General features: G+C 45.0%; 2 protein-coding genes across 5 annotated transcripts; one reads left to right on the top strand and one right to left on the bottom strand.

Annotated features, from left to right (window-relative positions):
- The first annotated feature begins 16,269 nt into the window (after nucleotides 1-16,269).
- mapkap1 (MAPK associated protein 1) lies at nucleotides 16,270-116,867 on the top strand. Of its 3 annotated transcripts, none has more exons than XM_061799680.1 (12): nucleotides 16,270-16,369; nucleotides 21,612-21,769; nucleotides 25,263-25,553; nucleotides 46,264-46,353; nucleotides 56,181-56,329; nucleotides 56,640-56,812; nucleotides 56,902-57,078; nucleotides 74,864-74,973; nucleotides 82,582-82,722; nucleotides 100,056-100,193; nucleotides 107,084-107,181; nucleotides 108,458-116,867. In XM_061799680.1, exons 3-12 carry the CDS (start codon nucleotides 25,271-25,273, stop codon nucleotides 108,578-108,580), a joined length of 1,482 nt encoding a protein of 493 aa, XP_061655664.1. In that variant the 5' UTR covers nucleotides 16,270-16,369; nucleotides 21,612-21,769; nucleotides 25,263-25,270; the 3' UTR covers nucleotides 108,581-116,867. The 3 variants fall into 3 exon arrangements, with proteins under 3 accessions (XP_061655664.1, XP_061655662.1, XP_061655663.1); XM_061799678.1 differs by lacking the exon at nucleotides 16,270-16,369 and adding an exon at nucleotides 82,050-82,157 and having other exon boundaries at nucleotides 21,552-21,769; XM_061799679.1 differs by lacking the exon at nucleotides 16,270-16,369 and adding an exon at nucleotides 82,050-82,157 and having other exon boundaries at nucleotides 21,763-21,901.
- Nucleotides 116,868-123,625: 6,758 nt separating this feature from the next.
- Nucleotides 123,626-272,712, bottom strand: crb2a (crumbs cell polarity complex component 2a). 2 transcript variants are annotated; one of them, XM_061799751.1, is made up of 13 exons: nucleotides 272,578-272,712; nucleotides 256,093-256,785; nucleotides 242,437-242,632; nucleotides 235,181-235,320; nucleotides 191,355-191,525; nucleotides 191,155-191,268; nucleotides 182,892-183,830; nucleotides 179,393-179,955; nucleotides 177,367-177,532; nucleotides 160,714-161,584; nucleotides 160,506-160,622; nucleotides 152,525-152,651; nucleotides 123,626-125,590 (listed from the first exon to the last, which is right to left on the bottom strand). In XM_061799751.1, exons 1-13 carry the CDS (start codon nucleotides 272,642-272,644, stop codon nucleotides 125,369-125,371), a joined length of 4,386 nt encoding a protein of 1,461 aa, XP_061655735.1. In that variant the 5' UTR covers nucleotides 272,645-272,712; the 3' UTR covers nucleotides 123,626-125,368. The 2 variants fall into 2 exon arrangements, with proteins under 2 accessions (XP_061655735.1, XP_061655736.1); XM_061799752.1 differs by lacking the exon at nucleotides 123,626-125,590 and adding an exon at nucleotides 152,115-152,196.
- Nucleotides 272,713-288,358: the final 15,646 nt, after the last annotated feature.

Here is a 288,358-nt window from a genome sequence, read left to right as displayed (position 1 = left end):
CTATCTTCGGGCGGGAGGCGGGGTACACCCTGAACTGGTCGCCAGCCAATCGCAGGGCACATACAAACAAACAACCAGTCGCAACCACATTCACACCTACGGGCAATTTAGAGTCTTCAATCAACCTACCCTGCATGTTTTTGGGATGTGGGAGGAAACCAGAGTGGCCGAGGAAACACAACACGGGGAGAACATGCAAACTCCACACAGGGGGATTTGAACCCCAGTCCCCAGAATTGTGAGGCAGATGTGCTAACCTGTCATCCACCGTGCCGGCTATCTATCTATCTTAAAATAAATCTTTTTTTTTTCACAATCATGTATGCGAGCATTTGAGATGAAATGTGAAAGGATCTGTATATTTTATGAATGGATTTGAGGATGGTATGTGAATAGAGCTGACATGTTTATGTGAGCTTATTTGAGCTGCATGTGTGCAGACGTTTGACAAGTTTATGTGAGTGTGTATTTATATGAATATATTTATGAAAAGGAAGTGGTTTCAAAATAAAATATCGCATTGACCAACAGCCATAAGGTACGTTGTACAATAGTAAGCCTAACTTAAGCAGTAGCATTGCAGAGCATTATACTGCGTAGTACTTGTACATCTACGCATCCATCCATCGATCCATTTTCTGAGTCGGTTCTCCTCACTTGGGTCGTGGGCGTGGTGGAGGCTATCGCAGCTATATCGAGCAGGAGGCGGGGTACACCCTGAACTGGTTGCCAGCCAATCAGTACTTGTACATACATATATATTTATAATGTATATATGTAGTATACTTGTTGATTATGGTGTTACAATAACGCTTTTCCTCATTGATTTATAATGGCTGCTTTTAATATGTAAGTGCTGTAGGATATGACGTAATGGTCAGCCAATCAGAAGAATCAGAATGTTGTGTATGACGTAGGGCTAGGCTGGTTTGTCTATCAAGAGCGAGACCCCATTAACCGGACGAGGATGCTGCTGAATAAATGTGCCTTTTGGGCTAAAGCGCAGTGGACGTGTGTTTACTCCTGGACTCAAGACAGAGTTTCAACACCGCTGCGTTAAAATCTGAAATGTATACGGTTCGTTGCAGGCAGGATGGCCGTATAGTCGCACTTAAGCTCCCCTGCGGCGGTGTACCTAATGAGGTGGCCAAAGTGAATGAAGGAATTTAATTGTCGTAGTGAAACTCGTGAGATAGATATGCACTCCAGACTATACACACTCAGAGTCAAATATTACCTGACTTTTTTTAATATAGGTACATCTCAATAAATTAATAATTAATTAATAATATCGTTGAAAAGTTTTTCTCCAGTACTCATAGAGTGACTAAACACTGAAGTACTTTTCAGAGGGCATATTCCAGCCTAATTTCTACATGAAAAATAACTTTATTTCTTGAATTAATTCACTATTTCGTTTGACGACGTATTTTAGTTTCTCAATATGGGGAATTTTTTAATTTGCTATGTGCTATAATCAAAATAATACATATTTTAAATATGAAATACTTCACTCTTGAGTCTGCAGTGCATCTCTACAATTTCACTTGAGAGTGAGAGTGTTTCAGTAGTGTCAATGAGAGTGTCTGAGTAGTCTTTCTGAGAGCAAGACTTGTGCATATGAGAGTGTTTGAGTAGTGATAATGAGAGCAAGACTTGTGCGTATGAGAGTGTTTGAGTAGTGTCAATGAGAGCAAGACTCGTGCGTATGAGAATGTTTGAGTAGTCTTTATGAGAGCAATACTCGTGTGTATGAGAGTGTTTGAGTTGTGTTTATGAGAGCTTTCAGTAGTTTGTGTGTGTGTGAAAGCTGTGTGTGTGTGAAAGCATTTGAATTGTAAGTGTGAGAACTAATCCTGAATAATGTCCCTAATGGCCCCTCATAACATTGCAAGAACATGTAAGCTTATTCTTAGTATCCCATTGCTTTTCACTCTTGTATGCTAGCTAGCAACTCATGCAAGCACGAGTTAGCCAAAGGAAACTCCGGTGTGGAATTAATTGGAGTATGTCTAGCAACTTCATGGAGGTGGTTTGAATGCTGCAGTAGGTATCCTCTAGGGCTTAGGTGTCAAAGTCAAGGCCGGGGGACAGATACGGCCCGCCACATCATTTTATGTGGCCCGTGAAAGCAAACCATGCTCGTCAACTTCTGTGATTTTTGCTAAAATCTGTACCCAAATTCCAAATTATCATAATAATAAACAATAATGTTGAGATATTGCATTTGTTTGTTTCCAAACCCTTCCTCTACGGTAACTTAAACAATACTTGAACAAACTATTATCCTAGTCTTCTGATTTCAAACCTAGTTATCCCTCAATTTGTTGTGTAATGGTAATATGTTTTGGTGATGATTAAACATTTATATGGTTTCACTGTTCTAACGGCCCTCAGGGAAATCATAACTACGATGCGGCCCGAGACAAAAAAGAGTTTGACACCTCTGCTCTAGGGCATATATCCATCCATCCATCCATTCTCTACCGCTTATCCGGGTCGGGTCGCGGGGGCAGTAGCTTCAGCAGGGACGCCCAGACTACCCTCTCCCCAGCCACTTCATCCAGCTCTTCCGGGGGGATCCCGAGGCGTTCCCAGGCCAGCCGAAGGATGTAGTCTCTCCAGCGCGTCCTGGGTCGTCCCCGGGGTCTCCTCCCGGTGGGACATGCCCGGAACACCTCACCAGGGAGGCGTCCGGGAGGCATCCGAATCAGATGCCCCAGCCACCTCATCTGGCTCCTCTCAATGCGGAGGAGTAGCGGCTCTACTCTGAGATCCTCCCGGATGACCGAGCTTCTCACCCTATCTCTAAGGGAGAGCCCGGACACCCTGCGGAGGAAACTCATTTCGGCCGCTTGTATCCGGGATCTTGTTCTTTCGGTCACGACCCACAGCTCATGACCATAGGTGAGGGTAGGAACGAAGATCGACCGGTAAATTGAGAGCTTCACCTTTCGGCTTAGCTCTTTCTTTACCACAACGGACCGATACAAAGTCCGCATCACTGCAGACGCTGCACCGATCCGCCTGTCGATCTCCCGTTCCATTCTTCCCTCACTCGTGAACAAGACCCCAAGATACTTGAATTCCTCCACTTGGGGCAGGATCTCATCCCCGACCTGGAGATGGCATGCCACCCTTTCCCGACTGAGAACCATGGTCTCAGATTTGGAGGTGCTGATTCTCATCCCAGCCGCTTCACACTCGGCTGCGAACTGCTCCAATGAGAGTTGGAGGTCACGGCTTGATGAAGCCAACAGAACCACATCATCTGCAAAAAGCAGAGATGCAATACTGAGGCCACCAAACTGGACCCCCTCTACGCCTCGGCTGCGCCTAGAAATTCTGTCTATAAAAGTTATGAACAGAATCGGCGACAAAGGGCAGCCTTGGCGGAGTCCAACCCTCACCGGGAACGAGTCCAACTTACTGCCGGATATGCGGACCAAACTCTGACTCCGGTCGTACAGGGACCGAACAGCCGTATCAGGGGGTTCGGTACCCCATACTCCCGAAGCACTCTCCACAGGACTCCCCGAGGGACACGGTCGAACGCCTTCTCCAAGTCCACAAAACACATGTAGACTGGTTGGGCGAACTCCCATGCACCCTCGAGGACCCTGCCGAGGGTGTAGAGCTGGTCCACTGTTCCACGGCCAGGACGAAAACCACACTGCTCCTCCTGAATCTGAGATTCGACTTCCCGACGGACCCTCCTCTCCAGCACCCCTGAATAGACCTTACCAGGGAGGCTGAGCAGTGTGATCCCCCTGTAGTTGGAACACACCCTCCGGTCCCCCTTCTTAAAAAGGGGGACCACCACCCTAGTCTGCCAATCCAGAGGCACTGTCCCCGATGTCCACGCGATGTTGCAGAGGCGTGTCAACCAGGACAGCCCCACAACATCCAGACCCTTTAGGAACTCCGGGCGAATCTCATCCACCCCCGGGGCCCTGCCACCGAGGAGCTTTTTAACTACCTCGGTGACCTCAAACCCAGAGATAGGAGAGCCCGCCTCAGAGAACCCACACTCTGCTTCCCCATGGGAAGGCGTGTCGGTGGAATTGAGGAGGTCTTCGAAGTATTCTCCCCACCGACTCACAACGTCCCGAGTCGAGGTCAGCAGCGCCCCATCCCCACTATACACAGTGTTGGTGGTGCACTGCTTTCCTCTCCTGAGACGTCGGATGGTGGACCAGAATTTCCTCGAAGCCGTCCGGAAGTCTTTCTCCATGGCCTCACCGAACTCCTCCCATGCCCGGGTTTTTGCTTCAGCGACCACCAGAGCTGCATTCCGCTTGGCCAGCCGGTACCCATCAGCTGCCTCAGGAGTCCCACAGGCCAAAAAGGCCCGATAGGACTCCTTCTTCAGCTTGACGGCATCCCTCACCGTTGGTGTCCACCAACGGGTTCGGGGATTGCCACCACGACAGGCACCGACCACCTTACGGCCACAGCTCCGGTCGGCCGCCTCAGCAATGGAGGCGCGGAACATGGTACACTCGGATTCGATGTCCCCCGCCTCCCCCGGAACATGAGCAAAGTTCTGTCGGAGGTGGGAGTTGAAACTCCTTCTGACAGGGGATTCTGCCAGACGTTCCCAGCAGACCCTCACAATACGTTTGGGCCTGCCACGTCGGACCGGCATCTTCCCTCACCATCGGAGCCAACTCACCACCAGGTGGTGATCAGTTGACAGCTCCGCCCCTCTCTTCACCCGAGTGTCCAAGACATGCGGCCGCAAGTCCTATGACACGACCACAAAGTCGATCATCGAACTGCGACCTAGGGTGTCCTGGTGCCAAGTGCACGTGTGGACACCCTTATGCCTGAACATGGTGTTCGTTATGGACAATCCGTGACGAGCACAGAAGTCCAATAACAGAACACCGCTCGGGTTCTGATCGGGGGGGCCGTTCCTCCCAATCGCGCCCTTCCAGGTCTCACTGTCATTGCCCACGTGAGCATTGAAGTCCCCCAACAGAACAATGGAGTCCCCAGCGGGAGCGCTCTCCAGCACCCCCTCCAAGGACTCCAAAAAGGGTGGGTACTCTGAACTGCTGTTTGGTGCATAGGCACAAACAACAGTCAGGACCCGTCCCCCCACCCGAAAGCGGAGGGAGGCTACCCTCTCGTCCACCGGGGTGAACCCCAACGTACAGGCGCCGAGCCGGGGGGCAATAAGTATACCCACACCTGCTCGGCGCCTCTCACCATGGGCAACTCCAGAGTGGAAGAGAGTCCAACCCCTCTCGAGAGAACTGGTACCAGAGCCCCAAGTGTGTGTGGAGGCGAGTCCGACTATATCGAGTCGGAACTTCTCGACCTCACACACCAGCTCGGGCTCCTTCCCTGCCAGAGAGGTGACATTCCACGTCCCTAGAGCCAGCTTCTGTAGCCGGGGATCGGATCCCCAAGGTCCCCGCCTTCGGCCACCGCCCAGCTCACACTGCACCCGACCCCTATGGCCCCTCCCACAGGTGGTGAGCCCATGGGAAGGGGGCCCCACGTTACCCTTTCGGGCTGTGCCCGGCCGGGCCCCATGGGTGCAGGCCCGGCCACCAGGCGCTCGCCTTCGAGCCCCACCACCAGGCCTGACTCCAGTGGGGGGCCCCGGTGGCCCGCGTCCGGGCAAGGGAAAACGAAGTCCATTGTTTGTCGTCATCATTAGGGGTCTTTGAGCCGTGCTTTGTCTGGTCCCTCACCTAGGACCTGTTTGTCATGGGTGACACTGCCAGGGGCATAAAGCCCCAGACAACTTAGCTCCTAGGATCACTGGGACACACAAACCCCTCCACCACGACAAGGTGACGGCTCAAGGAGGGGTAGGGCATATATGTCAAACTATATATATGTCAAATTTGGCCCACGATATAATTATATTTGGCCCGCAAGACCATATCAAATGTGTATTAGAGCTGGCCCACCAGTATATAGCACATGCGCCACTAATATTACAAATCCCAGAATGCTTTGCCAGTGTGTTGGCCCATCAGTCGAGACTGACGAGTGCCTCTTCCCTTTCTGTTGCTGTCATTAGCAACTATGCACCAGTCTCCTCGGGCAAATTTAGACTTCCCCTTCCCAAAAATGTCCAAATGAAAGATGGACAACAGGTAACTTCCAAGAAACAAATAATTATATGTGTCACGTTTGGGGTTTGTCCAAAGGCGAGCAACGCAAGGCAAGAACATGGAGGACCCAAGTGCAGGGAAGCAGGGAGGCAACGCAGTAGTGCAGGAGTATATAAAAAATAATATTTAATTCCAAAAACAAAGGAAAACAAAGATCATGAAAAAGGCTAAATGCTAAATTAACAAAGTCCAAAATCTAAACACAAAGTAACAAAGAAACACTTGAGTAAACCAAAAACAAGAAACAAGACATGACTGGTGAAATAACTGAGCGACAACTGGCGACTATGACATGGCACAGACAGAAACAAAGACACCTGACAATGACATACTGCAAAGACATGTGACAACGACAATGAACCGACAAGAACTGAAAGAAACCAGGGAACCAAATACAAACAGATTGACGAGACAACGAGGAACACCTGGACAAGACACGAGTGGCTGGAGAGAGCTAATTGGTCGACACAAGGTAGACGAGAACAGGTGGACACAACAACCAAATGAGCACACGACAAACATGGACCACAGGAAAACATGGAACAAAACTAAACACAACCCAAACCAAAACACAGACCATGACAATATGACATCAGCCTATATTGCATGTTGAAAGAGAAATTCTCAAAGGAGCTAGACGAAGTAGTTCTGAGCATCCCAGACAAAGAGAGAGTTGTGATTGGTGCAGATTGTAATGGACATGTTGGTGAAGGAAATAGGGGTGGTGAAGAAGTGATGGGTAAGTGCAGCATCCAGGAAAGGAACTTGGAATGTCAGTTGGAGGTAGAATTTGCAAAAAGGATGGAAATGGCTGTAGTGAACACTTTTTTGTGACCTACAAGAGCGGGGGTAGAAGCACGCAGGTGGATTACATCTTGTGCAGACGATGTAATCTGAAGGAGGTTACCGACTGTAAGGTAGTGGTAGGAGAGACTGTGGCTAGACAGCATAGGATGGTGGTGTCTAAGATGACTCTGGTGGTGGGGAGGAAGATTAAGAAGACAAAGGCAGAGCAGAGAACCATGTGGTGGAAACTGAGACAGGAAGAGTGTTGTGCGGCTTTTCGGGAAGAGGTGAGACAGGCTCTCGGTGGACAGGAGGAGCTTTCAGAAGACTGGACCACTACAGCCAAGGTGATCAGAGAGACAGGCAGGAGAGTACTTGGTGCATCTTTTGGCAGGAAAGGAGAGAAGGAGACTTGGTGGTGGAACCTCTCAGTACAGGAAATCATACAAGGAAAGAGGTTAGCTCAGAAGAAGTGGGACACTGAGAGGACTGAGGAGAGGCGAAAGGAATACATTGAGATGCGACGTAATGCAAAGGTAGAGGTGGCAAATGCCAAACAAGAGGCATATGATGACATTTATGCCAGGTTGAACACTAAAGAAGGAGAAAAGGATCTCTATAGGTTGGCCAGACAGAGGGATAGAGATGGGAAGGATGTGCAGCAGGTTAGGGCGATTAAGGATAGAGATGGAAATGTGTTGACTCTTGCCAGTAGTGTGCTGGACAGATGGAAAGAATGCTTTGAGGAGTTGATGAATGAGGAAAATGAGAGAGAGGGAAGAGTAGAAGAGACTAGTGTGGTGGACCAGCAAGTGGCAATGATTAGTAAGGGGAAAGTGACTGGAATTCCCGTGGACCATGATGTTTGCAGATGATGTGATCTGCAGTGAAAGCAGGGAGCAGGTGGAGGATCAGTTAGAAAGATGGAGGCATGCACTTGAAAGGAGAGGAATGAAGATTAGCCGAGGTAAATATATGTGCATGAATGAGAGAGGTGGAGGGGGAAGAGTGAGGCTACAGTGAGAAGAGATAGCAAGGGTGGTGGACTTTAAATACTTGGGGTCAACAGTCCAGAGCAATGGTGAGTGTGGTCAAGAAGTGAAGAAACCCGTCCAAGCAGGTTGGAACAGGTGGTGCAAGGTGTCAGATGTGTTATGTGACAGAAGAGTCTCTGCTAGAATGAAGGCGAACGTTTATAAGACAGTGGTGAGGCCAGCCATGATGTACGGATTAGAGACAGTGGCACTGAAGAGACAACAGGAAGCAGAGCTGGAGGTGCCGAAAATGAAGATATTGAGGTTCACTCTAGGAGTGACCAGGTTTGATAAAATTAGAAATGAGCTCATCAGAGGGACGGCCAAGGGTCAATGTATTTGAGACAAAGTTAGAGAGAGCAGACTTCGAAGGTTTGGACATGTCCAGAGGAGAGATGGTGAGTATATTTGTAGAAGGGTGATGAGGATGGAGCTGCCAGGCAAGAGAACTAGAGGAAGACCAAAGAGAAGGTTGATGGCTGTTGTGAGGGAAGACATGAGGGCAGTTGAGGATGCAGGAGACAGGCTTACATGGAAAAGGATGATACGCTGTGGCGGCCCCTAACGGGAGAAGCCTGCCTGCCTGCCTACCCACCTACCTACTTATCTATCTATCTATCTATCTATCTATCTATCTATCTATCTATCTATCTATCTAATCTATCTAATCTATCTAATCTATCTAATCTATCTATCTATCTATCTATCTATCCACAAACATACAGTATATATACACAGATACAATGGTTGGTACCTCTCTCTTAATGAAAGAAAAATAAATTGTGGCATGTAAAATAAAAATTATTAATTGAAAAATATCACAACAGTATTGCAATACGAGCATATCACAAAATCACAATAATCGAATCGTGACTCAAGTATCGTGATAGAATCGTATCGTCGGGAAACTGCTGATTCTTGGTGTACTCAGTATTTTATATGACTTCGCGCATTTTTATATTGCAACACAATTTCATTACACAATTGTATCAGTCTACATAGTTAAATGTGCTTATGTCAATGAGTTATGCATATATTTGTTTCTGTTTTGACAGATTGATGCCACAGTCATTGCCTTCATAGATCAGAATCAGAATCAGAATCAGAATCATCTTTATTTGCCAAGTATGTCCAAAACACACAAGGAATTTGTCTCCGGTAGTTGGAGCCGCTCTAGTACAACAGACAGTCAATTTACAGAACACTTTGGAGACATAAAGACATTGACAAAAAACAACAACAAACAACAATTGTGCAAAAAGATGCAGAGTCCTCAGTTCGAATGGCTAATATCGCAATAGTCCGGTGCAATGACCATTGTGCAAAGGGCACTGAGACTTCAAGGAGTGTATGCGCTTTAAAGTGACGAGTAGCGCGATAATCTGGGACAATGGTTGTGCAAATGTTACAGATACTCCTCAATCAGTGTGCAAATGGAGCAGATGCTACTCTGGCATGAGTGGCCACTATATGCAAATAGTGCAGCACGGCGAGACAACTACAGTGAGTGCACGAGTAATACATAATACAGAAATGTGACAACGAACTCAAGTCAAAAAATTGCCAGCTTGTTGTAATGGAATTGTAAGTTAGCTGTTCAAGAAGTTGATTGCAAGAGGGAAGAAGCTGTTGGAATGTCTACTAGTTCTAGTTTGCATTGATCGGTAGCGCCTACCTGAGGGAAGGAGCTGGAAGAGCTGGTGACCAGGGTGGGGAGGGTCCGAGAGGATTTTGCACGCCCTTGTCTTAGTTCTGGCAGCGTGCAAGTCCTCAAGGGTGGGTAGGGGGCAGTCTGGCTGGCTACATCCCAATATATGGCGATCGGATAGTAGCTTCTGTTTGGAAAACAAAGGTGCAAATAAAGGAACAAGAGAATCAGAAAAAGAAAAAAAATCACTGCTTGAAAAACTAAAGAAAAACGTGGGTGTTGGGAATGAGGACAATGTGATCATGAGGAGACTTGAACTGCAAAGCGGAAAATAACCTACACAAGAAACAACAAATGGGCTGAAAAGCCGACCAGAAAATTTGAGTTGGGGTGGATTCATGAAGGTAAACAAATAAGGAAACGCAACGGAGGGGGAACGAGGACGCTTGATGTGTCCAAAGAGTCCTAAAAAGCTGACATATTACAGACATTTTCCAAATCGAAAAAGTAGATTTGGAAGATGTGAAGCATTCAGTTATGACATATCAGACTATCAGGAAGAAGCTGTACTTAATGAAGATATCACAATTGGAGACCTCTACAAAGTACTACGAATGGGAATGTTAAGGTTTTACCTTTGCGCTAATAGACTGATAGACTCTTTTGGGGAAAGCGCTGATGGAAATATTGATGTACAGCTGATAGACACACATGATGATCCTCAAACCATCGCCATTCACATGATGATCCTCAAACAATTGCCATACAGTCGGCTGATTTGAAAGAATTTGATGCAGATGACACATCTGAGGTGATGATTGGCCCTTTCCTTGGAGAACCCATGGCAAGTCAGCTGGATGACACTTTGATACATCAACCCTGCAGTTTGAAGTAGATGAGCTGCCCATCCCATCAGTCACTCTTCCCTTATTAAGCACAGCAACATTCAACACTCCAGACACAGCATCAAGGGGTGATCAGTCTCTGCCTCCGCCCGCTCTCCTTCTGCACCCTGGGTCACTCTCCTCAGAAGATGGTTGTCAATCGATGAACTTGGATTTAAATTTAACTCTCAAAGTTTTCAAGAAATAAACTTCCACTAAGACTTAAAAATGACCAAAAGACAAAAGCTGCAGCTGATCACTGAATGTTTATTCGAGGCCTAAAACAGAGTAATTCACCAAGATAACAAAGAACTGAATGAGCACAATGGCAACATCTCTTTATATACACTTTCCTGAGACTTTCCCACCTTGTTCTGAATCCACTTCTTGGTCCTGATTGGCCAGAATCAAGATTTCCTAAGATGGCATGGTTTCTAAATGTGTCACAGCAGGCTCAGTATCATGTTACCCAAACTGTTGGTTTATAATCGTGTCTTAGCATCTTTATTCATATTTTTTAATATAACCAAGTCATGCAATATAACCATATGTATTTTCAATTTTCAATGGTGTCTGGTGTTTTCCTAATATAGAATATAACTAGCTCCTAAGTGTTTTCACTTTTTAATAGTGTCCCGTCACCCGTCAGCTACTTTCAGCTAGACAGTTGCTTGTTGACCTTTCTCTTTGACCTTTATCGAGTGTCATCATTGTTACCTGAGTAAGCAGGTGTTTTTTTACTTTCCAAAAGGTAGCCTGTGAAAGATCAGTATATTTTACTATTCAGCTACTAGACTTACTTATGAAGACCTTATGAAGAACATCACTTAAGAACAAAGCATAATATTAACTACTTACAATGCTAATATTCCACACTTGTGTCATCGCCATAAAACTTCCCAGAGTCTATCTTCTGGAGGAGATGATTAACCAGTTTAAGGATGCAGCACTGCTCAAACACCCCTTAAAATACACTTACATGAATGAAAAAAGAGCTGATGCAGATGGTGTTTCAAGGGATGTATATGCTGCATTTTGGACAGAGGTTATGGACCACACAGCTGAGGGGGAGGATGTGAGAGTTCCATCACTGTCTCTTGGATGGCAGGAAGAAGAGTGGAAATCCATTGGCCGAATTCTGCTGAAAGGATTTGAAGACCATAGATACTTCCCTTGTCGCCTTGCCCCTGTTGTCACGGTGGCACTTATTTTTGTTGAGAATAAAGTGTCAGATGATATGCTCCTTGAAAGTCTCCTCCTGTACATAAGTCAATCAGACAGGGATCTTATAACCACTGCCTTAAAAGATGATCTTTCAGGTGAGGACAAAGATGAACTGCTAGATCTTCTGGACCACTTGGATTTCACAACTCTTCCCACAAAAGAGAATTTGAAAGTCATCCTTCTAAAAGTGGCACACAAGCAGTTGAGCCAAAAACCAATATATGCAGCAGAAAAAACGTCATTCATTAATTGTCCCTAGAAGAAGCATTTGTGAGCCCACAAGATCTCCTAAAAATGTATCAGGATAAAAAGCCAACAACAAAAAAGCTTTTGAAACTGCTGACGGCATCTCCTACTACTCAAGCAGAGAATCAAAGCATGCCTTTTCTGCAACAGTACATCAAAGGACTGGATGATGCAGGACTTTTGAGTTGTTAAAATTGTTAAGGTTTGTCACAGGGTCAGATGTTACCTCTGTTGACAAGGTTGAGATCCTGTTCACACCAGCAGACAGACTAGCAAGACGACCAGTAGCTCATATCTGTGGGCCAATTCTGGAACTGCCATGGACATACATGTCTTTCCCAGAATTACTCACTGAAATGGATAGCATTCTTGTTGCTGAAATCTCCTTTCAGTTCACACTTCTTGCAGACAAGGACCTCTTATGATGATGACAAGGGCACGTGGTGTAGCACTGTGTAATTGCCATGTGGGATTAATTGTTGATTTCAGGGGCCTGGCAGAAGTAGCAAAATATTTTGTAAAGCCACAGACACTATTTTTGCTCAGAACAAAGGACAGGAAGTAAAAATGAACAGAAATATACAAGTGCTGTGATTAACCTCAAAAATAGAAAGGTTTTTAGGTGTGAATGTGAGCGCAAATGGTTATTTGTTTGTATGTGCCCTGCGATTGGCTGCCGACCAGTTCAGGGTGTACCCTGCCTCTTGCCCAAAGATAGCTGGGATAGGCTCCAGCACGCCCGCGACCCGAGTGAGGATAAGCGGTACAGAAAATGGATGGATGGATGAATGGATGGATGCTCTCAGGAAGAGATACAGCTCTATGGCCTCATCTGCTGTTGGGTGAGTGTAAGAAATCTTCTTTCATTATAGAACAGTCTCATCACAAGGATATGGTCCTCTCTGTTTCATTCTTGTTTACAGGCCTGCACTGCCTCATAAGAGAGCTGTTTTAGTTTATCTTACAACAGAATTGGACGTCCACTTGGAGCTACTGCACTTCTGCTGTTGCGGATAATGTGGGTATTCCACAAATGAGCCACTTGCTGCAGCTCTTCCTGCAGAAGAAAAATAAGGATGAAAAGTAAGGGAAGGTACCTACCTATGTAACACGGTTCCTGATACAGACCGGGGAGGACACAAAGGCCAAGACACAGTCGGTCAGATGCAAACTTAGGTAGTTTATTACGGGCAGGGTTCGGCACACAGGTTGTCAATCCAACCAGGTAACAGTATCCAAAAAGACGTGAGGCAAGGACAAGGTTAAAAAAAAACGAGCATGGTCATACACGAGGTCAAAACATGGATAGGAATGCTCGATACGAAGACTTACTAGGTGCGACGTTCTGGCAACTAAAAGAGTTGAAGCCCAGGGCTTATTACTAACGTACCCAATTTAGAAACACCTGAAGTGACACGTGGCAAAGGAAACAAAACTAGAACTAATACAAACTGAACGTGACTCACCAAAATAAAACCGGAAGTACTAAGCAACCCAGGAAGTGCCAAGTGACAATAACTACAAAAGCAGTGACCACCCTAGACCGAAAACGGAGACAGACATATCCCCCCACCCCCACACACACACACGCACGCACATAACAACTGGCTCCTGACAGCCCAGGAACCCCCGGAAGTTCAGCGTGGAAATCCCTAATTAAATCGAGATCCTTGATAAAATGAGAGGGGATCCCAGAGCACTCCTCCGGACCATACCCCTCCCAGTCAGCCAGGTACTGCATCCCCCATCCCCGACGACGGGCAGCCAGGAGTCTTCAGACCATAAAGACCGGGTCTCCGTCAAGGAATCGGGGGGGAGGATGGCGCCTGGCCGGAGGGCACAATGGTGTGCAAAATCCTCTCGGACCCTCCCCACCCCGGTCACCAGCTCTTCCAGCTCCTTCCCTCAGGTAGGCGCTACCGATCAATGCAAACTAGAACTAGTAGACATTCCAACAGCTTCTTCCCTCTTGCAATCAACTTCTTAAACAGCTAACTTATAATTCCATTACAACAAGCTGGCAATTTTTTGACTTGAGTTCGTATTATGTATTACTCGTGCACTCACTGTAGTTGTCTCGCCGTGCTGCACTATTTGCATATACTGGCCACACATCCCAGAGTAGCATCTGCTCCATTTGCACACTGATTGAGGAGTATCTGTAACATTTGCACAACCATTGTCCCAGATTATCGCACTATTCGTCACTTTAAACCGCATACACTCCTTGAAGTCTCAGTGCCCTTTATTGCGATTGCGATATTAGCCATTCGAACTGCTCTAAGTGCTAGAGGACTCTGCATCTTTTTGCACAATTGTTTTTTGTCAATGTCTTTATGTCTCCAAAGTGTTCTGTAAATTGACTGTCTGTTGTACTAGAGCGGCTCCAACTACCGGAGACAAATTCCTTGTGTGTTTTGGACATACTTGGCAAATAAAGATGATTCTGATTCTGATTCTGATTCTGATGGACTCGTTTTAATGGGCTTTACCTCAGCAACATGAAAGGAGGGATGGACACGCATTGACCTGCGGAGGCGCAGACAGACAGTGACAGGGTAGATCCCTTTGGAAATCAGGACTGCACCGATAAATCTGGGAGGCAACTTCCTAGATTCAACTCTGAGAGGTAAATTGCATGTCTATAGCCAAGCTTTCTGACTCGTGATGTAATCTGGAGCTGGGGACATCTTATGGTCAGCAGCCGCCTTCTAAATGGCGGACTATTTCAAAAGGGTCCTGCGAGCTCGCTCCCAAATTCTCCAGCAGCACCTCACCAAAGTCAATGTGGAAGGGACGGAAGAACCAGGATCTACAGAAGGGAAGAGAGAGAGCGGATGACCACAAACGACATGAAAAGGTGAGTAGCCAGGTGACGCAGAAGGTAGGAATTATGAGCGAATTCAACCCATGTTAATTGACAAGATCAATTTCCCGGATTATGAGATGCAGTGATGCGGAGACTCTTCTCCAGCTCCTGATTCAGTCTCTCACTCTGTCCATTAGTTTGCGAGTGGGAACCTGAAGAGATCCCCCGATCCAAAACCACATCCTCGGGGAAACCATGACTCCTGAACACATGGTGAAGCACGGCCTCGGCTGGCTCTCTGGCAGAAGGAAGCTTGGAAAAGGGAACAAAGTGCACCATTTTGGACATTCTGTCAACCACAGTCATAATAACAGTATTACCGTCAGAAGGTGGGAGAACCGTTACAAAGTCTAGAGAGATGTGGGACCATGGACGCTTGGGTACTGGTAAAGGCAAGCGCTCCTCTTGAGGCCTTCGGTTGGAACTTTTATGCATAGAACAGACATTACAAGCGTTAATATATTCAGTGACATCCCTCTTCATATTTTCCCACCAGAAATTCTGTTGAATGACATGAAGGGTCTTAAAAATTCTTGGGTGACAAACCATCTTATTTGTGTGTGCCCAAGGGATCACTTACCCCTTTAGATCCGGCACCACAAACAAGTGGAAGTCAGGACAACCCTCTGGAACTGCAGCCCCTTTCATGGCATCCGTAACCTTGTCTTCTATTCCCCAGGTAAGGGCCGAGACAAAACATGAATCCGGTAATATGAATTTGGGGTTATGGTTTGAATTATCAGCGTCAAGAATCCAAGATAAGGTGTCAGGTTTTCCGTTCTTTGAGCCTGGGCGATACGAGATGACAAAGTTGAACCTGCTGAATAATAAGGACCATCTGTCTTGTCGAGAGTTTAACCTTTTGGCAGATCTCAAATATTCGAGGTTCTTAAAGCTCTGTCCATACCTGAAACAGGTGTTGAGCTCCCTCCAACCAATGTCTCCATTCTTCCAGTGCCATTTGACATTAACATTTAAGTAATTCTCGATCAGCTATATCATAATTTCTTTCTGAATTTGACTTTTTTTTTTTTTTTTTTAAAGAAAAGCAAAAGCGTGAAGTTTTCCGTCTTTGGGATCCCTCTGTGAGAGGATAGAGCGATCTGGAAGTCTGAGGACAGGGGCGGAGGTGAAGCTCTTCTTGCGCCTCTGAAAGGCCTTTTCACAGTCCATGCACCAAAAAAAGGTTTTCTGAGATTAGGTCATTTCATGGCGTGGAGCTGCGTTGGTGCTATAATTTCTAATATATTTTCTATAGAAGTTTGCAAACCCAAGAATCCTCTGAACCTCTTCGCGTGATTTGGGTGTGGTCCAATCAGCTACGGCAGAGATCTTCTCTAGATCCATCCTGATCTCCCCCTCAGCCAGAACATAGCCCAAAATGACACCATTGGGTTATGAAACTCAAACTTCTCTGTCTTGACATACAGGTGGTTCTCAAGTAACCGCTGTAGCACCTGCCGGACATGCCAGTGTGGGTTTCCTCATCGGGGAAGTAAATCAAGATATCATCTTGGTAGACAAATACAAAGGAGCATGACCAGGTATTCATAATGACCCGTGGGCGTGTTAAATTTAGTTTTCCATTCATCCCCCTCCCTGATGTACCAAATGGTGAATTGCATAAGTCAAGTTTAGTGAAAATTTAAGCCCCCACAAGCAGTTCAAAAGCAGTGGACATTAAAGGGAGAGGGTAGTGATTCTTTTTATTTTTATTTAAACCTGTCCTGTTCAGCTGCATGACCAGAATGGTGGATCTGTATGTCTTTATGCTGGAACAGTTTTGCTGTGCAACAGGGGAGTTTGAAATCCTCCCTCTGCTTATTTTTTTATTTTTAAATTATTCTGATATTTATTGAAAATGCAGCCGGACAGAAAAAGGTTTTAGGGGACAGACAGAGGGACAGAGTGGACAAGGGGACTAGGGGTGAAATTCACAGCAATAGTGAGACAGTCTAGATATTTGAACATAAGTAACATTACAACAGTTATTTGTAGATTGGGGATTGGGGGGTGGGGACACCCCGTGTGGATACGCAATAACTAACCAAGAGAACAAGAGAGGACAGAAAAGGGCAGGGCAGGATGTGGGAAAAAAAGCAATGCTACTGTCGAGTGGTGCGGTGGGATTCTTTTTTAGTGTCGAAAAACACCTGTAAGAACCTGTGATTTGATATGTTAGTATAACCTGTGTTGTTATGAGTGACCCCAGCACAAGTAATTAAATTCTGTAGTGTTTGTATCAAACTTATTAGTGAATGAACACTATATCACATGCATATTAGTCAACTGGTGTACGGAGTTGCTTAGCCGGCACATAGAGGAAGGGTGAAACAAGGGGGGACGGATCGGGTCAGTGAGGCCGTCTAGCAGGGGACCCAACCAGGGGGATGCCACCAACCACCTATGACCCAGGGAGTTCCCGAGCCCGACCAAAGCGCCCCGACCAGTCACAAGGGAAGGGGCACAGGCACTGGACCAGGGTTAACGTTAACGTACGTACATCGAGTCAAGCGGTTTCTCCGCCTTTTCACCCCACCACAAGGGTCTAAAATCTTTGACAAATGTCTCACGGTGCGTACCCAGCTTGGATGAAGTGAAGATGATGTAGTTTGTATCCATGGAGCCTTCCGTGGCCCTCCAGCAGATCCATTAGAAATGACACTACCTCCAGGGGGTCGGACTGATTCCTCCTCCTGTACAATCCCATGCACTTTAAATTACGTCTGAGAGTGCGTATACTTATTCCATGCTATCCACTGAGCTCAAGAACTGTAAAATCTAACCATGTCTCAACCCAAGCATGAAATATAACAATCAAATTATTTAACAGCTGAGCTATCCATTCTGCAGACACACACCTATTTGAAGCAATAACTTCTGGTTCAGGTCGCCAACTTCTGGTTCAGGTCGCTAGCGAAGCCCTATGAATATGTGTGTCTTCTTTTTAAACCCCCTACTGGAGCCGTCACCTTATCGTGGTGGAGCGGTTTGTGTGTCCCAATGATCCTAGGAGCTAAGTTGTCTGATGCTTCACGCCCCTTCTAGGGTCACCCATGGAAAACAGGTCCCAGGTGAGGGACCAGACAAAGTATGGCTAAAAGACCCCTATGATGAACAAAATAAATTGAAGTAGGTTTCCCTTTCCCGGATCCGGGTCACCAGGGCCCACCTCTGGAGTCAGGCTTGGAGGTGGGGCTCGGAGGCGAGCACCCATGGGGCCCGGCCGGGCACAGCCTGAAAGGGTAATGTGAGCCCCCTTTCCCATGGGCTCACCACCTGTGGGAGGGGCCATAGGGGTCGGGTGCAGTGTGAACCGGGCGGTGGCCGAAGGCAGGGACCTTTGCGATCCAATCTAGGGACGTGGAATGTCCCCTCTCTGGCAGGGAAGGAGCCCGAGCTGGTGTGTGAGGTCAAGAAGATCCGAATAGATATAGTCGGGCTCACCTCCACACACGGCTTGGACTCTGGTATCAGTCCTCTTGAGAGGGATTGGACTCTCTTCCACTGCCCATAGTGAGAGGCGCTGAGCAGGTATGGGTATACGTATTGCCCCCCGGCTCGGCGCCTGTACATTGCACTTCACCCTGGTGGACGAGAGGGTAGCCTCCCTCTGCCTTCTGTTGTTTGTGCCTATGCACCAAACATCAGTACAGAGTACCCGCCCTTTTTAGAGTCGTTGGAGGGGGTGCTGGAGAACACTCCCGCTGGGGACTCCATCGTTCTGCTGGGGGACTTCAATGGTCACGTGGGCAATGACAATGAGACCTGGAAGGGCGTGATTGGGAGGAACACCCCCCCCCCCCCCCCGATGAGAACCCAAGTGGTGTTCTATTATTAGACTTCTGTTCTCATTACGGATTGTCCATGACGAACACCATGTTCAAGCATAAGGGTGTCCACACGTGCACTTGGCACCAGGACACCCTAGGTTGCAGTTCGATGATCGACTTTGTGGTCGTGTCATCAGACTTGCGGCTGCATATCTTGGACACTCGGGTGAAGAGAGGGGCGGAGCTTTCAACTGATCACCACCTGGTGGTGAGTTGGCTCTGATGGTGGGGGAAGATGCCGGTCCGACCTGGCATGCCAAACGTATTGCGAGGGTCTGCTGGGAACGTCTAGCAGAATCCCCTGTCAGAAGGACTTTCAACTCCCACCTCCGATAGAACTTTGCGCATGTTCCGGATGAGGCGGGGGACATTGAGTCCGAGTGGACCATGTTCCACCCCTCCACTGCCGACTGGAGCTGTGACCGTAAGGTGGTCGGTGTCTGTCGTGGCAGCAACCCCTGAACCCATTGGTTGACACCAACGGTGAGGGATGCCGTCAAGCTGAAGAAGGAGTCTTATCAGGCCTTTTTGGCCTGTGGGTCTCCTGAGGCAGCTGATGGGCTGACGGGTGGCCAAGCAGATTGAAGTATTGGGAGGTCGCTGAAGCAAAAATTTGTGTATGAGAGCAGTTCGGGAAGGCCATGGAGAAAGACTTCCGGACAGCTTCGAGGAAATTCTGGTCCACCATCCGGCGTCTCAGGAGGGGGAAGCAGTGCACCATCAACACTGTGTATAGGCGGGATGGGGCACTGCTGACCTCGACTCGGGACGTAGTGAGTCGGTGGGGAGAATACTTTGAAGACCTCCTCAATTCCACCGACATGCCTTCCCATGAGGAAGCAGAGTCTGGGGTCTCTGAGGTGGGCTCTCCTATCGCTGGGGTTGAGGTCACTGTGGTGGTTAAAAAGCTCCTCGGTGGCAAGGCCCCGGGGGTGGATGAGATTTGCCCAGAGTTCCTAAAGGTTCTGGATGTTGTGGGGCTGTCCTGGTCGACACGCCTCTGCAACATTGCATGGACATTGGGGACAGTGCCTCTGGATTGGCAAACTGAGGTGGTGGTCCATCTTTTTAAGAAGGGGGGATGTGTTCCAACTACAGGGGCATCACAATCATCAGCCTCCCTGGTAAGGTCCATTCAGGGATGCTGGAGAGGAGGGTCCATCGTGAAGTCAAATCTCAGATTCAGGAGGAGCAGTGTGGTTTTCGTCCTGGCCGTGGAACAGTGGACCAGCTCTACATCCTCGACACGGTCCTCGAGGGTGAATGGGAGTTCAACCAACCAGTTTACATGTGCTTTGTGGACTTGGAGAAGGTGTTCGACCGTGTCCCTCGGTAAGTCCTGTGGGGGGCACTACGGGAGTATGGGATACCAAACCCCCTGATATGTCCTGTCCGACTAGTGTCAGAGTTTGGTCCGCATTGCTGGCAGTAAGTTGGACTCATTTCCGGTGAGGGTTGGACTCCGCCAAGGCTGCCCTTTGTCACCGATTCTGTTCATTACTTTTATGGACAGAATTTCTAGGCTCAGCCGAGGCATAGAGGGCGTCCGGTATGGTGCCCTCAGTATTGCATCTCTGCTTTTTGAAGATGATGTGGTTCTGTTGGCTTCAGCAAGCCGTGATCTACAACTCTCACTGGAGGGGTTTGCAGCAGAGTGTGAAGTGGCTGGGATGAAAATCAGCACCTCCAAATCCGAGACCATGGAAAAGGGTGGCGTGCCCTCTCCATGTCGGGGATGAGATCCTGCCCCAAGTTCAAGTATCGTGGGGTCTTGTTCAGGAGTGAGGGAAGAATGGAACGGGAGATCGACAGGCAGATCGTTGCAGCGTCTGCAGTGATGCGGACTTTGTATCGGTACGTTGTGGTGAAGAAGGAGCTAAGCCGAAAGGCGAAGCTCTCAATTTACCGATCGATCTATGTTCCTATGGTCACGAGCTGTGGGTTGTGACCGAAAGAACCAAATCCCGGATACAAGCGGCCCAAATAAGTTTCATCCGCAGGGTGTCTGGGCTCTCCCTTAGATATAGGGTGAGAATCTCGGTCATCCAGGAGGGGCTCAGAGTAGAGCCGCTGCTCCTCCGCATTGAGAGGAGTCAGATGAGGTGGCTCAGGCATCTGATTAGAATGCCTCCTGGTTGCCTCCCCGGTGAGGTGTAGCGGGCACGTCCCACCAGGAGGAGACCCCCGGGGACAACCCATGACACACTGGAGAGACTCCTGGCTGGCCTGGGAACGCCTCGGAATCCCCCCGGACGAGCTGGATGAAGACGCTGAAGATGCTGGATACAGGGCTGGGGAGAAGGAAGACTGGGCGTCCCTGCTAAAGCTACTGCCCCCACGACCCGACCATGGATAAGCGGTAAAAAATGGATAGATGGATCTTTTTAAACAGACTTATTTTGTTAAGTATTATAGAAGCGCATAGTAGCAATATAACTTTGATATAGAAGACACTAAAAGGAGCCCGCCAGCGACCTGAACCGGAAGAAATTGCTATTTTTATTTGGTGGTGGTGGGGGGCTCAAATTTATTACGTCTTAATGTGATTACTTTTTACGTTATCACGTGAAACTTATGTTATAACATGAAACGTATCACATTATAACATGAAACCTATTATAATGTGAAACTTATGTTATAACATGAAACTTATCACGTTATAACATGAACTTTATCACGTTATAATGTGAAACATCACGTTATAACATGATAGTGAACCTTTTTATTTTTGGTGTGGCAGTGCGGCGTATGTCCATGCATTGCCTTCTATGGGAACGTCGACCTTCCCAATATGGCCGCTATATAGGCACGTCGGTTTGCCGGGCTGTTTCATTGCGTTGGTGTATCTACCCATTCATATCTACGGGAGGCGCTAGCACGTAAACAGAGTAGTGAGGAACTTAAAAGGTGCAAATAGAGCAATGAGACGAGTCCCTGGTGTTCTGTATTACAGTATGGGAGGCGCTATCTTGTAAACAGAGGAGCGAGAAATGAGGACCCTACAAAGAAAGAAATGAGATGCTAACAGAGTTATTCTTACTCCGAAACTGAAAGTGGCAGTCGTGCGCCAAAAAGCGAGATGCAAACTGGAGAAAAGAAGACGACGCAACGGTAAGCAGTATTGTCGTTTTTATGGCTTATGTAGCATTTCTTTAATTGCACATCAGATACGATTTGATTCTATTCACAATGCTCAAATACATTTTTGGTGACCGCTCTAACAGTGAGGCGCAATCAAACCAGGTAAATGTCATCAGCTATATTGACTTATAACGAGTTGAATTTATACATTTATCGTTGCTATTTTCACTTTGTTAATCTCAGTAGTTGTCACAATGTAGATGTAATTGGAATGGTAACTTTTAAAACGACGCTCAGTAATAGGTGAAATAGCAAACGGAAGTTGAACCTCCTCCATTGGCGGTATCGTCTTCTCGATGTACACATAATTTGAGGACCAAAGACTGTATTTCAGCTTTTCCCAAAAGTCGAATGTCAACTCGTAGTTTAAAAAAATTATTTATCGTGTTATACTTAAAGCGGTCTGCAAACTAGCTACCGATAAACTGGGACTTTTTAAAATCTCGTTTATTTTCTGTGCTCGGGCCACACATCCGTCACTTAATTATGGGATCGTTCGCCGAAGAGGAATGTTACGTAATTCTGCGCACGCGCATAAAATTGATCGGCAAACAATTTAATCAGTGGTGATTCTGATATAAAACGTTTATTCGTTAATAAACGAGCATAATTTAATTTTTAGTAAGAATTCTGCTTGCAAACCATGTAAAACATAAAATTACGACTACTAAATGCTTTAGTTGGAACCTTTTGCAAATTATCATAATGAAAAACTTGTGGATTTATGTGGGTAAATCCCAGGCAAATCTTTCATGGCAATATGAAGTGAAATGGGACGATGACGCTGTATAATGGTCTTATATTAGTGGTGGACATGGCACTTAACATTTCCATGTACAGCGGCAGAAATAAGTATTTAATACGTCACTATTTTTCTCACTAAATATATTTCCAAAGGTGCTATTGACATGACATTTTCACCAGATGTTTGGAACAACCCAAGTAATCCATACATGCAAAGAATGTAGAACAAATAAGATCAGAAATTAAGTTGTGTGTAATGATGTTAAATGACACAGGGGAAAAGTATTGACCATGCCAACTGGTATTTATTTAATAATTGTACAAAAGCCTTTGTTTGCAATGACAGGTTCAAGACGCCTCCTGTATGGAGAAACTAGTCGCATGCATTGCTCTGGTGTGATTTTGGTCCATTCCTCCACACAAGCAGTCTTCAAATCTTGAAGGTTCTGTGGGCTTCTTTTATGGACCTTCAGTTTCAGTTCTTTCCATAGATTTTCGATTGGATTCAAGTCAGGTGATTGGCTGTGCCATTATAGCAGCTTTATTTTTTTTTCGTTGAAACCAATTGAGAGTTTCCTTGGCAGTATGTTTTGGATCATTATCCTGCTGAAATGTCCACCCTCGTTTCATTTTCATCATCCTCGTAGATGTCAGCAGATTTTTGTCAAGAATGTCTCGGTAGATTTGCCCAGTCATCCTTCCATCAATAATGTGAAATTAACCAGTACCATTTGCTGGAAACCAGTACCATCATGTTCCCACCTCTGAACTTCACTGTTGGTATATTGTTTTTAGGGTGATGCGCAGTGCCATTTCTCCTCCAAACGTGGTGTGCATTATGGCATCCAATGAGTTAAATTTTGCTCTCATCAGACCATACTATATTCTCCCAGTATCTAACTGGCTTATCCAAATGTTGTTCAGCAAACTTTAAACGAGCTTTGACATGCTTTTTTTTCCAGCAATGGGGTCTTGCGTGATGAGCATGCATACGGGCCATGGCGGTGGAGTGCATTACTCACTGTTTTCCTTGTGACTACAGTACCTGCTAATTGCAGGTCTTTATGAAGCTCTCCACAGGTGGTCCTTGGCTCTTGGACAACACTTCTGATTATTTTTTGCACTCCTCTGTCAGAAATCTTTCGAGGATTGAGGCAAATCTATGGTGGCATGATTGGCTTTCCACTTACGTATTATGGCCCCAACCGCGCTCTCTGGAACATTCAGAAGCTTAGCTAATAAAAACCTCAGCATCCAAACATTTCACTTTTGTCAGGAGATCAATGAAATCTCGCTTCAGTACCTCTGATTGCTGCGTCCATGGCCGCTCACTCTGGGTTGAAACAGCCCGCAACGCAGGCCAGCCGGATTCCTCGGTAATCTCCTGGTGTTGTGTCCTCCCTTTTAGATGTTGTCCCATATCTTTGGGCTTTGCTCCCAGTAAATTCCAGGGAGAACTGCTGGATGGTCAATTACCGTTTCCACAGTCCACATCCGCCCTCTTTGTTGAGATAAGTGGCTGTCTGTTAGCACACTTCTGCTCACCATTTTGAGACATCGGGAGAGTGGTTTCATTCCCCGACTGACCATTTACATCCACATACACTTCAAGACAGTGGATTTTTGTTTCCAGGATTAACATCCTCTGCAGCAGTCCGTGATAGTCCTCAGTGGAAAAGGGAGGCATCTTGATTGCTGGTCTTGTTGCTAATAGCAGGCTTGTGCTAATTAGCAGGCCACACTCACATAATGGTGAGAAGGTATCAGAAAATATTGGAATATAGCAACAACTGACTGTATCTACAAAAAAAGTACAGTCCCACAGGTTTAAAAATATCCATGAGTCGCTGCTTCTAATTTTCTTAGAAAAAAAACTAGCTTATCAGCAAGAAAAAATGTAAACAGAAGCGAAGCAAGCAGAGCAAGCAAAAAAAAAACGTCTTCACTGTACAAAAGCGAGAGAAAAGAAAAATGGAAAAAAAAAAGCATTCGCGACAAGGAAAGATGGAGTTGGATAAGACAGAAAAAATAAAATAGAAAAATAAAAAGCCTTAAATGGAAATGGGCTGGCCACGTTGCCCAAAGAGCTTCTAATTTTGGTATTGTTTTCTCCACACATGGCACTTAGAGTTGAAAGGTGATTACATGCTGTCTAGCCACACTCTCTCCTACCACGACCTTACAGTCAGTAACTTCCTTCAGATTACATCGTCTGCACCAGATGTAATCCACCAGCATTGCTTCTACCTCAGCTCTTGTAGGTCACACTATGTTCCTGCCTCTTTGGAAGAAAGTGTTCACTACCGCCGTTTTCATCCTTTTTGCAAAGTCGACCATCTGTTCCTCCAAGTTCCTTTCCTGGATGCCGAACTTACCCATCACTTCTTCATCACCCCTGCTTTCTTCACCAACATGTCCATTACAGTCTGCACCAATCAGGACTCTCTCTCTCTCTCTGTCTGGGATGCTCAGAACTATTTCGTCTCGCTCCTTTCAGAATTTCTCTTTCACCTCTAGGTTACATTCTACCTGAATTTTGTGTTTACTTGTGTTGTTGTTTAAATTTGTTTTATGATAAGAAACATTGAAATGTGACAAATAAGAAATCAGGAAGGGGGCAACACTTTCACAACATTGTATCTGAAAGGGAACCTGGGACATATTGGCAAGTGGTAGTCAGAAACCAAAACTTAATTAATTTCTGTTTGTTTTCACAAAGGGAAAGAAATGGCCTTCTTGGACAATCCAGCTATTATTTTGGCCCACATCAGACAGTCTCATGTGACCAGTGACGATACAGGAATGTGCGAAATGGTGCTAATCGACCAGGATGTGGATCTGGAGAAGTGTCATCTGGCTCTGGTACCTGGCAGCAGCAATGAGTCAGCAATGTTAAGTTCCTTAAATGAGGGGTTCGGCACTATGGCGGACACTCACACTTGTGACCTCTCGCAGTCAATGGATATCACCTCCAGTTGGGATTTTGGCATCCGACGACGCTCCAACACAGGTAGGCTTATTTTAGGCATTATCTGATTAGCAGGACAGGGTTTTTGTGATGCCTTCCTAAGACTGATGCATGCAAGGACATCCAGAAATCCTGCTTTGCCACTGTTTGAAGGGTTTGTGTGACCAATCTGGGTCAGTTTTAAACTGTCATTGACAGTGTGTAGTCCCTTGAAGCGATTCGAGATTACAAGTCTGGAAAAAATAAAATACTGAATACTGACAAAAATATGCACTGCTCTGGGGCTTTAGCCTTGACGAGTATCGTTCCAAAGCATAGATCGTGTGACTATTATGTGCTCCCTAATGGAGCATGCGTCTGAAAATCTAATCTTTCATTTTTGCTCAATTGAATAATCACAGACACATTGGTCCTAATCTGTGAAAAGATAAATTTCCAATGTACTTCTGTCGCTTCACAGGGACTGCAGTAAGATGCAAACCAATTTGTGTGCTATTGATGGTTGCTCTAGGGAAATGCATGCATTTTCATTGCACTGAATAACAGTTGTCAAATGGTCAGTGAGATGAGTAATACAGATTACAATAAAAAACGTTACTGCCTCTCTAATGACATTTGTCAGCTCTGTGTATATGATGGCCTGGCGAATGTTCTGACAGAAATCCCTAACATCGACCTCAGTCAAGCCATTGTCCATCCCTAAAATTTATGTCCCTAAAAGTCATGCCATAATCTGTAAAGGCTTCAAAACGTTCACAATAATCTGTAAGAAAATACAGGGGGTTCTCGGTCTATGACTGTAAACATGTTTCAATGTTGCGAGCGTAATGTAATGACATGATAGAATAAAAAACAGCAATTTATGTCATATTGCATCAATTGAATACTTCTTCTTCTGGTGTGCCTGCCTTGACAACATGGGAGCAGTATAAAACAGACAGACAGATACTGTTCATTGAGCCGTTATTATGAATGAGTTTTAGGCAAGACAAGGCAGCTGCAAAGTGATTGGCTGCTGCATGCAGTCCTGCCTGGATTCACAGTAACATCACAACTCCTCTCAAACGGCACTAATATTTGTTCAAGCAAAGGATAAAGGATATATGAATGTGAATACTATAGGGCTGCCAAGATTAGTCATGATTAGATTGACATCAACAATTTCAAAATCAATGCCATTGTTTGTTGTTTTAAGCTTTGTTTTTCTCTCCCAAAAGTGGCTGTATCCTCCCGCGCTATTGCCTTCTGTCCTTGACACACATGCACAGTTGTGGTAATCCGGGTCTTTCGTAATGACGCTCATGTGCAGTAGTGGTCATCTGAATCAGCTGTGACATACCCGGAAGAATGATGGCTAACCGGTGTAGTGTATATTGATTTGGATAAAAACGTAATTAATTTAGGAGAAAAGAATAAGCCGGAAGTGACGCCTGCAATACTTCCGTTTTAGTGTGAATTTAAGTTTCAGCATTAAAATCAAATGATTTTATCTCGTAAAACAGGCACCACGTCTCTTTTTAGATGTGTAAACATCAGGACAAAGTGACAAAAACCTCTATGTCTCATAATCTGAATATTGCTACAGGAATTAGGTAAGCGTTCTCAATAACCAGAGGTCTTCTGCCGAAACCAAACTGACACACACACACAAAACTGATACAGGTAGTGGATTTTTACTGAAAATTTCATGAGATCTAACAGGGGAATCTACATGGGAACAATGCAGGGAAAAGCAAAACAAAGGACAGACGAACATTGGCAAAGGAGACTGATTTGTGATGTGAGGGTGGAAATGAACATGGGATGACAATGCATAGAGCTGGGGATTCCTCTTCTCGTTAATTTAAACCCAAATATTCACTAATCTGTACTTTAGTAGACCGCAAGTTGGACTTTCGTTGCGTGGGAGCACAATTTAGGCAGGCTGGTCCATCTCCCGAATATTTGGCCGGTCCGGTCCGCACGGGGAACAGGTGGATTTGGCAGAAAAAGGAGGAAGGAAAAAAGAAAAAGCAAGAAAAAGAGTTCCAAGGCAGGGCTGCCGAAGCCCTGGTGTCGCTGTTTGCAAGACGCTCGGCGCTGACGTGGGCCGCCCGTTTCCCTCCCAATGACGCTTGCCCATGAGCTGCCCAGGCACCCAAAAGGGTAGCTCGGGACGCTGGCAGGGTGCTCTGAGGCAGGGAAGGGCCTGCTGTGTCCTTGCCACCTCGTGGTGAGAGGTGAGGCTTCCTGGCTGAGCCAGTCTTTGGCAGGCATCCCCGTGGCTGTCTGTCTCGGCGGGGGAGGGAAGACAGGGAATGCAGTCCCAGGCCGAGGTTGGGGGTTATGGTGCCATCTGGCGAGAGCATGTCCCTTACACCGGCATTACAACGCAGCCCAAAAGTGTAAGCTAAAGAGCACTGCAAGACAGAACATGTGTAAAGCAAGCACATTCTTTCTGATTCAATTTCTGACTGAGAGACAGTCATCTCAGTAAGCTATTTGGCTAGTTAGCTGCTATTAACGTCAATGGCAGTGAGCTACTTGCTTTAAGCTGTAACATTAATGCTATAATCTGCTATCTTTGGCTCCCCCTACTGCTGGAATTCAGCATTATAACAAAGCTGTCTGTCTCTTTGATACGACGTAGGCTGTGCCGAGTCCAACTGTCCCAGTCTCCCCCTCTCCCCACACCTCGCGGGCGAATATACACCAACATGTTGTAATAGAGCTGTTGAAACCCGAGAGGTAACTAAAACTTTCTCTGACCACTGTGGTCTTGCAGTACCTTTAGTTAATGTAGAGACACAGACAGATTTCCGGGATACCCACCAAACCATTCAAATAATGTACAATATAAAGTAAACATATTCTTCTTTTACCATAGTAGTGGACTATATTTATAATGTACCTGTGGATAAAAACGCAAAGCTTGTGGCCAAAATGTATGCGGACAGTGTATGTACCTCTCCTCCTGTTAATGTAGAAACCCACTTCTTCCTTAACTATTAATCTATGTTGTTATGGTTTAATAAATGTGATACAGTACAACATATTAAAAAACAGTAGTATCCAGCAAATGTCAAAATGATGGCTGGCCGGACGTGACGTCACCTGCCATTGCATCACCGGAAGCCGGAAGTGCTGTTGTTGCCTAAGTCTAATCATAAACCGGAAATGATGTCACCGGAAATTGGGTGTGGAAATGACGTTGGCCGAAAATATGGAAATGATGTCAGCTGAAATGGGGTGTGGAAAATGACATCTGGCGGACATCAGACCTGAAGGCCGGAAGTGTTGCAGCTACTAGAAATGGGACGCGGAAAATGACACTGGAAATCAAATCGGAAATGATGTCACCTTGTTTCAACATGTCCAGACTTGTTCTAAGCATGTTAGAACAAGTCCTAGACTTGTGTTGGCCCACCAGAGGCCCTCTCCATAAATGGCATAACCCTCTTCCACCAGTAGATCGCCTCTCTTTTTTTCCGATAAAACAAACAACACCCTCTGAAGACATTGCCCGGACATCTCCAAAGCGGCGACATAAATAACTGCGATTTAAAGCATGACATACTATGTGAACAGTTGCACAACTATGATCAGCGAAATGTGTCAGTATCATTAGAGGATCTGCTCCAGATACAACCTGTAAATCTTGGTTGTATCTGCAACCAAGGGAGGGTTCAACACCCACCAACAGCAGGAATGGTCTCTAAGATCTAGCGACAGCGACTGTACATTGGGGTACAGATTCTATCAAGAAATAGCTGCACTTTGTCTGTACATGAAGAATCAAGACTGTGAAAATGCATTACTGTCTAATAAAGGAACATTGAATTCCAATAATTGGGCAGAATTTAATCATGTCGTGACAGAAGTCATCATGAAAACTATACATTCATCAGAGGTGTGGTGGACTAATCTATGGTATGGAAATCTAGATCTTCAGCAAGCGGGGATTGTTTTTTCGATGTTAAAATTAATTGAGGACGAGGAAGGTGAATGTGTGAAGCAGTCTGATTTAGAGTTTTCATTAACATCCGTCAATAGCGAATGCGGCATGTTTTTCAGCATGTTTTTCTTACTGAGTGACTAGTCTGAAAAAATGGCCCTCGTCTCTGAAGACATCTCTGCCCATTTTACAACCAGTCAACAATGGAAGAACATCGTGGGTGTCGAGAGCATTGTCATTTCCATAACCACGCCTCTAACCCAACCCCCTCACTCATCAGATTATACAAATGTATGACTCGGCGCCCACAACTACACTTTTTCTCTGGTGAGACAAACCCTCTGTAAGAAGGAGAATGAAGGCATTGAGCACCACTCCGTGGCCACGTGATGGGAACCCTTCGATGATGTGAGAGGAGTACCTTTCGGTTCCACAGAGGGGGTATGGACGGGAATCACTGCAGATACTCTAACTGGCTGTAATGAGCCTATAATTAAAAGCATCGACCCTGGGAACTCTGACTGCGTTGTGGAGACCTCTATAACTACCCCCGCGGCTGAGTGTGACAACTCCAACTGTGATGAGAAGACTACCGGGGCTGACCAGAGGTTGACGCTGAGAACTTCGTCAACAATAATGTTGTTGAGACTTCCTATACCCCTCCCAAAGACAGTGGCATGCAAGAAGAGAACCATCAGCCTACAGCCTTCCAACACAGCTGGCCGACACCCCAGCTGTCTACAACCGCATCCTCACTCGATGTTGATGAAGGAGTGGAAGACTTGAGTTGGACAGACCCCCCCGGGACAATTGGTTGTCTTCAGAAGTGGTGCTTTGTATTAAGATAGCCATCATATATCTCCTCAGACGCTTCTTGAGAAATTACAGTAAAGGTGAATGTTTCGGATGTGGAATAAATCATCCTAATCAGAGACGACATAAATGTCGAGAAGTAGGGGAGGATTATTATTTAACTCAACACTTCTATCACATCATGCACCGAGCACTTTCTACCAAGTATTCACTATATGTTAAGTCACCTGATAGAGAGACCGTCAAACGCGTGGGCGAGACTTTACTGTTGGAGCTCGAACCCGTGAGGAATATACTGAGCAGATTCGAGGAGTTGGACATTGTCATTGTCATTATTTCAACAACCCTGGGTATCTTTTGTAAGCCAAGTCGTATCCGAGGCTGATTCATGTTTGTCTGACATTTAAAAACATTTTGGAAAATTGGGAGGGTGAAATCAGAGTAGGTCACCTGTTGACTCTTTTCAGTTTGTTCATTGATATCTTGAAATACTGTTTGCAAAACAACCACCTGGTGGACATACCGTATGAACTGATGACTTTCCAAGCTGCTTTCGAGTTAAAAGTCCAATCTATGTTCCTAACTGAGGCATTTATGTTTATCAGGTCTTAGATGATTTTTTCCAACACGGTCGTGATGTGATCCTTTGTTTTACTATGACACATTGCATTATTACCTTTATCTTCTGTAGAACCTATATAGGCTTAGAGAATGTTTAGCAAACCACTTTAGAACTTGTTTTATACACTTAATTTTGTGTGAGAACCAATAAACAACTTAAAGCTGTGTCCATGTCTGGAAAAAAATACTTTAACACAATGCATAAACCACCAGTTCAGGGTGTACCCCGCCTCCTGCCCGATGACAGCTGGGATAGGCTCCAGCACGCCCGTGACCCTAGTGAGGAGAAGCGGTTCAGAAAATGGATGGATGGACAATGCATAAACCAGCCAGAATTAATTTCCCTAGAAATAGAGTTTTTGTTTCCAGACCTCTAAATCAATTCCAAGCTGATCTCTATGACATGCAAGCTCTAGCAGAGCACAATGACGGATTTAAATATCTACTAACCCTCAGATGTGTTTTCTAAAAAGGCCTTTGTTCACGTCTTGAAGGATAAGACTGCTCTGGAAGTCGTAAAAGCTTTTGAATCTATTTTATGAAATAGCGGTACACACAAAAAGCTACAAACTAATGGGGGAAAATAATTCTTTCCCAGACGTTTTAAGAATTTCATGAAAAAACACAGTGTTATTCATTTTGCTACAGCGAGTGATCTGAAACCCTCTGTGTTCGAAAGGTTCAACAGAACTCTGAGAACTAGAATGTGGAGATATGTCACAGCTAAAAACACACGACGTTTTATATTGTACAAGATTTAGTCAATAGTTATAACGAAAGCTATCATAAAAGTGTCAAAATGAAACCCAATCGAGTATATTGGGCGAATACTTTTCAAGTATTTCAAAACCTGTATGGTAACTTCCCCTTAGGTGTTAGTGAGAGATTAAAAGTGAAATTTAAAGAAGAGGATATCGAAAGAGTTTCCAAATTGAGATGTTTTTGACGAGAAATATGAGCAGAGCTTTACAGATGAATTATTTACAATTGCAGATTGCATACCACGTTTTCCTCCTGTTTAAAAACGGATTGATTATGGTGGGAACGTCGAGCAGAATCCCCTGTTAGAAGGAGTTTCAAGTCCCACCTCCAACAGAACTTTGCTCATGTTGCGGGGGAGGCGGGGGACATCGAGTCCGAGTGGACCATGTTCTGCGCCTCCAGTGCTGAGGCGGCCGACCGGAGCTGTGGCCTGTCGTGGCGGCAATCCCCGAACCCATTGGTGAGGGATGCCGTCAAGGTGAAGAAGGAGTCCTATTGGGCCTTTTTGGCCTGATGGGTACCGGCTGGCCAAGCGGAATGCAGCTTTGGTGGTCGCTGAAGCAAAAACTCTGGCATGGGAGGAGTTCGGTGAGGAAAGACTTCCGGACGGCTTCAAGGAAATTCTGGTCCACTATCCGGCGTCTCAGGAGGGGGAAGCAGTGCACCATCAACGTGTATAGTGGGGATGGGGCGCTGCTGACCTCGACTCGGGACGTTGTGAGTCGGTGGGCAGAATACTTCGAAGACCTCCTCAATTCCACCGACACTCTTTCCTATGAGGAAGCAGAGTCTGGGTTCTCTGAGGCGGGCTCTCCTATCTCTGTGTTTGAGGTCACCGAGGGTTAAAAAGCTCCTCGGTGGCAAGGACCCGAGGGTGGATGAGATTCGCCCAGAGTTCCTAAAGGCTCTGGATGTTGTGGGGCTGTCCTTGTTGACACGCCTCTGCAACATCGCGTGGACATCGGGGACAGTGCCTCTGGATTGGCAGACTGGGGTGGCGGGTTCCCTTTTTAAGAAGGGGGACCAGATGGTGTGTTCCAACTACAGGGGCATCACACTCCTCAGTCTCCCTGGTAAGGTCTATTCAGGGGTGCTGGAGAGGATGGTCCGTCGGGAAGTCGACTCTCAGATTCAGGAGGAGCAGTGTGGGTGTCGTCCTGGCCGTGGAACAATGGACCAGCTCTACAGCCTCGGCAGGGTACTCGAGGGTGCATGGGAGTTTGCCCAACCAGTCTACATTTATTTTGTGGACTTGGAGAAGGTGGACTTGGAGAATGCGTTCGACCGTGTCCCTCGGGCAGTCCTGTGGGGGGTGCTTCGGGAATATGGGGTACCGAACCCCCTGATACGGGCTGTTCGGTCCCTGTACGACCGGTTTCAGAGTTAGGTCCGCATATCGGCAGTAAGCCGGACTCGTTTCCGGTGAGGGTTGGACTCCGCCAAGGCTTCCCTTTGTCATCGATTCTGTTCATAACTTTTATGGACAGAATTTCAAGGCGCAGCCAAGGCGTAAAGGGGGTCCGGTTTGGTGGGCTCAGTATTGCATCTCTCCTTTTTGCAGATGGTGTGGTTCTGTTGGCTTCATCAAGCCGTGATCTCCAACTCTCTCTGGAGCAATTCGCAACCGAGTGTGAAGCGGCTGGGATGAGAATCAGCACCTCCAAATCTGAGACCACGAGCTGTGGGTCGTGACCGAATGAACAAGATCCCGGATACAAGCAGCCTAAATGAATTTACCCCGCAGGGTGTCCGTGCTCTCCGTTAGAGATAGGGTGAGAAGCTCGGTCATCCGGGAGGATCTCAGAGTAGAGCCGCTGCTCCTCCACATTGAGAGGAGCCAGATGAGGTGGCTGGGTCATCTGATTCAGATGCCTCCCGGACGCCTCCTTGGTGAGGTGTTCTGGGCACGACCCACCAATTTGTCCTTTTATTGTAGCAGCATCAAACCAGACTGTGATGGAAGAACACATGGAGAAGGCGTTCGACCGTGTCCCACGGGGAGTCCTGTGGAGGGTGCTTCGGGAGTATGGGGTACCGAACCCCCTGATACGGGCTGTTCGGTCCCTGTACGACCGGAGTCAGAGTTTGGTCCGCATATCCGGCAGTAAGTCGGATTCGTTCCCGGTGAGGGTTGGACTCCGCAAAGGCTGCCCTTTGTCGCCGATTCTGTTCATAACTTTTATGGACAGAATTTCTAGGCGCAGCCGAGGCGTAGAGGGGGTCCGGTTTGGTGGCCTCAGTATTGCATCTCTGCTTTTTGCTGATGATGTGGTTCTGTTGGCTTCATCAAGCCGTGAGCTCGCAGCCGAGTGTGAAGCGGCTGGGATGAGAATCAGCACCTCCAAATCTGAGACCATGGTCCTCAGTCTGAAAAGGGTGGCATGCCCTCTCCAGGTCGGGGATGAGATCCTGCCCCAAGTGGAGGAGTTCAAGTATCTTGGGGTCTTGTTCACGAGTGAGGGAAGAATGGAACGGGAGATCGACAGCCGGATCGGTGCAGCGTCTGCAGTGATGCAGACTTTGTATCGGTCCGTTGTGGTAAAGAAGGAGCTAAGCCGAAAGGCGAAGCTCTCAATTTACCGGTCGATCTACGTTCCTACCCTCACCTATGGTCATGAGCTGTGGGTTGTGACCGAAAGAACAAGATCCCGGATACAAGCGGCCGAAATGAGTTTCCTCCGCAGGGTGTCTGGGCTCTCCCTTAGAGATAGGGTGAGAAGCTCGGTCATCCAGGAGGATATCAGAGTAGAGCCGCTGCTCCTCCGCATCGAGAGGAGCCAGATGACGTGGCTGGGGCATCTGATTCGGATGCCTCCCGGACGCCTCCCTGGTGAGGTGTTCCGGGCACGTCCCACTGGGAGGAGACCCCGGGGACGACCCAGGACACGCTGAAGAGACTATGTCCTTCAGCTGGACTGGGAACGCCTCGGGATCCCCCCGGAAGAGCTGGATGAAGTTGCTGGGGAGAGGGAAGTCTGGGCGTCCCTGCTAAAGCTACTGCCCCTGCGACCCGACCCGGATAAGCGGTAGAAAATGGATGGATGGATGGATGGAAAAAAAAACATCTCAGCGGTGTGGGACAGACAACATGTCGGAGACAGGCAACACGTAATGGCCGGACTACAAGACAAATTTGCTCTTTCACGATTGCACTGTCAGACTACTGCAATAAAATCTTGTATTCCGATACCACCGCATCCCGTTTTTTACGATCATTGGACTTGTCAACTCAAATGCGACCGGATACACTCGTTACCGTGGTGACGACAACAAGAGTGGAGCGAGCCGGCTCGACTGCATTATATGGACACAATGGGGGGAAACGTGTGTTGGTGGTCACCAGTGCTCAGGACAGGAGAGGACGTTCGTTTAAGGCTTGCTTGAGATATGTTCACGTTCTTTTAATACGATACGGCTCACAAGCAGGCAATAAAATGCTATGTAGCCTAGCAAGCTAGTGGTAGCATGAATGGTTGGATGTAAAAATGCCGCTGTTCTGTCGAATCATGCTCTAAAGTTTCGGTGTGGGTGAAGTAATTTAATTACAATAAAGTAATTTAATTACAGTAAGTTAGTACCCATTATTTCTGTCATGTAATGTTGTTTTGACTTGACCGATTAGAATACACGATCTGACGAGAGCAGCCAACCTTTATGGAGCCAAGGAACATATTTTACAATTGAAAAATCTCACGGCACACCAACAAACTGTCAAAATGATGTCACAACATGTGGATACATTAATTACTGTATTTACTTCCTGGCATCTAATAAAAGACCATTCATTTGTTCTGTCTGTCACTATGCCTCACTGGCATAAATAGAGTAACAAAGATACATTATTTATTGTAAATATAATTTCTTGAGCAATTAGGTACACTAGTATATACAGTAAATGAACAGGTCATTAAAAAAAGACATATTCCTCCATCTTGTGATCGGATCGGTAATCGGGTATCGTTTTTTTAAACTCACTGATTGGCTCCAAAAATCGTGATCCTGTAAAGCCTAATATATATCAATCGCAGGGCACATAGGAACAAACAACCATTCGCACTCACAGTCATGCCTACGGGCAATTTAGAGTCTCCAATTCATGCATGTTTTTTGGGATGTGGGAGGAAACCGGAGTACCCGGAGAAAACCCACGCAGGCACGGGGAGAACATGCAAACTCCACACAGGCGGGGCCGGGGATTGAACCCGGGTCCTCAGAACTGTGAGGCTGACGCTCTAACCAGTCGGCCACCGTGCCGATATATATATATATATATATATATATATATATATATATATATATATATATATATATATATATATATATATATATATATATATATATATATATATATATATATATATATATATATATATATATATTCTCACTTGACGCTAAATGCGATTGCCCTCCACCCCAGTGAAAGTGCCTTCTTTTGAGGGGAGGGGGGGGTGTTTCCATGGTATCCGTGCTTCAGCAGAGAGCTCGTTTTTCCCCCCCCCCCCCAAACAAACTTTATGGAGCTTTTGGTAACGCCACAACGCATACATGCACAAAAGAGATACACAGAAATCCAAAATGGTGGCGGAAGTAAACCAAACCATTGAAGAATAAAACAAGTACATTGACTCGTTTTCATTCGAATGCAAAAATTCTCTTAGGAGCCATGAGAGATACTTATTTGATTGACAGCTGAACGTTCCAGGGAGGTGGGATTTTGAGAGCATTTAGCGACAAGCCCAAAGCGTCTGGAAGCTGAAAGAATGTCAATTCTTGGTTATTTTAAAGCCTGTTATCACATACTTTGCAATTTTTTATCCATTCATTCATTATCCAGCTTGTTAACAACACATGTTTCTGTGATGTGTCAAATTTACAAGACAACTTTTGGTCTGTTTAGGGGTACTTTAATTAGCAGTAGACCTGCAAGGTCCATATTGTTTCTTTAGAAATTATTATTATTACAGCCGGGGCAGGTGACCTTCGAGGCCCCTATTTTATTTGTAGAAACTATTATTGGGGCCCGAGCAGTACACCTGCGAGGTCCCTATTGATTTGTAGAAATTATTATTATTACTATTTTAGTCATCAGAAACAAGGCCATTTTTGAGGCACTAAATGTGCACAAAAACTCACGAAATTTCACGCCAAGTGAAAAATGTGATAATTTCCCGTTTTTTGGCGCGATTTCCCAAAAATGGCTCGACAGCGCTCCCTAGAAACTAAACTAACCCTAAAATACATCAAAGGACAACTCTGTGATACCTTTGAGCTATGGCTCTGAACATTGGTACACATATAGAGGAGACTCAGATGCACAAAAAAGTCAGCGCGAGCGATATCGTAATCACAACAGTAAGTGACCTTCTAAAGGAAAAAAGTGCGAAATTTTTGCATTTTTTTTCAGTAGGAAGTTTTAATTGGACGGAAGTAGGATTGATAATTTTGCTAATGGGAAAAGGACCAATGAAACACGGAGTGAGTTTACAGGACTCAGTTTGAAGTGGGAGTTCGTGGGAAGAAAGCCAGACGGACTGACCCACCTTGTATTCAGGCGGCGAGGACCGATGACGGTCCGAGAACTGTTTATTGCGTGCGGCGGACCGGGTCAACACCGCCCGGCGGGAACTGCCACTGCCTGCTCCTGTTCTTTGAATAATGGGGGTTGGTAACCGTAGCAAGCCATGAACGGGGGCACACCAGTAGCGGAGCTGGTGAGGGAATTGTGAACGTACTCAATCCACGGGAGGAATGAACTCCATGAGGAGGGGTTGCGTCCGGCAACACATCAGAGAGCCGATTCCAGGGACTGGTTAGCCTGCTCCGTCTGGCCGTTAGTTTGAGGGTGATATCCCGAGAATAAGCTGGCTGCTGCGCCCACCGCCTTACATTCACAGTACTTAAAAGTCCCACCATAATTACCAATAATAAATACAGTAGTGTAGTTGGCCGAAGAGTTAACCAGGTGGCATACTAGAATGAAAGTGTACAACTTTTTCGTAAACTCTAGTGGGCGGTGGCATATTGGAATGAAAGTGTACAACTTTTTCATAACCTCTAGATGACTGCATACATTTATAAAATGTGCAAACTTTTTTCATTTTCTCCTATACCTATGTATAATGCGCACTATTGACTTTTGACAATTTTTTTGGGGAAAAAAATGCGCATTATACATGAGAAAGTACTGTTGTTTTTTCCAACATTTGTACCTTTTTCCCAATATTTGCATGGGTCATACCGTTGTACTTGTCTTGCAGCAGTGGTGTCCAACCTACGGCCTGGGGGCCATTTGCGGCGCCTACCGTATTTTCACGACCATAGGTCGCACCGTATTAAAAGGTGCAGTCTCAGTTACGGGTTCTATTTCTGTATTTAACACATACATAAGGCGCACCGTATTATTGGGCGCAGGCATGGTAAAACATACGCTAGCTTAAAACATATGGTAGCATGCATGCACGCTAAACAATGTTTTTAAAAAGGCAGCGGTAGCAAAACTGAGTATTGTACTTTATTTATTTAACAATATACGCACGTTATTTTTTGATCAATCCTCATCCACAAATCCATCAAAGTCCTCATCTTCTGTATCCGAAATGAACAGCTGGGCAAGTTCTCAATCAAACACGGCAGGTTTGAGTCTGTCTCGTTGCCGTGCAAAAGCTCGAACAAGCATCCGCAATCCATTCACAAATTGTGGCGTAACTCGCCCGGCGCTGCCTCCTAGTCTTAGTAAAACTGTTCGCCATCTGTCATCCATCACTCCCACGCCGCTCGCAACTTCACTTTGAACGCTCTGTTTACACGGATGTCCAATGGTTCGTCAAGCCTCCTGGAATGATGGCAAGCTTCTCGGACTCAGTCGAATGGTGACTTGAGACGCTTCTCCCAGCTGTTCTTTCCTCATTAATCCATTGCTCGAGTTGGTCTTCCAACTCGGGCTACCTCGCCTTGTTTCCGCCTTTTGATTTTCTTTTTTTTCCCGCGGAAACTCCGCTCCGTCTTCTTGACTTGGCGAAGCTCGTTTTCCTGCTTCCTCCACTTGTGAACCATGGATTTCGCTGATCTAGAATTCTCTCGCGGCTGCTCGATTCCCATGTTCCTCCGCGTAACTGATAGCTTGCAGTTAAAACTGTGCTTCGTAAGCGTGTCTCTTCGTAGGTGATATTTTCGGGGGTCCTTAGCCAAACCGATGTTGTTTTGCACAATGCACACCCCGGAAATGCTCCCAATCAGTCAAGCGGTTAAAAAAAAAAGAAAAAAAAAAAAAAACACTCAGCGCGGAGGTGTGGCTTTAACATCCTACTTCACGCACCCTCCCCTGTCCTCAGCCACGTCCACTTTTCCTCTGTCTAAGGAGCGTGTCGGCGTGTAAATGCTAAAAAAAAAAAAAAAGCGGAGCGCTCATCACACAACAACATTTATAGATGTAGGAACTTATTATTATTACGCATTATAAGGCGCCCAGTCCATTTTGGAGAAAATTTAAGACTTAAGTGCGCCTTATGGTCGTGAAAATACGGTACTCCATATCCTAAACTCAACAGAAAGTGATTTACGGCTTTAACATTCATAGTACTTAACAGTCCCACCATAAAGACCAACAATAATTGTAGTAGTGTAGTAGGCCTAAGAGTTACTTACCTTTTCCCAAAATTTGCATGGGTCATACTTTTGCACTTGTCCTCCAGCAATGGTGTCCAACCTCCAACCTGGGGGCCATTTGCGGGCAAGCCTCCATTTTTGTGCGGCCTGCATTTACTCAACCTTTGACACGACATGGTACCAAACTTAACTCAAATTTGTCAGATAACAATGGCATGATGTCTGAGTTTTTAGAGCTGAGAGAGCCCAAAATAATAGGGTGCTGCCTCCAAAATTTATATGCAGGAAAAGAAACGTGTGTATTACGCTGTTTTCAGTTTTAATTTGATTGAGTTCAAGATTCTGCTGTCGAGGGATGTTTCTGCTTGCTCATTAGAGGTGCAGTTGGTATTCCTTACAGTGCCCTGAGACAGGCCAAATTTTTTTTATTGTAAATTCAACACACCACAGAAAAGAGTGTTAAAAAGCTGGACAATGAATGAATGGATTAAAAAAAATTGTAAAGTATGTGAAATCCGGCTTCAAAATTTAGATATTCTTTGAGCTTCCAGATGCTGAGGGCGTGTCAGTGGATGCACTGAAAATTCCGCCTCCAGCTGTCAATCACATACTTATTGTATTGTGGATTCGCTGCTCCTCTGCCTGCAATCAGTGCGAGAGGAGCGAGACACACGAGGCTATGACGGGCCGAGCGAGTCATTCTGTACCTTTGTTTCAGCCCACAAAATGAAAAAGAGTCTGAAACTACCATAATTTCTCATGTATAATGCACACCTATGTGTAGTGCGCAAAGTTGACCTAAAAATTCTGGAAAACCTTTCTACCTATATATAATGCATTTTTACAATGCATGATTTTGGTTCTACCCATATGATCAAAACATTATCTGTATTTTGTTAGTTTTTTCAAATTATTCTGAAGTTAAGCGCTTTATTTGAACACGTAATAGTTTCTTTTGATTTGCTTGCTCTTATTTTGAAATTCACAGCCCTTTATTTAGTAAATGAGAAAACAGTCATATATTTGATTACCCAGGCAGAATTTGTAAGATGGGTACAATTCTTTAAAGAAAACATGTAGGACCAGGCAAAACACATTTAATTTTATTTTAATTGGATTATCATTAAACATAACCATAAAGACATTAATGATGGTTGTTATTCAGTCATCAGTAGTATTTAAAAAAAAAACAAAAAAAACAACAATAATATTTCACAAACTCTGCCAGGTTATGTAAACTTATCAGCCCAACTTTACATATATAGTCACACGTACCCCTGTCATATTGGAATGAAAGTGTAGGCTACACCTTCTTCATAACCTCTAAGTAGTGGTGGCATATTAGAATGAAAGTGTACACCTTTTTCATAACCTCGAGATGACGGCATACATTTATAAAATGTGAACGTTTTTTTCATTTCCCCCTATACTTATGTATAATGCGCACTATTGACTTTTGACAATTTTTTGGGGAAACAAATGCACATTATACATGAGAAATTACGGTATATCTCAGCAATTCAGTATTATATTGTTCCCAGTCTTTGCACATGTTTTTAGCACTTCAAACATATGTATTGTATTTAGAAACAAAACAAGGATTACATTTTGGGGTACTTTATTGTGTAAGGAGTGTGGTTATACACCTGCTCCATATGTAATGTAGTGTTTTCTTTCTTTAATGGAATTTTGTCCTCATGCAGCAAACAGACAGTACCAACCAGTCATAAGCAAAAAGAATAGGAAGGCCAGGCTGAATATGGCGAAAACCAGTAGTTCCCAGTAAATAAATAATTTTGGCATTAAACGGGTTGTTGAATCTGTTGGAGAACACTGGGCCAGACAGGGCCAAGGAATAGTGCGCGAGAGAGATTGAGCTCTCCCCGTGGTTGCCGTGCGCGCCCTCCTTGTCACCGGAGGCTAGCCGGGCACACACAGATAACCATTCATCACACTCACATTCACCCCTACGGGCAATTTAGAGTCTTCAATTAACACAGCATGCATTTCTTTGGTAGCTCGGAAGAATTCAGAATACCCGGAGAAAACTCCCACGGGCACAGGGAGAACATGCAAACTCTACACCGACGAGGCTGGAATTGAACCCAGGACCTCAGAACTGTGAGGCAGAAGTGCTCAGTCGTTCGCCATGCCACCTTCGCCTAAATGTAAACAATTAACGGAGTAGCTATGTGTGGGTGCCAAAGATTCACGGACTATCACTTGAAAAAAAACCCTCTATCGAAGTTGGAAAAGAGTGACTTGAATTCTATAATAAAATCAGAATATTCTGATTCACCAGCATAAGACAGTACAATTAAGCACAGAAACAAGAATGGGTTTCAGTCATACAGTACATCATCGCTGTTGAGGTGGGACCACGCTCAACTAAATCTCATTGTAATGTAGGACACTGTAGCGAGTATGTCCTGACGGAACAAACGGCACCCAGCGACCCCCAATCGCTGACAGTTCTGCATGCCTGCCTCTGCCGCCCTGCTGAGCCAATCTGTGTACACAAGACATCCAAGGGAGGCCTGGTCCACTTATCAAAGCAGAGACACAGGGAACCTGGCTTCACACCCGGACGCAAAACTAATTACAGTCACTCCCCACCCAGTCTGAAGGGTTCCACCAACAAAGCCCTTTTCTGGACACTGACTTGATGACCAAGAATGTGAGAAACCCACTGTTCAAAGTAACCATTTGCTCCTTTGAAATGCAGGCAAGGCCCTCTGGGACAATTTTTGCAACTCAGGACCTCTGGAACAAGGGATGGAACACCAGCGACACCCACCGGTGGTTGAGAGTTACTGCCAGCCGCAAGCTGTACCACGGAGTTCACCCAATTTGAATGTTGTGTGACATTTTAAGAACTTTGCATGAATGCTCCCAGTGTTTACCACCACACCAATGTCACTAGTGATTGTATTTCTTCGAATTTTAATGTCTGATTTCAAATCTGTTTGTCAACTGAGCCGGTTGAGACATTTCACCCCACACAACATAAATGCCACATCGCAAATACTAAATGCTCTAAGCAACCAGATAAAATTGAAACACTCATTAGATGGATTAAACAGGGTGTGTGTGTGTGTGTGTGTGTGTGTGTGTGTGTGTGACAATGCAAAGCTGGAAACCGGTTTCCTTATCTTAGATCCAATAATTTAGTTTTTCTTTTATTTCCATTGGTTTAAAACCACAAATAATCCTAGGAGGAAAATTAATACTAAGAGGCGCGGTCTAGCTCCTTTCTGGTCCCCAGGGCCACTCCGTCTCTCTCTTTTGTGCATAAAAGGCCGAAACCCTTTGTCTTGTCCTGAGTCTCGCCGAAGAAACTGGCTCAGCCAGGTTGCGCCACCTCTCACCAGGAGTGGCGAGGACGCACCTGACCTTCCCTCGCCACAGGGCACCCTGCCAGCGCCCGACCGAGCTACACTTTCATCTGTGTGGGGAGTTTACGGACAAAGCTCAGTTGGGAAGGAAACGGGCGGCACACGTCTGCTCCCAGCGCGTAGAGACCAGCGCCACTTAAGGGCTCCAGCCATCCTGCACCTGAAGTCTTACTTTTGCTTTTCTTTTTCTCCTTTTTCTTAAAACCACCCTTTTTGGTGCTCTGGCCAAGCATCCGGAAGATCGATCAGCCTGCCTAAATTGTGTTCCACGCGACGCAAGTCCAACGTGCGGTCTACTAAAGTACAGATTAGTGCATATTTGTGTTTAAATTAACGGTAACACGAATCCAAGCTCTATGCATTGCTCACCGTACATCCTCACTTCACACCTACATCACAAGTTCGACCTGCTTTACGAATGTTTACCTGTACCTTGTTTTTCCTTTCTCTGCATTGTTTCCCTGTAGTTTGTTTCCCTTTTAGATTTAATTACATTTTATATAAAATTCCACTACCTGTATCGTTTGTGTGTTTGGATGTGACAAGAGACCTCTGGATCGAGGACTCGTATTGCATTACTGTAGCAACCGTCAGATTATGAGACATAGAGGTTTTTCGTCACTTTTCCTAAATTTTACACATATAAAAAGAGACATGGTGGCCTTTATGAGAGAGTTTATGAGACAGATAGTTTGATTGTGACGTTAAAACGTCAATCGAACTAACCCGGAAGTGAACGGAGGCGTTCACCTTCGACAAATTAATTTCTTAAATAAATTACGTTTTATCCACCGCCAATACACGCTACAACACAGAAACAACTCTTTAATTAAACCCCCAGTTAAACACTCAGACAAATCTTTCCAAATACAATAATCACGGACTGACCCAATTACTAAATTTACACAAAGTATAAAAATATCAATTCAATCAGCGGTCCATCCTCCACAGCCATTCCTCCTGGTCTCAGCTGCTCCATCCCTGAGCCGGCATTCCAGTCACTCTCCCCGCTTGGACAGTACGACCTGAGCACCATCATTAGCACACAAAGGACCTTTGACATCTCCCCAGATCTGTAAGAATGAGGGCTCCTGCCAGTAGTGTCCAAAACAACAAATATAATAATACCCCCCACACTCAACCACAACATAACACAATGCAAATTGGGGCCAGTCATATACAAAGTCAGGTATCCAAATCAGAAGCCCACATGTGGCACATCTATCACACATAGTTCCTAACAGTCAATTAATAACTCACTTTCACCTTCCAATTATCTTTATCCCACAGCTACTTGAATTCTTTTATTACTGTCATCTTCTAAATTAAACCTTCCTTAATTTTGTCACCTTTCCCCCTGATATTCAGTACGTCTTCCGACCCGAATTTGGTCATGACTGCATCATCTATGTAACAGACTCTAAAGTAAAATAACACATCATACCATAATCACTATATCTTTATTGTGTCCACCAACATCCTTATCTCTTGACTAAGTCACTGAAGAATTATTGTAAATTCTGCAGAGGCTTTAATAGATGTTTTTGATTGTTTCCCCTCAATTGTACTATCGTCAGAGTTGACAAGGCGCTTATTTCCTTACCACCATATTATTTGAAGTTCCTGGAAGTTGTTGAATTTTACATTACCATTGTTGTCATACAGTGTACCCCACTAAACATGCGCAATTTCCTCCAAAGCTTTCGTCCATCCACTGTCCACTTGAAGAGACTTCTCTCCTTCTTAACCGATCTCCTGTGTTGAGCCTGCTTAGACTAGACAAACTCCAACAAATTTTATGAATTAAAAAAAAATCAAAAATTGAAAATACCAATTAAACCCCCCCGTTCCCCCTTTGACACATAATCAATCAACGTGTCAACTTCACACGCGGCGGACTCTGTCAACAGCTGTCCGTGATGCCACTATTGCGAGTAGGTAGGCCAAAATTCCTGAAGGCCAGTAACGCATCCAATACACAACAATAAAACAAAACACTATCAACACTCAAACAGGTCGTCTTCCAAGTCGTAGTAGCCACCGACCTAACAAGTTCTGCAAACAATCACAGTGAAGAATTCATAACACCCCCGCAAACAACGCTCCTACCAGGGGAGTACACAAAATCCTTCCTGTACACTAATTTCAAAGAAGTTACGAACAGGCAATCGTCACAAAACATCCATAAAATTCCCAAATCATGGTTAACATACGTCACAGAAGTGTTAAACAACATCAGCATGGCAAAAATCACATCAAACAACAACGCGTGAAGGCAACAACGCGCTCTTCGTGTTTACATTCGGACGAACAAAAACAACAGCTTTCATATATTGTATATGTCTGGTACTGCCTGCCCAAACGTGGATATTTCAGCTCACTTCTAACTTGAGAAAAAACTGTGCCGTAAATTGCAGATGTTTTGTTGTAGTTTTGACTGTGCATACACACACACACACACGTGTGCACATATGCAGAAATATCAGAATTTGCACATTCACACTTTGTGTTGTAATTATTTTTGAAATTTATATGTTCATGCTGTGGTTAAAAAAATAAGAAGTTACTATTTACTCTACTTTGAGTAATTAGTTCATTGTACTTTTTACTCTTACTCAAGTGATTTGGAGGACTACTTTTGACTTTTACTTGAGTCACATTATTGTCAAGTAACTACACTTACTTGAGTACAATGTTTGGCTACTCTACCTACCTCTGGAGCGGACATCCTCTATTGTTACTCTTACGTTTAAGCAATATTTCAGCTTAGACAAAGATTAACATTTTACCAAAGGGTCAAGTAAAAAATGTTCATGATCACAAACATACAGTAGGCTAGTAGTTTATCTGTGAAACACAGTTGAGATAAAGTCACGACTTGGGCTTGCAAGTCTTCGAGGACGAGCATCACACGCTTATTAATCTTCACGGATAAAAAACAATGTCACAAACATTTTGTCAGATGTCAAACAACAGATGTAAAAATAAACTTCAAATATATATTGCACAATATCGTTTAGAATAACAATGCCAGACTGCATGTAAACATTTGACCACAATTTAGCACACACAGGCTGAACAGATGATCAAACTGTGAATCATCAAAGACAACGACTCACGGACATAAGTGTGGACAGTTGATTGCAGAAAACCTTGACTTTCACATCTCGTAGCAGTGTATGGTGTTGTGGTGTGATGAGTTTTAATCAATTTAATTGAATTTAGTGTTTCTTTTTTTATCGTTAATTTGATTTGGGTTTGGAGAGTTCAAACGTAAACTGAAAGTTTACTTTGGGCTCACGTGATTCTTGTGATTAAAATTGGTGAAACATTGGTCAAGATTTGTGTTCCTGGTTAAAAAGCTGCAATCCTTCCAAACAGGGATTAAGAATGTATGTATTGTGGCTGTTTTATTAGGGCTCCAACAAGATAGCCATGAGAAACCCAAGGCTGCTGGTAAGATGAGGGATTATCCAGTTTAACATTCAATGTGTTTGTTTGAAGCACGTTTCAATTGTCTTTTACACAATGCTTGCTTTTTAGTAGCATTCAACAGACTTATTGTCTTTTTTGTCTTTTTGAGTTTAACTGAAATTTTGTATTTGTGCTCCTTTTTTTCCAGCCCAAAGACTTGAAAGACTGAGGAAGGAGCGTCAAAACCAAATCAAATGTAAAAATATTCAGTGGAAAGAGAGATCATCCTCTCAATCAGGTAGTCTACCTTAGCATTTCTGAAAGTACCATCATCAATTTAACATTCAAATGTTTCGCGTTTTTGTTAATATAGTTTCATGTCATTCTCCTGATTCCTAATTTAAAATAAGTTAGTGTAAATAAATTCGGCATTATTATTATTTATAATTGAAAATAATAAAATCGTGTTGCAAATTATGCTAACAATGCACATGAAGACTGAATATTCCATTACAAATTGCTGATGAGGTCTCCAGATTTTTAGGGGAACACCTACCAGCACACTGGGCTGGTTGTCCTCCCTGGTCACGCCCAACTTGCTGTTTAATTGTTGGACTGATAATAAAACACTTACTATTGCATTTAATCTGTTCTTAGCCATCAAATCTGAAATTATGGCACTGTATGTTAGGGCTCAGGCGGTACTCGCGAGCTATGCACAATACAATACTTCCATATCGACTGGGGTTTTGCATCGGAAGGCATCGTTTGAATTTGAGCGATTCCTCATTTTGATTATGGTTCCAAACAATTCTCAATTCCGATTCCTTTAGGGAACAGGGTCAAAAATGTTTGCATGATTTAATAAGATGTGTACAAACTATGGTCATCCATTTTTTTTTTTTTTTACATTTTGTTTTTTTTTTAGTGGCCAGTGGCATAAATATTTGTTTATTTTGTGTAAAGCAACATATTACCTGTTTTTTAACTATACCGTATATCCATCCATCCATTTTCCTCCACTTATCCGAGGCCAGATGAGGTGGCTCGGGCATCTGGCTCCTCTCAATGCGGAGGAGCAGCGGCTCTACTCTGTGCCCCTCCCGGATGACCAAGCTTCTCACCCTATCTCTAAGGGAGGAAACTCATTTCGGCCGCTTTTATCCTCGACCTTGTTCTTTCGGTCACGACCCACAGCTTGTGACCATAGGTGAGGGTAGGAATGTAGATCGAGAGCTTCGCCTTTCGGGTTAGCTCCTTCCTTACCAGAACAGACCGATACAAAGTCCGCATCACTGCAGATGTTGCACCGATCCGCCTGTCGATCTCTCGTTCCATTCTTCCCTCACTCATGAACAAGACCCCAAGATACTTGAACTCCTCCACTTGGGGCAGGATCTCATCCCCAATCTAGAGAGGGCACTCCACCCTTTTACGACTAAGGATCATGGTCTCAGAATTGGAGGTGCTGATCCCAGCCGCTTCACACACGGATGCGAGCCGCTCCAGTGAGAGTTGGAGATCACCGGAGGCCACCAAACCGGACCCCTCTACGCCTCGGCTGCGCCTAGAAATGCTTTGCATAAAAGTAATGAACAGAGTCGTGAGAAAGGACAGCGTTGGCGGACTCCAACCCTCACCGGAAATGAGTCCGACTTACCGTCAGCAATGCGGACCAAACTCTGACACTGGTCGTACAGGGACTGAACAATCCGTATCAGGGGTTTCGGTACCCCATACTCCTGAACCCCCCCCCCCCCCCACAGGACTTCCCAAGGAACATATTCGAAAGCCTTCTCCAAGTCTACAAAACACATGTAGATGGGTTGGGCGAACTCCCATGCACCCCCGATCACCCTGCCGAGGGTGTAGAAGCTGGTCCACTGTTCCAAGGCCAGGTGAAAAACCACACTACTCCTCCTGAATCTGAAATTTGACTTCCTGGCGGACCCTCTTCTCCAGCACCCCTGAATAGACCTTACCAGGGAGGCTGAGGACTGTGGGTCCCCCTGTACTTGGAACACACCCTCCGGTCCCCCTTCTTAAAAAGGGCGACCACCACCCCAGTCTGCCAATCCAGAGGCATTGTTCCCGATTTCCATGCGATGTTGCAGAGACTTGCCAACCAGGACAGCCCCATCCAGAGTCTTTAAGAACTCTGGGAGAATCTCATCCACCCCTGGGGCCTTGCCACCGAGGACCTTTTAACCACCTCGCTGACCTCAACCCCAGAGATAGGAGAGCCCGCCTCAGAGACCCCAGACTCTGCTTCCTTATGGGAAGGCGTGTCGGTGGAATTGAGGAAGTCTTCAAAGTATTCTCTTCACCGACTCACAACGTCTCGAGTCGAGGGCAACGACGCCCCATCTCCGCTATACACAGTGTTGGGACGTGGGTGAAGTTCTGCCGGAGGTTGGAGTTGAAACTCCTTCTGACAGGGGATTGTGCCAGATGTTCCCATCAGACCGTCACAATACGTTTGGGTCTGCCAGGTCGGACTGGCATCTTTCCCCACCATCGGAGCCAACTCACCACCAGGTGGTGATCGGTTGACAGCTCAGTCTCTTCACCTGAGTGTCCAAGACATGCGGCCGCAAGTCTGATAACAACTACAAAGTCGATCATCGACCGAGGGTGTCCTGGTTCCAAGCGGACGTGTGGACACCCTAATGCTTGAACATGGTGTTCGTTATGGACAATCCGTGGTGAGCACAGAAGTCCAATAACAGAACACCGCTCGTGTTCAGATCGGGAGGGTGGGGGCGGGGGTGTTCCTCCCAATCACGCCCTTCCAGGTCTCACAGTCATTACCCACATGAACAAGTCCCCAATCAGAATGATGGAGTCCCCAGCGTTGGAACGTGCCACAAAATTCAAAGTTAATGATTATTTGCTTAAAACAATAAAGTTTATCAGTTTGTCTTTGTAGTGTATTAAATTAAATATAGGTTGAACATGATTTGCAAATCATTGTATTCTGTTTTTATTTATGTTTAACACAATAGTCCCAACTTCATTGGAATTGGGGTTATATATCCAGTCGGAAGTTCTCAATCTCACACACCAGCTCGGGCTCCTTCCCTGCCAGAGAGGTGATATTCCACGTCCCTCGAGCCAGCTTCTGTAGCCGGGGATCGGATCAGCAAAGTCCCTGCCTTCGTCCACCGCCCAGCTCACACTGCACCTACATCCATTTATATGAATCATCATAGGGGTCTTTTATATCAATAAATATATATATATAAATATATATGTGTATATATATATAAATATATATGTGTATATATATATATATATATATATATATATATATATGTATATATGTGTATATATGTATATATGTGTATATGTATATATATGTGTATATATATATATATATATATATATATGTATGTATATATATATATATATATGTATATATATATATATATATGTATATATGTATATATATATACATATATATATATGTATATATATATATATATATATGTATATATGTATATATATATACATATATATATGTATATATGTATATATATATACATATATATATATGTATATATGTATATATATATACATATATATATATGTATATATATATATATATACATATATATATATGTATATATATAATTAATATTATTAATTACACAGAAATCTAGGCGTACATTGAAAATACTCATGCAGACTTGTCCACGTTTGTAGAGGTGTGGGATTTCCTTAATTTTATTGTTCATTCTTGATATATAATGTATAATACCTTGGTTTAGACTCACAAGTAGTCCGTCTTGCAGTGATTTCGGTCACCACTGTGTTCCATCGATGAGAAGTGACCACTCGTTTTGAGGGCCGGTCATCTGGCCATCCTCAATCTGCTGAATGGGCTTTTTGGGGGTGATGAGATTGGGTTTGTTCTTTTTTGAGCAGTCATCAGTCGTCCTCCTTTCTCCAGTCGAACTGTGGGTCACGAGGAGACAACACAGACCTTTTTGGCGCAGTCTGTCATCTCTCTATACTGGGAAGTATTTGCTGTTCTTTGTTTTAGGCAGGAAGAAGAATAAACCTTATCTCGTTCAGCATCAATGTGAGTCAAAACGGACAGCCTGCCTGCTTGTGGCCTGAGCAAAAGAATGTTGGGGGTTTCGCTGAGTGGATTAAAAAGCAGGATTTGCCAGGCTCTGTGGTCTCTGGCCTGAGAGTCAATATCCTTTACAGTCCCCCCTTTTGGCACTCGATGGTAGTCGAGGGGGCAACTCCAGACGGGATAGCAACAGGTGGGCAGGTAAGCACAACAATGCGGTTACCAGAGTTCAAAGTTAGTGCATCCCCTTGACTATAATGTATTTCCATGCCGGGTCTCTTGCATATGAGTGCCTATATGTAAATATAGGCATCTGTATAGGTGTATAAGTGCGGGGAGGCCTATGAGAGAGAGGGAAAAGCTAACACCAATATTCACAATAATTATTTGGAAAGTTATCCGAACATAACAAAAGGGAGAAACAAAGAGCTCAGAAAAAAATCACTCTAGGTCCTACTTAGCAAAACAGAGGGAGCACAAAAGAAAACAAAATGTAATACCTAACCAAACAAAAGAGAATAAGAAGAGACAGAAGGCTGACCCTCTATTCTCAACAAAAGAGAAAATTTAGCCTAGGTTCAGGAGCAAGCGGGGACCTCTGAGGAGCAATTCAATTTAGAGGAGGACTTCCTCCATGGTTCAGACTGGGTAATTTCCGGGTTGGGACATTCTTTTTCTGTGGAAGACCTTGAGTCGAGCATTGTAGCATTGTTCTAGGAAACCCTGTAGTCTATAGGTCTTTTGATGGAGCAGGTAGGCTATGCTGAAGGTCATGCAGTAACCGACGCAGACTAGGGCTATTAAGGTATTGTCCGCTGCGTACCAGGAATACGTGACCGGTGGTTTGGGGGTCTTAGCGTCAGTACTAATGGCGCGTAAGGTGCTGTCTATGTTGGTGATGTCAATTGCCTGAGTTCCTTCAAATTTTATTTGCTCAAGCACCTCGGGGTCCAATTCGAATGTGTGTTGTTCGAAAAATTCGGAAATTGAAATTTCGCTGTAGCTGTCGGACGACAGATGATAAAGGGGGACATCCTCAATATGCAAAATGAGGATCCCGGCCTCACGTGTGTGGAGTTTGCATGTTCTCCCCGTGCCTGCGTTGGTTTTCTCTGGGTTCTCCAGCCTCCTTCCACATCCCATAAACATGCGTGGTAGGTTGATTGAAGAGTCTAAATTGCACGTAAGTATGAATGTGAGTGCAAATGGCTGTTTGTTTATATGTGCCCTGTGATTGACTGGCGACCAGTTCATGGTGTACCCTGCCTCTCGTCCGAAGATAGCTGGGATAGGCTCCAGCATGCCCACGACCCTAGTTAGGATAAGCGGTACAGAAAATGGCTGGATGAATGGATGATGGCATCTTTTGTGACGTCGGTGATTGAGAGAGTAACAAGAAATGCTATTTCTAGAAACTCAGGATTGACATACAGAACTGTGGAGCTCCCAATTGAAAAAGCGAGATCAGAATCAGAATCATCTTTATTTGCCAAGTATGTCCAAAAAACACACAAGGAATTTGTCTCCGGTAGTTGGAGCTGCTCCAGTACGACAACAGACAGTCAATTCACAGAGAACACTTTTGAGACATAAAGACATTGACAAAAAACAGTCACTGAGCAATAAAGGGTTGCTAGTTATCTGGTAATGCTGGTACATATTTTATTTTATTTTTTTTGACAATTGTGCAAAAAGATGCAGAGTCCTCTAGCACAGTTCGAAAGACTAATATTGCAATTGTCCGGTGCAATGACCATTGTGCAAAGGTCGCCGAGACTTCAAGCGAGTAGTGCGATAATCTGGGACAATGTTGATTGTGCAACTGTTGCAGATACTCCTCATTCAGTGTGCAAATGGAGAAAATGCTACTCTGGCATGAGTGGCCAGTATTGGTCAACAACAGATATGCAAATAGTGCAGTGTGGCGAGACTACTACAGTGAGTGCTCGAGTAATGTATAAATGGCCCCACAGAAGTGTGACAACAAACTCAAGTCAAAAAATTGCCAGCATGTTGTAATGGAATTGTAGGTTAGGTGTTTAAGAAGTTGATTGCAAGAGGGAAGAAGCTGTTGGAATGTCTGCTAGTTCTAGTTTGCATTGATCGGTAGCGCCTACCTGAGGGAAGGAGCTGAAAGAGCTGGTGACCGGGATGTGGAGGGTCCGAGAGGATTTTGCACGCTCTTGTCTTAGTTCTGGCAGCGTGCAAGTCCTCAAGGGTGGGTAGGGGGGTACCGACAATCCTTTCAGCGGTTTTGATTGTCGTTGCAGTCGGAGTTTGTCCATTTTTGTAGCAGCACCAAACCAGACTGTGATGGAAGAACACAGGACTGATTCGATGACCGCTGTGTAGAACTGCCTCAGCAGCTCCTGTGGCAGGCCGTGCTTTCTCAGAAGCCACAGGAAGTACATCCTCTGCTGGGCCTTTTTGAGGACGGAGTTGATGTTGGTCACCCACTTGAGGTCCTGAGAGACTAATTCCCAGGAACTTGAAGGTCTCGACGGTTGACACAAGGCAGCTGGACAACGTGAGGGGCGTCCACGATCATCTACAGTCTTGAGCGTGTTCAGCTCCAGGTTGTGTCGGCCGCACCACAGCTCCAGCCACTCCACTTCCTGTCGATATGCAGACTCGTCACCGTCCTTGATGAGGCCGATGACAGTGGTGTCATCTGCAAACTTCAGGAGTTTGACAGCCGGGTGCGCTGAGGTGCAGTCGTTCGTATAGAGAGAGAAGAGCAGCGGAGAGAGGACACAACCTTGGGGCGCCCCAGTGCTGATGATGCGTGTGGATGAGGTGGCCTCCCCCAGCCTCACCTGCTGTGTCCTGCCCGTCGGGAAGCTGTAAATCCAATGGCAGATGGCAGGTGAGACGCTGAGCTGGAGAAGCTTGGATGTAAGAAGTTCAGGGATGATGGTGTTGAACGCTGAGCTGAAGTCCACGAACAGGATCCTCGCGTAGGTCCCTGCACTGTCGAGAAGATGGGCCTGATCCGGATTACTGGGGCCTGCTATGGCTTTAGACAGAATATTTTTAACGAAACCAAATATGGGGGAATTCTCCCCATTGCTAGGTTGTCTGTAGAGGAACCAATTTCGCATAGCCTGTTGTTCATCAACATCGTAACAATTTGTGTATTAGCATAATCCGTTTGGACCACAGACAACAGCTTGTTCATGGTCTGTCTATTTTGGTTTAGGACGACACTGTAAGTATTGATTACTAAAATGGTCACTCTTAGCGTGTTGCTTTGGGACCGGGGATTGGTTACTTGTTTAGCTATGCTTTGTCGTGTAGTAGGGATCTCGGCCTGGAGTTCCCGAAGTGTCTTGACAGTATTTAGGCTAATAGCCTCAACGGTGGGGGCACTGTGGATGCTTTTGTTATCGGTCGTTATCTTATTGGTTTCCGGCAGAGCAGCGCATTTGGTTTTCATTATCCTGCTAAAATGTCCACCCTCGTTTCATTTTCATCATCCTCGCAGATGGCAGCAGATTTTTGTCAAGAATGTCTTTGTACATCTGCCCATTCATCCTTCCTTCAATAATGTGAAGTTTACCAGTACCATCTTCTGAAAAGCAGCCCTACACCATCATGTTCCCACCTCTGAACTTCACTGTCGGTGTGGTGATTTTTAGGGTGATGTGCAGTGCCATTTCTCCTCCAAACGTGGTGTCCATTATGGCATCCAAACAGTTAAATTTTGCTCTCTTTTTGAAGGTCTCCACAAGAGGTCTATGGCTCTCAGACAACTTCTGATTATTCTTTGCACTCCTCTGTCAGAAATATTGCGGGAGCACCTGAACGAGGGCAATTTATAGCGGTATGATTAGCTTTCCACTTACGTATTGTAGTTTATCTTGGTTTTGGATACAAACGTAATTAATTTAGGAAAAGAGCATCGCTTCTGGTTTACCTCGACTTTACGTTTAAACGTTATAATCAAATTATTTTGTTTTGTAAAGGGGCACCACGTGTCTTTTTATATTTGTAAAAACCTATATGTTTTATAATTTGAAGGTTGCTACAGGAATGAAATAGGAGTTCTAGATTACAGCGGTTTCACTGTTTCACTCAAATACACAAATGACAACAGGAAATGGTATTTTATAGAAAATTTAAATCTAAAAGGGAAAAACTACAGGGAAACAATGCAGAGGGGCTTGACTACAAAGGGTACAGATAAACATTTGTAAAGCAGGTCGAACTTGTGATGTAGGTGTGAATTGAGAATGTGCGGGGAGCAATGCCAGGCTGGGAATTTTTGTGACCATTATCATAATCTAATTATGCACCAATTTGTACCTAGGAAACAGCACGCTGCACTTACGTTGCGTAGAACAGAATTTAGGCAGGCGGGGTCGCTCTTCCCGATGGATAGGTCGGGCGCCGAACAGGTGGATTTGCCGAAAAAGGAAGCAAGAAGAAAAAAAGGCAAAAACTGAGAAAAAGCAAGGGTCGTGTGGCCGAAGCGCCTTAGTGACTGTGTTCGTCGTGGGCCCAGAGAAAACGTGCGCCGAAATTCCTTCCGGACGGCTCTTTTGTCCGCAGGCTACCCCCCCCCCACACACACACACAAAAGTGGAGGTTTCGGGGCCCAGGCAGAGTGCTTCTGCTCTCCGCACTCGTCGGCGCGGCGAGGAAGGTCGGATGCGTCTTACAGTTTTCAGTGTTTATTTTAATCTTCAAACCAACGTAAGCGCACCGTAGCAACTTTACATCACAATGAATTGGGACAAAATTCACATAAACATCTCACAGTATCACAAACACTAACCTTGTACTTCATCTGTCAAAATCTGGAAAGGAATCGCTGTTTTATGTAATACTGAGTTCCGGTGTGTACCCTTCAACATAATAGTCTAAAAGCTTAAAACAAGAAGTCAAGTTAAAACTTGCACATATAAACCATTTGATGTGATGAAACAGTCCCAAATGAGCATTTTAACAATGCTATATTTCACTTTTAACTTAAACATTAATTAATGAATATTAAGTCAATTGGCTTAGTTCCACACACATTGCCTTTTAGTTCATAGGTTTGATATTGATACTAGATAGAAAGAACCCCGAGTCATTTTAGTCATAATTTGGACACTGTTTATTTTAACCATGCAAACTTTTTTGACCCAGCCCCCTAAAAGAATCGGAATTGAGAATCGTTTAGAACCGCAATCAAAATAGGGGACCGGAATTGGAACCGGAATTGCTCAAATTCAAATGATGCCCAACCCTAGCCGGGAGACATACAGGTAGTCTCTCCAGCGTGTCCTGGGTCGTCCCCGGGGTCTCATTCCGGTGGGACGTGCCCAGAACACCTCACCAGGGAGGACGCCCAGGAGGGATCCGAATCAAATGCCCGAGCCACCTCATCTGGCTCGTCTCAACGCGGAGGAGCAGCAGCCCCTCCCGGATAACCGAGCTTCTCACCCTATCTCTAAGGGAGAGCCCGGATACCCTGCGGAGGAAACTCATTTCCGCCGCTTGTATCCGGGACAACATTGTGCGACAAATATAGGTTATGTTGTTATTATCTCCATGTAAGGACAGAACTATGAAAGCTTTCTTCCAAGAGTTTGTTTTATTTTTTTTATGGTGTGCATAATAATTTGCAAATGTGTATTTTGAGTAATTTGCAAAAAAATATACTGTAATAACTCCAGGACACTCCGGTTTCCTCCCACATCCCAAAAACATGCAGGGTAGGTTAATTGAAAACTCTAAATTGCCCATAGGTGTGAATGTGAGTGCGAATGGTTGTTTGTTTATATGTGCCCTGCGATTGGCTGGCGACCAGTTCAGGTCGTACCCCGCCTCTCGCCCGAAGATGGCTGGGATGGGCTCCAGCACGCCCGCGACCCTAGTGAGGATAAGCGGAACGGAAGATGAATGAATGAATGAACTCCAGGTTATAATGAACCTAATGTAATCGTATTCAGTCTAAATTTCCTAATTGGGAACATGATGTACTTATTGCCATCCTTATTCATGCGCATTGTTTTTAACAGGTATGTCATGTTTTTGTTGTTTTGCTTCCTGTTAAGTGGAGGATCTGGGGTCCTTTTTTGAAAAACGTGATTATAAAGATAGAGTGCGGTCGTCATGTATGAAATCTACCCTTTCGCTTCGACTGGAGCAGTGTCCCCAGCAGCTCAACAACCCTTTCAATGAATACTCCAAATTTGATGGAAAGGTGAGTTCTGCATCTTTTTTTGAAAGGGGTGGTGTGACTGCACTACATAAGAATTTCATACCATGCTGTGGATGATCTGAGTTTACATGTTTACAGAATTTAAAGGACCTCTGTCATTTCGCTCTCAGAATGATTAGTGGAACACTAGTGTTCCAGTAATATGGCTAAAAATTCAACATAGTGTGTTAAATTGAAGTTGTTAAAATTTCCCTCCCCAGTTGTGATGTGTGTTCCAAGCAAAAGGAAATGCTGTTGATGATCTTTGTATTTTCTGTGCTCGCTCTGTGAAGTGTTTTTGCCCTTGTTCTAGGGTCATATTGGCACAACAGCGACAAAAAAGATAGACGTCTACCTCTCAATGCAAATGGCTCAGGAAAAAGTTCATCCCATGACAGTAGTAACCATTGCTAATGCCCGCGTTCATGATCTCATTGGCCTTATCTGTTGGCAATACACAAGTGAGGGACGAGAACCCAAACTTAAGTATGTACATACATATTTCAATATATATTCAATTTTCACATTCACAAATTGCTTTAATGTGTTTTTACTAATGTTCACTGTTTTCACAGTGAGAATGTGAACGCTTACTGCCTTCATATTGCGGAAGATGATGGTGAGGTGGACACAGACTTCCCTCCTCTTGACTCCAATGAGCCAATTCACAAGTTTGGTTTCAGCACTCTGGCATTGGTGGAGAAGTACTCCTCACCTGGCCTTGGTTCAAGACAATCACTGTTTGTCAGAATGTAAGTCACAAAATAAATGCATAAATGATGCATCTATTTATGCATTTGGTACACACCCAGGAAATATGTGTACCAACAGGGTTCCTACGAAAGTATGAAAAAGTGTGGAATTTGATTTTATAAATTTCCAGGTCTGAAATTGGAAACTATTTTATTGAAGAATATTTATGTTTCTAAGACTTGTTAACAACAGCCCCTTTTTTTTTTTTTAAACGAAAAAATATGAATATCTGGAAGAAAAAAAAAAAAGGTCAATTCATGTTTTTTTTTTTTTTTTTTAAGGTGCATGGAAGTGCAGCTTCAATGTTTGTGTGATTAGACACAGTGTTATACCATAGTGTTGGTGAATACTGAATTCTGATTGGCTCAGAAAATTCCAGTGTACATTATTAGCTGATAATGTAAATCATGTACAAAAATCTTTACATTGTCCCAAATTAATACACAAGCACCCTTAGTTGTTAGATAATATGTGCAAACAGGACTCACAGAGTTAATTTTATGATAAGTAAACGTCAAGTAATCTGAGGACAGAAATTAATGAATTTAAAAGAATAATTAATATATATAAAAAATATTTTGATAACTTTTGAGAAAATATATTGTTCAAAATATAATGATTGATTTAAGCATTTATTTTATTTGGTGATTACTGTACAACACCTTTGATGGGATGTTGCTTGAGGAATAGAGGGAAAAATGAAGAGAGAGAAGTGGCACAGAGTGAACGCCATAAGATTGAAATCAATTCACAGACAAGAAGGGTGAAATCAATGCGAAGAAAACAACAAAATAGGCGATTAAAATGTCAAATCTATTTGAATTTTTTACCGAAAAGTCTGGAAATTAGGGTCTGGAAAAAGTATGTCATTTTGAAATCTTAAATGTGTATGAATATTTTCATCCTTTTAATTCCTCAGGTGAAAGGTTAATTTCAGTTCGTCACATTGTATGGATAAATCTCGTTATGAGAATTTTCTCAGTTCCCATGGAACTGCAGTCTGTAGTGAAAGTTGATTGAGGGGTAGTGGGCTGAACATTGATGGTTATTACACCCTGACTTGTACCACTCACCTTGGTACGCTGCAGTAATCGGGAGAAAAGGATCACCCACATTCTTGTGACTGGGCACTGGAGGCTCCCGCAGAAACTGCAGGGTTTGTGCCCACTCAGTTAATAATCTACTGAGGTCTGCCAACCCCCAATGGCAGTGACGCTCCAGGGTCAGGTGAAGGGTTCCAGTGTTAGAACTCTTTGGATTTTGATTAAAGCCTGGTACACACATAACGATTTTTCCACTCTTTAAAAGACTTTTTATCTGCTACAGACCCCACACATAAAGATTCGACATTCAACAGTTGTAGTCGTCGTGTGTGGTGTGCTCCGAGAGTTTCAACACAGCAGACCACACACACAAAGATTCTCTCTCTCTCTCTCTCTCTCTCTTTTGAATACAAAAGAGAAGTATTTCACTTAATAACCTGCGACTAATTGGTTTCCTTTTTTTATGTAACCAACAGTTTTTATTTCTTGAATTCACATTGTGCATTAAAGAAAAGCCATTATTTTTTAAAGTATTTAACAGCCTTTATGCATCTTCACTTAAACAGCTAGCATTTAAGCATTTTGTGACATAATAATACATTAGGTTCATGGCTGTGCCTTTATGAGTTTAGACCAGCTGACTAGGAATAAGACAAATATTCTTTGTACTACAACAAGTTTTGGAAGTGTTCAAACTAAAATGAAGAAACCTCGAGGGAGAAAAATATTTCCTTCATCTCCCTTCACCAAAATCCTCCTCTGGCCACATTTGCCACCTACTGGACTCAAAGTTTTGCCACTTACAGATCATCAGATTGGACATATGTCACACACTACACTCAGCAAAAAGCACACTGTACGTGCTGTTATGGTTGCGTTATACTGTTGTTGTCACGGTAGGGGGGAAAAAAAGCCACACGTTCGACGTTACTAATAATTAAGAGACAATTCGCAGTGCTAAGGTTATGTTAGTAAAGTCGACTAACATTACGCTCATTGATTTGCGCTATGTTAACTTCAGCTGTCTCGTGGGTCCCGCGACATGGCGTTATACTCAGCGGAGAGAAAGGTGCGTGTTACAATGAAATGGTGCTCGCCTTGCATTTCACTCTGAAATGCTACTACACTTTCGACATTTGTCTTTTTTCTCTCTCTCTCTCTCTCTCTCTCTCTCTCTCTCTCTCTCTCTCTCTCTCTCTCTCTCTCCTCAATTTGGCATCGCATTTTACAACCGCTGCCTTCCCACTCCTCCATCGAACGCTTCACTTCCGCGTCCACGTATTGGTGATTTAAGCCTGTTGTGTCACACATGCCACCACCTGCTTCCGTCTTCGTGACTGTCTCCGTGGTTGCAATATTGCTTTTCAATATGTTTCTTGATGCACAAAATTCTGATTTTGGCCCGGCAAACTGCAATGCGAAACCACTCAATTTGAGCCTTGCACTCATACGTATGTAAGCAATGTTGTGCGTCAGTGGGCGCAGAGTCGCCATGACTTTTGCGTCCCTGCTCATCTTTATGCATCGAGGATGCGGGGTGCACATCAAACGAGATCCCTGCTTAATAATAAAAACCTTTATTTAAAATCTGCATTTTGTGTTTACTTGGGTTGTCCTTGACTAATATTTTAATTTGTTTGATAATGGGAAACATTTAGGGGGGCAAACATGCAAAAAAAAAAAAAAAAAATCATAAAGGGTGCAAACACTTTTTTTTTACACCACTGTATGCTTTTATTGATAATTTTTATTGCTTCGAGGCAGACATTTTTGCGGCGACAAATTTTTGTGGTTGACTTGGTGCGGGTACACACATAAGACAATCAGCCTTAATTTGTCCTGATTTTTCCCTGTTTTGGCAAATCTTTTTCTGACAGAATAAGTAAGGAAGCAATCTTGTCTTTGTGGATTTTTATTACAAAAAAAGAAAGAAAAGTCTTTGCAAAGAGAGGAAAAGGGACAAGTCTTACGAGATGTTACACCTTAGTGAAGCCCAGACAGAAAACCCCTTTGTTATATCGAAGTGAGAGACAGAGAAGGAAAACAAAACAGTTATCTTTGTCCAGCTGCACTCAACTTATATTTATCAAAAACCAGTGAGTAGTCACAAAATGGCTGGGAACAATTAGTACGCACACAGAGCTAGTAGTCACAATGTAACAATAAAGCATGTGAATGTTGTATAAAACTAATATAAGTAATATTTGGTGTACATAAAACATAAATTTTCCAACTCATGCCCCTTACCGACCAAGCACAACAAATGCCAGACAATCCAAATGCCAGATTATCCTATAAGATTGTCCTTAAGTCTGATGTGTAGTAAGAGTGGATTCGTCTTGATTTTAGTGTCCGAAACAGGTCGGGGATCCGGCAGTCTTAAATAATGAATGTGTTTAATATTACCGACTATAAGTCTTCATGCGTGTGGGGGTGAGACGACTCCCAAGTCATGATGCCGTGAATTGTGACTTGGAACGGAATATAGCCACTTAAGAAGCACCCTGACTCAGCAAAAAAAAAGACCGTACATAAAAAAACAAGCATGTCTTATCTGATGTTGTTTTTTTGGTATAAAAGTAGACATCGCCATTTTACAAGGCTCCGGTAACCTTTGGGAACACTCGTGAAACATTGGCGCATATGTGGAAGCATTTATTCTTCTTCAGTTTTACAAGATCACGTGTGATCATGAGACAGAATCTTTATGTGTGTGGTCTTCTGTGTTGAAATTATTGGAGCACACCACACAAAATATGACCAAAACTGTTAAAAGACTGATTTTTTTTTTTTTTTGTATTCTGTCACAGATAAAAAAAAATAAAAATCTTTGAAGATTTGAAAAATCATGAGGATTTGTACCAGGCCTTAGCTGAGTTAAATGATTTCTTTTTTTAGTTTTTATCCCAGCTCAACTGTCCAGGGTGATGTAAAGGCTCTTGATGTGGGAGGAAAACAGTACCGGGCGGGAAACTGTCATTGGTGATTTGTGGAGCAGGGTTGAGTTGTGTCTTGGAGTTGGTGTCTTTGAGCCGATAAGTAGAGCCTCAGTGTTATTGGCTTTTTTGTTTAAGGAAATTTTGTTCATCGAGGTCTTCATGTCTTCCAGGCAAGTGGTGAGGGGAAGTGGGAGGAGTGGCTTTGGTGGGTTTGGAGTCGGGTTGGGCATCGTTTGAATTTGAGCGATTCCGGTTCCTTATTTTGATTCCGGTTTTCGATTCTTTTAGGGGGCTGGGTCAAAAAAGTTTGCGTGGTTTAAATAAACAGTGTCCAAATTATGAAGAACCATTTTTTCAGCAGCCCCACAGCGTAGACTAAAATAAACATTTGGCTCGGTTGTTCAGCTATTTTCATGCGGTTGTTTAAGGGCCCACAATTTAAACAATTTCAAGTATTTATTTGTTTATTTTTACATAATTTGGGCTTCCAGTTCATAAAACCCACAAAATAAGGAATTAAAAAAATTTGAATACCGTGAAGAAATCAGCCCAAATTTTGAAGGCCAATTTCTTTTTTAACTGAGAGTCACACACTCTAATCATAACTAATCAACAGTGTGTGAAAAAAACAAACTAAAAAAATCTGACAATGTGATTTTCTGGATTTTATTTTTTCATTTTGTCTCTCATAGATGAGGTATACCTGTGATGAAAAATACAGGCCTCTCTCATCTTTTTAAGTGGGAGAACTTGCACAATTGAGGGATGACTAAATACTTTTTTGCCCCACTATATATACAGACCCTTTCCAAAAAATTAGAATATCATGGAAAAGTTAATTTCCATAATTCCATTCAAAAAGTCAAACTTTCTTCGATTATAGATTGAGGGCCCACAATTTAAACAATTTCAAGTAGAGCATTTATTTGTTTATTTTTACATCATTTGGCCTTCCAGGTCATAAAACCCATAAAATAAGGAATTGAAAAAATGTTAATACTGTGAAGAAATCAGCCCACATTTCATAGGCCATAAATGTTTTAAAGTGAGTGTCACACACTAATCATCTACTAAACTCAAAGTACCTGCACAGGTTTCCCCAGGTGTCATTAAATTGCTTCAGTTTGGTTCAATTGTCTCAGTTGGGTTCAATATGCCCCTCCTTGAGCCGTCACCTTATCGTGGTGGAGGGGTTTGTGTGTCCCAATGATCCCAGGAGCTAAGTTGTCTGGGGCTTCACGCCCCTGGCAGGGTCACCCATGGCAAACAGGTCCAAGGTGAGGGACCAGACAAAGCACGGCTCCAAAGACCCCTATGATGAGAAAAATGATTGGCTTACGTTTTCCCTTGCCCGGACGCGGGTCACTGGGCCCCCCCTCTGGAGCCAGGCCTGTAGGTGGGGCTCGAAGGCGAGCGCCTGGTGGCCGGGCCTGCACCCATGGGGCCTGGACAGGCACAGCCCCAAAGGGTAACGTGGGTCTCCCTTCCCATGGGCTCACCACCTGTGGAAGGGGCCATAGGGGTCGGGTGCAATGCGAGCTGGGCGGTAGCCGAAGGCGGGGACCTTGGCGATCCGATCCCCGGCTACAGAAGCTGACTCGCCTCCACACACAGCTTGGGCCATGGTACCAGTCCTCTCGAGAGGGGTTGGACTCTCTTCCACTCTGGAGTTGCCCACGGTGAGACAGGTGTGGGTATACTTATTGCTCCCCGGCTCGGTGCCTGTACGTTGGGGTTCACCCCGGTGGACGAGAGGGTAGCCTCCCTCCGCCTTCGGGTGGGGGGACGGGTCCTGACTGTTGTTTGTGCCTATGCACCAAACACCAGTTCAGAGTACCCGCCCTTTTTGGAGTCCTTGGAGGGGGTGCTGGAGAGCGCTCCCGCTGGGGACTCCATCGTTCTGCTGGGGGACTTCAATGCTCACGTGGGCAATGACAGTGAGACCTGGAAGGGCGTGATTGGGAGGAACCCGATCAGAACCCGAGCGGTGTTCTGTATTTGGACTTCTGTGCTCATCACTGATTGTCCAGACGAACACCATGTTCAAGCGTAAGGGTGTCCACACGTGCACTTGGCACCAGGACACCCTAGGTCGCAGTTCGATGATCGACTTTGTGGTCGTGTCATCGGACTTGCGGCCGCATGTCTTGGACACTCGGGTAAAGAGAGGGGCGGAGCTGGCAACTGATCACCACCTGGTGGTGAGTTGGCTCCGATGGTGGGGGAAGATGCCGGTCCGACGTGGCAGGCCCAAACGTATTGTGAGGGTCTGCTGGGAACGTCTGGCGGAATCCCCTGTCAGAAGGAGTTTCAACTTCCACCTCCGACAGAACTTTGCTCATGTTCCGGGGGAGGCAGGGGACATCGAGTCCGAGTGGACCATGTTCTGTGCCTCCATTACTGAGGCGGCCGACCGGAGTTGTGGCCGCCTGTCGTGGCGGAAATCCCCAAACCCGTTGGTGGACACCAATGGTGAGTGATGCCGTCAAGCTGAAGAAGGAGTCCTATCGGGCCTTTTTGGCCTGTGGGACTCCTGAGGCAGCTGATGGGTACCGGCTGGCCAAGCGGAATGCAGCTTTGGTGGTCGCTGAAGCAAAAACTCGGGCATGGGAGGAGTTCGGTGAGGCCATGGAGAAAGACCTCCGGACGGCTTCGAGGAAATTCTGGTCCACCATCCGACGTCAGGAGGGGAAAGCAGTGCACCATCAACACTGTGTATAGTGGGGATGGGGCGCTGCTGACCTCGACTCGGGACGTTGTGAGCCGGTGGGGAGAATACTTCGAAGACCTCCTCAATTCCACCGACATGCCTTCCCATGAGGGAGCAGAGTCTGGGTTCTCTGAGGCGGGCTCTCCTATCTCTGGGGTTGAGGTCACCGAGGTGGTTAAAAAGCTCCTCTGTGGCAGGGCCCCGGGGGTGGATGAGATTCGCCCGGAGTTCCTCAAGGCTCTGGATGTTGTAGGGCTGTCCTGGTTGACACGCCTCTGCAACATCGCGTGGACATCAGGGACAGTACCTGTGTATTGGCAGACTGGGGTGGTGGTCCCCCTTTTTAAGAAGGGGGACCGGAGGGTGTGTTCCAACTACAGGGGGATCACACTCCTCAGCCTCCCTGGTAAGGTCTATTGAGGGGTGCTGGAAAGGACGGTCCATTGGGAAGTTGAATCCCAGATTCAGGAGGAGCAGTGTGGTTTTCGTCCTGGCCGTGGAACAGTGGACCAGCTCTACACCCTTGGCAGGGTCCTCGAGGGTGCATGGGAGTTCGCCCAACCAGTCTACATGTGTTTTGTGGATTTGGAGAAGGCGTTCGACCGTGTCCCTCGGGTGGTCCTGTGGAGGGTGCTTCGGGAGTATGGGGTACCGAACCCCCTGATACGGGCTGTAGGCTCCCTGTACGACCGGAGTCAGAGTTTGGTCCGCATATCCGGCAGTAAGTCGAACTCGTTTCCGGTGAGGGTTGGACTCCGCCAAGGCTCCCCTTTGTCACCGATTCTTTTATGGACAGAATTTCTAGGCGCAGCCGAGGCGTAGTGGGGGTCCGGTTTGCTGGCCTCAGTATTGCATCTCTGCTTTTTGCAGATGATGTGGTTCTGTTGGCTTCATCAAGCCGTGACCTCCAACTCTCATTGGAGCAGTTCAAAGCAGAGTGTGAAGCGGCTGGGATAAGAATCAGCCGTCCAAATCTGAGACCGTGGTCCTCAGTCGGAAAAGGGTGGCGTGCCCTCTCCAGGTCGGGGATGAGATCCTGCCCCAAGTGGAGGTGTTCAAGTATCTTGGGGTCTTGTTCACGAGGGAGGGAAGAATGGAACGGGAGATCGACAGGCGGATCGGTGCAGCGTCTGCAGTGCTGCGGACTTTGTATTGATCCGTTGCGGTAAAGAAGGAGCTAAGCCGAAAGGCAAAGCTCTCGATTTACCGGTCGATCTACGTTCCTACCCTCACCTATGGTCACGAGCTGTGGGTCGTGACCGAAAGAACGAGATCCCGGATACAAGCGGCCGAAATGAGTTTCCTCCGCAGGGTGTCCGGGCTCTCCCTTAGAGATAGGGTGAGAAGCTCGGTTATCCAGGAGGATCTCAGAGTAGAGCCGTTGCTCCTTCACATTGAGAGGAGCCAGATGAGGTGGCTGGGGCAACTGATTCGGATGCCTCCCGGACGCCTCCACGGTGAGGTGTTACGGGCACGTCCCACCGGGAGGAGACCCCGGGGACGACCCAGGACACGCTGGAGAGACTACGTCTCTCGGCTGGCCTGGGAACGCCTCAGGATCCCCCCGGAAGAGATGGATGAAGTGGCTGGGGAAAGTTAAGTCTGGGCGTCCCTGCTAAAGCTACTGCCCCCGCGACCTGACCTCGGATAAGCGGTAGAAGATGGATGGATGGATGGATGGGTTCAATATGGAGAAGACTGCAGACTTGACAACTGGTCAGAAGACCATCTTTGATACTCTACATAGGATTGGTAAACCACAAAAGCTCATAGCTAAGGAGGCTGGCTGTTGACAGAGTGCTGTGTCCAAGCATATCAATGGAAAGTATTGTCAAAGGACAAAATGTAGCAAGAAAAGATGCACCAACAAAAGAGATGACCGTGGACTTCAGCGGATTATCGAACAGAAGATTCAAGAATCTAGCGGAGATCCAGAAAGAGTGCAATGAGGCGGGAGTCACAGCTTCAAAAACTACCACATTCAGATGCATCCAGGAGATGGGCTACAACTGTCGGGTTCCTCTGGTCAAGCCACTTCTGAGCCTGAGCCAACGTAGGAAGCGTCTCAAATGGGCCAAGGAGAAGGACTGGACTAATGGTCAGTGGTCCAAGGTCATCTTTTCCAAAGAAAGTAAAGTGTGCCTTTCATTCGGGAATCAAGGTCCGAGGTTTTGGAGGAAGACGGGTGAATAACAGAACCCAAGCTGCTTGAGGTCCAATCTGAAATATCCATATGTCAGTCATGATTAGGGGTGCAATGTCCAGTGCAGGTGTTGGTAAACTCTGCTTTCTTAAATCCAAGGTCACCACAACAGTCTACAGAATGTTTTAGAGGACTTCATGATTCCTTCTGCTGAGGATCTGTATGGAGATGCAGATTTCATCTTCCAGCAGGTCCTGGCCCCTGCCCATACCACCAGAAGCACCAAAACCTGATTTGATGCCCATGGCATCACAGTGCTTGACTGGCCAGCCAACCCGCTGGATCTAAACCCCATTGAGAATCTATGGGGTATTATCAAGAGGAAAATGAGGGGCACCAGACCCAAAAAGAAAGAAGAACTTACAGCAAGCATCAAGGAAATATGGGCTTCCATAACTCCCAGGCAATGCCACAGGCTGATTGCCTCAATGCCACGGCGCATCCAGGCAGTGATTCAAGCAAACGGATTCCCAACCAAGTATGAACATATCGTTTTGAAAGTTCCATATTTTGATTGATTTAATGTGACCCTAATTTCTTTATTTTTTTTCAACAAAAACTGAGAAGTAAATGGTGGTTTCTTCACAGTATTCAAATTTTTTGAATTTCTGATTTTGTGGGTTTTTTGAGCTGGAAGCCCAAATTATGTAAAAATAAACAAATAAATACTTGAAATTGTTTAAATTGTGGGCCCTGAATCTATACTCTATGAAAGTTTAACTTTTTGAATGGAATTATGCAGATTGATTACTTTTCCATGATATCCTAATATTTTTGGGAAGGGTCTGTGTGTGTGTGTGTGTGTGTTTATATTTATATTATTATCTTATTCTTCTTTTTCTTTCGGCTTATCCCGTTAGGGGTCGCCACAGCGTGTCATCCTTTTCCATGTGAGCCTATCTCCTGCATCCTCCTCTCTCACACAAACTGCCCTCATGTCTTCCCTCACTACATCTATCAAACTTCTCTTTGGTCTTCCTCTAGCTCTCTTGCCTGGCAGCTCCATCCTCATCACCCTCCTACAAATCTCTTTCCTCTGGACGTGTCCAAACCATCAAAGTCTGCTCCCTCTAACTTAGTCTCCAAAACTAACTCAATCCGGCACGGTGAATGACTGGTTAGCACATCTGCCTCACAGTTCTGAGGACCGGGGTTCAAATCCCGGCCCCGCCTGTGTGGAGTTTGCATGTTCTCCCTGTGCTTGCATGGGTTTTCTCTGGGTACTCCGGTTTCCTCCCACCGGCGCCGTCAACCTGCAGGGCGCTGTTGGAAATTCAGCTACTGTGGGTCGAAGTCGAAGTCAAAGAAGAAGAAGAAGAGGTGGAAAGCGGGTTCTTCGGCAGAAAGAGAAGAGGAAAACACAGAGCCTAGAACTGAATGTGGGGACTTTGAATGTTGGGACTATGACAGGAAAATCTCGGGAGTTGGTTGACATGATGATTAGGAGAAAGGTTGATATATTGTGTGTCCAGGAGACCAGGTGGAAAGGCAGTAAGGCTAGAAGTTTAGGGGCAGGGTTTAAATTATTTTACCATGGTGTAGATGGGAAGAGAAATGGAGTCGGGGTTATTTTAAAAGAAGAGTTGGCTAAGAATGTCTTGGAGGTGAAAAGAGTATCAGATCGAGTGATGAGGCTGAAATTTGAAATTGAGGGTGTTATGTGTAATGTGATTAGTGGCTATGCCCCACAGGTAGGATGTGACCTAGAGGTGAAAGAGAAATTCTGGAAGGAGCTAGATGATGTAGTTCTGAGCATCCCAGACAGAGAGAGAGTCGTAATTGGTGCAGATTGTAATGGACATGTTGGTGAAGGTAATAAGGGTGATGAAGAAGTGATGGGTAAGTATGGTATCCAGGAAAGGAACTTGGAGGGACAGATGGTGGTAGACTTTGCAACAAGGATGCAAATGGCTGTAGTGAACACTTTTTTCCAGAAGAGGCACGAACATAGGGTGACCTACAAGAGCGGAGGTAGAAGCACACAGGTGGATTACATCTTGTGCAGACGATGTAATCTGAAGGAGGTTACCAACTGTAAGGTAGTGGTAGGGGAGAGTGTGGCTAGACAGGATAGGATGGTGGTGTGTAAGATGACTCTGGTGGTGGGGAGGAAAATTAGGAAGACAAAGGCAGAGAAGAGAACCATGTGGTGGAAGCTGAGACAGGACGAGTGTTGTGCAGCTTTTCGGGAAGAGGTGATACAGGCTCTCGGTGGACGGGAAGAGCTTCCAGAAGACTGGACCACTGCAGCCAAGGTGATCAGAGAAGCAGGCAGGAGAGTACTTGGTGTATCTTCTGGCAGGAAAGGAGAGAAGGAGACTTGGTGGTGGAACCTCACAGTACAGGAAATCATACAAGGAAAAAGGTTAGCTAAGAAGAAGTGGGACACTGAGAGGACCGAGGAGAGGCGAAAGGAATACATTGAGATGCGACACAGGGCAAAGGTAGAGGTGGCAAAGGCAAAACAAGAGGCATATGATGACATGTATGGCAGGTTGGACACTAAAGAAGGAGAAAAGGATCTATACAGGCTGCCCAGACAGAGGGATAGAGATGGGAAGGATGTGCAGCAGGTTAGGGTGATTAAGGATAGAGATGGAAATATGTTGACTGGTGCCAGCAGTGTGCTAGGTAGATGGAAAGAATACTTCGAGGAGTTGATGAATGAGGAAAATGATAGAGAAGGGAGAGTAGAAGAGGCAAGTGTGGTGGACCAGGAAGTGGCAATGATTAGTAAGGGGGAAGTTAGAAAGGCATTAAAGAGAATGAAAAATGGAAAGGCAGTTGGTCCTGATGACATTCCTGTGGAGGTATGGAAGCATCTAGGAGAGGTGGCTGTGGAGTTTTTGACCAGCTTGTTCAATAGAATTCTAGTGCGTGAGAAGATGCCTGAGGAATGGAGGAAAAGTGTACTGGTGCCCATTTTTAAGAACAAAGGTGATGTGCAGAGCTGTGGCAACTATAGAGGAATAAAGTTGATGAGCCACACAATGAAGTTATGGGAAAGAGTAGTGGAGGCTAGACTCAGGACAGAAGTGAGTATTTGCGAGCAACAGTATGGTTTCATGCCTAGAAAGAGTACCACAGATGCAATTTTTGCCTTGAGGATGTTGATGGAAAAGTACAGAGAAGGTCAGAAGGAGCTACATTGTGTCTTTGTAGATCTAGAGAAAGCCTATGACAGAGTACCCAGAGAGGAACTGTGGTACTGCATGCGGAAGTCTGGAGTGGCAGAGAAGTATGTTAGAATAATACAGGACATGTACGAGGGCAGCAGAACAGCGGTGAGGTGTGCTGTCGGTGTGACAGAAGAATTTAAGGTGGACGTGGGACTGCATCAGGGATCAGCCCTGAGCCCCTTCCTTTTTGCAGTGGTGATGGATAGGCTGACAGATGAGGTTAGACTGGAATCCCCGTGGACCATGATGTTTGCAGATGACATTGTGATCTGCAGTGAAAGCAGGGAGCAGCTGGAGGGACAGTTAGAAAGATGGAGGCATGCACTGGAAAGAAGAGGAATGAAGATTAGCCGAAGTAAAACAGAATATATGTGCATGAATGAGAGGGGTGGTGGGGGAAGAATGAGGCTACAGGGAGAAGAGATGGCAAGGGTAGAGGACTTTAAATACTTGGGGTCAACCGTCCAGAGCAATGGTAAGTGTGGTCAGGAAGTGAAGAAACGGGTCCAAGCAGGTTGGAACGGGTGGAGGAAGGTGTCAGGTGTGTTATGTGACAGAAGAGTCTCTGCTAGGATGAAGGGCAAAGTTTATAAAACAGTGGTGAGGCCAGCCATGATGTATGGATTAGAGACAGTGGCACTGAAGAGAAAACAGGAAGCAGAGCTGGAGGTGGCGGAAATGAAGATGTTGAGGTTCGCTCTCGGAGTGACCAGGTTGGATAAAATTAGAAATGAGTTCATCAGAGGGACAGCCAAGGTTCGATGTTTTGGAGACAAAGTTAGAGAGAGCAGACTTCAATGGTTTGGACACGTCCAGAGGAGAGAGAGTGAGTATATTGGTAGAAGGATGATGAGGATGGAGCTGCCAGGCAAGAGAGCTAGAGGAAGACCAAAGAGAAGGTTGATGGATGTCGTGAGGGAAGACATGATGGCAGTTGGTGTTCGAGAGGAGGATGCAGGAGATAGGCTCTCATGGAAAAGGATGACGCGCTGTGGCGACCCCTAACGGGACAAGCCGAAAGGAAAGAAGAAGAAGAAGACTCCGGTTTCCTCCCACATTCCAAAAACATGCGTGGTAGGTTGATTGAAGACTCCAAATTTTCCGTAGGTGTGAATGTGAGTGCGAATGGTTGCTTGTTTAGCTGTGCCCTGTGATTGGCTGGCAACCAGTTCAGGGTAGACCCCGCCACTTTCCTGAAGATAGCTGGGATAGGCTCCAGCATGCCAGCAACCCCAGTGAGGATAAGCAGTACGGAAGATGACTGAACGAATGAAAAGGAGGTGTCTTGAAGCTGTCAGTGCAAACAAAGGCTTCTGTTCAAAGTATTAAATAAATACCGGTTGGTGTGTTCAATATTTTTTCCATGTCATTTCACATTATTACACACAACTTATTTTCTCATCTTATTTGTTCCACTTTCTTTTTATGTATGGCTTACTTGGCTTGTTCCAACATCTGGTGAAAATTTCATGTCAATACTGCCTTTGGAAATATATTTAGTGTGAAAAATGGTCCAGGACCATGTCCAGGACCTTGAAATGCTTCTTTCGTAAGAAGCATTTCACTCCTTCGTTGCCTGGGATCATTGTCAGGCTGAAAGACTCAGCCACGTTTCATCTTCAATGCCCTTGCTGATGGAAGCAGGTTTTCACTCAAAATCTTATTATACATGGCCCCATTCATTCTTTCCTTTACACGGATCAATCGTCCTGGTCCCTTTGCAGAAAAACAGCCCCAAAGCATGATGTTTCCACCCCCATGCTTCACAGTAGATATGGTGTTCTTTGGATGCAATTCAGCATTCTTTCTTCTCCAAACACGACAAGTTGATTTTTGACCAAAAAGTTATATTTTAGTTTCATCTGACTATATGACATTCTTCCAATCCTTTTCTGGATCATCCAAATGGTCTATGGCAAACTTCAGACGGGCCTGGACATGTACTTGCTTAAGCAGGGGGCACGTCAGAGTTTGAGTCCCCAGTGGCGTAGTGTGTTACTGATGGTAGCCTTTGTTACTTTGGTCCCAGCTTTCTGCAGATCATTCACTAGGTCCCCCCCGTGTGGAGATCTTGCGTGGAGCCCCAGATCGAGGGAGATTATTAGTGGTCTTGTATGTCTTCTATTTTCTAATAATTGCTCCCACAGTTGATTTCTTCACACGAAGCTGCTTACCTATTGCAGTTTCAGTCTTCCCAGCCTGGCGCAGGTCTACAATTTTATTTTTGGTGTCCTTTGACAGCTCTTTGGTCTTGGCCATAGTGGAGTTTGGAGGGTGACTGTTTGAGGTTGTGGAGAAGTGTCTTTTATACTGGTTTCATACACGTGCCATTAATACAGGTAACAAGTGGAGGACAGAGGAGCCTCTTTAAGAAGAATTTGCAGGTCTGTGAGAGACAGAAATATTGCTTGTTTGTAGGTGACCAAATACTTATTTTCCACCATAATTTGAAAATAAATTCTTTAAAAATCAATGTGGTTTTCTGGATTAGGTGAGGTATACCTATGATGAAAATTACAGGCCTCTCTCATCTTTCTAAGTGAGAGAACGTGCACAATTGGTGGCTGAAAATACTTTTTTGCCCCACTGTGTGTATATATTAGGGTGCATCAAAAAACACAATTCTTGAATTTTGATATGGCTGGGTGCTAAAAGTGTTCCAATATTTGTGGAAACAACGCATGCAAATTACTTTAACCAATACAAGATGTTTTTGGGGTGCCACCGTGCATGTTTTTGTTGGATAGTGGTAAACCGTGCTCGAGGGTTGACATAGAGCTCTGAGGTAAAAAAGACTGCTGCTCAAGAAAACTGAGGTGATCTGTATACTTTTGTGGAGGTATCTCAGAATCATCTTTATTTTGCCAAGTATGTTCACAAAACACACAAGGAATTTGTCTCCGGTAGTTGGAGCCACTCTCGTACGACAACAGACAGTCAATTGACAGACAATACTTTTGAGACATAAAGACATTGAGAAAACACTGAGCAATAAAGGTTTGCTAGTAATCTGGTATTATTTTTTTTGACAATTGTGCAAAAAGATGCCTAGTCCTCTAGCAATTAGAGCAGTTTGAATGACTATTATAGCAATAGTCCGCTGCAATGACCATTGTGCAAAGGGCGCCGAGACTTCAAGGAATGTATGCAGTTTAAAGTGACTATTAGTGCGATAACCTGGGACAATGTCAATTGTGCAAATGTTGCAGATACTCCTCAATCAGTGTGCAAGTGGGGCAGAAGCTACTCTGGCATGAGTGGCCAGTATTGGTCAACAACAACAGATATGCAAATAGTGCAGCGTAGCGAGACTACCACAGTGAGTGCACGAGTAATGTATAATTGGCCTGACAGAAATGTGACAACAAACACAAGACAAATAATTGGTGGCATGTTGCAATGGAATTGTAAGTTAGCTCTTTAAGAAGTTGATGGCAAGAGGGAAGAAGCTGTTGGAATGTCTGCTAGTTTTAGTTTGCATTGTTCGGCAGCGCCTACCTGAGGGAAGAGCGGGCGACCAGAATGTGGAGGGTCCAAGAAGATTTTGCACGCTCTTGTCTTAGTTCTGGCAGCGTGCAAGTTCTCAAAGATGGGTAGGCGGGTACCGACAATCTTTTCAGCAGTTTTGTTTGTCCGTTGCAGTCAGAGTTTGTCCTGTTTTGTAGCAGCACCAAACTAGACTGTGATGGAAGAACACAGGAGTGATTCGATGACCGCTGTGTAGAACTGCCTCAACAGCTCCCGTGGCAGGCCGTGCTTCCTCAGAAGCCGCAGGAAGTACATCCTCTGCTGGGCCTTTTTGAGGACGGAGTTCATGTTGATCATCCACTTGAGGTCCTGAGAGACTGTAATTCCCACGAACTTGAAGGTCTCGACGGTTGACACAAGGCAGTTGGAGAGCATGAGGGGCAGCTGTGGCGAAGGATGCCTCCTAAATGCAAAGTGCTACGTATGGTAGAAAACTAACACTGCTCTTTACCCTAAACATACCATCCCCACTGCTGTGAAACATGGTGGTGGCAGCATCATGCTGTGGAGATGCTTTTTTTCAGCAGGGAGAGGGAAGCTGGTCAGAGTTGACAAGAAGATGGATGGAGCTAAATACAGGGCAGTCCTGGAAAGACACATGTTGGAGGCTGCAAAAGATTTGAGATTGGGAAGGAACTTAATCTTCCAGCAAGACAAAAAACCCGAATTATAGAGCTGAAGCTACAATTAAATGGTTTAGATAAAAGAATATTCATGTTAGAATGGTCCAGTCAGAGTCCGAACCTAAATCCCATTGAGCATCTTTAGGAAAATTGCTGTTCACTGACGCTCTCCATCCAATTTAGCCAATCTTGAGCTATTTTGCGAAGGACAATGGGCAAAAATGTCAGTATCTAGATGTGCAAAGTCTGTAGAGACATACCCTAAAAGACTTGCAGCTGTAATGGCAGCAAAGGTGGCTTTACAAAATGTTGACGGAAGGGGCTGAATACAAATGCACACCACATTTTTCAGATTTTTATTAGCTTAAAATTTTGAAAACTACGCATCATTTCCATTCTACTTTACAATTATGTGCTACTTTATTTTCGTCGATGACATAAAATCTCAATTAAAAACATTTGTTTGTGATTGTAAGGGGGCAAAATGTCAAAAGTCAAATGGGTATGAATACTTTTGAGTTGCTGCTCGAGTGAAGTGAAAAAAAAATATGGCGTAATTTAGGGATGTCTTGTATGCTTCTGTTCGCGATTCACATAGAATGCTCAATCGTGGATTCTCCCACCGTGTAAACGTCATTCTCTCCTTGCATGACTTATTTCATCTAACTTTTCTTTTTTTTTTTGCTGAAAATTAGTCATCAGTGTGACTCCAAAATAAGTGAAAATTGCAAGTGATTGTCCTATCAGAAAGCCATGGAAAGTGTTACGGTTGCGGTAGCATCTGCTGAGCTCTGGCTTGTGGGACTGGGTGTGTGCCTCCACGTCTTGTTTGTATTGAAGGGTTTCTTCTGTTGTTGCAGTAATGCAGGTTGGAGTTTCTTACCTACGACTGTAGAAATGTAGCACGCCAATCAGTCGTTGCATTTAAACACAGTGATACAGCATGGCGAAGCGAGCGCATTTGTGAAACCCCGGCAAAAAAAAAAAAAAAACTCCCAGCCACCAGCGCTGCAATGCAGGCAGGAGAGCTACATTAGAGCGACACGGCACTCACTAGACCGTGGCCCTTTAGGTCTTTTCTTCATTCAAAAATATGTTACAAAAAATGTTTTTTAGGGGGCTGGAATGGGAATAAAGGCATTTCCATTAATTTCAATGGGGTAAATTGATTTGAGATACGATTGATTTGAATCACGAGCGTGGTCAGGGAGCAAATTAATCTCCTAAATCTGTAATGTAGTGTTCTGTGATTGGGAAAGTCTTAAATCAGTGGACAGTGAACCCCCACTATTTGCGGGCCAAGTAGCGAAAATCAGCGGATAATTGACTTCCATTATAATTGCACTGAAAATATATATATTTTTTAAATCCCCCCAAATTCTTGAATAAACAGGCCACTAATAAATGTTTTCGAGGTTGCTTACCCCCCAAAAATACAAAAAAAACGAATCGCGAGTATGCGGGCGTCCACTGTATTAATATATTATCATTTTTAATCTCTGTCCTAATGACTGGGGTAAACATGCAGAAATCTCCATAACCTTCCCTTTCCATTTTAGAAATGCTGCTCAGGGTTTTTCTTTAATCCCTGTGGACAGTCTGAAAGTAACCATGAAGGAAATTCTTCAGAAAGCGCTCAAGAAGAGGAAGGGATCACAGAAAGGATCAGGTAATGAAACCAGTTAAACTACAACCAGCAACTATGAAAGTACAATCTTTTTTTGTTGTTCTTGTTTTCAATTCAATTTCAATTTAATTGTGTTTATATCGCGCCAAATCACAACTGAGTGCACTTTACACTTGGAGCAGGTAAAAAAATAACACCCCTCACACATTGAAAGACCAACTGAACCCCTCATGAGGAAGCACTAGGTGACTGGCGGCAAGGAAAAACTCTTTCTTGGGGAGAAACCTCAAGCAGATCCAAGACTCAGTGTGGGGCGGCCGTCTGCCTCAACCGGTCGGGTTAGAGAGCCGAAAAGGAGAGAGACAGAGACAGAAGAAAGCCTCACTTTAATTCCTGGACCATGGAGTTTTCTGAAACACGGGAATGCCATGGAAATCCATTTGGAAAATATATCGCACTTTTATTGTGAAATTAACTTCCGTAGTGGAGCGGTTGCACACCTTTTCTGGCTTACACACACAGGAGAATATGGCCCTATGTAAATAAGCTTGTGAGATGTGTAATTTCCATACTGTACAAACAGTACTCAAAATCAGCATGAGGAAGCAATGCCAAGGCTACCAAAGTACTGCATTGTATTTTTGCAGCAAACTCTTGTCTCTCTTAATGAGAGTGTATCATGGCACAATAAAAACAAAAATGACATCATAACATAGTGTTATTTCTAAAGTTGACACAGGTACATGCATGTGTGTTTCTGTGTCTCTGCAATTGCACACTGACAGTGGGTATTTTCCTTTGTGGACTGCCAACTCAAGTCCATCCATCCATCCATTTTCTACCCCTTATCCGGGTCGGGTCGCGGGGGCAGTAGCTTTAGCAGGGACACCCAGACTTCTCTCTCCCCAGCCACTTCATCCAGCTCTTACGGGGGGATCCCGAGGCGTTCCCAGGCCAGCCGAAGGTCGCAGTCTCTCCAGCATGTCCTGGGTCGTCCCCGGGGTCTCCTCCCGGTGGGACATACCCAGAACACCTCACCAGGGAGGCATGTGGGAGGCATCCGAATCACATGCCCCAGCCACCTCATCTGGCTCCTCTCGATGTGGAGGAGCAGCGACTCTACTCTGAGATCCTCCCGGATGACCAAGCTTCTCACCCTATCTCTAAGGGAAAGGCCGGACACCGTGCGGAGGAAACTCATTTCGGCCGCTTGCATCCAGGATCTTGTTCTTTCGGTCACAACTCACAGCTCGTGACCATAGGTGAGGGTAGGAACGTAGATCGACCGGTTTTCCAACTCGAGCCACCTCGCATTGTTTCCGCGTTTTGTTTTTGGTTTTTTTCCGCGGAAACTCAGCTTCGTCTTCTTGACTTGGCGAAGCTCGTTTTCCTGCTTCCTCCACTTGCGAACCATGGATTTGTTGATCTTGAATTCTCTCGCGGCTGCGGCTGCTCAATTCCCATGTTCCTCCACGTAACTAACAGCTTGCAGTTTAAACTGCTTCGTAAGTGTGTCTCTTCGTAGGGGCCATTTTCGGGGGTCCTTAGCCAAACCGATGCACATACTGGAACTATATACCTACTCGGGGCGTGTCTTTAGCCTCCTCTGTCACCCTTTACGTCCGCATGCTGTCGTCAGTCACGTCTGCCTTCCTCTATATAAGCAGCGTGTAGGCAGGAAATGCTCCCAGTCAGTCAAGCGGAGCGCTCATCAAAGTCACACAACAACATTTACAGATTTTGGAACTCGGTGCACACACGAGGTGTGCCGCATTATAAGGCGCACCGTCCATTTTGGAGAAAATTTAAGACTTTATAGTGCCCCTTATGGTCGTGAAAATACTGTAATTGACATCTATCATCATGGCGCCTAACAGTGTGGTCGCTTTGGTAACAAGCTCTCTAGTGCTGTTTGTGTTTTTGTGTTTTTCGTCTTTCGTCACCCGACCTACTTACACAAGAAGAGTTGCTAAACATTAGGGAGTCTACTCCGGACTTTGTTTCGCAAACTTTCACAAATGTTTTCCGAAGTTACTCACCAATGGAATGGCTGTGATCTATGACGCATATGGAGGCGACGCTACAGGGGAAAGTGAGCTGGAGTACAGGTTAAGCTCCGGAAGAGAGGATTCCAAATGCCGCTTCCATGGATTCATCTCGCAAATCTACACTGTCTCCCCAACAAAAGGGAAGAGCTTTATCTTCTCACAAAGATCAGTAAAGACTTCGGACGTTCCGCCGCCTTGCGCTTCAACAGAAACATGGCTATGTGAACGCATCCCACCCAGATGGTCCCTTTATGCTTCCGGGCTTCCAACTACACCGAGCAGACCGCGTCACGGATCTATCGGGGAAAACAAAAGGTGGCAGAATATGCTTCTATATCAACGAAAAATTGTGTACTGATGTCTCGGAGCTCAATGCACACTGCAGCCCGGACTTGGAGTCGCTGTTTTTGAACTGTAAGCCATTTTACTCGCCGCACATTTGTCCCCAGGCTAACAGGAACTGCTAACGCTCGCTGAACAAGTAAACGAACTTGGAAAAAAGAACCCAGATTTACCCCTCATTATTCTTGGGGACTTTAACAAAGATAAACTCAACCACGAACTCCCTAAATACAAGCAGCACATTGACTCTCCTACCAGGGAAAACAACATTCAAGACCACTGCTATACTACACTAAATGACGCATACCGTGCAATCCCCCGTGCAGCTCTGGGCTCGTCTCAACATTGCTTAATTCACTTAATACCAACACACAGGCACAAACTTACTGTAAATGTGCAAAGCCTGTGGTGAAAACAGTGAAGAAGTGGACCAATGAAGCAAAGATACAATTTCAAGGCTGTTTAGACTGCCCAGATTGGAGTGTCTTTGAAACTTCAACTGGCAGCCTGGATGGTTCACTGCTAGACTTCAGCAACTTCGCCAGGCTAAAGAGGATGCCTGTCGAAGTGGGGACAGGGCCCTGTACAATCGCACTAGAAAGCTGACAAAAATAAATTAACATCGCAAAGAGAAATTATGCAGAAAAGCTGGTAGAACAGTTTACTGCTTGTGACTCGAAGTCAGTCTAGCGAGGATTAAAATCACTCACCACCATCGGTCCACATCGTGCTGGACCACGTCAAGAGCGTCACAGGACCCCTGCTGAACCCCCTGCAATGTGCCTACCGAGCAAACAGGTCTGCGGATGATGCAGTCAACATGGGACTGCACTTCATCCTAGAACACCTCGACGGCACGGGGACCTACGCAAGGAGGCTGTTCGTGGACTTCAGCTCTGCGTTCAACACCATCATCCCCGAACTCCTCTCCTTCAAGCTTCTCCAGCTCAGCGTCTCACCTGCCATCTGCCGGTGGATTCACAGCTTACTGATGGGCAGGACACAGCAGGTGTGGCTGGTAGACACCACCTCATCCACACGCACCATCTGCACAGGGGCGCCCCAAGGATGTGTCCTCTCACCGCTGCTCTTATCTCTCTCTACATGAACGACTGCACCTCAAAAAACCCAGCTGTCAAACTCCTGAAGTTTGCAGACGACTCCACAGTCATCGCCCTCATCAAAGACGATGACGAGTCTGCATATCAACAGGAAGTGGAGCGGCTGGAGCTTTGGTGCAGCCAACACAACCTGGAGCTGAACACGCTCAAGACTCATTGAATCAGTCCTGTGTTCATCCATCACAGTCTGGTTTGGTGTCCCACAAAAAACGGACAAACTCCGACTGCAATGGACAGCTTCTTCCCTCTTGCCGTTAAATTGCTAGAGGCTAAGTGACTCTCCGTAGTGTGTTTTTATGTTTTAATGTCTCAAAAGTATTTTTTTTGTCAAAATGGCTGTCTATTAGATCTACGAGCGGCTCCAACTACCGGAGAGTTCCAAGGCGGAAACCACTGCTGACCAAAAAGAACATAATGACTTTCCTCTTTTTTTAAGTTATTTTTTTCGAAAAAAAACATCTGAATGATGTGCGTCTCGTTCCATCTGGCGTAAATGTAGTACAGCATTTCAGAAAAAGAACATCATACCAACAGTCAAACATGGTGGTGGTAGTGTGATGGTCTAGGGCTGCTTTTCTCCTTCAAGACCTGGACAACTTGCTGTGATTGATGGAACCATAATTCTGCTCTTTAATAGAAAAATGAAGGAGAATATTCAGCCATCAGTTTGTGATGTCAAGCTGAAGCGCACTTGGGTTCTGCAGCAGGATAACAATCCAAAACAAAACGCCATTCCTGCTCGAAAAAATTCTTGCCGAATTCAAACAATGCTCCAAGGAAGAGTTGGGCAAAATTTCTCCACAGAGATGTGAAAGACTCATTGCCAGGTATAGATAGCGCTTGACTTCAGTTGTTGCTGCTGAGGATGGCCCAACCAGTTATTAGGTTTAGGGGACCATTACTTCTTCACACAGGGCCTTCTTTTGCATAATAAATGAAATAACCATTTAAAAACAGCATTTTAAGTTCACTTGGTTTATATTTGTCTGATATTGACATTTGTTTGATGATCATAAAATGGTGAAACTATGCAAAAATATAAGAATTTGAGAAGAGGGCAAATACCTTTTCACGGCACTGTATGAGTTTTCAGTTGTAACTTAACCAGAACAAAACAGCATACACAGTAGCTTCTTGGCATAACACAACAACATATTTATGCAGTGTTTCCAGAAATATGTACCTAACCACATTTTATGCAGTCGTTTTAAAAAATATGTCACAAAACAGAATTGTTATACAGTAGATTTCAGAAATATGAAACAAAACAGAATTTGTATTTATTTTTTTAACCTGAACCTTGCAAATTAATGAGTTTTACTTTCACCCATTCCTGCAGATGATTCACAATAAAAGGTGTATATGCTCACTGAAACACTAGGGGGCTCATAATTTCAAAATAATGCAGATACTGTTAAATTTATATTAATAGCGTCATGCAGTAACTTCAACAATGCTAATGGGAGTGAGCTGTCTTGTTAAAATACAATAAATTACACTTCTGAAACAGATGGAATTAGAGGAAAAAAATCCTGTTACCCCCTGTAGTTTAGGTAGATAAATGTATGACATTTCAGTAAAATAATCCTATTTGTATAAATGTCAGAGGATTTAAAAATATATTTTATTTACACGGACCCCTTGCAATTACACCACAGACCACTAGGAGTTCACGGACCCCTGGTTGAGAAACACTGTGGTACGGTATGCTTTTATTGCCAATCCTCTTTGTGTAGAACAGACAGAGGGCAGAAATTTTTCTCAAGGCACTCATCCATTCAACCATTTTCTACACCGCATATCGTCACTAGTGACATGGGTATGCTGGAGCCTAGCCCAGCTAAGTTTGGGCGAGAGGCCGGGGTACCCCTGAACTGGTTGCCAGCCAATCGCAGAGCACATATATACAACCAGCCATTCACACTCACATTCACACCTAAGGGCAATTGAGAGTCTTCCATTGGTCTGCCATGCATGTTTTCGGAATGTGGGAGGAAATAGGAGTACCTGGAGAAAGTCCATGCAGGCAGGGGAAGAACATGCAAATTCCACAGAGGAAGGCAGGTTTGAACCTGAGATCCCGGAAGTGTGAGGCAGAAGTGCTAACCAGTCGCTCGCTGTACCTTTGAACCTCAAGTCATGATAGTTATTAATCCAGCACGGTCCTGCTTGCGGTTCAAACATACACGACCACCATCCCCCAGGTTGAGAGTCGAGTGCATCATCTGCTGGGCTATTAGCCCAGGGTTCAAGGCCCACAGTCTCAAACAAAAACAACAACAACATAAACAATAACATTTAATATGATCAGTTCTCCTCCATTCATGCTCTTTGTTGTTTAAAGCAGTTATTGATGAAAGAGGAGATTTGAAGTCTTCCTTCACCAGTGGATCATACTGTAGATATCACGATCACAGCATGCATGACATAATTCTCGTTGCTACAAGCTAATTTTAAAGTAGATAAGCATCTGTAACGACCGTTGGAGAGTAACACATAGACTTCTTACAAAAGAAGAGCTCCATTCTCCAGCTAAAGGCCCCTCACTCTTAAGCTCACTCTCCGGGCTCTACATTGCTGACGCAGCGCTCCTCGCACAGCTCCTCCCACCATCAATCCACTCGTAGGGCACAATTATTCATACATTTCACAGTAGCTGTGATTGCTATAGTAAGTTTCCTTGGAGTCTGCCCTCAATGTAATCTCATTCCTGGTAATAAACCGAACAGCATATTTAAACCTTGCATTATTACGGGCTCCAGTCTCACTCTACCTTTAAACTCTTCAAACTCTGTTCTAGCTGTTCCAGCTACCACTGTATGTGTGGTTCTGCCACATGTTCATTCCACCTAGGTTTAGCCTGATGAGTACTATGTTTGCCTTTATAGAAGGGCTTACCGGAAGCATGTAGCTATTCAACTATAAGTTCATACATCGAGCACAGGTCTTAAAATGCTTTATTTTTACAGTTAACATCACAGTACAGCGAAGCATCCTTTGGCTTTTCTGTCGTATCCAGCAGTATGGCAGTTTTAGTGGTGTACCTGCTAATATTCTCAGCTGTTAAACCCAAACAGTTCAGTTTCCCTACACATACTCCATTATCATCTACAATTAACAATGGTATGTTTTCACCATAAAGGGTCATTAAAACCGGGATATGATCTATAGTAGCTAACACACAGCAGCTCTTCATGTTGACCAGTGAAGCATGTGCATCTGCTGTGGATGTAAAATGGTCAATCAATGACACCTTGTCCCATGTTTCATTAACATATGTGTAGCCTTTCACAGGCAGTAATATTTTAAACATTAGCTTTGCGGAAGTGAGTTATTGTCAGAGATATCCGCATTCAAGTCCCCCACTGTATACACACAAGTTGAGCAAGTCTTCAATGAATGCAACCTCTTACAGTAATCATCCACATTGTTGTTTAATAGGTGTGTGCGTGTGCCACGCACATGCGTGCACACACACACACACAATTAGTAACCACCAAAACACAATATCATGTGGGTCTTACATCAATCATACAGTCAGATAATATAGTGTTATATGTTTTCACCTGGCAATCAATAATCTGGTTTAAATGTCATCCTAAAACAGGGCCTCTATATCGTTTGGAAAAGCAAACAGACCCAAATGTTGCAGTTGACCTAGACTCCACACTTGAGAGCCAGAGCACTCTGGAGTTTTGCCTTGTGAGAGAAAACAGTAAGTCTTTCCAGTATCTCGATTATAATTAAATCCACAGGGATCTCGGTGTAGGCTTCAAGGTATAACTGTGTACATGCGCAGAAACTATGTGTAGTAAGTCCAAATGGCATCGGCCATAAACGAAGGCTAAAAATCGTGAAATACTTTTTATTTTTTAAGGAAATGCAGCATGGCATAATTGCAGCTCTTGTCAGAAAAAAATTACAATAAATGGTATGTTATTGTTTGATTCATTGTGATTCAAATCCGAAAATTCCGATTTGATGTTTTTGTTTTTTTCAGCAGACTCAAATGCCAATTCGAGTCACCACCCATTCATGCATAGCCCTAAGAGATATAAGGACTCTATATTAAATGACAGAAAATACGACAAAGCATGAAATTTAAAATATTTTTTATTCATTGTTTTTTTAATCTCCAGGCTCCAGGGGTGAGGAGAGCTCAGAGGAAGACCCACCCATTGACATCACCACAGTCCAAGATATGCTGAGCAGCCATCACTATAAGTCATTCAAGATTAGTATGATACACAAGCTGCGTTTCACGACAGATGTTCAGCTCGGTATGAACTACTTCCTGCAGGCTGACCTCTATAGAAGCAATATTATTTCTCCTTCTGAAGTATCATTTTACATTTAATAGAGCCATTTTGTGTTCATTTAATATTAGTATTTTAAACAACAGGTTGAAATGGATGTTATTTTCTTACTTTTTTACACAGCGACAGGTATCTTTTATAGTTGTTTTCCTTATTAAATGAAATCATTTAAAAACAGCCTTTTAAATCCGCTTGGGTTATATTTGTCAGACATTTACATTTGTTTGATAATCTTAAAGTCTGAAAATCTTAAAATTTACAGTAAGAATTTGAGAAGGGAGCCAATATTTTTTACGCCACTGTATAGATACATTTTTAACATCAGACATTCCATATATTGGAATGAAAGTACACCTTTTTCACAACCCCTAGGTATTGTTGAAGATATTTACATTGTGAGAGATTTTTTTTCATTTTCCTTATACCCATGTATAATGTGCTCTGTCGACTTTTGACAATTTCTGTCTGGAAAAAAAAGAGGATTATACACGAGAAATTTAAACAAAGCCATCACATTTACCTAAATTACTCAATACTTTGTTGATGCACCTTTGGCAGCAATTATAGCCTTAATTCTTTTCAAATATGAGGCCACAGGTTTAGCATGCCTATCTCTGGCAGTTAACCCCATTCTTCTTTGCAGCACCTCTCAAATTCTGGCAAGTTGGATGGGGAGCGTTGGTGCACAGCTATTTTTAGATCTCTCCAGAGATGGTCAGTCAGATTCAGATCTGGGGCCTCATTTATCAAGCGTGCGTACGACCAGAAGTGTGCATAAAGCATGCGACCGTGCGTACGAGTATTTCCACGCAAAATATGGGACTTATGCCAGGGGAAGTGTGTAAATCTAACAAGCTCTGACCATGCATACACACAAAACATGGTAGAACAGTGAAACTACAATCCCAATTCCAATAAAGTTACGTTGTGTTAAACATAAATAAAAACAGAATACAATGATTTGCAAATCATGTTCAACCTATATTTAATTGAATACACTACAAAGACAAGATATTTAATGTTCAAACTGATAAACTTTATTGGTTTTAGCAAATTATCATTAACTTGGAATTTTATGGCTGCAAGACGTTCCAAAAAAGCTGGGACAGCGTCATGTTTACCACTGTGTTACATCATCTTTTATTTTAACAACATTCAATAAACGTTTGGGAACTGAGGACACTAATTGTTGAAGCTTTGTAGGTGGAATTCTTTCCCATTCTTGCTTGATGTACAGCTTCAGCTGTTCAACAGTCCGGGGTCTCCGTTGTCGTATTTTACGCGTCATAAGGCGCCACACATTTTCAATGGGAAACAGGTCTGGACTTCAGGCAGGCCAGTCTAGTACCCACACTCTTTTACTACGAAGTCACACTGTTGTTACACGTGCAGAATGTGGCTTAGCATTGTCTTGCTGAAATAAGCAGGGGCCTCCATGAAAAAGCCGCCCCTTGGATGGCAGCATATGTTTATCCAAAACCTGTATGTACCTTTCAGCATTAAAGGTGCTTTCACTGATGTGTAAGTTACCCATGCCATTGGCACTAACACAGCCCCATACCATCACAGATACTGGCTTTTGAACTTTGCGTCCATAAAAGTCTGGATGGTTCTTTTCGTCTTTGGCCCGGAAGACATGACGTCCACAATTTCCAAAAACAATTTGAAATGTGGACTCGTCAGACCACAGAACACTTTCCCACTTTGCATCTGTCCATCTTAGATGAGCTCGGGCCCAGAGAAGCCGGCGGCGTTTCTGGGTGTTGTTGATGAAAACAACAGTCAGGATCCATCCCCCCCACCCGAAGGCGAAGGGAGGCTACACTCTCGTCCACCAGGGTGAACCCACACCTGTTCGGCGCCTCTCACCATGGGGAACTCCAGAGTGGAAAAGAGTCCAACCCCTTTCAAGAGGACTGGTACCAGAGCCCAAGCCGTGTGTGGAGGAGAGCCAGATATATCTAGACGGAACTTCTCAACCGCACACACCAGCTCAGACTCCTTCCCTGCCAGAGAGGTGACATTCCACGTCCCTATAGCCAGTTTCTGCAGCCGGGGATCGGATCGCCAAGGTCACCGCCTTTGGCCACCGCCCAGCTCACATTTCACCCAAACTCTATGGCCGCTCTCACAAGTGGTGAGCCCATGGGAAGGGGACACACACGTTACCCTTTCGGGCTGTGCCCAGCCAGGCCATATGGCCACCAAGTGCTCGTCTTCGAGCCCCACCTCCAGGCCTGGCTCCAGAGGGGGGCCCCGGTGACCCGCGTCCAGGCAAGGGAAACCTTAATCAATTAATTCTGTTGGTCATAGGGGTTTTTGGAGCCGTGCTTTGTCTGGTCCTTTACCTCGGACCTGTTTGCCATGGATGACCCTACCAGGGGCATGAAGCCCCAGACAACTTAGCTCCTAGGATCATTGGAACACACAAACCCCTCCACCACGATAAGGTGAGTTCCTACTACAAGAGCTAAGATTTACAACCCCAATTCCAATGAAGTTGGGACGTTGTATTAAACATAAATAAAAACAGAATACACTGATTTGCAAATCAGGTTTAACCTATATTTAATTGAATACACTACAAAGACAACATATTTAATGTTCAAACTGATAAACTTTATTGTTTTTAGCAAATAATCATTAACTTAAAATTTTATGGCTGCAATGCATTCTGAAAGACTGAGAAAGTTGAGGAATGCTTATTAAACACCTGTTTGGAACATCCCACAGGTGAACAGGCTAATTGGGAACAGGTGGGTGCCATGATTGGGTATAAAAGGAGCTTCCCTGAATTGCTCAGTCATTCACAAGCAAAGATGGGGCGAGGTTTCCCTCTTTGTGAACAAGTGCGTGAGAAAAGAGTCAAACAGTTTAAGGACAATGTTCCTCAATGTACAATTGCAAGGAATTCAGGGATTTCATCATCTACGGTCCATAATATCATCAAAAGGTTAAGAGAATCTGGAAAAATCACTGCATGTAAGCTGCAAGGTCGAAAACCAACATTGAATGCCTGTGACCTTCGATCCCTCAGCCGGCACTGCATCAAAAACCGACATCAATGTGTAAAGTATATCACCACATAGGCTCAGGAAAACTTCAGAAAACCAAAACCAGTAAATACAGTTCGGCGCTACAGCCGGAAGTGCAACTTAAAACTCTACTCTGCAAAGCAAAAGCCATTCATCAACAACACCCAGAAACGTCGCCCGCTTCACTGGGCCCGAGCTCATCTAAGAAGGACTGATGCAAAGTAGGAAAGTGTTCTGTGGTCTGACGAGTCCACATTTCAAATTGTTTTGGGAAATTGTGGACGTCGTGTCCTCTGGGCCACAGACGAAAATAACCATCCAGACTTTTATGGACACAAAATTCAAAAGCCAGTATCTGTGATGGTATGGGGCTGTGTTAGTGTCAATGGCATGGGTAACTTACACATCTGTGAAGGCACCTTTAATGTTGAAAGGTACATACAGGTTTTGGAGAAACAAATGCTGCCATCCAAGCAACGGCTTTTTCATGGACGCCCCTGCTTATTTCAGCAAGAGACAATGCCAAACCACATTCTGCCCGTGTTACAACAGCGTGGCTCCGTAGTAAATGAGTGCGGGTACTAGACTGGCCTGCCTGCAGTCCCGACCTGTCTCCCATTGAAAATGTGTGGCGCATTATGAAGCGTAAAATATGACAACGGAGACCCAGGACAGTTGAACAGCTGAAGCTGTACATCAAGCAAGAATGGGAAAGAATTCCACATACAAAACTTCAACAATTAGTGTCCTCAGTTCCCAAACATTTATTGAATGTTGTTAAAAGAAAAGGTGATTGAACACAGTGGTAAACATGACCCTGTCCCAGCTTTTTTGGAACTAGTCCCACAGCCCAAAAGGACCCGATAGGACTCCTTCTTCAGCTTGACGTCATCCCTCACCGCTGGTGTCCACCGACGGGTTCAGGGATTGCCGCCATGAGCTTACGGCCACAGCTCCGGTCGGCCGCCTTGTCAATGGAGGCACGGAACATCGTCCACTCGGACTCAATGTCCGCCCGAGACGTGGGTGAAGTTCTGCCGTAGGTTGGAGTTGCAACTCCTTCAGACAGGGGATTCTGCCATAGATTCCCAGCAGACCCTCACAATACGTTTGGGCCTGCCAGGTCGGACCGGCATTTTCCCCCACCATCGGAGCCAACTCACCACCAGGTGGTGATCTGTTGACCACTCCGCCCCTCTCTTCACCCGAGTGTCCAAGACATGCGGCCGCAAGTCAGACGACACGACCGCAAAGTCGAGCATCGAACTGCGACCAAGGGTGTCCTGGTGCCAAGTGCACGTGTGGACACTCTTATGCTTGAACATGGTGTTCGTTAGGGACAGTCCGTAGTGAGCACAGAAGTCCAATAACAGAGCACCACTCGGGTTGTGATCAGAGGGGCCATTCCTCCCAGTCACGCCCTTCCAGGTCTCACTATCATTGGCTACGAGAGCATTGAAGTCCCCCAGCAGAACGATGTAGTCCCCAGCGGGAGTGCTCTCCAGCACCCCCTCCAAGGACTCCAAAAAGGGTGGGTACTCTGAACTGCTGTTTGGTGCATAGGCACAAACAACAGTCAGGACCCGTCCCCCCACCCAAAGGCGGAGGGAGGCTACCCTCTCGTCCACCGGGGTGAACCCCAACGTACAGGCGCCGAGCCGGGGAGCAATAAGTATACCCACACTTGCTCGGCGCCTCTCACTGTGGGCAACTCCAGAGTGAAAGAGAGTCCAACCCCTCTCGAGAGGACTGGTACCAGAGCCCAAGTTGTGCGTGGAGGCGAGTCCGACTATATCTAGTCGGAACTTCTCGACCTCACACATGAGCTCGGGCTCCTTTCCTGCCAGAGAGGTAACATTCCACGTCCCTAGAGCCATCTTCTGTAAGCCATCTTCATACCTCTGCCATCAGCCATGGCTTCTGGTAAGCACGAACAGTGATGGACTTCGTGGTGGTGACATCATCCATCCACTTGCTAATATTGGCGGTAGCAGTCTCTGTGTACTGCTGAAGGTCAGTGATGGAGTTGTAGGTGGCAGCCTGTTCGAACATGGTCCAGGATGTGGTGGAAAAATATTGTTGAAGTGCCTCTAGGGACCCTTCTGGCCATACTCGTACCTGTATCCTAACTGGAATAATGGAGCATGCATTTTACCTCCCGAAGAGACTGAAGGAAGAAACCCTCAGAAACAAACAAGAACTGAAAGAGGCTGCTGAAGTAAAGCAAAGGAAAGCAAATTTATTTATATAGCGCATTTCATACACAAGGTGCTTTACATGATTAAAAAGCATTTAAAACCAAAGAAAAAACAGCTTATAAACATTTCAAACAGAGGGGGAAAAAAATAAAAGTACAATTAATACAGCTTACAGTGCAAGAAATATCATTTAAAAGTGGAAATGCTCTAAAAAGCCTGAGGAAAAAAAGAAGAGTTTTTAACCTGGACTTAAAAACATTCACACTTGGAATTCTGTTGGCAACTTATTCCATTTGTGTGCAGCATAAGAGCTCAATACTGCTTCACCTGTTTGCTTTGGACTCTGTGCTCCACTCTTTGACCCGAGTCTGTCGATCTCAGAGCCCTACTGGGTTTATATTCCATGAGCATTTCTTTCATATATTCAGGACCTAAACCATTTAGTGATTCATAGACCAGTAGCAGAACTTTAAAATCTATTCTAAAGCTGGCTGGAAGCCAGTGTAAAGACTTGAGAATTGGAGTAATATGCTCTGACGTCTTTGTTCTGTTCAGAACCCGGGAGTGCAGTCAGAAGACCATTACAATAGTCAAGTCTACTTGAGATAAAAGCATGGATGAGCTTCTCCTGCTCTTCTTGACACATGCAAGCCTTCACTCTGGATATGTTCTTCAGATGGGAAAAGGCAGTTTTAGAAATTGATTTGATATCACTGTTGAAAGTCAGGTCGGAATCTATCAGAACACCAAGGTTTTGGACTTGGTCTTTGGTTTTTAAAGAGAGTGACTCCAGGTATTTAGTAAAGCCCTGGAAAAGCATTTCAAATGAAGAATGCAACAGTCTGGTGAAGTCAATGGGTCGCAGGCTTGAGCAGTTTTTGCAAGTAAGGGTTATGCCACCAAATATTAAATTTATTCATCCATCCATCCATTTTCTGAGCCACTTCTCCTCACTAGGGTCGCGGGCGTGCTGGAGCCTATCCCAGCTGTCATCGGGCAGGAGGCGGGGTACACCCTGAACTGGTTGCCAGCCAATCGCAGGAACAAACAACCATTCGCACTCACAGTCATGCCTACGGACAATTTAGAGTCTCCAATTCATGCATGTTTTTGGGATGTGGGAGGAAACCGGAGTGCCCGGAGAAAACCCACGCAGGCATGGGGCGAACATGCAAACTCCACACAGGCGGGACCGGGGATTGTCCTCAGAACTGTGAGGCTGATGCTCTAACCAGTCGGCCACCGTGACACCTCATGAGTGACATTGCCGTTCTCTTGGGGTAATATTTGTTGGCCAGCCACCCCTTGGTAAGGTTCCACCACTGTTCCATAATTTCTCCCTATGGCTGGAATCCTAAAGCTTTAGAAATGGCTTTGTAACCATTTCCAGACTGACAGATGTCAATTTCTTTATTTTTTTACTGTTTTTGAATTTGTTTGGATCGTGTCATTTTGTTGCAGCTTTTTTAGATCTTTTGTCTGACTTGATTTTCTCAGAAAGGTTCTGTTTAAGTGATTTCTTCAGAATCATCTTTATTTGCCAAGTATGTCAAAAAACACAAGGAATTTGTCTCCGGTAGTTGGAGCCGCTCTAGTACGACAACAGAGTGTCAATTGACAGAGAATACTTTTGAGACATAAAAAACACAGTCACTGAGCAATAAAAGGTTACCAGTAATGTGGTAATATATATAATATATTTATTTATTTTTTGACAATGTCCAAAAAGATGGAGAGTCCTCTAGCAATTAGAGCAGTTTGAAATGACTAATAGAACAATAGTCCGGTGTAATGACCATTGTGCAAAGGGCGCAGAGACTTTAGGAAATGTGTGCAGTTTAAAGTGACTAGTAGTGCGATAAACTGGGACAATGTCGATTGTGCAAATGTTGCAGATGCTACTCAGCCACGAGTGGCCAGTATTGGGCAACAACAGAAATGCAAATAGTGCAGCGTGGCGAGACTACTACAGTGAGGGCACGAGTAATGTATAATTGGCCCGACAGAGATGTGACAACAAACACAAGACGAAATTGGCAGCATGTTGCAATGGAATTGTAAGTTAACTGTTTAAGAAGTTAATGGCAAAGGGAAGAATCTGTTGGAATGTCTGCTTGTTTTAGTTGTCATTGATCAGTAGCGTCTACCTGAGGGAAGGAGCTGGAAGAGATGGTGACCAGGATGTGGAGGGTCCAAGAGGATTTTGCTTGCTCTTGTCTTAGTTCTGGCAGCGTGCAAGTCCTCAAGGGTGGGTAAGGGGTTACTGACAGTCTTTTCAGCATCAGATTGTCCATTGCAGTCGGAATTTGTCCTTTTTTGTAGCAGCACCAAACCACACTGTGATGGAAGAACACAGGACCGATTTGATGATTGCTGTGTAGAACTGCCTCAACAGCTGCTGTGGCAGGCTGTGCTTCCTCAGAAGCCGCAGGAAGTACATCCTCTGCTGGGCCTTTTTGTACCTCCTCTGCTGGGCCATCCCACTTCAGTTCCTGAGAGACTAATTCCCAGGAACTTGAAGGTCTCATCGGTTGACACAGGGCAGCTGGACAGCGTGAAGGGCAGCTGTGGCAGAGGATGTCTCCTGAAGTCCACGATCATCTCTGCAGTCTTGACCGTGTTCAGCTCCAGGTTGTGTCGGCGCGCACCACAGCTCTGGCTGCTCCACTTCCTGTCGATACGCAGACTAGTCCCCGTCTTTGATGAGTCTGATGACTGTAGAGCCGTCTGCAAACTTCAGGGGTTTGACAGCCGGGTGTGTTGAGGTGGAGTCGTTCGTGTAGAGAGAGAAGAGGAGAGAGGACACCACCTAGAGGTGCCCCGGTGCTGGTGGTGCATGTAGATTAGGTGGTATCCCCCAGTCTCCCCTGCTGTGTTCTGCCCGTCAGGAAGCTGTAAATCCACTGGCAGGTGAGACGCTGAGCTGGAGAAGCTTGGAGAAAAGGAGTTCAGGGATGATGGTGTGGAACGCTGAGCTGAAGTCCACGAACAGGATCCTCGCGTAGGTACCTGCGGCGTCGAGGTTTTCTCGGATGAAGTGCAGTCCCATGTTAACTGCATCATCCCAGATCTGTTTGCTCGGTAGGCAAACTGCAGGGGGTGTGACGCTCTTGAGGTGGTCCAGCACGAGGCATTCAAAGAACTTCATGACCACAGATGTCAGGGCGACAGGGCTGTAGTCATTCAGACAAAAGATTGTATGTTTCATGGATACTGGGATGATGATGGAGCTTTTGAAACAGGATGGTACTTCACACAGATCCAGAGATCTATTGAAGATCTGTGTGAAGACTGGAGCGAGCTGGTCCACGCAGACTTTAAGGCAGGATGGGGAGACAAGGTCTGGGCCTGCCGATTTGTAGATTTTTTTGTTGTTTGAACATGCGTCTCACATCTTGTTCGTGGATGGTCAACGCAGAAGTCAGAGGTGTGGTGTGGCTGGGTGGGTGTGGGGTGTGAAAGTATCCTTTTCAAATCTGCAGTAGAAGTCGTCGGTTAGTCTTTTATTGTTCTCAGCTTGGGGGGTTGGTCGCGTGTGATTGGTTAGTGATTGTAATGCATGCCAGATTAACTGAGTCGTTAGCGGCAGTGGCGGAGCTAGACTTTTATACTTGGGGTGGCCAAAGCTATTTCAGGGGGTCACAGACTATGACAATGAATTTGTTTCTCAACCAATGAATTGCAATCTGAGTCTCGAAATGTTCCAATGTACATACTAAGCACAGAAGCAGAAGATGAGGTTTGTGCGCATAAATTAAAGTTTATTAACATTGTTTACAACACAATTTACAGACAAACACATCTTCAACAACTGCAACAATTTTTCAATAATCACAGAGTAACCCCTTCACATAGTTATCCACTCAAACACACACACAGACGCACACAATTACCCACTCACGGATACTAACACAGACACACACAAACACGTTATTCACTCACACTCTCTCTGTCAACCTTACTGTTACCTAACTTGCTTCTCTTTAAAATATAAGTTATATATCTTGTCCCCCTGTCTTTTCATTTCTCAACGGACACTATGAAAAATAGGCCAGTTTTGCTACTCTTAGCATCACTTAACAATTGTACAATGTTAACAAATCCCCACTTCAAGCCTAAACAAATGTCAGGGGAAATAGACCACTGTAGATGTAAGTTTAATATTCAAACGTTCAGCTACTCAGTGGTTTCCAACTGGTTTTGCCTCAGGACCCAAAATTGAACTTAGTCATTAAGTCACAACCCAAATTTTTGACATTCTTTAGGAACTCAAATTTATTTCACAAAAAAATGCCCCAGTGATAGAAAAGCCTTTATGCACTGTTTAAACATGAAAACAGTTTATCATCAGCCATTATCTATCCACTGCAGAATGAAGGCCTCTTCTTCACGTTTCCAACTACTATGACATTTTGCAATTTGTTGCCAGTGTATGATTTCATCTATCCATCTACTTTTGGGCTTTCGCCGTGGTCGCATTGTGTCCAGGGATATCCAATTGATAGTTTCTGTGGTCCCCCTTTTGTCAACACTTCGGGCAATGTGGCCAGCCCATTTCCATTTAAGGCGTTTTATTTTTTTAATGACGTCAGTAAGTCGCGTCTGCTGTCTTATCCAACTGCATCTTTTCTTGCCGCGAATGCTTATTTTCAACATTTGGCGTTCTATGTTCCTTTGGGTTACACGTAGTCTTTGTATAACTTTGGCATCCGTAGTCCAAGTTTCACTACCGTAAGTGAGGACTGGTAAAATACATTGATCGAAAACCTTTCTTTTCAAGCAACTGGGAAGACTGTTCTTGAATATAACACTAAGCCTAACATAACCCTGCCAGGCAAGCTTTATGCGGTGTTCAACTTCAGTGCTTGTATTTCCATCCATTGTTACAAGTTGGATGTCGAGTAGATGTAGTTGTCGACGGCGTCAAGGACATAGTCCTTCATTTGGATAACTTTTTGTGGACAGTAACGATTGAAAATGACCTTCGTTTTGCATTTGTTCATTTTCAGACCTGAGCGACGGCTTTCTAAGTCTTAATTCCTGAATACGCCGCGGTAGTTGTTCAGTATCGTAGGAGAATAAAATGATGTCGTCTGCGAAACGAAGATGGCTCAAATAAGCGCGTTAATTTTTAGTCCTTCCTTTTCCCAATTGAGGTTTTTAAATATTTCTTCAAGGCAAGCTGTAAATAGCTTCGGAGACCGTGTGTTGCCTTGGCTGACCCCTTTTCCTAGACTTATTCGCACTCTTTCATCATCAATTCGTGTTGAACCTGAAGAATCGTTGTGTATTGATTGTAGAATGTTGATATAGGTCGGCTCTATCCCTTGATTTACTAGCACCTGCAGTATTGAAGTGGTCGTGACTGAGTCAAACGCTTTTTCGTAGTCGATGAAGGCTACACACAGAGGCATTTCGTACTCGTGTCGTTCGATTATTTGTTGAACTGTCTGTATGTGGTCCATAGTATTAAAACCACTACGAAAACCTGCTTGTTCTATCGGCTGTGCTTCACTGAGTTTGATTCCAATTTGTTTGTCCAATATCTTTGCAAAGACTTTATAAATCGTTGAGAGGAGGCTTATTGGGCAATAATTTCTTAGGTCCATTTTATCGCCTGATTTATGTAGCAAAATGATTTCTGTCTTTCCATGTCGTCGGTACTTCTTGCAAGTCCAAGCAGCGTTGACATAGTTTTACAAGGATCTTATTAAGTTCGTTCCCGCCTGCTTTAAGCATTTCAACAGAAATTTCATCCAGACCACAAGCTTTTCCGGCCTTAAGTGAACTAAAAGCATTTTCTGCGTCTCGCTTTCCAGTAATCATTCGGTGAGGGTCACTGTATAGATTTGCCCGTCAAGAAGCTCCTTGTACGATTTCTTGGCGGCTGTGACGTATCGTTCCATCTTCCATTTTCAAACCAAAAATTATTCCCTTGTGGCGAATTCATGCACGTTTTACGTGTCCAGCTTCAAGCGTTTTCTGAACAAGCCAAACGTTCTAACTTCTCAATTCTTCTTGTATATTTTTCTGAATCATCTTGCACAATTCAACATATTCAATTTTGTTGATAATGCTGCCCCTTCATTTCTCGTCGCTTTTTCATTAAGTCGAGAGTAGCTTTAGATATTCTGGATGCTGTCGTCTTTCTCGTTGATGGTGCTACTTTGTGTGCAGTTTGAACAATCCCGTTTACAATTTCGTCGTCGTGTGTTGACAGATCTGTCTTCCAGCGTTAGAAGAGCTTTAAAGCGATTAGCCAAACGTATTTGAAACTCGTCGCTTCTTTCTTGAATTGAGTTGAATTTGGTAATCTTGCTCTTTCGAAGTTTCTTTCGTTCAAGTTTGCAGTTGATTTGCACTTTGACCTGAACCAATCTGTGGCCACTGCCAATGTCAAATTTGTGTAGGGTGGTGCAATCCGTAAAAACCCCTTTGTCATTGGACAGGAAGTAGTCTATGATGCGAGTGTTACCTTTGGGGCTTATCCATGTCCACTTTCTGTTCCATTTCTTGTTAAAGAACGAATTGTTAAAGAACGAATTGATAAAGTATAAGCCTTCTTGTTCAGCAAAGTCTATTTAGCGTTCTCCTCTTTCATCTCTTGATCCCATGCCGTAGGATCCAAATGATTTCTTGCCAGAGTTAAGGCCAATCCTGGTGTTAAAGTCACCCATGACTATTCAAAATTTGTGCTTCAATTGACTATAAAGACGGGATAAATCCTCGTAAAATGCTTCCACCTCATCGTCGGTGTGGCTGATGGTCGGGGCATGTATTTGTATCAATTGAAGCGAGTAACATTTTCTCACAGAGATGGTACATGTGGCGAAACACGTTTGACGCTGGTAACGTAATTGGTGATACTTTCATTAATAATGAAAATCAACTCCAACATTGCGTCCGCTTTCTGATCCTCTGTAATAAAATAGATGCCCATTATCGAGAGTCAACATAGCTTCATCTTTCCGACGTATTTCACCAAGTCCAAATATATCAATTATATTTGATGGCTTCGAGCTCATGTTGTCGCTAATCGAGAATCGTCCTTTAGCGTTCGCACGTTGAACGTCCCAAAAATAAGATTTCGTGTGTTGTGTCTTTTTTGCTTTTTTTCTTGCTACTTCTAAAGATTGTCCTTTGGTTTGACTGAAAACGTTTGTAGGAGTAACCGTATTCTGGTCTATCATAGCCAAGTCTGTTGGCCGTAAGCAGCCATAATTAACCAAGTAATTCTTAGCACCCTCTGCCGCCAAGCTTGTCTCCCCGCTGCTGTAGGCAGAGGCTCTTTGGCCTCTGGGGAATGAGGGCCGTGTTTTTTGTTGTACTGCCATGAAGAAGGAATAATCTGCCACGCTGGCCCAATGCGTGTTGGCAGATTGCCCAAATTTAGTCCCATAGTTTTACCTACAAATATGAAATAAAAAGGCACAGTTTTTATGGCGTAAATAAAAAGGCAGACTTCTTTTTTGTAGTTGAAAAACGCAGACTTCTTGAATCAAATAACGAAATAAAACAGCCAAAATACTTAAATAAAAAGGCAGAATTCACTTGAATTACATGTAGGCTTTCAAACAAGCTAAAATGGTGATACTGGTGAAATTTCAGAAATCAAACTAAAATATAAATGCAGAATTAACTTGAATTACAGTATTTGTTTTTTAAACAAGTTACACTTTTGTGATGCCCTCAACCCCTGAAGTTTTCATTGAAAGCACTCCACTAGTATGTCTTAAAAGTGTTTTCAGCTAGCTTGTTGTGCAGTATATTATGCATGAAATAAGATGCTGCATAGAAGAAGAAAAATGCAACAGCAACACTTTTGACACTAGCGGTGTCAGTATTAAAGCTTTTAAACAAATATATCAGTATACCAACAGTTAAGAGACATAAAGGGCAAAACGGGAAGGATAATACCCCACCCTCCATGTTATATTTCATTTGAGCCTACAGAGCATGAAACAGCTAGCTTGGCCGATTGTCTGCTAGTTTCATTCCTATAAAATCATTGGAGAAACACGTAAATATAAGCAGCAACCCGAATGAAATGTACACGTTCATGTGGAGTGGCTATTGGAAGCTGACACTGGTCATGTGTAGACGCCATGAGATGTAACTTGTCCATGTGCCCGTGTTTGTGTGTGCCAGTGGGCGAGAGAGACTGGCACACTGCACTGGCTGCTTATTGAAACACTGGTTGATATGTTTTCGTTTTTACCGCCATGAGATGTAATTTAATGTTAACTTTAGCTTGATACCTGTGGCTGCTAGCAAAACGATCTCCTATCTGAACATAAAAGTGTTTTTAAACAGTGACTCATTAGGACACCACTGTAAAACTTACTTTAGAATGACGGTGTAGATTGGCTCTGGGGCAAATCATCATCTTCTATGGCGATTCTTCTTCTTTTCCTCATGAATGTGGATTACAACTCTGTGCTACATCGCGCCAACTACTGTACAGGAGGGACTTGGCATTCAAAAGGCGTCAATGATTTCAAAATGCAAACAGCTCCTTTCGACGTGCAGTGCCGTGATATATCAGTCATCTGGGGGGGCACCTGGGGGGTCCAATCAGATTTCAGGGGGGTCCAGTGCTACCCCGGCCTCCCCTCTGGCTCCGCCCCTGGTTAGCGATAACCAGTTTTTTTAACTTTTGCATAGTTTATCTTTGCAATGTTAATTTCTTTAGTCAGCTGGTTTCTAGCGTGATTATACAGGGCCCTATCCCCACTTCGATATGTGTCCTCTTTAGCCTGGCGAAGTTGCTTAAGTTTGGCAGTGAACTAAGTGAATTAAGCAGTGATCAGACGAGCCCAGAGCTGCATGAGGTATGGCACGGGATGCGTTATTTAGCGTAGTATAGCAGTGGTCTAAAATGTTATTTTCCCTGGAAGGACAGTCGATGTGCTGCTTGTATTTAGTTCGTGGTTCAGTCTATCCATCCATCCATTTTCTGAGCCGCTTCTCCTCATTAGGGTCGCGGGCGTGCTGGAGCCTATCCCAGCTGTCATCGGGCAGGAGGCGGGGGACACCCTGTACTGGTTGCCAGCCAATCGCAGTGGTTCAGTCTAGCTTTGTTAAAATCCCCAAGAATAATGAGCGGTGAGTCTGGGTGGTTTTTTTCAATTTCCTCAACTCCACCGACACGCTTTCCCATGAGGAAGCTGAGTCTGGGCTCTCTGAGGCGGGCTCTCCTATCTCTGGGGTTGAGGTCATCGAAGTGGTTAAAAAGCTGCTCGGTGGCAGGGCCCCGGGGGTGGATGAGATTCGCCCGGAGTTCCTAAAGGCTCTGGATGTTGTGGGGCTGTCCTGGTTGACACGCCTCTGCAACATCGCGTGGACATCGGGGACAGTGCCTCTGGATTGGCAGGCTGGGGTGGTGGTCCCCCTTTTTAAGAAGGGGGACCGGAGGGTGTGTTCCAACTACACGGGGATCACACTCCTCAGCCTCCCTGGTAAGGTCTATTCATGGGTGCTGGAGAGGAGGATTCGCCTGGAAGTCGAATTTCAGATTCAGGAGGAGCATTGTGGTTTTCGTGATTGGGCGATTGACAGGCGGATGCAGCGTCTGCAATGATGGGGACTTTGCATTGGTCCGTTGTGGTAAAGAAGGAGCTAAGCCGAAAAGCGAAGCTCTGTTTACCGGTCGATCGACGTTCCTACCCTCACTATGATCACGAGCTGTGGGTCGTGACCGAAAGAACAAGATCCCGGATACAAGCGGCCGAAATGAGTTTCCTCCGCAGGGTGTCCAGGCTCTCCTTAGAGAGAGGGTGAGAAGCTTGGTCATCCGGGAGGGGCTCAGAGTAGAGCCGCTGCTCCTCCGCATTGAGAGGAGCCGGATGAGTTGGCTGGGGCATCTGATTAGGATGCTTCCCGGATGCCTCCCCGGTGAGGTGTTCCGGGCACATACCACCGGAAGGAGACTCCAGGGACCACCCAGGACACGCCGGAGAGACTATGTCTCTCGGCTGGCCATGGAACGCCTCGGGATCCCCCCAGAAGAGCTGGAGGAAGTGGCTGGGGAGAGGGAAGTCTGGGGGTCATAAACTTATGAGCACAATTGTACATACAGTATATGCAGTTATATGTACCCCTGTCATATTGGAATTAAAGTGTAGGCTACACCTTTTTCAGAACCTCTCGGGGGCGGTGGCATATTGGAATGAAAGTGTACAGCTTTTTCATAACCTCTCGATGGCAGCATACATTTATAAAATGTGAAAGTTTTTTTCATTGTCCCCTATAACTATGTATAATGTGCACTATTGACTTTTGACAAAAAAAAATGTTGGGGGGTGAGTGCATTATGCAGGAGAAATTACAGTACATACAAATACATATTTTGATATCAAAGACTGTTCATAAATATATATATTTTTTTTTTATAGAAGGCAGCCACTTATTTAAATGTTCGAGGTGTTACTAAAACAAAAAGTATTCGGGCCAAAGTAACTGTTCTGCTTGACGTTTCTCTTCACAAAAAGCTCGTTTTCTCCACTTTTTGGGAGAAACGGCTGTATTTTGTGAAATCAACCTAGAGTATGTTCTACTGCTGATTACCAAAGAACGTAAAAAGGTAGAATCAAACTTTTCCTGGTGAAAGATGAGAGAAGTTCTTTGTTTTATATATATATATATATATATATATATATATATATATACACACACACACACACATATGTATATACACACACACATATATATATATATATATATATATATATATATATATATATATACACACACACACACACATATATATATACACACATATATATATATATATATATATGTATATATATATATATACATATATATATATATGTATATATATATATATATACATATATATATATATATATATATATATGTATATATATATATATATATATATATATATATACACACATATATATACACACACACACACAAACAAACAACCATTTGCACACACATTCACACCTTTGGGCAATTTAGGGTCATCAACCTACCACGCATGTTTTTGGGATGTCGGAGGAAACCGGAGTACCCGGAGAAAACCCACGCAGGCACGGGGAGAACATGCAAACTCCACACAGGAGGGGCCGGGATTTGAAGCTCGCTCCTCAGAACTGTGAGGCAGATGTGCTAACCAGTTGTTCACCGTGCCGCCATAAAGAATATTTGGTATTATAAATATTAGTGTACTTTTAAATTTAATCTCAATTTTCTCAAATGATGTTGCGACGGTGAATAACTTGCTGCGTTGACAATTGACACGTTCGCCTCTGTGGCTCAGCATTACATTTACCCGCGTTAGCTGTAGCTCACAGCTAGCTAGGGTCTTACCCGAACAGCGGAAAGCAGCGAGTTTGGGGACGCTCCAGTTTGTGCTAGTAGCCACTAGCATGACTATGACCACGCATTTCCCACAATTCATTGTGTCATGTAAATTTGAATTACTGCAGTAATAAAGACGTTCATGTTTGTTGTTAATGTCTGTTTATGTTACCACTAGTTCGTTGAATGTGTGCCTTTTTTTTTAACTCAGATTTATAGTTGATTTATGGTGATATGTCATTATCAAACTGTTGACTGTAAGTTGTAGGTAATATAGTGACCTCCCAGTCAATCCAACTGGATAGTCAGCAAAGCCCTACTACTTTCAGCCTATTTTTTTCGGTGAAAAAAGAAAATGTACTTTTGGGCCGTTTTTGGCGGAAACATTTTGGCTGCCGAAATTTCGGTCCATCCCTACTTCATAATTTCGAGTTTTGTGGGGTATTGCATGCACTATTTTTTTTGTTTTGTTTTTAACTTGTTTACTATTTCTCATTTGGAAAAAAGTACATCAGGTCGTGTTTTTTTTCCCCCAAAATAAAATATTTCAGTGATTCTGTATTTGTGATAAAAATGTTCATACTGTTTTATCCCTATGATTAGCCTCGGTTTAACGTCTTCCATACTGTATCAGTTGTCTTTTGGAACCCCACCTGACCAGCTCCTTCAACTTATACTGTACCTCGTAATATCTTGTAGGACCTGATTTAGAAATGACAACTGTTCTCTTTCTTTTCAGGAATTTCAGGAGAAAAGGTAGAGATTGACCCTGTCACCAATCAGAAGGCAAGCACTAAATTCTGGATTCGGCAGAAACCCATTTCTATCGATTCGGATCATCTATGTGCCTGTGACCTTGTCGAAGAAAGAAGCCCTAGTAAGTGAAATAAATAGTAGTATCTCAATCTGCAATATATACAGGATTTTTATAAACCAACCACACTAATGTCTTTGTAAGTTGAAAAATATGAATGACAGACCTACTCACTCTAGTTCTAAAAGTGAGCCCTGGATAGGAAGCTCTTTTCAGATGCTCCGAGCTCATGAAAAGTTATGCCTTAACTGTTCAGGCTATAATAACGGCTCGACTGGCAAATTGAGAGCTTTGCCTTTTGGCTCAGCTCTCTCATCACCACTACTGTCCCTGACCTCCACGAAATGTTGAAGAGACGTGTCAACCAAGACAGTCCCTCAACATCGATAGCTTTGAGGTATTCTGACCGTTTGTTTTTAAAAATAATTATTTCGGGCCATCAAAATAAAGCAGTGCCTGATTGTCAATAGTTTTCGCCAGTGACTCCGACTTCTTTCTACATTAAAAAAACACAGTTGCATGCAGTGCATTGTACACAATGGAGAGTCACTTGGCAATAAAAGGTTACCGGTAATGTGGTAATGCTGATACAATTACAGTTGTGCAAATGATGCCAGAGTCCTCTAGCAATTTAATGGCAAGAGAAAAGAAGCTGTTGGAATCTCTGTTTGTTTTAGTTTGCAATGATCGATAGCGCCTACCTGAGGGAAGGAGCTGGAAGATGTGGTCACCAGGATGTGGAGGGTCCAAGAAGATTTTGCATGCTCTTAGTTCTGAGCGTGTAAGTCCTCATTTGCTTTTTCCACATATGCGGCAATACACTTTTGAACTTCTTGATGCAACTGGGTTTTTTTTCCTGCTGTGTACATCTTTGCTTCTGAGGGGCAGTGTGATACACGCAATGACAGACACACATGCAGAAACAAAGTAGAAGAAGAAGTCATGGTTGTTATTATAACTCGTTTTTAGCAGAGTTTGAAGAATATATGCCAGAGAGATTTGTTATAGTGCCTGTTTGTATCTGGTTATAAAGCGTTTGTGTGCCAATATTCATTATTTGGAGAGAGAAAAGTACCACGAGTTCGGTGGATATTTTCAAGTTATTGTTATAGATATGTGGATGACACGCGAGTTAAAATCAAAAGCCAAAGAGTGCAAGCCTTCACCGAGCACGTTAACTCAGTGGACAATAACATCAAGTTCACACGTGAGGATGTCAAAGACAATATTTTGCCTTTTTTGGACTGCTCAGCTACCGAACATCCTTCCACGTCCCCTTACGTCCAGCTAGGCTCTCGCCTGACGGCGTGACTTTTCTGCATTCCACCATGGTGGACAGCATCGCTGACGCCAGCCCCCGCCACCCGGGCTTCCTGCTCACTCACCTTGCTGTTATTGTCCTCTGATTAGTGCAAAGCATCTTTGGGTGTCTTGAGAAGCGCTATATAAGTTTAATGTATTATTATTATTATTATTGTTAATAATATTATTATGAAATAAAAAGATTTCATAATCGTATTAGAGACAGAGGGAATGATATGTATGTGTACGTATAAGTAATAATAATATGAAATAAAAGGCTTTAATAATCACATTAGAGACATAGGAAATTATATGTATGTGTACGTATATACATTTATTATTAATTTGCATTTATTTTAAATGTGTGCTGGTTTTCATGTGCTTAACTGACTCAACATTAGCCGTTAGCGTGAAGAAACGGCTGCTAGTGAAAGCTATCCCCGCGAGGACGTCAGGACTTGCGGTTAAAATCACTCATGAGTACGTTCACTGCGGAGTACGTCGTTCCTTGCGCAAACGAAACACTCATCGAACGAGTACATTGCTCCTTAGTCTATCACAAACGAAAAGGTTCAACGGTTAACGGATCGCGAAGAATAAGTTCAACGAACGAATCACTCTTCAGTTCCTCAGTACACCAGTACATTCAGTTCACGTAAGTCCCTCCCCTGAACGAATCACTCTTCAGTTCTTCAGTACACAGTTCACTGAACGAATCACTCTTCAGTTATTCAGTACACCAGTTCACTGAATGAATCACTCATTTCACTTAAGTCCCTCCCATGAACGAATCACTCTTCAGTTCTCCAGTACATTCAGTTCACTTAAGTCCCACCCCCCTTCCTGCACGGCGCTGCCTGACGCTGGCTACTCATTGATCATTCGCCGAAGATTCAGAAGTGAGTGACAGAATGGTTCAGCAGTTCTGTTTCCACTCCCAGCCGACTCGCTCGCCTCACGACGGCGGGCGGCGGCCAAGCTATTTCATAAACTGATTCAGTTGTTCATTGACTGAAAATATTTGTTCTTCTGAACGAAACGTTCACGAACAAAACACTAATGAGGGTAGATTTACTGTACTACAACCCCAATTCAGATGATGTTGGGACGTTGTGTTAAACATGAATAAAAACAGAACACAATGATTTGCAAATCATGTTCGACCTGTATTTAATTGATTACACGACAAAGACAAGATATTTAATGTTCAAACTGATAAACGTTATTGTTTTTAGCAAATAATCATTAACTTGGAATTTTATGGCTGCAACACGTTCCAAAAAAGCTCGGACAGGGTCATGTTTGCCACTGTGTTACATCACCTTTTTTTTTTAACAACATTCAATAAAGGTTTCGGAACTGAGGACACTAATTGTTGAAGCTTTGTAGGTGGAATTCTTTCCCATTCTTGCTTGATGTAGAGCTTCAGCTTTTCAACAGTCCGGGGTCTCCGTTGTCGTATTTTACGCTTCGTAATGCGCCACACATTTTCAATGGGAAACAGGTCTGGCCTGCAGGCTGGCCAGTCTAGTACTTGCACTCTTTTATTACGAAGCCACGCTGTTGTAACACGTGCAGAATTTGGTTTGGCATTGTCTTGCTGAAATAAGCAGTGGCGTCCATGAAAAAGACGTTGCTTGGATGGCAGCATATGTTTCTCCAAAACCTGTATGTACCTTTCAGCCTTAATGGTCCCTTCACAGATGTGTAAGTTACCCTTACCATCACAGATGCTGGCTTTTGAACTTTGCGTCCATAACAGTCCGGATGGTTCGTTTCCTCTTTGGCCCGGAGGACACGACGTCCACAATTTCTAAAAACAGTTTGAAATGTGGACTCATCAGACCACAGAACACTTTTCCACTTTGCTTCAGTCCATCTTAGATGAGCTTGGGCCCAGAGAAGCCGGCGGCGTTACTGGGTGTTGTTGATAAATGGCTTTTGCTTTGCATAGTAGAGTTTCAAGTTGCACTTACGGATGTAGCGCCAAACTGTATTTACTGACATTGTTTTTCTGAAGTGTTCCTGAGCCCATGTGGTGACATCCTTTACTCGTTGATGTCGCTTTTTGATGCAGTGCTGAGGGATCGAAGGTCAATGGCATTCTATGTTGGTTTTCGGCCTTTCGCTTACATGCAGTGATTTCGCCAGAATCTCTGAACCTTTTGGTGATATTATGGACCATAGACGACGAAATCCCTAAATTCCTTGCAATTGTACGTTGAGGAACATTGTCCTTAAACTGTTTGACTCTTTTCTCACGCACTTATTCACAAAGAGGTGGAACTCGCCCCATCTTTGGTTGTGAATGACTGAGCAATTTAGGGAAGCTCATTTTATACCCAATCACGGCACCCACCTGTTCCCAATTAGCCTGTTCATCTGTGGAATGTTCCAAACAGGTGTTTGATGAGCTCAACCTCAACCTCAACTTTCTCAGTCTTTTTTGTTACCTGTCCGAGCTTTTTTGGAACGTGTTGCAGCCATAAAAATCTAAGTTAATGATTATTTGCTACAAACAATAAAGTTTATCAGTTTGAACTTTAAATATCTTGTCTTTGTAGTGTATTCAATTAAATATAGGTTGAACATGATTTGCAAATCATTGTATTCTGTTTTTATTCATGTTTATCACAACTTCTCAACTTCATTGGAATTGGGGTTGTATAATAATATTATTAAAGATAATTTGAACATTTTGGTTATTTCAGAAGTGTTTATTAAACTCGTAGTCCTTCACATTAATCACAGTACCCAAGAAGTAGCTCTCAGTTTCACTAAGGTTGGTGATCCCTGATGTATATCATTATTACTAAAGCAAAATACATCATTAAAACTTTATCTTCCAGCATCACCTCCCAAAACATTAAAAACCTCTACACTACAATATATCAGTTCTAACTTCTGATATGACAAAAGCATTCATTCATTCATTTTGCGTACCGCTTATCCTCACTAGGGTGGCGGGTGTGCTGGAGCCTATTCCAGCTATCTCTGGGGGAGAGGCGGGGTACACCCTGAACTGATCGCCAGCCAATCGCAGGGCACATATAAACAAACAACCATTCACGTTTACACCTACGGGCAATTTAGAGTCTTCATTTAACTTACCATGCATGTTTTTAGGATGTGGTAGGAAAACGGAGTACCCAGAGAACCCGGAGAAAACCAATGCAGGCACGCTGAGAACATGCAAACTCCACACAGGCGAGGCCGGATTTGATCCCGGGTCCTCAGAACTGTGAGGCAGATGTGCTAACAAGTCGTCCACACTGTGCTGCCTGACAAAAGCATAGAAACTTAAAATAATATACATCTTACTCACCAAAGATGTGTACAGTGTATTATTTATCGACAAACTCCATAATCCTTTGCTCCTCTGAGTTGTGTTGGGTTGTCAGAGCTAGCCTGAAACTAGCAGTCACAACTAGCAAGTTGTTGCTGCTCTAGAAGTGAAGCGAATACACCCTTTTGCTGGTTCAAACAAGCCAGCCACCCTGTCCTCATAATGTCCAGTTTGAAAATGAATTTTTTATCATTTCTGATATTCGTCTATCTCGGTATCTGTGCGAACCCCAATGAATCCCATTGAGTTAGCTGCAGGACAATGTTCGACCAATCAGAGGACGGGAAATTCAACCAATCAGAGAATGGGAAAAGGCAGTGTGCAGCGAGAGAGACCTTTGAGAGAGATGATTCAGCGAAGGTGGAGAGTGATAGTGAATATGACATCTGAATGGTTAAGAAAGACAGCCACTGTTCATAGTGCCTGTTTGTCGTAAAAGCAATGGGGATTCTGAAGGCCCAGGGCAGATTACATTGACATGGCAAAAAAAGAGAAACTGAAATCTGATTGGACAAAAAAAATCTACAACTGGAAGCTGGACAGTGAAGACACACTATGAAATGAAGACATATGTCTGTTGGAAATAAGTTAATAGAAATGATCATATATAATATCCATCCATCCATTTTCTGAACCGCTTCTCCTCACTAGGGTCGCGGGCGTGCTGGAGCCTATCCCAGCTATCATCGGGCAGGAGGCGGGGTACACCCCGAACTGGTTGCCAGCCAATCGCAGGGCACATACAAACAAACAACCATTCGCACTTAGTCACACCTACGGGCAATTTAGAGTCTCCAATTAATGCATGTTTTTGGGATGTGGGAGGAAACTGGAGTGCCCGGAGAAAACCCACGCAGGCACGGGGAGAACATGCAAACTCCACACAGGCGGGGCCAGGGATTGAACCCCGTTCCTCAGAACTGTGAGGCTGACGCTCTAACCAGTCGGCCACTGTGCCGCTCATATATAATATTATATATTGTATTCTATTATCCATCCCTCCATTTTCTTTCCCGCTTATCCTCACTAGGGTCGCGGGCTGCTGGAGCCAATCCCAGCTATCTTCGGCGGGAGGTGGGGTACACCCTGAACAGGTCGCCTGCCAATCGCAGGGCACATAGAAACAAACAACCATTCGCGCTCACATTCACACCTACGGCCAATTTAGAGTCTTCAATCAACCTACCACGAATGTTTTTGGGATGTGGGAGGAAACCGGAGTGCCCGGAGAAAACCCACCCAGGCACGGGGAGAAGATGCAAACTCCACACAGGCGGAGCAGGGATTTGAACTTTGGTCCCCAGAACTGTGAGGCAGAAGTGCTAACCATTCGTCCACCTTGCCGGCATATTCTATTCTACATATAATAATAATTCTTAATAATAATAATTAATAATGTATTAAATTGTAAATGTAAATGTCAGTACTAATAATGTTTAGGCCAGCAGAGAAGGCTTACAAGGCCTTTACTGTACACCACTGCAAAAACATGCTTCTTAGGTGTATTGAAGACTCTAAATTGTCCTTAGGTGTGATTGTGAGTGGTTGTCTTCATGTATCCTGCGATTGGCTGGTCATCCAGGGTGTACCCTGTCTTTCGGCCAAATTCAGCTGGGATATGCTCTAGCTCACCCATGACCTTGTGATGATAGGGGGTTTAGAAAATAAATGGATGATTTATTTATTTATTTTTAAATTAATTTTCACCATTGACCTAAATTTGTAATCTGATTGAGCTCAGTCTCTGTCATGACATGCTCAATGATATCAAAATCTGCTCTACATCTAACAACACAAATGCAAAGACAAGACCCAAGCAATGTTGCCCTTGGTGAATGTAGCAGTGTTGCATAATCCTTTAGAAATTATATTTAATTCTGCCGGATGTATTGATAGAAGGACAATAAAGCATAATGTTACACAGTAATTGTATTTTAACAATAAATCAACCAAACAATCTCCTGAAGCAATAATCAAATTGATTAGCTCACTTATCACCAAGTGTGATCACTTCTGAAGGTTGACATTTTAGTCAGCAATAACTTTTGATAAGCAATTGTTGCTGGCCATTAATTTGGGAATGTTGTAGTGCCATTTCTAAACAATTTGGACTACATCATTCCACTGAGAAGGTATTCAACATACAGCACAGGTTCAAGTCCTTCTCAATGGCCCATTTACAATCACACAAACCGAATGTGTGGCTTGTTTGGGATTGTTGTGCTGTGATTTTTTTTTTACCAGCGTAAAGCAGATCACAGATCATGTTTTTTTTTTTAACCAACTGATCTGTCCTGTCTTACAGGCCATGCCATATTCAAGATCACTTATCTGAGCAACCATGACTACAAGCCTCTCTACTTCGAGTCAGATTCTACTACAGTCAGTGAAATAGTTCTTAAGGTGAGTTTTAACCGCCAAGGAAACTGTTTAGCTTTAGTACAGAAGTATGAACATACAGTTACAAGGTAAAGATACAAACATATCTCTGGTGTGGGGCAGAAACCTCACGTCTAAAAAAAGAAAGAAATGTTGAGCCATTAATATTGCATTGTCAAAGAGAGCAAGCCATTTAGTCAATAATTTGCATAAATAACAAACCTCCCTGGAATGTAGCACTTTGACCTAGTGCTGAAGCTTGAGTTTGTTGACAGATTAAACCCACTGCAATTTATTGTTATCCCCTTCATGGAGATGGACATTGGTGAGATTTCAATACAAAATTAGGGTTGGCCGCAGACTTGTCAAAAGCATGCTGTTAAGGCTTCTTTATACTTGTGCGGACGACGACCGCTCTGACGTCACTGGGGCTATCCCGCACGCAGTTTTCCTTTATACTCGAGCGCAACCCACGCGCGCTGTTTTGAAAGTGTGCTGCAGTTCTCCTCCAAGTCGGGGGTGTTGCTACGGCTGGTATTGGCTAGGACGCCACAGGGTGGAGTTTCCTCTGCTAAAGTCAAATATTGACGACCGTGGAACAGAGTCTACTAGAATAAATGGACCTAGATGACCAGATGATACGTTTAATTATGCTGCAAAATCGATCGAGAAGGCGGCGGCGTAGGTGCTATGTGGAACTGGGAGGAACGCTGATTACATCATCACAGCAGACTAAAACGGACCAATCACGAGAGATGATCTCCGTGGCGTTCCATGCGCAGCAACAATTTTTGCCGTGCGCGCGTCAAGCTGCGCAGAGGGGCCGCATTGCATCACATTGTCGACCCCGGGAGTATAAAGAGGCCTTTACTCTTCATGCTGTGTCATCAATAGGCTAGAGAGTTGACAATATAAACATGCTTTGAGTAACTTGAAGCTAGAAAATTATGATGTTGCACACATACCATGTCACTGCAATGAAAAAAATGCCCTCCCTGGTGTTTTTATTGGGAAACATTTTATAGCGCTTCATATACAGTATTGTATTATTTTATTGAACCACAAACAACTTGACTGACTTTCAAGAAAGAAGTGGATTGCCCTGGCCCTTGTAGTTACAGTTGTGCATTACGGCGGCAGAAAGACTTTCTAAACATATTATGGTAAAGTGTGTGTGTGTGTGTGTGTGTGTGTGTGTGAGAGAGAGAGAGAGAGAACACGCGTCCTAATTGGTACAATTAGAATTAGGGCGTTTTGAATTTATGTGGAGTGACTTTCATGAAATACTCTATATCCACAGGTGAACTACATCCTTGAGTCACGGGCCAGCACCACACGGGCTGATTATTTTGCCCAAAAGCAGAGAAAACTCAGCCGTCGGACAAGTTTCAGTTTCCAGAAGGACAAGAAGACTGGCCAGTAGAGGAAATAACTAACTCTATGCAGCTATCGTTTTGTCTGCAAATGTACGGACGGACACACCAAGAAGCCTTCCAAACCTCATAGAGACTTCAATAGAATTTCACAGAATAACTCACCAAGAACCACAAACGTATATCGGGGGGTAAAAATCAGGGGACTGAGTTCTGTCTGTGAATAGTTTGCATGTCCTCCCTCTCTTGCATAGGTTTTCTCCAGGCAATCTGACTTCTTCTCTCAGTCCAAAAACCCGAGATATGTTCACCTCTTGGACTATTTCAAAAGTGAATGCAAGTTTGACAGCTTGGATATCCAGGTCGTCCTTAGCTGCGATAAGCTCCAGCCCGATTGATTCCGAACCATCCATCCATCCATTTTCTGAGCCGCTTCTCCTCACTAGGGTCGCGGGCATGCTGGAGCCTATCCCAGCTGTCATCGGGCAGGAGGCGGGGTACACCCTGAACTGGTTGCCAGCCAATCGCAGGGCACATACAAACAAACAACCATTCGCACTCACATTCACACCTACGGGCAATTTAGAGTGTTCAATTAACGTGCATGTTTTTGGGATGTGGGAGGAAACCGGAGTGCCCGGAAAAAACCCACGGAGGCACGGGGAGAACATGCAAACTCCACACAGGCGGGACCGGGGATTGAACCCTTGTCCTCAGAACTGTGAGGCTGACGCTCTAACCAGTCGGCCACCGTGCCGCCTGATTCCGAACCATTAATAGAAAATGGATGGATTGAGTCGAACAGAGAAACCACAAGCCAGAAAAATAGCAATATACACAAGAAGTCTAAATTGGTTGTAAAGGACGGCCTTGAGGCGGGTTGTATGAGGTGTCACTAGTTCATCTGTAAGGACTTGGGCTTTGGAGCAGGAGGGCCATGTTACTCAAATCTCATAATGAGGCCTCGAATCTCTGTTTGCATGCTGACGTGTGTGATCTGGTTCTGTTAGGTCTGTAACACACACACAAAAATATACGGCAGATTTTCTTTTCCTCTCGAAGGATTGTGAGTATAAAAATTTTGCAAAAAAATAAATTAAATTAAATTTAGGTACAGTGTACATATGGAGTTTTGCTCATTCACGTGTCCACTAGACCGATCCAGCTTCAAATAGGTTACCAATATCAACATACAGTGGATATAAAGAATCTACAACCCCCATGTTCAAATGTCAAGTTTTTGTGACTTTAGAAAAATGAGACAAAGATAAATCATTTCAAAAGGTTTCCACCATTAATTTGACCTGTAACATGTGCAACTCAGTTTATTTATTTATTCAACCTTTATTTAACCAGAAAAACTCACTGGGCCTCATTCACTAACCGTGTGTACGCACAGATTTGTGCTAAATCGTGCGTATGCACGTTTGACGCAAAAATCTGCGATTCATCAATATGTTCATACTTGTTTTTATTGGTACCCTGCGAACAAATTTAGAACCTCCTAAGACCATGTTGTATGCACATATACTGTAGGATCAGCTTTTGAAAAAATGTCACGTATTTGACTAATATGCACAATGTATTGGAACTACAGTCATTTTTTTAAACTATAACTTTGACAAAAATAAATCAAACCAAGAAGTTGCTCATGAGTTGCATAAACACTTCTCACCACTTTTACCTTCGTTCCGTTCAAGTGCTTGTACAGTATATGTATGCAATGTATGTGTGTCTGTCGCTCTCTCTCTCTCTCTCTCTCGCTCTCTCTTTCTCTCTCTCTCTCTCTCTCTCTCTCTCTCTCTCTCTCTCTCCTGCCCTCTGCAGCATGCAGTACGATGTCACTCAACCAGCAAGAAATGAGATCAGACTGTTCACATTCCCACTCTTGTGGGATGGGAGACATAACTTCTCGTATTGGCCCTTTTCGTTCTTCCAAAGTCGTTGGTTTGGTAGAATAGACTTGCTCCTTTAATCATGGAACATACACAAAAACATTTTAGAAAAATGAAAAACATATGAATAAATTATAAGTATATTACGATAGGGAGTTACTTTACAATCACCCCGTATATTGATCAATTCACACGCACATCGTCGCTCGCGTGGTTGAATTGTGACGTTATCGGCATATGGCTCCTATATTTTCTGTCGCTTCCAATGCATATTTTATTAATTTTAACAACTACAAATGCCTCTTTGCTGTGCTATATTTATTCCTCCACCATCACTCCACTTTCTGACTCTTCCCGAGCCTGGTTTACATCATATTTCACTGACAGAACAAAGTCCTGTGGGTTCCATCCTTGGCCAAACCCCCTTCACCATTACCCGTTTCCCCGTGGTCACGTCAACAGCATGGCATGGAATCTCATTCCACTGGTACGCTGATAACACCCAACTATATTAAAACAAACCAGACCCCTCTGCATTTGCTTCCATATCCTCACCAACCTCCTGCCTGGAGGACATAAAGCCGTGGATGACTGATAACTTCCTTCAACTGAACAATTAAAAATGGAAGCCTCTCTCGTTGACAACCCTCACCAGACCCGGCATCCGCCATCACCTGCATCACTTTTTCCGATTCATAACATTGTAACGGATATCGACTCTCAATACGAAGACTACAAAAGACAGGCCTGCTTCTCTAAACCCATTCATCAAGGCCCCTAGCATTCCTTGGATGGGGCCCACAGGCCGGCAGGATTTTTGTCTTTGCTCACCAGGATAATTTAAACAAGAAGGAGTGACATCTGTGCACCACAGAACAATTCCGCTTTTGATCTGCAGTTAAAATGCTCTCTCAGAAGATTGACTGTGTCCAGACATCCGGTGTTATTGACAGAACACGGTCGCTCACCCCCCCCAGTGGTGACCAGAAACACTGCAAGATGGGCTCCTTGTGACCCTATTTCATGTGTCGAGAATGAACAATGAAATTAAGGAAATACCACATGTTTGAATGTGTCAGGCGCACATGAGTACCCTGAATGTGCGCTTTGATTTCTGTGTCATTAATGTTGATTCTGCAGGTTTGGCGATGAGTCTGTTCATGAGAACTATACAATTGTGTTTTAAGCCAAATTATGAAATAACGTTGTGTTGAACAACATTATTTGATATTCCAGAACTAAAATGAAAAAAAGGGTCGTTCGTGTACTTAATCTCTACTTGAGACAGTTTCAAAGTGCTTACTCTCTCGCTCTTGTGCATAAAAGGCCGAAGCTTCTTTGTCCTTGCGCACTCGCTCTCGCTCGTTCGTTCAACCTTCCAGAAGAACCTGGCCCAGCCTGGAAGTACCACGGACGCACCTGACCTTCGTCTGCCGCAGGGCACCCTACCAGCGCCCTGAGCTAACCGTGTGGGTGCGTGGGGCAGCTCACTGACGAAGCTCCATTGTGAAGGACCAGGACACTTCCGGGCTTTGACCACTCTGCACTTGAAGCTTTTTGATTTATTTATTTTTTCCTCCCTTTTCAGTCAAAACCACCTGCCCTTGACCGGACCCGCCCAGCTTCCGGGAGATCGACCAGCCTGCCTAAATTGTGTTCCCCGCAATGCAAGTCCAACGTGCGGTCTCCTAAAGTACAGATTGGTGCATATTTGGGTTTAAATTAACGGCAACAGGAATAGCGCACCGCACATCTTCACTGCACACCGACATCACAACCTCGACCTGCTTTACGAATGCTTACATTTACCTTGTTTTCCTTTTCTGTGCATTGTTTCCCTGGGGACTCCATCGTTCTCCTGGGAGACTTCAATGCTCACGTGGGCAATGATAGTGAGACCTGGAAGGGCGTGATTAGGAGCAACGGCCCCCCCGATCGGAACCCGAGCGGTGTTCTGTTATTGGACTTCTGTGCTCGTCGAGGATTGTCCATAACGAACACCATGTTCAAGCATAAGGGTGTCCACACGTGCACTTGGCACCAGGACACCCTAGGACACCCAGTCGATGATTGACTTTGTGTTCGTGTCATCGGACTTGCGGCCGCATGTCTTGGACACTTGGGTGAAGAGAGGGGCGGAGCTGTCAGCTGATCACCACCTGGTGGTGAGTTGGCTCCGATGGTGGGGGAAGATGCCGGTCCGACGTGGCAGGCCCAAACGTATTGTGAGGGTCTGCTGTGAACGTCTGGCAGAATCCCCTGTCAGAAGGAGTTTCAACTCCCACCTCCGACAGAATTTGCTCATGTTCTGGGGGAGGCAGGGGACATCGAGTCCGAGTGGACTATGTTCCGCGCCTCCATTGCTGAGGCGGCCGACCGGAGCTTTGGCTGTAAGGTGATTAGTGCCTGTAGTGGCTGTAATCCCCGAACCCGTTGGTGGACACCAACGGTGAGGGATGTCGTCAAGCTGAAGAAGGAGTCCTATCGGGCCTTTTTGCCCCGTGGGACTCCTGAGGCAGCTGATGGGTACCGGCTGGCCAACCGGAATGAAGCTCTGGTGGTTGCTGAAGCAAAAACTCGGGTATGGGAGGAGTGATGCCATGGAGAAAGACTTCCGGAAGGCTTCGAGGAAATTCTGGTCCACTATCCGCCGTCTCAGGAGAGGAAAGCAGTGCACCACCAACACTGTGTATAGTGGGGATGGGGCGCTGCTGACCTCGACTCGGGACGTTGTGAGTCGGTGGGGAGAATACTTCGAAGACCTCCTCAATTTCACCGACACGCCTTCCCCTAAGGAAGCAGAGTGTGGGTTTACTGAGGCGGGCTCTCCTATCTCTGGGTTTGAGGTCAACGAGGTAGTTAAAAAGCTCCTCGGTGGCAGGGCCCCGGGGGTGGATTAGATTCGCCCGGAGTTCCTAAAGGCTCTGGATGTTGTGGGGCTGTCCTGGTTGACACGCCTCTGCAACATCGCGTGGACATCGGGGACAGTGCCTCTGGATTGGCAAACTGGGGTGGTGGTCCCCTTTTTTAAGAAGGGGGACCGGAGGGTGTGTTCCAACTACAGGGAGATCACACTCCTCAGCCTCCCTGGTAAGGTCTATTCAGGGGTGGTGGAGAGGAGGGTCCGTCGGGAAGTCGAATATCAGATTCAGGAGGAGCAGTGTGGTCTTCGTCCTGGCCGTGGAACAGTGGACCAGCTCTACACCCTCGGCAAGGTCCTCGAGGGTGCATGGGAGTTCGCCCAACCAGTCTACATGTGTTTTCTGGACTTGGAGAAGGTTTTCAACCGTGTCCTTCGGGGAGTTCTGTGGAGGGTGCTTCGGGAGTATGGGGTACCGAACCCCCTGATACGGGCTGTTCGGTCCCTGTACGACCGGAGTCAGAGCTTAGTCCGCATATCCGGTAGTAAGTCGGACTCGTTCCCGGTGAGGGTTGGACACCGCCAAGGCTGCCCTTTGTCACCGATTCTGTTCATAACTTTTATGGACAGAATTTCTAGGCGCAGCTGAGGCATAGAGGGGGTCCGGTTTGGTGGCCTCAGTATTGCATCTCTGCATTTTGCAGATGATGTGGTTCTGTTGGCTTCATCAAGCCATGACCTCCGACTCTCACTGGAGCAGTTCGCAGCCGAGTGTGAAGCAGCTGGGATGAGAATCGGCACCTCCAAATCTGAGACCATGGTCCTCAGTCGGAAAAGGGTGGCATGCCCTCTCCAGGTCGGGGATGAGATCCTGCCCCAAGTGGAGGAGTTCAAGTATCTTGGGGTCTTGTTCATGAGTGAGGGAAGAATGGAACGGGAGATCGACATGCGGATCGGTGCAGCGTCAAGCAGTGATGTCTTAACGAGTTGCATTTCAGAGGAAAAATTTCCTTTTGAACTTTTATCTTGGCAGCCGAGTGTGAAGCGGCTGGGATGAGAGTCAGCAGAATCGAAAGGCGGATCGATGCAGCTTCTGCAGTGATGCAGACTTTGTATCGGTCCGTTGTGGTAAAGAAGGAGCTAAGCTGAAAGGTGAAGCTCTCAATTTACCGCTCGATCTTGGTTCCTACCCTCACCTATGAAAGAACAAGATCCCGGATACAAGCGGCCAAAATTAGTTTCCTCCGCAGGGTGTCCGGGCTCTTCCTTAGAGAGACGGTGAGAAGCTCGGTCATCCGGGAGGATCTCAGAGTAGAGTCGCTGCTCCTCCACATCGAGAGGAGCCAGATGAGGTGGGTGGGACATCTGATTCGGATGCCTCCCGGACGCCTCCCTGGTGAGGTGTTCCGGGCACGTCCCACCGGGAGGAGACCCCGGGGACGATCCAGGACACGCTCGAGAGACTACGTCCTTCGGCTGGCCTGGGAACGCCTCAGGATCCCCCCGGAAGAGCTAGATGAAGTGGCTGGGGAGAGGGAAGTCTGGGCGTCCCTGCTAAAGCCACTGCCCCCGCGACCTGACCCGGATAACCGGTAGAAAAGGGATGGATGGATGGATGTTTCCCTGTAGTTAGACCCCTGTTAGATTTCATTAAATTTTATATAAAATCTATCACCTGTATCGTTTGTGTGTTTGGATACAACAAGACACCTCTGGGTTCTAGAATTCTTATTTAATTCCTGTAGCAACCTTCAAATTAATAATATAGCAACCTTCAAATTAATAAATAATTCCTGTAGCAACCTTCAAATTCTGATACACAGAGGCTTTTTCGTCACAAGAGACGTGGTGCCCCTTTTCGAGATAAAATAGTCAGATTTTAACGGTAAAAGGTAAATCGGACTAACCCGTAAGTGAACGCAGGCGTTCAACTTTGACGAATTCATTTTTCAAATAAATTACATTTTATCCCAAATCCATAAATGCTATATTGGTGCCCCGTGTGAGGTGAATACCAAGTTTCATTCAACCCAAACACACAAAATTCTTGATATTTTGAAATAAATCTAGGTAGCATAGTAACCAGCTTGGAGGTGGCAAGAAGCAGCCGCAGCCTCTCTGTATGTGAGTGTCATTTCGTTACCATAACAACGCAGAGTCCCGAGCACTTGTGAGTGTGAGGAAACTAAGATTAGCCGTCTAGTGAGACTGGAGCAAATTTGTGGCATTGTAAATTTTATGTGGATGTCCGTGTTTTGTGCGCTGCATGCTTTTAACTATGGGAAGATTTCCTACATAAATTCTTGTTAAAAAGGCCTTTGAGAGTCGCAAAACGGGTCAGTCGAACTCCGGGCTGAAGTGTTAGAGTCTGACCGGCGATCCACTGAGTCGAGGGAGCGGAATCTCCATCCCAAAGGCCTGCGGTTACCGAGTCGCATGTCAGAACAAAAGGAAGGGTAGGGGAGAGGGGCGGCGGCAAGGCCGAGCCGCGCCAAGGAAAAACAAGAGAGCCAGACACGACAGAGGGCTAGACACCAAAGAGAGTGAGGCGGCAGGAGTCAGGGTTTAAATACACCAGGGGGCGTGTCGAAGAGGACCCATAAAATGGGTTTAAAATCATATATTAATATAAAATACTCCCAATTTTGTACTCTTTACTCATAGATCAAGCATATAGAAGGACTGTTTAAAATTTAGTCTTGGCAAATGAACTTCTTAGGGTTCAATCACATTTCATGCTCCCCGGGCTTCTTATTACTTTCTTATTGATGGACTTTCAAAGGCTTTCACTCAGCACAGTATTCTGATTAGTATCACATATATTATGCAGTATTTATTTAAAACAGATTAGAGAAAACAAAAATATACGCTCCTGCAAAGTAGCCTTTTAAACGCGCGGTGTTCACATCTCAGCCGTCTACAAGTTACACGACCAAGGCTTTTGGTGAAATCACTAAAAATAAATAAAAACACTTTTTTTCTCATTCTGATTGCTGTAGTAGTTGGCAAGGGAAATTGGGAGTGAATACTTACTACAGGTCAAATTTTGCTGATATCTTGCATTTTGGTTAAACTGTGTACAATTGTCAAATATATTCACCAAAAATCAATAATTATCAAAGATATTCACTAAGAATCAATAAAAACACATTTTTTCTCATTCTGCTTGCTGTAGCAGGTGGCAATGCAAAGCCACTACTTACTACAGGTCCAACTTTGTTGATATCATGCATTTTGGGTAAACAATTAATTGTCTAAAATTTTCACCAAAGCAAACATGGTGAAGCAGCATTTAGCTTTTATGCTGTACACAAATGGAATAAGTTGCCAACAGAAGTGACATCAGCCCCAAGTTTGAATGTTTTTAAGTCTAGGTAAGAATTATTCTTTTTTCTCATGCTTTTTAGAGCATTTCCACTTTTAAATGATATTTGTTTCATTGTATGTTATTTTAATTGTACTTTTATTTTTTTCTTTCTTTGTTTTAAATGTTGATAAGCTGTTTTTTCTTTGTTTTTAAATGCTTTTAATCGTGTAAAGCACATTGAGTTACCTTGTGCTATATAAATACATTTGCTTTGCCCAGATGCATTATTAGTTTTGTTTTTGTGTTTTTCGTTCGTCTTTGGAGACATTACACGACTCACTTACACAAGAGGAGACTTGCTAACCATCAAGGAGGCTACTCCGGACTTTCTTTCACCAACTTTCGCAAATCAGCTCAGTTTTTTTCCCGAGTTACTCACCGGAGCGACGTCCGCGGTCTTCGGCGCATGGAGGCGGCGCCACAGAGGGAAGTGAGCCGGCATCCAGGTGAAACTCCGCAAGAGAGGATACAGATTGGCGTTCCCGTCGATCCACCTCGCGAATGTATGCTCCCTACCCAACAAAATGGACGAGCTTCATCTTCTGATAAAGACCAGTAAAGACTTCGGACGTTCCGCCGCCATGTGCTTTACGGAGACCTGGCTTTGTGAGGCTGTACCCGATGGTGCCGTCATGCTTCCCGGCTTCTATCTTCACGGAGCAGACCGCAACATGGAATCATCGGGTAAAACAAAAGGCGGCGGGATATGCTTCTATATGAATGAAAAATGGTGTACGGACGTCACGGAGCTCAGCACACACTGCAGCCCGCATTTGGAGTCGCTGTTTTTGAACTCTAAGCCATTCTACTCGCCGCGTGAGTTCGCATCATTCATCCTGGCTGGCGTGTACATCCCGCCTCAAGCTAACACGAACGCCGCACTGCTAACGCTCGCCGAACAAGTCAACGAAATTGGAAAAAAAACACCCGGACTCACCCCTCATTATTCTCGGGGACTTTAACAAAGCTAAACTCAACCACGAACTCCCTAAATACAAGCAGCACATCGACTGTCCAACCAGGGAAAATAACATTTTGGACCACTGCTATACTACGCTAAATAACGCATACCGTGCTATACCTCCTGCAGCACTGGGCTCGTCTGATCATTGTTTAATTCACTTAATACCGACGTACAGTCAAGAACTTAAATGCGCGAAGCCTACAGTGGAAACAGTCAAAAAGTGGACCAATGAAGCAAAGATGGAACTTCAAAGCTGTTTAGACTGCACAGACTGGAGTGTCTTTGAAGATTCAGCTGGCAGCCTGGATTAATATACGGACACTGTTACATCCTATATCAGTTTCTGTGAAGATGTGTGTGTACGAACAAAGTCATTTTGCACATTCAACAACAAGAAGCCGTGGTTCACTGCCAAACTTAAGCAACTTCGTCAAGCCAAGGAGGACGCATATCAGAGCGGGGACAGGGCCCTGTATAATCACGCTAGAAACCTGCTGACGAAAGAAATTAACATTGCAAAGAGGAACTATGCAGCAAATTTGGAAAAACTGTTTAGCGCTAATGACTCTAAATCAGTCTGGCATGCATTCCAATCAGTGACAAATTACAAGCAACGATCCCCCCAAGCTGAGAACAATAGCACACTAGCCAATAACTTGAATACCTTCTACTGCAGATTTGAAAAGGACACTTTCACACACCCACACACACCCAGCCGCACCACCGACCACTATCACACCTCTGACTTCTGCGTAAACCATCCACAAACAGGATGTGAGACGCATCTTCAAACAACAAAAGATTAACAAAGCGGCAGGCCCAGACCGTGTGTCCCCTTCCTGCCTCAAAGTCTGCGCGTACCAACTCGCTCCGGTCTTCACACAGATATTTAATAGATCTCCGGAACTGTGCGAAGTACCATCCTGTTTCAAACGCTCCACAATCATTCCAGTCCCCAAGAAACCTACAATCGCGGGTCTAAATGACTACAGGTCTGTCGCCTTGACATCTGTGGTCATGAAGTCCTTTGAACGTCTCGTGCTGGACCACCTCAAGAGCGTCACAGGTCCCCTGCTGGACCCACTGCAGTTTGCCTACTGAGCGAACAGGTCTGCGGATGATGTAGTCAACATGGGACTGCACTTCATTCTAGAACACCTCGACAATGCAGGGACCTACGCGAGGATCCTGTTCGTGGACTTCAGCTCAGCGTTCAACACCATCATCCCTGAACTCCTTTCATCCAAGCTTCTCCAGCTCAGTGTCTCACCTGCCATCTGCCAGTGGATTTACAGCTTCCTGACGGGCAGGACACAGCAGGTGAGGCTGGGGGAGGCCACCTCATCCACACGCAGCATCAGCACTGGGGCACCCCAAGGTTGTGTCCTCTCTCCGGTGCTCTTCTCTCTCTACACGAACGACTGCACCTCAACGCACCCGGCTGTCAAACCCCTGAAGTTTGCAGATGACACCACTGTCACCAGCCTCATCAAGGACGATGACGAGTCTGCATATCGACAGGAAGTGGAGCGCCCGACACAACCTGGAGCTGAATACGCTCAAGACTGTAGAGATGATCGTGGACTTCAGGAGGCATCCTTCGCCACAGCTGCCCCTCACGTTGTCCAGCTGCCTTGTGTCAACCGTCGAGACCTTCAAGTTCCTGGGAATTACAGTCTCTCAGGACCTGAAGTGGGCGACCAACATCAACTCCGTCCTCAAAAAGGCCCAGCAGAGGATGTACTTCTTGTGCCTTCTGAGGAAGCATGGCCTGCCACGGGAGCTGCTGAGGCAGTACTACACACCGGTCATCGAATCAGTCCTGTGTTCTTCTATCACAGTCTGGTTTGGTGCTGCTACAAAAAAGGACAAACTCCGACTGCAACGGACAATCAAAACTGCTGAAAAGATTGTCGGTACCCCCCTACCGACCTTTGAGGACTTGCACGCTGCGAGAACTAAGACAAGAGCGTACAAAATCCTCTCGGAGCCTCCACATCCCGGTCACTAGCTCTTCCAGCCCCTTCCCTCAGGTAGGCGCTACCGATCAATGCAAACTAGAACTAGCAGACATTCCAACAGCTTCTTCCCTCTTGCGATGAACTTCTTAAACACCTAACCTACAATTCCATTACAACATGCTGTCAATTTTTTGACGCGTTTGTTGTCACATTTCTGTGGGGCCAATTATACATGACTCGTGCACTCACTGTAGTAGTCTCGCCACGATGCACTATTTGCATATCTGTTGTTGACCAATACTGGCCACTCATGCCAGAGTTGCATCTGCTCCATTTGCACACTGATTGAGACTAGTAAAAGTGAAAGTTGAGTATCTGCAACATTTGCACAATCAACATTGTCCCAGATTATCGCACTACTCGCTTGAAGTCTCGGGGCCCTTTGCACAATGGTCATTGCACCGGACTATTGCAATATCAGTCTTTCACACTGTTCTAAGTGCTAGAGGACTCTGCATCTTTTTACACAATTGTCAAAACAAAATAAATACAAAAATAAATGTACCGACATTACCAGATAACTAGCAACCCTTTATTGATCAGTGACTGTTTTTTGTCAATGTCTTTATGTCTCAAAAGTGTTCTGTCAATTGACTGTCTGTTGTCGTACTAGAGCAGCTCCAACTATCCATCCATCCATCCATTTTCTGAGCCGCTTCTCCTCACGCGGGTCGCGGGTGTGCTGGAGCCTATCGCAGCTATCATCGGGCAGGAGGCGGGGTACACCCTGAACTGGTTGCCAGCCAATCGCAGGGCACATACAAACAAACAACCATTTACACTCACACCTACGGGCAAGTTAGAGTTGTCAATTAACCTAGCACGCATGTTTTTGGGATGTGGGAGGAAACCAGGGTACCCGGAGAAAATACACGCAGGCACGGGGAGAACATGCAAACTCCACACAGGCGGGGTCGGGGATTGAACCCCGGACCTCAGAACTGAGGCAGACGCTCTAACCAGTCGCCCACCGTGCCACCCCAGCTCCAACTACCGGAGACAAATTCATTGTGTGTTTTTTGGACATACTTGGCAAATAAAGATGATTCTGATTCTGATTTGCCTGTATTGAGAAGTACAGAAAACATCAGAAACAGCCGCTTCACAGAGAAGACAGGGCCCCCATCCACAAACCGGGGGGGAGGAGGGGGCCTGGAAGGCGGGACCAGAGGGGACTCCCGGGCTGGCTTGAGTAGGCTGACGTGAAAAGTAGGGTGGACCCGCATGGACCTTGGGAGCCTCAGCTTCACGGTGACAGGGTTGATTATTTTTGTGATGGGGAAGGGCCCAACGAACCTGGGAGCGAGCTTCTTGGACTCCACGAGTTTGGCTTTCGACCAAACATATTCCACTCCGGGTGGAGTCCAAGAAGCTCGCTCCCAGGTTCGTTGGGCCCTTCCCCATCACAAAAATAATCAACCCTGTCACCGTGAAGCTGAGGCTCCCAAGGTCCATGCGGGTCCACCCTACTTTTCACGTCAGCCTACTCAAGCCAGCCCGGGAGTCCCCTCTGGTCCCGCCTTCCAGGCCCCCTCCTCCCCCCCGTTTTGTGGATGGGGGCCCTGTCTTCTCTGTGAAGCGGCTGTTGTCATCGGAGCTACACTGTGTTTTTGTAGATCTAGAGAAAGCCTATGACAGAGTACCCAGAGAGGAACTGTGGTACTACATGTGGAGGTCTGGAGTTGCAGAGAAGTATGTTAGAATAGAAGAGGACATGCATGAGGCCAACAGAACAGTGGTGAGGTGTGCTGTAGGTGTGACAGAGGACTTTATGGTGGAGGTGGGACTGTATCAGGTATCGGCCCTGAGCCCCTTCCTGTTTGCAGTGGTGATGGATAGCTGACAGATGAGGTTAGACTGGAATCCCCGTGGATTATGATGTTTGGTGGAGGCATGCACTGGAAAGGAGAGGAATGAAGATTAGCCAAAATCAGACAAAATATATGTGCATGAATGAGGGAAGTGGAGTGGGTAGAGTGAGGCTATAGGGAGAAGAGATGGAGGACTTTAATTACTTAGGGTCAACTGTCCAGAGCAATGGTGAGTGTGGTAAGGAAGTGAAGAAACGGGTCCAAGCACGTTGGAACATGTGGAGGAAGGTGTCAGGTGTGTTATGTGACACAAGAGTCTCTGAAGGGTAAAGTTTATAAGACAGTGGTGAGGCCAGCCATGATGTACGGATTACAGACAGGGGCACTGAAAAGAAACAACAGTAAGCAGAGCTGGAAGTGGCGGAAATTAAGATGTTAAAGTTCTCTCTAGGAGTGACCAGGTTGGATAGGATTAGAAATGAGCTCATCAAAGGGGGTTAGCTGTTTTGGAGACAAAGCTAGAGAGATCAGACTTTGATGGTTTGGACACGTCCAGAGGAGAGAGAGTGAGTATATTGGTAGATGGATGATGAGGATGCAGCTGCCAGGCGAGAGCTAGAGTAAGACCAAAGAGAAGTTTGGTAAATGTAGTGAGGTAAGACATGAGCGCAGTTGGTGTTAGAGAGGAGGATGCGGGATATAGGCTTGCATGGGAAAGAATGACACACTCTGGTGACCCCTAACGGGACATGCTGAAAGGAAAAGAAGTTTCTCAGTTTATCCCAAATGCAAGATGTGAGCAACATTTGACATGTCGTAAGCAGAGGTCTAACATTGCCAAAACAAACAAAAAGAAAAACAAAACAATCTTTTATTTTGATGTATGGATTTGTGATTTGTTTCACATTTGTCACCGTAGGATGTGTAATTTGTAGACGGTGCCTAACACAGGTGGTAAGCAAAATGTAGAATCAAGCGCCGTTAGTGCTGTTATTGCATATACATTTGTAGTGACAACAAATCCAGTCACGATTTTTTTCCAGTTTCCAAAATTGTGCTCCATACGTGATATAGTCGAAAATGTAATTGAATAGGCAGCCGTGGCCCAATGGTTAAGAGCATCGCCTACCACCATGGGGGACCTAGGTTCAAGACCCCGACTGGACCATCCGCCAACATCCCCCGGCTGTGGTATCTTATAGCAAGTCACTGATACCCCGAAATGCTCCCTGGGCGCTTCAGCTGCTCCCTGCTCCAGTGTGTTCCACTAACGTGTATGTGTTCACTGTGATGGGTAAAAGGCAGAGAACAAATTTCGTGTGCATGCATGCATGTTCATGACAATAAAAGGTGATTCTTCTTCTTCTGAATGTCAGGCGAATAGCAAACATCTGGCCAACTTTCTTTCGCTCGCCTAGCTTAATTCAAAATAAAAATTAGAAATTAGCGGCACGGTGGACGACTGGTTAGAGCGTCAGCCTCACAGTTCAATCCCCGGCCCCACCTGTGTGGAGTTTGCATGTTCTCCCCGTGCCTGCGTGGGTTTTCTCCGGGCACTCCGGTTTCCTCCCACATCCCAAAAACATGCATGAATTGGAGACTCTAAATTGTCCGTAGGCATGACTGTGAGTGCGAATGGTTGTTTGTTCCTGCGATTGGCTGGCAACCAGTTCAGGGTGTACCCCGCCTCCTGCCCGATGACAGCTGGGATAGGCTCCAGCATGCCCGCGACCCTAGTGAGGAGAAGCGGCTCAGAAAATGGATGGATGGATGGAAAATTAGAAATTGCGCCATGGTGTCATTTTAAAGTTTAACTTCTTCACAACTGTGTGGCCAAATTTCAGCCCTCTAACCTTTGATTTTAACTGATGTGTCTTTGGTGGAAAACCAAGTCCAAGTCCAAGTGCTGGATTGTTTGTTTTTGTTTTTTTATTTATTTTATTTGTGTTTGTTTGTCCTTCCTTATCTGAATTAAGGTATTTATTTTGGACACTGCGGTGTTGGGTCCTTGTTTATGTGATAGATGTGAGATATCTCGGGAGGAAAAGCAACTCGGCGGGTTTTGGGCTGGGATATCTTCTCTGCATCACGATGCTCCACCATGGCTGGCCCCGTCACATCCCCTGTTCTTTTTAATGCAGTACACATCAGCTTAGGGGGGAAAAATAAAATAAATAAACAAAATAATGTTTTTAATGCATCACATCCACTCAAATCTACAGTACACATCTAGTAACATTAAACATATTACATATTCATTAATACATATAGCACATACAGTAGAGTAGGCAGGTGGGGTGTGTGACATGGGACATGTAATGGTGAGGGTCGGCGATTGGGGCGGGGGTGGTCTCTGCATCGGTGCCCAGTGGCGCACTCCCTCACCTCTCAATTCACGCATGGGAGGGGCAGTGGCAAACATTAATTCATTCATTCATCTTTCGTTCAAGGAACTACGTAGTATGCAGTGAACGTACCCATGAGTGATTTTAACCGTAGGTCCTAACGTCCTCGCGGGGATACCTTTCACTAGCAGCTTCAAGCTAACGGCAAATTTTTGAGTCAGTCAAGCACATGAAAACAAGCACACACATTTAATTCATCCATCCATTTTCTGAGCCGCTTCTCCTCACTAGGGTCACGGGCGTGCTGGAGCCTATCCCAGCTATCTTCGGGCGAGAGGCGGGGTACACCCTGAATTGGTCGCCAGCCAATCACAGGGCACATATCAACAAACAACCATTTTGACTCACATTCACACCTATGGGCAATTTAGAGTTTACAATTAACCTACGATGCATGTTTTGGGGATGTGGGAGGAAACCGGAGTTCCCGGAGAAAACTCACGCAGGGATGGGGAGAACATGCAAACTCCACACAGGCGAGGTCGGGATTTGAACCCCGGTCCTCAAAACTGTGAGGCAGATATGCTAACCAGTCGTCCACCGGCCCTCACTAGCAAACAACCCAAATTAATTAGTTCATTATTTCTCCTTTTCCTTTTTTTTTTTACATGAATATTTGTTGGATGTAAACTTTTTTCTGTTCTAGTTTTTGTTTCTTTTCTGGTTGTTAATTTATTGGTTAGTTCGTTAGTCAGTTAGTTAGTATGATTATTATTATCCATCCATCCATTTTCTGAGCCGCTTCTCCTCACTAGGGTCGCGGGCGTGCTGGAGCCTATCCCAGCTGTCATCGGGCAGGAGGCGGGGTACCCCCTGAACTGGTTGCCAGCCAATCACAGGGCACATACAAACAAACAACAATTCGCACTCACATTCACACCTACGGGCAATTTAGAGTTGTCAATTAACCTAGCATGCATGTTTTTGGGATGTGGGAGGAAACCGGAGTGCCCGGAGAAACCCACGCAGGCACGGGGAGAACATGCAAACTCCACACAGGCGGAGCCGGGAATTGAACCCCTTGATTATGATTAGTTTTTTAATTATCATCAATATATATACATTTTGTTAAGGGAAAAAAAGAACACAGAGATGGTGCAGCAGAACAAGTCCTTGGCGGTACACTTGAACATTGGACTGCAATTCCAATACTAACACGGATGCTCTGTACAAGAGTGGAATGACCAGACATTGTTTTCAGAGGAAGCTTAGATCCTTCAAGTGCGCAGCAATATGTTGGACATCTTCTTCCAGTCTGTACTGGCAAGTGCCATCTACTTTGCTGTAGTCTGCTGGTGGAACAGCAACATTGCCAGGGATGCCACACAGATTTAAGAAAATATATATATTTTGACATTATGCGACTTAAGATTTCTGTCCAAACTTCTATCATCACAATCTTTCACGTCTCCATGATTACTTACTGTACAATTACCAACATGCAACCTCTCTCTCTCTCTCTTTCTCTCTCTCTCTCTAAAATATCAATCTAAACTCCAATCTTCATAATCTCTGTCAGATGAGTCTTTCCTCTGGTGGAACTTTGAGCATTCTGTCCATCTCCAACTGAGCCCCAGCCAGCTCCTCAGAGCTGGGGCTGTAAGCTCCCTCGGACTGGCGCTTCTTTCTTGTTTTTAGTATCATCAAGGTCAAGCCAGATATCAGAACTAGCATACAGAGGGACAACAGGGTGACAGCCATTACCAGCCAGGAGATTTCTTGTTTATTGGGTTGTTTCTGCAAAGGCAAACAGAACAAAAATTGTGCCTCAGTGTTGAAATTGTAGTAAGATTATATGATGATTGCTACAACTGCATTTTTAGGTCTAAAATTGAGCAAAAAAACAAAAACAAAACACTAATGACTGCAAACATGAATTACAAAACATGCAGATAAAAACACCATGTAAGCATTGACAGTACAGGATGGAAAAAAACACATGAACCCCAAAACTAATGACTCCATGAACTAATCGGAGTCAGGAGTCAGCCAACCAAGAGTCCAATCAATGTGATGAGATGAGAGGAAGTTTAAGTTGCCCTGCCCTTAAAAACACACATACCATTTTTAGCTTTCCCTGTGAATATTGCCATCCATTCATCCAGGTCCTTTCATTGTCAGGACATTGTATCGAATGCAACTCGACTGTTCTGGTTGTCTTGGAAGATGTTTTGCCTGTCATCCGAACTGGCCTCATCAGTTGATGCATTAGGCTAGATCGGACAGCTCTTGCCTGAGTTTGTGTGGAAACCCAACAATGTATCCTCTATGTTAGAGACACGCCCCAACCACAAACTTCAATCTTTTTGAATGGAAAAAAAAAACAGGCATTAAAATGCATTGAGGAGAGGCATTTGCCGGACAATAACAGTCTTTTGGGGTGGAATCACCCTTGGTCATATTCCTCTCAGTTGTAAAAATGGTTGTGTAGGCACTTGAAACAAAGCCAAAGATGGTTGCGTTGTTTGTTATTTGTTTAGAGGCTTTAATGTTGAGTTTCTTTGGAAGGGACGAAAGGAAGGCATTGTATGTTTTTGTAGGCTACCTGCTGTGTTGTGAGATGGTTTCTCGACCTTAACGTAGATGGCCTCTCTCACTCTTCTTTCAAACCATCTGACTTTGCTGTCCAGAATATGTGTCAATTTTTATCATTAAAATAGTGCTGTTTATCTTTGAGGTCCAGGTAGATAGCTGAATCTTGACCTGAAGAGTTTAGCGTGTCTGTTTTGTGACATACAGTTATTGCTTGGGGCCAATACCAATTCTACCCCTTAGCCCTTCCCCTTCCTCTTACCTCTTCCCCTTAGCCCTTCGTTTGGAGGGCCAAGATGAAGGGTTTAGAAAATAGCCCTAGGAACTGGGACGACACTTGAATACTGCCACGTCATCAAAGTCACCCCCTGCTGGCTGTGTCATAGGCAGACGCTGCAATTGTTTACATTTCTGAGATGCCATATTGTTGTATCAATTGAATGTTACTATTATAAATCATTTTCTAATTTAAATTTGTCTGTCAGTTTATGGAGTTTCTATAGGTGACTGTCCATCCATCCATCCATCCATCCATTGTCTGTCAGTTTATGCCTTTTCTATAGGTGACTATCCATCCATCCATCATCTTGTACTTATCTATGATCAGGTCATGGCGACAGCAGCTTACGCAGGTAAGCCAAGACTTTCCTTTCCCCAGCCACTTTGTCTAGCTTTTCCGGGGGGATCCCAAGGCATTCCTAGGCCAGCTGTGAGACGTAGTCTCTCCAGTGTGTTCTGGGTCGTCTCCAGGGCCTCCTCCCGGTTGGAAATGCCTGGAACACCTCACCAGGGAGGTGTCCAGGGGACATCCTAATCAGATACCCGAACCACTTCATCTGGCTACTCTCGATGTGAAGGAGCAGCGGCGTGACTTTAAACTCCTTCACGATCAGAATTAGAATCAGTGTAACGGATACACGGTCAACCAGATGGCACCCCCAATCTCTGATTGTTCTGCATACCTGTCTCCTGAACCGGTCTGTGTACACACACACAACATCTAAGGGAGGCCTGGTCCACTTATCAGCTAAAGACACAGGAAACCTGGTTTGTCACCCGGACGCTAAATTAATTAACAGTCACCCCCTGCCCCCAGCCAGTCTGGAGGGTCTCACCAACAAAGAACTTTTTCTGGACACTGACTTCATGACCAAGAATTTAAGAAACCCACTTTTCAAGGGTGTCTGCTCTAGACAGTTTGACAACAATGGAATGGATATTCGCCGCCCTTTTCACAAGACTCAAATACAGCAACAAAGTATGTTCTTTTGATATATAAAAAAATTGCATGCAAGGATAAATAACAAGCCCAAGCCCTCTGGGACAATTGATGGAGCACAAGCGACACCCACTAGTGGTTGAGAGTTACTGCAAATTGCAAAATCACTAGTGACAGTCTTCACCAAATTTAATTCAGTTTGTGTATATTAAGAACTTTGCATGAATGCTCCCAGTGTTTAGAGAGCAGGTAGTGTGAATGACAGTGAGGGCTCCATCCAGTGATGGATAAGCGCGTCCAGTCTATGGCGGGGTTATGTTGTTTGAGCCAGGGAATTCCTTGAATAATGGAGGCCGAAATAGACTTGAGGACTCAGTAGAGCCACAGTTAAAATATCTGTGAAAACGCAACTTTCCTCTTTTTAACTAAATGCTGTGTAGTTAAAGATGTGTGCTCCTGCTGTAGGTCCTTGAATAATGGAGGTTGAAACCATAGCAAGCCATGAATGGGGACATACCGGTAGCGGAACTGGTGAGGGAGTTGTGGGCATATTCAATCCACGGCAGGAACGAGCTCCAGGAGAAGGGGTTGCGTGCGGCAACACAGCGGAGGGCCGATTATAGGGACTGATAAGCCTGCTCCGTCTGGCCGTTGGTTTGTGGATGATAACCCAAAGACAAGCTGGCTGCTGCGCCCAGCGCTCTACAGAATTCCTTCCAGACAAGGGAGGAGAACTGGGGTCCGCGGTCAGAGACGATGTCGATGGGGATTCCATGGAGTTTAAAGACGTTTTTGGACAAGGAGGTTAGCAGTTTCAAAGGCAGATGGAAGTTTGGGGAGGGGTACACAATGGACATATTTGGAAAAGCGATCGATAATAGTGAGAATGATTGAGTTACCTTCAGGGGGGGTAGGCCAGTAACAAAATCCAAAACGATGTGGGACCAAGGGCGGCTTCAGATAGGCAAAGGACGCAGCAGACCAGCTGTGGGTAGGTGTGAAGACCTCCCTTGGGCGCAGACGGAGCAGGCTTGGACAAACTCCCGGGTGTCTTTAACGATGCTGGGCCACCAGAAGTGCTGCTGGATGAACAGAATGGTGTGGGTGATGCCGAGATGACAGGTGAGCTTGGAGTTGTGGGCCCACTGAAGGATGTCAGAGCGTGCGTAGTTGGGTACGAACAGGCGGTTCAGAGGCCCGGTCTTGGGATCCGGGTGAGTCTTGTGAGCCTCCTTAACCACCTATTCAATCTTCCAGGTGGCTGCGCCAACAAAACACAAGCAAGGGAGAACGGGTTGTGGTTCTGCAGGGCTGGAGAGGGGCAATGATGTAGCTAAGAAAATGTACGGAGGAGAGGTGGAATTTGCATTTCTCCAGTTTGACATACAGACGGTTTTCGAGGAGGCGCTGGAGGTCTTGGCGTACATGAGTGCTGTGTTCTTCGGGGAGCGGGAGAAAATGAGAATGTCGTCCAGGTAAACAAAAACGAACCGGTTTAACAAATCACCGAGGATGTCGTTGATGAATGCTTGGAAGACTGCGGGGGTGTTGCTTAATCCGAAGGCATGACCAAATATTCAGAGTGTCCGAGTGGGGTATTGAAAGTGGTCTTCCATTCATCCCCCTCCAGGGAATCACGGATGTAATCCTCCATCGCCTTTTTCTCCGGGCGGGAGGGATTGAAGAGACGGCTGGAGAGAAGAGGGGCCCCCGGCAGGAGATTGATTGCACAGTTGCAAGGGTGGTGGAGGGGACAAAGAAATGGCCAGGTTTTTGCTGAACATCGGAGAGAGATCATGATATTCTTCGGTGACTCCGGAGAGGTCAACTGGTGTGGCAGATGGTGGTGGGTTTCCAGAGGGCGGTATAGCACAGAGCAGGCAGTTTGAATGGCAGTGAGGGCTCTATCCAGTGATGGCGGGGCTATGTTATTTTAGCCAGGGAATTCCGAGGACTAATGGGGTCTCAGGGGAAGGGATAACGAAAAGAGAAATGTTTTCGCAGTGATTTCTGGAAATACGCAAGGTGAACGGTACTGTTTGGTGGGTGACAGGTGATATGACTCGGCCATCCAGGGCTGTGACATTTTTAGGAGACGGAAGTGGTTGGAGAGGGAGTTGGAGCTTATGTGCTATACCTTCGTGAATAAAATTATCATTGGCATCGGAATCTATTAGGGCTACTATGGGTGTGTTAGGACGCAAGCAGGAACGGTCAGACGGAAGAAAGAGCTAGAGGAAATGGTGGTTTGGCTCACTACGGTGCTCTCGGATCGTGGTGAGCCTGGTCTTTTAGTTGCAGGGGGCATGTGGCAATGAAATGACCTGATTGACCGCAATAAATGGACAGCCGCTGGATGACGCGACGCTGACGTTCCTGGGGGTCCAGTCGGGTGTTACCAATTTGCATGGGTTCATCAGGTGCAGTGAGGGGTGACAAAGGGGCAGTAGGTGGTGCAGAAGGCGGGTGAGATGCTGACGGTGCGGTGCTCACGGTGGAAGTAATTTTACGTGCTCGAAGCCCCCTCTCTCGTGCTCTCAATGTTATCCAGACGAATGGTGAATGCTATGAGATCGTAGAGAGAGGAGGGCTTATCCCGGGAAGCGAGCTCATCTTTAAGCTGTTCCGAAAGGCCGTTAATGAAAATCCCCCTAAGCGCAGCATCATCCCACCTGCATTCACCCGGAAGTATCCTACATTCAATCGAATAAGCAGTTACGGAACAAGAGCCCTCAGTGAGTGTAAGGAGGCGGCGGGTGGCTTCTCTGCCCTGAACTGGGTGATCAAATACGTTTTTTAGTTCTGCGGAAAAAGAATCGAATGACTGGAGTTGTTGGGAGGAGTTGTGCCATAACGAGGTAGACCATTTATTATTATTATTAATCAGTTTATTTGAAAGGGGACAATGCAATTTCATAAAACACATGAAGTACACATGGTTAAAAAAGCCAGAATTAGCCAGAAGGCTAGTTTTCATCTGTAGTCCCCTGGCCATGAAGTAAAAAAGCATTTAGCTGTTTACTGCGGAGGAGGTTAGTGACAAATGCGACCTTGGATTTTTCGGTGGGATAACTGTACGGTTGAAGGTTGAAAACTAGGGAACAATAAAGAAGGAACTGGCTACATGCACCTAGGTCGGAGGGACATGAGGTTCTTTGTACGGGAGGCGGGCTGGCTGCGGGCTCAGAAGGAGTACTCACGGGAGGAAGGTCGGATTGCATTTTCGAAAACAGGAGGGAGACTTGTTGAGTGAGGGAGTGTAAGGATTCCCTGATTTCTTGAAGCGCTCGGTCCTGTCGCCCTATGTGGGCGCCTTGGAGGTTGAGTGCATGTTTAAGCGCCTTCGGGATTGCTGGGTCCATGGCTGGCCAGAGTATTCTGTCTCGATCGGATAGAGACTGGACCCAAGAGCAGGTGGAGGCAGAGAGGTTGTGATGAACAGTTTATTGAAAGGGAAATAAGGATTGTCCTTGGGATGCGTTGGCGGGTTGTTGAGGTACAGAATACGTGGCAGGCAGTGATGAGGACGGGCGGCTGTCTTGACGGCAAGGTGGCAGAGATCCACTTGACGAGGGACACGGAGGATATAGAGAGGACAGGGAAGAACACGAAGGTCAGAACAATGACAAGTAGGCTTACTTGGAGACTGGGGAGCCGTTGTACCGCTTGGAGAAACTGCAATACTCTGGCGAGAGTTTCTGGGATCTGGCAGGCTTAAATGCAGGTGATGATGAGGGCTGATTGATGAAAGGTGCACGGCCAAGGTGTTGCTAATTACTGGGAAGAGAGAGGGAGGGAGGGAGGGAGAAAGAGAGGAGCGCAAAGCGCCACCCAGGCTCCAGCAAAAGGACTGCAGGCCACAGTTCATGACAAAATTTGTGTAATTAAGAAATGTTTTGTAGGCACTTCTTAAGAGTTCACTTGCTTTTAATTCCTTTGATAATTTGTTCCATTGCACTGCTGCGCTCTACAATAAACCTTTTACCCATAAGGCTTTTAAATCAGCCTAACCAGTCGTCCACCGTGCCGCCTATTATTATTATTATGAAATAAAAATCTTCAATAATCAAATGAGAGACACAGATGTCCCTCCCCCGCCTGCACGCTGGCTGCTCATTGGTCACTCGCCAAAGATTCAGAAGTGAGTGACAGAACGCTTCAGCAGTTCCGTTTCCGCTCCCAACCGACTCGCTCAACTCACGGCGGCGGCCAAGCTAAAAGAACGAATCATTTCATGAACTCATTCAGATCAGTTCCTTCACTAAAAAGATTCGTTCTTCTGAACGAAACGTTCGCGAATGTAACAACACTACTTAGAATCCAGATGCGAATTTGGATGAACGTTGAGGATGACTAATTATAATACCAGAAGATGGGAGGGTAGTCAAAATAAAAGGCCCACCAGAGGATGTACTTCCTGTGGCTTTTGAGGAAGAGGGAGGGATAAAATCACAGTTCAAAATCTCTTTAACAGTTGACTTACAATTTCATTCTAACATGCTGCCACTTTTGCACATCTATGTGGAGACAACTACTACATTATTCCTGCACTCACTGTAGTAGTCTCGTCACTCTGCACTATTTGCATATCCATTGTTGACCAATACTGGCCACTCGTGCTTGAGAACTATCTGCATCATTTGAACAATTGTCAATGTTCCACATTATCGCACTAAGCAAAGCAAAGCAAATTTATTTATATAGCGCATTTCATACACAAGGTAACTCAATGTGCTTTACATGATTAAAAGCATTTAAAAATAAAGAAAAAAACTTCTTATAACCATTTAAAAAAAAGACGGAAAAAAGTAGAGTTAAAACAGCGTACAGTGTAAGTATATTTCTTACTTCTTTCTTAAAAGTGGAAATGCTCTAAAAAGCATGAGAAAAAAGAAGCGTGTTTAACCTGGACTTAAAAACATTCACACTTTGGGATGACATCACTTCTGTTGGCAACTTATTCCATTTGTGTGCAGCATATTAACTAAATGCTGCTTCACCATGTTTGCTTTGGACTCTGTGGTCCACTATTTGACCTGAGTCTGTCGATCTCAGAGCCCTACTGGGTTTATATTCCATTAGCATTTCTTTCATGTATTCAGGACCTAAACCGTTTAGTGATTTATAGACCAGTAGCATAACTTTAAAATCTATTCTCAAGCTTACTAGGAGCCAGTGTAAAGACTTTAGAATTGGAGTAAGATGCTCTGACCTCTTTGTCCTGGTCAGAACCCGAGCTGCAGCAATTTGAATGAGTTGCAGCTGTTTAATGCTCTTTTTGGGGAATCCAGTCAGAAGACCATTACAATAGTCAAGTCTACTTGAGATAAAAGCATGGACTAGCTTAGCACATGCAAGCTTTCACTCTGGATATGTTCTTCAGATGTTGGACTTGGCCTTTGGTTTTTAAAGAGAGTGACTCCAGGTATTTACTAACACCAATCCTCTTTTGTTTGTTGTCAAAAACAATTATCTTTTGTTGTGGTTTAATTGAAGAAAATGTTGGCTCATTTAGTTATTTATCTGTTTTAGACAATGACACAACACCTCAATTGACCTGTAGTCATCTGGACACACTGCTAGATATCATCTGTCATGTCATCTGCATAGCTACGATAGTCGAAATTTAAGTTCTGAAGAATTTGACGCAAAGGTAGGAAATACAGGCTGAAGATCAGAATCAGAATCAGAATCATCTTTATTTGCCAAGTATGTCCAAAACACACAAGGAATTTGTCTCCGGTAGTTGGAGCCGCTCTAGTACAACAGACAGTCAATTTACAGAACACTTTGGAGACATAAAGACATTGACAAAAAACAACAACAAACAACAATTGTGCAAAAAGATGCAGAGTCCTCAGTTCGAATGGCTAATATCGCAATAGTCCGGTGCAATGACCATTGTGCAAAGGGCACTGAGACTTCAAGGAGTGTATGCGGTTTAAAGTGACGAGTAGTGCGATAATCTGCGACAATGGTTGTGCAAATGTTACAGATACTCCTCAATCAGTGTGCAAATGGAGCAGATGCTACTCTGGCATGAGTGGCCACTATATGCAAATAGTGCAGCACGGCGAGACAACTACAGTGAATGCACGAGTAATACATAATACAGAAATGTGACAACGAACTCAAGTCAAAAAATTGCCAGCTTGTTGTAATGGAATTGTAAGTTAGCTGTTTAAGAAGTTGATTGCAAGAGGGAAGAAGCTGTTGGAATGTCTACTAGTTCTAGTTTGCATTGATCGGTAGCGCCTACCTGAGGGAAGGAGCTGGAAGAGCTGGTGACCGGGGTGGGGAGGGTCCGAGAGGATTTTGCACGCCCTTATCTTAGTTCTGGCACCGTGCAAGTCCTCAAGGGTGGGTAGGGGGGTACCGACAATCCTTTCAGCAGTTTTGATTGTCCGTTGCAGTCGGAGTTTGTCCTTTTTTGTAGCAGCACCAAACCAGACTGTGATGGAAGAACACAGGACTGATTCGATGACCGCTGTGTAGAACTGTCTCAGCAGCTCCGGTGGCAGGCCATGCTTTCTCAGAAGCCGCAGGAAGTACATCCTCTGCTGGGCCTTTTTGAGGACGGAGTTGATGTTGGTCGCCCACTTCAGGTCCTGGGAGATTGTAATTCCCAGGAACTTGAAGGTCTCGACGGTTGACACAAGGCAGCTGGACAACGTGAGGGGCAGCTGTGGCGAAGGATGCCTCCTGAAGTCCACGATCATCTCTACAGTCTTGAGCGTGTTCAGCTCCAGGTTGTGTCGGCCGCACCACAGCTCCAGCCGCTCCGCTTCCTGTCGATATGCAGACTCGTCACCGTCCTTGATGAGGCCGATGACAGTGGTGTCATCTGCAAACTTCAGGAGTTTGACAGTTGGGTTCGCTGAGGTGCAGTCGTTCGTGTAGAGAGAGAAGAGCAGCGGAGAGAGGACACAACCTTGGGGCGTCTAGAACTCTTATCAAAATTTGAGAAAGTCTAACAACCTTCGGATTACGAGACTGGAAAAAAGATTTCTCGTCACTCCGAAATTTTATGCACATAAAAAGTGACGTGGTGCCCCTTTTACGAGATAAAACATCTTAATTTATAACGCTGTAATTTAAAATTACGTTAAACCGAAAGTAACACAGTCGTCGCTCCCAGCTCATTCTTTCCTCCTAAATTAATTACATTTGTATTTAACCCGTATACACATTACATATTGGTGCAACCCGCGTGAGGAGATGCCAAGTTTTGTCCAAACCCAAACACACAAAACTCACGATATTTTGCAATAAACCTAGACGGCAGCCGCCATCTTTGCAGGGTCATGTTTCGGCACGTCCTCTGCTATCTAGGTTGAGCTATGTGTGAGCACATTCCGTTACCATAGCGACCAAGTTCCGCGCACTTGTTAACGAGAGGTTAGCCCTAGTGAAACTAGTGTTGTTGTATTGCAAATGATATTTGGATATCGGTTTTGTGCGCTGCATGTTTTGAACTGTGGGAAGATTCCATACGTAAAGTTATGTTTGAGAAGTTCCTTCGAGAACTGCAAAGTGGCCGAATTCTGAGCATTTGTATGGTTCTCGTCTGTTCCCGGTATGGCGTCTGGAGTAGCTAACCAGCTATATGCCCGTTGTGGTTTTGGGAATTTTATGCTGAGCTTCGCTGTGTTCATGTGTGGGGCATGAACAGGACACGCTGGAGAGACTACATCCTTCGGCTGGCCTGGGAACGCCTCGGGATCCCCCCGGAAGAGCTGGATGAAGTGGCTGGGGAGAGGGAAGTCTGGGCGTCCCTGCTAGAGCTACTGCCCCCGCGACCCGACCTCGGTGATGTCATCGTGGCCACCTTGGTTTCCTTCTTTGTGGCCGTGACCCGTGGCATGAGCTCCGGGTTGTCCTCGAGTGTCCACTCGTGGGCGTTCATTCCATCACGCAACTTCCGGCTGTGTGACTGGAATCGGTTTGCTAACTAGCCGCTGCTCAGCCGCTAGTAAGCTATTACCAAATGCGTGCTAAGGCATCGCGTTCATCCTGAGTCGTTGCTTATGAAACAATAAACGTGGGCTTTCATAATAGCACCGCCGTATGCTTTTTCTGCTGGTAAGCTTCCTCTGTGCTCCGCTGTGAGCACCGCGCAACCCAGCGTCACCCGTCGCCTAGCAACCGAGCACACTTGAGAGCGGCTAACTGGCCGCCTCAACTCACAATCACTATAAAGGACGTCTATTAATTTAAAACCCTCCGTTTTTGCTCGTTTGCTTTTTTCTTTAAATGCCGACACCGCGATTGTGTTTAAAGCTTTATGCCTGATATTTTTGACCAGCTTTGAGATTTACAACTGTAACGAGTCTCACCAACGGAAAGCGCTGCATTGCTACAGCAAATACCGCCATCTTCCGTCAGCAAAAGCGCACTACACCTTTGGACGATTTAAACTAATAACCGCTTACAGTAACTAGTTACTTAACGGATTCCTTTACAAAGTGGAGTTAGTAACTAATTGCTTGTCTGTTTTTTAATCACTTTGGGTTTTCCATTTTAATTTTTTAATAATAAAATTTTCTTTTAACCTGATTTGATTTAAAATTTTCTGAAAGATTTTTTTTGGGAAAGCTTTTTTAAAAAAAAAAAAAAAAAAGAAAAGAAAAAAATAGCATTATTTTTTAAATCATTCTTATTAATAATTTTGTATTTTTTAATTATTATTATTTTATTTTTTATTTTCTTTGAATCGTTTTTTGTTTTTGTTTGGATGGCTTTTCCCTCTGCCTAAAGCCCACACCATTGCTCGCCATACAAGCAATTAATTAATTCAAAAGCCGAGTTATAAGTACATTTGACTTTTACAAAAGTTAAATAAAACTTATGTGAATCAGCTGAAGTCCTAAATTGCTTCACTTATTGAATTGACTTGCAGTGATAGCCATCACCCACAGTCAAATCAAATTGCTTCACTAAATTGGCCAAGACCTGCTCTGCCGCTTCAAGCATCTAATTCATTACAAAAATCTTCAACTGTGGGGCGCAGGTGGAACAGGCATTATCACCACCAACTCGGGAACTGTCCTCCGAACGGTGCCTGGAATTGGACCAATCGGAGGACGGCGACCTGTCAAGCCGCATGCCCTCAAGTGACGACACCATCATTGACGACACCGCCGTGTTCCCTGTAGCCACCTCACCACCGCTGAACCGACTTAAAGAACTTGACACGTGTCTCTGCCATCCTGTCCAACCACCGTGCGAAGAACGCTACTGCCCCAATGTTGCTGGTGGGATTAATTTGCATGACTTGCCCGACAGACGACGTCATCCTGGCCTTGTGGGCTGACAAATCGGCAATTTCTCAGGCACTGTTTGACACCCTACGACTTAAGCATCGTGACCTTCAATTAACGCTGAAACCTTTTTGCTTTTCCGTTAACACCGTGCCGCCGTCAGCCGTCACTGCAGTGGGCGTATGCGCCCTGAACCTACAATGGAACCATTGCGCGTTAACTCACTGCTTCCTAGTAGTCCCCAATTTGCCACATAAAACTTAAAACATAAAACTGTAGGCGCGGATGTACTTGTCTGACGGGCCGTTCAAGTTGACACCATTAACAATGTTTTATGGTCGCGTGCTACTCCTCCAACCGTGTTTTTCAACCATTAAACCTGAAGTCGGGACAAACCGTCCCCGATGCGTTCGAAGTTTTGCGCGAAGACGAAGTTATGGTAAAAGCGACAACTGTTAACTTCCCTATTCGACTGGTTGTGCACGCTAACCAATCAGTAACCGGTCCACATGCGTTCTTCAGCCTTCGCCGGAGTTTAACAACCTGGGTTTGTCGGTGCATGCCACACCCCTCCTAGACGCTTCCCGGACCACCGTGCTGCTAATTCCCAACGACACACGGAACGACATCCACATCCCCAGATCTACTAGACTTGGCCTCTTGATCTGCTCCGACTTACACGATTTCAATCTCACGGTCCCTGTGATTGGTCACCTTCCACTAGACCTCTTCCCATTGCCTAGCTCTGGGGGAGTACAACTCCTTGTTCCTTCACGATACAGTGCTCTCGTTCAAGTGGGACCTACTGAAGGTGATGACATCATCAGAGTAGACATGGCGACAGACCAACACCTGGTGATCCATACGCTCAGTACAATCCCAACTGCACCCGAAAGCGTGTCTCCCGCGACTTCACCCACTCCCTCAAACTACTTGCGAACCAACTCCCCGGCACCGTTAACACCGTGTGATAGTCGCCCGCTCCCTTACCCCGACTTCGAAACCCGCGTGCAACAGGTCCTAGCGGATGCTGACACCCAAAGTTCCGATGACGAACGACAGCATTTGTGGGAAGTGCTAATCAAACACGCTGTGTCATTTGCTAAAGACTCACTCGACGGCAGCCTAACTGACATGCACATGGTCCGCACTCCGACCCCTCCAAAACAACCACAACCAGATGACGATCTTACAAAAGGGGGGACCGCACCTGTGATGCTAAACAGGTCCACCAGGGGTCGCTCTTTTGACACGGGACCTTCCCTCAACCTTTCGATCCCACACGACCCCCTAATAAATAGTAAAGTCGCGCCCCTTCGATACACATTTTGTGGACTCTGTCCCTAATCAATGGAAGGCATTTTCAACCATCACGCTTAGTTTTATTTATTTTTTTGTCCTGTTCAGCTGTTAGGTCAAGCAGAATGGAAGATCTGTATCCCTTTTATGCTGGAAAAGTTTTACTGTGTCACAGTGGAGTTTTTAAGCTACCGCTGTGGTTTCTTAATATTATAATTTAAGTTTATTGAGAATAAGAGTCGATCAGTCGAATAAAACAAAGTTTGCTGTGGTTTCTTAATATTATAATTTAAGTTTATTGAAAATCAGAGTCGATCAGTCGAATAAAACAAAGTTTCTAGAGGGGAGAGAGAAACAAAGACAAAAGACCAAGCACTAATTGTAAACAGGATGAGAGAAGTAAGTCATTACATTATCTACAACAATGAAACATTAAATATGAGTGTTGCATGGGGCTGCAGTGCTACATCCTGTGAGGGAAGGACAGGACAAAACGGAACAGGACAAGGACAGGAGAAGAAGCTACCCCACCCAGACTTCAAGACAAAATTTCCCAGCAAACCTCTCTCGGTGGGTGGCATGATCGAAGCACAGAAGGAGATACGCTTCAGTCAAGGAGTTAGATTTAAGAGTTAAACGAAATATATATATTTATATATATGCTGTTTTATTATTTTAACATATCCAATAACACTGAGTGAAATGAATCTGTATTTTCACACCTATGTTTTCATTCTGCTTTTTTACAGGATGGTACAGAGGGGAAAACAGAGCTATGAGATTTGCAATCCCACGAATTTGGAGGGAACCAACTGACCACTCACGCAATTGCTTCTTCTGCATGGTAGACCCTTCCAGATTAAGATATTGATCCAGAGTTCAGAGATGCAATTGAGGAGAGAAATCCATACTACCCCAAGCAAAAAGACATCAACGACTTGATCCAAGATCTTGGTCTCAACGAAGTCAAATGGCGAGCTTTTGACGTCGAGACTCAAGCAGTGGAATATGTTAGATGAAAGTGTGCACATATCAGGTCAAAGAAAGCGTCACCAGCATTTTTTAAGCTTTTTCACTCGTCAAGATGAGGTTTCCTCAAAAATGAGTGATGAGATCCAGACCTTTGGGTGAGGTGAGCATGATGTGACAATGCGAGAGATTGCGTGCTTCCCGAAGACGAAAAAGATGACGCCGCCCCTTGTATAGACCTGGAAAAGACATTTCTCTTTTCAGCGGCGGATTGTCGCTTCATTCTTTTGTCTTTTCCTTCACCAGCTTTGCTAACAGCGGTAACTCACAGAGAGCAACTTGATATTCTTGCAGCTACGTCAACACCAACTGTCATGGAGGATCCCAGCTCCCCCGCTGAGCTGCCACTGAAGAGAAAAAAGGTGGAATCTTCCACTTTGACTCAGGATTTACTTGATTCAACAGAGACACAGACTAGTGTCCTTCTCTCAATCGACATGAAATTGTCAATTACACTTGACTTGCTTCGCCAAGAGATCACTGAACTCAGAAACTGCTTCAAGTTCACACAGCAACAGGTCAAGGAGCTAAGATTAGATAATACTGCGCTTAGATCAAACACAATGTCAACGTCATCGGAACTACAAACTCTTTGACTGGAATATAAACTCATATAAACTAGACATTCTATCACAAAGCATCCGCGACAAACAGAAGATGCTGACATGTCTCAGGCATTCCAGAAAACGCACCGGAAGACGCTGAGGTGAAGATTAAAATGTTCATGATGTCTGCGCTCAATATACAGCAAGATACAGTCGACAAGATTACTTTTCACCGTGTTCATCGATTGGGAAGCCCTCGTCCAGGAAACCGACCACGTCCCATCATTGCAAAGTTTGAATTGATTCTGCCAGACGTTCCCAGAAGACCCTCACAATACGTTTGGGCCTGCCAAGTCGGACCGGCATCTTCCCCCACCAGGTGGTGATCAGTTGACAGCTCCGTTGCTCTCTTCACCCGAGTGTCCATCGGCTGCAAGTCCGATGACACCACCACAAAGTTGATCATCGAACTGCGACCTAGGGTGTCCTGGGGGGGGGGGCGTTCCTCCCAATCATGCCCTTCCAGGTCTCACTGTCATTGCCCACGTGAGCATTGAAGTCCCCCAGCAGAACGAAAGAGTCCCCAGCGGGAGCGCTCTCCAGCACCCCCTCTAAGGACTCCCAAAAGGGTGGGTACTCTGAACTGCTGTTTGGTCCATAGGCACAAACAGCAGTCAGGACCCGTCCCCCCACCCGAAGGCTGTGGGAGGCTACCCTCTCGTCCACCGGGTTGAACCCCAACGTACAAGCGCCGAGCCGGAGGGCAATAAGTATACCCACACCTGCTCAGCGCCTCTCACCGTGGGCAACTCCAGAGTGGAAAGAGTACAACCCCTCTCAAGAGGACTGGTACCTGAGCCCAAGCCGTGTGTGGAGGCAAGCCCGACTATATCTAGTATCTATATCTAACTTCTCGACCTCACACACCAGCTCGGGCTCCTTCCCTGTCAGAGAGGTGACATTCCACATCCCTAGAGCCAGGTTCTGTAGCCGGGGATCAGATTGCCAAGGTCCCCGCCTTTGGCCACCACCCAGCTCGCACTATACCCAACCCTTATGGCTCCTCCCACAGGTGGTGAGCCCATGGGAAGAAGTTTGAACACTTTCAACACAAAATGTTCGTGAAATCAAAAGGTTGTGCACTCAAAGGGATTTTTTTTGTAACCTTGGCCAGATCTGTGCCTTGCCACAATTCTGTCTCTGAGCTCTTCAGGTAGTAACTTTGACCTCATGATTCTCATTTGCTCTGACATGCACTATGACCTGTAAGGTCTTATATAGACAGGTGTGTGGCTTTCCTAATCAAGTCCAATCAGTATAATCAAACACAGCTGGACTCCAATGAACGTGTAGAACCATCTCAAGGATGATCAGAAGAAATGGACAGCAACCCGAGTTAAATATATGAGTGTCACAACAAAGGGTCTGAATACCTTTGGCTTTGTGATATTTCATCCATCCATCCATCCATTTTCTGAGCCGCTTCTCCTCACTAAGGCGTGCTGGAGCCTATCCCAGCTATCATCGGGCAGGAGGCGGGGTACACCCTGAACTGGTTGCCAGCCAATTGCAGGGCACAAACAAACAAACAACCATTCGCACTCACATTCTTTGACCTTGGCGTGGCAGGTGGCTGTCGCAAACAAACCGGCGGGTGTGTGATGCGCCATGGTTCGCAAAGGGGAAAAGAAAAAGATAGCTGAGGATAGTCAGAAAGCCCAGATTGCCCAAAGCCACAAATGCAGCGAAATTGAAAGCCTCGCAACACCCGAGAAACTTTTGTTTGAAACATGGAATGCTCTTCCTGACAGTTATAGGAACATGAAGAAATATGCATTTGGAGTATTGTCCATCTTTGGATCGACATACCTGTGCGAGCAGATATTCTCAAACATGAACTACATTAAATCCAAATACCACAACCGCGTCATAGAGGAGAGCTTGCAGTCATGTCAAGATTAAAATTACATTTTACATGCCCGATGTTGAGAAGCTGTCCAGTGATGTCCGAAAAGTCACATTTAACAGGTAAGAACATATTTAGCAACAAAGTGTCTGTTTTTATAAAGTGGTTTCTGATTTCTGTGAGTATATATTTGGAATGACACATAGGGATATTATTGTGTTTTGTTGCTCAGGTCCAAGGATGGCTGCGTTGCATTGTGCGTGTCAAAAGCGAAGAGGATGCTGCTTTTTACCGAGCACTGACTTACTTAGCATTTGTTGAAAACTAAAGAGGATAATGCACAGAAATCGAACTTAAACAGTATTATTTAAATTTTATATACTTGACCTTTTCAAAAGGATGTTGTTTTATTATTTAAGCAGGCTGCGTTTTAATTGCAAGCTGTGATTTATCACACTCATGTTCAATTGTAGCCTATTCATTTGTGTCTGTTGCCGCCATTAGGGGGGAAATAGAAGAGGATTGTGCATTATTTTATTTTATTAATCGAAATGAAGCTGGCTTATTTTCGTAGTACTTACCTTTTCAAAAGGCTGCCGTTTTTACAATTGCAGGCTGCATTTTATTACACTCTGTCTGTTGCCCATATAAGGGGGAAAGAGAAGAGGATTGATTGTATTATTGAGGATTGAAGAGGACTGCATTTTATTTCCATGGGGAGGCATGTTCCGTTTAGTTTTTCTGAATCCTCAAAATAAAAATGACATACATTTTTTTCTTTATTATATTTCTATAATTTCATCAATGCAACGCAACATAACACATCAATAATGGAAGTTCAACTTAAAACACCATCGTACAGCAGAGTAGTCACGTGGTGTTTCATTCCCTCCAGGATTCGATGCAGGAAAAATAAACATTTAATCATGAATACTCATTATGTCATTTGGATAGTAGGCTAATATAGTGTAGTATATTTAAACAGTATTGAAGTCAGACATCTTTTGAGAAGGACCAAGTGTTTTGAGCACAGTAATCAAGCCAACCATATTTTCTTTGTATTTCTACATCAAAGAAATTCCTTCAGCCATTTGTGCATTTATTAGGGTTTTCCTTCTCTTGTTAGACAATAACCTGTCTTTGATTTACAACAGGGTCTTCAAAGAGGATTGTTTTGCATCTTACAAGATAAGGGTGCCATTTGTTCGCCTGGTCAGTGTGTTAGACGCCAGCAGGCGGGTGTGGGTATTTCACGGACACAGAATCCCACCTTGTGGCCAGCAGAACACTCCAAATATGGTCATGTGGAGTGTCCACATTCCGATTAAACCCAGAGGCTGGGTTAATTCCACACCCAGATAATGAAACCTTAATAAACTGGCATCCAGGAGTTTTGAGGGCTTTTTTTCTTTGTTCTGGCTTTGTAAGCAGCTGCTATGACACTAAGGCTTGTTCAATAAATCGAATCACGAAGTCTTCATTCATTCCTGCCCAATGGAAGACGGTGTTCTCCTGGAGGACCAGCGGCTAAGAACCACAGGCGAAAAAATCACTGAGAGTGCAATAGCCCATAGTCTTTAGTTACTAATTGACTACAACCTGGCCAGGTTACAATTTAGCAGAATGAGTGAGAGCGTGGTCTGTCAGAGAAGTGACGTCAGAGGTCGCCGGAGCTCGCTTCCACGGTTATTGGATTAAGTAACCACCGCGACGGTCTGTGAGCGGGCAAGTTATCATGTATGCACAAATGAGACTGGTGTCGATGTGCTCATGATGATGTCATTAATGAATACAGGGGTTCAATTCCTTGCGGTTATTAATTTTTGGCTAGTCTGATGACCGATCGTGAAAAAAAAAGCAGTGGGGAAATTTGAGCTCTGTTTGGATGCAAAAGAGGCTCACAGGAGATTTTGAAAAAAACGTGGCCTAAGTGTGAATGATATGAATATTCTGTGTGATGCGACTTATTAACTGTGTACACAATATAAAGAAAACCCTAGAACTATAATAAATATAATTACATTAATATATATGTAAATATCTATAAAGCGCTTTAAATGGTCCCCATTTATTACATAAATAACTCATGTATATATATTGTGTGTATACATAGGTATGCACTCAATATACTGGAAGATAAATTAGATAATAGATAAATCAGCCTCACAGTTCTGAGAACCAGGGTTCCATCCCCGGTCCCGCCTGTGTGGAGTTTGCATGTTCTCCCCGTGCCTGCGTGGGTTTTCTCCGGGCACTCTGGTTTCCTCCCACATCCCAAAAACATGCATTAATTGGAGACTCTAAATTGCCTGTAGGCATGACTGTGAGTGCGAATGGTTGTTTGTTTGTATGTGCCCTACGATTGGCTGGCAACCAGTTCAGGGTGTACCCCGCCTCCTGCCCGATGACAGCTGGGATAGGCTCCAGCACGCCCGCGACCCTAGTGAGGAGAAGCGGCTCAGGAAATGGATGGATGGATAAATTAACGCGTGTGCCGGGTGGATGTGATCACGCCAGGGTTGCGTCGTGGCTTTCTACTTCAGGGTTAACGGAACGGTCCAGCCATGGCTCTGTGTGCCCGGGGAAGCAGCTTAAAAACAGTACCGGATATTTTTTGTTGTCAGAAAACGCTTCGGTGTTCGGATAAAGGGGGCTGTTGAATTTGTGGAGCCGCGGATGTATTATGGCGCCTTTACAATCTGGTCGGAGTGGGCCGATGTTAGTCGAGGCGCTCCCAGTCCGTTTCGGGCTGCGCATGGAGTTTGAATGAGTGAGGTAAAGATGAATGGCTGAACGAGGCATAGTTATACAGCGAAAGAGTGATGAGAAGGTTATAATAAGGGAACAACTATCCTTTACCTGTCACAAGTGCATCGCGTGAGGTGTCTGCACGTCTTTGTGTGCGCGCTGAAGAGATTGTGGATGCATTCGCGTATGCATTTTGACTTAAGCGGGATATTGGAATTTCAATGGGGTAAATGCAGGCTTAAATTTGTAAGAAAACAAACAAAGACTGCATGCGGAGAACTAATAAAGCAGCGGGGCTCTGCGTGGGGTCTGAGGAAGCTTATCTTAAGCCGCTAGCGTGACACCGTGAGCATAAAAGGGCAGAGTGTAAGTGAAATATGGGACAATGTCTGGCTCGTCATGTGAAAATGGCTTGTGTGATGAATGAAGAATTAGCAGGAAGGATTGACTTGTTCAGTTCAGGTGACCCAGTAGTGCCCGGCATCGTTACGGCAAAGTTTAGGAAGCTGGCTGCAAGATGTGACAGGCGGGGCGAGGCTGAGTCCAGTGTGACCGTTGCCCACCTCAGCGACTATTCGTGTGAGGGCTGTTGACACAGTGATGTGGCCATGGTTGTTACCCGGTATGAATAAACGGGAAGGAGATTATTGTGCATGTAAGGGTGGCCAACTTGCTATGCATTATGGTGTCCGCCCCTCCCTGGGGAGAGCAGTGGCTCGAGGGGATCATTGCTCGGCGATAGCGTGCGTGCGATCGTTGGGTTAGGGGCGGGGGAGCTGGCCTACCTCGCCTCAGAGTATAAACAGCGGGCTGAGAGTAAGCGCAGAAGTAGGTTGATAATGGTCATGTTGTTATGTGAGAAGTTTGAGTTCTCATCCAAACTTTAAGGCAAGTGTGATTTTAGTGGATAGTGCACTTCTACTGCAGATTTGAAAAGGACAGTTTCACCATCATTCCAGTCCCCAAGAAAACCTGCAATCTCGGGTCTGAATGACTACAGGCCTGTCGCTTTGACTTCTGTGGTCATGAAGTCGTTTGAACGTCTCATGCTGGACCACCTCAAGAGTGTCACAGGTCCCCTGCTGGACCCCCTGCAGTTTGCCTACCAAGCGAACAGGTCTGCGGATGATGCAGTCAACATGGGACTGCACTTCATCCTAGAACACCTCGACAGTGCAGGGACCTACGCGAGGATCCTGTTCGTGGACTTCAGCTTAGCGTTCAACACTATCATCCCTGAACTCCTTTCATCCAAGCTTCTCCAGCTCAGCGTCTCACCTGCCATCTGCCAGTGGATTTACAGCTTTCTGACGGGCAGGACACAGCAGGTCAGGCTGGGGGAGGCCACCTCATCCACATGCAGCATCAGCACTGGGGCGCCCCAAAGGTTATGTCCTCTCCCCGCTGCTCTTCTCTCTCTACACGAACGACTGCACCTCAGCGAACCCGACTGTCAAACTCCTGAAGTTTGCAGATGACACCACTGTCATCGGCCTCATCAAGGACGGTGACGAGTCTGCATATCGACAGGAAGTGGAGTGGCTGGAGCTGTGGTGCGGCCGACACAACCTGGAGATAATCGAGGTGACCTTACTAAATGGATAAAGCTAGCCTACAAGACCCATATACTCGACCTGGTAGAAGAAAAAGGACGAGTTAGAGCCCCATCTGTAGGGATAACTAATAAAGGAAGTATCGTTTCCTTTAAAGGCAGTAGACAGAAAATAGATCCCTCAAAGTCTGATGTCAAGAGGAAAACAGCTGTTCTGACCTCTCAAGGTGAGAATACAGCCGGCATAGCACCTGAGAACAGGCTAGGCACGAGCGAAAGGGACAAGGGCTATTTTTTTGGGCCAGAGCGGTCACAAGAAGTAGTAAAGGATGACTTAGGGGATTTCAAGAAACGTCAAACCAAATGGAAGGCATTTGGCTTTGACTCCTCGGCATTACAGGGCGACGACCTTTGGGCAGGTAGGAATGTGTGGTTTCGGCAGTTGACGCATTCAGTTAGAGTTTCGGGATTAGTTAAAGCACCATGCTTGGTCAGGGTTCCGCCTACCAGTATTTCATTGTCAATTTTTGAAACAATACGGTGCCATTGCGTCGCTATTGCCAGCATGGTTTGTTAAGGTGGTTAGACTTCATACAAACCGACCCACCAGATCATCATCTTCAGTGGTATCAAAATAATATCAGAGTGTGCGGTACAGAGTGTGACTGGGTGGAAGATCTGCAATATTTGGACTTACTAGGACAGCATGAAGATTTGCAATCAGCTGTCCCTGACTCGATAGATGTGAGACCGGTAGAATTGACAATTTGTTTTTGTTCAAATGAGACTCATGGAAGTCCAGGAAGGTTTATGGGAATTTCTAAGTGTGTATATTACCTGATGAAATTTAAAGTTCAGCCATTTGGGGATAAGCGTAAGTCATATTCAGTGACATTTTATTCACAAGCCAAGGGTCAACGTGTGACGTTGCAGTTAACAAACTGTACGTTAGTTGGAAACACTACTATGGGGAATTTTAAAGATATTTGGTGGGTCTATGGAGATAAGGCTTACATATTTTTACCTTATGGTTGGACTGGATGTTTCTATCGGGCAATATTACGTCTTCCTTATGTTGGAGTTAAGGATACCAGGACTAAGAGAATTGGCGCATTCCCACAAATTTGAGGCATATCATTGGCGAATTAGTTTAGGAGTAAAATGGGGCATTGGATTTTTTTCCATGGTATGGAGTGACATTTTGATCATATTGATAATATAACGTACACTTTGCAGGGATTTGCTAATGAAACGATTAAGGGATTCAAGCTTTTGTCGAATACACAGAGAAGCCATTGACTAACTTTGCTTAAACACGATATGGCACTTGACTACATTTTGGCCAGGCAGGGTGGTTTGTGTGTTTCTCTGAATTTGACGGGAGATGCTTGTTACACTTTGATACCAGACAACTCAGATAATATCGCCACCGTAGTGGGTCATTAGAGACGCTTTTGGCCCTTCGGTTGAAGCAGGCTGGTGAGCCAATTCCTGGTTACAGGATAGGTTTGGGCCCATGGGTGCAGTGTTAGTTAAAATTTTAGCAGCACTCGTACTGGCTTTGTGTGTGATGTTTTGCTTCTGCACATTGCTACTCACGTTTGCAAAGGCCATGATCCTTAGGTGGGTTGGCGTTGTAATGCCGGGAGACAAAGCACAATTGCCAGTATTAAAAAGGAATAAAACTAATGGGGACGTGGTAACAATGGAGTCCACTGTACTTGATGCGTATCCAATGTGAACTTTTTTGTATTGTTTTTAATTGGGAGTTAAGTCATTTTCTTTACAAAGATGCCTTATTACTATTTTGTTTCGTAAGAGTAATGTTCATGTCCACATTGGTTTGGAGGCCTAGGGAGATGCAAGGGGGATATTGGGCAGTTCAGCATATCCTTGTAGAAAATGCTTCGGCAAAGGTAATGCCTCAGTTTTATGTGGGTTATGATTGATAATGTCTATAAATTACAAGCTCCTCCGACCTACAAATGGTAATTATATTGGTAGCTCGGGGTTGGCAACTTGATAAGTACTAAGCGACTCCATATGATGTATTGTTAAATATCCATTTGAAAATTTGTTGTATTATGTTTGATTTTGTTGCAAAATACCATACATGTTTTTGTTTTTCCAGGAGTGTTCTGGAGCTGTTCGGGGTCCCGCTTGTACGAACCTGGACTCTGGGACTTGTTCATGGACTGTGATTACGGACAGCGGGCCCTGGGCAGGATGGTTCAGAATTTGGAGGCAACATTCTCCATCAATGTCACGAACTGTTCACTATATGGAGGGAGACCACCATTAAGAATTTTTCTATTTTTATTTGTGTGTATTTTGATATGTTGGTTTCCACAGTTGTATTTTTGTGGTTTCCACTGTTTTTATTTTCTTTATTTCAATGTTTGTATTATTCTAATGTGTATGTTTTGACATCCGTGTCAGGGTCCCCTTGGGCGATTGACTGTAAGGGGCTCTGAAGGAGACTTGATATGGCACCCTCTCTTTTCCTCTTCTCTTAAGAGAGAGGTTTTTTCGACGGGGAGCCGCGAAACCTTAGCGCTTCCACGAGGTTGCAAGTACAAATGCATAAATTTAGGATTGGTTAGCTTCGTGTCGTTAATGTTCACGGGTAGGAGATTTGGTTTATTTGGCTGTTTGGTACCCATGTGTGGCCTCAGGGACGCGACGAGGGGACGCAGGGAGTATTTCGGCCTTATTAGGATAATTGTTTTTCCTAGTTAATGCTTAATCTTAAGTAGATGCCTTGGAGCATGATAGGCGTTCTTGACAAGTAGATTCTTCCAAATTGTAGATAATAGGTTACCTTTTTGGACTAACGCTGGTTTGTTGCCGGTGTTCTCCCGGGGGACCAGCGGCACAGAACAACAGCAAAAAATGTGTTGCCTTCATTATAAGGCTTATATAAGGCTTTTCATTTTTTGTGGCTCCAGACAGATTTGTTTTTTGTTTTTTTGGTCCAATATGGCTCTTTCAACATTTTGTCTTAGAAAAACAAAAGAACCGAACCACCCACCAGCATGAATTCTCACTCCTCTTTGTTTTCCTGCTCTGCTTGTTTCCACACACACAAAACATACAAGTCGCTCAAAACTCTTCTTGTGCACTACAAACAACCACCACACACTATATTATCCCCTTGTCACTGTTTGTTTTCTGTTCAGTGTTTGTTTACTACCCTTCTATGTACCTTGGCTTTGCTGTACTTAAATATAGCATCTTTATCACCCTCTCTAAATAACATTTGTCAACAGAATACCCCAAAAATTCATGAAAACTGTAAAAAAAAAATTAAAAAAACAACAACAACAAACAATACATAGTACCCAATTTAAAATTATGACACACGTACCCATTATATGTCACACTTAACTTTTGTGTCATGGAATGTCAATGGCGAGAATTAAGATTGTGGATTATATCACGAAATTTAAAACAGACCTCCTATTACAGGAAACGTACCTTATTGAGTCAGAAAAAAAATGCCTCGAGTGTAATTTCACTCAGGCTTTCTGGACCTTTTATAACAATAGACAAAGAGGAGTCTCAATACCAGTTCATAATAGACTAGTTTTTACAATAAATAGTATAGTACCAGATCCAGAAGGCCGATACATAATTATACAGGCTACAATATTTAACAAACTTTACACAATTGTCAATGTATACGCTCCTAATAAAGATGATCCAGCCTTTCACACGTTCTTTTCACACTTGTTTAACTTGTCAGCCAATTCTACAATTATCATGGGAGGCGACTTTTTGGCAGAGTCCTTTGAATGTACTTAATTTGAACATGTACATTGGTTGCACATGATTAAAATGTGTTAAAATGACATTTCTTTAGGAGAAGAGGGGTAAATTATGTAATTTTAACACATTTTAATCACGTGGAAGTGATGTACGTTCAAATTCAGTCAATTCAAAGGACTCTTTTTATCAGTCTGCACGGGTGCAGCAGCAGCCGGTTGTTGGAGTGTAATTGCGTCGGATACCCTGGGGATGCCGGAGGAGACGACAGAGACAGTGGCCGAATCCCCCAAACATGTAGTGCATGGCTGCGACTGCACATAAAAAGAGTCCTTTGAATCCCAGCAAAGATGCAAGCAGTCAACAACTGCCCCATTCCCTCCACCCGCAAGGTGCTTCAACGCTTTCTTGGTTTCGCCAATTTCTATCGACGTTTCATCCGTGACTACAGCAAGGTTGCCGTACCTCTCACCAGTCTCACCTCTACCAGCTCACCTTTCCACTGGACCCCCGCTGCATCGCAAGCATTCAAACGCCTCAAACAACTGTTCACCAGTGCTCCTGTCCTGCGACACCCTGACCCTCCAGTTGACGCCTCTGACACGGGAGCGGGAGCTGTCCTCTCCCACCGGGACCCAGTTTCCCAAAAACATCATCCCTGTGCCTTTTTCTCCCGTTGCCTGTATTGATCCAAATGTAACTATGACATCAGGAACCATGAGCTGCCATCCGGCTTCGATATGGTTTCCCAGCCTTGATCTGTTCGCAGGGCCCCCAGGAAGTCACTCCTAGCATTCTTACCAGTTACACCCACAGTTGAGAGCAAGAGCGGGGCCCGCAACAACTTCAAACGGCAAAGAAAGTTACGAGCGTACCCCAACGGGACAACAACTTTCTTTTTGCATCACTTTTGTTTTTAGTTTTTGTGCATCTACTTCTTCAACTAAACCTACCTCCATTCCTCCTGAGACGACTGAGAAAGACCAGACCTGGTCGTGAGTAAAACATTGCAGTGATTACTAGAAAGTACAAATTGGTCATAGTAATTTGGGGGTTAAGTTAGCGAGCTCCCATGAGTCCCAACTTTACTCTCCCTCACTATGATTTAACTCATTTCATGCTCACATTACGAGTTCAGCCACATTTGTCTATAATTTTTGTAGTAAAGTCACTTTTCATTTGTCCGCGAAGTCCCCTGTAGTTTTCATTAAATTTTCTCTAAAATTCCACCCACGTTTGTATTGTGGGTGTTTGAGTCCAAAACAGTTGACCGCTGAAATCGAGGACTTTTATTTCTATTAATGTAGTGAGCCTTCTAAAATACTGAGTCACTTTTTCTAAAATTTATGAATATAGAAAGAGATGTGGTGCCCTATACGAGACAAAGATAGTTTGATTGTAACATTTGACGTATGTCGAATTACATCGAAAGTAAATGCAGGCGTTTACTGTCTGACATGTTCCTGTTCCAAATTAATTATGGTTTTATCTAAAACCAATATACGCTACATAAATATTGAACACATTCATTATTTAAGATTGTCGGCCCTACCTATTTCGGACACTAAAATTGGGACGAATCCACTTTTTAGACACATAAGACCTAAGGGAAATCTTATAGGATAATCTTATAAGACTTAAGATTGTCTGGTGTTTGACGTGCTTGGTCAGGAAGGGGTAGAATCGGCACATAAAAAGGCCAATTGTCTTTATGTGTGTACCGGCCAGGCATTAGTCATTTGCCTGAAACAGAACTGCCACCCAAAACCCAGTGATTTCAACCCAGGTGGTAAAAGCAGATGTTTAGAAGTGTCATAATTCCTTATCCTGTGTGTATTTTGACAGGAAAATGTCAGACATTTTAAGACTTTTTTTTTTTAAAGAAGCCTGAGAACTTATTTCAATTGTGTGTGTGTGAAGAGGGGCATGAGGGGGTGGTGCTTAATACTTGCATGTGTCTTCTGAAAGGTGAGCCTAGAGATCAATGCACTTTTCTACAACTTGTGTGATTTTGACTTGGGGGTAAACTGTTTTTTGTCTGACAGTGTTGGTAGGTTAGGCAGCACAGTGTGGTAGTGGTTAGCTCTGGGTTTAATCTTCCTGTGTTGGTTTGCATGGTCTCCCTGTGCTTGCATAGGTTTCCTCCACTCTGGCTCGAATGGTTGTTTGTTTATGTGTGCCCTGTGATTGGCTGGCAACCACTTCAGGGTGTACCCCGCCTCCTGCCCAATGATGGCTGGGATAGGCTCCAGCAAAATGGATGGACGGATGGATGGCTCTGACATTCCAAAAACATGTACGATAGGTTAATTGAAGACCATGTCCACAGACGTCAATGTAAGTGTGAAGTTATTTGAGTTTATGTGCTCTGCAATTGACTGGTGACCAGTGCAGGATGCAGCTCACCTCTCGCTGGGAGCTGGGATAGACTCCAGCTCACCCGCAGGCCTAATGACGACAAGTGGTATAGAAAACGAATGGATTATATCTGTAGGTTAAAAGTGCATAGGGCGTAAAGGTCAAATATCACAAACAACTAAGAATAGGTATTGTTACATTCATTCATTTGATTTAAATTTTGTGAATTAGAATAGAGCGGGTCCTCCAGTGATTGAAGAGTCGCTTGTTCGAATCCCGCCTCCGACAGTGTCCTTGGCTAAGACACTGAACCCTAATTTGCTCCCAATGTGTGTGTGAATGTGAGGCTTTGGGCACTGTGATGGTGTAGATAAAGTGCTATATAAGAGCATTTACCTTGACCTGAAAATCTGCACAGGGTCTCTATAACAAAACAACAATACAAGTAGAGTACTTACATTGGTTTCACAGACTGGTCCACTGTATCCTTGTGGACATTCACACAAAAACCTATTGAACCGATCCAAACAGGTGCCACCATGTCGACAGGGGTTGGAGCCACACTCATCAATTTCCAATTCACATCTGTAACGCACACATTTTATTTATATAGCAGTTTTTATCCATACAATAAAAAATGCAACCCAAAGTGCTTCACAGAGGTAAGAACAGACAATTAAAATAGTCCAAATCTCAAATCTCTGTTACAGATTTTGACACGGATCGGTTTGTTAGAAACATCAGAAATGCAGTTATGATACAACCCCAATTCCAATGAAGTTGGGACGTTGCGTTAAACATAAATAAAAACAGAATACACTGATTTGGAAATCATGTCCAACCTATATTTAATTGAATACACTACAAAGACGATATTTCATGTTCAAACTGAGAAATAATCATTAACTTAGAATTTTATGGCTGCAACACGTTCCAAAAAAGCTGGGACAGGCTCATGTTTACCACTGTGTTAGATCACCCTTTCTTTTAACAACATTCAATAAACGTTTGGGAACTGAGGACACTAATTGTTGAAGCTTTGTAGGTGGAATTCTTTCCCATTCTTGCTTGATGTACAGCTTCAGCTGTTCAACAGTTCGGGGTCTCCGTTGTCTTATTTTACGCTTCATAATGTGCCACACATTTCAATGGGAGACAGGTCTGGACTACAGGCATGCCAGTCTAGTACCCGCACTCTTTTACTACCAAGCCACGCTATTGTAACACTGGTAGAATGTGGTTTGGCATTGTCTTGTTGAAATAAGCAGGGGCGTCCATGAAAAAGACGTTGCTCGGATGGCAGCACATGTTTCTCCAAAACCTGTATGTACCATCCATCCATTCTCTACCGCTTATCCGGGTCGGGTCGCGGGGGCAGTAGCTTCAGCAGGGACGCCCAGACTACCCTCTCCCCAGCCACTTCATCCAGCTCTTCCGGGGGGATCCCGAGGCGTTCCCAGGCCAGCCGAAGGATGTAGTCTCTCCAGCGCGTCCTGGGTCGTCCCCGGGGTCTCCTCCCGGTGGGACATGCCCGGAACACCTCACCAGGGAGGCGTCCGGGAGGCATCTGAATCAGATGCCCCAGCCACCTCATCTGGCTCCTCTCAATGCGGAGGAGTAGCGGCTCTACTCTGAGATCCTCCCGGATGACCGAGCTTCTCACCCTATCTCTAAGGGAGAGCCCGGACACCCTGCGGAGGAAACTCATTTCGGCCGCTTGTATCCGGGATCTTGTTCTTTCGGTCACGACCCACAGCTCATGACCATAGGTGAGGGTAGGAACGAAGATCGACCGGTAAATTGAGAGCTTCGCCTTTCGCTTAGCTCTTTCTTTACCACAACGGACCGATACAAAGTCCGCATCACTGCAGACGCTGCACCGATCCGCCTGTCGATCTCCCGTTCCATTCTTCCCTCACTCGTGAACAAGACCCCAAGATACTTGAATTCCTCCACTTGGGGCAGGATCTCATCCCCGACCTGGAGATGGCATGCCACCCTTTCCCGACTGAGGACCATGGTCTCAGATTTGGAGGTGCTGATTCTCATTCCAGCCGCTTCACACTCGGCTGCGAACTGCTCCAATGAGAGTTGGAGGTCACGGCTTGATGAAGCCAACAGAACCACATCATCTGCAAAAAGCAGAGATGCAATACTGAGGCCACCAAACCGGACCCCCTCTACGCCTCGGCTGCGCCTAGAAATTCTGTCCATAAAAGTTATGAACAGAATCGGCGACAAAGGGCAGCCTTGGCGGAGTCCAACCCTCACCGGGAACGAGTCCGACTTACTGCCGGATATGCGGACCAAACTCTGACTCCGGTCGTACAGGGACCGAACAGCCCGTATCAGGGGGTTCGGTACCCCATACTCCCGAAGCACTCTCCACAGGACTCCCCGAGGGACACGGTCGAACGCCTTCTCCAAGTCCACAAAACACATGTAGACTGGTTGGGCGAACTCCCATGCACCCTCGAGGACCCTGCCGAGGGTGTAGAGCTGGTCCACTGTTCCACGGCCAGGACGAAAACCACACTGCTCCTCCTGAATCTGAGATTCGACTTCCCGACGGACCCTCCTCTCCAGCACCCCTGAATAGACCTTACCAGGGAGGCTGAGCAGTGTGATCCCCCTGTAGTTGGAACACACCCTCCGGTCCCCCTTCTTAAAAAGGGGGACCACCACCCCAGTCTGCCAATCCAGAGGCACTGTCCCCGATGTCCACGCGATGTTGCAGAGGCGTGTCAACCAGGACAGCCCCACAACATCCAGAGCCTTTAGGAACTCCGGGCGAATCTCATCCACCCCCGGGGCCCTGCCACCGAGGAGCTTTTTAACTACCTCGGTGACCTCAAACCCAGAGATAGGAGAGCCCGCCTCAGAGAACCCACACTCTGCTTCCCCATGGGAATGCGTGTCGGTGGAATTGAGGAGGTCTTCGAAGTATTCTCCCCACCGACTCACAACGTCCCGAGTCGAGGTCAGCAGCGCCCCATCCCCACTATACACAGTGTTGGTGGTGCACTGCTTTCCTCTCCTGAGACGTCGGATGGTGGACCAGAATTTCCTCGAAGCCGTCCGGAAGTCTTTCTCCATGGCCTCACCGAACTCCTCCCATGCCCGGGTTTTTGCTTCAGCGACCACCAGAGCTGCATTCCGCTTGGCCAGCCGGTACCCATCAGCTGCCTCAGGAGTCCCACAGGCCAAAAAGGCCCGATAGGACTCCTTCTTCAGCTTGACGGCATCCCTCACCGTTGGTGTCCACCAACGGGTTCAGGGATTGCCGCCACGACAGGCACCGACCACCTTACGGCCACAGCTCCGGTCGGCCGCCTCAGCAATGGAGGCGCGGAACATGGTCCACTCGGACTCGATGTCCCCCGCCTCCCCCGGAACATGAGCAAAGTTCTGTCGGAGGTGGGAGTTGAAACTCCTTCTGACAGGGGATTCTGCCAGACGTTCCCAGCAGACCCTCACAATACGTTTGGGCCTGCCACGTCGGACCGGCATCTTCCCCCACCATCGTAGCCAACTCACCACCAGGTGGTGATCAGTTGACAGCTCCGCCCCTCTCTTCACCCGAGTGTCCAAGACATGCGACCGCAAGTCCGATGACACGACCACAAAGTCGATCATCGAACTGCGACCTAGGGTGTCCTGGTGCCAAGTGCACGTGTGGACACCCTTATGCTTGAACATGGTGTTCGTTATGGACAATCCGTGACGAGCACAGAAGTCCAATAACAGAACACCGCTTGGGTTCTGATCGGGGGGGCCGTTCCTCCCAATCGCGCCCTTCCAGGTCTCACTGTCATTGCCCACGTGAGCATTGAAGTCCCCCAACAGAACAATGGAGTCCCCAGCGGGAGCGCTCTCCAGCACCCCCTCCAAGGACTCCAAAAAGGGTGGGTACTCTGAACTGCTGTTTGGTGCATAGGCACAAACAACAGTCAGGACCCGTCCCCCCACCCGAAGGCGGAGGGAGGCTACCCTCTCGTCCACCGGGGTGAACCCCAACGTACAGGCGCCGAGCCGGGGGGCAATAAGTATACCCACACCTGCTCGCCGCCTCTCACCATGGGCAACTCCAGAGTGGAAGAGAGTCCAACCCCTCTCGAGAGGACTGGTACCAGAGCCCCAGGTGTGTGTGGAGGCGAGTCTGACTATATCGAGTCGGAACTTCTCGACCTCACACACCAGCTCCTTCCCTGCCAGAGAGGTGACATTCCACGTCCCTAGAGCCAGCTTCTGTAGCCGGGGATCGGATCGCCAAGGTCCCCGCCTTCGGCCACCGCCCAGCTCACACTGCACCCGACCCCTATGGCCCCTCCCACAGGTGGTGAGCCCATGGGAAGGGGGACCCACGTTACCCTTTCAGGCACCCCATGGGTGCAGGCCCGGCCACCAGGCGCTTGCCTTCGAGCCCCACCACCAGGCCTGGCGCCAGTGGGGGGCCCCGGTGGCCCGCGTCCGGGCAAGGGAAAACGAAGTCCATTGTTTGTCGTCATCATTAGGGGTCCTTGAGCCGTGCTTTGTCTGGTCCCTCACCTAGGACCTGTTTGTCATGGGTGACCCTGCCAGGGGCATAAAGCCCCAGACAACGTAGCTCCTAGGATCACTGGGACACACAAACCCCTCCACCACGACAAGGTGACGGCTCAAGGAGGGGCTGTATGTACCTTTCAGCATTAATGATGCCTTCACAGATGTGTAAGTTACCCATGCCATTGGCACTAACACAGCCTCATACCATCGCAGATGCTGGCTTTTGAACTTTGCGTCCATAACAGTCCGGATGGTTCTTTACCTCTTTGGCCTAGAGGACACGACATCCACAATTTCCAAAAACAAGTTGAAATGTGGATTCGTCGGACCACAGAACAGTTTTCCACTTAGCATCATTCCATCTTAGATGAGCTCGGGCCCAGAGAAGCCGGCGGCGTTTCTGGGTGTTGTTGATAAATGGCATAGTAGAGTTTTAAGTTGCACTTACAGATGTAGCGCCGAACTGTATTTACTGACATTGGTTTTCTGAAGTGTTCCTGAGCCCATGTGGTTATATCCTTTACACATTGATGTCGGTTTTGATGCAGTGCCGACTAAGGGATCGAAGGTCATGGGCATTCAATGTTGGTTTTTGGCCTTGCCGCTTACATGCAGTGATTTCTCCAGATTCTCTGAACCTTTTGATGATATTATGGACCGTAGATGATGAAATCCCTAAATTCCTTGCAATTATCCATTGAGGAACATTGTCCTTAAACTGTTTGACTATTTTCTCATATATTCAAACGGATTCAAACTCTGGACAACTCCCGTCCATATAGCTGGGACAGTGAGAAAGTTAGAGTAAGAATGTCATTAACAGTATTTATTGACGTAATTTAATTGCAATAAAGTAATTTAATTCCAATAAGTTAGCACCCATTATTTCTGTCATGTTGTAATGTTGATTTGACCTAAACTTATGTCAGTGGCCAATCCTTGAATGCCCCCGAGAGGTCATTGGTGTTTTAACTTTTCTCTAAAATGCTAGAGAATAATTTGAACTGGGACGGGATGGATGGATGGATGGATGGATTGATTGATACAGTATACTGTACACAAGTATATACAATAAAGGAACAAGTCATGTAAATAGACACATTGCTCCATCTTGTGATCGGATCGGTGATCGGTTATCGTTTTTTTTAAACTTGCTGATCGGTGATCAAAAATCCTGATCGTTTACAAGACAAAACTAGCTTGATTCTGACCTCTATTGGACTAAACCGGAAGTGAACACAGACGTTCACCTTCGGCAAATTTATTTCTTAAATAAATTGTGTTTTTTTTTCCAAAAACCAATATACGCTACAAACCCTACGCAAGAACAACCTAGATTTACAGGTTGTATCTGGAGCAGACCCTCGGAGGATACTGACACACGTCTCGCTAATCATAATTGTGCAACTGTTCTCATAGTAAGTTTTGAATCATAGTTTTTTATGTCGCCGCTTTGGACATGTCCAGGCATGTCTTAAAAAAAGAGAGGCCCTCTACTGGTGTAAGAAGGTTATGTCGTTTATTGAGGGGGTCTTTGGTGGGTAAAGACAAGTCTAGGACTTGTTCTAAACATGTTTAGAACATGTCTGGACAGGTTGAGACATGGTGACATCCTTTTTGATTTTCGCTGTCATTTTCCCCACCCCGGCCATCCGGTTAGACTTCCGGCAAAAACCGGTGGCGTCACATCCGGTAACATCATATCCGACAACAATAGATGACGTCACGGCCAGTAACGTCACTTCCGCTTTCCGACTACAGCATTTCCGACAAAAAAAACCCCAATGATGTCACAACTGGTGATGTCACTTCAGGTCATCCATCATTTTGACAATTGCTGGATGCTACTATTTTTTGTTGGCTTCCTCGGGTCAAGCCACTTCTGAGCCTGAGCCAATGTAGTAAGTGTCTCAACTGGGCCAAGGAGAAGAAGGACTGGAATGTTGGCCAGTGGTCCAAGGTCCTCTTTTCTGATGAAAGTAAAGTGTGCCTTTCATTCGAGAATCAAGGTCCAAGGGTTTGGAGGAAGATGGGTGAAGAACAGAATCCAAGCTGCTTGAGGTCCAGTGTGACATATCCACAGTCATGATTTGGGGCGCAATGTCCAGTGCAGCTGTTGGTCAACTCTGCTTTCTAATCCAAGGCCACCGAACAGTCTACCAGAATGTTTTAGAGGACTTCATGATTATCTCTGCTGAGGATCTGTATGGAGATGCAGATTTTATCTTCCAGCAGGACCTGGCCCCTGCCCATACCACCAGAAGCACCAAAACTTGGTTTGATGCCCATGCTATCACAGTGCTTGACTGGCCAGCCAACTCGCCAGATCTAAACCCCATTGAGAATCTATGAGGTATTATCCAGGGGAAAATGAGGGGCACCAGACCCAAAAACAAAGAACTGACAGCAAGCATCAAGGAAATCTGAGCTTCCATAACTCCCAGGCAATGTCACAGGCTGATTGCCTTAATGCCACGACGCATCAAGCCAGTGATTAAAGCAAAGGGATTCTCAACCAAGTTTGAAGATTAACATCGTTTTGAAAGTACCATATTTTGATTGATTTAATGTGACCCTAATTTCTTTCTATTTTTTTTCTCCAAAAACTGACATGGTGATTTCTTCACAGTATTCAATTTTTTTGGAATTCCTGATTTTGTGGGTTTTATGAGCTGGAAGCCCAAATTATGTAAAAATAAACAAATAAATACTTGAAATTGTTTAAATTGTAGGCCCTGAATCTATAATCTATGAAAGTTTAACTTTTTGAATGGAATTATAGAATTAAATAAACTTTTCCGGTGGCACGGTGGCCGACTGGTTGGAGCGTCAGCCTCACAGTTCTGAGGACCCGGGTTCAATCCCCGGCCCCGCCTGTGTGGAGTTTGCATGTTCTCCCCGTGCCTGCGTGGGTTTTCTCCGGGTACTCCGGTTTCCTCCCACATCCCAAAAACATGCATGAATTGGAGACTCTAAATTGCCCGTAGGCATGACTGTGAGTGCGAATGGTTGTTTGTTCCTATGTGCCCTGCGATTGGCTGGCAACCAGTTCAGGGTGTACCCCGCCTCCTGCCCGATGACAGCTGGGATAGGCTCCAGCACGCCCGCGACCCTAGTGAGGAGAAGCGGCTCAGAAAATGGATGGATGGATGGAATAAACTTTTCCATGATATTCAAATTTTTGGGAAAGGGTCTGTAATATGTATTTACACACGAGATGAACAAGATGTGATTGAACTGCAGCTTCAACTTGAGGGTATTTACATCCATATTAGGTGTAGGATTACAACAGTTCCCAGTGCACCTTAATGCACGTCCATTTTAAAACCCACCTCAAAACCTATATTTATTCCTTGGCTTTAAAGACAGCTTGAGATGCTGCCCTTGTTATGGTGTCTCATTTATTTTTATGTATTTTATCTATTATATTGTTTAAACTGTTATTGTTTTGTTTCTTAATTATTTTATGTTACATTGTCTTATGTTCAATTTGTATTTATGTGCAGCACTTTTTAAAATTTAGAATAAATTGTGTTGCAATGTTTTCGGTGCAAATATCCGTGATATTTTTTTCATCCCTTATCTGTGGTATGGTTACCATGTGGATTTAATTTATCAGGCCCAAAAAACTGGAACAAAACTCGTGATTGAAGAAATGATGGGGGAGATTCCCATTTTCATAATAAAGCAATTCCCACAACAGACTAACATAGACAGTAGTATACAAATTCTGTTTTACTTAAGGATTTACAATGTAGTTTTTAAAATAATATGGGCCGTCAATGCTCCCACTTGTCAATGCCTAGAGTCAGCAGTGATCTTAACCATGTATGATAAGATGAAAATTAAGTCTTTGATTTTGTTGCCAATGTGTGTCCATTAAAAGAAACTTACCTTTTTCCTTTAAAACCTGGAAGGCATGTACAGTTAGCGCCCCAGATCCCATCATTGCAGATTCCATCATTTGCACAACGGACATCTTTACCACATTGTAGTGGTGGATAGTCCCACCTATTGGAAAAGGGAGTCCAGATTGCTTTGATTAAAACAAACAAACGAAACTTCAAGTTTATGTACAGTACATGTTGATTAGCGTACTCACTCGCATAGTGGACCGCTGTAACCTTTTGGGCATATACAGCTGTACATGTTGATTCTATCTTGACAGGTGCCCCCATGTTTACAAGCATGATGCTCACACTCATCAATATCTACATCACAGAGTGCGCCTGCATATCCAGGATGGCACAGACACTCAAAACCAGCAAGGTAGTCTTTACAGTTCCCATGAACACAAGGGTGCGAAACACAATCATCAGTTTCTGTCTCACACAGATGTCCTTCCCAACCTGAGTCACACTGACAGTTAAATTTATTAAAGAGATCCTTACATGTTGCTCCATTTAGACAAGGCTCTGAATCACAAACAGGGGCACTGCTACAGCCCAAAAAAATGTTTTGCTTTTCAAGTAAATGGAATTGAGACAGCTGTGGAATATTGTCGTCATTGACAAATGGAAGATAAACTCCTCCGACCCTGACTGCACCTAAGCATCCGGTGAAGCTCTCTGCTAGGGTGAGCACAGAGCCTTGATCATTGAGAAAGTGTAAACTCCCTGTCCTCTCAGGCAGGCTCCTACCATCAATAATTCCATCCACAGTAATTATCCAGTGAGAAGCTTTGTGATCTTGCTTTGCTCTTGATACATTTACTTGATGCCACATCCCATCACTCACTTTGCGCTCTCCTGTAAAGGTCAGTATCTCGTGTCTGGTGGCTATGTGGATCTCAACCCAGACTGAAGAGTCAAGAAGACCAACTATCAGCAGGTCTGAACCCTTTGAGGCCCTCAAAAGAACTGCTTTTTCAGAACGGGTCCTTAGTTCCATGTATATTGAAGACACTGGTTCAGCCAGGGAACCTCCAGTACTGAACTGTACAGGACTGTTGTCGAATGTTGCATTGTGCACACCTAGGAGTAAACAGTAAACAGTTGTCAATAATTTTCATTATTACTGTTCTAGTTTTTTAACGCCTGCGTTACTTCCGGTTTACCGTAATTTTGAGTTTAATTGTTAAAATCAAACTAATATGTCTCGTAATAGGGGCACCACGTCACTTTTTATAGGTATAAAGTTTAGGGAAAGTGACGACAAATCTTTTTATCAGTCTCGTAATCTGAAGGTTGCTACACTTTATGAAATTTTGAGTTCTAGATGACAGAGGCTTACTTAAACTCAGAACACACCAAATACAACCAAGAGTGGAATTTTATGGCATATTTAATGACATCTACAACGAATATAGAGGGAACCACACAAAGGGGTCGAACTAACGAAAGAAAATAACACTAATAATGATAAAAAGAAGGAAAATAGGCGTACGAAAAGGGAAATAGAACATCGTGTGTTGGACAAAACCGTGAGCGTTTACTGCGTCCAGTGTGGACGGGAGAGAGAGAGAAGACAAAGTTGCGATTTCATCTGAAGCTAGTAATTTCCCCGAAATTATTAGGCACTAATATTGTAGTCTGGCAAAAGTTTTGCCGCATCTACTCATGACCGTAGGCTCAAGCTGGTGGGTGGTAGTCTCTCTCTATAAGCAAGGCAACAGATCTACAAGGGATCTAGAGGGAACCACACAAAGGGGTCGAACTAACGAAACAAAATAACACTAATAATGATAAAAAGAAGGAAAATAGGCGTACGAAAAGGGAAATAGAACATCGTGTGTTGGACTAAACTGTGAGCGTTTACTGCGTCCAGTGTGGACGGGAGAGAGAGAGAAGACAAAGTTGCGATTTTGTCTGAAGCTAGTAATTTCCCCGAAATTATTACGCACTAATATTGTAATCTGGCAAAAGTTTTTCCGCATCTACTCATGACCGTAGGCTCAAGCTGGTGGGTGGTAGTCTCTCTCTGTAAGCAAGGCAACAGATTTGGTTGCAGAAGAAAAATAAGTAGAAAAATAAAGCAAAACAAAAGAGGCGGAAGAAGAAACATTGTTGTTCGTCACGCCTGCTTGGGAGAGTATGACGGTCTCTCTTCCTGCCTTTTTTGTGACTCGCTGGCAATTTCAGAGCGATCACGCTTGGTTGGGAGCGTACGTGGTACGTTCGTAGTAGCTGCTCTGATCGGTGGCCCACGGAGAGGCTGGGAAGCCGGGTGTGTCTATACCCAAGGCCCGCGGTTACCGAGCCGTGCCCGAACAAAGAAAGGGCAGGGGGGAGGGGTGGCTGACGGCCAGCAAGACAAGAGTCGAGAAGAAAACCAGAGGGAAAACACACGAGTGCCAGGGTTAAGTACCCCAGGGGCGTGTCGAAGAGGGACGGAGAAGACCACAACCAACAGCTTGAGTCTTGTCTACAAATTTGATAAAATGGGCTTAAAATCATATATTAATATAAAATAACCTCATCTTGGTACTCTCTTTACTCACAGGTCAAGCACATGGAATGTTTATACTTTAGTTTTGGCAAATCAAGTGCTAATGATTCAAATAAAATTTCATGCTGCTGGGAGTCAAATCAAGACAAACAATTCTCAAAATCTCACAGCTGCGTTTGTAAAGTTGACACAATGACACAGACATCAAGGCATATATTTGGAATAATTCTGCAGAGTTGGTGAAATATCAAAACAGACATTTTTCCTTGGTTAAACATCAAATGAGAGTCCGCCGGTGGACTTCGCAGTTACTCTTGACGACTGCGGGTGGCGCCTTGTGCGCACGTTTGGATATTAAACAAATAGTTTGTTGCTGTATTTGCATCCCATCGTCGATCTGTCCCTTTTAGGCTGTTGTGAGTTCAAACGAAGAAAGGACTCTGATGACTGTAAACCAAGATTTCGAGGGAACCTGCTAATTACTTTAGGGTCCAAAGCATCTTGTTCGGGGAGTCTCACAGCAGGGCGGCTTCGAAGGCTGCAGTTTAGACCGTGGGGATCCACTGTGTCACCTTCGTTAGCGGGGAGCATGTTCGCTACAACACCTTACTAAAATGACTAAAAGCGTACAGTGCAAGAAAGATCATTCAAAAAAATGGAAACGTCTATAATGCTCAATCATAAGCATGACAAAAACGTTTTTAACCTGGACTGAAAAACATTGACATTGACAATGCTGCTTCATCATGTTTGCTTTGGAATCTGTGCTCCGCTTTCTGACCTGAGTTTGTAGATTTCAGAGCCCTATTGGGTTTATAATTCAATTTGCATTTCTTAAATATATACCCCATATGTCATTGCCATTCAGTGAGATTGAAATCTTTTGAAAACTTCAACCTATGGTTACGAAATAACTCCTTTCCTCCAGGTAGGACCAGAACCATTTAAGGACGGTTTCATTTTGTCCTACCCACGTTCCAAACTGTTCAACAGTGTTACAATCTACTGTATCAACACTGAGATCCAACAAGAGGAGAAATGACAAAAATCAAAAACATAATATATGTAGCAGACATGCTCCCGGCAACCTGAGGTGACACAGTGACTCCCCACGGGTCCCCACGAATTAATCCAAATGTATGCCTTGTTGTGTGTCAACTTTACAAACGCAACTGCGAGATTTTGAGAACTGTTTGTTTTGATTTGAGTCCAAGTAGCATGAAATGTGATTTGAACCATAAGCAATTGATTTGCCAAGACTAACGTATAAACAGTCTGTCTGATATGTTTGACCTCTGAGTAAAGAGCGTATAAAGTTGGGGGTATTTTATATTAATATATGATTTTAAACCCATTTTATGGGTCAAAATTGTAGACTAGATTCAAGCTGATCGATTTGGTCGTGTCCGGTCCTCAGTCCTCTACGACACACCCCCAGGGTACTTAACCCTTGACTCCCGCTCTCTTCGCTCTTGTGTTTTTCTCTCTTCGTGTCCTGGCTGGTTAACCTCGCCAGACACGGGCTGGTCTCGGCCACCCCTCGCCCCTGCCATTTCTTTGTTCGGGCACCCGGCTCGGTAACCGCGGGCCTTGGGGATGGAGACCCGGCTCCCAAGCCTCTGTGGATCGCAGAATCTAAGCCTCCCAAACAGCTGCTACTAAACTACCGGATACGCTCGCAGCCAAACGTGAGTATTCTGAACTTGCTAGCAGATCCCGGAAAGCAGGCAGGGATATAGACGGTCATATTCTCCCAACGAGGCGTGACGAACAACAATTTTTCTTCTTCCGCCTCTTTTGTTTGTGATTTATTTTTCTACATTTTTTTTTCTTCTTCAACCAAACCTGTCTCTGTGCTTCCAGAGACGCGCCCAGAGAGACCACTCCCAGAGACCAGCTGATCTACGTTCATGAGTAGACACTGTGTGTTTGACAGACTGTACAATATTAGTGGTGACTCAACGCATTAAACACTCACGTTCACATTTTTAGCCCAGCAACACACGATGTTCTATTTCCCTTTTCGTTCGCCTATTTTTCTTTTTTTTTTACCATTATTAGTGTTATTTTCTTTCTTTAGTTAGACCCCATTGTGCGTTTCCCTCTAGATCCCTTGTAGATGTCATTAAATATTCTATAAAATTCCATTCTTGGTTGTGTTTTGTGTGTGTTCTGAGTTTAATGATCCTCTGTTGTCTAGGACTCAAAATGTAGCAACCTTCAGATTATGAGACTGATAAAAAGGTTTCTTATCACTTTCCCTCAATTTTATACATTTAAAAAATGACGTGACCCCCTTTACGAGACAAATTAGTTTGATTGTAACGATTAAAGCGTTAATCGGACTAACGTGGAAGTGAACGCAGGTATTTACCTTCTGTCATATGTTTTTTTTCCAAAATTAATTACATTTTCATTTCAACCAATATACGCTACATACATATATATTGTCTACATAAGGCATTTACGTGTACAGTGGCTGAAATAAGTATTTAACACATCACCATTTTTCTCACTATATAGATTTCCAAAGGTGCTATTGACATGAAATTTTCACCAGATGTTGGGAACAACCCAAGTAATCCACACATACAAAAAATGTAGAACAAATAGATCAGAAATTAAGTTGTGTGTAATAGTGTGAAATGACACAGGGAAAGAGTATTGAACACAGGAAGAAAGGGAGGTGCAAAAAGGGCATGGAAAGCCAAGACAACACCTAAAATCTATCAATAATCAAACAACAATCCAGCCCCTTGTCAGTGCAAATGAATATTAGTTGCTTCAGTCCTAATTGATGGCCCACAAAAAGGTCTCATTGCATCTCTACAGTCTTGAGCGTGTTTAGCACCAGGTCGTGCCGGCCACACCAAAGCTCCTGCCGCTCCGCTTCCTGTTGATACGCAGACTTGTCACCGTCTTTGATGAGGCTGATGACTATGGTGTCATCTGCAAACTTCAGGAGTTAGACAGCCGGGTGCATTGAGATTCAGTTGGAAAATTCATGTTTTATACATACCCAATATTACTTCCATTAGTTTTATACAACCTTCACATGCTTTTTTGTTACATTGTGACAACTAGCTCTTTTCCGGCCATGTTGTGCGTACTAATTGTTCCTTGCTATGTTGTGACTACTAGCTCTTTTCTGGCCATTTTGTGCCGACTAGTTCTTCCCAGCTATGTTGTGACAACTAGCTGTTTTTTGATCAAGATAAGTTGAGTGCAGCTGGACAAAGATACCTGTTTTTCTTTTCTTTTCTTCTCTGTCTCTCTCACTTCTATATAACGTAGGTGATTGTTTTGCTTGGACTTCAGTAAGGGGTGGCAACTCGTAAGACTTGTACGTTTTCCTCTCTTTGCAAAGACTTTTCTTTTTTGTAATAACTTACTTATTCTGTCAGAAAAAGATTTGCCAAAACAAGGTGCACTCGTTCATGTAGAGAGAGAAGAGCAGCGGAGAGAGGACACATCCTTGGGCCGCCCCGGTGCTGATGTTGCATGTGGATGAGGTGGTGTCCCCCAGCCTCATCTGTTGTGTCCTGCCTGTCAGGAAGCTGGAAATCCATTGGCAGATGGCAGCCGAGACGCTGAGCTGGAGAAGCTAGGGGGAGAGGAGTTCGGGGATGATGGTGTTGAATGCAGAGCTGCAGTCCACGAACAGGATCCTCTCACTGTCGAGGTGTTCTAGGATGAAGTGCAGTCCTATGTTGACTGTGTCATCCACAGACCTGTTTTCTTGGTAGACAAACTGCTGGGTGTCCAGCAGGGGTCTTGTGATTCTCTTGAGGTGGTCCAGTACGATTCGTTCAAATGATCTCAGGACCACAGATGTCAGGGTGCCCTGATGAGGCGACAAGCAACCCCCAGGAACAAGAGAGTGTCATGGCTGTGTGTTCTGGTGGTTGTCTTACCCCTGTCTCGTACACACCTGCTCCTGAGAGCATCTTCCCCACCTCCATCCATTCATCCATCCATTTTCTGAGCCGCTTCTCCTCACTAGGGTCGCGGGCGTGCTGGAGCCTATCCCAGCTGTCATCGGGCAGGAGGCGGGGTACACCCTGAACTGGTTGCCAGCCAATCGCAGGGCACATAGAAACAAACAACCATTCGCACTCACAGTCATGCCTACGGGAAATTTAGAGTCTCCAATTCATGCATGTTTTTGGGATGTGGGAGGAAACCGGAGTGCCCAGAGAAAACCCACGCAGGCACGGGGAGAACATGCAAACTCCACACAGGCGGGGACGGGGATTGAACCCTGCACCTCAGAACTGTGAGGCTGACGCTCTAACCAGTCGGCCACCGTGCCGCCATCTTCCCCACCTGTTTACCCTAATTACCCCATGCATTTAACCTCGTGTCTCATTCTTTCTGGTCGCCAGTTCATTGTACCTTGTTGTCACTTTCCAGCATTCGTTGTTTCCATGTCACCGACTCATAGTAAGACTAGACCCTGTTATTATTCACCTTGCCTTTTTGTCTCACGTTTTTTTGGATACTGTTGCCTTTACGGATTACCTGCCTGTGTACCGACCTCTGCCCGTTTATTAAACCTCTCTTTTTGAAACTGTCCATCTGAATTGGAGTCATGCATTTTGGGTTCTGTCCTTTGTTCCGTTCATGACAGACCGAACTGGCCATAACATGGACCCAGCAGACTCAGACCCGGAGCGGAAAGCCCTTCAAGCGCAAGGTCAACGCATCTCGAAGCAGGATGAGCAGCTTGCTGCCCTCCACCTTCATCTATAGGGACTGCCAGAGCATCAGGACACTATGGATGAGACAGGTGGCCTCACAGTTTGAAGTTCTATTGAATATGGTTCAGAAGAAGGAACCAGCTGGCACAGCACCCGATGCCGCCACTGTACCACCGTTTCCATGTGAAGCAGTCACCATGCAGCCACTCCCACATCCGCTGGTGTCTGCCCACAGGTCTCTCGACCGGAGAGGTTCTCTGGAGATTCTGTGAATATTAAACCATTCATCACTCAGTGCGAACTCCACTTTGAGCTGCAGGCAGCTGCCTTCCCCACCGAGCGGGCAAAGATCGCTTTTGTCATTTCCGGCCTGACTGGTCGTGCGGAGGCGTGGGCTACTGCTGAATGGAGCCGCAATTCCGCTGCGTGTCATTCTTGGGCTTCTTTTGTAAAGACTATGGATCTGGTATTCCACACCAGATCGTGAGGCAGCTCGCTCCCTTGTCACCTTACAACAAGGTAAGCGCAGGGTGTCAGATTACGCAATTGACTTTCGCATTCTAGCAGCTGAGAGTCAGTGGAACAACAAGGCACTACTCGATGCGTTTTTTTCAAGGACTATCAAGGATCATTGGGTCCCACAAGACCTGCGTTTTGACTTGGACACTCTCATCGCTCTCGCCATAAAGATCAACAAAAGGCTTTTGGATCGCGAGCTGAATGGCGGGATGCGCCACCGCGCACTTGGAGGACGAGCCTCGGTGACTGGCCAAACCAAGGCAGACCCCCTGTTGCTAGTCTCAATCCACTGGCTGGCGTCACCATGGATGAGCCCATGCAACTGGGCAGGTTCCGTCTCCCCCCTAAGGAACGTCAATGCCGGCTGAGGGAAGGGCGGTGCTTCTACTGGGGGCAGTTGGGTCACTCCGTGAGCAACTGTCACGTCAAAGTTGCCGGTGCCGGTAACAAGGGTGCGGGAGCGGTGAGTCTAAATATCATTAAGGAAGACCCTACCCAGGTTCTTCCTAAAGTAACAATATGCTCTCCAGATCAAGAGATTCATACATCTGTATTTATTGAATCTGATCCTGACTTGTCTCAAGTGCCCACCTGTTACCATGACATAAAAGAAGTTTATTCCAAGTCCAAAGCCAAATCCCTTCCACCCCACAGACCTTATGACTGTGCAGTTGACTTGCTGCCTGGAACCACACCTCCACCGGGGAGGTTGTTCTCTCTTTCAGGGCTGGAACAAAAGGCCATGAAGGAGTATGTGGAAGAATCACTGGCAGCCGGGATCATTCGCCCATCTTCATCCCCTGCGGGAGCAGGATTTTTCTTTGTGGACAAGAAGGACAAGACCCTGCGACCCTGTACCGATTACCGGAGTCTCAATTAAATAACTGTGAAAAACAGGTACCCTGTTCCTCTCATCTCCACCGCCTTTGAGTTCCTGGAGGGAGCCAAGGTTTTCACCAAACTAGATTTAAGAAATGCGTATCATCTCGTCAGGATAAGGGAGGGGGAAGAATGCAAAACGGCATTTAACACACTAACGGGACATTATTAGTATTTGGTAATGCCTTTTGGACTAATAACGCTCCAGCTGTTTTCTAGAACTTTGTCAATGATGTCTTGCGTGACATGTTGAATGTGTACGTTTTTGTATATTTGGACGATATTTTTATATTCTCTTTCATGTCCGCTCTGTGTTGCAACAGTTATTGCAGAATGAACTATATGTCAAGGCTGAGAAATGTTTCTTTTCTCGGGTTCATCCTGGCTCCAGGTGAAATAAAAATGGACCCTTGCTTGCAAAGTTGATGCCGTGACAAATTGACCCACTCCAACGTCACGCAAGGACGTACAAAGGTTCTTAGGGTTCGCAAATTTCTACAGAAAGTTCATTAGAAATTTCAGTTCAATAGCCTCGCCTTTGCATGATCTTACCTCGCCACACAGACCCTTTGTGTGGAACCCGCTTTGTCAGTCTACTTTTCAGAAACTAAAATCGAGCTTTACCTCCACTCCCATCCTCACTTTGCCAGACCCCAAACAGCAGATTGTTGTAGAAGTTGATGCGTCTGATGCCGGAATAGGAGCAGTGCTCTCCCAGAAATGTCTCAAGGATGGTAAGTTACATCCTTGTGCTTAGCTCTCGAAAAAACTGACTCAAGCCGAGACAAATTACGACACAGGTGACTGTGAACTGCTGGCTGTCTAGGTGGCTTTGGTGGAGTGAAGGCACTGGCTAGAAGGACCTCAGACCCCGTTTTTAGTATGGCCGGATCACAAGAACCTTGAGTATCTCAAGTCCGCTAAAAGATTAAATGCTAGGCGGGTTATATGGGCTCTAATCTTCATAAGGTTTAATTTCACGTTATCCTACTGACCTGGTTCTAAAAATGGTAAGCCAGGTGCTTTATCGCGTACATTTAAAACCATCGTATTTAAATAAAAATTTTAAAAATTTAAACAGTAACTGATGAAAAAATAACCGTCACATACAAAAAGCTATATGATCTCAAGATTCAAGATTAACTTTATTGTCCCACAGAGTAAGAAATTTGTTGTGGGCCATTCACCCATGCACATACAATCTAATGACAGACATTCAGTAAATATGTGCATCATATCATACCAAGTGCCAAAAAGAACAAAACGCTAATTTTACTATAGATAGATAGAAAACAAAACACTAATGTTACTAGAGGTAGGTAGGTAGGGTCGGGTCGGGTCGGTCACACCTAATAAAGGTAATACAGTAAAGTCCTAAAATTGTAATATGTAAAAATTAGAACCTACAAGACTGGTATTATGTGACCTTGTTTACCAGCTTAATTTACACAGGAACAAAAGGAGTTTTAAATTCTCTATTGATTACATCCCTTACCTTGTATGTTTTTCTTTAATTGTTTTTACGTGTGTGTGTGTGTGTGTGGGGGGGGGGGGGGGGGTAGAAACATAATTCATATTCTTTCTGTTCACTTTTTAAAATCAGTGCTATGGTTCCGATTGTTGGACACCATCTAGTGGAATCTATTCCGTTTTTATGATAACGCTTCTTGAGTGATTAAGAAAAGTGAAAAACTATATAAAGCAAAAACAAATGTTTTATCTGTTTATCTGAAGCATTAATCTAGACCAGGGGTGGGGAAACCTTTTGGCTCTGGGGCCACATTGACATTTAAAATTTGACAGGTGGGCCAAGCCAGGACCAGATGCTTACATATAAAAAATAAACAACAACAAAAAAAGGCATTGTTGTGTTAATACTTAGATTTACTTTTAATGGGAACGGTGTTGTTTTGTTGATCACCTTTTTTTGCCAGTGCATCAAAGTTTGGTGTCAGTTTTGTTGTGGCAATTCTCATAACACATCTGAGGTGTTCATCACTCAGCTGGCATCTGTAGGATGTTTTGTTGGTGTTCATCACACTACAGGTCTGTTCACACACATATGTAGAACCAAACACCACCAGCATCCTCTGTGCCATCTTCCAGATTTTTGGAAATTTGTCTGCGCTTAATGAAGCATAAAACTCATCCAGTTTGAGAGTTGAACTTCTCTTTTAGGACAGTATCACATTGGAGATTACTCTGTTCCATCTGCAGCTCCTCTGGCGCTGTTTTAGGGTCTTGTGTGAGGGGACATGGCACCAGCTGAAGTGACTTGTCAATTTTTCCAAAATCAGAGAACCAATGGCATATTTCTCCATGCGGGTCGTCTAGTGATTTCCTGTATTTTTTCACATGTCGAGGAGCCTCTTTCAGCGTAGCCAGTGTGGGGAAATGAACAAATGACTTGTTTGACATTTGCTTTGAGAATAAAGCTAGCTTTGTTTTGAAGGCTCTGATGTTTGTCTACATTTCATGCACAAACTGGTCTTTCCCTTGGAGATTCACGTTCAGCTCAGTAATATGTGTCTGTATGTCCACAGCAAAAGCTAAATCACAAAGCCAATCTGTGTCACTCAGCTCAGGAAAATCGTCAGTTTTCTCCAGTAATGCCAAAAAAGAGATCCTGTTTTAGCTCCCACACTCAATGGCACACTTTCCCCGAACTTAACCAGCGGACATTTGAGTGGTAAAGCAAGTCCTGGTGATCAGCATCAGTTTCTTTGAGAAATGCCCTCACACAAATAAAGTTAAGTTTAGTTTTTTATAACTGGCTTTACTACATGGTCAAGATACAGTACAAATTTACAAAGTGCTTCCTGGTGGATTATGCAGTGTAGGAAAATTACCTCCTGCTCAGGGTTCTCCTCTTTTTAGCAGCCTGATGTTCTTTCCAGTCAGATTTGGCGATCCATCTGTCCATCCATTCTTAACACCGCTTATCCAGTTCAGGGTCACGGGGCGCTTGAGCCTGACTTCGGGCGAAAGGCGGACTAAGCCTGTTCGCCAGTCAGTCGCAGGGCACATATAGAAAGGGACAACCATTCGCACTCACATTCAAACTGTCAGTGAGTGGGAACTGAACCCACACTGCCCGCACCAAAGTTAGGCGAGTGCACCACTACACCATCAGTGACTGATTTGGCAATCCATCTGTGGTAATGTTGACAAGCGTACTCCAAGGTAGCTTGTGCCGCCTCTTGATGACACCCGACAGCTGTCATACAAATCCTCTCCTCGCGTTTTTCCCTTCAGGGATTCCATGGCCAAAAACTCCTCCGTTATCTCGAAATTGTCATTAATCCCTCTGATGAAAATGAAAAGCTGAGTGGTATCCTTTAGGCCATTACTAACTCACTACTACATTACTTCGTCCAGTACCAAGGTGTACAATTTAAATGACTGCTTTTTTGTTTAGCTTTTAAGCAAAGTCATCATTAATTAGCTCAACACGGTGAGTCACTGTCCTGCGTGATAAGCTGATCTAAAATTTGTTCTTGCTCTCACTGTCTCTACCACACATTCTTTCAGAAACTCTCCTTGGGAAAGAGGTTTGTTGGTCTTTGCTAGTTTGAATGCCAACAAAAAACTAGCCTTGGTGATTGAATCTTGGATGGCAGTTTGTTAGATTAAGGTGTTTTGCTGAGCCGGCAAGCTTTATTTTAACCACTGAGCCGTAGGCATCAGTTCCTGCGTTGATTGGCTGTTAGCATAATCAGCATGCTTGGTAGAAAAATGACTGCTGATGTTATATTCGTCCAAAACCACAATGGTTTCTTAACAAATTAGACATACAACCTTCAGTCAAAAAGTATTTAGTAGTCTATTCTATATTAAACACTCGGCACTCATTGTCAACTTCTTTTCATTGGCCCACTCTTGGTTGAAGAAGGGTTCAGAGCAGTAGAAGAGTAAAAACAGAACAGACAAAGTCAAGTCAATGTATCACTGGGCATTACAGCACAGCCTGGTGGAACCACTGGGCATTACAGGACAAGCTCAAATGAATGGAGCCATGATTTTGATATGATTTGGGCAATTCTTTGACGGGTCGGATGTGGCCCTCGGGCCGTAGTTTGCCCACCCCTGGTCTAGACACAGGCATTAAGACCTGCATTCATTATTCAATTTTCAATTTCAAAGATATGACTAGCATGTTTCCTGCTGTTTTAACAATACATCTATTATACCAGCGACATTTTCTATTTACAAACGTTTAACAACAAATGTTTGCTTAAGCATTTCAAGAATGCAGATTTGTTGTATTTCTTAGTAATGCATTTGTTACGCATAGGCTGATTTACTAACACCAGTTATTGAAGGGGATTTTTCCACCTCACTGTTAGGGATTTTTCCACCTCACTGTTTTAAAATAAACAGTATAGCCCTACTCACCAATATTGAAACACATTAAGTTTATGTACTAAATGTGGAATATATCCTGAAGAAAATTAATCAAGTGAAACAATACTTTTGTACAGATAACGGGTTTGATACAAAAGAGCAAATGATAAACATTTTGTGGACAGACGAAACAAAAATAGAGTTTTTTGGCAATGTACACAAACAGTATGTTTACAGACGGCAAAATTAAGCCTTTATGGAAAAGAGCACCCTACCAAAAGTCAAGCATGGTAGAGGAGCCATCATGCTGTGGGGGTGTTTGCTACATCTAGTACTGGAGGCCTCGACTTTATCACAGGTATCATGAAATCAGGAAATTATCAAGAGATGTTAGAGTCAAATGTCGTAGCCACCCCTCCTTGAGCCGTCACCTTATCGTGGTGGAGGGGTTTGTGTGTCCCAATGATCCTAGGAGCTAAGTTGTCTGGGGCTTTATGCCCCTGGAAGGGTCACCCATGGCAAACAGGTCCTAGGTGAGGGACCAGACAAAGCACGGCTACAAAAAACCCTATGGCGAGTACAATTAATGGATTCAGGTTTCCCTTGCCCGGACGCGGGTCACCGGGGTCCCCCTCTGGAGCCAGGCCTGGAGGTGGGGCTCGAAGGCGAGCGCCTGGTGGCCAGACCTGCACCCACGGGGCCCGGCCATGCACAGCCCGAAAGGGTAACGTGGGTCCCCCTTCCCATGGGCTCACCACCTGTGGGATGGGCCATAGGGGTCGGGTGCAGTGCGAGCTGGGCGGTGGCCGAAGGCGGGGACCATGGCGATCCTATCCCCGGCTACAGAAGATGGCTCTAGGGACATGGAATGTCACCTCTCTGGCAGGGAAGGAGCCCGAGCTCGTGTGGGAGGTCGAGAAGTTCCAACTAGATATAGTCGGACTTGCCTCCACGCACAGCTTGGGCTCTGCTACCAGTCCTCTCGAGAGGGGTTGGACTCTCTTCCACTCTGGAGTTGCCCACGGTGAGAGGCGCCGAGCAGGTGTGGGTATACTTATTGCTCCCTGGCTCGGCGCCTGTATGTTGGGGTTCACCCCGGTGGACGAGAGGGTATCCTCCCTCCGCCTTCGGGTGGGGGGACGTTGTCCTGACTGTTGTTTGTGCCTATGCACCAAACAGCAGTTCAGAGTACCCACCCTTTTTGGAGTCGTTGGAGGGGGTGCTGGAGAGCGCTCCCGCTGGGGACTCCATCGTTCTGCTGGGGGACTTCAATGCTCACGTGGGCAATTACAGTGAGACCTGGAAGGGCGTGATTGGGAGGAACGGCCCCCCCAATCAGATCCCGAGCGGTGTTCTGTTATTGGACTTCTGTGCTCATCACGGATTGTCCATAACAAACACCATGTTCAAGCATAAGGGTGTCCACACGTGCACTTGGCACCAGGACACCTTAGGTCGCAGTTCGATGATCGACTTTGTGGTTGTGTCATCAGACTTGCGGCCGCATGTCTTGGACACTCGGGTAAAGAGAGGGGTGGTGAGTTGGCTCCGATGGCGGGGGAAGATGCTGGTCCGACGTGGCAGGCCCAAACGTATTGTGAGGGTCTGCTGGGAACGTCTGGCGGAATCCCCTGTCAGAAGGAGTTTCAACTCCCACATCCGACAGAACTTTGCTCATGTTCTGGGGGAGGCGGGGGACATTGAGTCCGAGTGGACCATGTTCTGCGCCTCCATTGCTGAGGTGGCCGACTGGAGCTGTGGCCGTAAGGTGGTTGGTGCCTGTCGTGGCGGCAATCCCCAAACCCGTTGGTTCAACGGTGAGGGATGCCGTCAAGCTGAAGGAGTCCTATCGGGCCTTTTTGGCCTGTGGGACTCCTGAGGCAGCTGATGGATACCGGCTGGCCAAGCGGAATGCAGCTTTGGTGGTCACTGAAGCAAAAACTCGGGCATGGGAGGAGTTCGGTGAGGCCATGCAGAAAGACTCCCGGACGGCTTTGAGGAAATTCTGGTCCACCATCCGGCGTCTCAGGAGAGGGAAGAAGTGCACCACCAACACTGTGTATAGTGGGGATGGTGCGTGAGAGGAGGGTCCGTCGGGAAGTTGAATCTCAGATTCAGGAGGAGCAGTGTGGTTTTCGTCCTGGCCGTGGAACATTGCACCAGCTCTACACCCTTGGCAGGGTCCTTGAGGGTGCATGGGAGTTCGCCCAACCAGTCTACATGTGTTTTGTGGACTTGGAGAAGGCGTTCGACCGTGTCCCTCGGGGGGTCCTTTGGGGGGTGCTTCGGGAGTATGGGGTACCGAACCCCCTGATACGGGCTGTTCGGTCCCTGTACGACCGGAGTCAGAGTTTGATCCGCATATTCGGCAGTAAGTCGGACTCGTTTCCGGTGAGGGTTGGACTCCGCCAAGGCTGCCCTTTGTCAGCGATTCTGTTCATAACCTTTATGGACAGAATTTCTCGGCGCAGCCGAGGCGTAGATGGGGTCCGGTTTGGTGGCCTGAGTATTGCATCTCTGCTTTTCACTGATGATGTGGTTCTGTTGGTTTCATCAAGCTGTGACCGCCAACTCTCACTGAAGCAGTTCGCAGCCGAGTGTGAAGAGGCTGGGATGAGAATCAGCACCTCCAAATCTGGGAACGCCTCGGGATCCCCCCGGAAGAGATGGATGAAGTGGCTGGGGAGAGGGAAGTCTGGGCGCCCCTGCTAAAGCTACTGCTCCTGCGACGCGACCTCGGATAAGTGGTTAGAAAATGGATGGATTGATGGATGTCATAGTCAGTGTAAGAAAACTTGGTTTGAGGCGAAGATCATGGGTCGTCCAGCAAGACAAACACTCAAAGCACACATGCAAAAGCACACAAAAATGGTTGAAAAGGAAAAAAATTACTTTTTTGAAATGGCCACCAATGAGTCCTGCTCTCAATCCAACTGAAAAACCTTTTTGTTTGGGGGTGGGGGGAATCTTCAGGCGTTATGGAAAACAACCCTCCAAATGTTCAAGATCTGAACACATTGCAGAGGAGAGTGGGAGAAAATACTACGTGAGAAGTGCAAAAAGATGGATCCAAGACTCGTTGGAGGCTGTCATCGCTGCTAAAGTGTGTGCAACCAAATCCGAAGGAGCGGTCCCAATATTGCTGCACATCTTCTTTGAAATTACAATATCTAAGTTGAAAAAAACAATTTTAAATTACTTTGGATCTTCAATTAAAAGATCCCCATGATATACAGTAGGTTTCATACAGTTCCATTTATTTCTGAAGATAAAATACAGGCTATGCAAAAAATGAAGGGGTGCCAATCATGGTGACCAGGACTGTATTTTCATTCTGCTTATAAAGAAGTATGAGATCCATCTCATCACATCTATTCTGACTAGCCATTATTCGTCTTTTACTATCCATCCATCCATTTTCAATACCGCTTATCCTGGTTAGGGTCGCGGGACGCTGGAGCCTATCCCAGCTGACTTCGGGTGAAAGGCGGACTACACCCTGAACTAGTCGCCAGTCAGTCGCAGGGCACATATAGACACGGACAACCATTCACACTCACATTCACACCGTCACTGAGTGGGAACTGAACCCACGCTGCCTGCACCAAAGTCAGGCGAGTGTACCACTACACCATCAGTGACTCCGTCTTTTACTACGGTCATATTATTCGAAAGTAACACTACATACTCCTAGGCAAGTACAATTTTTGACAACTTTAGCAACTTTAGAAGTTTAGAGGACCAATTTTAGGAAGTTAGAGCACAGGTCTTTCAGTGTTTTTCCTCCCAGTATTGTCAAACCAGTCAAGATTAAAATCCCTCAACTAATATTATTTAATGTTTTTACACATTGATCGGTTGCGAAGCAATTCACGGAAGCACAAGTACATTTCCAAAATAATCTTCCCAACATCGTAGATACTTACATTCAAATCCATCAACGAGGTTGACGCAATAGCCACCATTTAAACAAGGATCACTGACACACCATACTCTGGTTTCACAAGTAACGCCGGTGTAGTCCTCCGGACAAGAACATGTGAAATCGTTGAATGTGAACGTGCATTCTCCTCCATTTTGACAAGGGCTCACCTGTTGAGGAAAACAACGATGAATAAATACAGATTAAATTAGATGAGATCTTTTCAAAAACTCAGACAGAGTTTTTCAAAAACTCTGAGTTAAATTGACATGGTCAAAGTCAAACATAGGAAATTTTCCAGTGTTCTTTAAACTGGGAATTCCACATCCTCATCTGCACTTATTGCTTATATCACTATTGTAGCAAGATCACAGCAGTTTAGAAGCATCAATATTAAATATAAATATAGAATTTCTTTTTACATATGTACCTGTTCTTTTTCACGAGGCATTCTACCATTTGCAGCCTAGTATCATGTCCTCTAACTTTTGCACGGATACTATTATACAGTTTTTCTGGTTAAATTGAGTGAAAAGGAAGTTGCAGGTGCTGTTTCACCTTCCCAGGCCTACCATTACTAGTTTTGCTCAAAAGTGGAAGCATGTATCAAAATGGAAAAAATATTTTCTTTGTAGATTTATGCATATTCAAATGAATACATTATATAAATGACAAGACAATTGTATTATTGATTGTATTCTGCATTTGATATGTAGGCAGGTGCCTCAGATGAATAACTGGGTGAGCCAAAACTTTCTTCAGTCAAACCACAACAAAACTGAGAAAACTGTTTTAGGCAGCAAAGAAAAGAGGATTGCTGTTAGTAAATACCTGGAGTCACTGTCTTTAAAAAACAAAGACCAAGTCCGAAACCATGGTGTACTGATAGATTCCGACCTGACTTTCAACAGTCATCTCTAATCAGTTACTAAAACAGCCTTCTACCAGTTGAAGAACATATCTAGAGTGAAGGCTTGCATGTGCCAAGCAGACAAGGAGAAGGTCATCCCTGCTTTTATCTCAAGTAGACTTGACTACTGTAATAGTCTTCTAACTGCAATCCCCCAAAACAGCATTAAACAGCTGGAGCTCACTCAGAATGCTGCAGCTCGGGTTCTGACGAGAACAAAGAGGTCAGAACATATTACTCCACTTCGAAAGTTTCTACACTGGCTCCCAGTCAGCTTTAGAATGGATTTTAAAGTTCTGCTCCTGGTCTATAAATCACTAAATGGTTTAGGTTCGGAATACATGAAAGAAATGCTACTGGAATATAAAGCCAGTAGAGCGCTGAAAGCTACAGACTCAGGTCAAATAGTGGAGCACAGAGTCCAAAGCAAACATGGTGAAGCAGCATTTAGCTGTTATGCTGCACACAAAAGGAATAAGTTGCCAACAGAAGTGACGTCAGCCCCAAGTGTGAATGTTTTTAAGTCCAGGTTCAAAAGAAGTCCTCTTCTTTTGTTCTCATGCTTTTTAGAGCATTTCCACTTTACAAAGAACTTTCTTGCACTCAATGGTGTTTTTATTGTATTTTAATTTTTCTCTGTTTTAAATGTTTATAAGCTTTTTTAAAAAAAAAAAAAAATTTTAATCATGTAAAGTACATTAAGTGTATGAAATGCGCTATATAAGTACATTTGCTTTTCTTTGCTTTTGGAACAGGTAAAGGTTAACATAACACTGACTTTTCAGTTTAAACCATTTCTAAAATAGGTAGATTAAATTAGGGAAATCCGCCAATGATAGCTGCTATAGCTAACAATGAGATACACAATTACAGACAAAACCGGATTCAACTATTTTTAGAAGGGTGCCTACATCAAAGATACATGGTGTCTGTGCCTGTGCAGCATGCATGGCCACTGGTTTGTTGAAAGAATTTTGAATGAATTGTCCAAAATCCATGTCAAGAATAACACAAGCTTTTTTCACCAAGAATTGTCACAGACATCAAGCTTTGTTCAGGTAATGGAACGTTGTTACTGTAATAATAGTTTAACAATGGACATGAAATACAGCTTTCCCACCTTGCAAGTATTATCACTGATGCAACCTCTCTTGACATTTTCAGCTTCTCTTGATAAATAGATGTCCTCTCCATCTGTGTTGTTCCATGTATCCACCTCCAGATGCACTGAATCGAAACGGAAGTCCTGGAGGCAGCCTTTGTAATGACCTCCCCAATGATTAGAGTCCCAATCTTCTGGTAGTCCTCCTAAGTAAGCCTGATCCCCACTCTCAATGCTTACTTCAGGTATGGTCCCTATTCCATAACGAAGACTTGCATGCTCAAAGATAACGTGACTTTGTTGGACTTCGACCAGAAGGAATTGCTTCTCTCCCGTTGTCAAAAATATGGGAGCTGTTAAGGGGGCACTGTTAGTCCAAGAGCTGATAAAAATCCTCCCCATATTTAAGTAAATGGAAAAGTACACTTCTCCAGTGGGTGTTCGCAGCTGAAAGATTAGCCCATCCATCTTCAATGACCTCAAAAAGAAGGACACTTGAAAGTTCCTCCCATGGCTCTTGCCAATATCATACAAGCTAAAACTCACACTCCCCTCATGGCTGTATGTCCAGGACTGTATTTCTGTCAGGGGAGTATTTGCAGTTTGAAAATAATCAAAATAAGACAATGGTATCAACTAGGGGTTGAACCGACTACGTCAACTTCACCACTCCACAATGACTATAATAGCTTTTCATTCATTCATTCATTTGCCTTACCGCTTATCCTCACTAGGGTCACGGACGTGCTGGAGCCTATCCCAGCTGACTCTGGGTGAGAGGCGGGGTACACCCTGAACTGGTCGCTAGCCAATCGCAGGGCACATATAAACAAACAAACATTCACTCATATGGGCAATTTAGAGTCTTCAATTAACCTACCATGCATGTTTTGGGGATGTGGGAGGAAACCGGAGTACACAGAGAAAACCCACACAGGCACGTGGAGAACATGGAAACTCCATACACCATACAGGCGAACCCAGGTCCTCAGAACTGTGAGGCAGATGTGCTAGCCAGTTGGTCACCGTGCCACTATTATAGCTTGAGGTTGATTAGTATTCAATCACGTGTTTTGGCAACAAAACTGATGCCTCGCTGAAATCAACAGGTTGTTGGCAGCAAACTAGTAGTGGTGCCTCAAGTGTGGGGAACTGCTGGGCGCAACCCCTGACTCATCAATCCAATCACAGATACCTTGATGATCTCACAAGTAGGCTTTTCACGATCAGGATTTTTGGGGCCGATCACCGAGTTTAAAAAAATTATCACCGATCACTGATCCGATCACAAGATGGAGCAATGTGTCTATTTAAATGACTTGTTCATTCACAGTCAAAAAATTAGATTTACAATAAACAATGAATCTTTGTTCATCTATTGATGCCAGTGAAGCATAGTGACAGACAGAACAAATCAGTGGTCTTGTATTCGATGGCAGGAAGTACATACAGTAATTAAGGTATAAACTCTTTGTGACATTTTTGTTTGTTGGTGTGCCGTGAGATTTTTCAATTGTAAAATATGTGCTTTGGCTCCATAAAGGTTGGAAATCACTGCTCTCGTCAGATCGTGTATTCTAATCAGTCAGGTCAAACCAACATTACAACATGACAGAAATAATGGGTGCTAACTTATTGTAACTAAATTACTTCACACACATCAAAACTTTAGAGCATGATTCGACAGAATGCCGGCATGTTCGCTTACAACCATTCGTTAGAGCACTAGCTTGCTAGGCCACATAATGTTTTGTTGCCTGCTTGCGAGCGGTATCGTATTAAAAGTATGTGACCATACCTCAAGTAAGCCTTAAACGAACGTCCTCTCCTGAGCACCGGTGACCACCAACACACATTTTTCCGCATTTTGCTCTTATAAACACATGATGCGATCCATTATTGTTGTCGTCGCCATGGTAACGAGTGTATCCGGTCGCGTTTGAGTTGACATAAAGAGAGTTGAGCTAAAGCCCAGTGATTGTAAAAAACGGGATGCGGTGGTATCGGAATACAAGATTTTATTGCAGTAGTCTAACATAATGCAATCGTGAAAGACCTTGTATTCTGATTGATTGTTGTATGTCCCACACCGCCGACATCCATCCATACATCCATCCATTTTCTTTACCGCTTATCCTCACTAGGGTCGCGGGCTGCTGGAGCCTATCCCAGCTTCGGGTGGGAGGTGGGGCCCTGAACATTCCGATCAGATCGGTGTAAAGTCGACTCACAAGAGTTGAATCTTATAAAACTCTTACAACAATCCACGTAACACAACTGCAGGTTTGCTACAACACATTCTCTCCTGTAATTTTTCATTTATTTATTTTTGTTAAATACTATTGTTATGCACTGCTGGGAGAAGCGACCCTGCAATTCTGTTACATAAATTTGTGTAAAGTGTTTTACAAGTTTCCACTGTCTACGAGGCCATAAATATATCCGAATATGATTGGATCAGTGTCTAAATAAGATTGGACGAATGAATCAGGGCCTGTGCAACTGGGGAGTGAGTGAGCCAGCTAGTGTGGGAGCTATCTTCGGGTGGGAGGTGGTGTACACCCTGAACCGGTCGCCAGCCAATCACAGGGCACAAAGAAACAAACAACCATTCACACTTACATTCACACCTACGGGCAATTTAGAGTCTTCAATCAACCTACCACGCATGTTTTTGGGATGTGGGAGGAAACCGGAGTGCCCGGAGAAAACCACTGCCAGCTTGTGTTTGGAGGCTCGCACCACAAGTTGACAAATGAAAGAAATATCACTAACATTATGAATTAGTCCAAGTCGACTCGATTATCATCACCTTAGCATTGACTACAAAAAAATCTGGTCATTCAACCCCTAGTATCAACAATATCCCAGATTAAATTATACACAGTTTTTTTTATTACTCATACAATTCAAATTATTTGCTTGTCTGATAGACATGTTATATAATTCATAAATATTGTTAGAATTAGTATGATATAGGGCTGCACAATTATGGCCAAAATAATAATCAGCATTATTTTGATCAATATTGTAATCACTATTATTAATCACAATTATTTCTCGTGAGGGAAATATCTTTATTTTTATTGCACTACTTTTCAACAAACAATAGGTAATGGTTTTCAGTGTAAAATGATCCTTTAATTATGAATAAATGATAGATAATTATAAAAAATTTACCCCCAAAAAAATCTACTTTACCCACAGCTAACTGAATATGTATGCTACTACAAAGTGTAATCACAAATTACAACTTAATGAAAGCAAATACAGTTAATACATAAAGCAGCGCTTAATGAAGCCTTAACCATACGTTCGCCCCCTGGTGGTTGCCTGACTAGGTTGCGGGCACTGCTGCAAATGAAGCACTTTTCCTATGCAGCAGTGCCTGAATTTTAAATGGGGGAAAATCAGCCTCATTTAATTGTGGCAGCCAAAATTGTGATCATTATTAAAATTCAATTAATTGTGCAGCCCTAGTGTAATATAATGTGATACATTGTACAAAAATGCTGACCTTCAATGCATCTTGCACTGTAGAAGGGACGATAGCAGTCGCAGCGGTAGTCGGTCCATAGGTCCACACAGTGTCCATGCCCATAGCAGGGGTCAGGCTTACACCACTCAGTCTTAATACATCCCAGATGTTGTTCTTGGACCTCTTGAAATAATTGGGGGAGGATAGGTTGGGCGTCTATCATTAAGTCTTCCATACACCCAAGGAAGCTTGCCCCACTTAAGGAGTTCTGTAACATTTCTTCTGGTGCTCCACCTAAATATATATGAGAGAAGGTTTCCAAAGTCTTTAAAGGTGATTCATTTCGAGCTCTACAACCATCTTTGTTACAGCCAAGTCCTTTCATTATCAAATGTATGCCTTTGTTATCCTGAAATACATGAGTATCTCTCCAATACCCATCATTAACAAAGACAGGAAAGGTCAGATTCCATTCAGATGCCTCAGAAAAGGCTTGTCCATGAAGGAAACCATCTACAATCTCTATAAGGACATAGTTGTCCACATCTCCTCGGTAAAAGAGCAACATATTGGATAATGTTGTCCGGAAACGGAACTGTATTGCAAAACTGTTAGAATCACTGTTTTGAACCTCAATTTGGGTCTTCTGTGGAGAAACCTTAATGGGAATGAATCCTGGGGAGGAGAAAGAGAACGTTGTACGCATAGAGCACTGCTCATCGTAGAATCCTTTAGCGCACAAACAGGTGTGGCCATGTTGAACTCCATCAAACCACGGGTAACAGGTGGCTCCATTTTGACATTCGTGGTGGACACAGCCGAAAAGCTTTTCACTGCAATCATTGCCTCCCCATGGCAGATGACCAACATCTACGTCAAGACAGTGGCAGATATAGGTAGCAGTGTCGTCTTCACACCAGCCATCATTCTGACATGGTTGGCTTTCACATTCGTCAATATTAATTTCACAAAGAAAACCTGAGGAAAGATATAAACATAAATTTAACCAAAGATAATTTCAAATACATTTGGCATGGATTTTCTGAAATTACTAATTCAATGCCAGCCATTTTCACAAAAGACAACCCCTCAGTGCCAGCAGTTTTTAAACATTTTCACTGATGCAGTCACGTCTCAAAGAATATGGAGATAATTACCTTTTTGTGAAAAGCAGCATTTACTTGCATCAGTTACGTTGATGCATGTATATACTTTGCTTTTTATACATGGCGGACATCTGAAAGTGTTTTCATTATATAACAACATTTACGAATGGTTTGGATTGCAAAATAACCATGTATTTTTTTTAGTTTGTTTGTTTTACCACTTTTTTATTTTCCTTTTTTGCCAGCATATTTTTATCCATCCATTTTCTGAGCCGCTTCTCCTCACTAGGGTCGCGGGCGTGCTGGAGCCCATCCCAGCTATCATCGGGCAGGAGGCGGGGTACAGCCTGAACTGGTTGCCAGCCAATCGCAGGGCACATACAAACAAACAACCATTTGCACTCACAGTCACACCTACGGGAAATTTAGAGTCTCCAATTAATGCATGTTTTTGGGATATGGGAGGAAACCAGAGTGCCCGGAGAAAAGCCACGCAGGCACGAGGAGAACATGCGAACTCCACTCAGGCGGGGCTGGGGATCGAACCCCGCACCTCAGAACTGTGAGGCTGACGCTCTAACCAGTCGTTCACCGTGCCGCCCATATTTTTATTATTGAGTAAATAAAATAAAAAAAATAAAATCACTGGATGATCGCGATTTCAGCAAGTGCTGGTGACAATTTGGTGAATTACTTTGGATATTGACTATTTATGATGTTGTAGGCAAAGTATTTTGGTGAAAATATCAATGACTGTTTCAAGCAGCAGGAGCTGGCGACATCCCCATTAGCTTGTGCCAAAGTGTTCTGTAAATTGACTGTCTGTTGTCGTACTAGAGCGGCTCCAACTACCGGAGACAAATTCCTTGTGTGTTTTTTGGACATACTTGGCAAATAAAGATGATTCTGATTCTGATTATTTTTGTCCTTTAGGAACCGGAGCAAGCAGAATGCAGCCCTATGGGGGGCACAAGTCAGTGCAAACTGTAGGCCGGTCCCAAGCCCGGATAAATGCAGAGGGTTGCGTCAGGAAGGGCATCCGGCTTAAAACCTTGCCAAACAAATATGAGCGTTCATCCAAAGAATTCCATACCGGATCGGTCGTGGCCCGGGTTAACAACGTCCGCCACCGGCGCCGTCAACCTGCAGGGCGCTGTTGGAAATTCAGCTACTGTGGGTCGAAGTCGAAGTCAAAGAAGAAGAAGAAGAAGAGGTGGAAAGCGGGTTCTTCGGCAGAAAGAGAAGAGGAAAACACAGAGCCTAGAACTGAATGTGGGGACTTTGAATGTTGGGACTATGACAGGAAAATCTCGGGAGTTGGTTGACATGATGATTAGGAGAAAGGTTGATATATTGTGTGTCCAGGAGACCAGGTGGAAAGGCAGTAAGGCTAGAAGTTTAGGGGGAGGGTTTAAATTATTTTACCATGGTGTAGATGGGAAGAGAAATGGAGTCGGGGTTATTTTAAAAGAAGAGTTGGCTAAGAATGTCTTGGAGGTGAAAAGAGTATCAGATCGAGTGATGAGGCTGAAATTTGAAATTGAGGGTGTTATGTGTAATGTGATTAGTGGCTATGCCCCACAGGTAGGATGTGACCTAGAGGTGAAAGAGAAATTCTGGAAGGAGCTAGATGATGTAGTTCTGAGCATCCCAGACAGAGAGAGAGTCGTAATTGGTGCAGATTGTAATGGACATGTTGGTGAAGGTAATAAGGGTGATGAAGAAGTGATGGGTAAGTACGGTATCCAGGAAAGGAACTTGGAGGGACAGATGGTGGTAGACTTTGCAAAAAGGATGCAAATGGCTGTAGTGAACACTTTTTTCCAGAAGAGGCACGAACATAGGGTGACCTACAAGAGCGGAGGTAGAAGCACACAGGTGGATTACATCTTGTGCAGACGATGTAATCTGAAGGAGGTTACCAACTGTAAGGTAGTGGTAGGGGAGAGTGTGGCTAGACAGCATAGGATGGTGGTGTGTAAAATGACTCTGGTGGTGGGGAGGAAAATTAGGAAGACAAAGGCAGAGAAGAGAACCATGTGGTGGAAGCTGAGACAGGACGAGTGTTGTGCAGCTTTTCGGGAAGAGGTGATACAGGCTCTCGGTGGACGGGAAGAGCTTCCAGAAGACTGGACCACTGCAGCCAAGGTGATCAGAGAAGCAGGCAGGAGAGTACTTGGTGTATCTTCTGGCAGGAAAGGAGAGAAGGAGACTTGGTGGTGGAACCTCACAGTACAGGAAATCATACAAGGAAAACGGTTAGCTAAGAAGAAGTGGGACACTGAGAGGACCGAGGAGAGGCGAAAGGAATACATTGAGATGCGTCACAGGGCAAAGGTAGAGGTGGCAAAGGCAAAACAAGAGGCATATGATGACATGTATGGCAGGTTGGCCACTAAAGAAGGAGAAAAGGATCTATACAGGCTGGCTAGACAGAGGGATAGAGATGGGAAGGATGTGCAGCAGGTTAGGGTGATTACGGATAGAGATGGAAATATGTTGACTGGTGCCAGCAGTGTGCTAGGTAGATGGAAAGAATACTTCGAGGAGTTGATGAATGAGGAAAATGATAGAGAAGGGAGAGTAGAAGAGGCAAGTGTGGTGGACCAGGAAGTGGCAATGATTAGTAAGGGGGAAGTTAGAAAGGCATTAAAGAGAATGAAAAATGGAAATGCAGTTGGTCCTGATGACATTCCTGTGGAGGTATGGAAGCATCTAGGAGAGGTGGCTGTGGAGTTTTTGACCAGCTTGTTCAATAGAATTCTAGTGCGTGAGAAGATGCCTGAGGAATGGAGGAAAAGTGTACTGGTGCCCATTTTTAAGAACAAAGGTGATGTGCAGAGCTGTGGCAACTATAGAGGAATAAAGTTGATGAGCCACACAATGAAGTTATGGGAAAGAGTAGTGGAGGCTAGACTCAGGACAGAAGTGAGTATTTGCGAGCAACAGTATGGTTTCATGCCTAGAAAGAGTACCACAGATGCATTATTTGCCTTGAGGATGTTGATGGAAAAGTACAGAGAAGGTCAGAAGGAGCTACATTGTGTCTTTGTAGATCTAGAGAAAGCCTATGACAGAGTACCCAGAGAGGAACTCTGGTACTGCATGCGGAAGTCTGGAGTGGCAGAGAAGTATGTTAGAATAATACAGGACATGTACGAGGGCAGCAGAACAGCGGTGAGGTGTGCTGTCGGTGTGACAGAAGAATTTAAGGTGGACGTGGGACTGCATCAGGGATCAGCCCTGAGCCCCTTCCTTTTTGCAGTGGTGATGGATAGGCTGACAGATGAGGTTAGACTGGAATCCCCGTGGACCATGATGTTTGCAGATGACATTGTGATCTGCAGTGAAAGCAGGGAGCAGCTGGAGGAACAGTTAGAAAGATGGAGGCATGCACTGGAAAGAAGAGGAATGAAGATTAGCCGAAGTAAAACAGAATATATGTGCATGAATGAGAGGGGTGGTGGGGGAAGAATGAGGCTACAGGGAGAAGAGATGGCAAGGGTAGAGGACTTTAAATACTTGGGGTCAACTGTCCAGAGCAATGGTGAGTGTGGTCAGGAAGTGAAGAAACGGGTCCAAGCAGGTTGGAACGGGTGGAGGAAGGTGTCAGGTGTGTTATGTGACAGAAGAGTCTCTGCTAGGATGAAGGGCAAAGTTTATAAAACAGTGGTGAGGCCAGCCATGATGTATGGATTAGAGACAGTGGCACTGAAGAGAAAACAGGAAGCAGAGCTGGAGGTGGCGGAAATGAAGATGTTGAGGTTCGCTCTCGGAGTGACCAGGTTGGATAAAATTAGAAATGAGCTCATCAGAGGGACAGCCAAGGTTCGATGTTTTGGAGACAAAGTTAGAGAGAGCAGACTTCAATGGTTTGGACACGTCCAGAGGAGAGAGAGTGAGTATATTGGTAGAAGGATGATGAGGATGGAGCTGCCAGGCAAGAGAGCTAGAGGAAGACCAAAGAGAAGGTTGATGGATGTCGTGAGGGAAGACATGATGGCAGTTGGTGTTCGAGAGGAGGATGCAGGAGATAGGCTCTCATGGAAAAGGATGACGCGCTGTGGCGACCCCTAACAGGACAAGCCGAAAGAAAAGAAGAAGAAGAAGAGGAACCGGAGCAAGCAGCACGGTAGTCGACTGGTTAACACATCTGCCTCACAGTTCTGAGGACCCGGGTTAAAATCCGGATATTCATTTATGCCATGATGGCTACAGACAGGCATAAACCTTGTGCCTATCTGACCTTTGTTCAAAAAGTAGGAGGAGGAGTCTAGCCTCTTATTTCACACCCTATGCACATTTTTAGTACTCACACTGTACATACTCCGCACATCAGAATCAGAATCAGAAACAGAATCAGAATCATCTTTATTTGCCAAGTATGTCCAAAAAACACACAAGGGCATTGGGCACACTCACATCTCATTCAGGGTCCCCTGGGGGACTGGCACTAGGCAAGGTGGGGCTCTCTGGCCCGCTATGTTTTTCCCCCGTGGATTTTTAAAATGCTAAATGGACTGCACTTATATAGCGCTTTAGCTACACTTTCACAGTGCCCAAAGCGCTTTGCAAAGCATCATATTCACCCATTCACACACACATTCATACACCAATGGGCAACTGTTGCCATGCAAGGCTTTACCAGGCCCACTGTGAGCAAATTAGGTTTCAGTGTCTTTACACTGTTGGAGCCGGGATTCAAACCAGCTACCCTTCTGTCACTGGCCGACCCGCTCTACCTACTGAACCACAGCCTGCGCTTTTCATGCACCAAATACATTCGAACATCCTCTGGGGAGCCCGTTGGCCTGGGTGGGGGTGACTGTTACGGGTCAATATTGCCCTGTGGCCTCACCCCCACCAGTCTCTCCAATTTTAATGCACTACACCCCACCACACACAATCACGGTGCAGGGATAATGGCTGACAGTCAGAGACCTGGTAACCATGGGGTGGGCCGTGGGTTTTCACAATTCTGTTGGCTTGACTCCAGGGGCCTCAGCAACTCCGTACACCAGCTGACTAACATGCATGTGATATGGTGTTCATTCACTAATAAGTTTGATAGACACACTATAGGCTTTAATTGCTTGTGCTGGGAGCACTAATAACAATGCAGGTTATACTAACATATCAACTCACAGGTTCTTAGTGTTTAGACACTAAAAACAGCGCATTACTCGTCAGTACCACTGCCTTCCTCATTTTACCACATCCTGTCCTGCCTTTTTTTTTTTGGACATGGGGACAGAGCCATTGGCAGACTGGGGTGGTGGTCCCCCTTTGTAAGAAAGGGGACTGGAGAGTGTGTTCCAACGACAGGGCGATCACACTCTTCACCCTTCCTGGTAAGGTCTATTCAGGGGTGCTAAAGAGGGGGGTCCGTCGGGAAGTCGAATTTCAGATTCAGGAGGACCGGAGTGGTTTTTGTCCTGGCCGTGCAACAGTGGACCAGCTCTTCACCCTCGGCAGGGTCCTCAAGGGTGCATGGGAGTTCGCCCAACCAATCTACATGTGTTTTGTGGACTTGGATAAGGTGTTCGACCGTGTCACTTGGGGAGTCCTGTGGGGGGTGCTTTGGGAGTATGAGTACCGAACCCCCTGATATGGGATGTTCGGTCCCTGTACGACCGGTGTCAGAGTTTGGTCCGCATTGCCGGCAGTAAGTCGGACTTGTTTCCGGCGAGGGTTGGACTGGCCAAGGCTGCCCTTTATCACCAATTCTGTTCATAACTTTGATGGACAGAATTTCTAGGCGCTGCCGAGGCGTTTAGTGAGTCCAGTTTGGTGGCCTGAGTATTGCATCTTTGCTTTTTGCAGGTGATGTGGTTCTGTTGGATTCATCAAGCCGTGATCTCCAACTCTCACTGGAGCAGTTCGCAGCCGAGTGTGAAGCGGCTGGGATGAAAATCGCCATCTCCAAATCTGAGACCATGGTCCTCAGTCGGAAAAGGGTGGCGTGCCCTATCCAGGTCGGGGATGAGATACTGCCCTAAGTGGAGGAGTTCAAGTATCTTGGGGTCTTGTTCACAAGTGAGGGAACAATGGAACGGGAGATCGACAGGCGGATCGGTGCAGTGATGCAGACTTTGTATCAGTCCGTTGTGGTAAAGAAGGAGCTAAGCCAAAAGGCAAAGCTCTCTATTTATGGATCGATCTACGTTCCTACCCTCACCTATGGTCACAAGCTGTGGGTCGTGACCGAAAGAACAAGATCATTGTTTGTACCCTGGTCCTCAGAACTGTGAGGCAAACTAGTCGTGCACTGTGCCGCCCCTTTCCAAAACTACTGTGATCAAATTAAATTTTAAAAGTCTGTTTAAAGCCATTTAGGTCATATCTATGACCTTTTCTGACATATTATGATCAAATGTAAGACGACCTTTAAACAACTTTTTACAATGAGTTTCCTCCACAGGGTGTCCGGGCTCTCCCGTAGAGATAGGGTGAGAAGCTCGGTCATCCGGGAGGGGCTCAGAGAAGAGCCCCTGCTCCTCCGCATTGAGAAGAGCCAGATAAGGTGGCTCAGGCATCTGATTAGGATGCCTCCAGGACACCTCCCTGGGCACGTCCCACCGGGAGGAGGCCCCAGGGACGACCCAGAATACGCTGGAGAGATTATGTCTCTCGGCTTGCCTGGGAACGCCTCGAGATCCCCTCGGAAGAGCTAGAGGAAGTGGCTGTGGAGAGGGAAGTCTGGGCTTCCCTGCTAAAGCTACTGCCCCCGCGACCCAACCTCTGATAAGCGGAAGAAAATGGATGGATGAATGACTATTTTTGGTATTGGAGGCGAAGAATATTGGTCAAAATATCCATGACTGTCATGGGCCAATGCAGCAGCAGCCACTGCCGACCAGCACCCCGCTGCATGATGCAGCTCTTGTTATCGGTCAAGTCTTTTTCAATATTGGACCGATAGGTTTGACATCATTTTTCCAATATCAGACTGATAATTATCAGTACCGGTAATTATTGTGCATCCCTAATTTTAATAAGATCCCTATGAGTAGCTGGGGTTGTAAAGTCGACTGTACTGATTTTCTGTTTCAACTTTGTGTTGAAAACAGTTTTCTGTTTTTTTTTTGAGGGATTTATAATGAATTTCATGTCTGTATTTTCAAGAAATTTTTTTTTTTGTTTTTTTCCTGAGTTGTTTCAAGTTATTAACAGTAAAAATCAGTCAAAACTCTCACCTGAAAATCCAGAAGGGCAGGTACAAACGTAGCCATTGTTTTGATCCTCACAAGTGGCTCCATTTTGGCAGGGTTCTGACTCACACTCATCAATGTTAACAGAACAGTTCTCTCCTGTAATCAATACAGTATATGTCACAAGTTTACATTGAGGGGAGAATTATTTCTTTGCAGATAATTTTTGTTCATGTTTCATCTACCTGCAAACCCTGACTGACACTGGCAAATATATCCAGCTGCATCAGCATACTGTAGCTCCCAGTCTAGCTCCCAATGAGTCACATTTGACCGTTCGAAACATGCCCCATCATTGTCACAGGGATGCTCAGCACATTCATCAGTGTCAATCTCACAATTTTTGCCTTCATAACCTGGATAGAACAAAACAAAAATGAAATGTAAACATGAATACTACTACTACAAACTAAAACATTTTGGGTTATCCAGGAGGCGCTACCAACTAAGTACACAAATATGTTTTTCTCCTTGCTCCAAGTTGGAGGCGGGCCCCAAAACTACAAATGGTATCATTCTTTTGGAATGCAAAATGACCACCGTTAAGAGGCCGGGACGCCACTGTCTGTCAACAAAAGTAGTTGGGTGGAAACTCCCTCGTTAATATTCCTTTTTGCTTCCTGTCATGGTCTGTGTTTTGGTTTGGGTTGTGTTTAGTTTTGTTCAATGTTTTCCTGTGTTCCATGTTTGTCGTGTGCTCATTAGGTTGTTGTGTCCACCTATTCTCGTCTACTTTGTGTCGACCAATCAGCTCTCTCTAGCCACTCGTCTTGTCCAGGTGTTCCTCGTTGTCTCGTCAATTTGTTTGTATTTAGTTCCCTGGTTTCTTTCAGTTCTCGTCGGTTCATTGTCGTTGTCACATGTCTTGCCATGTCATTGTCGCTCAGGTATTTCACCAGTCATGTCTTGTTTCTTGTTTTGGGTTCACTCAAGTGTTTCTTTGTTACTTTGTGTTTAGATTTTGGACTTTGTTAATTTAGCATTTAGACTTTTTCATGATCTTTGTTTTCCTTTGTTTTTATCATTGTGATTAAATATTATTATTTTGAGATTCCCGCACTCCTGCCTTGCCTCCCTGCTTCCCTGCAATTGGGTCCACCATGTTCTTGCCTTGCGTTCCTCGCCTTCGCCCTAACCACGTACGTGACACTTCCAATGATTAGTTGCCATTTTCATTTGTCCACAGAGGGACTTGAATACTACTACTACAAACTAAAACATTTTGGGTTATCCAGGAGGCGCTACCAACTAAGTACACAAATATGTTTTTCTCCTGTCCACGAGAACAGGTGGACACAACAACCTAATGAGCACACGACAAACATGGAACACAGGAAAACATTGAACAAAACTAAACACAACCCAAACCAAAACACAGACCATGACAGGAAGCAAAAAGGAATATTAACGAGGGAGTTTTCCACCCAACTACTTTTGTGACACTTTTGTTCCAAAGCACAATTCCCTACAGATAAGCTAACATACCATCCATTTTTCATACCGTTTAATACTCACTAGGATCGCGGGCGTGCTAGAGTCTATCCCAGCTATCTTTGGGCAAGAGGCGGTTTACACCCTGAACTGGTCGCCAGTCAATCGCAGGGCACATAGAAACAAACAACCATTCGCATTCACATTCACACCTATGGGGAATTTAAAGTCATCAGTCACCCTACCATGCATGTTTTGGGGATGTGGGAGGAAACTGGAGTATCCGGACAAAGCCCATGCAGGCACGGGGAGAACATGCACACACATACCTGTACTTCCTGACCAAAATGTAATTGGAGGGGGCATTTTATGGAGACCAACAGTGGTTTAGGGGGGGTGGAGATATCTTTTAGGGGAGCTAGGACAATAAACCTTTGCCATAAACACATGGTGAAGCCCCCCTAATATAGGCCCAGCGACGCCACTGATTAATACTATTATTTTTTTCAAGTTCATAGCAATTAGCCGTGCATCATTAGCCTCAGCTAGTCCGATCTGCTCACCGGGGAGGGAGAGGAACGAGGGCAGGAAGCGGCACAAAGTCAATGAAAGTCCATCTTTGGCTCCAAAGTTGTGTCCAATAACGTGAATACAATGACTGTATGCCAGTGGTACTTTATTCCAATTTACTACTATTGTGCGCATTTCATAACATGCCTATTGCAACACTGCCATAACACAGTGTTGTTAACCTGGTTGTGCAGAGAGCGCTGGGCATTAGCGACACCTTTGAAACAGTAAGGGAAAGGTTTTTCTGACAGGTTCTACAGTAACCTTCACTTTGATAGTGAGGCTTACAGCCTAACTTTATACACACTGTCATTAATCTTTTTTCTACATTGTCATTGGGTAATGTTGAATTCATCCAATGTGAGTTATTTTTAGATCAAGTGGCAGGGCTTATTTCAACTGACACTACTTTGTTGCAGGGGATGTAACATGAAAAGGCTTGAGCACATGCCGGAGAGAAGCAGTTTCACCGAACATTTTGAGCTTTTTGTACATTCTATCATAGTAAACAATCCGTTTTCGCTCGATGTTTGTACACACTGGATGCACAAGAGGTAATCACATGTGTCTGGTTATGTTTAACAAATAATGACTGTCCATTTTGTTCAAACTAGCATTAGCAAGAATGGCAGAGGATCCCCAAATCCAGGTGTGAAAAACTTGTTGCATCATTCCCAAAAAGACTTATGGCTATATTAGCTCAAAAGGATGCTTCTACTAAATACTGAGCAAAGGGCCTGAATACTTATGGCTGTGTGATATATCAGTTTTTATTTTTTAATAAATCTGCAAAAATTTCAGCAATTCTGTTTTTTTCTGTCAATGTGGGGTGCTGTGTGTAATTAATGAGGGAAAAAATAACTTGATTTTATCAAAGGGCTGCAATATAACAAACAGTGAAAAATTTAAGGGGATCTGAATACTTTCCTTACCCACTGTATATAATATATATATATATATATATATATATATATATATATATATATATATATATATATACGGCTGAAATAAGTATTTAACATCACCACCATTTTTCTCACTAAATATAGTTCCAAAGGTGCTACTGACCTGAAGATTTCACCAGCTGTTGGGAACAACCCACGTAATCCATACATACAAAGACAGTCAAACAAATAAGATCAGAAATTAAGTTTTATGTAATAATGTGAAATGAAACAGGAAAAAAGTATTGAGCATTCCAACTGGTATTTATTTAATGCTTTGTACAAAAGCCTTTGTTTGCAATGACAGCTTCAAGACGCCTGCTTATGGAGAAACTACTCGCATGCATTGCTCTGGTGTGATTTTGGCCCATTCCTCCACACAAGCAGTCTTGAAGGTTCCATGGGCTTCTTTTATGAACCTTGAGTTTCAGTTCTTTGCATAGATTTTCGATTGGATTCAAGTCAGGCCATGCTTGCATCTTTTTTTTCTTCTTTAAAACCAATTGAGAGTTTCCTTGGCAGTATGCTTTGGATCATTATCCTGCTGAAATGTCTACCCTTGTTTCATTTTAATCATCCTCAAGAATGTCTCGGTACATTTGTCCATTCATCCTTCCTTTAATAATGTGAAATTTACCAGGACCATTTGCTGAAAAGCAGTCCCACACCATCATGTTCCCACCTCCGAAATTCACTCTTGGTATGGTGTTTTTAGGGTGAGGTGCAGTGCCTTTTTCCCTCCAAACATGGTATGCATTACGGCATTCAAACAGTTCAATTTTGCCCTCATCTGACCAGACTATATTTTCCCAGTATTTAACTGGCTTGTCCAAATGTTGTTCAGCGAACTTCAAACGAGCTTTGACATGCTTTTTTTCCCCAGCAATATTGGGTCTTGCATGGTGAGGGTGTATACAGGCCATGGCGGCGGAGTGCTTTACTCACTGTTTTTCTTGTGACAACAGTACCTGCTAATTCCAGGTCTTTTTTAAGATCTCCACAGGCGTTCCTTGTCTCTTGGACAACTCTTCCCATTATTCTTTGCACTCCTCTGTCAGAAATCTTGTGAGGAGTACCTTATCGTGACAAATTTATGGTGGTATGATTGGCTTTCCACTTAGGTATTATTGCCCCAACCATGCTCACTGGAACATTCAAAAGCTTAGATATGCGCTTGTAACCAATGCCATCGTTATCTTTTCAACAATTAGTTTGCAATGGTCTTGAGACAGCTCTTTGCTCTTACCCATCATGAGATGTGTCTTGACTCACACCTTGGCAATGAGACCTTTTTGTCGGTCATCAATTAGGACAATACCAGCTGATATTCATTTGCACTAACTGGATTGCTGTTTGATTATTGATATATTTTATGTTTTCTTGGCTTTCCATGTCTTTTAGCACCTGCCTTTCTTCATGTGTTCAATACTTTGTTTTTTTTGTCATTTCACATTTTTACACACAACGTAAGACAGCACTTTGCTCTTACCCATCATGAGATGTGTCTTGACTCACACCTTGGCAATGAGACCTGCAATGTCTGAGCTTATTTGTTAAATTTTCTTTGTATCTATGGATTACTTGGGTTGTTTCCAACAACTGGTTAAATTTTCAGGTCAATAGCACCTCTGGAAGTATATTTAGTGAGAAAAATGGTGATGTGTTAAATACTTATGTCAGCCGCTATATTTACCCAGTTGTGTTCAGAATTATATAACCCCCAATGCCCCAGTGTTTTAGCAAGTTTGAAGTTTTTTTTTTTTTTACCTTGTTTATATTCAGATCAAATAAGGACTTGTAAAATAAACAAATGCAACTTAAATTATAACAATATTTTTGTAATATACCAACAAGTGTCCTTTTTGTGATTTCCATACTGACAAAATTCTTCCTTCTCCAGATCTATCATTGAACTCAAAGAGTTCAAATTTTGTCTCGTCACTCCAGAGAACAGTATCCCAAATCCTTTGTGGTTTGTCGTCGTGGTTTTTAGCATATAGTCGACTCTTCGTGTGCTTTGGAGTCAGCAAAGTGGTGAGCTTTGGAGTTCTGGCACGGAGGCCTTCATTTCGCAGTGCACACCTTATAGTCTGAGCTGAAATCTGAGTACCTCCTGTGACAAGTCTGGTCGCGGTCTGCCAGCTGTCACCGAGGGATTTTTCTCCACCTTTGGCCTCAGGTACTGGAAAGCAGTCGCCCATGTAGTGTTTCCACTGTGCCTTAGCCTTCTTCTTCTTTTCCTTTCGGCTTGTCCCTTTAGGGGTCGCCACAGCGAGTCATCCTTTTCCATGTAAGCCTATCTCAAGCATGCGCCTCTCGAAGACCAACTGCCCTCACGTCTTCCCTCACGACATCCATCAACCTTCTCTTTGGTCTTCCACTCACTCTCTTGCCTGGCAGCTCCATCCCCATCATCCTTCTATCAATATCCTCAATATTTCTCCTCTGGATGTGTCCAAACCATCGAAGTCTGCTCTTTCTAACTTTGTCTCCAAAACATCGAACCTTGGCCGTCCCTCTGATGAGCTCCTTTATAATTTTATCCAACCTGGTCACTCCGAGAGCGAACCTCAACATCTTCATTTCCGCCACCTCCAGCTCTGCTTCCTGTTGTCTCTTCAGTGCTACTGTCTCCAATCCGTACATCATTGCTGGCCTCACCAGTGTTTTATAAACTTTGCCCTTCATCCTAGCAGAGACTCTTCTGTCACATAACACACCTGATAACTTCCTCCACCCGTTCCAACCTGCTTGGACCCATTTCTTCACTTCCTGACCACACTCAGCATTGCTCTGGACTGTTGACCCCAAGTATTTAAAGTCCTCCACCCTTGCTATCTCTTCTCCCACCAGCCCTTTCATTCATGCACATATATTCTGTTTTACTTCGGTTAATCTTCATTCCTCTGCTTTCCAGTGTATGCCTTCATCTTTCTAACTGTTCCTCCACCTGCTCCCTGCTTTCACTGCAGATCACAATGTCATCTGCAAACATCATGGTCCACGGGGATTCCAGTCTAACCTCATCTGTCAGTCTATCCATCACCACTGCAAACCGGAAGGGGCTCAGGACTGAGCCCTGATGCAGTCCCACCTCCACCTTAAATTATCTGTCACACCTACACCACACCTCGCCACTGTTCTGCTGCCCTCGTACATGTCCTGTATTATTCTAACATACTTCTCTGCCACTCCAGACTTCTGCATGCAGTACAACAGTTCCTCTATGGGTACTCTGTCATAGGCTTTCTCTAGATCCACAAAGAGACAATGTAGCTCCTTCTGACCTTCTAATGTGTTAAAATTTGGAATTTGGGGCTTTTATTTTGAAATTTTGCAAACATTTGGGAATGGGAGTTGTTCACAGGTTGGTTTGAATGAGCTGAACACGTAGAAGTTGAAACGATGCGAATTGGTTGAGAAATAAGGAAATTCTAGCGAAATTTGTAAAAAAAAAAAAATTATAATTTATTCGGGCTTTTATTTTTATATTTTGTGAACACTGAACACATAAAAGTTGAAACAATGCAAAACGGTGGCGAAATAAGAAAACTATAGCAAAATGTGTAAAGATTTAGAATTTCTGGCTGTTATTTTGAAATTTTGTGAAATTTGGGGAATGGGAGTTGTTCACAGGTGTGTTTGAATGAGTTGACCATGAAGTTGAAACGGTGTGAATCGGTTGAGCAATAAGGAAATTATAGCTAAATGTGTTAAAATTTGGAATTTCTGGCTTTTTAAAAAAAATTTACCTTCTCTGTACTTTTCCATCAATATCCTCAAGGCTAATAATGCATCTGTGGTACTCTTTCTAGGCATGGAACCATACTGTTGCTCGCAAATCCTCACTTCTGTCCTGAGTCTAGCCTCCACTACTCTTTCCCATAACTTCATTGTGTGCCTCATCAATTTTATTCCTCTATAGTTCCCACAGCTCTGCACATCACCCTTGTTCTTAAAAATGGGCACCAGCACACTTTTCCTCCATTCCTCAGGCATCTTCTCACACGCTAGAATTCTATTGAACAAGCTGGTCAAAAACTCCACAGCCACCTCTCCTAGATGCTTCCATACCGCCACAGGAATGTCATCAGGACAACCTTCCTTTCCATTTTTTCGTCCTCTTCCCGAAAAGCTGCACAACACTCATCCTGTCTCAGCTTCCACCACATGGTTCTCTGCTCTGCCTTTGTCTTCCTAATCTTCCGCCCCACCACCAGAGTCATTTTACACACCACCATCCTATGTTGTCTAGCCACACTCTCCCCTACCACTACCTTACACTCCGTAACCTCCTTCAGATGACATCGTCTGCACAAGATGTAATCCACCTGCGTGCTTCTACCTCCGGTCACCCTATGTTCCTGCCTCTTCTGGAAAAAAGTGTTCACTACAGCCATTTGCATCCTTTTTGCAAAGTCTACTACCATCTGTCCCTCCAAGTTCCTTTCCTGGATGCCGTACTTACCCATCACTTCTTCATCACCCCTATTTCCTTCACCAACATGTCCATTACAATCTGCACCAATCACGACTCTCTCTCTGTCTGAGATGCTCAGAACTACTTCGTCAAGCTCCTTCCAGAATTTCTCTTTCACCTCTAGGTCACATCCTACCTGTGGGGCATAGCCACTAATCACATTATACATAACTCGATCTGATACTCTTTTCACCTCCAATACATTCTTAGCCAACTCTTCTTTAAAATAACCCTGACTCCATATCTCTTCCCAACTACACCATGGTAAAATAATTTAAACCCTGCCCCTAAACTTCTAGCCTTACTGCCTTTCCACCTGGCCTCCTGGACACACAATATATCAACCTTTCTCCTAATCATCATGTCAACTTCCGAGATTTTCCTGTCATAGTCCCAACATTCAATGTCCCCACATTCAATTCTAGGCTCTGTGCTTTCCTCTTCTCTTTCTGCCAAAGAACCCGCTTTCCACCTCTTCTTCTTCGACTTCGACCCACAGTAGCTGAATTTGTAGCTGCAGGTTGACGACGCCGGTGGCGGACATTGTTAACCCGGACCACGACCGATCCAGTATGAATTCTTTGGATGAACGCTCCTATTTGCTTGGCAAAGTTTTAAGTGGGATGCCCTTCCTGACGCAACCCTCTGCATTTATCCGGGCTTGGGACCGGCCTACAGTTTGCACTGGCTTGTGCCCCCCATAGGGCTGCATTAATGTGCCTTAGCTTTAAACTTGTGAATTATGCTTCCATTTGTGTCTCTTGAAATGTTTGTCTTTGCTATCTATTTATATCCATAACCTTGCTAATGAAGAGAAATTACGTCCTCTCTTGACTTCTTTGACCATTCCCTGGACTTCACCATGTTACAACCACATTATTAAGTGTCTGGAAGGAGCAGAGTATTGTGGTCCTTTTAAATCTGCTTAATTGTTTCCCGTTATGGTTCTGTTTGTCACAGTGCGAAGTCGGATGTGAGTTGGATTGGACCCAAGAGCAGACTGAGGTGGAGGGAGTAGATTTAGAATGGTTTATTGCAGGTTGACTCAGGGTTATGATATACTAGGCGAGGTGGTAGACCGTCAGGAATAGGAGCGAGCAGGAAGCGGGAACGTAAGCAGGTGGGTTAGCTTGGCGGCGTGGCTGGAGCAGTCAGCAAGACGGAGAAGGCACGGAAGGAACACTTGAGACGGAGAAGAACGCAATCAGGTGAGTACAGATGGATAGTTACTTTCATATCACAAAAGCTGGAAGTACGAGAGTCGGCCTGTGAGTCACAAACAAGTGCCAATACTCAGGCGATGGCTTTCCGGAACTGACAGGCTTATATGCAGGCGGTGATAAGTGCTGATTGAAGACAGGTGCGCGGCCAAGGTGATGCTGATTACTGGGAAGAGAGAGGGAGAGAGAGAGAGGCAAGACAGGGCAAAGATCATGACACTGTTTACATCTCCAGGTGTTTTCAACACTTGGTTGAAAACACGTGATTGAAACCTCTGTTCTAAGCAGTGGTAATCTTTCAGGGGTTGAATAATGTTGTCAGTAAGAAAATCACAAAAAGGACAGTTGTTGGTATTTTACAAAACATATTGTTGTAATTTAAGTTGTTTGTTTATTTTACACGTCTTTTTAAAATTTTATTATAAACAAGATAAAAAATAAATGTCAAACTTGCTAAAACAGTTTACACCAATGGGGATTGAATAATTCTGAACACAACTGTACATCATTACACGTATTAACCAACAAGAGGCAGTAATAAAGTCCCTCGTTATGTAAACAAAACATCCTTGTTGCTAGGCCAATGCTCAAACGCCGCTTCCGGGCTTTAAAAGGACATATCGACACCAAATGTTACCTGATCACCACAATCTATGTACATCATTGGAAAGCATTTTTAATGTCATTTCAGAAAATGTATATTGCTTAAAACACAGCCGTGTGACTTCCAATCGGTTTTGTGCCGAAGGTCATATTTAGTGAAGTTGGCATATTTAATAATAGCTGTTGCTCACATCAGCCTTACGGAGAGAACAGCCATCAAAGGATACAGCATCAAACAACGCACTTTAACGCAAGAAGAAACCAAACATAAAAGGCATAATGACACAGGTATGTGTCCTCGAGCGCCTCACCGTGGGACAAGCATTAATGAGGCACATCAACTGAGGACAAACAGAACAGTGTCTCTTAACACCCCCACTTGTGCTCATATTCTTGTCATCCATCCATCCATCCATTTTCTGAGCCGTTCTCCTCACGAGGGTCGCGGGCGCGCTGGAGCCTATCCCAGCTATCATCGGGCAGGAGGCGGGGTACACCCTAAACTGGTTGCCAGCCAATCGCAGGGCACATACAAACAAACAACCATTCGCACTCACAATCACACCTACGGGCAATTTAGAGTCTCAAATTCATGCATGTTTTTGGGATGTGGGAGGAAACCGGTGTGCCCGGAGAAAACCCACGCAGGCACGGGGAGAACATCCAAACTCCACACAGGCGGGGCCGGGGATTGAACCTGGGTCCTCACAACTGTGAGGCAGATGCTCTAAATGTTCTTGTCATTTTCTACAAAATAAATAAAAAATACAGAATGAATGCGGAACTCTTTCTTACACATTTCAAATTCCAAAAGTAGTACCTTCAAACTTCGTCAGTTGCAACTTTGTTACAGGTTTGGTTATTATATCAGCAACCAATCATTAGTAGTACCATACATTGTTACTCTCCCATCATTTACAGTAGACTTGATAAAGTCATACTTTATGTCCACATTTACGTCTTTCTCTTAACAGGGTTTTTGGCAAGAGTGATTGTCCCCTGGTTGTCTTCATGTACTATTGTTGGTGTGTACATGCAATTATCATTACCTCCAAGTAACTGTTAGAGGTATACACACTCCTCTATGGTTAAAGCCAGTGCCATGTATTCTGCCTCACAGGGAGGTTTTTTTCTTCGTTTTCCATGAAACGAGAGCTATTGTTGCTGAGAATCACACAGTATCCTGTGGTACTGCGCCTGTCACTGGCATCAGCCGCCCAGCCAGCATCACTGTAGGCCTGTAGATCTAGTTTCTCACTGTTGTTTCTTTTGAAGCTTAACCCTTTTTCAGACGTGCCTTTGAAGTATCTTAGCATGTGTTTCACAGTAATCCACTGTAGACTCAGCACACACTCAGCAAGTACTGTGATAACCTGCTTACCACAAGGCTTAAGTCTGGCCTGGTACAAGTGGTCAGGTATATACTGTAAGGCAGGGGTCACCAACTTTTTTGCAGCTGAGAGCTACTTCTTGGTACTGATTAATGCGAGAGGATACCAGTTTGTGATACACTTCTAAAATAACAAACTTGCTCAAATTATCTTTAATTATCCATCCATGCATCCATTTTCTTTACCGCTTATCCTCACGGGGAGAACATGCAAATTCCACACAGGCGGGGCCGGGATTTGAACCCCGGTCCCCAGAACTGTGAGGCAGATGTGCTACCAAGCGCCCGCCGTGCCAGCACCTTTAATTATGTATGTTATTATTAATAATGATTCATATTCATTATTATTGAAGACTGATCTTATGATTTTTCACAGTATTTATTAACAATGATTTAGGAATCAGATGACTATCAATACCCAACATCCATCCATCCATTTTCTGAGCTGCTTATCCTCACAAGGGTCTCGGGAGTGCTGGAGCCTATCCCAGCTATCATCGGGCAGGAGGCGGGGTACACCCAGAACTGGTTGCCAGCCAATCGCAGGGCACACATAAACAAACAACCATTCCCACTCACATTCACACCTAGGGGCAATTTAGAAACTTCAATGAACCTACCATACATGTTTTTGGGGGGATGTGGGAGGAAACCGGAGTGCCCGGAGAAAACCCACGCAGGCACGGGGAGAACATGCAAACTCCACACAGGCGGGGCCGGGGATTGAACCCCGGTCCTCAGAACTGTGAGGCAGACGCTTTAACCAGTCGTCCACCGTGCCGCCCACCTTTAATTATGTATGTTATTATTAATAATGATTCATATTCATTATTATTGAAGACATTGATCATATGATTTTTCACAGTATTTATTAACAATGATTTAGGAATCAGATGACTATCAATACTCAACATTATTTCTTTAAATCTCCGCAAGTGCAGGAAATCACGCCACAATTTCATCACAAATAATTTGTTTATGAATCATGAACTACTTTGCACCATGTTTGTACAAAATCATTATGAATTATGTAACATAGATCTGATCTGTGGCGGCACGGTGGCCGACATGTCGCCCAGACTTCCCTCTCCCCATCCACTTCATCCAGCTCTTCCGGGGGGATCCCGAGGTGTTCCCAGGCCAGCCGAAGGACGTAGTCTTTCCAGCATATCTTGGGTCGTCCCCGGGGTCTCCGGGACATGCCCGGAACACCTAATCCAGGGAGGCGTCCGGGAGGCATCTGAATCAGATGCCCCAGCCACCTCATCTGGCTCCTCTCAATGTGGAGGAGCAGCGACTCTACTCTGAGACCCTCGCGGATGACCGAGCTTCTCACCCTATCTCTAAGCGAGAGCCCGGACACCCTGCGGAGGAAACTCATTTCGGCCGCTTGTATCCAGGATCTTGTTCTTTTGGTCACGACCCACAGCTTGTGACCATAGTTGAGGGTAGGAACATAGACCGACCAGTAAATTGAGACCTTTGCCTTTCGGCTTACCTCCTTCTTTACCACAACGGACCGATACAAAGTCTGCATCACTGCAGACGCTGCACCCATCCGCCTTGTCAATCTCCCGTTCCATTCTTCCCTCACTCGTGAACTCCTCCACTTTGGGCAGGATCTCATCCCCGACCTGGAGAGGGCACGCCACCCTTTTCCGACTGAGGACCATGGTCTCAGATTTGGAGGTGCTGATTCTCATCCCAGCCGCTTCACACTTGGCTGCGAACTGCTCCAGTGAGAGTTGGAGGTCACGGCTTGATGAAGCCAACAGAACCACATCATCTGCAAAAAGCAGAGATGTAATACTGAGGCCACCAAACCGGACCCCCTCTACGCCTCGGCTGCGCCGAGAAATTCTGTCCATGAAAGTTATGAACAGAATCGGTGACAAAGGAGAGCCTTGGTGGAGTTCAACCCTCACCGGGAACGAGTCCGACTTACTGCCGGATATGCGGACCAAACTCTGACTCCGGTCGTGCAGGGACCAAACAGCCCGTATCAGGGGTTCGGTACCCCATGATCCCGAAGCACCCTCCACAGGACTCCCCGAAAGACACGGTCGAACGCCTTCTCCAAGTCCACAAAACACATGTAGACTGGTTGGCGAAGTCCCACGCACCCTCGAGGACCCTGCCGAGGGTGTAGAGCTGGTCCACTGTTCCACGGCCAGGACGAAAACCACACTTCCTCCTGAATCTGAGATTCGAATTCCCGACGGACCCTCCTCTCCAGCACCCCTGAATAGCAGCGCCCCATCCCCACTATACACAGTGTTGGTGGTGCACTGCTTTCCTCTGATCGGGGGGGCATTCCTCACGCCCTTCCAGGTCTCACTGTCATTGCCTACGTGAGCATTGAAGTCCCCCAGCAGAACGATGGAGTCCCCAGCGGGAGCGTTCTCCAGCACCCCCTCCAAGGACTCCAAAAAGGGTGGGTACTATGAACTGCTGTTTGGTGCATAGGCACAAACAACAGTCAGGACCCATCCCCCCACCCGAAGGCGGAGGGAGGCTACCCTCTCGTCCACCGGGGTGAACCCCAATGTACAGGCGCCAAGCCGGGTGGCAATAAGTATACCCACACCTGCTCGGCGCCTCTCACCGTGGGCAACTCCAGAGTGGAAGAGAGTCCAACCCCTCTCGAGAGGACTGGTACCAGAGCCCAAGCTGCGCGTGGAGGCGAGTCCGACTATATCGAGTCGGAACTTCTCGACCTCACACAACAGCTCAGGCTCCTTCCCTGCCATAGAGGTGACATTCCACGTCCCTAGAGCCAGCTTCTGTAGCCAGGGATCGGATCGCCAAGGTACCCGCCTTCGGCCACCGCCCAGCTCACACTGCACCCGACCCCAATGGCCCCTCCCACAGGTGGTGAGCCCATGGGAAGGAGGACCCACGTTACCCTTTCGGGCTGTGCCCGGCCGGGCCCCATGGGTGCAGGCCTGGCCACCAGGCGCTCGCCTTCGAGCCCCACCACCAGGCCTAACTCCAGTGGGGGGCTCCGGTGACCCGCGTCTGGGCAAGGGAAAACCAAGTCCATTGTTTGTCGTCATCATAAGGGGTCTTTGAGCCGTGCTTTGTCTGGTCTCTCACCTGTTTGTCATGGGTGACCCTGCCAGGGGCATAAAGCCCCAGACAACTTAGCTCCTAGGATCATTGGGACGCACAAACCCCTCCACCACGATAAGGTGACGGCTCAAGGAGGGGACATTTTTCACAATTTTTCAATATTTTAATTTTGCCATGGCACTGCCAAGTTCCCACTTGGAATATCTCTGTTTTTTTACTGTTAGTGGGAAGCCTGGCATTGCATGCTGTGCACCAGTGTTGTTTCTGACTTGAGAGTACTTTTTTATAACTTTGTCAAGTCTCAGATGCATTAGCATTGTCTTTCAGCACCATCTGCATGGAAGGAAAGTGCAGCACCTTTTTCCCTGTAAATGCACAGAGAAAATGTTAATCTGCTATTAATGCGTTAAATGCATTTAGAGCACTTATCAGCAACAGTCTTCCCTTCCCCGTGTCCATCATCATTATCATCTCTTTCCTGAATGCTGTGCACCGTTTGCCGCTGTGTACTGGTCTGTCCGTCTCCCGCGCAAAGTCACCATGTTCTTTGATTTTACTCAAAATCACTTTCGCCTGCATGTGGTGTCTTTGTGGGTGTCACTTTGACAGTGACTGCCTTTGATGCCACGCTTGAAGCATACCATTTCTGTGTTGATTTTGTTCAGGTCATGTGCATTTGTTTTAACGGAATGCCGTCCGGCTCTTCCCTGAGTCGTCATCATGCTGTCGCTTGACTCAGCTGTGTTTAACTTCTCTGTCTCTTCAAAACTTCGTAGCTTAGTTTTGAATTCTGCAAATGTGACGTTATCATCTGTATGAACCACATTATGCAAATGGATTAAGGCTCTCAGGCAGTCCCTTTAAGACCATAGCTACTAGTAGACCATCTCCCAAGGTCTCACCTGCATTCCACAGTGCTGTGATAGCAGTCTCTGCTCTGATGATTTAGTCCATTATACTTCCGTCGTTTCCCTTCTGAAGCATTGTAAGTGTCATGTATTGGTTGATTAAGTAGTGTAGCGGACATGCTCCCCGCAACTTGAGGTGATACAGTGACTCCCCACGGCTTGATAAACTGCATTCTTTGAAGCTGGCCTGCTGGGAGACAGTCGCTAAGAGGACGCCTGGCGTACTTCAAGTGGACCCTAAAGTAATTAGCAGGTCCCCTCGAAATCTTGGTTTACAGTCATCAAAGAGTAGTTTTCTTCGTTTGAACTGGCGGCGGCCAGAAGGTGCGCTCCTCTCTCCGGGAGACCAAACGTGCACGGAAGGCGCCACCTACTGGCGTTTGAGAGTACTGCAACCCATAAACTCACATTTGATGTTTAACCAAGGATAAATGTCAGTTTTGATATTTCACGAACTCTGCAGAAATATTCCAAATGTACGCCTTGATGTCTGTGTCAGTGTGCCAACTTTATAAGCACCGCTGCGAAATTTTGAGACCCGTTTGTCTTGATTTGACTCCAAGCAGCATGAAATGTGATTTGAACCATAAGCAGTTGATCTGCCAAGACTAAAGTATAAACAGTCATCCGATATGCTCGACCTATGAGTAAAGAGAGTACAAAGTTGGGAGTATTTTATATTAAGATATGATTTTTACACCACTTTTATCAACATTGTAGACGAGACTCAAGCTTATGGGTGTGGTCTTGTTTGGTCCTCTTCGACACACCCCCAGGGTACTTAACCCCCTGACTCACGCTCTCTTTTTTTGGTTCCTCGCCTGGCTCTTGCTAGCAGCTCCCCAGCCACAGGGCGGCCGTGGGCCACCCCTCCCCTTCCTTTTTTCCGGACACGCAGTTCGCCAATGCAAATCTCGGGATGACAACAGACTCAGCTTCCCAGCCTCTCCGCGGGCCACCATGCAGCGATCAGAGCAGCTGCTACCAAAGTACCAGGTATGCTTCCAGCCAAGCGTGATCGCTCAGAAATTGCTAGCGAGTCCCTGAAGAGGCAGGAAGAGAGACTGTCATATTCTCTGAACGAGGCGTGATGAAAAATATTTTTTTTTTCTTCTTCCACCACTTTTGTTTTTGTATTATTTTTCGACATCTTTTTTTCTTCTTCAATCAAACCTGTTTCCGTGCTTCCTGAGACGACCCAGAGAGACCACTCTCAGAGACCAGCTGATCTACGTTTGTGAGTAGACACTGCAAGTGTTTGCCAGACTACAATATTAGTGCCTAATAATTTTGGGGAAATTACTTGCTTCACACAAAATCACAACTTTGCTCTCTCTCGCTCCGACTCAATGCATTAAACACTCACATTCACATTTTTAGGCCAGCAACACACGCTGTTCTATTTCCCTTTTCGTATGCCTATTTTTCTCCTTTTTACCATTATTAGTGTTGTTTTATTTCTTTAGTTAGACCCCTTTATGTGTTTCCCTCTAGATCTCTTGTAGAGATATAAATATACTATAAAATTCCATTCTTGGCTGTGTTTTGTGTGGGTTGAGTTTAACAACAAATCTATTATCTAGGACTCAAAATTTCATAAAATGTAGCAACCGTCAGAAAGTTATGAGTGATAAAAAGGTTTCTCTGCACTTTTCCTAAATTTTATACATATAAAAAGTGACGTGGTTACCCTTTACGAGATAAAATAGCTAATTAGCTATAGCTAATTAGTAACTAATAGATCATTTATAACGCTGTAACTTCAAATTACTTTAAACCGGAAGTAACGCAGGCGTCGCTTCCGGCTTGTTCTTTTCCCTAAATTAATGACATTTTTATTTAATCCATATATGCTACAGTAGGGTTTTCCCTTCCCGGCATAATACTTAATAAAAAGAAAATACCTTAACATCTTCAAAGCTTTTCTTCAACAGTTGGGCACATCCCTCATAATTAATTTAATTAAAATTTCGGCGTATGTGTCCGTGTGTGTCTGTGTCTTTTCGTCTGTTGCTCTTTCGGTGTCAGGCGTCACTTCTCCCAGAATTGTGTTCTTTACTCTTATTAGATGAAAATGTCCCAACATTTTGGTCTCCCAAATCTCATACATCTCATCTCCAGTGAACGTCAGTTGAGGGACGTTGCATTCGGATGGATGGATGATGGAGAATAAGAGTGTTTAGCCAAGCATGGCATATTCAATAGGAGTTGTTGCTCACATCAGCCTCACGAGACAACAGCCTTCAAAGAATAAACCTTCAAAGAACTCACTGTCACATAAGAAGAAAGCAAACATAAAAGGCGTGATAACACAGGCATGCGTCCTCTAGCGCCTCACAGTGGCCCAAGCATAACACTGCACATCAACTGAGGACAATACAGTGTACAACATGCTTATTGAGTGTTGTCATAATTTATGGGGGGGGGGGGGGGGGGGGGCTTTTCCAGATGGCAGTTTTGGTCCCCTGCAGATGTTTACGCTCCATAAACAATCTAACACAATAATAAACTGAGAAGAGACAAGCACTAGGACCATGCAGAAAACCCCCACCAATTACAGCAGTGAATTGGTCAACACTGTATCGGCTGGCCCAATCACGTTGCTTAGATGTTTTAACCACTGACGTTAGATGGTCCATCGATCCATTTTCTGTACCGCTTATCCTCATTGCTGGAGCCTATCCCAGCTATCTTCGGCGAAGAGTAGATACGCCAGCGTGCTGTAGCAGCCTAGCTGAGCGACATGCCTATGTGGCAGCCATGTTGGGGAGATTCACGTTCCCATTAAAAGGCAATGCATACACATTGAAAGTAAGTCGTAACTTGCTCAATTTCTAACCGATTTTTACAAGGTTTACTTTTTTTGTCAACACGAAAGTGTGTGCGATCAATGCAGGTTTTTTTTGTTTTAAAGTAAAAATTTAATTTAACCTGTAAAAGGTTATTCCCAGTTCCCTTGATGTGATTGTACAGTGTTGTGCACGATCGTATGTAGCACAATATGCTGGTATTCTTGTTCTTTTGGCTATCTTGCCGTCCACACACATAGAGCGCCCTGACGACTTTGACCAACATTTGCACAATCAACATTGTCCCAGATTATCGCACTACTAGTCACTTTAAACTGCATACATTCATTGCACCGGACTATTGCTATATTAGTCATTCAAACTGCTCTAAGTGCAAGAGGACTCTCCATCTTTTTGCACAATTGGCAAAAAAATTAAATAAATAAAACTGTAAATAAATAAAACAAAAAAGCTGGGACAGGGTCATGTTTACCACTGTGTTACATCACCTTTTTTTAACAACATTCAATAAATGTTTGGGAACTGAGGACACTAATTGTTGAAGCTTTGTAGGTGGAATTCTGTCCCATTCTTGCTCCGGGGTCTCCGTTGTCGTAATTTACGGCTTCATAATGCGCCATACATTTTAAATGGAAGACAGGTTTGGACTGCAGGCAGGCCAGTCTAGTACCCAAACTCTTTTACTACGAAGCCACGCTGTTGTTACACGTGCAGAATGTGGTTTAGCATTGTCTTGCTGAAATAAGCAGGGGCGTCCATGAAGAAGACGTTGCTTGGATGGCAGCATATGTTTCTCCAAAACCTGTATGTACCTTTCAGCATTAATGGTGCCTTCACAGATGTGTAAGTTACCCATGCCATTGGCACTAACACAGCCCCATACCATCACACATGCTAGCTTTTGAACTTTGCGTCCATAACAGTCCGGATGCTTCTTTTCCTCTTTGGCACGGAGGACCCGACATCCACAATTTCCAAAAACAATTTGAAATGTGGACTCGTCGGACCACAGAACACTTTTCCACTTTGCGTCAGCCCATCTTAGATGAGCTCAGGCCCAGAGAAACCGGCGGCATTTCTGAGTGTTGTTGATAAATGGCTTTTGCTTTGCATAGTAGGGTTTCAAGTTGCACTTACGGATGTAGCGTATTGTATTTACTGACATTGGTTTTCTGAAGTATTCCGGAGCCCATGTGGTGATATCCTTTACAAATCGATGTCAGTTTTTGATGCAGTGCGGCCTGAGGGATCGAAGGTCACGGGCATTCAGTGTTGGTTTTCGGCCTCGCCGCTTACATGCAGGGATTTCTCCAGATTCTCTGAACCTTTTGATGATATTATGGACAATAGATGATGAAATCCCTAAATTCCTTGCAATTGTACATTGAGGAACATTGTCCTTAAACTGTTGGACTATTTTCTCACGCACTTGTTCACAAAGAGGTGAACCTCGCCCCATCTTTGCTTGTGAATGACTGAGCAATTCAGGGAAGCTCCTTTTATACCCAATCGTGGCACCCACCTGTTCCTAATTAGCCTGTTCAGCTGTGGGATGTTCCAAACAGGTGTTTGATGAGTATTCCTCAACTTTCTCAGTCTTTTTTGCCACCTGTCCCAGCTTTTTTGGAACGTGTTGCAGCCATAAAATACGAAGTTCATGATTATTGGCTAAAAAACAATCAAGTGTATCAGTTTGAACATTAAATACTTTGTTTTTGTAGTGTATTCAGTTAATATAGGTTGAACATAATTTGCAAATCATTGTATTCTGGAGTCGGACTTTGCCGGCTTTGGCCCGGCGACGTTAGCTTGGCGAGCACAGAGTTTGCCCAGCCTGCTAGTTGTGCAGCTCAGCGGGAAAACGGGAAGATCTGTGTTTGGAAGTTTAGCTTTTCAATGTATTTTAATTCTCTTATTTCGAAAAAGTAAACGTTTAAGAGGTCTGTCAACCAATCAGCATTCGTCAGCACAGCCTGCCCCCTCAAAGAGTTCCTGGTAGCTCTCAGAAGATCGTACCCACCAGGAGGAGTTTGGGCTTAGCTCCTTCTTCACCACAACAGACCGATACAAAGTCCGCATCACTGCAGATGCTGCACCGATCCGCCTGTCGATCTCCCGTTCCATTCTTCTTTCTCCATGGCCTCACCGAACTCCACTCGTACCCGAGTTTTTGCTTCAGCGACCACCGAAGCTGCATTCCGCTTTGCCAGCCGGTACCCATCAGCTGCTTCGGGAGTCCCACAGGTCAAAAAGGCCCGATAGGACTCCTTCTTCTGATTGACGGCTCAGCAATTGAGGCGCGGAACATGGTCCACTCGGACTCGATGTCCCCCGCCTCCCCCGGAACATGAGCAAAGTTCTGTCAGAGGTGGGAGTTGAAAGGTGATTCTCAGAGTGGAAGATGGTCCAACACCTCTCGAGAGGACTCTTACCAGAGCCCAAGCTGTGCGTGGAGGCGAGTCCGACTATAACTAGTCGGAACTTCTCGACCTCACACACCAGCTCGGGCTCCTTCCCTGTCAGAGAGGTGACATTCCACGTCCCAGGAGCCAGCTTCTGTAGCCGCCGATCGGATCGCCAAGGTCCCTGCCTTTGGCCACCGCGCAGCTCCCACTGCACCCGACCCCTATGGCCCCTCCCACAGGTGGTGAACCCATGAGAAGGGGGACCCACGTTACCCTTTCGGGTTGTGCCCGGCCGGGCCCCATGGGTGGAGGCCCAGGAAACAGCCGGTCGCCTTCGAGCCCCACCTCCAGGCCTGGCTCCAGAGGAGTCCCCGGTGACCCGCGTCCGGGCAAGGGGAAACTGAGTCCATAGTTTGTTGTCATCATAAGGGGTCTTTGAGCCGTGTTTTATCTGCTCCCTCACCTAGGACCTGTTTGTCATGGGTGACCCTGCCAGGGGCATAAAGTCCCAGACAACATAGCTCCTAGGATCATTGGGACACACAAACCCCTCCACCACGATAAAGTGATGGCTTCCAGGAGGGGATCTAATTATCCTAAATCTCAAATTTAGAGATCAACGAGACAATCTTCCAACATTCCTGCAGTTGTTGAACGAGATACGTTTGGAGGAGCACAAAGCTGCATGTCGCAGACTTTGTCAGCCCCAAGCTGTTTATGCCCAAAGTGACACTGTGACCTCAGACGTAGAGTTCAAAGACTCACTAAAACACACTTCTTCTTCTTCTTTTCCTTTCGGCTTGTCCCGTTAGGAGTCGCCACAGCGCGTCATCCCTTTCCATGTAAACTCACTAAAACACACTAACTCAGAATAAAAGTACACAAACTCACTGTGCCTTCTGTCATGCTGAGCCCTCTGGCACCAGTCTCTGCTGAGACAGAAAGTTCAGGAGACACGACCATCCAGGCCCTAAAGAAAGAAGTCAAACTCTGGAAGCAAATATCTGTAATTTCAGTCAAACCCACATAAAGTCCAGCAACCGAGACCGACAAAGAGATGCACAATCAAAAGCCACAGCAGCAAAGAATCTTCACACCCAGAAATGCCAGTTACTTCTTCTGTGGCGATGATGGGCATTTTTCAACTCAATGTGTTGCCTGCGAGAACTATACTAAAGCCATACAGAAACTACTGCAAGCTCTCAGAAAGTCCAAACAAAAGCCAGAAACCTCATGAGCCCATGACTAAGACTACAAATACAACTTTCAAGAGAAGCTGTGTTAATCAGTGCAACAGCTTGCCCAATGGACTGTTTGGTCCACCTTCTACTACTCAAGTAATGATTAATGGAAACTCCTGCCCTTCACTGATGGACAGTGGCTCCCAAGTTACCATCATCTTTGACAGCTGATATGCTGAAAACCTGTCACACCTCCCTCCTCCACCTCCTGTGATCGGTCTAGCCATTTGGGGCAAAGTGAGTCAGAGGACAGTTACCCATACAAGGGTGATATTCAAGTCGCATTAGAATTGTCTCAAAAGCCAAAGTCCAGCATAGTCAAGTCTGTCCCTGTCCTGGGACTGGTGTGTCCTGATCCCCATTGTTCTAAACCCATACCTGTCCTCATCGGCACCAATGTTAGTGAGGTCAGGCCCTCTCACTCCAAAGTAAAGAAAGGAAACAGAGTAGGTCGATGCAGTCAAAGTACAAGTGCAAAAGGAAAACCACTTACCTGTTCCTGACACAAACATTATTTGAGATAACAAAGACTTACCTGTAACCGGTGTTAGATGGACATGTCCTCTTATCATACCTCTTGGCACAGAGGACATTGCTATCTGTAAAGTCAAAGAAAGGCAAAACATGCGAGACATTATCCTAATCACAGAACGTGCTTACTCACCAGCTCAACCCTCTTCTAGTCCAGTCAATGGTATTGTTTTCCAATATACTAGACCCTAACAAGTTCCTGATGCTTCTGTGAAAAGAGTTCCTAAAGCCAACTGCCATCCCCATGGGGACTGTTATCGCTCATTTGCATGTTGCTGATATTGTGACAGATAAACCAAGACCTGAAAAACGGTTCCAGCTATGGACCCCTTTGTTTGACTTCAGTGACTCCCCTTTCAGCAATGAATGGAAAGAAAGACTCAGTCACACACTCGCTCAAGAGACAAGGCCATTTGTCATTGACTGGTACAAGCTGCTGACACAAACTGCTGAAATGTCGTCAAAGCAATCTCAACCCGTCGTCAAGTAACATGAAAGACAACATCCGGCTCGACTGTGCCAGTTATCAATAATTTTCAGAATCTGGTGGAAGGTGGAACAGACCTTAACCATAGACATGGGTGAGAAGTGGAAATCCAATGAGTGGTACGCTCATTGAGAGTCATATGCATGGTAGTCAAGCTGAGGTATGACTTGGCAAACCCTCTGAGCATCCTGTTACAGAGGGTTAAGCCATGGAGTGCTAGTGGGAAGTGGAGTATACAGAGATTCTAGAAGAAGCCAAACACACTGGATTACATGGACCGGATTCTCATTTGGAAAGTTCGCGCCACTACCCTCATCGAGTCAGTGGAGATTACCAGGGAACCACCAAAAGCGGGAGTGAGCGATGTAAGGAGCGGTTCAATCAAGATGGCGCCTTCCAGTGTGGTCACCTCGGGTCCGCGCTCTCTAGTATTGTTTTTGTTTTTGTGTTTTTCGTTCGTCTTTGGAGACATTACACAACTCACTTACACAAGGGGAGACTTGCTAAACATAAAGGAGGCTACTCCAGACTTTCTTTCACCAACTTTCGCAAATCCGCTCAGTTTTTTCCCCGAATTACTCACCGGTGCGGCATCCGCGGTTTTCGGCGCATGGAGGCGAAGGCGACGCCACAGAGGGAAGCGAGCCGGCATCCAGGTGAAACTCCGCAAGAGAGGATACAGATTGCCGTTCCCGTCGATCCACCTCGCGAATGTACATTCCCTACCCAACAAAATGGACGAGCTTCATGTGCTTTACGGAGACTTGGCTTTGTGAGGCTGTACCCGATGACGGCGTCATGCTTCCGGCTTTCCATCTTCACCGAACGGACTGCATCGCGGAGTTATCGGGGAAAACAAAAGGCGCCGGGATATGCTTCTATATCATCGAAAAATGGTGTACGGACGTCACGGAGCTCAGCACACACTGCAGCCCGCATTTGGAGTCGCTGTTTTTGAACTGTAAGGCGTTCTACTCACCGCGTGAGTTCACATCATTCATCCTCGCTGGAGCGTACATCTCGCCTCAAGCTAACACGAACGCCGCACTGCTAACGGTCGCCGAACAAGTCAACGAAATTGAAAAAAAACACCCGGACTCACCCCTCATTATTCTCGGGGACTTTAACAAAGCTAAACTCACCCACGAACTCCCTAAATACAAGCAGCACATCGACTGTCCTACCAGGGAAAATAACATTCTGGACTACTGCTATACTACGCTAAAAAACGCATACCGTGCCAAACCTCGTGCAGCACTGGGCTCGTCTGATCACTGCTTAATTCACTTAATACCGACGTACAGGCAAGAACTTAAATGCGCGAAGCCTACAGTGAAAACAGTGAAAAAGTGGACCAATGAAGCAAAGATGGAACAAAGCTGTTTAGACTGCACAGACTGGAGAGTCTTTGAAAATTCAGCTGGCAGCCTGGATGAATATACAAACACTGTCACATCCTATATCAGTTTCTGTGAAGATGTGTGTGTACCAACAAAGTCATTTCGCACCTTCAACAACAAAAAGCCGTGGTTCACTGCCAAACTTAAGCAGCTTCGCCAAGCTAAGGAGGACGCATACCAGAGCGGGGACAGAGCCATGTATAATCGCGCTAGAAACCTGCTGACTAAAGAAATTAACATTGCAAAGAGGAACTATGCAGCAAAGTTGGAAAAACAGTTTAGCGCTAACGACTCTAAATCAGTCTGGCATGCATTACAATCGCTGACTAATTACAAGCGACGATCCCCACCAAGCAGAGAACAATAGCACACTAGCCAACGACTTGAATACCTTCTACTGCAGATTTGAAAAGGACACTTTCACACCCACCCAGCCAGCCACATCACCGACCACATTCACACCTCTGACTTCTGCGTTAACCATCCACGAACAGGATGTGAGACACATCTTCAAACAACAAAACATTAACAAAGCGGCAAGCCCAAACCATATGTCCCCAACCTGCCTCAAAGTCTGCGCGGACCAGTTTGCACCAGTCTTCACTCAGATCTTCAATAGATATCTGGAACTGTGCGAAGTACCATCCTGTTTCATTCCAGGCCCCAAGAGACCTACAATCTCGGGTCTAAATGACTACAGGCCTGTGGCCTTGACATCTGTGGTCATGAAGTCCTTTGAATGTCTCATGCTGGACCACCTCAAGAGCATCACCGGTCCCCTGCTAGACCCCCTGCAGTTTGCCTACCGAGCGAACAGGTCTGCGGATGATGCAGTCAACATGGGACTGCACTTCATCCTTGAACACCTCGACAGTGCAAGGACCTACGCGAGGATACTGTTTGTGGACTAAAGCTCAGCGTTCAACACTATCATCCCTGAACTCCTTTCATCCAAGCTTCTCCAGCTCAGCGTCTCACCTGCCATCTGCCAGTGGATTTATAGCTTCCTGACGGGCAGGACACAGAAGGTGAGGCTGGGAGAGACAACCTCATCCACACGCAACATCAGCACTGGGGCGCCCCAAGGTTGTGTCCTCTCTCCGCTGCTCTTCTCTCTCTACACGAACGACTGCACCTCAGCGCACCCGGCTGTCAAACTCCTCAAGTTTGCAGATGACACCACTGTCATCGGCCTCATCAAGGACGGTGACGAGTCTGCATATCGAGAGGAAGTGGAGCGGCTGGAGCTGTGGTGCGGCCGACACAACCTGGAGCTGAACATACTCAAGACTGTAGAGATGATCGTGGACTTCAGGAGGCATCCTTCGCCACAGCTGCCCCTCACATTGTCCAGCTACCTTGTGTCAACCGTCGAGACCTTCAAGTTCCTGGGAATTACTGTCTCTCAGGACCTGAAGTGGGCGACCAACATCAACTCCGTCATCAGAAAGGCCCAGCAGAGGATTTACTTCCTGCGGCTTTTGAGAAAGCATGGCCTGCCACAGGAGCTGCTGAGGCAGTTCTTCACAGCGGTCATCAAATCAGTCCTGTGTTCTTCCATCACAGTCTGGTTTGGTGCTGCTACAAAAAAGGACAAACTCCGAATGCAACGGAAATTCAAAACTGCTGAAAGGATTGTCGGTCCCACCCTTGAGGACTTGCACGCTGCCATAACTAAGACAAGAGCGTGCAAAATCCTCTCGGACCCGCCGCATCCCGGTCACCAGCTCTTCCAGCTCCTTCCCTCAGGTAGGCGCTACCGATCAATGCAAACTACAACTAGCAGACATTCCAACAGCTTCTTCCCTCTTGCGATCAACTTCTTAAACACCTAACCTACAATTCCATTACAACATGCTGGCAATTTTTTTTCTTGATTCCAATCACAGTCCAGACAAACTGTTAAACTTCCTAAGATAATGATAACAAGGTACAATGGTGAAATAAGCCAGTGGCCAGAATTCTGGTCACTATATGATACAACTATTCACAGAAATGATGCCCTATGCAAGACAGACAAGTTTACTTTCCTCAGATCCTACCTAAATGGAACAGCAGCTAGAACTATTGCAGGACTTACAATAACAGATGCCAACTACGATGCTGCAAGAAGAAGAAGAAGAATCACTTTTTATTGTAATGAACATGCATGCATGCACACGAAATTTGTTCTGTGCATTTAAACCATCACAGTGAACACATACGCGTGTTAGTGGAACACACTGGAGCAGGGGGCAGCTGAAGCGCCCGGGGAGCATTTTGAGGTATCAGTGTCTTGCTCAAGGACACCACATCCGTGAGTCCGGGGGATGTTGGCGGATGGTCCAGTCGGGGTCTTGAACCTAGGCCCCCCACGGTGGCAGGCGATGATCTTAACCATTGTGCCACGGCTGCCCAATAGAGTTACTCCAGAACCGCTTTGGGAAAAAGGACATTGTGATAAGTGCCCATTTGTCCAAACTACTGAACTTGACACCTGTGAGAAGATCTTCTGATGTTGCAGCTTTGCAGCATTTGTATGATGAATGTGAGATCCAGATACGCAGTTTGGAGTCCCTTGGAGTGCAGAGCGACACGAATGGCTGCCTGCTTGTTCCAGTGCGACTACAGCTTATTCCAGAGGACATCGCACTTGCTGTTGTAAGAGAGGACAAGGCTACAACTAAACTGAGAGTGGTATTTGATGCATCCTCACATGAGGAAGGCAGCCCATCCATCAATGACTGTTTGCACACTGGTCTTAACCTAAACCCAAACCTGCTGGATGTGCTTATTAAGTTCAGATTGCGCAAAATAGCCTTCACTGCTGATATTACCAAGGCTTTCCTCCAGATCTCTCTTGCTGAACGAGACAAGGACGCTGTTAGGTATCCTGTGGATGTAGCTACCTCCAACTAATGACTGTAAAAATGAGGTACGTGTCCTGAGAATGAACGGAATTGTTTTTGGAGTGTGTCCCAGCCCACTCCTGCTCGCTGTGACCATCAAAACCCATCTCAAGCAGTTTGAAGCAGAACAGCCAAAGACAGTGCAGACACTCAGTGACTCTCTGTATGTAGATTACTTTATTTTGAGCTCACCGACTGTACAAGAAGGTCTACAGGTGACAACCACAGCAAAGGACATTCTTTCTCAGGCAGGCATGAACGTCTGCAAATGGGTCACCAACTCGCCTGACCTGAGAGGCATGTGGAAAGAGACTGGAGTAGAGTTCAATGGAGAAGTAGATCCCTGTGGAAATGTTCTCAAAGTGCTAGGGCTCATTTGGGGACCAGAGAGAGATGAATTTGCCTTTGATCAAAAGGGACTGGTAGACATTTTAAACAACAAAGAAAACACAAAGAGAAACACAGTACTGAAAATATCATCCCGCATATTTGACCCCATTGGGTTTCTCACTCCCTTTACTGTCAGAGTTAAGTGCCTTTTCCAAGAAATGTGGGAGAGAGGGCTCAATTGGGACGAACTGTTACCCCCTGAGTTGATTGAGAAATGGGAACAGTGGTGTATGGAGCTACCACTGCTCCACCTTGTGGCCATTCCCAGGTGGTACCACATTGAGATTCATCAAGAGTCACATACTGTGAAGTTGCACGTCTACTGTGATGCAAGTGAAAAGGCTCACAGTGCTTTGGCATATATAAAAGGATGAAACAGACAAGGAGAAGCCATTACCAGTTTTGTGTCATCCAAATCGCGAGTTGCACCCTTAAAGAAAATTACATTAACTCGCTTGGAGCTTATGGGTGCACTTATTGGAGCAAGATTAGGGAACAGTCTTCTCAAACCACTGAACATGGAGAAGAACCAGCTCTACATGTGGACGGACTCAATGATCACTCTTCACTGGATCCGCAGCTCAGCCCAGCGGTGGAGGCCATTCGTGGCCAACAGAGTGGCTGAAATACAAGGGCTCACAAACCCGGAGTTGTGGTCCCACTGTGCTGGCAAGGTGAACCCTGCTGACTTACCCACACTTTCAGCATGCACAGAGCCTTATCGAAAGCAAGCTGTTTTTTTACAAAGGTATAGCAAACCTGAGACCGTCTTAAGAATCACTGCATGGGTGAAACGATTTGTAACTAACACAAGGTTTGGTCGAAACCCTCAAGGGAGAGTTAACTGCTGAAGAGATTTAAAATGTACTGGGTAAAAGTAACACAGAGTTGTTTTAGCTCTGAAATATCCCAGCTAAGGTCAAATCAAAATGTGAAAGGAGACTAAAATCAAAGACTTAAAACCATTCTTAGATGACAATGGTCTACTAAGTGTTAATTTAGAAGGAAACGATGAGTTGGAAGCGGCGCCTGCGTCACTTCTGGGTTATCGTAATTTTAAGTTACAGCGTTATAAATCAAGCTATTTGATACATGTAAGGGGCACCACTTCAATTTTTACAAGTTTAACTTTAGGCGAAATGACGACAAACCTTTTTAATCAGTCTCTTATCGGAAGGTGGCTACACTTTAGAAACTGAGTTCTAGACTTTCAAGCGGTTTTGTTCCGAACCCAATCACACAAAGCAATTATGCAAGTGGTGAATTTTATCGAAAATTTAATAATAAAAAGGGGTTTCTACAGGATAAAACACAGACAAACACAAAACAAACAAGGTACAGACGAACACTGGCAAAGGAAGGGATTTGTGACGTGAGATTATCAAAATGGGCGTGTAGTGAATGCATATAGCTGTTCTCGTTAATTTAAACCCAAATATGCACTGATCTGTACTTTTAGTAGACCGCAATGTTGGACTTACGTTTCTGGAACACGTTTGAGGCAGGCGAGTCAGGCTCCCGAGTGTTCGGCCGGCCCGGTCCATACTGGGAGCAGGGGGATTCGACGGAAGGGAGGAAGGAAAAAAGGAAGAAAAACAGGAGGCCAACGAGAGCCCAGGCAGGATGTCTCTCGGGTCATTTAAAAGAGCCGACAAAGATTTGAAAGAGTTGTGGCAAACAATCAAAGGGTCAAAGCTCACTGCGTTTTTTTACTGACAAAGGAGTCACCTGGAAGTTCATTGCTGAACCGGCAGCTTGGTGGGGGGGCTTCTGGGAAAGACTGGTGAGATCTGTAAAAATATGTTTGAAAAGGGTACTGGGAAAAGCCTCACTGAACTTTGAGGAACTCACAACAGTACTTACTGAGATTGAGGCAGTGTTGAATTCTAGACCTCTGTTTTATGTGCATAGTGATGCATTAGAGCCTCAACCACTTACCCCTTCTGACTTCCTGGTTGTAAACGCCTGACTTCCTTGCCACAAAAGACTGTTCCTTCACCAGTTCAGGTACTCACAACAAATAGTGAGCAGCTCAGTAGAAGGTGGACCAGCTTTTGGAACAGCTGGCGCAGAGACTATTTAATGGACTTGAAATCAGCTCACAAGGTAGAGACTCCAACTCCATCCATCCATCCATCCATCCATTTTCTTGACTGCTTATCCTCACTAGGGTCGCGGGCTGCTGGAGCCTATCCCAGCTATCTTCGGGCGGGAGGCGGGGTACACCCTGAACCGGTCGCCAGCCAATCATAAATGGAAATCCAATCAGTGGTACGCTCATTGAGAGTCACCGGCTGAGGTATGATGAACTTGGCAAACCCTCTGAGCATCCTGTTACAGTCCTAAGCCATGGAGTACTAGTGGGAAGTGGAGTATACAGAGATTCTAGAAGAAGCCCCTGCTACACCATCTGGTGCCACCCCATGGCAATGTGTTTCACTTGTTCATATTCATTCTTGTCCCTTAACAGTAAGACTGTTATCTTCATTTGAAATTCCTTGTGATGAAGACATCAAACTCTTTAGAAGGAGCAGGGTGTAGCCTGATGGTATACAAGTATATTTATTGTGATTACAAATATATTTATAATTATTTGTGTTAAACTGAAGCTTTATGCAAAAAGTGATATTGTGTTTGATTAATTACAGTATTATCCATCCATCCATTTTCTGAGCCGCTTCTCCTCACTAGGGTCGCGGGGGCGCTGGAGCCTATCCCAGCTGTCATCGGGCAGGAGGCGGGGTACATTCTGAACTGGTTGCCAGCCAATCGCAGAGCACATAGAAACAAACAACCATTCGCACTCACAATCATGCCTACGGGCAATTTAGAGTCTCCAATTAATGCATGTTTTTGGGATGTGGGAGGAAACCGGAGTGCCCGGAGAAAACCCACGCAGGCACGGGGAGAACATGCAAACTCCACACAGGCGGGGCCGGGGATTGAACCCGAGTCCTCAGAACTGTGAGGCTGACGCTCTAACCAGTCGTCCACCGTGCCGCGATTACAGTATTATATTATTATTATATAATGTGTGTGTGTGTGTGTGTGTGTGTCTGTGTGTGTGTGTGTGTGTGTGTGAGAGAGAGGAGAGCGTGTGAGTGGGCCCACAACGTTGGAAAAAAAAATATATATATACCACGCCATTGTGAAGACTTGTGTGACTTATGCGTACGCAGATTGTTTTGTTCATGGTTTTTGTATCAGGTATATTGACTGGGTATTCTGAAGAACGTTTTGTAATGCAGCCCTAAGGGGGGCACAAGTCAGTGCAAACTGTAGGCCGGTCCCAAGCCCGGATAAATGCAGAGGGTTGCGTCAGGAAGGGCATCCGGCTTAAAACCTTGCCAAACAAATATGAGCGTTCATCCAAAGAATTCCATACCGGATCGGTCGTGGCCCGGGTTAACAACGTCCGCCACCGGCGCCGTCAACCTGCAGGGCGCTGTTGGAAATTCAGCTACTGTGGGTCGAAGTCAAAGTCAAAGAAGAAGAAGAAGAAGAGGTGGAAAGCGGGTTCTTCGGCAGAAAGAGAAGAGGAAAACACAGAGCCTAGAACTGAATGTGGGGACTTTGAATGTTGGGACTATGACAGGAAAATCTCGGGAGTTGGTTGACATGATGATTAGGAGAAAGGTTGATATATTGTGTGTCCAGGAGACCAGGTGGAAAGGCAGTAAGGCTAGAAGTTTAGGGGGAGGGTTTAAATTATTTTACCATGGTGTAGATGGGAAGAGAAATGGAGTCGGGGTTATTTTAAAAGAAGAGTTGGCTAAGAATGTCTTGGAGGTGAAAAGAGTATCAGATCGAGTGATGAGGCTGAAATTTGAAATTGAGGGTGTTATGTGTAATGTGATTAGTGGCTATGCCCCACAGGTAGGATGTGACCTAGAGGTGAAAGATAAATTCTGGAAGGAGCTAGATGATGTAGTTCTGAGCATCCCAGACAGAGAGAGAGTCGTAATTGGTGCAGATTGTAATGGACATGTTGGTGAAGGTAATAAGGGTGATGAAGAAGTGATGGGTAAGTACGGTATCCAGGAAAGGAACTTGGAGGGACAGATGGTGGTAGACTTTGCAACAAGGATGCAAATGGCTGTAGTGAACACTTTTTTCCAGAAGAGGCACGAACATAGGGTGACCTACAAGAGCGGAGGTAGAAGCACACAGGTGGATTACATCTTGTGCAGACGATGTAATCTGAAGGAGGTTACCAACTGTAAGGTAGTGGTAGGGGAGAGTGTGGCTAGACAGCATAGGATGGTGGTGTGTAAGATGACTCTGGTGGTGGGGAGGAAAATTAGGAAGACAAAGGCAGAGAAGAGAACCATGTGGTGGAAGCTGAGACAGGACGAGTGTTGTGCAGCTTTTCGGGAAGAGGTGATACAGGCTCTCGGTGGACGGGAAGAGCTTCCAGAAGACTGGACCACTGCAGCCAAGGTGATCAGAGAAGCAGGCAGGAGAGTACTTGGTGTATCTTCTGGCAGGAAAGGAGAGAAGGAGACTTGGTGGTGGAACCTCACAGTACAGGAAATCATACAAGGAAAACGGTTAGCTAAGAAGAAGTGGGACACTGAGAGGACCGAGGAGAGGCGAAAGGAATACATTGAGATGCGACACAGGGCAAAGGTAGAGGTGGCAAAGGCAAAACAAGAGGCATATGATGACATGTATGGCAGGTTGGACACTAAAGAAGGAGAAAAGGATCTATACAGGCTGGCCAGACAGAGGGATAGAGATGGGAAGGATGTGCAGCAGGTTAGGGTGATTAAGGATAGAGATGGAAATATGTTGACTGGTGCCAGCAGTGTGCTAGGTAGATGGAAAGAATACTTCGAGGAGTTGATGAATGAGGAAAATGATAGAGAAGGGAGAGTAGAAGAGGCAAGTGTGGTGGACCAGGAAGTGGCAATGATTAGTAAGGGGGAAGTTAGAAAGGCATTAAAGAGAATGAAAAATGGAAAGGCAGTTGGTCCTGATGACATTCCTGTGGAGGTATGGAAGCATCTAGGAGAGGTGGCTGTGGAGTTTTTGACCAGCTTGTTCAATAGAATTCTAGTGCGTGAGAAGATGCCTGAGGAATGGAGGAAAAGTGTACTGGTGCCCATTTTTAAGAACAAAGGTGATGTGCAGAGCTGTGGCAACTATAGAGGAATAAAGTTGATGAGCCACACAATGAAGTTATGGGAAAGAGTAGTGGAGGCTAGACTCAGGACAGAAGTGAGTATTTGCGAGCAACAGTATGGTTTCATGCCTAGAAAGAGTACCACAGATGCATTATTTGCCTTGAGGATGTTGATGGAAAAGTACAGAGAAGGTCAGAAGGAGCTACATTGTGTCTTTGTAGATCTAGAGAAAGCCTATGACAGAGTACCCAGAGAGGAACTGTGGTACTGCATGCGGAAGTCTGGAGTGGCAGAGAAGTATGTTAGAATAATACGGGACATGTACGAGGGCAGCAGAACAGCGGTGAGGTGTGCTGTCGGTGTGACAGAAGAATTTAAGGTGGACGTGGGACTGCATCAGGGATCAGCCCTGAGCCCCTTCCTTTTTGCAGTGGTGATGGATAGGCTGACAGATGAGGTTAGACTGGAATCCCCGTGGACCATGATGTTTGCAGATGACATTGTGATCTGCAGTGAAAGCAGGGAGCAGCTGGAGGAACAGTTAGAAAGATGGAGGCATGCACTGGAAAGAAGAGGAATGAAGATTAGCCGAAGTAAAACAGAATATATGTGCATGAATGAGAGGGGTGGTGGGGGAAGAATGAGGCTACAGGGAGAAGAGATGGCAAGGGTAGAGGACTTTAAATACTTGGGGTCAACCGTCCAGAGCAATGGTGAGTGTGGTCAGGAAGTGAAGAAACGGGTCCAAGCAGGTTGGAACGGGTGGAGGAAGGTGTCAGGTGTGTTATGTGACAGAAGAGTCTCTGCTAGGATGAAGGGCAAAGTTTATAAAACAGTGGTGAGGCCAGCCATGATGTATGGATTAGAGACAGTGGCACTGAAGAGAAAACAGGAAGCAGAGCTGGAGGTGGCGGAAATGAAGATGTTGAGGTTCGCTCTCGGAGTGACCAGGTTGGATAAAATTAGAAATGAGCTCATCGGAGGGACAGCCAAGGTTCGATGTTTTGGAGACAAAGTTAGAGAGAGCAGACTTCAATGGTTTGGACACGTCCAGAGGAGAGAGAGTGAGTATATTGGTAGAAGGATGATGACGATGGAGCTGCCAGGCAAGAGAGCTAGAGGAAGACCAAAGAGAAGGTTGATGGATGTCGTGAGGGAAGACATGATGGCAGTTGGTGTTCGAGAGGAGGATGCAGGAGATAGGCTCTCATGGAAAAGGATGACGCGCTGTGGCGACCCCTAACGGGACAAGCCGAAAGGAAAAGAAGAAGAAGAAGATTCTGAAGAACGTTTTGTAAAAATATATAAATCTGGAAGGGATTATCAAAAGTTGTATCTTATTGTTATTTTGCTCAAGTCGAAAGAGATCATATATACCAAACATGTCATTGAAAACAGAGTTCACTTTAGGGCAATCATTAAATACTGCTGTTGTTTTTGCCTAAACGTTACCTGATCTCTGGGTCTCATTATTATCAATTATGCTATTTGTGTATTGTTATTTGGAAGTATCCACTTATTTGGTGCACCTGCATGGTATCCACCTGACATCAAACGAACCCAAGCAGCCGCCATTCTTGGGTAAGTCCTACTTGGAATGGTAGCATGGGTGCTACACACGCATCCTTAATAATAATTTATCAGAAGCGTCCTTCTCATCTGCCATCCACCAGACAGACGGATGTCTTAAATGTCAATAAAAGTGCTTAAAAAAACAACAACACCCACACATACTGTGGTGCCTTGTCCAACCACTAGGGGCACTACGGAAAGGTGTGACTAGATATGAGGTGTAGAAAAGGAAACGAAGAAAACAGATGAAGGAGACAGTAGTCTTGGCAGTGCTAACGGCAGTGTGCTAACTGAAAAATCAAACTAAGTAAAATAAATTATATGTGTCCTTCTTGGACATACAACAGATACACACCTCCATATAAAGCCTGTCATGCTTAAATCCAGTGCGGTATTTCCTAAGTATCGATCAATTACCTTTTAAAATAAATTAAAATGATATATTTATGTCTGGAAGGCTAATTTGCCAAGGACAGATCGATCCAGTTGGATCATAGGTATATACAGTAAATAGATACATCGATATAATGAATGAATCGTTACGCCACTAGTTTGAACACTAAATATCTTGTCTTTGTAGAGTATTCAATTGACGATAGGTTGAAAAGGATTTGCAAATAATTGTATTCTGTTTTTATTATTAATTTTAATTTTACGCAACATCCCAAGTTCATTGGAATCGGGTTTTGTAGTACTCGAGCAAAAAAAATAAGACCCCTAAGTTTACGTACAGTAAATAGAATTGTTAAAAACTAGGGGTATTTCAGAAGAGCTTACAGCTTATAAATAAATAAAAGAATCCCTATTTTTCTTGATCACTTCCAATTAAAACGTTGATGAGATCATTTATTAATGCGCTTTATTAATTGCACCAACAAAGCACTAAAGGCCCTTGGAGAACAGCTGCATGAGACAAGGAGTTTGATTTGGAAAATCTGAAAAATACTTGATGCTAGCTGAAAATATTGTTCAAAGGGAATCTTTCTGTTGTGACTTATTATTTATATAGTTATTTGTATTTTTGCTGGTCACATGATAACATACTGATTATAAAAGGCCAGCACGGTAGACGACTGGTTAGCACGTCTGCCTCACAGTTCTGGGGACCAGGGTTTAAATCCCAGCACCGCTTGTGTGGAGTTTGCATCTTCTCCCCGTGCCTGGGTGGGTTTTCTCCGGGCACTCCGGTTTCCTCCCACATCCCAAAAACATGTGTGGTAGGTTGATAACCCGCCTCCCGCCCGAAGATAGCTGGGATAGGCTCCAGCAGCCCGCGACCCTAGTGAGGATAAGCGGTAAAGAAAATGGATGGATGGATGGGTGATTATAAAAGGTTCTGATTGTCAAGAATGGGTACGGAGAACTGTATTAGTAATAGGAGTTTATTTTGTTTTACCGGAAGTGTTTTATTGTGAAAGGCGCTAAACAGGAAAAAAAAAAAATATCTTTTTTCTTCTTGCTGCTTTCTCAACTGTATATAAAAAATGGTGCTTTCTTGATTTTATTAATAAAGAACCTATACCGTAACGTTCAGAAAAGACATCCAAGCCGTTGTAATTGAAGAAGCTGTCACTCTGAAATACTTTCATTACTGAGACAGTTCAGACAACACTAAAAGAAACAGCATAGACCAGCATAGGTGCTAACCGGCAGCATAGACCAAAATATGCTGTTTTTGTTGTGTTTTGGTACTGGCCTTGCTGGGGCTGATAGCTGGTGAACAGCATGCTGGTCTTGCTGATGATCAGCAGGGCACCAGCATGATGGTCTTGTTGGTGTTACCAGGAACCAGGAGGGCACCAGCATGCTGGTCTTGCTGGTGTCATCAGCTACCAGCAGGGCAACAGCAGCATGCTGGTAGCTGGTGAAAAGTAAAGAAAAGTACGCATATGCGTGGACATGAAATATGTCAACAACAAGTGAGACGAGAGAGGTACATGCTACCTAACATCGAGGAAGTTTTGGTGAAGCTGTCAGGAGCAAAGATCTTCTCTTCCCTCAATGCGTCCAGTGGGTTTTGGCAGATCCCACTGCACAATGAAAGTACTCTTAACTTTTATCACACCGTTTGGCAGATATTGTTTTGTGTAATCTGAAGGAGGTTACCAACTGTAAGGTAGTGGTAGGGGAGAGTGTGGCTAGACAGCATAGGATGGTGGTGTGTAAAATGACTCTGGTGGTGGGGAGGAAAATTAGGAAGACAAAGGCAGAGAAGAGAACCATGTGGTGGAAGCTGAGACAGGACGAGTGTTGTGCAGCTTTTCGGGAAGAGGTGATACAGGCTCTCGGTGGACGGGAGGAGCTTCCAGAAGACTAGACCACTGCAGCCAAGGTGATCAGAGAAGCAGGCAGGAGAGTACTTGGTGTATCTTCTGGCAGGAAAGGAGAGAAGGAGACTTGGTGGTGGAACCTCACAGTACAGGAAATCATAAAAGGAAAAAGGTTAGCTAAGAAGAAGTGGGACACTGAGAGGACCGAGGAGAGGCGAAAGGAATACATTGAGATGCGACACAGGGCAAAGGTAGAGGTGGCAAAGGCAAAACAAGAGGCATATGATGACATGTATGGCAGGTTGGACACTAAAGAAGGAGAAAAGGATCTATACAGGCTGGCCAGACAGAGGGATAGAGATGGGAAGGATGTGCAGCAGGTTAGGGTGATTAAGGATAGATATGGAAATATGTTGACTGGTGCCAGCAGTGTGCTAGCTCGATGGAAAGAATACTTCGAGGAGTTGATGAATGAGGAAAATGATAGAGAAGGGAGAGTAGAAGAGGCAAGTGTGGTGGACCAGGAAGTGGCAATGATTAGTAAGGGGGAAGTTAGAAAGGCATTAAAGAAAATGAAAAATGGAAAGGCAGTTGGTCCTGATGACATTCCTGTGGAGGTATGGAAGCATCTAGGAGAGGTGGCTGTGGAGTTTTTGACCAGCTTGTTCAATAGAATTCTAGTGCGTGAGAAGATGCCTGAGGAATGGAGGAAAAGTGTACTGGTGCCCATTTTTAAGAACAAAGGTGATGTGCAGAGCTGTGGCAACTATAGAGGAATAAAGTTGATGACCCACACAATGAAGTTATGTGAAAGAGTAGTGGAGGCTAGACTCAGGACAGAAGTGAGTATTTGCGAGCAACAGTATGGTTTCATGCCTAGAAAGAGTACCACAGATGCATTATTTGCCTTGAGGATGTTGATGGAAAAGTACAGAGAAGGTCAGAAGGAGCTACATTGTGTCTTTGTAGATCTAGAGAAAGCCTATGACAGAGTACCCAGAGAGGAACTGTGGTACTGCATGCGGAAGTCTGGAGTCTGCTGAAAAGATTGTCGGTACCCCCTACCCACCCTTGAGGACTGAAGAGACAACAGGAAGCAGAGCTGGAGGTGGCGGAAATGAAGATTTTGAGGTTCGCTCTCGGAGCGACCAGGTTGGATAAAATTAGAAATGAGCTCATCAGAGGGACAGCCAAGGTTCGATGTTTTGGAGACAAAGTTAGAGAGAGCAGACTTCAATGGTTTGGACACATCCAGAGGGGAAATAGTGAGTATATTGGTAGAAGGATGATGAGGATGGAGCTGCCAGGCAAGAGAGTGAGTGGAAGACCAAAGAGAAGGTTGATGGATGTCGTGAGGGAAGACATGATGGTAGTTGGTGTTCGAGAGGAGGATGCAGGAGATAGGCTCTCATGGAAAAGGATGACGCGCTGTGGCGACCCCGAAAGGGACAAGCCGAAAGGAAAAGAAGAAGAAGTTTGGCAGATATTGTTTTAAACGTCTGCCATTCGGCATTAGCCTTGCTTCAGAGATTTTCCAGCATAAATTGCATGAAGTACTGGCTGACCTGGAAGGAGTGGAGGTCTACATGGATGATGTGATTGTACAGGGATCAAACATGAAAGAGCACGATACCTGCCTGGAAAATGTTCTAGAGAGGACGGAAAGGGTGGGACTAAAATTGAACAGAAAAATGTTGCTTCAAACAACAACAACTGCACTTCCTGGAACATGTGGTGAATGAGAGAGGTGTGTAGCCGGACCCGGAGAAGGTTAGGGCTATAGCAGACTTAGCAGCCCCAACCGAAATGACTCAAATGGGCCCTTGGTATGGCTAACTATGTTGGGAAGTACATACCTCCCCTGGCGACTATCTGTGTGCCACTGTATGACCTCCTAAAGACAAGTAGAGGTTGGATTTGGGACCAGCCACAGGAAGAAGCTTTTCAGCGCTTGAAACAGGCACTGATACAGTAAACCCGTTGCTGGTGTATTACAATATGAACAAGTCGACAGCTTTATCAAAAGACGCCAGCAGCTATGGCCTTGGAGGAGTGCTGTGTCAGCAAGTTGGAAGCCAGTCGTCTACTGGTCAAGACGACTCACGAGTGCGGAAATAGAGGAGTGTTTAGCAGGGGTCTGGGCATGTGAGCGCTTCAGGGAGTAATCTTGACCGGCATGGAGAGTTTCAAACTAATAACTGACCACAAGCCCCTCGTCCAGTTGAACAACACCAAAGAGCTGGCCACAGTTCCCATTAGGTGTCAAAGACTGCTTCTGAGACTGATACACTTCAACACAGTGACAGAGAGCACCTGGAAAGACTCTAGTGGTGGCGGACACACTGTCACGAAGTCCAAAGGGCAGTGACACTTAGCAACACAGCGGAGCAAGCACTGTTAGGGTGTACGGCTAACATCGCGGAGATGAAGAATACTATAGAGTGCCTCACTGCTATCGTTGCCAAGCTTGAAAATAAATGTGAAGATTTGGAGTCCAGATCGCGGCATAACATCAGAATAATGGGAGTTCCGGAGGGCCCCGACTCGTGCTCTATGACTGCTGTGGGTGCTATGCGAAAGGAGGTTTTCAATCTTGAAAAGGAGTTGCTTTTGGACCAGTTCCATCGTAGTGTTCAACCTAAGCCCAAGCCCGGCGAATGACCGAGAACAATTGTGTGCAGATTTCACTATTACAGTCACTGCGCTGACATCCTCTGCCGTGCCAGGGAGCTTCGACAGGTTAAAGTGGGGGCCTTCGCCATCTCGGTCTTTCTGGACCAACTTTGTGCTATTGACAGTGTTCGGTATGGTTTTTTTCACCCGGCTCACCTTCGTCTTATCTACAATGGTGTGGTGAAGGATTTTGTGTCAGCGGAGAAGGCCAGTGAATATGTCAAAACTTTGATATCTGAGTAGGCTGTATGACTTATCACAGAGCTGACTTTTTAAAATGTATTTACATTTTTCAAGTCTTGACACAAATTGCAGTCACTCGTTGTCATCTCTATGTTTGCAAGTGGCTTTTTAGCCTTAATTCTACAGTTTCCACATTACATGATTTTGTAAATAGTTTCATAGTAATATATTGAATCGTGATATATTTGGGTTGTGTATGATAATAGGGGGTGCCTTTCCTCTCACTAGTTGTTGGGATATAGTAGTTTAAGTACAATACTTACACAGGAAGTGGAGCGGCTGGAGCTGTGGTGCGGCCGATACAACCTGGAGCCGAACAAACTCAAAACTGTAGAGATGATCGTGGACTTCAGGAGGCATCCTTCACCACAGCTGGCCCTCACGCCGTTCAACTGCCCTGTGTTAACTGTCAAGACCTTCAAGTTCTTGGGAATTACAATCTCTCAGGACCTGAAATGGGAGATCAACATCATCTACATCCTCAAAGAGGCCGAGCAGAGGATGTACTTCCTGTGGCTTCAGAGGAAGCACGGCCTACCACAGGAGCTGTTGAGGCAGTTCTACACAGCAGTCATCGAATCAGTCCTGTGTTCATCCATCACCGTCTGGTTTGGTGCTGCTCCAAAGTAGGACAAACGGCGACTGCAACTGACAATCAATACTGCTGAAAAGATTGTCGGTACCCCCTACCCACCCTTGAGGACTTGCACGCTGCCAGAACTAACACAGACGCATGCAAAATCCTCTTGGACCCTCCACATCCTGGTCACCACCTCTTCCAGCTCCTTCCCTCAGTCAGGTCGGCGCTATCCATAAGTGCAAACTAAAACAAGCAGACATTCCAACACTTTTTTCCCTCTTGCAATTAACTTCCCTCTTAACAGTTAACTTACAATTCCATTGTAACATGCTGCCAATTTTGTCTTGAGATTGTAGTCACATCTCTCTCGGGTCAATTATACATTACTCGTGCACCCACTGTAGTAGTCTCGCCACCATGCACTACTTGCATATCTGTTGTTGACCAATACTGGCCACTCATGCTTGATAAGTATCTGCACTATTTGCACAATTGACATTGTCCCAGATTGTCACACTACTAGTCACTTTAAACTGCATAAATTTCTTGAAGTCTCTGCGCTATTTGCACAATGGTCACTGCGCCAGACTATTGTTCTATTAGTAATTTCAAACTGCTCTAATTGCTAGAGGACTCTGCATCATTTTGCACAATTGTCAAAAAAAAATAATAGTAATGATAATAGTAATAATAGTAATAGTAATAATAATAATAGCAAACTGGCATTACCACATTACTGGTAATATTTTATTACTAACTGACTGTGTTTTTATGTTTCAAAGTATTCTCCGTCAATTGACTGTCTGTTGTCATACTAGAGCAGCTCCAACTACCGGAAACAAATTCCTTGTGTGTTTTTGACATACTTGGCAAATAAAGATGATTCTGATTTTGATCTACAGTACTATGTGAACGCCATCTTCGCAACTCTACCTACATCCAGGAGAAAGCTGGCTGAGATCAGGAGTGCCACACAGGCAGGCATTGCACTACAAGCCGTGGTGAGACTGGTGAGAGATCATATGAGCCGGATCATACAAGTCATCTTCGCAACTAAGCAAGAGACTATCATGGCTACAGGGTGGCGCTTTCAGAGAGTATGGATAAGTCATGATGGGAAGTAGCATTGTTATGCCACCATCAATGCGTGAAGAGATACTAGGCTGGATCAATGTACAATTGCAAGGAATTTAGGGATTTTATCATCTACAGTCTATAATATCATCAAAAGTGAAGAGTACTAGGCTGGATCAATGAGGGACACCAGAGCTTCTCCAAATGTAGAGAACGTGTGCAAGCATCAGTGGCCGGGGTTATCTGATGACTTGAAGGAGACAGTTGAGAGGTGTGTTTTGTTGCGTAAACAAAAAAAGCACAGAGGAAAGAAACCCGGTACCAGACAGACCCTGGCAGAGATTAGGGATGGACTTGTGCAAACACAAAAGGAAGAACTATCAAGTAGTTTCCGATTACTACTCCCGGTACCTGGAGATACTTGAGCTACCAGTAACAACAGCAGATCAGGTTGTAACAAAGTTGAAGGCAACTTTTGCTCGGTTCGCAACCCCCGATACAATATGCTTAGACAATGGACCGGAATTCGCATGAGACCTTCAGAAGGTTCAGTCAGGAATACGACTTTGAACATCTCACTTAAAGCCCGCGCCACCCATCCGGAAACGGACAAGCAGGATGGGCTGTGTAGTCCACAAAGAGAATCTTTTGGCAAAATGATCCATTGCTAGCTCTTCTAAGCTACAGAACTACCCACAATGGCAGCTGACCTTTTGATGGGCCGGCGGATTCGCACAACACTACTAACTCTGGACTGTAACTTGAGGCCTGGGTGGCCTGACCTGTCTGTCATCAGACACAAGGATGCTGAGGAGAAAGACCGACAGACTTACCACTTAACCGCAGAGATGGGGTATGGGAGCTTCCTGTGCTGCAGCCTGGCAGCTGGGTCAAGATGAAACTAGACTGAAAAACAATGGACTGGTCGAGCGGAGGTGCAGCAGGAAAGTACCACTCCTCTCTCCTACATGCGTCACTTCCTGTCGGGAGGGGTGAAACTGAGAAACCGGAGACATCTAAAGGTCCTTCACCTCGAGACTGTGGCGCACGGGAAAGCAAGAGCGCAGCCTCCAACAGACCCAGCTATGGTCTGTGATGAGACTCGAGACTAGGTACAGCAATCGTCACCGACAGGTTTGACTGTGACTAGGTCGGGTAGAGTCTGCAGGCCAGTGGAAAGGCTGGACCTGTAGTGATACATTGTACTGTATGTTTAATTAGAGGTGTCACAGTAGGAAATGTTAATCCATTATCCTGACTATGAAAATGGGTGACAAATGTAAAATTATAATTGTTTGTGTGGGTTTTGTGTATTCTCTTCGGTAGTTTTCTGAAATGGGGCAGTGTGAAGGATGCAATTATCCATCCATCCATCCATCCATTTTCAACACCGCTTATCCTGGTTAGGGTCGCGGGAGCCTATCCCAGCTGACTTCGGGCGAAAGGCGGACTACACCCTGAACTGGTCGCCAGTCAATCACAGGGCACATATAGACACGGACAACCATTCACACTCGCATTCACACCGTCACTGAGTGGGAACTGAACCCACGCTGCCTGCACCAAAGTCAGGCAAGTGTACCTCTACACTATCAGTGACTTGATGCAATTATTATTTGTTATAATAACATCTTGAAAAGTATATTATTAGTAGTAATATAATTAGTATCAGACTATCACATATTAGTAATGTATGGTAACTTACCATGTGATTAGAATGTTGGGAATCTATTGGGTACATCTGATGTAGATGGGAAGAGTTTTGCCGCGTGTAAGAGACAGCAACTGCTCATATTTTGTCATTTGGAGTTGCAATAAACAGTGTTAAGTAGTGCCTCGACACGCGCCCTTCAGTTGACAGATATCGCCGTTTATTTTTTGCCAAACTAACAAGACCGTGTGTTTTGAAAGGCTTGTAGTTTGTACACAGGGAAAAAAATCCCTCCACAACAGCATAAAAAAATATCATAAAAATCTAGCTAGTTAGCGCTAGCAGTTAATGGTTGACAAGCTATTTTCTATGATAAAAAGGCTGTGCAAATTTAAGTTTCAAGATGTTACCTGCCCATAACAACACAGAGGAAACAAGCTTGCACTTTGACTCTGCTGTTGCCAGTTAGACCACTCTGGATCATCACCTCACCACAACTTTAATATCTGAGAATGTTCTCTTCCTTGTACAGGGTTTTACAGCATTCAAACAGAATTATTGTTATTATATTGATCATCCACTAATTCCCACCTTTTCCACCACTTTACTTCAGTGACTTGGTTGGGATTGGTTCCGTATGATTTTTAGAATTTTTTCCCTGGATCAACTACACACCAGATTAATCTTCACACCAACTTGAACTACTGATCCCACTAGTGCGACATGCGTTGTGGCTAGAGGTTGGGATCCTCCTAAACAGGGGTAAAAGTGGGCATCTGTCAAGTGGCATATTCTTGAAAGGCCTCACGTCCACATGCGAGCGAGAGGAACACCGACTGGTGTTATTGTAAACTAAGCAATGGTTTAATAGTCTTGGACAACACAACATGCACACGAATAGAAAAAGTATTACAAGAACTGATACAGGACTCTTTACGCAAGCGTCACACTGCCTAATATCAGCTCCCGCATATCTCAAGACTTAGATCTCAACACACACAGGATACACACATCTGGGATTAAACGCTATTGCTGAACATTTTGTAATAAACACACCTATGCAAACACTCTGCTAAGTAAATTGATTAGATAATTTGTTCCTTATACAAAACATTTGAGGTCAATAAGTGCATCATACAGTATTCGTCCTCTTCGCAATAAATACTCATTTTCTGTAATACCACGTACCTTACAACTTAAAAGTTGGGATTGGTTCCGTATGATTTTTAGAATTTTTTCCCTGGATCAACTACACACCAGATTAATCTTCACACCAACTTGAACTACTGATCCCACTAGTGCGACATGCGTTGTGGCTAGAGGTTGGGATCCTCCTAAACAGGGGTAAAAGTGGGCATCTGTCAAGTGGCATATTCTTGAAAGGCCTCACGTCCACATGCGAGCGAGAGGAACACCGACTGGTGTTATTGTAAACTAAGCAATGGTTTAATAGTCTTGGACAACACAACATGCACACGAATAGAAAAAGTATTACAAGAACTGATACAGGACTCTTTACGCAAGCGTCACACTGCCTAATATCAGCTCCCGCATATCTCAAGACTTAGATCTCAACACACACAGGATACACACATCTGGGATTAAATGCTATTGCTGAACATTTTGTAATAAACACACCTATGCAAACACTCTGCTAAGTAAATTGATTAGATAATTTGTTCCTTATTACAAAACATTTGAGGTCAATAAGTGCATCATACAGTATTCGTCCTCTTCGCAATAAATACTCATTTTCTGTAATACCACGTACCTTACAACTTAAAAGTTGGCTGGTAAAGCTATAATCTACCAATAGCTGTTAACTTGCTACACTAATTGATTGATAGCGGTAAATGATTATTATTGTTATTGTTGCCATTTGAATTATTCCCTTCTCAAATAAAATTTGAGCCCGTCACAGTGTATTTCCAGAGCACACAAGAACACTTAAGAAAGAACAACTCAGATGTACGTGCACAGTAGGGCATAATGCCACTGCCCATTAGTATGTTAATGCAGAAATCGTTGGTGTTTGACATTCAGTTAAGGTACCTGGCCAGCAGATACAAGTATATTGTTTCACTCCCTCCAGACATGTGGCACCATGTTGACAGGGATGAGACACACACTCAGCGACGTCCATTTCACAGTGGTCTCCTTCAAATCCAGTGTCACTGCAGTCACATTCATAGCTGGAACAAATTAACAATATTTTTACAGTTGAAGATAAAACGTGAAAACAATTGCATTAACTCTAAAAGATACTGAAACTGTGGGGAGTAATGAGAAATTGTTTTCAGAACCCTTTGGGCAAGGAGAACTCAGGTCATAGAGTGATCCTGCAAAATTGGCATACTACGAGACATCCTCCTGTGCCTTTTAGGCCCGCCGCACGCTGAGCGACAGAGCTGAAAGAGACTGAACTGGATAATCGTGAAAAAAATTGCAATTTTTCCATATTTTTGGGCACCACATACAGTATAGTACACCAGGGATGTCAAACTCATTTTAGTTTGCGGGCCACATTCACCCCAATTTTATCTAAAGTGGGCCAGACCATTATATCTGTGGCCTAATAAGCTATAAATAACGACAATTAGATTTTTTCCCCTTTTTTTTCTCTCTTTTTTTGGTGCAAACAATTACAACTACTAACTATAATATTCACATTTTTTGGTTATTATGTTGTTACAAATCTTGTTTCAAATCATATGAGCAATCTGAAATATACATCATAAAAAACAAGTGCAATTTCAGTCATTGTTTTCATTTACAGGTGCAACTTACACAGTGGCTCTATAAACTGTATGTACCTTTTATTTATAAATAAATAAATACACTAAACTAAACTATGTATCTCTTATAAAATGAATTATTTAGAAATCATTTTAAATATAGATTAATTTTCCACATCTATCTGGAAATCTTGAAAACCTCAACTCACTCATCTCACTATACAAACTAAGTGGGAACCTTTCAGAATAAAAGTGCAGTTATCCCCCTTGCCTTGTAAATGTATACATAAAATACATATAAGTTGTGGCAAAATAAAATAAAATAAAATAAAATAAAAGGGTTCCACCAAACCAATCTCATTTGAACTGAAGCTGTTGACTGAAAATTTGCAATATTCAGTCTTTTCAAGTAATTGCACTGGTGTTCATCTTCACAGAACTGTGGTTTTCACGTGCAAATGTGGTATTTTATATGAAGTTTACTTTTCTCCTGAAATATGGAACACGGAATTCCAGGCCATTTTTCTCTGCCACCGAACCTCTCATTACCAATTGGGACCGCCACGCCAGGCAATCAGCGAGGGCGTGGACGAGGAGGACTTGTTTTCAGTTCATCAGCTGTCTACTCCGTGGGGCCGATAAGTTGTGCATGCCATGAACGGGTCTACTCCGTGGACGAGAGGTTCGGTGGCGGCCGTTTTTCCCTGCTCGGCACTTACATTTCTAGATTATGCTTAGACACTTCTGATGAACTGAAAACAAGTCAGGCTCTTGACGACAAGGATACCCTACTGAAAAAATAATTATTACATCTACAGCTGCAAGAGGCAAAGCGGGTAAATTCAGTCTATTAAGAAGATTGCATGATTGTTTCATTAGATGAAAGATTTTCCTAATCCTTGATTATGCTTAGACTGACCCCAGATCTTGACATCACGCAGATTGACTGATTGAAACTAAAAAAGAAGACCAAATAAATCTACTAGCTATGGCTATTGAGGACATACAGTACATATTCACAGTAAATGCAAACTAGAAACTTAAATTAGCAGTTAATATAACTGTCCCCCAGTAGCTTGCCATAAAAAGCTGAAAACACAAACAATGAATCAATATGAAGTAAGCATTAGTCCATCCATCCATCCATCCATTTTCCTACGCTTATCCGAGGTCGGGTCGCGGGGGCATGCAACCTTACCAGGGAAGCCCAAACTTCCCTATCCCCAGCCACTTCCTCCAGCTCTTCAGAGGGGATCCCGAGGCGTTCCCAGGATAGGGCCGAGAGACATAGTCTCTCCAGCGTGTCCTGGGTTGTCCCTGGGGTGTCCTCCCGGTGGGACGTGCCCAGAACACCTCACCAGGGAGGTGTCCGGGAGGCATCCTAATCAGATGCCCCAGCCACCTCATCTGGCTCCTCTCAATGCGGAGGAGCAGCGGCTCTCCTCTGAGCTCCTCCCGGATGACCGAGCTTCTTACCCTAAACTAATTTCGGCCGCTTGTATCCGGGATGGCGGAACGGTGGGCGACTGGTTAGCACATCTGCCTCACAGTTCTGAGGACCGGGGTTCAACTCCCGGTCCCGCCTGAGTGGAGTTTGCATGTTCTCGCCGTGCCTGTGTGTGTTTTCTCCGGGTACCCCGGTTTCCTCCCACATCCCAAAAACATGTATGATAGGTTGATTGAAGACTCTAAATTGCCCTTAGGTGTGAATGTGAGTGTGAATGGTTGTTTGTTTATATGTGCCCTGCAATTGGCTGGCGACCAGTTCAGGGTGTACCCCACCTCTCGCCCAAAGATAGCTGGGATAGGCTCCAGCATGCCCGCAACTCTAGTGAAGATAAGCGGTACAGAAAATGGATGGATGGATTTATCCGGGTCACTGATGGTGTAGCGGTACACTCGCCTGACTTTGGTGCGGGCAGCGTGGGTTCAGTTCCCACTCAGTGACGGTGTGAATGTGAGTGCGAATGGTTGTCCGTGTCTATATGTGCCCTGCGACTGACTGGCGACCAGTTCAGGGTGTAGTCTGCCTTTCGCCCGAAGTCAGCTGGGATAGGCTCCAGCGTCCCGTGACCCTGAAAATGGATGGATGGATTTATCCGGGATCTTGTTCTTTTGGTCATAAAAGTTATGAACAATCGATGACAAAGGGCAGCCTTGGTGGAGTCCAACCCTCAACAAGTCCGACTTACCACCGGCAATGCGGACCAAACTCTGACAATGGTCGTACAGGCACCAAACAGCCCTTATCTGGGGGTTTGGAACCCCATACTCCCAAATGACCCCCCACAGAACTCCCCGAATGACACGGTCGAACGCCATCTCCAAGTCCACAAAACACATGTAAACTGGTTGGGCGAACTCCCATGCACCCTCAAGGACCCTGCCGAGGGTATAGAGCTGGTCCACTGTTCCACAGCCAGTACGAAAACCACACTGATCCTCCTGAATCTGAGATTCGACTTCCTGACGGACCCTCCTCTCCAGCACCCCTGAATAGACCTTACCCGGAAGGCTGAGGAATGTATTTCCCCTGTAGTTGGAACACACCCTCTGGTCCTCCTTTTTAAAAAGTGGGACCACCAACCCAGTCTGCCAATCCAGAGGCACTGTCCCCAATGTCCAGGCAATGTTGCAGAGGCATGTCAACCAGTACAGCCCCACAACATCCAGAGCCTTTAGGAACTTCGGGCAAATCTCATCCACCCCCGGGGCCTTGCCACAGAGGAGCTTTTAAACCACCCCGGTGACCTCAACCCCAGAGATAGGAGAGCCCGCCTCAGAGAACAGAGACTCTGCATCCTCATGGGAAGGCGTGTCGGTGGAATTGAGGAGGTCTTCGAAGTATTCTCCCCACAAACTCACAACGTCCCGAGTCAAGGTCAGCAGTGCCCCATCCCCATTATACGCAGTGTTGATGGTGCACTGCTTCCCCCTCCTGAGACGCCGGATGATGGACCAGAATTTCCTCAAAGCCATTCGGAAATGTTCTCCATGGCCTCACCAAACTCCTCCCACATCCGACTTTTTGCCTCAGCAACCACCAAAGCTGCATTCTGCTTGGCCAGCCGGTACTCATCAGCTGCCTCAGGGGTCCCACAAGCCAAAAAGACCCGAAAGGACTCGTTCTTCAGCTTGACAGCATCCCACACCGCTGGTGTCCACCAACGGGTTCGGGGATTGCCGCCACGACAGGAACCAACTACCTTACGGCCACCGCTCTGGTCAGCCACCTCGGCAATGGAAGCGAGGAACATGGTCCACTCGGACTCAATGTCCTCCACCTCCCCCGAGACGTGGGTGAAGTTCTGCCGGAGGTGGGAGTTGAAGCTCCTTCTGACAGGGGATTCTGCCAGATGTTCCCAGCAGACCCTCACAATACGTTTGGGCCTGCCAAGTCAGACCGGCATCTTCTCCAACCATCAGAGCCAACTCACCACTCGGTGGTGATCAGTTGACAGCTCCGCCGCTCTCTCCACCCAAGTGTCCAAGACATGCAGGCGCATGTCCGATAACACAAACACAAAGTCGCTCATCGAACTGCAAACTAGGGTGTCCTGGTTCCAAGTGCACGTGTGGACACCCTTATGCTTGAACCTGGTGTTCGTTATGGAGAATCCGTGGTGAGCACAGAAGTCTAATAACAGGACACCACTTGGGTTTTGATCGGGGGGAGGGGGCATTCCTCCCAATCACGCCCGTCCAGGTCTCACTGTCATTGCCCACGTGAGCATTGAAGTCCCCCAGCAGAACAAGTCCCCAGCGGGAGCGCTTTCCAGCTCCCCCTCCAAGGACTCCAAAAAGGGTGGGTACTCTGAACTGCTGTTTGGTGCATAGGCACAAACAACAGTCAGGACCCATCCCCCCACGCGAAGGCGGAGGGAGGTTACCCTCTCGTCCACCGGGGTGAATCCCAATGTACAGGCGCTGAGCCGGGGGGCAAAAAGTATACCCACATTTTATTTTAACCCACTTTTATGCAAAATACGAAATCAGATTTCAGACCCTAAAATCGGGACAAATCCACTCAACACGCCTCACACCTAAAGACAATCATATAGGATAATTTAATTTTATGACTTGGATAAGACAAAAGATTATCTGGGGTTTGACATGTTTGGTCAGGAAGGGGCTGAATCGGAGCAAAAACAGCCCGATTGTCTTTGTGTGTACAAAACACATTTTGGCATGAATTTGCTATAATCAAATTAAGACTGTCTGCGACTACCTGTGTGTGTGTATGCGTGTGTGTGTTTGTGTGTGAGTCTCTGTGGGTAGCCCTTCAGGAGCCTTATGAACGGGGGTCGAGAATTTGGTGCTACGCCCCTGTGTGGAGTTGGGGGGCCCTTCAGGAGGCTTACGTATGGAGATCTAGAATTTGGTGCTATGCCCCTGCCTGTCCCTCAAATGAATATGGTAGTATTTATGTGTATGAAGCAATTGAAATTATATATAAATAGTATAATAAATGTGGTCGCTACTTCTCAGATTTCGTCTATTGTGGGGATGGTCTGGAACGTAACCCCTGCGATAAAGGAGGGATTACTGTGTACTAAGTTTAACAAAACCTATATCATGATTCAGAGTCAGCTGGAAATTCCACCCCTGCCCCTCCCAGCTAACACTTGATTGAGCGAGATTGTACAAACGTTCTGAGAGGTGAGCAAAGGTTCGATTTACTGCAGCTCGTGTTATCAGCTGTACTGTACTCGGCTATCACACCAACAGTAGCATCATATTCACAGGCTTTTCTATGTTTCCAAGCAGTGGTAGCAGACACTGTATATATTGTTGTAAAACACAATATACTGTATGTATACGCTGTGCTGTTTTTGTACAGCTTGGAACACGGTGGCCGGCTGGGTCTCGCTTAAGCTTTAAAACACGGAAACTACTATTTACTAAAGCTAGACTTTACACCGGTCTGATCGGTATCGGCCGATAATTTGCATTTTATGCTGATCGGCTGATCGCTGTCATTGATCGGGTCTGCAAAAGACATTTACTCCATGTCGCCGTCGTGTACAGTATATTCGAATCCAAAAGCTAGTTTATTTTTAGCCTTGTCGCCTGTCTTTTGACGTAGTACTGTAAATATCGGACCACAAATAAAATTATTTTTAAAACAGACAACACGTAATGCCCAGATCAAGACAAATTTGGTCTTTCACGATTGCACTATGTCAGACTACTGCAATAAAATCTTGTATTCCGATATCATCGCATCCGGTTTTTAAATCACTGGGCTTCATCTTGTCAACTCAAATGCGCCTGGATACTCGTTACCACGGCGACGACAACAATAATGGATCGCACCATATGTTTGTAAAAACAAAATGGGGAAAATGTGTGTTGGTGGTCACCGGTGCTCAGGAGAGGACTTTCATTCAAGGATTGCTTGAGGTATGTTCACGCACATTTAATACAATACGGCTCGCAAGCAGGCAACAAAACGGTATGTAGTCTAGCAAGCTAGTGCTAGCACTAACGCTTGAACGGAACGGTGTTCGGCGTTCTGTTGAATCATGCTCTAATATTTTGGTGTGTGTGAAGTAATTTAATTACAATAAAGTAATTTAATTACAGTAAATTAACACCCATTATTTCTGTCATGTTGTAATGTTGGTTTGACCTGACCGATTTGAATACATGATCTGACTTGAGCAGTGATTTCCAACCTTTATGGAGCCAAGGCACATATTTTACAATTGAAAAATCTCACAGCACACCAACAAACAAAATTGTTTCAAAAAGTTGATACATTAATTACTGTATGTACTTCCTGCCATCGAATAGAAGACCATTCATTTGTTCTGTCTGTCACTATGCCTCACTGGCATAAAAGATGAACAAAGATACATTATTTATTGTAAATATAATTTTTGGAGCAATTAAATACACAAGTATATACAGTAAATGAAGTTGTTTAAATAGACACATTGCTCCATCTTAAGATCAGATCAGTGATCGGTTATCGTTTTTTTAAACTTGCTGATCGGTGATCGGCCCCAAAAGTCTTGATCGTATAAAGCCTAGTGAAAGCCCATGTGCATTTTTGGTTGACTGTTACATCTGCAACGCTGCGACGGCGTGCACCAACGATTAAAATTTTGAGTCGCGGAAAAACTGAGAGGTATTTGCACACTGTGTGAGAGTTCAGTCGGGTTCAGCCATCTCACTCTGTGTGCAGCGGGCTTAAGGCATGAGTATTTGTGGCAAAGAAGTGGTAAGTGATTTATAGGCAGTGTAAGTACTAAACTAGACAAAAAACCTAGACAAATCATTAAAAAAAACTTCTCAATTTTGGTTCAGAAAATCAGCAATGTCTTTAGGTGGTTACAGGAAGTGGGAATGAGGATAGAATACGGTGGAACATGTAATGTACGAAAGGCTCCAAGTTAATAGATCTTCATTATACTTCTTTGTATGGGTTGATTAGCATCGTAGATCCTGTCTTAAAATACCAGTTGTGTTTAATTTTCAAAACATACACTTCCATAATTCACAGTGAAACAAAAGAATGGAAAGAAGAGAAACACAACATGATTCAAAGGAGATTGATGATTCCCTGACCTGTTGACCATGTCCCGACAGGTAGCTCCATTTATGCATGGCTCACTTACACACTCGTCAATGTCAGCTTCACAATTGATGCCTTTAAAGCCAGATAGACATTCACATGAGTAAATGCCAATGCCGTCGTGGCAGGTGGCTCCATTGTGGCAGGGATCCAGTTCGCACTCATCAATTTCAGTTTCACAGTTGATTCCTATTTTTAGATAAGGAAACAGGATATAATTTTAGAAGGCATTGTTTGAGAAATATTGTAAATATTATATTCAGAATTAAAAAAAATCATCTTGGTTGTTGTAGTTCATATGTTATGATGTCCATCCATCCATTTTCTATACCGCACCCTCATTGAGGTCACAGGTAACTGGAGTTGTAGCAGCTGACTTCAGGCAAAAGGCAGCATACACCCTGGACTACAGCTGTGCAATATACTGTGTGTGTGTATGCACCATATATATATATTTATATATATATATGTGTGTGTGTGTGTGTGTGTGTATGTATGTATTTCTTTATATATGTATATGTAAGTATACACTGTATGTATATATATAAATATCCATCCATCCATTTTCTGAGCCGCTTCTCCTCACTAGGGTCGCGGGCGTGCTGGAGCCTATCCCAGCTGTCATCGGGCAGGAGGCGGGGCACACCCTGAACTGGTTGCCAGCCAATCGCAGGGCACATACAAACAAACAACCATTCGCACTCACAGTCATTCCTATGGGCAATTTATCCATCCATCCATTTTCTGAGCCGCTTCTCCTCACTAGGGTCGCGGGCGTGCTGGAGCCTATCCCAGCTGTCATCGGGCAGGAGGCGGGGTACACCCTGAACTGGTTGCCAGCCAATCGCAGGGCACATACAAACAAACAACCATTCGCACTCACAGTCATTCCTATGGGCAATTTAGAGTCTCCAATTAATGCATGTTTTTGGGATGTGGGAGGAAACTGGAGTGCCCGGAGAAAACCCACACAGGCACGGGGAGAACATGCAAACTCCACACAGGCGGGGACGGGGATTGAACCCCACACCTCAGAACTGTGAGGCTGACGCTCTAACCAGTCGGCCACCGTGCCGCTATATAAATATTTATATTTAAATATATATACATATGTCTGTGTGTGTGTGTGTGTACTGTATATGTGTATATATAGTTCATATTTAAATATATGTATAGACCCTTTCCAAAAAAAATTGAATATCATGGAAAAGTATATTTATTTCCATAATTCCATTCAAAAAGTTAAAATTTCATAGATTATAGATTCAGGGCCCACAATTTAAACAATTTCAAATATTTATTTGATTATTTTTACATAATTTGGGCTTCCAGCTCATAAAACCCACAAAATCAGGAATTCAAAAAATTTGAATACTGTGAAGAAATGACCATGTACTTCTCAGTTTTTGTGGTGGAAGACCAAAGATCCCCAAAGTGCCAAGTTAGCAAAGCACTACCTCGCCATACCTGTTACCTCGGTCCCTAGCGAGAGGGTATTTTCAACCGCTGGGGACATTGTAACTGCCAGCAGATCTGCACTTAAAGCAGACAATGTGGACACAAAATATGAAGGATGAGTAAAACCGCACAGGACTACATGCTGCCACTGTTAGTGCTGCAGTTGTTGAAAGGTTTGGTTAAAAATTGTTAACAAGCTGTGAGGAATTTATTTTTATAATCCTTTTGTTTATTTATTGAAATGTTATTTTATAAATAATTTGTTATTTCAGAATATTTTACTTAATTTATTACCAGGTACCACTGTATTCTATTCGCATTTTATTTGCATATTTTGTAAAACGTTACAAACAGTCTTGGTTTATTAATAAACACAAATACACAACAAGGAAATTTAGGTTTTGCATTTTGTTCCCATACTGTACCAAAAATGAACTGAACCGTGACATCAAAACTGAGGTACGTATCAAACCAAGATGTTTGTGTATTATTACACCCCTTACACACACACATACACACACACATACCTATGAACCGTCGTCGTCCAATATGTGACATAAAGGTCACTGAGCCCGTATGCAATCACACCTTGTTTTGAGAAGTTACACTCTTAAAGTCAATTATAGTTTGGGTCCTTTGATCTACTCTAGTGGGTTCGTTAATCAGCTATTTCAAGTCAAAAAGTTTGCTGAACCTATTAAAAGCACCATACATGGCGCAGCACTTGTTGGATACATCTGTTTTAAAGTCACCCATCAAAATACAAAAAAATAATTCCCCATACCAAGCTATTCAGTACATTTTCCAGGTTCTCATAAAATGCGTTTTTATCTGGAGGTGTGTAGCAAACACCCATTTGTCGGGGTTTCACTTTGGGCATGTAAACGTCCAATAATAAAACTAATAAAACTTCAATGTCCTCGTCCCAGTCAGTCCTACAAATAAAGTTATTCTCAAGAAGCAGTCTTGTATTACTTTTTAATTCACTTTATTTACAGCTCAGCAAACAGAGCTAACATGTCAGTGCATTTATCTCAGTGGTTTGTTGGAGGTAATGAACCCTGCATGGTTCCTACGCGCATTCACCTTTTGTAACTTAAAAAATAAACTGTTTTTTTTCCTATGTTCAAAACAGGTACTTACTGTATTTTATTAGTGCACAAAATGAACAAATTTAATAAGCATGTCACAGTGTAAAAATCTAAAAGCATTCATCGTGTCACTTGATGCAGAGAAATGTTTTGATAACGTTAACTGGTCATTCCTGTTTGCAGTACTTCGCAAATTTGGCTTGGGAGACTCATCGACACATTGGATAGCAACATTATACAACTGGCCAAAAGCGGCAGTCACTACGAATAGGATCACATCATGAAGTTTTACTCTACAAAGAGGAACCAGACAAGGGTGTCACTTTCACCAATGCTATTTGCAATATTCATCAAACCTCTTGCTACCGCTACACGACAGAGTGCTAATATTGAAAGGTATTACTCGTCAGTGACAGAACACAAAATAAATTTGTACGCTGATTACATTCTTCTTTATTTCCAAAAACCCAAGTCATCTCTTCAAGCAGTCTTCAATCTTATTAAAACATTTTCACAAATTGGACAAAATCAACAATACTCCCAGTAACAGCAAACACATGGAATCCTACAGCTCAAATTCCAGATTACACCATTCTTTTTAGGTATTAATATTTCGCCAAAACTCACATAGCTAACCAATCTAAATTACACACCAATTCTGAAAAAAATCTCATCTGATTTAATACGTTGGAATAACTTGCTTATATCACTACTGGGAAGAATAGCCACAATAAAAATTAAAACATTACCTCAAATAAATTATTTATTCTCAATGATTCTATTTAAGACCATATTTAAATGTAAATCATATTAGATTCTGCTGTAATAAATCTTGATTTTAAAAAAATAAGAAAAATAGAATAATTTTATCCACTCTTCAGAAAAGTAAACAGGAGGGAGGCCAAAATGCTCCCAACTTTAAAGACTATAATTATGCTAACCAATTACAATACCTCATCAAATGGATGAACCACAATGAGGAGCATCAATCTTGGATAGAATTGGAACAGATAGACTGCAAAAACATCGAACTCTCAAAACTCCCATTTATTTCCACAAGTCTTAAACACCATAAATGTTTCAAGAACCCAATAATTGCATCCACCTTAATGGCTTGATGAAAAAGTCAAGACGATACAGGTTCTCAATTAGCGCCCAGTATGCTCTCCCCAATCTGGTACAATCCAGATTTCGAAATGAACAATATACCCCTTTATTTTAGTATATGGGAACAACGTGGAATTGACCACATTATTTAACAATAATATTTTTTATGACACGTGATGAACTGTTTCAAGAATTTCAAATAACAGGCTCCAACTTCCTTCAATACAATAAATTAAAAGCAGCGGGGGAAAAAAAAAAAAAAGAATACCAACACTCCAGAGCACCCTTTAACCGCCGGAGTTTGTTAAGCAAATAGTAAAGCTGCTCCCGCAAAAAAAATCTCTCAAAAATTGATAAATTAATCTCATGCACTAAATCATTACATTTACCAATCCCTAAATGGGAAGAAGACCTTTCTGTATCTGCTGACCGTAAATACTGTATACACAAATGTACAGTTTATACAATATAAAGTGCTCCATAGAACACACTTTACTCAATACACTATGCATAAAATGGGCTTCTCACCATCTAATATAAGCGCAAAGCACCAAAAATACCCTAGACACCTATTTACATGCGATATGGGAATGCTTTTGGACTTCGGTTACGCAGAAACTTCCACTTTCCCCAAGATTGTGCATACTTGGCGACTTAAGAATAATCGACCTCCCAAATATTCACAATCAATACTTGTTGCGTTAGCTACCGCTAAGAAAACAATTCTATTAAACTGGAAAAACAAACAAGCTATTAACATTCATCACTAGTTAAATCCCATCACAGAATATATTGCGTTAGAACAAATATCAGCAGAATGAAACGAAAAAATCAATTACATAATTACACAGATAGCTGGTCACCCTTCTGCAACACACTGTATCTAGAGCTTTGATTCCTCTGCCTGGGTAGAGTGCCATCTGACAATAACAAGACTATATCGTAAATGTAAAAGTAAACTTTTGCCTTCTGTTTTCTTTGTTGTCAAGGTTGTTTTTATATTTTTTTTTTTCAATTTTCCTCACACTTGAGACTGATTTGCACAATGAAAGGACACTTCCATGGACTGGGGAGCTTCTCTTCTTGACCCTGTGCTTGCAGTCCGGGTGTCTGTGGGGCGGACACGCCCATGTTCCACGGGTGCTGGAGCGGTGCCACCTGGCGTCCGCCTTGGTCCCCCATCCTGACTGCTGGTGGGAGACGGTGGGGCCCCCCTGTCACTCCTTGAGCCTGCTTCCTTCTCTTCTCTCCATTCCTTGCATCCCGCTACCGGTTGCCTCCTTCTCTCCTCGTGGGGGAAGCTGCAAGCTGTGGGGCCTGCTGTGGGTTTTTTGTCCCTGCACGGTCCGGGGGGGTCCACCTTCCACACCCTGGGCTGGTTAGTGGGTGCTAGCCAGAATGTGGGGGGATTCCCAGGGGCCGGGTGGCTCGGCTCTCTCTGTCTGTGGTTGCCCTGCCTGATGGGCTTGACCTGCAGGAGCCATGCCTTTTAATCACTCACTCAGCACACTCTTACACTTTTTACTGTAAATATTTGTTTCTTTTTTTCACTAGTCACATCCAGGCACATATACATATTTAGGGTTTCTTGGGGGGCTGATGTGGAGTTGGGGGGTGTGGGTGTCGGACCGGGTTTGAGTACATCAGGGCTGTTACCCGGTCTAGGCGCCCTGCCCCGCCACCCTGGCTGCTCCCCAAGATTTTAATGCATTACATACACTCATCCCCTTTTTTTTAATGCACCACATACACCCATCACTGGAGGGCGGAAGGTCTTGGGTGGGGGGTATTTGGCTGTGAGAGAGCAGTGCCTGGCAGCCCCTCCCAGTCTCTCAGCCCACTCCAGATTTTAATGCACACACCACTCAGGGGGCACTGATACACAGGGTAGGGCCAATGACTACCAGTCGGGGACCAGGCAGTCCTAATAACAGGGGGGAGGAGGGTTTTCACTAGCCTCATCGCGGTGCTCCACAGGCCGGGCCCCTCGGGTTGGATGGCTGCTTGGCGTGGGGACTCCCCTCTCACGCCCTGTAGCTGCTCTCTGGGTCCCCCTCTTTTGTTCTCTTGTCGTTCTCTTGTCAGGTACCCCTATACGCGCCCTCCTTTCCACCAAACAAGGGACACCTCGGGCTGGGCACGGACTGGCTGCATTGTGGGCCCTGCTGGTTGTGGGGGCGTCTTGGTCTCCGGGGGTGTGGGGCCAGTTGTGGGGGGGGGGGGGGGGGGGCGGTGGTGGCGCGATGCTTGGGGCGGGGGGTGGTGGTTGTGGCCGTTGTTGCTGGGGGGGTTGGCATTGGGTCCCTGCGCCCTCCTCCAGGTGGACGTTTTTTGGGTGCCTCGGTGGGGCCGGTGGACTGCTCTAGATCCCTTGGTGTGGGACGTATCCCGTCCACCGGGCCGCTCTCAGTTGGACTCCTGGGCCGACCCCGCCTCTTGGGTGGGTGGGTGGACTACTCAGCCCCCGTGGTGCAGGGACAGCAATTACAGGCCACTTCTGGTGGTCATTTTGCATACAAAACGGTGGCAATTCACTAGCATGTGTCTGCAGACACACACCCCTGGGACTTATTCACTGGGTGTGTTAGCACTCACTCATTGCGACGAATAACTTATGACTTCATCTTTCTATTCAAGATGGCGCCTACCAGTGTTGTCACCTCGGTTACGCGCTCTCAAGTTTTGTTTTTGTTTTTGTGTTTTTCGTTCGTCTTTGGAGAGATTACACGGCTCACTTACACAAGCGGAGACTTGCTAACCATAAAGGAGGCTACTCCGGACTTTCCTTCACCAACTTTCGCAAATCCGCTCAGTTACTCACCGGAGCAGCGGCCGCGGTCCTCGGCGCATGGAAATGGAGGCGACGCCACAGAGGGAAGCGAGCCGCCATCCAGGTGAAACTCCGCAAGAGATGATACAGATTGGCGTTTCCGTCCATCCACCTCGTGAATGTACGCTCCCTACCCAACAAAATGGACGAGCTTCATCTTCTGATAAAGACCAGTAAAGACTTCGGAGGTTCCGCTGCCATGTGCTTTATGGAGACTTGGCTTTGTGAGGCTGTACTCGATGGCGCCGTCATGCTTCCGGGTTTTCATCTTCACCGAGCAGACCGCATCACGGAGTTATCGGGGAAAACAAAAGGCGCCGGGATATGCTTCTATATCAACGAAAAATGGTGTACGGACGTCACGGAGCTCAGCACACACTGCAGCCCGCATTTGGAGTCACTGTTTTTGAACTGTAAGCCATTCTACTCGCTGCGTGAGTTCGCATGATTCATTCTCACTGGCGCCTATATTCCGCCTCAAGCTAACACGAACGCCGCACTGCTAATGCTCGCCGAACAAGTGAACGTAATTGAAAAAAAACACCCGGACTCACCCCTCATTATTCTCGGGGACTTTAACAAAGCTAAACTCAACCACGAACTCCCTAAATACAAGCAGCACATCGACTGTCTTACCAGGGAAAATAACATTTTAGACCACTGGTATACTACGCTAAAAAACGCATACCGTGCTATACCTCGTGCCGCCCTGGGCTCGTCTGATCACTGCTTAATTCACTTAATACCAACATATAGGCAAGAACTTAAATGTGCGAAGCCTATGGTGAAAACAGTGAAAAAGTGGATCAATGAAGCTAAGATGGAACTTCAAAGCTGTTTAGACTGCACAGACTGGAGTGTCTTTGAAAATTCAGCTGGCAGCCTGGATGAATATACGGACACTGTCACATCCTATATCAGTTTCTGTGAAGAGGTATGTATACCAACAAAGTCATTTCGGACACATATCAGAGCGGGGACAGGGCCCTGTATAATCGTGCTAGAAACCAGCTGACTAAAGAAATTAACATTGCAAAGAGGAACTATGCACCATCCACATAGGCAGACAGGACAAAGCTCTCCGCGAGATCATGGACTCATTAAACACCTCACACAACGAGTATCTCTCCTGTCCTCCCAGATGCACTCCGGCAACCCTCACCTCAGCAACCCTCCTGTGAGTATTCCTCCCGAGCCTGCAACCCCTCCTCCCATACATAGAGCCTCACGTTCCTCCTTCCAAACCTTATTCTGTGGACCTAGGTTCATGTGGTCAATTTCTCTTAAACTGTTCACTAGTATTCGATATGCAACTGCTGAGCTATCCCACTGACAAATCCAAAATTGCTTTCATCATTAACCTCCTGCGCAGAAGAGCTGCTAAATGGGCACCCACTCTGTGGCATAATTCTTCTCATACTCGCTTCATTCGACTCATTTTCGGCTGATCTTAAGAAGGTCTTCGACGACCCAGTTAAGGGCAGGGAAGCCACTCGGCGCCTCCTAGCCCTTACTCAGGGCTCTAGCTCCGTGGCTTCCTACTTTATTGATTTTAGGATTCTAGCAGGTGAGTGTGGGTGGGATGACACCACGTTAAAAGGTTTTTTTTTTTTTATGGGACTGTCTGAGCAGCGCGGCACGGTGGGTGACTGTTTAGAGTGTCAGCCTCACAGTTCTGAGGACCCGGGTTCAATCCCCGGCCCCGCCTGTGTGGAGTTTGCATGTTCTCCCCGTGCCTGCGTGGGTTTTCTCTGGGCACTCCGGTTTCCTCCCACATCCCAAAAACATGCATTAATTGGAGACTCTAAATTGCCTATAGGTGTGAATTTGAGTGTGGATGGTTGTTTGTTTGTATGTGCCCTGCGATTGGCTGGCAACCAGTTCAGGGTGTACCCCGCCTCCTGCCCGATGACAGCTGGGATAGGCTCCAGCACGCCCGCGACCCTAGTGAGGAGAAGCGGCTCAGAAAATGGATGGATGGATGGATGGATGGATGTCTGAGCAGCTCAAAGATGAGCTCGCAGCCAGGGACGAGCCCACCACACTCGAGGAATTTATCTCATTAGCGATAAAACTGGACAATCGCAAGGTGAAAGAACAAGAAAGTGGTTAGAACGTGCAGTATGGCACCTTCTGTGGGCACAGCACCTCTCGCCATTCCGCCGCATCCTGAGGCCCGTGCCGCCTCCTCAACACCCCCCACTGGATTGGATATGCGTATGACATGGCAAAGCTGGAAAATGGTCTCGTTATCTTAAATCCAACAATTAATTTAATTTTATTCAAATGGAGCGGCACGGTGGACGACTGGTTAAAGCATCTGCCTCACAGTTCTGAGGACCGGGTTCAATCCCCGGCCCCGCCTGTGTGGAGTTTGCATGTTCTCCCCGTGCCTGCGTGGGTTTTCTCCAGGCACTCCAGTTTCCCCACATCCCAAAAACATACGTGGTAGGTTAATTGACAACTCTAAATTGCCCGTAGGTGTGAATGTGAGTGTGAATGGTTGTTTGTTTGTATGTGCCCTACGATTGGCTGGCAACAAGTTCAGGGTGTAGCCTGCCTCCTGCCCGATGATAGCTGGGATAGGCTCCAGTACGCCCGCGACCCTAGTGAGGAGAAGCGGCTCAGAAAATGGATGAATTATTCCACTGGTTTTAAATTATCCTAAAATGAAATGCGATTCTAGAGGCGCGGTTTTCCATTTGGTCAAAAGGGGCTCTCTGAAGGGGATAAAAGGCAGAACTCCTTTGTCCTGCACGCTCGCTCTCGCTTGCTCTCGCTTGCTCTCCCTCAATCTCTCGTTGTTCAACCTGGCAAAGATCTGGCCCAGCCCGGGAGCCCCACCTCTCACCACGAGGTGGCGGAGGCTTGGAGACACCAAACTTCCCTGCCGCGCTGCCAAGCGTGGACCGCAGGAAGCACCTGCCAACTCCCCGAAGCTACCCTTTTTGGTGTGAGGCAGTTTACGGATGAGGCTCCGTTGGGAAGTAATTGTGGTGCGAGTTTTTCCCTGACCGCGTGGCAAGCATTGCCACTGCCAGCACTCCAGCCATCCTGCACCTGAAGTGCGGCTTCTTCTTCTCTTTCCTTCATTTTTCTTCGAACCATCCCTCGTGAGCGCTCTTGACATCACAGGGAAGGTCGACCTGCCTGCCTGAATTGGTCAACACATGTAAATCCCTTTTGCGGTCTACTAAAAGTACAGATTATTGCATATTTTGATTTAAATTGATGAGAACAGGAACCCCCATCTATATGCATTGTCACTACACGCTCATTCCACCCTCATATCACAAGTCAGTCTCCTTTGTTTTGTTTTTGTTTCCTGCATTGTTTCCCTTGTAGATTCCCATATTAGCTCTCATAAAATTTTCTATAAAAATTCACTACCTGCATCAGTTGGACCCACCTGTATATCACTGGGTGGAGTGCTTTCTGCCACTCCCACTGTCTTCTCTCGGCTGTTCCGCCCTCCAGCAAACCTCAGCCACCAGCATCACGATATCTTCCGGGTTCCAGAAGAATACCACTACCTCTCTCCAATGTTCATTAAGGATCTTGCTATCACACTAACCCTCGAACCGCCCCTATGACTGCGCTATAGAGCCCCTCTTCCTTCTAGTCACCTCTTTAACCTTTCCCGCCCTGAGAAGAAGGCTATGGGAAACTATATCCATGACTCACTTGCTTCTGGACTCATCAGACCCTCTTTTTCCCACCTGGGGGCTGGGTTGTTTTTTGTTGAAAAGAAAGATACCACTCTCCGCCCCTGCATTGACTTCCGTGGACTCAATGACATAACCGTGAAAAATAAATCCCAGCTGCCTCTCATTGACATTTTATTCAAACCCCTCTGCGACGCCCAGATATTCACCAAGTTGGGCCTGCGCAACGCATACCATCTCATCCACATTAGAGAGGGGTACAAATGGAAAATTACTTTTAATACCCCCCTTGGATGCTTTAATATCTTTTCATGCCCTTTGGGTTAACCAACGCCCCTGCAGTCTTTCAAACCTTCATTAACCACGTCCTCCGTGATGTGCTCAACCGGTTCGTCTTTGTTTATTTAGACGATATCCTCATCTTGTCCCACTCTGCGTCCCTTACCCATCCCTTGCTCCCACATTGCTTTGGACTTTGTTACCAGCCTACCTCCCTCTGAAGGTAACACCATCATTCTTACCATCATTGACTGTTTCTCCAAGTGTGTCCATTACGTACCCCTTCCCAAGTTACCCTCTGCTTTCGAAACAGCTAACTTCCAAGTCCTTCACATGTTCAAGCTCCACGGACCGAGGTCCTCAGTTCTCCTCCCAAGTATGGAAGGAGTTCTGTAAGGCAGTGGGCGCAGCAGCCAATCTGTCCTCTGGATACCATACACAATTCAGCGGATAGACGGAGTGGTCGAATCAAAATCTGGTGTCTGCTCTGCGCTGCGTGGCTGCACGCAATCCCGCCTCCTGGAGCGCCTTTCTCCCGTGGGTGGAATATGCCCACAACTCCCTCAACAGCTCCCACACAGGAATGGCTTCCTTTGTGGCATGTTATGGTTTCCAACCACCTATGTTTAAGGAACAGGAGCACACTGTGGTGGTTCCTTTGGTGAGGGAGCACCTACGACAAGTAAAATCCATTTGGAAGGACGTCAAGCTCTTCCACCTCCCGCTTCCTGCAGGTTCCTTGTTCCGACGGCCCACCATCACGCCTCGGATATACTACCCCAGATTACCCCCAAATAAACCATTCTCATCTACTTCCTCATCTGCTTTTGGATCCAGTTTAATAGCATACGATTACTAATTGTGACATTTATGTCATTTTGATTAACATTCTACAGCACCATGCGATAAATGTTGCCCACTTGACATCCATTACAGCCTGGTCATCGTGGAAGGGGGATCCCATAAATCTGTGGTCCCTTCTCAAGTTTTATTTTTTCCCCAATGGGGCTTTGAGTTTTTACTTGTCCGATTTGGGGGTTTAGATAAGGGGATGTCATCAATCTTTGCCAACCAATCTTGGCCTGTGAAGCCCTTTCAGACTCTTTTGTGATTCAGGGCTATACAAATAAACTTCACTTGAAAGGAGACCCAAGGCCAGCCATAATTTACATTTCAACAGGTAAATTGATTCAAAAATAGTCTTCGTGGAAAATAAGACTGAGTGAACATTATCACTGAGAGACTGGCGAAATAACTCAATAGTTAACCCCCATTCACCCCCATTCACAAGAAGCCTGGTCTCGACCCTGAGGAGCTAAGCAATAGTGATGTGTCGATCGCGAATGAAACGGCTATAAGATCTGGATCTTTGAAGCGAACAATGACAGCTGGCTCATGACTGGGAGCCGCTTTCGTCATTCACTTGAGAGAGCCTGCACGTGACTGGTCAATATGTGTGGCGTCGTCTCTCTCTCTCTCACTCTCACTCTCTCTCTCTCTCTCTCTCTCTCTCTCTCTCTCTCTCTCTCTGACTGCACGGACCAGAGGTGGGGAGGGGGAATGAGCACACACAGCAGCAAACAGATGAGGAAATAAGACAAGTGTAAAACAGAGCAAGGGGCCATAAGAGAAAACGCAAACATTCTGATAAGGAATAGGAAAACGAGTGATAGCAGGAAAAGGAGTAAAATCTGGACACATTTAAACTTTGTTGACAATACAAAGACAGTACAAAGTCTGCAGGAAATAAAATATCTTATTGGGCAGGCTGCACAACTTGCACAGCCACACATCCGTGCAATAAGGAGAATAAAGACAAACATTTGAAGCTGACATTAATGAAGGTTCCTGTGTGTCTAATGCAACTTTTGCCCTTTGTAGCAATGTCAGTCCCTTCTGAGAGAACCTTCTCCAAAACAGGAGACCACAAATAATTTCCGGCAAAAGAAACGGGATCAGCTCCTCAAAGCTGAGACACTTGCTTTCTCAATGCCAAGCTTAACTCCAGATAAATTATCTGAATGCAGATTTTTTTATTTTTGTCTGACATATTTTAGTTAATATTTTGTTGTGTCGTGTGTTTAAATTGGTTTACAGTAATATAAAAAAGTCAAAAGCTTAAAATATTTATTAGTTCAATTGCAAATACTGTAGTTATGCTTGTTGTTGTATTTTATCTTATTGTAGCACCAAGTAGAATAAATAAAGGCATACTGTATTTTTATCATAAATATAACGGATAAAATATGCATTTTGTTACATTCCTTTACTCAGCAAAACCCTAGAAAAAGCAGTTGCATCTCAGCTCCATCAATGAACCCTGGGCTCTATGTATCCCTGCAGTACAATGTTTTGATCCCCTTGACTCTGTAACATGAATGTTTTAAAAGGCGCAATATAAATTAAAATTATTATTATTCATTAATAATTAATAAAATAGCTTATGTTCATGGTTCTGTGATTTTTGTGGATATTTTTTGGGAACCTCTCCTCCGTTATGCCATGAAAATCTCATCTATTCACTGTTTTAATGCTCAGTGCCAAAGCACTAAATGCATGACTTTATTACCATTGGGGGGAATCTTGGTGTTCGGGATTCTTTTGGGTGACTGATGCTGTTTGACTATGGCTATGGTAGAGTTTCCCTGTTATCTTACTAAGAAGGAACCGCAAGAGGGCAAAAGTGAAGTTATCACAATCTACTGTGTGCAGAAGACTTCATGAACGAAAGTCACCAAAAATTACAGCAGAAGATGCAAAGCACCCATTAGCAAGAAAAATATGAAGGCCTGGCTTGAATTTGCTGAAAAGTACAAAGGCAAGTCTAAAAAATTATGGGACAAAATTCTAATGACTGATGAGATAAAGATTAACATTTACCAAAGTGATGAAAAGGCTCCTGGTTGTAGAAAGAAAAGCTCAAGAAATGATCATAATCCCAAACATACAAGTGCATGTTAAACAACTAAAGACCTAAAACAATAAGCAATAATTGGCAAGTCCATAACGTCTGTTTTTTTTTGCTTTCACTGTCCTCTGACCACAAAGTTTGACTTCACCTCTTGATATTTCATTTTTAAACATTTTTATTATTATTTTTTTTAATTATTCCATATTTTTGTAGAGGAGAATGGATGGATGGATAGATTGTGGATGTATTTCACAAATGTTGTATTACAGCTGATTGAGTGTGAATGTGTGTGTCAAAATTTGGTTTACCTGCAAAGCCCATGAGGCACTCACACTTGTAATGGTCCTTCTCATTGATGCAGGTAGCATTGTTTTCACATGGTCTTGATGCACATTCATTGATGTCAATTTCACAGTTGTAGCCCTGAAAACCTGGCACACAGAAGCAATGAAACTCTCCCACTCCATCAATACAGAGAGCGCCATTTTGACAAGGTTCTGACAAACAATCATTTGTATCTTCCTCGCAAGTCTTTCCCTCATATCCTGGTGGACATTGGCATTCAAAGCCTTGTGGGTGCAAAATACACGTCCCATTGTTTCTGCAGGGTTTGTGAATGCAATCAGTTACATGTCGATGGCATGTTGGCCCTCCGTAACCATGAGGACACCTGCAAAAGTACCCATTGAACTGATCTACACACAAATAACGTGGCTCAGAGCAGGGGCTACTCCAACACTCGTCCACCTCTTCTGTGCAGTTATCCCCTGATAGTCCATCTGGGCAGATACAGTGGTATTCTTGCATACCAAGAGTGCTGATGCAGTCTTCACATGGCGCAAAGGAACAAGCATCATAGAGTTGATCACAATTTTTGCCCATGTATCTAACCCCTTCATTGTCACAAATGCAGGCATAATCATCCATTGTATCCACACAGGTAGCTCCATTTTGACAGGGTGCAGACAAGCATTTGTCAGGGGTGGCTGTGCAGAAGATTCCTGAAAAACAAAAGGAAGTGTTGATCCACCAATTCCATAAATGTTTATTAAATATCAACATTTCTGTGTTTTAAAGCTCCAGAGACCCAAGGTTCAAGGTTTCAAGGTCATAAATGTAAATGATTTGCACATTATATCTTCATTGTAACTGTTGTGTCAGGGTGTGTGCTCAAATAACAGAGATTATAAAACAGTGGTGAGGCCAGCCATGATGTATGGATTATATAGACAGTGGCACTGAAGAGACAACATACAGCAGAGCTGGAGGTGTCAGAAATGAAAATGTTGAGGTTCTCTCTAGGAGTGAGTGGTTGCATAGGGTTAGAAATTAGCTCACCAGAGGGACAGCCAAACTTAGATGTTTTGGAGTCAAAGTTAGAGAGTGCAGATTTAGATTCTGATTCATTCCGTGTGGAAAGTCACGAGAATGTGACGTGTATCCATTCTTACTCCCCCTGCCGCCTGTAGGTGAGTAGATGCTGTTTTAAACATCCATCCGTTCATTGACGCACACATTCACACCTAAGGGCAATTTAGAGTTTCCAATCAACCTACTGTTTTAAACATCCATCCATTTTCTGAGCCACTGCTATCCCAGCTGTCATCGGGCAGGAGGCAGGGTACACCCTGAACTGGTTGCCAGCCAATCGCAGGGCACATACAAACAAACAACCATCCGCACTTACATTCACACCTACGGGCAATTTAGAGTCTCCAATTAATGCATGTTTTTGGGATGTGGGAGGAAACCGGAGTGCCTGGAGAAAACCCACGCAGGCACGGGGAGAACATGCAAACTCCACAGAGGCAGGGCCAGGGATTGAACCCCGCTCCTCAGAACTGTGAGGCTGACGCTCTAACCAGTCGGCCACCGTGCCGCCTGTTTTAAGCATAGTTTTTAAATAAATACTTTGTAGATTTAAATAAACAGCATCAATTAAAGAAGATATGTAAATGTGCATATCTTCTTTAATGTGAATGTGAGTGCGAATGGGTGTTTGTTTGTATGTGCCCTGCGATTGGCTGGCAACCAGTTCAGGGTGTACACCGCCTCCTGCCCGATGTTAGCTGGGATAGGCTCCAGCACGCCCGCGACCCTAGAAGCGGCTCAGAAAATGGATGGATGGATGGACGTTTGAGAGATTTATTTTAGTTGCGGGAGAAGCTTCACTATTTGCTTGACTAACTCCGGCAGCTCGAGGGTGCTCTGGAGTGTTGGTATTCTTTTTTTTATTGCTACTTTTAATTTATTGTATTGAAGAACGTTTCCACCTGCTATTTGGAATTCTTGGAACAGTTCGTTCCCTGTCCTAAAAACATAATTAAATAGTTGTTTTAGGTGGTCAATTCCATGTTGTTCCCCTGTACTAAAATGAAGGGGTGTATTATTAATTTCGAAATCTGGATTATGCCAGATTGGAGCGAGCATACTGGGAGCTAATTGAGATCCTGTAGATTCTAAACTTTGCCACCAAGCCGTTAAAGTGGATGCGATTATTGGGTTCTTGAAGCATTTATGGCGTTTAAGACTTTGATGTTGTTGCAGTCTATTTGTTCCAATTCTAGCCAAGAATAATACTAATTACTCATTGTGGTGCAACCATTTGATGAGGTATTGTAATTGGTTAGCTAAATCTTCTTTTCCTTTCGGCTTGTCCCTTTCGGGGTCGCCACAGCACGTCATCCTTTTCCATGTAAGCCTATCTCCTGCATCCTCCTCTCGAACACGAACTGCCCTCATGTCTTCCCTCACGACATACATCAACCTTCTCTTTGGTCTTCCACTAGCTCTCTTGCTTGGCAGCTCCAGCCTCATCATCCTTCTACCAGTATACTCAATATTTCTCCTCTGGGTGTGTCCAAACCATTGAAGTCTGCTCTCTCTAACTTTTTCTCCAAAACATCGAACCGTGGCTGTCCCTCTGATGACCTCATTTCTAATTTTATCCAACCTGGTCACTCCGAGAGCGAACCTCAACATCTTCATTTCCGCCACCTCCAGCTCTGCTTCCTGTTTTCTCGTCAGTGCCACTGTCTCTAATCCGTACATCATGGCTGGCCTCACCACTGTTTGATAAACTTTTCCCTTCATCCTAGCAGAGACTCTTCTGTCACATAACACACCTGACACCTTCCTCCACCGGTTCCAACCTGCTTGGACCCGTTTCTTCACTTCCTGACCACACTCCCTATTGCTCTGGACGGTTGACCCCAAGTATTTAAAGTCCTCCACCCTTGCTATCTCTTCTCCCTGGAGCCTCACTCTTCAACCACCACCTCTCTCATTCATGCAGATATATTGTCCTACTTTGGCTAATCTTTATTCCTCTGCTTTCCAGTGCATGCCTCCATCTTTCTAACTGTTCCTCCACCTGCTCCCTGCTTTCACTGCAGATCACAATGTCATCTGCAAACATCATGGTCCACGGGGATTCCAGTCTAACCTCATCTGTCAGCCTATCCATCACCACTGCAAACAGGAAGGGGCTCAGGGCTGATCCCTGATGCAGTCCCACCTCCACCTTAAATTCGTCTGTCACACCTACAGCACACCTCACCACTGTTCTGCTGCCCTCGTACATGTCCTGTATTATTCTAACATACTTCTCTTCCAGGCGGCACGGTGGCCGACTGGTTAGAGCGTCAGCCTCACAGTTCTGAGGTGCGGGGTTCAATCCCCGTCCCCGCCTGTGTGGAGTTTGCATGTTCTCCCCGTGCCTGCGTGGGTTTTCTCCGGGCACTCCGCTTTCCTCCCACATCCCAAAAACATGCATTAATTGGAGACTCTAAATTGCCCGTAGGCATGACTGTGAGTGCGAATGGTTGTTTGTTCCTGCGATTGGCTGGCAACCAGTTCAGGGTGTACCCCGCCTCCTGCCCGATGACAGCTGGGATAGGCTCCAGCACGCCCGCGACCCTAGTGAGGAGAAGCGGCTCAGAAAATGGATGGATGGATGGACTTCTCTGCCACTCCAGACTTCCGCATGCAGTACCACAGTTCCTCTCTGGGTACTCTGTCATAGGCTTTCTCTAAATTTACAAAGACACAATCTACCTCCTTCTGACCTTCTTTGTACTTTTCCATCAACATCCTCAAGGCAAATAATGCATCTGTGATACTCTTTCTAGGCATGAAACCATACTGTTGCTCACAAATACTTCTGTCCTGAGTTTAGCCTCCACTACTCTTTCCCATAACTTCATTGTGTGGCTAATCAATTTATTCCTCTATAGTTCCCACAGCTCTGCACATCACCCTTGTTCTTAAAAACGGGCACCAGAACACTTTTCCTCCATTCCTCAGGCATCTTTTCACGCGCTAGAATTCTATTGAACAAGCTGGTCAAAAACTCCACAGCCACCTCTCCGAGATGCTTCCATACCTCCACAGGAATGTCATCAGGACCAACTGCCTTTCCAGTTTTCATCCTCTCTAATGCCTTTCTAACTTCCCCCTTACTAATCATTGCCACTTCCTGGTCCACGACACTTCTAGTTTCCCCTCTCTCTCATTTTCCTCATTCATCAACTCCTCGAAGTATTCTTTCCATCTATCTGGGACACTACTGGCACCAGTCAATATATTTCCATCTCTATCCTTAATCACCCTAACCTGCTGCAAATCCTTCCCATCTCTATCCATCTGTCTGGCCAACCTGTATAGATCCTTTTCTCTTTCTTTAGTGTCCAACCTGCCATACATGTCATGATATGCCTCTTGTTTGGCCTTTGCCACCTCTACCTTTGCCCTATGTCGCATCTCAATGTATTCCTTTTGCCTCTCCTAGGTCCTTTCAGTGGCCCACTTCTTCTTTGCTAAGCTTTTTCCTTGTATGATTTCCTGTACTGTGAGGTTTCACCACCAAGTCTGCTTCTCTCCTTTCCTGCCAGAAGATACACCAAGTACTCTCCTGCCTGCCTCTCTGATCACCTTGGCTGCAATGGTCCAGTCTTCTGGAAGCTCCTCCTGTCCACCGAGAGCCTGTCGCACCTCTTCCCAAAAAGCTGCACAACAGCTAATCTTCCTCCCCACCACCAGAGTCATCTTACACACCACCATCCTATACTGTCTAGCCACACTCTCCCCTACCACTACCTTACAGCCGGTAACCTCCTTCAGATTACATCGTCTGCTCAAAATATAATCCACCTGCGTACTTCTACCTCCGCGCTTGTAGGTCACCCTTCGTGCCTCTTCTGGAAAAAAGTGTTCACTACAGCCTTTTGCAACCTTTTTGCAAAGTCTACCACCATCTGTGCCTCCAAGTTCCTTTCCTGGATGCCGTACTGACCCATCACTTCTTCATCACCCCTATTTCCTTCACCAACATGTCCATTACAATCTGCACCAATCACGACTCTCTCTGTCTGGGATGCTCAGAACTACTTCGTCTCGCTCCTTCCAGAATTTCTCTTTCATCTCTCGATCACATCCTACCTGTGGGGCATAGCCACTAATCACATTATACATAACAAGTTTAAGTTTCAGCCTCATCACTCAATCTGATACTCTTTTCACTTCCAAAACATTCTTAGCCAACTCTTCTTTTAAAATAACCCTGACTCCGTTTCTCTTCCCATCTACACCATGGTAAAATAATTTCAACCCTGCCCCTAAACTTCTAGCCTTACTGCCTTTCCACCTGGTCTCCTGGACACACAATATATCAACCTTTCTCCTAATCATCATGTCAACCAACTCCTGAGATGTTCCTGTCATAGTCCCAGCATTCAAAGTCCCCACATCTAGGCTTTGTGCTTTCCTCTTCTCTTTCTGCCGAAGAACCCGCTTTCCACCTCTTCTTCTTCTTCTTTGACTTCGACCCACAGTAGCTGAATTTCCACCGGGGCCCTGCAGGTTGACGGCGCCGGTGGCGGACGTTGTTAACCCGGGCCATGACCGATCCGGTATGGAATTCTTTGGATGAAGGCTCATATTTGTTTGGCAAAGTTTTAAGCCGGATGCCTTTCCTGACGCAACCCTCTGCATTTATCCGGGGTTGGGACCGCCCTACAGTTTGCACTGGCTTGTGCCCCACATTGGGCTGCATTAATTGGTTAGCTAAATAATAGTGTTTAAAGTTGGGAGCATTTAGGCCTCCCTCCTGTTTACTTTTCTGAAGAGTGGATTATTACAGCAGAATCTAAGGTTTGAAACCATTTAAATGTCGTCTTAAATACAATAAGATTATAAATTAATGTGTGTGTCGGTGAATGTGGAAGCGCGTGGGTTGCGCTGCGGCTTCTCCTCCCTGATTGATGGAGTGGGCTGACTGCGGCTCCTCGTACGCGCGTAAGCAGCCTGGAAACAGTGACTGAGATTTGTTCGTCAGAAAACATTTTGGTATTGGATTAAGGAGGCTTTTGACGTTTTGTGTAGCCGCGATTGTGTTATGGCGCCTTTACAGCACCTCGGGAGGGGTGCAACCCTGAACTGGTTGCCAGCCAATCGCAGGGCACATACAAACAAACAACCATTTGCACTCACAGTCACACCTACGGGCAATTTAGAGTCTCCAATGAATGCATGTTTTTGGGATGTGGGAGGAAACCAGAGTGCCCGGAGAAAACCCACGCAGCCACGGGGAGAACATGCAAACTCCACACAGGCGGGGCCGGGGATTGAACCCAGGTCCTCAGAACTGTGAGGCTGACGCTCTAACCAGTCGGCCACCGTGCCGCCTTTGCAAAGACTTTTCTTTCTTTTTTGTAATAAAATCCCACAAAGACAAGATTGCTTCCTTACTTATTCTGTCAGAAAAAGATTTGCCAAAACAGTTTGTGTCAGAAGTGGGATTCTAGGATTGATCGCCGATCCAGGGGACCCCGGTGTCATGGGTGTGTGTTCCGGTTTTTGTCTTCCCCCTGTTTCATACACACCTGCTCCTGAGAGCATCTTCACCACCTGTGCCTCGTTCACCCTAATTACCCCTTGCATTTAACCTCATGTCTCATTCTTTCTGGTCGCCAGTTCGTTGTAACTTGTCATCGCGTTCCAGCATTCCTTATTTCCACGTCAAAGACTCACAGTAAGACTAGACCCTGATCTCACTAACGCTCCAGCTGTGTTCCAGAACTTTGTCAATGATGTCCTGCGTGACATGTTGAATGTGTATGTTTTTGTATATTTAGATGATATTTTGATATTCTCCCCGGATGAGGAGACTCACATCATTCATGTCCGCTCTGTGTTGCAGCACTTACTGCAGAATGAACTATATGTCAAGGCTGAGAAATGTGAGTTCCACAAGGCGTCCGTTTCTAGATGGGCTCTGTTTTTCAATTTCACGTTATCCTACCAACCTGGTTCTAAAAATGCTAAGCCAGATGCTTTATCGCGCATTTTCTGCACAGGGAATTCTTTGTCCAACCCTATAACCATTTTGCCCAGGTCATGTTTCGTTTCTGCTTTTGTTTGGGACATTGAGACTGCGGTAAAGGAGGCTCTGGAGAACACTCTTAGCCTTGAAAATTGCCCTGAAAACAGGCTTTATGTGGTTCCGACCTTAAGGGGAAGAGTCATTCACTGGGCCCACACTAACCGGACTGTATGTCACCCAGGCATTGCCAAGACTCAATCTGTGGTCAAACAGCGCTTTTGGTGGCCCAATGTTAGAAGGGATGTCACCAATTATGTCAATGCTTGCCAGGTATGTGCTGCCAACAAGTCCTCTCGTAAACGTCCTTCTGGGGAGTTGCGACCCCTGCCAATCTCACAACGTCCTTGGTCAGACATCTCTGTAGATTTTGTAACGGGATTACCGGCATCGAAAGGAAATACCACGATTCCTACAGTCGTGGACAGGTTCTCTAAAATGGCACACTTCATTGCACTTCCGAAACTCCCCTCAGCTAAAGACACTGCCGAGTTGATGATTAACCAGGTATTCAAGTTTCATGGTTTTCCCAAGAATGTGGTATCTGATGGGGGCCCCAATTCATTTCATTCATTCATTCAGTTTTGCAGTCTAATAGGTGCTATAGTCAGTCTGCCATCTGGGTTTCATCCTGAAACCAACGGCCAAATCGAGAGGCTGAACCAGGACGTGGAGACTGGGCTGGGCGATGTCTCGCTTCACAGGAGCCGCGATCCTGGTCTCAGAAACTCGTTTGGGTCGAATTCTCTCACAATTCCCTCCCCTCTACATCCACTGGTCTATCGCCTTTTCACGTTGTGCATGGTTACCAACCATCTCTATTACCAAACATCTCTCTCACCAAGATCAATGCCGCTGGCATTGAGGAAGTGTTTGTGATTGAAAAGTTCCATAAGGAGATGGAACATTTTTCTTAAAACCTAGGACAAGGTTCCAAATTTACTGTAGTTGCAAAATGAATATTCCACTATGGAAAAGTAGAACTGTCTGGCTCACAACCTGGCTAGGTGACTAAATTTGATACATGTGGGGAAGAGTACACTGTGGGGAGAAGACGTTGAGACCCGCAGTGTGTAGTCTGGGAAAAAGCTAGCTTTACATTGCAGATTCATTGCAGATCACAATGTCGTGTTGGTGGTGCACTGAGACGCCGGATGGTGGACCAAAATTTCCTCGAAGCCGTCCGGAATTCTTTCTCCATGGCCTCACCGAACTCCTTCTATACCCGAGTTTTTGCTTCAGCGACCACCAAAGCTGCATTCCGCTTGGCCAGCCGGTACCCATCAGCTGCCTCAGGAGTCCCACTGGCCAAAAAAGCCCGACGGCAAAAAAGCTTGACGGCATCCCTCACCGTTGGTGTCCACCAACGGGTTCGGGGATTGCCGCCAAGGCAGGCACCGACCAACTTACGGCCACAGCTCCAGTCGGCCGCATCAGCAATGGAGGCGTGGAACATGGTCCACTCGGAGTCGATGTCCCATGCCTCCCCCGGAACGGAACATGAGCAAAGTTCTGTCAGAGGTGTGAGTTGAAACTCCTTCTGACAGAGGATTCTGCCAGACGTTCCCAGCAGACCCTCACAATACGTTTGGCCCTGCCACGTCGGACCGGCACCTTCCCCCACCATCGTAGCCAACTCACCACCAGGTGGTGATCAGTTGACAGCTCCGCCCCTCTCTTCACCTGAATGTCCAAGACATGCGGCTGCAAGTCCAATGACACGACCACAAAGTCAATCATCAAACCGCGATATAGGGTGTCCTGGTGCCAAGTGCACATGTGGGCACCCTTATGCTTGAACATGGTGTTCATTATGGGCAATCCATGATGAGCACTGAAGTCCAATGACAGAACACCGCTCGGGTTCTTATCGGGTGGGTTGTTCCTCCCAATTACGCCCTTCCAGGTGTCACTGTCATTGCCCACGTAAGCATTGAAGTCCCCCAGCAGAATGATGGAATTCTCAGCGGGAATGCTCTCCAGCACCCCCTCCAAGGACTCCAAAAAGGGTGCATACACTGAACTGCTGTTTGGTGCATAGGCAGAAACAAGAGTCAGGACCCGTCCCCCCCACCCGAAGGCAGAGCGAGGCTACCCTCCGTCCACCGGGGGGAACCTCAATGTACAGGGGCCGAGCTGTGTGGCAATAACCTGACCCACACTTACTTGGCGCCTCTCACCATGGGGAACTCCAAAGTGGAAGAGAGTCCAACCCCTCTTGAGAGGACTGGTACTAGAGCCCAAGGTATGTGTTGAGGCAAGCCCACTATATCTAGTCGGAACTTCTCGACTTCTTCCTTCCCTGCCAGAAAGGTAACGTTCCACGTCCCTAAAGCCAGCTTCGGTAGCTAAGGACTGGATCGCCAAAGTCCCTGCCTTCAGCCACCGCCCAGCTCACACTGCATCCAACCCTGATGACCCCTCCCACAGGTGGTGAACCCATGGAGAGGGGGACCCACATTACCCTTTCGGGCTGTGCCCGGCCAGGCTCCATGGGTGCAGGCCCGGCCACCAGGCGGTCGCCTTCGAGCCTCACCTCCAGGCCTAGGGGGGCCCCGGAGACATGCGTTCGGGCAAGGAAAAACATCTGAAGGAAAACCTTCTCCAGAGTGCTCAGAACCTCAGACTGGGCCGAAGATTCACCTTCAAAAAAGACAATGACCCTAAGCACACAGCTAAAATACCAAAGGAGTGGCTTCAGAACAACTCGTGACTGTTTTTGAATGGCCCAGGCAGATCCCTGACTTAAACCCAATTGAGCATCTCTGGAGAGACCTGAAAATGGCTGTTCACCAACAACCACCCAACCTGACAGAACTGGAGAGGATATGCAAGGAAGAATTGCAGTGGATCCCCAAATCCAGGTGTGAAAAACATATTGCATCATTCCCTGTATTAGCTCAAAAGGGTAATTCTACTAAATACTGAGCAAAGGGTTTGAATACTTATGGCTGTGCGATATTTCAGTTTTTCTTAATTTCAGTTTTTAATAAATCTGCAAAAATTTAACCCGTTCCTTTATTTTCCTTTCAATACGGTGTGCCTTGTACATTAATGAGGGGGACAAAATAACTTAAATGATTTCAGCAAATGGCTGCAATATAACAAAGAGTGAACAATTTAAGGGGGTCTGAATACTTTCTGTACCCACTGTATGTCATATTAAACCCTTTTGTTTAATAGGGGGCTGTCACTTCAAATCATATGTGAAGTCAAGGCAGGTGAGTGAATACTTTTGGCAATATAGTATATGTGTGGAACACCTCTCAAGGGAAATAACAGCCACAAATCTGAAAGTCCACTTGAGAAGTTTACAATTTAGCAGCAAGATAATGTGAACTGAATCACTTTATGAAATTATTTGTTCTTTGAGCTCTGCTGTCACTGTGAGCAATTCAGGTGGAGCAGAAACATAATTGCTGCAGCGTTCTGTGACGTCTTAATCTTCGGAGAATGACCAATGAGCAGCCAGTGTGTAGGCAGGCGAGGGACTTCACTAAATGTACTGCCATGTTATTCGGGATTCGCCAGTGTTGTCCCTCATTTCGGCAAATGACTAATTAGCAGCCAGCGTCAGGCAGCACCATGCAGGAGGGAGAGGGACTGAACTGAACTGAATGTACTGAATGTCAGCCACGAGTAATTGCTTTGTCGAACTTCTTTGGTTGCCAACCGCTAAGGAGCGACGAACTCACACGTATGCAGTGAACTGTTCTGCCATGAGTGACAAATGCGGAGGTTCACTGAGAACTAGTACGTAGAGCGTTCGCGCAAGGAATGGCGTACAACGCAATGAATGTACTCATGAGTGATTTTGACCGTTCGTCCTGACATCCTCACAGGATAGCTTTCACTGGCATCTGTTTTGCCAAGTTAAGGGCGAATGTTGAGTCAGTCAAACACATAAAAACAAGCACAGACAAGGGGGTGTGGGTCGGACAGTGTCTACATACTCTTAACAGACTACAAATAAAGTAATGAGAGGACAGGAGACCGACATGGGATTTAGATTCGCCAGTACAAGGCAAACTGAAGCGTCACCAGCAGGGAGTTAAGGGGGGGGGATTTACAGTATTTTAAGACAGTTAAAATTACACGTATCTATTTATACTCTCGGCCAGTACGTTGGTTAGCACATCCGCCTCACAGTTCTGGGGACCTAAGTTCAAATCCCGGCCCCGCCTGTGTGGAGTTTGCATGTTCTCCCCGTGCCTGGGTGGGTTTTCTCCGGGCACTCTGGTTTCCTCCCACATCCCAAAAACATGCGTGGTAGGTTGATTGAAGACTAAATTGCCTGTCGGTGTGAACGTGAGGGCGAATAGATATTTGTTTCTATGTGCCCTGCAATTGGCTGGCAACCGGTTCGGGGTGTACCCCGCCTCCCGCCCGAAGAAAGCTGGGATAGGCTCCAGCAGCCCGTGACCCTAGTGAGGATAAGCTGTATGCAAAATGAATGGATGGATATTATACTCTCTATCTACTCCAATTAGTATTGTTTAGTATTATCACTGTAATACTGATTTGCAATTAAACTTATTAAATTATACTTTTTGTTTTGTGAGTGTTGTTTTCTTATTGTTTGCATTTCAGTGCAACCAAAACGTATTAGCAATCAGACATTTATACTTTATTTATTGATTTGACAGACGCGTGTCCAAGGTCGATCAGGGCTTTAAGGGAATATATTATATTAATTGTATATAATTGTATACAGTATATAAACACTATATAGCGCCGGCACAGTGGACGACTGGTTAGCACATCTGCCTCACAGTTCTGGGCCCCGCCTGTGTGGAGTTTGCATGTTCTCCCCGTGCCTGGGTGGGTTTTCTCCAGGCACTCTGGTTTCCTCCCACTCACTGAGCAATAAAAGGTTACCAGTAATGTGGTAATGCCGGTACAATTTTTATTTATTTTTTGACAAAAAGATGCAGAGTCCTCTAGCAATTCGAGCAGTTTGAAATGACGAAAAGAACAATAGTCCGGTATAATGACCATTGTGCAAAGGGCGGAGAGACTTCAGGAAATGTATCCAGTTTAAAGTGATTAGTAGTGTGAGGTGGTCCAGCACGAGGCATTCAAAGGACTTCATGACCACAGATGTCAGGGTGACAGGCCTGTAGTCATTCAGACCCAAGATTGCATGTTTCTTGGGGACTGGGATGATTGGTGGAGCATTTGAAACACAGAGGTGGTGATGAAAATTCACACAGTTCCAGAGAGCTATTGAAGGTCTGTGTGGAGACTGGAGACTTTGAGGCAGGATGGGGAGACAAGGTCTGGGCCTGCCGCTTTGTTGAACATCCTGTTCGTGTATGGTCAACACAGAATTCAGAGGTGTGATCGTGGTCGGTGGTGCGGCTGATTGGTGTGGGGTGTTAAAGTGTCCTTTTCAAATCTGAAGTAGAAGGTGTTTAAGTCATCGACTATTCTTTTATTGTTCTCAGCTTGGGGTTTGGTCGCTTGTAATTGGGTAGCGATTGACATGCATGCCAGACGGATTTAGAGTTGTTAGCGGTAAACTGTTTTTCTAACTTTACTGTGTACTCTCTCAATGTTAATTTCTTTAGTCAGCTGTTTTCCAGCGTGATTATACAGAGCCTTATCCCCTCTACAATATGCATCCTCTTTAGCCTTGGCGAAGTTGCTTAAGTTTGGCAGTGAACCACGGCTTGTTGTTATTGAACCTGCAAAATGACTTTGTTGGTACACACACCTCTTCACAGAAACTGATATAGGATGTGACAGTCTCCATATATTCAGGCTGCCAGCTGAATTTTCAAAGACACTCCAGTCTGTGCACTCCAGACAGCTTTTACGTTCTATCTTTGCTTTGTTGGTCCACGTTTTTGCTGTTTTCACCGTAGTCTTCGCGTATTTACGTGCTTGCCTGTATGTTGGTATTAAGTGAATTAAGCAGTGATCAGACAAATCCAGAGCTGCAGGAGGTATTGCACGGTATGCGTTATGCGTTGTGCGCAGACCAGCTCGCTCCAGTCTTCACTCAGATCTTCAAAAGATCTCTGGAACTCTGCAAAGTTCCATCCTGTTTCAAACGCTCCACCATCATTCCAGTCCCCAAGAAACCTGCAATCTCGGGTCTGAATGACTACAGGCCTGTCGCTTTGACATCTGTGGTCATGAAGTCCTTTGAACGTCTCGTGCTGGACCACCTCAAGAGTGTCACAGGTTTGCCTACCAAGCGAACAGGTCTGCGGATGATGCAGTCAACATGGGACTGCACTTCATCCTAGAACACCTCAAGAGTGCAGGGACCTACGCGAGGATCCTGTTCGTGGACTTCAGCTCAGCGTTCAACACCATCATCCCTGAACTCCTTTCATCCAAGCTTCTCCAGCTCAGTGTCTCACCTGCCATCTGCCAATGGATTTACAGCTTTCTGACGGGCAGGACACAGCAGGTCAAGCTGGGGGAGGCCACCTCCATCCACACGCAGCATCAGCACTGGGGCTCCACAAGGTTGTGTCCTCTCTCCGCTGCTCTTCTCTCTCTACACAAACCCGACTGTAAAACTCCTGAAGTTTGCAGATGACACCACTGTCATTGGTCTCATCAAGGACGGTGACGAGTCTGCATATCGACAGGAAGCGGAGCGGCTGGAGCTGTGGTGCGGCCGACACAACCTGGAGCTGAACACGCTCAAGACTGTAGAGATGATCGTGGACTTCAGGAGGCATCCTTCGCCACAACTGCCCCTCACGTTGTCCAGCTGCCTTGTGTCAACCGTCGAGACCTTCAAGTTCCTGGGAATTACAATCTCTCAGGACCTGAAGTGGGCGACCAACATCAACTCAAAAAGGCCCAGCAGAGGATGTACTTCCTGCGGCTTCTGAGAAAGCACGGCCTGCCACCGGAGCTGCTGAGACAGTTCTACACAGCGGTCATCGAATCAGTCCTGTGTTCTTCCATCACAGTCTGGTTTGGTGCTGCTACAAAAAAGGACAAACTCCGACTGCAACGGACAATTAAAACTGCTGAAAGGATTGTCGGTACCCCCCTACCCACCATTGAGGACTTGCACGCTGCCAGAACTAAGACAAGGGCGTGCAAAATCCTCTCGGACCTTCCGCACCCCGGTCACCAGCTCTTCCAGCTCCTTCCCTCAGGTAGGCGCTACCGATCAATGCAAACTAGAAGTAGTAGACATTCCAACAGCTTCTTGCCTCTTGCAATCAACTTCTTAAACAGCTAACCTATAATTCCATTACAACAAGCTGGAAATTTTTTGACTTGAGTTCGTTGTCACATTTCTGTGTGGCCAATTATGTATTACTTGTGCACTCACTGTAGTTGTCTCGCCATGCTGCACTATTTGCATATACTGGCCACTCATGCCAGAGTAGCATCTACTCCATTTGCACACTGATTGAGGAGTATCTGTAACATTTGCACAACCATTGTCCCAGATTATCGCACTACTCGTCACTTTAAACCGCATACACTCCTTGAAGTCTCAGCGCCCTTTGCACAATGGTCATTGCACCGGACTATTGCAATATTAGTCATTCGAACTGCTCTAAGTCCTAGAGGACTCTGCATTTTTTTGCACAATTGTCAAAAAAAAATAATAATAATAAATGTACCGGCATTACCAGATAACTAGCAACCCTTTACTGCTCAGTGACTATTTATTATTTTTTTTGTCAATGTCTTTATGTCTCCAAAGTGTTCTGTAAATTGTCTGTTGTCGTACTAGTGCGGCTCCAACTACCGGAGACAAATTCCTTGTGTGTTTTGGACATACTTGGCAAATAAAGATGATTCTGATTCTGATTTAGCATAGTATTGCAGTGGTCTAAAATGTTATTTTCCCTGATAGGACAGTCGATGTGCTGCTTGTATTTGGGGAGTTTGTGGTTGAGTTTAGCTTTGTTAAAGTCCTCAAGAATAATGAGGGGTGAGTCTGGGTGTTTATTTTCAATTTCGTTTACTTGTTCAGCGTTAGCAGTGCAGCATTAGTGTTGGCTAGAGGAGGAATGTAAACACAGGCGAGAATGAAACATGCGAACTCACGAGGCGAGTAGAATGGCTTAGAGTTCAAAAACAGCACCTCTAAATCCGGGTTTCAGTGTGGGCTGAGCTCCGTGACGTCAGTACGACATTTTTTGTTGATATCGAAGCATATCCCGCCGCCTTTTGTTTTCCCCGATAACGCGGTCTGCCCGGTGAAGATGGAAGCCCGGAAGGATTACGACGCAATCAGGGATACCCTCACAAAGCCATGTCTCCGTAAACCACACACACACATACTCATGAGTGATATTAAGCATTCGTCCTCATGGGGATACCTTTCACTAGCAGGGATCTCGTTTGATATGCGTTCCGCATCCTGCACAAAAATTAGCAGGGACACATAAATTATGATCAATCTGCGTTTTCGGACGCATGGTTTAGTACTCTGGCGTGGTGCTGGAAATCCGGCATATGATTTTTTTTGTCGGACGAGACAGGCCTCTAGAGTGTGATTAATTTGGTCGCATATGTGCCCTAATTTCTGAAAGGTGCGGCAAAAAAAACAAAAAAAAAAGATTGTGCGTGCAGTCATTTCAGGAAGAAAAAAGCAGAGACACGATGGGTTTCATCGTGGTGTGCGCGCACACGTGTGTTTGAAAATTGGCCGCTAGCGTACACAAAGCTATGTCTTCTGACGGCGAGCCGGCAGCTGAATTCATTCATTAATCCATTTCCCGTACCGTTTATCCTCACTAGTGTCGTGGGCTGGTTAGGGTCGTGGGCTAGTTAGGGTCGCTGGAGCCTATCTCAGCTCACTTCAGGCAAAGGCGGACTACACTCTGAACTGGTCGCCAGTCAGTCGCAGGGCACATATAAACACGGGCAACCATTCGCACTCACATTGACACCGTCACTGAGTGGAAACTGAACCCAGGCTGCCCGCACCAAAGTCAGGCGAGTGTACTACTACAGCTACAGTTACAGAAAATTGGGTGGCATAAATGGAATCGGAATTATTATTATTCAGCTACTGTGGGTCAACGACGTAGGAGAGGTGGAAAGCGGGTACATAGGCAGAAAGAGAAGAGGAAAGCACAGAGCCTAGAATTGAATGTGGGGACTTTGGATGTTGGGACTATGACGGGAAAATTGGCTGACCGTAATTATGTTTATAAATGCATGCTCAGAAACCCAAGTGAATTATTCATTTCTACAAATAGGATGGAAGGATGTCATGTAATTTTCTTACTTTAAATTATAGGCAAATAGGCAAAGATTTTCCACAGCTAGCTAATAAATATGAGCACAAATAGGGAACAGATTTGTTCTTTCATATGGTACAGATTATATTGTTCTTGCAATATGTATTTTTCAAGGTTATATTTTTAAACTCAGGAAACAAAACAAAACAAAAAACAACAACTGAGTTGCCTCTACTCACCCCATTTGAACATCATCATTGTCAAAAAGAGAGTCTTTAAATTCAAACATGCTTTACCAAACTCCATTTTACATTATGTGATAAGGTTATTATCAAAACTGTGATACTCCTTGCTTGCTACTGTCACCATGTGTGAACAGGTAGGCTAAGAACATACTGCTTTTGTCTAGCAGCCAATAAGCACATCCCAGGTCTTAAGATCCAGTCCCACACGCTCTGGAGTGTAATTCGACATGACAGGGTAACTGGAAAAGCTGGAAGCTGGATAAACCGGTCACACTAATGCTCATTCTAGTTGAGTCTAATCTGTGCTTTAAAGACATTTGCAATCATTTATGCAGGTACGTATTTTTACCAATCACTCCACTATCTATATAAAAACTATATTTAATATATAAATTCCATACGTCCCTTTTAAAAGAAAATAACTGTAGTGAAATAATTCATCCATCCATTTTCCATACCACTTACCCTAACTGGGGTCGCAGGCGAGCTGGAGCCTATCTCAGCTGACACGAGACGAGATGCGGTGTACACCCTGAACTGATCGCCAGCCAATCGCAGGGCACATATAAACAAACAACCATTCACACTCACATTCACACCTATGGACAATTTAGAGCTTTCACATGCAAACTCCACACAGATGAGGCCAGATTTGAACCCTGGTTCTCAGAAGTGTGAGGCAGAAGTGCTAACCAGTCGCTCACCGTGCCATCTGCAGTGAAATAATAAAAGACCATATCTGATTTCACCTAAATGTGGTTGAAGTGGGCGGCACGGTGACCGACTGGTTAGAGCGTCAGCCTCACAGTTCTGAGGACCTGGGTTCAATCCCCGGCCCCGCCTGTGTGGAGTTTGCATGTTCTCCCCGTGCCTGCGTGGGTTTTCTCCGGGCACTCCGGTTTCCTCCCACATCCCAAAAACATGCATGAATTGGAGACTCTAAATTGCCCGTAGGTGTGAATGTGAGTGCGAATGGTTGTTTGTTTGTATGTGCCCTGCGATTGGCTGGCAACCAGTTCAGGGTGTACCCCACCTCCTGCCCGATGATACCTGGGATAGGCTCCTGCACGCCCGCGACCCTAGTGAGGAGAAAATGGATGGATGGATGGTGGTTGAAGTGTGGTGTTACAGTTTTGTTTGGAGGGGATATCTGTGTGTGTGTGTGTGTGTGTGTGTGTGTGTGTGTGTGTGTGTGCGTGTGTGTGCGCGTGCGTGTGTACTTGTATTCATGACAAATCAGGACAATGTTATGATAACACACCTTCACTGTCAGAACACATGGGAAAATGAGAAAATTTTTTACGTCCTCACATTCTAGAGCTCCCCCAGATGCTCCCACACCAATAATCTCACGTTAAAATATCACGATTTTACGAAATATATTGTGTAAGTGTGTTTATCGTTTGACTAACTTTTTATTTTGAAAGCCTTTGGCCAACTTTGGTACTTTCACACACTTTTCACACACTTTAAGTGATGTCACTGCGCAGGTCCTCATATGTCCTATATTTGTCACTAACACAGTCTCCAACATTCAAAGCAGGTTTTAGCCAGGCCTGCAGTCACAACAAGGCTAAGTATTAAAGTATCTGAAACAAACACGACCACACCAGAGCTCTCAGTGAACAGCACATCCACCCTTCAACCACCTTCAGTGCTTAGGGGAGAATACTCTTGCCGTAATCAGTATCATTTGACGCCACATGCACACTTAAGTACAAAAAATTAGATCATTAGTCAGCTACCTCGGTAACTTGAATTCAAACAAAACACACTGGACTCGGTCGGACAAACTGTGAAATGGCTGCATAAGTAATGGTAAGTAATTACTTTTACTTTATCTTAAGCAACAGAAAGTAGAGGTTGCTATTTAGCTTCAAGTAAGATAGACGTGGTGCTGCAGGGAAGATTCTGGAAACTTTTCCTCCATTTTCAACTGCAATACAGTCTTTTTAACTGTTCTTGGTCCCCAAATTTATATTAGCACAAGATATGATTTCTGTAATTGCAGATAATACTAATATTGTCAGAAATAACATAGATTAATATTAATTAGTCAGTACAGGTAATGAAAGTTGAGCATGCACTTTTATAATGACAATATAACAGTAACTATCTTTGTTGGCGCTTTGGTAAATTAATATGATGTTCATGTCATTTAATGTTACACTGTTATTAGACTTACACAGGGTTTACCCTGATCTAATAGCCTGACCAACAAAATATTATTACGGTTTAAATCAGAATAATACTTTATACGTCCTGTTTGAGTCAAAGTAATGACTGTTCTTTTTTGTATTTGTCTGTCTGGCTAATATTTTGTCGTCTTCCACTGTAGATGTTCACAGGTTGATGAGTACATACACAAGTGAAGAGCATGTCAAAAAAAGAGCCAGACTTAGTCCTGTATCTGAGGCTGCTAAATTTATTTACAGTATCATTTGTATGGTTACTGCATGAACATACATTACTCAAGCTGCAACTGAGTATTATTTCTTTAAATACTCAATTGATTGGATTCGATGAATAAATGTTTCTGTTTTTTTTCTTTGTAAAAAATTACAATAATGAAATCATTTTGTTGATGCCCTTTTTTCATGATGATAGTGTGACGGTGACAAGCTAAACATGGCTGTTTGATCACTAAAATATGAGACGTGCAAGTTTTCGCTAGCGAGACAAGAGTGTACGAAAATGTTAATACTTTCCGCATTGCACATCCGCAGACTGTACGTTGACTGTGGATATGTACATGATTCTATTCATATTACATTTCGGGGCTCACGTTTGTAAGCATTCCATGCATGCACATTGGCCCAAGTATCCCTACTGCGCTTGCGAATAAATAATTCAAATGCCGGCCCCATGTATATGAAAAACAGCTCCTGTGTTTGTTGTAATGTTTGAGATAGTTCACGACTTCATGTCAGGAGTTTTGAGCCTGGCTCTGGCTACCTTTACATTTACATTTTAAAAAATGTGATACTGGTGGATCCCTTCAACTCAAGCGCAAGGCGAAGCAGGCACCATTGTTGTTGTTGTTAGTTGCTTTGGTGCATGGGTGGTCACCATGCTTCATATGCTTTCACTCTACCCGGTCACAAAAATTAGGCTGCGTGTGGTCGACTGCAGGGGGTCCGCGCGACTCTGGTGCACAATCACAATCAGCTTGTGATAAATTTCATAGTATGCTTAAAATTTTCCACATCATGGCCTGCTAGCTTGCTTCACGCTAAAGGTAACTTTGTTATGTTGATATAAATTCATTATCTTATTATTGGCTCTGTGCATTACGCATTGCAGGTAGATAAGAGATACAGTAGCTATATTTAAAAACGCTAGACACCTGTTCAAATGCCAGGTTATTGTCATGTATAAAAAACAATGACAAAAATAAATAATCTTTTCCCGCCAAAATGTGACCTATAACCTGAACAACTAAATTGAAAAAAAGTCTTGTAAAGATGGAAAGTAAAAATAAGCCACGATAACATTTCACCAGTGTGCAAGACCTCCTAATTGAGGATGTGGCTGTATGTAAGTGTGTGGTGGCCATCACATAGACCTAACGCTAATGCTCTCTACAGTTTATATCATTCCCTCTGTGTCTCTAATGTGATTATTAAAGCTTTTTATTTTTTCATAATAATAATACATTAAACTTATATAGCGCTTCTCAAGACACTCAAAGAGGGTTTCCACTAATCAGATGACAATAACAGTAAGGTGAGTAAGCAGAAAGCCTGGCTGGCGGGGGGGGCTGGTGTCAGCGAAGCTGTCCACCGGTGGAATGCAGAAAAGTCACGCCGGCTGCTGAGAACCTAGCTGAACGTCAGGGGACGCGGAAGGATGCTCGGTAGCTGAGCTTGCTTCACGCATGTTCACGACTCACAACCGAAGCTGGGTGTTCGAGAGCTTGCTGAGAGAGAAAGAGATAAGTTTTATAAAATTATTTTTAATTTTTTTTAATACATAATATATTATAATATGATATATATATATATATATATATATATATATATATATATATATATGTGTCTGTGTGTATATAATATAATACATGACAACAACGCATAGTCCTTTGGTGAACGTGTTGAGTGACCGTGAACCTCAGGGATGGATCATTAACTGAATGGGGAAGCACTTGAATGATTTTGTGGAAAAGAACTGAACGATTCGTTGAACGAATCTTTTGAACAAATCATTTTAATGAACTGATTCGCATGATTCAGTATACTCAAAAGAACTGCCATGCCCATCACAAGGCACCACGTTGCTTTGTTATGAACAGGTTTTAGCAACGACAAAACCTTGATAAATCTGCTATTTCTGAAGGGTTGCTACACTAATTTGGGTATTTCTCCTATGTTAGAGGTTCTAATCTTTGATTCAAGAAACACAAAGAGCACAGTTCACATATTTTGTCAGGTTAAATTTCCACTTCTACAAGTAGAGAGTAAAATGCAATCAAAGAGAAAAGGGAGGAATTTTTTTTACTTTTGGTTAAGAGCAAAGTTTGTGTAACAGACACGCCATCAACAAGATGACCCCAAGAAACCTCCAGCCCCACACCCAACCTCTGATAGTTCTGCATTCCCGCCTTCATCCTTGCTGAGACAGATGGTCACAAGGGTGCCTAATTTATCTCACCCGGACCTTAAACTAATTAACAGTTCTCCGAGAAACCTGGGCTTCAGTCATCAAAGACCCCCGTTGGTGCGCAGGACCAAAAGAGTTTGAAAACCCGCTGTTCGAAGTAATTGCAAGAGAAAACTTCAAAGAACAATTTGCTCCTTTGAAATACAATTGATGGAACACAGGCCCTCTGGGACAATGGATGGAGCACGAGTGACACCCACTAGCGGTTGAGTTACCGCAAACTGCAAAATCACTAGTCACTGTCTTCACCGAATTTAAGTCTGTTTTGATATTTTAAGAACTTTGCCACGACACCAATGTCACTACTGATTGTTTTTCGCCAAATTAAAATGTCTGCAGGTTAAATCTGTTTGTCAACCGAATATGCTTGTGTTTATCTCAGAACAACCACAGAAATGTTACACAAATGCACAGTAAGTGTTATTAGCCATCAAATAAGGTTGAAACATCATTGCATAGATGAACCATAATGTGCATGAATTAGCTGGGAATTAATGTTACCGTATTTTCACGACCATAAGGCGCACCGTATTAAAAGCCGCAGTCTCAGTTACAGGGTTTATTTCTGTATTTAACACATACATAAGGCGCACCGTATTATTGGGCGCAGGCATGGTAAAACATACGCTAGCTTAAAACATACGGTAGCATGCATGCACGCTAAAACAATGTTTTTAACAAGGCAGCGGGAGCAAAACTGAGTTCGGTTGTACTTTATTGAAGTATTTAACAATGTACTCACGTTATTTTTTATTAATCCTCATCCACAAATCCATCAAAGTCCTCGTCTTCTGTATCCGAAATGAACAGCTGGGCAAGCTCTCCATCAAACATGCTAGGTTCCCTCTCGTCATTGTCAGAGTCAGTCTCGTTGCTGTGCGGCTCCTCAGAAATGATGCCAGCTTTTACGAAAGCTGTGTTCGCCATCTGTCATCCATCGCTCCCACGCCGCTCGCAACTTCACTTTGAACGCCCTGTTTACACCGATGTCCAGCGGTTGGAGTTTCTTCGTCAAGCCTTCCGGAATGAAGGCAAGCTCCGAGTTATTGCACTCAGTCGAATGGTGACTATAGAGACGCTTCTCCCGGCTGTTCTTTGCTCATTAATCCATTGCTCGAGTTGGTCTTCCAACTCAGGCCACATCGCCTTGTTTCCGCGGAAACTCAGCTTTGTCTTCTTGACTTGGCGAAGCTCGTTTTCCTGCTTCCTCCACTTGCGAACCATGGATTCGTTGATCTTGAATTCTCTCGCGATTGCTCGATTCCCATGTTCCTCCGTGTAACTGATAGCTTGCAGTTTAAACTGTGCTTCGTAAGCGCGTGTCTTCGTAGATGCCATTTTTGGGGGTCCTTAGCCAAACCGATGTTGTTTTGCACAATGCATATACCGGCGCTATATACCTACTGGGGGCGTGCCTTTAGCGTCATCTTTCACGCGCACCCTTCCCCCTTTAACGGCCGCATGCTGTCCTCACCCACGTCCGGTTTTCCTCTATATAAGCAGCGTGTCAGCAGGAAATGCTCCCAGTCAGTCAAGCAGAGCGCTCATCACACAATAAGATTTATAGATTTTGGAACTCGGTCCACACATAAGGCTCGCCGCATTATAAGGCGCCCCGTCCATTTTGGAGAAAATTTAAGACTTTTAAGTGCGCCTTATAGGCGTGAAAATACGGTACTATATCCCACTGTTTTTAAACAACAAAATAATACTAGGATGGAAAAGTAATACTAAGAGGCGCGGTCTATCTTCCTTTGTGGTCCCTGGGCTAGCCCCTTTTCCTGCGCATAAAAGGTCGGAGACCCTTTTTTTCTTGCTCGCTCTGGTTTCTCAACTTGGCGAAGAAACTTCGCGTATTACCAGGGAACCCCGCCTCCTACCACGAGGCAGCGGAGAGGCACTCAACGGAACGCAGAGGGCAGAAGCACTCTGCCGCGCTCCGAAATGTCGCCGGCGTATTCTTTGTCCAAAATGTATTACATTTTTATCCAAAACCAATATACGCTACATTTGACTCATAGTTTGAAGCGGCGGCCAAGGATGCTGCGCACCGTGAGGAGAAAGTTAGCCCTGAGCGTTGACTTGAAAAAAAAAGAATGTTCAGCTTTGCCAAAAATCGATTTTCTGGACCAATTATGCCGAGGTCAGGGCAGGTCACATTGTCGGGGCTCTGTTTGGGAGCAAGTGGCTTCTTTGCTGAAACATCTCGCCATGTGGGTACCCAGTGGTTTCGCCTTACGGTCAAAACAGGGGTTCCACTTTGGCCATTTCGAAACCTAGCACCCTAAGATGTCAGGAACCAGAGCAGGAACAAAAGCTTCGTAGACAAACAAGAAGGGGAGGGGTGGCCCCACCCGAGTGTATGATGGACGCGAAAGTTTCTTTGTGTGATAATTTTCTTGAAATAGAATTTGGGGTCACCAAGCTTTCTCACGTATTTCACACTTGGCTCATAATTTTTACCAAGCCTTCTTCTTCTTCTTCTTTTCCTTTCGGCTTGTCCCGTTAGGGGTCGCCACAGCAAGTCATCCTTTTCCATGTAAGCGTATCTCCTGCATCCTCCTCTCGAACACCAACTGGCATCATGTCTTCCCTCACGACATCCATCAACCTTCTCTTTGGTCTTCCTATAGCTCTCTTGCCTGGCAGCTCCATCCTCATCATCCTTCTACCAATATACTCACTATTTCTCCTCTGGACGTGTCCAAACCATTGAAGTCTGCTATCTCTAACTTTGTCTCCAAAACATCGAACCTTGGCTGTCCCTCTGATGAGCTCATTTCTAATTTTATCCAACCTGGTCACTCCAAGAGCGAACCTCAACATTTCCGCCACCTCCAGCTCTGCTTCCTGTTGTCTCTTCAGTGCCACTGTCTCTAATCCATACATCATGGCTGGCCTCACCACTGTTTTATAAACTTTGCACTTCATCCTAGCTGAGACTCTTCTGTCACGTAACACACATGACACCTTCCTCCACCCGTTCCAACCTGCTTGGACCTGTTTCTTCACTTCCTGACCACACTCACCATTGCTCTGGACAGTTGACCCCAAGTATTTAAAGTCCTCCACCCTTGCTATCTCTTCTCCCTGTAGCCCCATTCTTCCCCCACCACCCCTCTCATTCATGCACATATATTCTGTTTTACTTCAGCTAATCTTCATTCCTCTTCTTTCCGGGTGCATGCCTCCATCTTTCTAACTGTTCCTCCAGCTGCTCCCTGCTTTCACTGCAGATCACAATGTCATCTGCAAACATCATGGTCCACGGGGATTCCAGTCTAACCTCATCTGTCAGCCTATCCATCACCACTGCAAAAAGGAAGGGGCTCAGGGCTGATCCCTGATGCAGTCCCACGTCCACCTTAAATTCTTCTGTCACACCTACAGCACACCTCACCGCTGTTCTGCTGCCCTCGTACATGTCCTGTATTATTCTAACATACTTCTCTGCCACTGCACACCTCCGCATGCAGTACCACAGTTCCTCTCTGGGTACTCTGTCGTAGGCTTTTTCTAGATCTACAAAGACACAATGTAGCTCCTTCTGACCTTCTCTGTACTTTTCCATCAACATCCTCAAGGCAAATAATGCATCTGTGGTATTCTTTCTAGGCATGAAACCATACTGTTGCTCGCAAATACTCACTTCTATCCTGAGTCTAGCCTCCACTACTCTTTCCCATAACTTCATTGTGTGGCTCATCAACTGTATTCATCTATAGTTGCCACAGCTCTGCACATCACCTTTGTTCTTAAAAATGGGCACCAGTACACTTTTCCTCCATTCCTCAGGCATCTTCTCACGCACTAGAATTCTATTGAACAAGCTGGTCAAAAACTCTACAGCCACCTCTCCTAGATGCTTCCATACCTCCACAGGAATGTCATCAGGACCAACTGCCTTTCCATTTTTCATTCTCTTTAATGCCTTTCTAACTTACCCCTTACTAATCATTGCCACTTCCTGGTCCACCACACTTGCCTCTTCTACTTTCCCTTCTCTATCATTTTCCTCATTCATCAACTCCTCGAAGTATTCTTTCCATCAAGCTAGCACACTGCTGGCACCAGTCAACATATTTCCATCTCTATCCTTAATCACCCTAACCTGCTGCACATCCTTCCCATCTCTATCCCTCTGTCTGGCCAGCCTGTATAGATAATTTTTTCCTTCTTTAGTGTCCAACCTGCCATACATGTCATCATATGCCTCTTGTTTGGCCTTTGCCACCTCTACCTTTGCCCTGTGTCGCATCTCAATGTATTCCTTTCGCCTCTCCTCGGTCCTCTCAGTTTCCCACTTCTTCTTAGCTAACCTTTTTCCTTGTATGATTTTCTGTACTGTGAGGTTGCACCACCAAGTCTCCTTCTCTCCTTTCCTGCCAGAAGATACACCAAGTACTCTCCTGCCTGCCTCTCTGATCACCTTGGCTGCAGTGGTCCAGTCTTCTGGAAACTCCTCCCGTCCACCGAGAGCCTGTCTCACCTGTAGCCCCATTCTTCCCCCACCACCCCTCTCATTCATGCACATATATTCTGTTTTACTTCAGCTAATCTTCATTCCTCTTCTTTCCAGTGCATGCCTCCATCTTTCTAACTGTTCCTCCAGCTGCTCCCTGCTTTCACTGCAGATCACAATGTCATCTGCAAACATCATGGTCCACGGGGATTCCAGTCTAACCTCATCTGTCAGCCTATCCATCACCACTGCAAAAAGGAAGGGGCTCAGGGCTGATCCCTGATGCAGTCCCACGTCCACCTTAAATTCTTCTGTCACACCTACAGCACACCTCACCGCTGTTCTGCTGCCCTCGTACATGTCCTGTATTATTCTAACATACTTCTCTGCCACTGCAGACCTCCGCATGCAGTACCACAGTTCCTCTCTGGGTACTCTGTCGTAGGCTTTTTCTAGATCTACAAAGACACAATGTAGCTCCTTCTGACCTTCTCTGTACTTTTCCATCAACATCCTCAAGGCAAATAATGCATCTGTGGTATTCTTTCTAGGCATGAAACCATACTGTTGCTCGCAAATACTCACTTCTATCCTGAGTCTAGCCTCCACTACTCTTTCCCATAACTTCATTGTGTGGCTCATCAACTTTATTCATCTATAGTTGCCACAGCTCTGCACATCACCTTTGTTCTTAAAAATGGGCACCAGTACACTTTTCCTCCATTCCTCAGGCATCTTCTCACGCACTAGAATTCTATTGAACAAGCTGGTCAAAAACTCTACAGCCACCTCTCCTAGATGCTTCCATACCTCCACAGGAATGTCATCAGGACCAACTGCCTTTCCATTTTTCATTCTCTTTAATGCCTTTCTAACTTACCCCTTACTAATCATTGCCACTTCCTGGTCCACCACACTTGCCTCTTCTACTCTCCCTTCTCTATCATTTTCCTCATTCATCAACTCCTCGAAGTATTCTTTCCATCAAGCTAGCACACTGCTGGCACCAGTCAACATATTTCCATCTCTATCCTTAATCACCCTAACCTGCTGCACATCCTTCCCATCTCTATCCCTCTGTCTGGCCAGCCTGTATAGATAATTTTTTCCTTCTTTAGTGTCCAACCTGCCATACATGTCATCATATGCCTCTTGTTTGGCCTTTGCCACCTCTACCTTTGCCCTGTGTCGCATCTCAATGTATTCCTTTCGCCTCTCCTCGGTCCTCTCAGTTTCCCACTTCTTCTTAGCTAACCTTTTTCCTTGTATGATTTTCTGTACTGTGAGGTTGCACCACCAAGTCTCCTTCTCTCCTTTCCTGCCAGAAGATACACCAAGTACTCTCCTGCCTGCCTCTCTGATCACCTTGGCTGCAGTGGTCCAGTCTTCTGGAAACTCCTCCCGTCCACCGAGAGCCTGTCTCACCTCTTCCCGAAAAGCTGCATAACACTCGTCCTGTCTCAGCTTCCACCACATGGTTCTCTTCTCTGCCTTTGTCTTCCTAATCTTCCTTCCCACCACCAGAGTCATTTTACACACCACCATCCTATGCTGTCTAGCCACACTTTCCCCTACCACTACCTTACAGTTGGTAACCTCCTTCAGATGACATCTTCTGCACAAGATGTAATCCACCTGCGTGCTTCTACCTCCGCTCTTGTAGGTCCGTGCCTCTTCTGGAAAAAAGTGTTCACTACAGCCATTTGCATCCTTGTTGCAAAGTCTACCACCATCTGTCCCTCCAAGTTCCTTTCCTGGATGCCGTACTTACCCATCACTTCTTCATCACCCCTATTACCTTCACCAACCTGTCCATTACAATCTGCACCAATTACGACTCTCTGTCTGGGTTGCTCTGAACTACTTCATCTAGCTCCTTCCAGAATTTCTCTTTCACCTCTAGGTCACATCCTACCTGTGGGGCATAGCCACTAATCACATTACACATAACACCCTCAATTTCAAATTTCAGCCTCATCACTTGATCTGGTACTCTTTTCACCTCCAAGACATTTTTAGCCAACTCTTCTTTTAAAATAACCCCGACTCCATTCCTCTTCCCATCTACACCATGGTAAAATAATTTAAACCCTGCCCCTAAACTTCTAGCCTTACTGCCTTTCCACCTGGTCTCCTGGACACATAATATATCAACCTTTCTCCTAATCATCATGTCAACCAACTCCCGAGATTTTCCTGTCATAGTCCCAACATTCAAAGTCCCCACATTCAGTTCTAGGCTCTGTTTTCCTCTTCTCTTTCTGCCAAAGAACCCGCTTTCCACCTCTTCTTCTTCTTTGACTTCGACCCACAGTAGCTGAATTTCCAACGGCGCCCCGCAAGTTGACGGCGCCGGTGGCGGACGTTGTTAATTCTTTGGATGAACGCTCATATTTGTTTGGCAAGGTTTTAAGCCGGATGCCCTTCCTGACGCAACCCTCTGCATTTATCCGGGCTTGGGACCGGCCTACAGTTTGCACTGACTTGTGCCCCCCATAGGGCTGTATTCTGTCAAATTCTTCTGATCATCCTTAAAATGGTTCTACACCTTCATTGGAGTCCAGCTATGTTTGATTATATCAGAATCATCTTTATTTGCCAAGTATGTCCAAAACACACAAGGAATTTGTCTCCGGTAGTTGGAGCCGCTCTAGTACAACAGACAGTCAATTTACAGAACACTTTGGAGACATAAAGACATTGACAAAAAATAATTGTGCAAAAAGAGTCCTCTAGCACTTAGAGCAGTTCGAATGACTAATGTTGCATTAGTCCGGTGCAATGACCATTGTGCAAAGGGCGCTGAGACTTCAAGGAGTGTATGCGGTTTAAAGTGACGAGTAGTGTGATAATCTGGGACAATGGTTGTGCAAATGTTACAGATACTCCTCAATCAGTGTGCAAATGGAGCAGATGCTACTCTGGCATGAGTGGGCACTATATGCAAATAGTGCAGCACGGCGAGACAACTACAGTGAGTGCACGAGTAATACATAATTGGCCCCACAGAAATGTGACAACGAACTCAAGTCAAAAAATTGCCAGCTTGTTGTAATGGAATTATAGGTTAGCTGTTTAAGAAGTTGATTGCAAGAGGCAAGAAGCTCTTGGAATGTCTACTAGTTCTAGTTTGCATTGATCGGTAGCGCCTACCTGAGGGAAGGAGCTGGAAGAGCTGGTGACCGGGGTGCGGAGGGTCCGAGAGGATTTTGCACGCCCTTGTCTTAGTTCTGGCAGCGTGCAAGTCCTCAAGGGTGGGTAGGGGGGTACCGACAATTCTTTCAGCAGTTTTGATTGTCCGTTGCAGTCGGACTTTGTCCTTTTTTGTAGCAGCACCAAACCAGACTGTGATGGAAGAACACAGGACTGATTCGATGACCGCTGTGTAGAACTGTCTCAGCAGCTGCGGTGGCAGGCCGTGCTTTCTCAGAAGCCGCAGGAAGTACATCCTCTGCTGGGCCTTTTTGAGGACTGAGTTGATGTTGGTCGCCCACTTCAGGTCCTGAGAGATTGTAATTCCCAGGAACTTGAAGGTCTCGACGGTTGACACAAGGCAGCTGGACAACGTGAGGGGCAGCTGTGGCGAAGGATGCCTCCTGAAGTCCACGATCATCTCTACAGTCTTGAGCGTGTTCAGCTCCAGGTTGTGTCGGCCGCACCACAGCTCCAGCCGCTCCGCTTCCTGTCGATATGCAGACTCGTCACCGTCCTTGATGAGGCCGATGACAGTGGTGTCATCTGCAAACTTCAGGAGTTTGACAGTTGGGTTCGCTGAGGTCCAGTCGTTCGTGTAGAGAGAGAAGAGCAGCGGAGAGAGGACACAACCTTGGGGCGCCCCAGTGCTGATGCTGCGTGTGGATGAGGTGGCCTCCCCCAGCCTGACCTGCTCTGTCCTGCCCGTCAGAAAGCTGTAAATCCACTGGCAGATGGCAGGTGAGACGCTGAGCTGTAGAAGCTTGGATGAAAGGAGTTCAGGGATGATGGTGTTGAACGCTGAGCTGAAGTCCACGAACAGGATCCTCGCGTAGGAGAGACTACGTCCTTCGGCTGGCCTGGGAACGCCTCGGGATCCCCCCGGAAGAGCTGGATGAAGTGGCTGAGGAGAGGGAAGTCTGGGCATCCCTGCTAAAGCTACTGCCCCCGCGACCCGACCTCAGATAAGCGGTAGAAAATGGATGGATGGATGGATGTTCCTCATCATAATACCCACTTTGTCTGAAAATTTAAGACGAATCCATGTTGTACTTTGAGGTGATTTGCATACAGACCAACTGACAAATGCCAGCGAAAACATTATCATCCTTGGTAATTCAGGTCAACAATATTAAATATATTTAATGAGTCAAAACAATGCGGAGGAGCAGCGGCTCTACTCTGAGATCCTCCCGGATGACCGAGCTTCTCACCCTATCTCTAAGGGAGAGCCCGGACACCCTGCGGAGGAAACTCATTTCGGCCGCTTGTATCCGGGATCTTGTTCTTTCGGTCACGACCCACAGCTCATGACCATAGGTGAGGATAGGAACGAAGATCGACCGATAAATTAAGAGCTTCGCGTTTCGGCTTAGCTCTTTCTTTACCACAACGGACCGATACAAAGTCCGCATCACTGCAGACGCTGCACCGATCCGCCTGTCGATCTCCCGTTCCATTCTTCCCTCACTCGTGAACAAGACCCCAAGATACTTCAATTCCTCCACTTGGGGCATCTCATCTCATCCCCGACCTGGAGATGGCTGCTCCTCCGCATTGAGAGGAGCCAGATGAGGTGGCTGGGGCATCTGATTCGGATGCCTCCCGGACGCCTCCCTGGTGAGGTGTTCCGGGCATGTCCCAACGGGAGGAGACCCCGGGAACGACCCAGGACACGCTGGAGAAACTACATCCTTCGGCTGGCCTGGGAACGCCTCGGGATCCCCCCGGAAGAGCTGGATGAAGTGGCTGGGGAGAGGGAAGTCTGGGTGTCCCTGCTGAAGCTACTGCCCCCGCGACCCAACCCGGATAAGCGGTAGAGAATGGATGGATGGATGGAGTCAAAACAAATTACAGAACTATAATGAATTGAAAAGATTAAAAGATTACCTGTACAAAATCGAAGAAGTTTCCTCAGCTGACGTTCATTGCAACTCCTGATGAATTTTTTTCAGATGTTCGAAACTGCATTTCCTTCATGTTGAGGCTTTCATGCTGTAACATGTTGATTACTCTTCTTGGTGTCGGGGTAAGGCCAGCATATACTTCATCCAGTCCTCCCAGTGGTAATTTCAGTTCCTTTAGTACACTGGACCAACACTCTGCAATATATGCAGGATCTTGAACAAGTTCTTTATGTGCCACCTCAATTAAAGTTTTCTTCACATTCCCCCTTATTGACAACAACTTTAACCTCATGAGTGTCCATCCATCCATCCATCCATCCATTTTCTGAGCCGCTTCTCCTCACTAGGGTCGTGGGCGTGCTGGAGCCTATCCCAGCTGTCATCGGGCAGGAGGCGGGGTACACCCTGAACTGGTTGCCAGCCAATTGCAGGGCACATACAAACAAATAACCATTAGCACTCATAGTCACACCTACGGGCAATTTTAGAGTCTCCAATTAATGCATGTTTTTGGGATGTGGGAGGAAACCGGAGTGCCCGGAGAAAACCCACGCAGGCACGGGGAGAACATGCAAACTCCAACACAGGTGGGGCCGGGGATTGAATCCGGCTCCTCAGAACTGTGAGGCTGACGCTCTAACCAGTCGTCCACCATGCCACCTCATCTATCCACTCCTCAGATCCAGCGACGGACAGAAAATCATTGCTTGTTCAGCCACTTCCTTTTCTTCAGAGGGAATTGTGTCTAAAAATGCCAAAAGCAGGTCCTTCTCCATCAGTTCAAGGCCGAGACAATACAAAATAAAGGGCTTGGCCAATGCTATGGGAAAATACTGAACCGTGTTGTATCCCAGGACCATGACTTTAGCTATGTTAACCCATTCGTCTTTCATGTTATGTCGTGTCATCGGTATCTTCATTGTGCCTCCATGGGTGCATTTACTGAAGAATGTCTCCCAGTACTCACTTAATGCATCACGTAACACACCACCATTGTCTTCTCCTTTTTCCTTTGAACCATTGGGTTGGACCATTTCGATCTCCACCAACAGCTCATCAACAGATATACTGCCATTGGTTGTCATGATAGCGTGATTGCAGCGAGCGAATGCTTAAAAGCACGGAAAGTGAAAGGAAACATGCAAGCTAATTGTAGCCGGTCCTGCTAGTACTGCTATATAATGATCAACCCCCTCGAACTACAGCAATATTGCCTTTCAGTTGAAAAAATGGGATGTAGGATATATCACGACATGACAATCTATACACAGAATTCACACCAGTAAGAATATAACATACAAATAGAACTTACTTCACTTGACAGATAGACGTAGGTATACGGCGCCCCAGACATTTGTTAAACTGAGGGTACGGATTACTAAACTGAGGGTACAGTTTACTAAACTGAGGGAACAGATTACTAAACTGAGGGAACAGATTATCAATTAATTAAATTTTTCTCATATCTTGGTACCAGGGGGGCTGCGTAGTTTCTTCATTTATTGTTGTGCTCAAAATTAGTGTATCTTAGCTGTTATCTTTGATAATATGCAAT

Source organism: Phyllopteryx taeniolatus, chromosome 15, assembly GCF_024500385.1.
Source record: "Phyllopteryx taeniolatus isolate TA_2022b chromosome 15, UOR_Ptae_1.2, whole genome shotgun sequence".
In the NCBI taxonomy this organism is placed as follows: Eukaryota; Metazoa; Chordata; class Actinopteri; order Syngnathiformes; family Syngnathidae; genus Phyllopteryx; species Phyllopteryx taeniolatus.
The sequence above is the reverse complement of the archived record's forward strand: the minus strand, read 5'-3'. Positions and strand labels throughout refer to the sequence as shown.

Excerpts from the sequence above, each read along its gene's own strand:
- mapkap1 (XM_061799678.1), top strand. The coding sequence starts at position 25,271 with ATGGCCTTCTTGGACAATCCAGCTATTATTTTGGCCCACATCAGACAG. Across the intron at positions 82,723-100,055 it reads CACGACAGATGTTCAGCTCG|GAATTTCAGGAGAAAAGGTA; the intron begins GTATGAACTACT and ends CTTTCTTTTCAG. Across the intron at positions 107,182-108,457 it reads TCAGTGAAATAGTTCTTAAG|GTGAACTACATCCTTGAGTC; the intron begins GTGAGTTTTAAC and ends CTATATCCACAG.
- crb2a (XM_061799751.1), bottom strand. The coding sequence starts at position 272,644 with ATGGAGTTTGGTAAAGCATGTTTGAATTTAAAGACTCTCTTTTTGACA. Across the intron at positions 256,786-272,577 it reads AATGATGATGTTCAAATGGG|GAATCTTCTGCACAGCCACC; the intron begins GTGAGTAGAGGC and ends TTTGTTTTTCAG. Across the intron at positions 179,956-182,891 it reads CAGTGCAAGATGCATTGAAG|AAATACAGTCCTGGACATAC; the intron begins GTCAGCATTTTT and ends CTCCCCTGACAG.